The sequence below is a fragment of the Delphinapterus leucas genome, chromosome 20, assembly GCF_059928025.1.
Source record: "Delphinapterus leucas isolate spDelLeu-1000000601 "Yukka" chromosome 20, BTC_Dleu_Yukka2, whole genome shotgun sequence".
Lineage (NCBI taxonomy): Eukaryota > Metazoa > Chordata > Mammalia > Artiodactyla > Monodontidae > Delphinapterus > Delphinapterus leucas.
In genome coordinates this window covers 3,556,656-3,829,663 of record NC_143148.1, presented here as the reverse complement: position 1 = coordinate 3,829,663, position 273,008 = coordinate 3,556,656, and the positions used below count along the sequence as shown (strand labels likewise).

At 54.8% G+C, this 273,008-nt stretch overlaps 23 protein-coding genes and 1 non-coding gene across 41 annotated transcripts in view; 9 read left to right on the top strand and 15 right to left on the bottom strand.

The window, feature by feature from the left end:
* BRSK1 (BR serine/threonine kinase 1) overlaps positions 1–20,575 on the top strand; it is a 24,794-nt gene extending 4,219 nt beyond the window's left edge. Inside the window, exons 5-19 of the mRNA XM_022585918.3 lie at positions 2,732–2,848; positions 2,931–2,964; positions 3,050–3,118; positions 4,540–4,686; positions 5,155–5,186; positions 5,520–5,690; positions 6,212–6,309; positions 6,523–6,682; positions 6,910–6,970; positions 7,424–7,790; positions 8,258–8,306; positions 8,401–8,524; positions 9,233–9,431; positions 17,671–17,760; positions 19,257–20,575. Coding sequence (XP_022441626.1) covers positions 2,732–2,848; positions 2,931–2,964; positions 3,050–3,118; positions 4,540–4,686; positions 5,155–5,186; positions 5,520–5,690; positions 6,212–6,309; positions 6,523–6,682; positions 6,910–6,970; positions 7,424–7,790; positions 8,258–8,306; positions 8,401–8,524; positions 9,233–9,431; positions 17,671–17,760; positions 19,257–19,414 — 1,876 coding nt within the window. The 3' untranslated portion in view covers positions 19,415–20,575. The remainder of the gene's footprint in view (positions 1–2,731; positions 2,849–2,930; positions 2,965–3,049; positions 3,119–4,539; positions 4,687–5,154; positions 5,187–5,519; positions 5,691–6,211; positions 6,310–6,522; positions 6,683–6,909; positions 6,971–7,423; positions 7,791–8,257; positions 8,307–8,400; positions 8,525–9,232; positions 9,432–17,670; positions 17,761–19,256) is intronic.
* TMEM150B (transmembrane protein 150B) lies at positions 18,373–27,421 on the bottom strand. 2 transcript variants are annotated; one of them, XM_089902117.1, is made up of 7 exons: positions 27,286–27,421; positions 26,241–26,316; positions 25,755–25,814; positions 25,590–25,657; positions 25,267–25,394; positions 22,668–22,851; positions 18,373–20,236 (listed from the first exon to the last, which is right to left on the bottom strand). In XM_089902117.1, the coding sequence occupies exons 2-7, from the start codon at positions 26,306–26,308 to the stop codon at positions 20,037–20,039; spliced, it is 708 nt and encodes a 235-aa protein (XP_089758243.1). In that variant the 5' UTR covers positions 26,309–26,316; positions 27,286–27,421; the 3' UTR covers positions 18,373–20,036. The 2 variants fall into 2 exon arrangements, with proteins under 2 accessions (XP_089758243.1, XP_089758244.1); XM_089902118.1 differs by lacking the exon at positions 27,286–27,421 and adding an exon at positions 27,043–27,259.
* Positions 27,422–40,547: 13,126 nt separating this feature from the next.
* KMT5C (lysine methyltransferase 5C) lies at positions 40,548–52,157 on the top strand. 6 transcript variants are annotated; one of them, XM_030761308.2, is made up of 9 exons: positions 40,548–40,679; positions 42,427–42,561; positions 42,730–42,895; positions 43,262–43,371; positions 44,202–44,365; positions 44,525–44,544; positions 46,233–46,369; positions 46,477–46,637; positions 49,787–52,157. In XM_030761308.2, exons 2-9 carry the CDS (start codon positions 42,452–42,454, stop codon positions 50,017–50,019), a joined length of 1,101 nt encoding a protein of 366 aa, XP_030617168.1. In that variant the 5' UTR covers positions 40,548–40,679; positions 42,427–42,451; the 3' UTR covers positions 50,020–52,157. The 6 variants fall into 6 exon arrangements, with proteins under 6 accessions (XP_030617168.1, XP_089758206.1, XP_022441690.1 ...); XM_089902080.1 differs by lacking the exon at positions 49,787–52,157 and adding an exon at positions 46,931–48,134 and having other exon boundaries at positions 40,569–40,679; positions 42,314–42,561; XM_022585982.3 differs by lacking the exon at positions 49,787–52,157 and adding an exon at positions 46,931–48,134 and having other exon boundaries at positions 40,570–40,679.
* An 867-nt stretch (positions 52,158–53,024) lies between these two features.
* COX6B2 (cytochrome c oxidase subunit 6B2) lies at positions 53,025–55,071 on the bottom strand. Its single transcript, XM_030761340.2, is given in 3 exon segments — positions 53,025–53,223; positions 53,337–53,437; positions 53,845–55,071. Coding segments are annotated over 3 exon segments (264 nt in total). The 5' UTR covers positions 53,957–55,071; the 3' UTR covers positions 53,025–53,172.
* On the top strand, positions 54,836–72,588 carry TMEM190 (transmembrane protein 190). The gene is made up of 5 exons (XM_022586080.3): positions 54,836–70,388; positions 70,480–70,515; positions 71,257–71,382; positions 71,463–71,547; positions 71,638–72,588. Exons 1-5 carry the CDS (start codon positions 70,331–70,333, stop codon positions 71,861–71,863), a joined length of 531 nt encoding a protein of 176 aa, XP_022441788.1. The 5' UTR covers positions 54,836–70,330; the 3' UTR covers positions 71,864–72,588.
* On the bottom strand, positions 56,535–61,059 carry GARIN5B (golgi associated RAB2 interactor family member 5B). The gene is given in 13 exon segments (XM_089903479.1): positions 56,535–57,798; positions 57,801–57,969; positions 57,971–58,567; positions 58,885–58,979; positions 59,079–59,108; positions 59,111–59,130; positions 59,225–59,553; positions 59,667–59,674; positions 60,061–60,217; positions 60,219–60,300; positions 60,377–60,531; positions 60,717–60,900; positions 60,902–61,059. Coding segments are annotated over 13 exon segments (2,919 nt in total). The 3' UTR covers positions 56,535–56,863.
* IL11 (interleukin 11) lies at positions 60,863–70,688 on the bottom strand. 2 transcript variants are annotated; one of them, XM_022586053.3, is made up of 5 exons: positions 65,794–70,688; positions 64,431–64,603; positions 64,175–64,261; positions 63,889–64,050; positions 60,863–62,903 (listed from the first exon to the last, which is right to left on the bottom strand). In XM_022586053.3, exons 1-5 carry the CDS (start codon positions 67,328–67,330, stop codon positions 62,733–62,735), a joined length of 2,130 nt encoding a protein of 709 aa, XP_022441761.2. In that variant the 5' UTR covers positions 67,331–70,688; the 3' UTR covers positions 60,863–62,732. The 2 variants fall into 2 exon arrangements, with proteins under 2 accessions (XP_022441761.2, XP_089758255.1); XM_089902129.1 differs by lacking the exon at positions 65,794–70,688 and having other exon boundaries at positions 62,568–62,903.
* A 205-nt stretch (positions 72,589–72,793) lies between the features above and the next one.
* Positions 72,794–75,950, bottom strand: TMEM238 (transmembrane protein 238). Its single transcript, XM_022586057.3, has 2 exons — positions 75,340–75,950; positions 72,794–72,916 (listed from the first exon to the last, which is right to left on the bottom strand). The coding sequence occupies exon 1, from the start codon at positions 75,881–75,883 to the stop codon at positions 75,347–75,349; it is 537 nt and encodes a 178-aa protein (XP_022441765.1). The 5' UTR covers positions 75,884–75,950; the 3' UTR covers positions 72,794–72,916; positions 75,340–75,346.
* Positions 75,951–77,264: 1,314 nt separating this feature from the next.
* On the top strand, positions 77,265–80,073 carry RPL28 (ribosomal protein L28). 2 transcript variants are annotated; one of them, XM_022586058.3, is made up of 5 exons: positions 77,265–77,393; positions 77,727–77,815; positions 77,911–78,034; positions 79,610–79,728; positions 79,942–80,073. In XM_022586058.3, exons 1-5 carry the CDS (start codon positions 77,318–77,320, stop codon positions 80,029–80,031), a joined length of 498 nt encoding a protein of 165 aa, XP_022441766.1. In that variant the 5' UTR covers positions 77,265–77,317; the 3' UTR covers positions 80,032–80,073. The 2 variants fall into 2 exon arrangements, with proteins under 2 accessions (XP_022441766.1, XP_022441767.1); XM_022586059.3 differs by lacking the exon at positions 77,265–77,393 and adding an exon at positions 77,408–77,542.
* Positions 80,074–87,989: 7,916 nt separating this feature from the next.
* On the bottom strand, positions 87,990–93,997 carry UBE2S (ubiquitin conjugating enzyme E2 S). Its single transcript, XM_089903478.1, has 5 exons — positions 93,856–93,997; positions 92,925–93,187; positions 91,896–92,043; positions 90,358–90,548; positions 87,990–88,467 (listed from the first exon to the last, which is right to left on the bottom strand). Exons 1-5 carry the CDS (start codon positions 93,995–93,997, stop codon positions 88,138–88,140), a joined length of 1,074 nt encoding a protein of 357 aa, XP_089759604.1. The 3' UTR covers positions 87,990–88,137.
* Positions 93,998–95,249: 1,252 nt separating this feature from the next.
* ZNF628 (zinc finger protein 628) lies at positions 95,250–153,035 on the top strand. 2 transcript variants are annotated; one of them, XM_089902031.1, is made up of 3 exons: positions 95,250–95,283; positions 124,013–124,085; positions 149,785–153,035. In XM_089902031.1, exon 3 carries the CDS (start codon positions 149,790–149,792, stop codon positions 152,910–152,912), a length of 3,123 nt encoding a protein of 1,040 aa, XP_089758157.1. In that variant the 5' UTR covers positions 95,250–95,283; positions 124,013–124,085; positions 149,785–149,789; the 3' UTR covers positions 152,913–153,035. The 2 variants fall into 2 exon arrangements, with proteins under 2 accessions (XP_089758157.1, XP_022441607.1); XM_022585899.2 differs by lacking the exons at positions 95,250–95,283; positions 124,013–124,085 and adding an exon at positions 145,912–146,018.
* On the top strand, positions 95,253–156,405 carry NAT14 (N-acetyltransferase 14 (putative)). Of its 2 annotated transcripts, XM_022586041.3 has the most exons (4): positions 95,253–95,283; positions 124,013–124,085; positions 154,247–154,362; positions 155,239–156,405. In XM_022586041.3, the coding sequence occupies exons 3-4, from the start codon at positions 154,291–154,293 to the stop codon at positions 155,785–155,787; spliced, it is 621 nt and encodes a 206-aa protein (XP_022441749.1). In that variant the 5' UTR covers positions 95,253–95,283; positions 124,013–124,085; positions 154,247–154,290; the 3' UTR covers positions 155,788–156,405. The 2 variants fall into 2 exon arrangements, with proteins under 2 accessions (XP_022441749.1, XP_022441750.1); XM_022586042.2 differs by lacking the exons at positions 95,253–95,283; positions 124,013–124,085 and adding an exon at positions 145,912–146,018.
* SHISA7 (shisa family member 7) lies at positions 106,585–113,363 on the bottom strand. Its single transcript, XM_089902127.1, has 5 exons — positions 112,528–113,363; positions 110,889–111,079; positions 109,273–109,338; positions 108,677–108,826; positions 106,585–107,268 (listed from the first exon to the last, which is right to left on the bottom strand). Exons 1-5 carry the CDS (start codon positions 113,205–113,207, stop codon positions 106,622–106,624), a joined length of 1,734 nt encoding a protein of 577 aa, XP_089758253.1. The 5' UTR covers positions 113,208–113,363; the 3' UTR covers positions 106,585–106,621.
* On the bottom strand, positions 119,598–126,508 carry ISOC2 (isochorismatase domain containing 2). 2 transcript variants are annotated; one of them, XM_022586020.3, is made up of 7 exons: positions 126,411–126,506; positions 123,103–123,146; positions 122,653–122,808; positions 122,321–122,530; positions 121,935–122,005; positions 121,658–121,775; positions 119,598–119,998 (listed from the first exon to the last, which is right to left on the bottom strand). In XM_022586020.3, exons 3-7 carry the CDS (start codon positions 122,785–122,787, stop codon positions 119,918–119,920), a joined length of 615 nt encoding a protein of 204 aa, XP_022441728.1. In that variant the 5' UTR covers positions 122,788–122,808; positions 123,103–123,146; positions 126,411–126,506; the 3' UTR covers positions 119,598–119,917. The 2 variants fall into 2 exon arrangements, with proteins under 2 accessions (XP_022441728.1, XP_022441726.1); XM_022586018.3 differs by having other exon boundaries at positions 119,601–119,998; positions 122,653–122,790; positions 126,411–126,508.
* Positions 127,840–134,272, bottom strand: C20H19orf85 (chromosome 20 C19orf85 homolog). Its single transcript, XM_089902131.1, is given in 3 exon segments — positions 127,840–128,077; positions 128,080–128,410; positions 134,050–134,272. Coding segments are annotated over 3 exon segments (618 nt in total). The 5' UTR covers positions 134,223–134,272; the 3' UTR covers positions 127,840–127,963.
* Positions 156,406–157,802: 1,397 nt separating the features above from the next.
* SSC5D (scavenger receptor cysteine rich family member with 5 domains) lies at positions 157,803–181,489 on the top strand. 2 transcript variants are annotated; one of them, XM_022585898.2, is made up of 13 exons: positions 157,803–157,902; positions 158,225–158,533; positions 159,230–159,349; positions 159,540–159,653; positions 160,000–160,308; positions 162,079–162,396; positions 162,646–162,822; positions 165,403–165,720; positions 167,919–168,491; positions 168,574–168,888; positions 169,047–169,214; positions 176,042–176,206; positions 179,305–181,489. In XM_022585898.2, the coding sequence occupies exons 1-13, from the start codon at positions 157,884–157,886 to the stop codon at positions 181,053–181,055; spliced, it is 4,656 nt and encodes a 1,551-aa protein (XP_022441606.2). In that variant the 5' UTR covers positions 157,803–157,883; the 3' UTR covers positions 181,056–181,489. The 2 variants fall into 2 exon arrangements, with proteins under 2 accessions (XP_022441606.2, XP_089758156.1); XM_089902030.1 differs by having other exon boundaries at positions 168,571–168,888.
* Positions 181,490–191,539: 10,050 nt separating this feature from the next.
* SBK2 (SH3 domain binding kinase family member 2) lies at positions 191,540–195,333 on the bottom strand. Its single transcript, XM_030761051.2, has 3 exons — positions 195,079–195,333; positions 192,813–193,015; positions 191,540–192,245 (listed from the first exon to the last, which is right to left on the bottom strand). Exons 1-3 carry the CDS (start codon positions 195,329–195,331, stop codon positions 191,655–191,657), a joined length of 1,047 nt encoding a protein of 348 aa, XP_030616911.1. The 5' UTR covers positions 195,332–195,333; the 3' UTR covers positions 191,540–191,654.
* Positions 195,334–198,270: 2,937 nt separating this feature from the next.
* On the bottom strand, positions 198,271–201,673 carry SBK3 (SH3 domain binding kinase family member 3). The gene is given in 5 exon segments (XM_089903477.1): positions 198,271–198,485; positions 198,487–199,224; positions 200,500–200,702; positions 201,230–201,520; positions 201,658–201,673. Coding segments are annotated over 5 exon segments (1,362 nt in total). The 3' UTR covers positions 198,271–198,371.
* A 19,846-nt stretch (positions 201,674–221,519) lies between these two features.
* On the bottom strand, positions 221,520–224,493 carry ZNF579 (zinc finger protein 579). Its single transcript, XM_022585003.3, has 2 exons — positions 224,303–224,493; positions 221,520–223,324 (listed from the first exon to the last, which is right to left on the bottom strand). Exon 2 carries the CDS (start codon positions 223,320–223,322, stop codon positions 221,631–221,633), a length of 1,692 nt encoding a protein of 563 aa, XP_022440711.1. The 5' UTR covers positions 223,323–223,324; positions 224,303–224,493; the 3' UTR covers positions 221,520–221,630.
* Positions 224,494–231,069: 6,576 nt separating this feature from the next.
* FIZ1 (FLT3 interacting zinc finger 1) lies at positions 231,070–237,569 on the bottom strand. Of its 4 annotated transcripts, XM_030761181.2 has the most exons (4): positions 237,389–237,569; positions 236,367–236,799; positions 234,520–234,865; positions 231,070–233,606 (listed from the first exon to the last, which is right to left on the bottom strand). In XM_030761181.2, exons 2-4 carry the CDS (start codon positions 236,714–236,716, stop codon positions 232,407–232,409), a joined length of 1,896 nt encoding a protein of 631 aa, XP_030617041.1. In that variant the 5' UTR covers positions 236,717–236,799; positions 237,389–237,569; the 3' UTR covers positions 231,070–232,406. The 4 variants fall into 4 exon arrangements, with proteins under 4 accessions (XP_030617041.1, XP_022440707.1, XP_030617042.1 ...); XM_022584999.3 differs by lacking the exon at positions 237,389–237,569 and having other exon boundaries at positions 236,367–236,819; XM_030761182.2 differs by lacking the exon at positions 237,389–237,569 and having other exon boundaries at positions 231,075–233,606; positions 235,363–236,454.
* ZNF524 (zinc finger protein 524) lies at positions 237,153–239,934 on the top strand. Of its 2 annotated transcripts, none has more exons than XM_022585002.3 (2): positions 237,153–237,298; positions 238,879–239,934. In XM_022585002.3, the coding sequence occupies exon 2, from the start codon at positions 238,918–238,920 to the stop codon at positions 239,701–239,703; it is 786 nt and encodes a 261-aa protein (XP_022440710.1). In that variant the 5' UTR covers positions 237,153–237,298; positions 238,879–238,917; the 3' UTR covers positions 239,704–239,934. The 2 variants fall into 2 exon arrangements, with proteins under 2 accessions (XP_022440710.1, XP_030617043.1); XM_030761183.2 differs by lacking the exon at positions 237,153–237,298 and adding an exon at positions 237,373–237,675.
* A 1,046-nt stretch (positions 239,935–240,980) lies between these two features.
* ZNF865 (zinc finger protein 865) lies at positions 240,981–254,664 on the top strand. Of its 2 annotated transcripts, none has more exons than XM_022584997.3 (2): positions 240,981–241,651; positions 247,998–254,664. In XM_022584997.3, the coding sequence occupies exons 1-2, from the start codon at positions 241,357–241,359 to the stop codon at positions 251,165–251,167; spliced, it is 3,465 nt and encodes a 1,154-aa protein (XP_022440705.2). In that variant the 5' UTR covers positions 240,981–241,356; the 3' UTR covers positions 251,168–254,664. The 2 variants fall into 2 exon arrangements, with proteins under 2 accessions (XP_022440705.2, XP_089758659.1); XM_089902533.1 differs by lacking the exon at positions 240,981–241,651 and adding an exon at positions 241,663–245,780.
* On the bottom strand, positions 252,641–256,998 carry ZNF784 (zinc finger protein 784). Its single transcript, XM_022584998.3, has 2 exons — positions 256,871–256,998; positions 252,641–255,639 (listed from the first exon to the last, which is right to left on the bottom strand). Exons 1-2 carry the CDS (start codon positions 256,946–256,948, stop codon positions 254,749–254,751), a joined length of 969 nt encoding a protein of 322 aa, XP_022440706.1. The 5' UTR covers positions 256,949–256,998; the 3' UTR covers positions 252,641–254,748.
* A 5,364-nt stretch (positions 256,999–262,362) lies between these two features.
* LOC115802594 (U6 spliceosomal RNA) lies at positions 262,363–262,469 on the bottom strand. Its single transcript, XR_004023096.2, has one exon. It is a non-coding gene; the product is annotated as a U6 spliceosomal RNA (small nuclear RNA).
* Positions 262,470–273,008: the final 10,539 nt, after the last annotated feature.

Below are 273,008 nucleotides of genomic sequence, written 5' to 3'. Positions count from 1 at the left end.
TCCACTGCAGGGGGCATGGGTTCGATCCCTGGTTGGGGAACTAAGATCCCACAAGCCCCACGGCACGGCCAAAAAACAAAACAAAAAAAACCTCACACTTCATAAAATTCACCCCTTTAAAGCATACAATTCAGTAGTGTTTAATATGTTCACAATGTTGTGCGTCACTACTACCTAATTTTAGAACATTTTCATCACCCCAAAAATCACTACCCCGTATCCACTAAGCAGTCACCTTGCCCCACCCCCAGCCCTAGTTACCCACTAATCTACTTTCTGTCTCTGCAGATTTACCTATTCTGGACATTTCCTATCAATGGAATCATACTATATGTAGTCTTTTTGTGGCTGGCTTCTTTCACTTAGCAAAATGTTTTCCAGGTTCATCCACGTTGTAGTATGTATCAACACCTCATTCCTTTTCACGACTGAGTAATATTCCATTGTATGGATATGCCATGTTTTATTTATCCATTCACCAGTTGATGGACATTTTGGTTGTTTCTTCTTTCTGGCTATTATGAATAATATGGACATATGAACATTCACATACAAGTTTTGGCGTGTGCCTATGTTTTCAATTCTCTTGGGTATATACCTAGGATTTGAATTGCTGGGTCACATGGGAACTCTTTATTTTATTTTTTTATTTTTTGGCCACACCATGTGGCTTGTGGGATTTTAGTTCCCCAACCAGAGATTGAACACAGACCCTCAGCAGTGAGAGCACGGAATCCTAACCACTGGACCGCCAGGGAATTATGAGAACTCTATGTTTAGCCTTTTAAAAAGTGCCAGTCCATTTTTCAAAGCAGCTGTATCATTCAACATCCCTACCAGCAGTCTCTGAGGGTTCCAATCTCTTGCCAACACTTGTTATTATCTGACTTTTTGATTATACCTATCCTAGTGGGTGTGAAGTGGTATCTCATTGTGGTTTTGATGTGCATTTCCGTGATGGCTAATGATGTAGAACATCTTTTCATGTGCTTATCGGCCATTTGTATATCTTCCTAGGAGAAACATCTGTTCAGATCCTTTGCCCATTTTTAATTGAGTTATTTGTCTTTCTGTTCCTGAGTTGTAAGAGTTCTTTATTCCAGGACAAGGGATAATTCTAGGAATAACTCCTAAGAGTTACTTATTCTAAGAACAAATCTTTTATCAAATGTATATTTTTCAAGTAATTTCTCCCAGTTTGTGACATGCTTTACATTTTTATAACAATATCCTGTGAAAAGCAAAAGTGTTACATTTTGATGAATTCCAGTTTGTTGATTTTTTTCCTTTTACAATTCATGCTTTTGCTTTCCTATTTAAGGAATATTTGCCCAGGGACTTCCCTGGCGGTCCAGTGATTAAGACTCCACACTTCCACTGCTGGGGGCACGGGTTCAATCCCTGGCAGGGAACTAAGATCCCGCCTGTTGCGTGGTGCAGCCAAAAAAAAAAAAAAAAATTTGCCCAGCTCAAGGTCACAAAGGTTTCCTCCTGTGTTTTCTTCTAGAAGTTGTATAGTTTTAGCTCTTGCATTTAGGCCTGAGATCCATTTTTTTTTTCTGAGATCCATTTTGAATTAATTTTTGTATATGGTATGGGGTAAAGGTTGAGGGTCATTTTTTTTTTTTGCATATAAACGTCCATATAAGGGCTTCCCTGGTGGCGCAGTGGTTGAGAGTCCGCCTGCCAATGCAGGGGACACGGGTTCGTGCCCCGGTCCGGGAAGATCCCACATGCCGCGGAGCGGCTGGGCCCGTGAGCCATGGCTGCTGAGCCTGCGCGTCCGGAGCCTGTGCTCCACAGCGGGAGAGGCCACAACAGTGAGAGGCCCGCGTACCGCAAAAGAAAAAAAAAAAAAAAAAAGTCCATATGAAAAGATATTCCTTTCCTCATTGAATTGCTTTCAGCTCTCAAAACAAGATATTCAATATGCAACATTTTAATGATTAATTAAGGTGCAAAATAGATGCCTCCAGTTCATCTTTCAGCCTCATCTGTTTGCACACCTTCCTCTCTGGGATGGGGATCTGGGTGGAGGGGCTGAGACCTGGGAGTAAAGCTTGGTGATGAAAAAGCAGCCCATTTAACTTGTCAACACCTTTAAGTGTCTAGATTCTGCCATTAAAAACACTGGCCTCCAGGGGGCGATAGTCAACAGATTTAACAAGTACGACCCAGTTAAGGACCACTTCCAAGAGAAACTGTAGAATCTTCCGCCCCACCTTCCCCAGACATTAACCCTTACATCCTGAGGAGTTTGTCCCCGGGGTGGGGTGGGGGGGACCAGTGATGGGCTTTGTTCACTCCTAGATCCTTGACCTGTAATGGACGCTCAGTATTTTTTTTTCATTATTCGGTATTGAAATATTTGAAGGTTTTAAGAACCAGCTCAGTATCATCTGCCTGCTTACCTCAGAATATCTCACTTCACACATATTCGAGTATTTGTGGATAAAATGGTGCGCTGCGTGGGGTCTCTTACAAAATCGTCCAGTGGGGGAAGGAGAGCATACGTAGGGATAGAGATAAGAGAAGATTTGCCCCGAATTGATAATGGGTGAAGCTAGTGGGTGGGTACGTGGGGCTTCCTATATTCTCGTTCCAACCTCGGGGCATGCTTGAAAACGTCCCTAATTAGACGTTTCCAGACGTGTCCCCCTCTGAGAATAGTGAATGGGGCCTTAGCTTCCGGGAAGAGGGCAGAGGCCTGAGTCCCACTGTCCTGTCTCAGCCACAGAGACCTGAAGCCTGAGAACCTACTTCTGGACGAGAAAAACAACATTCGCATCGCGGACTTCGGCATGGCGTCCCTGCAGGTGGGGGACAGCCTCCTGGAGACCAGCTGTGGGTGAGTGGGGGCCCGGCCTCCTACGCCCCAGGGAGGGTGTCAGAAGCCGGCCAGAAGCTCATACCACCTCTCTCTCTCTCAGGTCCCCTCACTATGCATGCCCAGAGGTGATTAAGGTGAGTGAGGGGCAGGTGGAGGGGAGAGAGGAGCTGAGGGAGCCTGGGAGAGATGAACGTCATGGCGGGTCCTTCTCCCTTCCAGGGGGAAAAGTACGATGGCCGCCGGGCGGACATGTGGAGCTGTGGAGTCATCCTCTTCGCCCTGCTTGTGGTAAGGCGCTCCTCACCTCTCCTGCCCCGTTTCTAGAACAGTCCTGCCTGGTGGAAGCACAGAACATTTACTTCCATCCTCACCTCAGGGGTTGTTTCCCAAATATTTAACGTACCAGGAAGGTACCAGGAAGGTGGGGGTATTCACCAACAGAGCAAAATCCTGGGGGCACCCCTCTCTGTGCCTGGAGCTAACTGTTCAGTCACAGAACTGTGAGATAGCCCAGGCGGGTCCCCTGGAAAGGGATGGGGCAGCCAGGAGGACTTGGAGCGCTTGGGAAAGTGGCTGTTTACTAACTGATCCTGATTACAGTACTGTAATGATTAATAGAACCAGACTGGGGAATATCAGCCCAGCTCCTACCACAGGGCCTTTGCACCTGCTTTTCCATCCCTGCCAGCCTGGTTGCTCACCTAGTTAATACTAGACTTCTTTTAGCTCTCAGCTCAATTGTCGCCCTTCCAGGAAGGCTACCCTGGCCCCCTTCACTCCCCCGATGTGGTCAGATTTCCTTGTGGTAGGCTATCTCCTTCCTGGCAGCTAACAGAGTTGTCATTGTGTGTGTAACTCCTTGAGGAATATCTCTCTGTGATTTCCCCTCCTCTTCAAGGCATTGGATTTAGGGCCCACCCTAATGCCTGGACGATTTCACCTCCAGATCCTCAATGAATTATATCTGCAGAGACCCTATTTGTAAACAGGGTCATATTCTGAGGTTCTGGTAGACGTGAATTTTTGGGGCACACCACTCAACTTGCTACACTCCCAGATTCCCATAGCCTCTCTCATCCTAGTCTGTGCTCCAGTGTCACCTCAATCACTCCATCACTATATAGCTCCCTCACCAGCCTCTCCCACTCTGGGGTGTGAACTGTAGGAGGGCAAGGGCTTGCTTTGTTCACTCCTAGATCCTTGACCTGTAATGGACGCTCACTTTTTTTAAAATGAATGAAGATTACCCCTCCTGAAACTAGGGAGAAGCATGTTTTCATTTTTTTTAATTTATTTATTTACTTTGCCACAACTTGTGGGATCGTAGTTCCCAGACCAGGGATTGAACCTGGGCCATGTCAGTGAAAGCCTAGAATTCTAACCACTAGACCACCAGGGAACTCCCTGGGAGAAGCATGTTTTTAAAGGACAGCCTCCAAGCTGCGGCCCCAGCCTCTTAGGCGCTGGAGCCAGACTGCCCATTGTCAAATCCCTGCTCCGCCACTCAGAGCTAGATGGTCTTGGGCAAATTGCTGAATGGCTCCGTGCCTCAGCCTCCCCACCTGCAAAGTGGAGATAGTAATAGCTCCCTACCTCTTGGGGCTTGCGGTGAGGACTAAATGTGTCAATGCGTGTGAGGCGCTTAGGCATTCGCCTGGAATAAGCTCTCGTAAGCTCTGTGTGTGAGGGGTCTGTTATTCCTCACACAGGGGGCTCTGCCCTTCGACGATGACAACCTCCGCCAGCTGCTGGAGAAGGTGAAACGAGGCGTCTTCCATATGCCCCACTTCATTCCTCCAGACTGCCAGAGCCTCCTGAGGGGGATGATCGAAGTGGAGCCGGAGAAAAGGCTCAGCGTGAGTGGGGGGGGGGCGGGGATGGAGGAACAGTGGGTGGTGGGGACAGAATCTTAGGGGAGTCATGAGGATGGATTTCTAGACCTGCCCGTCAGTCCCTGGGGTGACGGCTGGGAGGGGCATCGCTGGCTGAGCCCTGGCCCTGGGGTCCTGCCCACCTGCCCCGACACACACACAGCGGGAGTGCGCATGCGCTTACCGGCCCTTCCGAGGCGGAGCGGAGCGGGGCAGGTTGCCACTGCGCATGCGGGACCTGTAGCCCGGCCAGTCCGGAGTAGTCAGAGTGCGCTGCACAGCTGCCACTAGGGGGAGACGAGCTGTTGTGCTGTCGTATTGCCCTTGGTTGGGGGAAGGGGAGGGGAGGGGGCACGTTAGGGACCCCCAACATCACCCAGTCTACTTTCACTGCGTGCCTACTGTGTTCAAATGATCTCACTTCTGCTTCTCTACGACCCACGCCCCTCACAGCTGGAGCAAATTCAGAAACATCCCTGGTACCTGTGAGTATGGGGGAACTGGACACCTGGGTCCCTGGCGGAGGGAGAGGACCCCAAATATCGTGGGTTCCAAAGCAGGAGAGCCGGCTAGGGGGCGGAATGCCGAGGGTCTTGAATAAGGAGGGGCTAGGGACTCGAACTTCTGAGTCCTAGGGGAGGAAGACATGTAGAGAAGAGGTTGGGGCCGAACTCCTGGGCCTGGACTCCTGGGTGTGAGGGGGGAGAGACCGGGGCCCGGACTCCTGGGTTCCCAAGAAAGGAGCAGGCTGGGACCCGGGACCCCTGAGTCTCCGCTGAAGGAGATGCCCGATTCGCTATAATTCTTCTCCTCCCCAGGGGCGGGAAACACGAGCCGGACCCGTGCCTGGAGCCAACCCCAGGCCGCCGGGTGGCCATGCGGAGCCTGCCATCAAACGGAGAGCTGGACCCTGATGTCCTGGAGAGCATGGCTTCACTGGGTTGCTTCAGGGACCGCGAACGGCTGCATCGCGAGCTCCGCAGCGAGGAGTAAGACCCCCTCACTCTAGCACATAACACCCTGGCCACATGGGGTGAACTGCTGCAGCTCTCCCGACAGCCGGCAGGGGGCGCGACGGAGCCTTGCACACTTGCAGACTCCCCTGATGGGGAGGTCCAGGCCACTAGAAAGGGTGTGGCTTAAAGCTCCCCCGAGGAGCTATTCTAGGGGGAACCTGGAGGGGGTGGTAGGACCAGTGGGAAAAAGAAACGATGCTGAAAAGTATTAATAGATGCTGAGGCCAACTTAGTGCCTCACATAGTGCTTACATATAGTAAGTGCTCAGGTGTTAGCATAATTATTATTAACGTTGAGTAAAATGAGGCTGAGATGTACACTGAGACAAAGGGACCAATCCTATTGATACCTAGGAGAATGGAACCATAGACAGAGAAACTGAGTGGACTGAGCCCCACAGAGCCACACACATAGGGAAGGGATGAGACCATCTCTGGGGCCTGACCTTTGACCCCAGTGCTTTCCTACCTGCCCGTCCCCCCCGCCCCCATAGGGAGAACCAAGAAAAGATGATATATTATCTGCTTTTGGATCGGAAGGAGCGGTATCCCAGCTGTGAGGACCAGGACCTACCTCCTCGGAATGATGTTGGTGAGAAGGGCAAGGCTCGGAGTCCAGACCCCAGATTCCTGAGGGAAGAAAGGGCTGCAGGCCTTGAGCTTCTGCGTTTAGACTCCCTGACTTGCTCTGTGACCTTTGTCAAAACCCCTCTCCACTCTGAGCCTCAGTTTCCCCATGTGTACAAGTGCCATGTACAGCTGGACCAGTGTATCTTTTGATTGGGTTGAAACTCTCGGCCCTCAGACCCACCCCGGAAGCGTGTGGATTCCCCCATGCTGAGCCGTCACGGGAAGCGGCGGCCAGAGCGGAAGTCCATGGAAGTCCTGAGCATCACGGATGCCGGGGGTGGTGGCTCCCCGGTGCCCACCCGACGGGCCCTGGAGATGGCCCAGCACAGCCAGAGGTGGGAACCCCTGCCCCTCCAGTGGGATCCACAGCCCTGGGTGGAGAGGGAGTTCAGGGGCTCTAACCCCATACCCACCTCAAAGGTGCTGTGTGATTGGGACAAGTCTCCTCCCCTCTCTGGGCCTCATTTCCTCATCTCAAAGGACTGTGGAAGGGAGAGGACATCTGAGCCTTCTGAAACCCTCCCACCTGATTTTTTTTTTTCTTAATCTGTCCTGAAAACAGATCCCGTAGTGTCAGTGGAGCCTCCACTGGTCTGTCATCCAGCCCTCTGAGCAGCCCAAGGGTAAGGCCAGGTCCCAAATGGATTAAGAAGGGGTAAGGGGGTGAAGACACTGTGGAGCAAAGATGAAACAGCAGAAATTACAACTCCCATGAAGTCTTGGGACGATGCCTCCTTGCCCCTAAAGGGCCAAAGACCCAAGGCCCCATTACTATTTTAGTCCATTGGCCATTTCCCACCTTAACAGGATTGCGTTTTCAGTGTGTCTGATGGGTTCCATTTATTCAGTTATCAAAAGCTAGTTGAGCGCCTACTGGGTACTAGTCACTGCTGGGTTTACAGTCAGCATGATAGAAAAAGTCCCTGCCCTCCCCCGCAACAATGGGGGTTGGGGGAAATAATTGGACTACAAGTTCCAGCATGCTTTGGGGTGCACCTCTGTGAGTGTGTGCTAGTGGGCCTAGAGCCTCCTGAGAGTTGAGTCCACCCTCTCAACCCGACTCTACCACTCTGCAGAGTCCGGTCTTTTCCTTCTCACCGGAGCCCGCTGGAGATGAGGCCCGGAGTGGGGGCTCACCGACTTCCAAAACGCAGACGCTGCCTTCTCGGGGCCCCAGGGGTGGGGGCGCCGGGGAGCAGCCCCCTCCCCCCAGTGCCCGTTCCACACCCCTGCCCGGCCCCCCAGGCTCCCCACGCTCCTCCGGGGGGACCCCCTTGCACTCGCCCCTGCACACGCCCCGGGCCAGCCCCACTGGGACCCCAGGGACAACGCCGCCCCCCAGCCCCGGCGGTGGCGTCGGGGGAGCCGCCTGGAGGAGTCGTCTCAACTCCATCCGCAACAGCTTCCTGGGCTCCCCACGCTTTCACCGGCGCAAGATGCAGGGTATGGAGGTCCTTTGGGGGTGAAGGGGTTGGGGATGCGGACTCCTGAGTCCTAATGTGGGGGTGGGAGCTGGGGTCTAACATCTGGGTCCCTGGGAAGGAAGAGGCTGGCGGCCTGGACTCACACATCCTAGGTGAAGATGCTGTTGTGAGCAGAGTTTCAGGTGTTGGGGAGAGAAGAGGCGGGGCCTCCAACTCTGGAGGAGGAGCTCGTCTGAAAGACACGCCCCCTTCAGTGCTCTGGCTTACCTTCCCATTGGCTCATAGCTAGCAAGCCTCCCCTCGGGAGGCGTGGCCTAACCAGGGGCCCATCCCTAGAGGGAACATCATGCCTGTGCCATGTGGGGTTTAGCTGCTGGGAAGTGAATAGACTCTGGGGTCTGGAACCTCTGGTTGGAGGATACTGCTGGCCTGTGTGCTGGACACCAGGATGATGGACATGTGTTGACCATGCTCTCCCCTCCCCAGTCCCCACTGCCGAGGAGATGTCCAGTTTGACGCCAGAGTCCTCTCCAGAGTGAGTCTGACAAGGAAGGGAAGAGGGGCCGGAGGGGGGATTTCATTCCCTTAGCCCCCTCCCGACCCACCTCCAACCATCCCCTCCCACTCAGGCTGGCAAAACGCTCCTGGTTCGGGAACTTCATATCCTTGGACAAAGAAGAACAAATATTCCTCGTGCTAAAGGATAAACCTCTCAGCAGCATCAAAGCGGACATTGTCCATGCCTTCCTGTCGGTGAGGGGCCTGTGTCACCGTGCAACCTCGCCACCACAGAACTACAAATCCCAGCAGCCTCTGGGGTTCACCACCTTAGCACTGGCCTGAGTTCCACCTGGGGCTCATGAGATTTGTAGTTTTCCAGCCCGAGTTGGGTTTGGTCGTTATGGGGGCATGGAGGCAGGAGAGGTTTATTGCACCCTGGGGCTTGGAATTGGTGAGACAGGATCCTGAATTACAATTTCCCACATATTAGCATCCACCGAGGACTAGTGATTTGCCATCTCCTTACCACCAGGTCTGAGATTGGCAAAAGGAACTACTTTTTCCAGTGAACTCTAGGGCTGTCCACTGGGTCCTGTGGTTTTGTGCTTTAGGGGCTCATGGGACTTAAAGTTTCTGAGACAGATGTGACTTTAGCCAGTGTTTGTGGAGGAAGGAAGAAGTTTGTTTCATGTGGTTCTGGAGCCTGGGGTTGGCACCAGATATGAGAGTCCTTATTACCTCGGGATTCAGTTGCTCAATGATTCCTCTGATGCCCTGTTTATAAGCTAGAGAAAACTACAAATCCCAGCGGACAGTGGGGCCTCCCAATGCCTTTCCTGTTATTCTTTCTCCCTGGTGGCTGAGGGGACCTTGGGCATAGCTGGTCATAGGGCTGCTCATCTGTCCCCTGGAGTCAGGTCGCTGAAATCACCCCCTCCTTTTGTCCCCCACCTCTCTCAGATCCCCAGCCTGAGTCATAGTGTGCTGTCACAGACCAGCTTCAGGGCTGAGTACAAGGCCAGTGGTGGCCCCTCCGTCTTCCAGAAGCCCGTCCGCTTCCAGGTGGACATCAGCTCCTCTGAGGGTCCAGAGCCCTCCCCCCGGCGGGACGGCAGCGGTGGTGGTGGCATCTACTCTGTCACCTTTACTCTCATCTCCGGTAAGTTTCCCTTGATGCAGCTGCCCCCAGCCTGGTGTGTGGGATACTCAAAAGAGCTGAGATAGGGTAGCAGCCCAGGAGGGCAGCAAGCAGGAGGAGGAGATGGTGCTGACTCTGTGAGCCCCGTCTTCTCCCAGACCCCCCACATCTTCTCCTTCACAACATGCCAAGTGCTTTATGTGCACTACTTCCTTGAAGCTTCCCAGCAGCCTTTGAGGTTTCACAGAGAAGAAAACTGCATCCTAGAGAGGTAAATTGACTTGGCCAGAGTCACACTGCAGACCGTGACAGAGCTGGGGCTCAGCCAAGGCCTCCTGACCTCAAAGCACTGGACTTTTCCTAGATTAAGACTGTGGTGCTCTGCTGTCAAAACTCATTTCTACACCCAGAGCAGACATCAGCAATCGAGCACAACACTTCTTTCTGCTGAGCTCTGCTGCAGGCAGCCACAACCAATCAAGAGTTGGCACAAGAAAAAAAAAAAAAGAGTTGGTGCAAGAGATGAAAACCACAGAAGTTCCTTGCTTCCAATTCTACTTGGTCCCTGAGTCCTGATAACAAGAGTTTGGATAATGAGGAATACCTCTGTTTGTTGTCCTTGCCACCAATCTTAACATGGCACATCTGGGAGATGAGCTTGTTCCTAGAGTTTTTAACCAAGCTGCTCTGGGGCACTGGGAAATTACATCACCAAAATGAACTGTGGCTCTTTTTTTCTTCTTCTTTAAAGACTAACATGCAGAACTTTCTCAATGTTAAGATTTTTTTTCCCTCTCATTTATTTTTCTTACGTTTCTGGGTCTTCATGGCCTCAACTAGAACCCGTTTAAATAGAAAACAGCGCACATCATTATTTTAAGTCGAATCTTTCTTAGTCCCACTTGCAAACCATGGATTTATGCCCAGCCCCAATAGGGGGATTTTGAGGCAAGGAAGAAGAGTCATTTGCTGGGTGGAGGGACTGGTTCCACAGGGTGGGAGCGCCTTCCCTGTCCCCAGCCCCAAGTCAGTCTTACTGATGAAAAAATAAATCAGTCCATCTAAAAAAAGAGAAAATTTTATTCAAGGCAAACTGAGGATTATAACTGGGCAACAGCCTTTCAGAAAGCCTTAGGTGATCAAATATTTGGTCGCTCGATGCAAAGGTGGTTGCTTACTTGCCCTGAGTCCATCCTGTCCCTTGATGTTGAGTTTTAATAGCCAAGTTATTTCTTTCCCTTTAGGGGGTTGTACTAGTAAGATGTCTGGCATGGACTAAATGCCAATTCCAAGTTGTCCACTAGGACTTATGGCACTTTTATCTTGCACTTGCATTGTGCATGTTCATTATTAGGCAGTAAATACAAGCCTCAATTAACAAAACTAGAATTTAATATCCACTGAAATGTAATCTTTTTCTTTCTAAAATTACTCTCATTTCTACCAAATATAGCCAAATTAAGACTAATTTGTTTGCAAAATAAGTCTGGTTAATTGACCACATAAACTGTTTTATTATTTATTTTTCTAAATTTATTTTATTTATTTATTTTTGGCTGCATTGGGTCTTCATTGCTGCACTTGGGCTTTTTCTAGTTGTGGCCGGCAGGGCCTGCTCTTCGTTGTGGTGTGTGGGCTTCTCACTGCAGTGGCTTCTCTTGTGGAGCATGGTCTCTAGGCACACGGGCTTCAGTAGTTGTGGCATGCCAGCTCAGTAGTTGTGGCACGCAGGCTCAGTAGTTGTGGTGCACAGGCTTAGTTGCTCTGCAGCATGTGGGATCTTCCCGGACCAGGGCTTAAACCCGTGTCCCCTGCATTGGCAGGCGGATTCTTAACCACTGTGCCACCCGGGAAGCCCCTATTTATTTATTTATTTATTTTCTGGCCTCACCACACAGCTTGTAGGATCTTAGTTCCCTGACCAGGGATCGAACCCGAGTCCACAGCAGTGAAAGCTTGCATCCTAACCACTGGACCGCCAGGGAATTCCAAACATAAGCTGTTTTAAATTGGCTGTGCTGGAACTTTTCATAAAGGATCTCAGATTGAATTTTTTTTTTTAAGAGTATAGTTGATTTACAATGTCATGCTAGTTTCAGGTATACAGCAAAGTGATTGAGTTTTACGTATACATATATTCATTCTCAAATGGAACTTTTTTTAAAGGTTGATTTTTTATTATTATTTTTTTTTTTTTTTTAATTTTTGGCTGCATCGGCCTTAGTTGCAGCAAGCGGGATCTTTGTTAAGGCATGCAGGATCCTTCATTGCGGTGCGTGGGCTCTTCGTTGCAGAGCGCGGGCTTCTCTGTAGTTGTGGCATGTGGGTTTTCTCTTCTCTAGTTGTGGCGCCCGGGGTTCTGGAGTGCGTGGGTTCTGTAGTTTGTGGCATGCGGGCTCTCTCGTTGAGGCTCACAAGCTCAGTAGTTGTGGCACGAGGGCTTAGTTGCCCCTCAGCATGTGGGATCTTAGTTCCCTGACCAGGGATTGAACCTGCATCCCCTGCATTGTAAGGCGGATTCTTTACCACTGGACCACCAGGGAAGTCCCTCAGACTGACCTTTTAAAAAACCTCTTGAGGCCAGGAAATCCATGCCAAAGATGTGTCACAGATTCCACCTGAGATATCTATGTATTTGGATGAATTCCTCTCTTTTTGAGGTCCCTAAAATACTTTGGGCTTCTTGCACCTGTCAGGAGGTGGCTTTCCTTATCTACCTGAGAAAACTGCTGGGAACCTAAGAGTTTCCAAAATCTAGAGACAACAGGTAAAGAGAAAAGATACATGTTTCAATTCTGCTTATAAAGGAATAATTTACCAAATTGCCGCAAGTCAAGTCATAATTAGGTTGAGGGGAAGGGTTTCCTTATGTCTGGAGAACACAGAGTAAAAACCAGCAATATTTCAGACAAAACCCCAAAATTATAACGATATTCATCAGTTCTCTCAGTCCCACGTGACTAATTCTTGATCTTAATCTTCATAACAGTTTTATGAAGCCACCAGGTTTTCCATTAGTATGCTTTAATTTCTTACCCATTCAGCAGTATGATCTGAAAGTTATCAGAAACCTGTACTTGTCAAAAAGTCCTTTCTATGAATCTTCTTGACAATTAAGCATTTTTTTGGCAAAAGCATCAGAGTACAACAATAACTGTCTATAAATGACAAAAGACTTTAACAGTCAAGGTTAAAGACCTGATTCCAATGCGATTGACAAATGAACTTTGTTACTGCTGTGACATACGTTTTAAAATAATTACTAGAATTATGATTGATAACATTTTATCAGGACATACCAGATTTTTAGGAATTCCATATAATTTCTAGAATATATATATTAATGACATTTGTCTGTGTGATACAATCTAAGAAATTTTATAACCTCTCATTTGACAATGCTTTCCATGTGATTTAACATACAAAATAAACTTAATTAGTTTAATATTTCTCTCTGAGATGCTCCAGGGGCCCTCTCTGAAGCATCCCAAAGTTAGCTAGAGGTCAAAAGAACTTCGATTAGAATTTGATATTTGGAAAGTGCGTCAAAATATCAAAAAGAGAACTTCCCTGGTGGCGCAGTGGTTAAGAATCCGCCTGCCAATGCAGGGGACACAGGTTCGAGCCCTGGTCCAGGAAGATCCCATATGCTGTGGAGCAACTAAGCCCGTGCACCACAACTACTGAGGCTGTGCTCTATAGCCCGCAAGCCACAGCTGCTGAGCCCGTGTGCCACAACTACTGAAGCCTGCTCGCCTAGAGCCCGTGCTCTGCAACAAAGAGAAGCCACCACAATGAGAAGCCCGCGCGCCACAAGGAAGAGTAGCTCCCGCTCGCAGCAACTAGAGAAAGCCTGTGCAAGCAACGAAGACCCAACGCAGCCAAAGATAAATTAATTAATTATAAAAAAATCAAAAAGATTTCAAAACAATTGGTCAAATAGGACATAGGTCACTGTATTCACTTAACCAAAGTCACAAAGAAGATTTCAAAAGCAAATACTGAAAGTTGTAACAGATTACCACTAAAGAAACTTTACAATCTGTTTTCAAAAGCAGATCAATATTTTCAGAAAACTTTGTCCTCTTAATAGAGAGGAAACCGAATTCAGGTTTTGTAACACTTTAATACTAAAATTCATTTACGGGAATTCCCTGGCAGTCCAGTGGTTAGGACTCGGTGCTTCCACTGCCGAGGGCCTGGGTTTGATCCCTAGCCAGGGAACTAAGATCCCACAAACTGCACGGTGTGGCCATAAATAAATAAATAAATACAAAATTCATTTACTTAATTAAATTCAATTTAATCTTAGCCAATCCTGAACATGCACAAAACTTTTTCCTCGGGGTTTCTTTTCCCTTAACAAAAGGTATTTCCATTCTTTATATTGTCTTTTACTGAAAACATACCCTCCATTTTTCTTGCATACTGAAACGTTTATTTTGGTAGCTTTAGTTACATATGCATAATTCTTAACCTTAAAACTTAGTTTCTAGCACAAACTAAGTAGTAAGCAAGTATGAACTTTTACATTAGCATCCCATAGGTTAGCAAACTTATAAATATTGTTTATAGTTTCTAGAAAAAGTTTTTTTTTTTCCACAGAAAATGTCTTAGTGTGGCATCCACCATATTTATTAATAGTCCTAATTACCTTTAGTTTCTCTGTAAAAGGAAGCATATATTCAGTAATTACTGTTCCAGTATCTTATTTGGAAAGGATTTGGATATTCAATGGATTTCTGTAGTTTAACTTAATTTAGCAAAACTCCATGAAGTTTCAAGTTATCAAAATCTGGAGAGACTACTTTAGATAGACATTACCAAAACATAATTTTTCCTAAAAAGTTTGCCTAAAAGTGCTTATCTCATTTACGTCTATTTTATTTACTGAAAAGTTTCATCACATCTAGTTATTTTTCTTGCTGACAAACTTTGTAACAGGAATAATATCTCATTTATTTCATTTCTAGTAAACCTAGGTACAATAAAAATATTACACTTAACGCTGATGACTCTAAAGACATGTCTGTGTTAATTAATGCAACAAGCTTCAGCTAAATTTAGTACCAGATATTAACGCTATACTCAATATTTCCCAGTTCATGCAAATCTGAAAGTCATTGGGGTTAGTTTTCTTCTATTTCTGAGAATCTGTATAAGTGCCTAATTTCCTTTCCTTGTAAGTGTAATTTCCACTTACAAACTAATTTTGGCAATAACACGTTTTCAACACACATATACAGATATATACAAACACACAGACAGACACATACAAACACACAAACAGACACCCCACAGTTTCCATTCCAAAATGTCAGCCATGAATCAGTTACAATAATGTAAAACCCATCCGTTACAAAACAGGTTGGATTCAAATTCCCTGTCTCCCTTTTGTTCTTTCTTTTTATAAGAGTTACCTTTCCTGAAATTTGCATTTTAAAAAGATCCTTTCCTGAAATTTGCATTTTAAAAAGATGGTGGAATTAAGAGTTCCTGGAGGAGACCAGGTAGAATATATGCATATCAAAGGCATAGGAGGAGAAAGGCAAGTTCCCCTAGAAGGATTTTGTTCTCTTAAGGCCAGAATTTTTTTTTTTTCCAATACTTAACAAGCCTCTTAATATAAAGAGGGAAGGTTTTGGGAGTGGTAAAAGGATTGGTGGGTTTTGGATTGTTTCTGGAGCCACACCTCTGGTCCTGTAAAGACTAGATTTGTAAAACAAGGACAGTTCTTAATTCCTAAAGAATTGGGTGGCCACCTCAGTGTTTGATCAAAGGACTGACATACCCATTCACCTATGTTGGAATGTTTTACTTTCCCTCGTTTAGCTTAGGTGAGAAGACACCCCCCCGCCCGCCATATTCCTATCAGGATCCTAATTTCAGCTGTGGTCAGTTGAGTCATACCGGTGGCCTCCCATCTTGGTAATCCATTTACTAACACTTTGGAGCACCCTCCCTGGGTTTTAAGAAATCCTTTAACTGTGGCCAGTCAGTTAGGCCTTTGATCTGAAGAGGCTCACCTACAGCCTCAGGTGGTCCCATTTCTAAAGGTAACCATTTAATGGCATCGACAGAGTGGACAGGCACTTCAGACAGGATTATTAAAATAAGTACTCAAATGAAGGAGGATAGAGGGGAGCAGTAAAGTTTTAGGTACCTTTTAGTTACCTTTTATATCATTGATCTTTCATTAGCCTTCTGCAACAAATCTTTCAATGAGACCTTTTTTTTTGGCCACATCACACAGCTTGTGGGATCCCCGACCAGGGATGACCAGGGATCGAACCCCGGGCCCCTGCAGTGAAAGTGCTGAGTCCTCACCACTGGACCACCAGAGAAGCCTGTCAATGAGGCTATTTTGGAATTTTGAAGACTTTCAAAATTCTAAATATGAATAAAAATAGAAAAATAAGATGAGAGGTCTCTAAGATTTTACAGTTTAGAAGTTTTCCCAATTCAAAAGATCCTAGAAGCTAGCGCTACAAATATTTTCCCCTGCTAACCTAATTTTAAAAAAGAGAAAAACTCTTAACTACTGTTGTTTCCAGTAGACCCTGTGGACAGAGGTCCAGGAGACTGCAGGGTTTTACTGCGCATGAAAAATCAGTTTTGGGGTGCTTAAAGGAACCCATCTTGGGGACTTCCCTGGTGGTCCAGTGGCTAAGACTCTGTGCTCCCATGCACGGGACCCGGGTTTGATCCTTGGTCAGAGAACTAGATCCCACATGCCACAACTAAGAGTCCGCATGCCACAACTAAAAGATCCCACGTGTCGCAACTAACACCCAGTGCAGCCAAATAAATAAATAAATAAATATTTTTTTTAAAAAAACGAAAAGAAGCCTATCTTGGCCATTTCAAGACAGATTTCCTTTAATTCCAATTAAGTAGTTGCAGACATACATAAGCCCAGCTGGTATTCCCATTGGTGGCTGTCTGAACGGGAGCTGTTTGGCCTTTGAGGCACAATTTCCCATTATTAATGTCTAATTCAGCCTAATGTCTAATAGCCTAATTCAGATATGAAATATGATCTAAACAACTTTCTGAGGGCAGTGTGGTGGATTGCATGTGCACTGCGTCTGAGTCTAGCTCCCCAAGGAGTTACCCGTGGGTTACTTCGACTCTTTTACCGGTCTCGGTTTCTCCCTGCGACAGCCTAAAACCATCACAGGTGCTCGGAGTTCTAGGTTATCAGCCTCTGTTGCCCATCCCCCCTCACACCTCCACGAGCAGTATTTACTTAATGGTTATGGTGGGTCTCCCTTTTTCTTAAGAGCTGAATAATTCAGTCTCTCATTTCACTAGCAACAGTTTTGTTCAGACCGTATAGCAACTTTTTTTTTTTCAATTCAAGCCAAATTTATTTATTTTATTTTATTTTTTACTTTTTGGCCTCACCGGGGGCCATGTGGGATCTTAGTTCCCCGACCAGGGATCGAACCCACGCCCCCTTGCAGTGGACGCCAAGGAGTCTTAACCACTGGACTACCAGGGAAGTCTTCCATTCAAGCCAAATATAACAAAAACCCAGCCACCTATGTTTCCCTGGGCCTCTTGCCCAGACCCCCAGGTCCTGCCTAGGGAATACACCAGTGCCCCTTAAAACTCCAAGTCTTAAGTGAAAACAGCTCGAATAAAATTTTCAGGATCATCACTCAAACAACAGGATCCAGCTATCAGGAGAACTCGTCAGAACCCCTGAGAAGAACACCTGAGGAGTACCGAGAAGCTGGGGGGGCCCAGTGGGCCCATGCTGGTACTTAGTGTTGGTTCCGGTAGACTCCAGGTGCCCTCTGGTGGGTGTCTCTCATATCCTGCCGGCTACGCCATGCAAGGCAACGAAAAAGTTAATCGGTCAATCTAAGAAAAAAGTGGAAAACCTTATTCAAGCCAAAGTGAGGATTATAACCCAGGAATGGCTGCTCAGAAAGCTCCGAGACTGTTCCGCCATTAGAGGTCAAACCACAGTTATATAAATTTTTGAGACAGAGGGCTGTACATTAAATGACGTGTTATTGACAGTTTACACAATCCAGGTACAAGGCGAGTAGTGGGTCATGGGTCTTCGTGGCCCCTGACAAGATTAAGAAGGTTACCTCCTAAGCAGGTGTGGTTAATGCAGGTGCACAGCACACACTAAAGGGGAGGGAGGAGGCCCAAACCGGCAGAGAAAATTGTTGTGTTTGAAGTTTCTCGTCTTGTTGTAAAATATGGATTTTGTTTCATCAGTCTGTTTCCCTGCCCCTTCCAGGTCCCAGCCGTCGGTTCAAGCGGGTTGTAGAGACCATCCAGGCTCAGCTGCTGAGCACTCATGACCAGCCCTCCGTGCAGGCCCTGGCAGGTGGGAGACACCTTGGGGCACCCGTGGGACGGAGGGGAGACTCCTGGTGGCCAGGTGCTGCCGGGGGGGGGGGGTGTTGCTGGCGAGGCTTCAGCTGTGGGGCAGCAGGGCCCACCTGCTGTCGCCCTTAGGTCCTACCTGCAATGCTGGGAGCAGGTTTCCAGAGAGGCTGGGGCCTGAGCTCCGAGGGAACCAGGCCATCCTGAGCCTGAGAAGGCCTCACCAGGGAGGGGACCGCCAGGGATCCCTAAGGGGATGACCCGTCTCTGTCTCGGAGGTAGCGGAGCTTTCCGCTAACAGAGGCTCCTGAACTGTGTTCTGGAGGAAGGGGGCCGGCCATCCTGGTTTGCTCAGGATGGAGAGGTCCCTGGGATGCAGGAGTTTCAGTGCTAAAACCGGGACAAGCTGGTCATCCTCTCTGCAGATGCTCAGACTCTTCTGACCCCGCTGGGCCTGGCTTTCAAGGACTTGGGCGTCCCCCCGGGCGCGGGCGAGGTCTGTGCTCCAGGGGGAAGGGGCTTCCCTTCACCCACCAGCCCCGGTCTTCGGGAGCAGAATTCCCTATCAACCAGGGATCAGCGAGGCCAGGGTCACAAACAACAAACTCCATAGTTCAAACAACATCAATTTATTATCATACACTCCTGGAGATCAGAGGTCCTGCACAGGCTAAGCAGGCTAACACCAAGGCACCTGGAGGGAGGGCCTCAGTAGTAGGGAGCTGGAGAAACTCTGCCTTCTGTTAGTCTGGTTCCCCAGGGCAACCAGAAGTGAGGAAGGCCCCTGGAACCTCTCCAGATCCGGTTGCCAAGGAAAGCTGGCCTTGACAACCAGAGTTCCTAAAAGGGCATGCATTCATGTAGGACCCACAGACACCCAGGGCCCAAGCCACATGCCTTATAAGGGGAATGGGGTAATGGGGGACCTCTGGGTCTGCCCCAAAGAGGGGGAGCTCCATTGGTTGCTATGGCAACAAGGCCTCCAGCAATCAATGTCTCTTAAGGGGCTGGCCTCTGCTACAGGTACTATTTTGGGCCCTAAAGAAACTACTGCATGACTGCTGGCAACCAGCACTGCCACCGCAGTCTGCTAGTCTGGGGCAGTGAGGCCCCACAGAAAGATAACCGCAGTCATGCAGGCCCAGCTGGGAGAGCCCGAGACCCCCAAACAATCTGCTGTGGGCTCCGCTGGGCCCCATTAACAACCAGTGGAAAGTAATGGGGCCCTTTGGCCATGATCGGGGAACTCAGACGGTGCTGTAACCAGAGTCTCTGAGGATGTCTCCTGAGCTGGGCCAGCCAGGTCTCACTGGGGCATGGCCTGGCTTCCAAAGCCTTAGGTTTGGGGGTGCCTGGGACACGTGCCTTGTTGGTCTAGGGAAGCCAGGCCTAGTTGCTGGCGTGTGTGACCCCTGGCAGCCACCTCCCCTGCTGGAGCACATCCCTGGGCTCGGTACCCCTGGGGTTCCTGAAGCCAGATCGCTTCCTCCCCCACAGACGAGAAGAATGGCACCCAGACCCGGCCTGCCGGGACCCCGCCCCGAAGCCTGCAGCCCCCGCCCGGCCGCCCAGACCCAGAGCTGACCAGCTCTCCCCGCCGAGGCCCCCCTAAGGACAAGAAGCTCCTGGCCACCAACGGGACCCCCCTACCCTGACCCCAGGGGGCCGGGAAAGGAGGGGCGCCCCCTCCACCCCCCTTCCCTGCCCCCCAACTGTGAATCTGTAAATAGGGCCCAAGGAGTACGTAGGGAGGGGGGAGACACAACAAACCCGGCCTTGCCCTGCAGGGATAGGGCTCAGGGGGCCGTGCCCAACGGGGGTGGTTCTGGGAGGACTGGGGGGGAGCTGTTTCTATTTTATTTATTGATTAATTTATTATTTTATTTATTGATCAATCTCTCTGCGGGGTGGGGTGGGGGAGGGATGGGGTCTGGTTGGGGTGGCTTAGCAGATCCGGACGGACAGGGCCATCTGTCCTTGTGTCCCCAACTCCCCCTTCCTGGGCCCCCCTCCCCTGGTCTTCTCCCTTCCCCACGACCTTCTGTACGGATTTGCTCTCTGGAAGGAATTCTGATTTCGCGTGATCCTGCCTGCGTCCGTGTCTCTGATTCCGCCAGCGGCAAAAAAAAAAAAAAAATTAATAATAATAATAATAAATATCCTTGATCAGGGATGGCTGGCTGGCCTTGGCCTCTCGCTTCCTGGGTGGCCTTGGTTGCAGGGGCGGAACCAGATGGCAGGGACAGGAGGTGTGAAGATGCTACGCTGACCAGGTGTTCAGAGCTGGACCTTCAGGGAGATGGGGGAGGCCGGCGGGGGGCTCAGGCTGCCAGGGCCCGGCTGGAGACATAGGGTGCAGCCGTCCAAGCTGGAGAAGTCCACCGCAAAGAGGCCAAAGAGGATGAACAGCAGCATGGCGACGACCCATTCACAGGCGGCAGAGGCTGAGCGTAGTGACCAGGTGTGGAGGACGACCACTGTACACCAGGGTCAAGGGCACAGCGCCACGGGGAGGATCCGCAAGCCCGGCTAGGTTGCTGAGTGACCTTGGGCAGGCTGAGACCATCCATCTCTCGGTACCCTCTAGTGACATGTCCGCCCTGCCCTGGCTGGAATGGCCCCTCTGGCTGGACACCCTCCTTGGCAACGCCCAGACACTCTCAAATGGATGCCCTCCAGTTCCCGCCTCTGTCTCAAGCTGTTTTCTAAATGTTTGCCCTTGCATGTTTCTCCGGTTTGCACTGCATTCCCAATATCCCAGAACAAGGCTCCTATCTTCCTGTCGGCCTTCCCTGACCCCATGAAGGCTCTGCCATCTCCCCACTTGCCAGGGCCAACTGGCCGCCATTGCTTCTACCTCCAAAAATGCAGGGCTTCCTAAAGATGCCTCCACCCCACCCGCCAGCCTCAGGCTGTGCTTGCAACTTTCTCCCCCGACCCAGGGCCCACAGGCCCTTCCTACTCACTCCCAAACAGAATCCCCCTTTCTCCCTAAAAGCTCTTCCTCTTTCTGGGTGCCCTGACCTCCGTAACCACACCGTCCACTCCTGTCCCCTAGCAGACCCGTGGAAATCGCCTTCGTCCCCTCCCTCCTCATCCCCATGGCCAGCTGGACACCCCAAGTCTTGTCCTCTCTTTCTGGCCTGGCATCTCTACTGGTTGGCCCTGTCCCTCCTCCGGCTCCACAGTCCCAGCTCTTTAAAACTCTTCTGTAACCACTGGTCAACACATACTCTGAGCTCCCACCTTGCAGAGATGCCTCTCGTTTTCTGGGAGCACCCCCCTCACTGGAGCGTCCCCCCACTCCTCATCCCCCCCAGATCAGATTAGACATCATTTCATTCATTCAAAGATTTCTAGACAGTGAATAAGGCCAACACCATCCCCAAGCCCCACCAATCCTAGAACAAAGAAGTGCTTACCCCAGAACTGACTTTGTAACTCCCCCACTCACAAGCTTTCTGTGGCTCCCTATTGCACTTGTACAGAAGCACAAGCCTGTAATCCCTCACTTTAGCGCTGGAGATGCTCATCTCTGGCCCTGCCAGCAGCCTCATCTCCTCCCCTGGGCTGGTTTTCCCACCCTCCGCATGTACCCGCGGTGTCCCTCCCTCCCTCCCCCAACCCAGGTCTCAGACCTCTCTTTGCAGCCTTCCAGCCCTTACGACACTCAGCTGACCATTTTATGGTCCTGTCCCCCACTTTCCGCATCCAAGGGATATCAGAGCCCCACAGAGTGAGAACCCTGTGGCCAAACTGATCAGCACAGGCAGGATTTTGGAAGGGGCCGCCTAGACCTCATGGTTAACTGCACCTGCTGCTGCCCGGGACGGATGCTGGTTCTGCAGCTGCAGAAGGCTGAGCTCGGGAGCCAGCCCTTCCTGTCCATTTCACTGGATTCAATTTGCTGCTCTGGGAAACGAGATCACCACCTCCATTTTGCTGGGAAAATGGATCCAATTTTCCAAAGGGATCCTCTGAATGCAGCCGGCCCAGGGTCTCAGCTGGGTTCCCTCCAGCCTCTTCTGGATGCCAAGGACCTCTGGCCTCCCCTTCCATCATCCCCACAGGGGGCCGCAGTCCCCAAGGCTTAGCATGCAGCCCCTCCTCTCTCTCAGAGCACTCTGCTTCTCAGTAATCCTCATTATTCTGATGAAAGCAACTCCATTCTACAGATAGGGAATCTGAGGCTCAGAGAGTGGTTTGGCTCACCCGGAGGTGTGCTGAGCTAGTGGGTTCTGGGGTGACTCAGAAGTGGGCTGGAATCAAGGCTCCACCCACAGGCATGCTGGTAAATGTGTAACAACTGGCTCTGATTTGTAGCATTTGTCAGTTTCTTGGCCGTTTCAAGCTATTACTAATGTGACATCACTGCACATGGAGCTGGGAAGAGATACACACAGACAGCTCAGGAGACCCTGTACCAGCCACCTCCAGCCTACCACCAGCTCTGCCATTGAACTTCGTGACGGTTCTTGGCCATCTGAACCTCCGTTTCCAGTCTTAGCCAGCACGATGCCCAGCACAGAGCGGTAACCCAAACGGACTGCTGTCATCGGTTTATCGATCTCCCAACATGTATTGGTTGCTCACTATGTGCCAAGCACCATTCTAAGCACCTCACATGTGTCATCTCCTGCATTCCTCACATTCCTTATTATTATCCACATTTGATAGATGAGGAAACTGAGGCACTGAGAAGTTAAGAAACCAGAAGAGTTCCCCCTCCTCCCCCAACTAGTATGTGGAGGCAGCGTGACCCCAGAGCCGGGACTCGGTGACAACACCACTATAATCCTGCACGGAGACCGAGGCTGAGAAAGGAAGGGGCACCCTCCATAGCACACAGCAGACCCACCCCGATGAAGACGTACCCCCATCACCTGTCCCCGGCCCCAGGAAGGATACTGGCCACCGTGAGGATGGTGCAAATGCTGCAGAGGACCAGACGGAGTGGCCCGATCCAGGGAGCCCCAGGCTGGGGCAGGCTCTTCACCCTCCAGAAGACAAGGAGCTGCAGCCAGAAGTAGAATATTCCCACAAAGAAGGCGAGGAAGGCCCCCGTCAGGTGCGTGGCCCGCTGGTTCTTTTCCTGGGAGAGGAAGGGAGCAGAGTTGAGGGGCAGACCTGTGGGAGGGAGAGGGCCACGATGCCGTGCGGGGAGGCACCAGGACCAACTCCACGGACTGTGCTTGAAAGCTGCCATACCCGGCGAATGGCTGATTGATTAGGTGCATTGGCTATTGACAGCTCCATGAGGCCAGGCATTTATTTAAACCTGCTGTTCACTGCTGGGGCCTCCATCCCTAAAACAGGGCCTGGCACATAGTAGGGCCTGGTAAAAAAACATTTTTTAAATTAATTTATTTTATTTATTTATTTTTGGCTGCATTGGGTTTTCGTTGCTGCACACGGGCTTTCTCTAGTTGCAGTGAGCAGGGGCTACTCTTCATGTGGCACGTGGGCTTCTCATTGCGGTGGCTTCTCTTGTGGAGCGCAGGCTCTAGGCGCGCGGGCTTCAGTAGTTGTGGCACGCAGGCTCAGTAGTTGTGGCTCACGGGCTCTAGAGCGCAGGCGCGGGTTGTGGCGCATGGGCTTAGTTGCTCCGCTACATGTGGGATCTTCCTGGACCAGGGCTTGAACCTGTGTCCCCTGCATTGGCAGGCAGATTCTTAACCACTGCGCCACCAGGGAAGCCCAAGCCTTGTAAAATATTAGTGGAATAAATCCTTCGTTCTCAACCTGGGTGGAAGAGAGCAGATTGTTGCCACCAAGGGGGTAAAAATTGGTTCTTGGAGGGTGAAAAAATATTAAATGTTACAATGGTTTCTGGCTTACAGATATAGTATGTATTATATTAAAATGTTTTCATATTAAAAACTCCATGGCGGGGGTGGGGTGGGGTGGGAGGAACTTCCCTGGTGGCGCAGTGGATAAGACTCTGCGCTCCCAATGCAAAGGGCCTGGGTTCAGTTCCTGGTCAGGGAACTAGATCCCACATGCATGCCGCCACAAAGAGTTTGCATGCCACAGCTAAGGAGCCGGCAAGCCACGACTAAGGAGGCCACAGCCCACAACTAAGGAGCCCGCGTGCTGCAACTAAGGAGTCTCCCTGCCGCAACTAAGACCCCACGCAACCAAATAAATAAATATTAGGGAAAAAATAAAATCTTCATGGAGGGAAAGGATGATTAGGAGAAAATGTCTAAAAAAGTCTTCTGGGGACTTCCCTGGCAGTCCATTGGTGAGGACTCCGGGCTTCCACCGCACGGTGCTCGGGTTGGATCCCTGATCCGGAACTAAGATCCCACATGAGGCAGGGAGCAGCGGGAAAAAAAAAAAAAAAAAAAGCTTCTGCGGGGGGGATATAATAATTAAAGGAAAAACTTAAAGAAAAAAGGTTAATGAACACAGGAATACATGATAAGTGAATGATTTGCTATGCAAATGTCATGGGGAATTTTTGTTAAGTTGGAGGCAGCCTCTTGTCTAAACACCCTGCGGCTTCCACTGCCTTTTGGCGGGAGAGGTTTGGAATCAGACATCATACTGAAAAACAAATAGATAAAAAATAAAATGATAAAATAAATCAATAAGATTTCTCCTATTACTAATCCATTTATTTATTCTACAAATATCTACTGAGCTTTGTGGCTAAGAATGTGGGCTTCTAGAGTCTACGAATCTGGGTTCATCTCTGACCACCACGAACCGGCTGATGAAGAAATATCTCCGTGGGATTTGACCAAGAAGGACCTCCCTGGAGTTCTTGTGGAGATGGGTTAAAATAACCCGGCACAACGTATAAAGCTAGTGCCTTCTACAGAGAGAACACTCCATCGATAGGGCAAACATTAAGAATAACTGGGGAATTCCCTCGCGGTCCAGTAATTAGGACTCCACGCTTTCACTCCCCAGGGCCCCGGTTCGATCCCTAGTTGGGGAAATAGGATCCAGCCAAGCTGCGCGGTGCGGGGTGGGGGGCGGGAGGGGGACTGAACTGAGAATTTTTTTTTTTTTTTTTTTTTTGCGGTACGCGGGCCTCTCACTGTTGTGGCCTCTCCCGTTGCGGAGCACAGGCTCCCGACGCGCGACGCGCAGGCTCAGCGGCCATGGCTCACGGGCCCAGCCGCTCTGCGGCACGTGGGATCTTGCCGGACCGGGGCACGAACCCGTGTCCCCTGTATCGGTAGGCGGACTCTCAACCACTGCGCCACCAGGGAAGCCCATGAACTGAGAAATTTTATCATTAAATGGGGCTATGGCAGTGAACTACCCCAAACTCCTAGGGGTTAACGGAATGATTACAAAGAGCCTCCCACGAGGCCTCTATCTAGAGACCAGAACGCCCTCCCTCCACGGCCCGAGAGCCACAAGAGAAATACAAGTCCCAGGAGCCCGTGCGGGGACCAGCCCCCCAGACCAGAAGCCTGCGCCCCGGAGATGCTGGGAGTTGTAGTCCCAGACTCGGGCGGGCAAGAACCTGGGCTGGCCTGCTGCGTCTCACCTGAAAATTGCCCACTATGGAGGTGCCCAAGGCGCAGAGGAGCCCCGTCCACAGGATCAGCTGGTTAGGCCACTTTCCGACCCCCCAGTCCCGAAGCTGGTGGTAACGGAGAATGCAGGTCCAGGCGGCTGGGAGGAGAGGGAAGTGGGCGGGAGGCCCGAGTCCCAGACTCCTGGGTAGGGGGTGGGGGGTGGGGTGGAAGAGTCTGTGGGTCCTGGAGTGAGTGCCCAGCTCCTGGATTTGGGGGAGGAGGAGGCTGGGTGCCGGGGCCCTCTTGGCTGGGTGGGGCTAGCACCGAACGAAGTGTGCGCGGGAGTATTTACCCAAAGCAGCTCCCAAGTTGAGCACTTGGCTGAAGATGCAGCTCTGAGGTGGGCTATTTCCACATCGACTGGGGGAGATAAAGGGTCATCCTGTAGCTCCTCAGAACCAGGACCCCGTTCTTTCCTCCCTCCAGACCCCCCCCCCACCCCAAGCACCATAACTACCTGATATAGGGGAAGCCTTCAGTGAGGTTCACAGCCTTGTTGGCCACAGCAAGCGAAAAACTGAAGTCGAGGAGACATCAAAGAGAGTACAGGGAGTTCGACGAAACTTTTCTTTCTGTTACGCGCAGAAACCGGACTTCTAGCTCCCCCTCCCTCAGACCCAGGGGTCCGGGCCCCCAGCCCCTCCCCCCTCAGACCCAGGGGTCCGGGTCCCCAGCCCCTCCCCCCTCAGACCCAGGGGTCCGGGCCCCCAGCCCCTCCCCCCTCAGACCCAGGGGTCCGGGCCCCCAGCCTCTCCTCCCTCAGACCCTGGGGTCCAGGTCCCCAGGTCCTCCTTCCTCAGACCCAGGGGTCCCGGTCCCCAGCCCCTCCCCCCTCTGACCCAGAAGTCCAGGCCCCCAGCCCCTCCCCCCTCAGACCCAGGAGTCCAGGCCCCCAGCCCCTCCTCCCTCAGACCCAGGGGTCCAACCTGCCTCTAACACTCACACGGTCCAGATGCCAGCAGTAGCCCAGAATGCCAGGAAGGCAGGCAGCAGGGACAGGTATCCCCACATGCCGGGGTCTGCAGGGAGAGAGGGGCAGGGACTGAGGTCACGACTTTATCTCTGTCTCGACTTTAAACCATCCCTAAGGGTACAGGTGTGTCATATTGTGGCCACCGCCCCTGAGGCCTCCATTGGCTCCCAGGCATAAGTAATGGGCAAAGGTCCGCTCTAATGAGCCAGCTGTCTGCTTGGGAAACATTCCCTACCTTTTGCATAGTCCTTTGTCCTGATCTCCTAGTTTCTCTTAGCTGTCCTGCTCCCACCCAGATTCTGAGACTCTCCCAGCCCCTCCCTGCACTTCCAGCTTCTGGACTCCCCCGGATGCTCTCCTGTCCGGGCTCTCTCTGCCTCTCTCCACCCGGGGACTGGCGCTGCGTGAGAGGTTTGGGGAACAGGGCTGGGTTGTGGGGTGGGACTGTCGGCGTTCCAGCAGAGCCAAAGACATTGTCAGGCCAAGAATATGACCTCCACACTCTTCAGGACCTCAACCCCAAACTGCCACTTCCGGTCTCAGAACCGAGCAGGCAGCACCTTAGCTTCCAGGGACCCCTAGCTTCCTTCCTCCCACTTTATAGCTTCAATGTTCAAACTCCCAGCCCTTGTCCTCCTCAAGACCCAGAAATCTGAGCCTCTAGCTCTCTCCACCCTTCCTCCTTTGGGGACCCAGAAGTCCAGGCCTCCAGTCCCTTCCAGAACTCATGCAATTGTTTCTAGCCCCTGAGGTCCATCCTCCCAGCTGTTACCTCCTTGGGGACGGATAATCCAGACCTGCAGGTGCCTGCCCTTCTGAGTGTAGTTTCTGTCCTGAGGCAGTCGGGTGTGGGACCCTGGTGACCCTTCCTCCTCCCCCCACTGGCTTTCCCCTCTCCCTTCCTCTCTATCAAGCTGGAGTTCCCCACAGGCCGGGCCTGAGTGGGAAGGGCGATCTTAGTGATGACATCTCCATCGGAGAAACCTCCCTCCCAGAAAGCGACTGCTTCCTCTACCTGGACCGTTTTCTTCTCTCTCCGGCAGAACAAGCCTCAACTTCCTGGCTTCCTCCCCTCTTGGTACTCAGGTGTTTGTGTCCTGGGCCCCCTCCTGCTGCCCCAGGACCCAGGAGTCCAGGCCCCAGCCCCTCCTCCCTCAGACCCGGAAGTTCCAGCCCCTCCTCCCTCAGCTCCCCACCTCTTTTTTTTTTTTATAAATTTATTTCTCTATCTATCTATCTATTTGGCTGCATTGGGTCCTCGTTGCTGTGTGCGGGCTTTCTCTAGTTGCAGTGAGCAGGGGCTACCCTTCATTGCGGAGCATGGGCTCTAGGCGTGCGGGCTTCAGTAGTTGTGGCTTGTGGGCTCTAGAGCTCAGGCTCGGTAGTTGTGGTGCACGGGCTTAGTTGCTCCGCAGCATGTGGGATCTTCCCGGACCAGGGCTCGAACCCGTGTCCCCTGCATTGGCAGGCGGATTCTTAACCAATGCGCCACCAGGGAAGCCCCCTCCTTTTTTGTAATTGAAGTAAAATTCACATAACATAAGATTAACCATTTAATTTTATTATTTTATTTTATTTTATTTATTTTTTGCTGTGCCACGTGGCTTGCGGGATCCTAGTTCCCCAGCCAGGGAGTGAACCCCGGGCCCCTGCAGTGAGAGTGCGAGTCCTAACCACTGGACCACCAGGGAAGTCCCTAACCACTTAAAATTATACAATTCAGGGGCGTTTAACATATTCACAATGTTGTACAACCACCACCTCTATCTAAGTTCCAGAGCTTTTTCATCACCCCAGAAGGAAACCTCGTACCTATTAAGCAGGCACTCCCAATTCCCTCCTCCCCCAGCCCCTGGCCACAACCAAACTGCTCTCTCCATATATAGATTTTCCTATTCTGGACATTTCATATCAATGGAATCATACAATATGTGCCTTTTCATGTCTGGCTTCTCTCACTGAGCATGATGTTTTTGAGGTTCATCCATGTTGTCATAGGCAGTGCTTCCTGCCTTTTCATGACTAAATAATATTCCATCAATGCCAGCTATCTGGGGACTCAAGGGTCTGAGACCCACTTTTCTCCTCCTCTGTGCTGCAGGATTTCCAGTGCCCCAGCAACTAGGACCTTCAGCTCTCAGGTTCCTTGTGAGTTAAAAAAAAAAAAAAAGCAGAGAAACAGACAGACAGACACTATGAATATTTCTTGAAGGAGGAGGCCCAGCGATCAATCAGGAATAAGATCTCTGCCTTCAGTGGGTTCCCAGCCTGGTGGGCAGACACACACGGATCCATAATGAGAAAACAAGATGTTCCAATGAAGGTAGCACAGTGCATGGGGGTCCCCAGAAGAGGAAGTGGCTAAGTAGCAATGGTGGCCAGTGTGCATTTGGTTGTGGGGGACGTTTAGGAAAGTCTGATGAGCCACACTTAGAGGATACATGCAAGCTGCGCAAGGCCTTCTCAGTAGAGTCCAGACGGTTCCTGAAACCAGGCACCTGAGGGTTGAGTGCCTTTGTTTTGTCGACTAAAATAGAAATGCACAACCTGAGAGCTGTGAGTTTCAGTTTTATCTGGGGACATACTGAGGACTGTGGCCCATCAAACAGCCTCTCAGAGAGCTCTGAGGAACTGCTCCGATATCAGCATCTATGTGATTTTGGAGAAGGCGTACATGCCGTCAAGCACACATCTACGTAGAAAGTTGCTGCTACTCACGAGGAACAGATACCTTAGTTAATGACTTTAGTGCTTTTCTAAGTACGAGAAGATGCAAGAAATTGGGTTCATAAAATCTTCTCCTGAAAATATCTAACTCTCTGAAGGCCTGTTCTGCCAGCTTTCCCAGAGCACAGAGTGCCTCATTCCAGATCCCTGCCTTGAACACCCTTCAGGGTGTGTCGAAAGTGAGTAACTCCAGTGACTAATGACTCAATCCTTGTAGAGCCAAGTGGAGAGCGACATTCCTTAGTAGGCAGTCTGCTGGGTTACAGACTGTGGGGTCCACTAGGAGAAATGAGCCGGGACCCAAAGCTCTCAACTGCCATAAAGGGCTTGGATGTTATCTTGAGGGTACTGGGGAGCCATGGAAGGTTCTTGAGCAGAGAAGACTGAGAGGAGCTGATGCTGGTGGTGTGTAGACATGAAAAAGATATAATGATAGTAACTGTTACCCCATCTTACATGTCAGGCACTGCCCTATGTGCTCCACATGGGTTAACTCACTAATTCTCATGACAGCCCTAAGGTGTCATTGCCGTAATTATGGACCAGATTCTCTAATCCTCATGAAAGTAGAATTCCTGGTTTCGTTTTCTTTCTTTCTTTCTTTTTCTTTTCTTTTTTTGGCCCCATGCTTGTAGGGTCTTAGTTCCCCGACCAGGGATCGAACCCGTGCCCTTGGTAGTGGAAGCTCGGAGTCCTAACCACTGGACCACCAGGGAATTCCCAAATTCCTGGTTTCTTGACTCACTCCTACATGCTCCCCACCCCACCCCAACACACACACACACACACACACAGCCCGGCGATCCTGAGGAAAAAGCATCTGGAATAATTCCAAACTTCACACATCTAAGTGATACCCCAGAAGATCCAGAGCTTTCAACTTGGCAAGACTTGAGTTCGAATCCCGCCTCTGCCATTTAAGAGCTGGGTGCCTGTAGAGTGTCCTACAGCTGCTGTAACAAAGTACTATAGACTTAGTGGCTTAAGACTACACAAATTTATTAGCTTCTGTTTCTGGCGGTCAGAAGTCCAAAATGGGTCTTATGTGCTGAAATCAAGGTGTGGGCAGGGCTGCGATCCTTCTGGAGGCTCCATGGGAGAATCCATTTCCTCCTCGTCTTTTCCAGCTTCTAGAGGTGCCTGCATCCCTTGGCTCATGGCCTCTACTTCCCTTTGCATGGTGGGAGGTGCTTCTGTCATCACACCCCCTTCTCTGCTTCTCTGATTCTGATAGTGACCCCTCCTTCATTTGTAAGAGCTCTGCGATTACGTTGGGCGCACCCAGATAATCCAGGAGAATCTCCCCATCTCAAGACCCTTAATTTAATCTGCAAAGTCCCTTTCACCATGTAACTACTGCCAACACATGTCCTGGAGATGAAGATATAGATATCTTGGGCGGGGGTGTTATTCTGCTCCCACAGGGCCCTTGGGTGGGTGGGGGGGTGTCTCAGTTTCCTCAGTCTGTAAAATGGGGCACATCGTACCATTTGGGAGTCTGACTGCCTGGGTTTGGGTCTCCGCCTCTGCCTCTTGCTGGCGGTGTGACCTGCCCCAAGGGCTTCCTCATCTGTGAAATGGAGATAAGAATAACTAGCAGGGGGCTGCAGTGTGGAATTGCGGAGCCAACCCGCCTAAAGCGCTCAGAGCATGTCTGACACGTGTGCGTTTCTTTTTTTTTGGCTGCGCCGTGCGGCTTGTGGGATCTTAGTTCCCCAACCGAGGATTGAATCCGGGCCCTCGGCAGTGAGAGCACAGAGTCCTAATCACTGGACCGCCAGAAAATTCCCTGACACCTGTGTGTTTCCAAGAGGTAGCTGCTGTTCCTGCTGCCTTTATCTGAGTGTTCATGCTCAGAATCGAGTGAAAACAGAGTGCGTGGTCCGCCTTTGATGGGTGCCTGGCACGTGGCTATAGCTCAATGCAGGACGCTTCCTTAGTTTAGCTGCCAGTGGCAGGAGGGGGAATCAGAGTTCCTGGAATTTTGTTTTGTTTTGTTTGCCATTTAGCAGTTATTGACTGAGAACCCACTGTGTGCCAGGCACTGTTCTAGACGCTGGAGATACAGCCGTGAGCAAGCAGACGAAAACTGCCCTGCTGGAGTGGAGCTCTAGCAAGTTCTCACCCCTCTCCCCCAACCCCACCAGTGCCCTCCTTTCGTTTCTTAGAGACCCCTGTCTCAGCCATGGTTCAGCATCTTCCTCCCAAAATCCTTCCTTCCTTCATTCAGTAAACATTTCCCTGAGGTACCTGGGTTCCCAGGACTGCTCTGACCCAGCCGCTGTCCTCGAAGGGGGTCCCTGTGTACAGGGGATGTGTGCCCTAGAGCCCTGAAGGAGCCCAGGGGAGGGAGGGCTGGATGCTACCTGCTGCTCACTCTGCCAGGGAAAGTGTGCCCCCCACCTTGCCCCAGCTGTGCTTATGCCTGTCTGATTCCTGCTCCTCTTTCAAAAGGAAGTAAAGATGCCAACTCCCAGGTGCCCCGAGGCAAGACTTCCCCCTGCCCTGCCCTGGGCCTTGGTACCCACCTTCCTGCATTGGTACAAAGCCTAGGCTTACTGGTGTCCCTCTGGTGGCTGTTTGATATCCTCAGGACATCCCTGAGAGGACTGGGGGAAGGGGGACTCCAGCCTGGTGGGCTACTTTCAATTTGGGAATCAGGCTCCTCCCACTGTCCACTTGCAGGCTGGGGGCCTGGAATCTTCTGGATCCTTCCAGAAACAGGCTGCTATCCTAGCTCGGCTGAGGGGGAGAGGCCGTGGTCTTCCTCAGGGTGAGGTGATATTGCAGTTTCGCTTTTAGGAAACTGCTTCTGCTTGGTGGTAGGAATCATTTTCCCCAGAAAAGGGAACCTGCCCGGGTAGGGGATGAAGGCCTCTAGGGATCTCTGTTTTCTCAGCTGTAAAAGCAAGGATCATGATGGTGCCTGTGTCATGGGGTTCAGGAGTGAGTCCATGCAAGGACTTAAAACAGTGCCTGGCACATAGTGAATGCTGCATAAAGGTAGGTATTCACGTTGTGGGGTCCTCCAGGTTGTGTTCAGAACTTCTGCAGAGCGGGACTTCCCTGGTGGCACAGTGGTTAAGAATCCACCTGCCGATGCAGGGGACATGGGTTTGATCCCTGGTGTGGGAAGATCCCACATGGCGTGGAGCCACTAAGCCCGTGCGCCACAACTACTGAGCCCGCGAGCCACAACTACTGAAGCCTACGCACCGAGAGCCCATGCTCGGCAACAAGAGAAGCCACCGCAATGAGAAGCCCGTGCACCACGTCGAAGCGTAGCCCCTGCTCGCCGCAACTAGAGAAAGCCCGTGCGCAGCAGCAAAGATGCAAAGCAGCCAGAAATAAATAAATAAAAATAAATTTATAAGATAAAAATACAAATAAATAAATAAAATTTTTTTTTTAAAAAAAGAGCTTCTGCAGAGCCTCCTGCAACCCTGAGAAGTTGTGCAGCTCTGTAGGGTAGGGAGCTCGAGCTCAGAGCAAGAGGCTTGCTGTGTCCCTGGGTCCTCCAGAAGGCAAATGCTGCTGTGGTGTTAGCAATGCAAGAGATTTATTGGGGGGGACACCAGTGAAAGGTAGAGGGGAGGGAGAAGAGGAGTAGGCGGCGGAGTCGGTCTGCCACCTGTAAAAGGAAAGGGGGGAAGGAAGGTATATTTAGGAAGAGCTTGAGACCATGCAACTCAGAGAGCTCAACCCAGCGGGGAGATGCAGAGCAAAGATGCACAGCGGACAAATCCATAGGAACAGAAAGTAGGTTGGTGGTTGCCAGACGGGTGGGGAGTGATTGCTTAATCACTTCCTTTCTGGATGGTGAAAATGTTTTGGAACTTGATAGGGGTGATGGTGGCACAAGAGTGCAGCGGTACCAAATGCCACTGAATTATACACCTTAAAATGGTTAAAGTGACGAATTCTGTGTTACTTGAATTTTATCTCAATTTAAAGAAAAAAAAAACAACAGATTGCCATTAGATGAGTCCCACATTGGGTGGAAGTGGTCAGGCCCCAGCACGGCCCCCACCCCTATGCTAAGTCATTGGTTGGGGGCTGCCCAAGAAGAATCTCGATCCAAAAAAAATAATAGTTGCAGGTACTGCAGCTGGGAGCTGTCAGCCAAATGCAGTCCTCACAGTTGAGTAAGTTCTTTATTGAAGGGGGATCCATTTTGGCTGCCTTACTTCCCAACGTCACTGTGGGGAGCTGGGGTCAAAGCTAAGGTTTGTCTGGTTCTAAAATCTGATTCTTCCTCCTACACAGTTGGTGGGAATGTAAGTTGGTGCAGCCACTATGGAGAACAGTATGGAGGTTCCTTCAAAAACTAAAAATAGAGCTATCATATGATCCTGCAATCCCACTCCTGGCTATATATCTGGAGAAAATTATAATTTGAAAAGATACATGCCTCCCAATGTTCATAGCAGCACTATTTACAATAGCCAAGACATGGAAGCAACCAAGATGTTCATCAACAGATGAGTGGATAAAGAAGATGTGGTACATATACACAATGGAATATTACTCAGCCATAAAAAAGAATGAACTAAAGCCATTTGCAGCAACATGGATGGACCTAGAGAATATCATACTAAGTAAGCCAGAGAAAGACAAATATCATATGATATCGCTTATATATGGAATCTAAAAAAAAATGATACAAATGAACTTATTTATACAACAGAAATAGGCCCACAGAAATAGAAACCAAACTTTTGGTTACATATACACACTACTGTTTATAAAATCGATAACAAACAAGGACCTTACTGTATAGCACAGGGAACTATACTCAATATTTTATAATAACCTAAAAGGGAAAATAATCTGAAAAAGATTATGTATGTGAAACTGAATCACTTTGCTGTACACCTGAAACTAACACAACATTGTAAATCAATTATACTCCAAAAAAAATAAATAAATAAAATAAAATCTGGTTCTTTCCAGTGTACCATGCTTCTTCCTCAAATACCCATATCCAGCCAAACTTCCACCCAAACCACCCATTCATCTGTGCATATGTTCTTGCCTTTATGCATTTATCCAACTAGTTATTTACCCACTCATCCACCCATTTGCCTATCTATCCAACCATAATTTCTTCAGATATTCTTCCAGCTCTCCAAAGCTCCATCCATCCATTCAACTATCCATTCACCCACCCATATGTTCTTTCATTCTTTAACCCGTTCGATCAATTCTCTGTTCCTGTTTATCCTACAATCCATCCATCAATCCAATCATCCACTTTCCCATTGATCCAGTCCACTTAATCAACCATCTATTAGCTTCCTATGGCTACTATAACAAATTCCCTCAAACCTGGTGGCATAAAACAACAGAGCAGAGTAGGGGGATGGCTGCGGTGGGTGGGTGATTCCAGGCAGGGCTGTCGGGGAAGGTCTCCTGAGGAAGTGACGTTGCAGCCAAGACCTGGAGCAGGTGAGAGAGTGAACCCTGTGAATATCAGTGGGCAGAGCTCTCCTGGCAGAGAGAAGAGTAGGGAAAGACCTGGAGATGCTTGGGACTTCCGGCTTCCAGCAAGGAAGCTGATGGGACTATAACAGAGTGAGCAATGAGGAGAATAGTAAGTGATTAATCAGAGGAAGAATGGAGGCCATTGTAAGGACATCACATTTTAATCTAGGTGTGTATCCATTGCCTGTAGTTTAGGACGTCAATAAACATTTATCATCTCATATGGTTTCTGTGGGTCAGGAATTCAGGAGTGGCTTAGCTGGATGGTTTTGGCTTGGGGTTTCTCCTGAGATGGCTGTCAAGCTGTGGATGGGGTATAATCCTATGAAAGCTTGGTAGAGACAGGAGGACCGTTTCCAGGGTGGTCACTCACATGACTGTCAGATTCAGTTCCTCTCTGGCTGTTGGCAAGAGGCCTCAGTTCCTTGCCCTTGCCTCGTGGATGTCTCCATAGGTGATTGCCATGACCTCTTGACATAGCGCTGAGCTCCCCCAGAGGAGTGAGTGATCCCAGAGAGGATGGTGTCTTTGATAACACAGCAATGGACATGCCATCTTTTCTGCAATATCCCGTTGGTTACACAGCTCAGCCATGTTCAGAAGCTACACAAGGCATGAATCCTGGGGAAGGGGGTGGGGTGCAGAGTGAAGATCCTCTTGGGGGCTGGCTACCAGGGTATGAGTCCGTTGCAGAATTTTGAGCAGGGTAATGATGATGCTATAGGTAGAGACAGATATATAGATAATTACGTATATGCATGTGTCCATATGCATAGGTATGTATATATAGATATAGGAATATGTGTATAAATTAACATAGTATGAATACTTATATTTTATTCTATTATTGTATACATTTTGTTATTACACAAGTAATACATGAAAACGGAGAGACAACTCCCCACCAACCATTTATTTTTTTCCAGCTTTATCGAGGTACGACTGACAAACAAAAACTATGTATATTTAAGGCGTACACCATGATGGGTTTTTTTGGGGGTTTTTTTGCGGTACGCTGGCCTCTCCCGTTGTGGAGCACAGGCTCCGGACGCGCAGGCTCAGCGGCCATGGCTCACGGGCCCAGCCGCTCCGCGGCATGTGGGATCTTCCCAGACCAGGGCACAAACCCGTGTCCCCTGCATCGGCAGGCGGACTCTCAACCACTGCGCCACCAGGGAAACCCCACCATGATGTTTTGATATATGTATACGCTGTGAAATGATCACCACGATATCAAGCTAATTAACACATCAATCACCTCACATAGTTACCATCTTTGTGTGTACGTGGTGAGAACACTTATGACCTACTCTCTTAGCAAATTTCAAACGTACAATGTTTTATTATTAACTGTAGTCACCACGCTGTACATTAGACCACCAGAACTCATTCATTTTATAATTGGAAGTTTGTACCCTTTGACCAACCCCCGTTCCCCCCTCCCTGTAACCACCATTCCACTCTTTGTTTCTGTGAGTTCGACTGTCTTTTGGATTCTACGTATAAATGAGGTCATGCAGTATTTGTCTTTCTGTGTCTATCTTTTCTCACTTAGCATAATGTCCTCCAGGTTCATCCATGTTGTTGCAAATGACAGGATTTCCCCCTTCCTCATAGATGAAAAATATTGCAATGTATGTATACACATCTTCTTTATCCATTCACCTGTCCACATACACTTAGGTTGTTTCCATGTCTTGGTTATTGTGAATCATGCTGCAATAAACTGGGGAGTACAGATATCTCTTTGTGATAGAGATTTCATTTTGATATATACCCAGAAGTGGGCTTGCTGGATCACGTGATAATTCTATCTGTAATATATATATATTTTTTTTTTTGGCTGAGCAGGGGCTACTCTTCGTTGCAGTGCGCGGGCTTCTTATTGCGGTGGCAGAGCATGGGCTCTAGGGCGCAGGCTCAGTAGTTGTGGCGCATGGGCTTAGTTGCTCTGCGGCGTGTGGGATCTTCCCGGACCAGTGCTCAAACCCGTGTCCCCTGCGTTGGCAGGTGGATTCTTAACCACTGCGCCACCAGGGAAGTCCCTATTTCTAATTTTTTGAGGAAATTCCAAATTTTTTTCTCACAGTGACTGCACCAATTTACATTCCCAGCAACAGTGTAAAAGTGTTCCCTTTTCTCCACACCCTCCTCCCAATCATTTAATTTACACACACATAAAAGTAGATATCCCTTTCCCCTCAAAATATGATCATCCCGAATTTGCTGTTTTATAGCACGCTTTCCCCCTTAATAAGTCACGTGCCACCTTGAGAGTTACCAAGCCCACGATATCCCTCCAGCAAGTGAATGACTGGTCTGAGGAAGCCACCTGCAACACAGGTGTCTTCTAAGGCATGCTTCTCATACGTTCTGGAACGTCCCAATCACCAGTCTGGGTGATTCTGATTTAGGAGGTCGGGGTGGGGTCTGAGATTCTGCATTTCTACCAAGCACCCGTGGAATCCTGCTTGATGCTGCTGGTCTATGGTTACACTTTGGGTAGCAACATCCTGAAATGATTAATTATTAAATATTCGACCAGCCTCTCTCAAGAGGCTGAACCTTGGAATCTATATTTTCACTACTTTCTCTAGGTGATTCTTTATTATTTTCTCTCTTTTTGTTTTTTGGTGGAGTTTCTTTCTTTTTTGCGGGGGGGTGGTGGTGGTAGAATATACATAATGTCAAATTTGCCATTTTAACCATTTTATTTATTTATTTATTTTTGGCCTCACCTCGGGGCATGCGGAACTTCCCCACCAGGGATTGAACCTGTGTCCCCTGCAGTGGAAGGTGGAGTCTTAACCACTGGACCACTAAAGAAACCCCATTTTAACCATTTTAAAGTGCACAATTCAACGGCATTATGCACATGTACGATGCTTTGCAACCATCACCGCTCTCTAGTTCCAGAACTTCATCCAAAAAGGAAACCCCATGCCCAATATCAGTCACTCCCCATTCTCCCCAGCCCATGGCAATCACAGATCTGCTTCCTCCCACCCCACACCGCTTTGAGGCATGCGTGATCTTATTTTCCCGACCAGGGATGGAACCCATGCTCCCTGCAGTGGAAGCAATGGAGCCCTAACTCCTAGACTGCCAGGGAATTCCCCAGATCTGTTTTCTGTCTCTCCAGATTCACCTATTCTGGATATTTCATAGAGATGGAATTACTCCATATGTGAATTTTTGTCTCTGGCTCCTTTCACCCAGTATGATGTTTTTAAGGTTCATCTGTGTTGTAGCATGTGTCAGAGATTTATTCATTTTTCCGAGGTGCCTCTTATGTCATCTGTGGGTCAAGAACAAGTTGGATCCTGTCCGGGCAGTGTAGCAGCAGGGGTTGAGAGTACAAACTCTGTAATGTGGTGGCCAGTTACACCTCCTTGGAAAGTTTCACTCTGCTCATCTGTAAAATGGGGATAATAACAGCCCCTCCCTCACAGGACTATTTGCAAAGTGACTGGAGTGTGCTAAGATCTCAGCAACTGTTAGGTACTATTGTTCTTCCGTCTTGCGAATATGCCGTAATCGGTCCAACCAACCTCCTACAGCTGGACATTACGGCTCTTCCTATTTTTCTGCTTTTTCAACAAATGCTGAGACAAACATCTTTAAATATTTTAACACTTGTCCAGTTATTTCTTTAGCATAAAATCCTGGAAGTGGCATTGGCGTGTTAAAATGTTATTTGTATTATGAAATATTTCTGACACGTAGAAAAAGAACAGACAGTGAATACAATGAACTCAGGGCTTCCACCTCCCGGCTTAAAAAACAAAAAAATTACAAATAACAATGTCCTGAGTAGCTTTCCTGGTTGCATCCCTTCCGCTCTGCCCCCAGAGGTCGCCACTGGGACTTCCCCGCCCCTTATCATACCCATGCAAGTTTGTGTATAATTTCATGCGTCCACACACAACCCCTGTTTTATGTGTTTTAAAACTGCGTGCATTCGACTATGTAAACTTCTGCAACTAGCAGCATGCTTTAGGGTTGTCCAGGTTGATATACAGAGTGCTGGTTCACCTACTTTCACCGTAGTATGGTGTTCCCCTGTGTAAAGATACCATGATCCATTTAATTCATGCCTCATGTGATGGACATTTAAGCCGCTTCCAGTTTTTCACCCTTACGAACACCACTGTCGCAAGTATTCTTGTGCTTATTTTTTTGTTCACATTTTTGAGAATTTCTCTAGGGTGTACACCCGCTGGTGGAAGGTCTGCACTTTTTTTTTTTTTTTCGGTACGCTAGCCTCTCACTGTTGTGGCCTCTCCCGTTGCGGAGAACAGGCTCCGGACGCGCAGGCTCAGCGGCCATAGCTCACGGGCCTAGCTGCTCCGCGGCACGTCTTCCCGGACCGGGGCACGAACCCGTGTCCCCTGCATCGGCAGGCGGATCCTCAACCACTGCGCCATCAGGGAAGCCCAGGGCTGCACTTTTAAGATTCAGACCTGCTGATAGGACTTTCCCGAATAGCTGAGTTTTTTTGTTGCTGTTGTTTTTTTAAATTAATTTTTATTGGAATTTAGTTGATTTACAGTGTTGTTTCAGTTGAGGTGAGCTTTTTTTTTTTTTTTTTCGGAACGCGGGCCTCTCCCGTTGCGGAGCACAGGCTCCGGACGCGCAGGCTCAGCGGCCATGGCTCACGGGGCCAGCCGCTCCGCGGCATGTGGGATCCTCCCGGACCGGGGCACTAACCCGTGTCCCCCGCATCGGCAGGCGGACTCTCAACCACTGCGCCACCAGGGAAGCCCCGAGCTGAGCTTTTTATAGGGTCCTCTCTGCTTGCTGGCTCCCCTTCTCCGGGTGAGGCTGCATCTCTTCTCCGGAGCTGTAGCCATCCTTATGGGGGTGGGGGTACCTGGGTTGGGGGTGTCTCCGAGCTGGGGATAGTCCCAGCTGGGGAAAGAACAGAGGGTGGGAGCCTGGAAGCACGAGTGAAGGACACCTAGGAGGGTGTTAAGGAAGACCCCTCAAAGAGGGACCAGTGTGGTCCTTATTTTATAGATGCGAGCCTGAGGCCCAGAGAGGGCAAGCCACTTCTCCAAAGTCACAGAGTGACGGATTGCAGAAACCAGCTTCATACATTCATTCCTTCAGCACAAATTAATGAAGCACCTATTCCGTGCCACGCATTGTTCCAAGAGCACAGGATATACAGCCAGCAACAAAACAAAGACCGCCTGCTCCAAGTGTGGGGCTTATTATTCTGGGCGTAATTATGATGAATTACTAATTATGTTTGCCTCTAGGACTGGAGCAGAGGGGTGATCTCAACTGTGGGCGTGGGGGGGTGCCCCATGGGAGCTCCCCATGAGTCAGGGCTTTCTTCAAAGCCCCCACCTATCAATCTCCTTCTTTCTGACCCTTTCACCCACAGAGTGTATTGTGGGTACTCAAAATTAAACAGGTTATTTAGGGGAAGAGAAGGTGGTCTAGGAGTGAGGCAGAGAGCGAAAAGCCCTTTGTACCGGGCAGGGTTGTCAATAAAGTTTTGTCGCCTTGGCAACCGCTGGCCCAGATGGGCGGGGGGAAGGAGGTGCGCGCGCATTCACCCCCCCTCCCGTCCTCCCCTGCTTCTCCCTCTGGTGGTCGAAGGTTTCGCCATAGAAAAAGAACAGGGAGGTCGCGACTCTATGGTGACAGGCGGAGACCTTAGCCAATGGAAGCATGAGTCGCTCCAAGGCCAACCAATCACATACGGGCTCTGGAGCAGGCGGTACCCGCCCTCTTTCCACTTGGACCCAAATAACCCGACCCAAACCCGCGTTTCTCCCGGAGCGACGGCGCTTTCGGCCAATGAGGGCGTCGACTTTGGGCCGTGGGCGGGGATACGTCTCCATGGCAGCGCCGGAAGGACAGCGGCGGCAGCCACTGGGTGCAGTTGGCGGCTCTCAACGGCAGCGAGGGCGACGCGGAGTTTTTTAGGGGCGCTGACCGTGGGGCGGGCAGGGAGGGGCAGAGCGGAGTCCGGCCAACGGGAGCGGCGCAAGCTTCAGAGCGACTGAAGAGTGGCGGCGACCTTGGCCAATGGAAGGCCGTGACGGCCGTTGCGAGGCGGGCCCGGCTGGGCAGACGGGAGGCGCGGCGACCGTGTCTGAAGAGAGCTGGAGAAGGCTGTGGGAGGTGGTGGCAGCCGCAGCGCGGGCGCCTGAGGAGGAGGAGGAGGAGGAGGAGGAGAAGCGGGTGAGGGGCGGCGCGGGGCCCGACTTCTGAGCCCCCTCTCGGCCCCCGCCCCGCGTCGCCTTGGCTCCCGGTCGTCCCCAGCCCCGACTGTCCCCCTCCCCGCCCGGCCCCTCCTCGTGTCCAGGCGCCCACGTCTCCTGGCCCTTCGGCGAGCCTCAGGCTGCTCTCGGCGCCCAGCCCCTTTCCTGTGCTTCCTTACCCAGGCCCCGCTCTCGCGCTCCAGGCCCATCCCTGGACCCTCAGCTCGCCCTCTGACTCTACACTCCGCTCCCCGGATCTCAGGCCCTTCTCCTGCACTTTCCCTGCCTCCCCAGGCTCCTGTCTGCTTCCCCCAATTTCCCTCTGGACCTCAGGCCTTTCCCCTGGATTCTCACTGTCTACCCAGATCCTTCCCTGGAGCCCAGGCTCTCTTCTCGCGGCTCTTCTGTGCTCCTCCCTGGATCCCTAGGACTTTCCCCTGTCCCTGTTTGCTTCTCCAAGCCCCGTTCTGGAACCCCTAGGCCCCCCTATACCATCTCAGGACCCTCCCTGAACCTCCAGGTCCTTCTCTACTTTCGTTGGACCCCTGGTCTCCCTGCTAGCTTTCCTGGGATCCTCCCTGGATCCCCAAGCCTTCCCGCAGCCCTCGGTCTCCCCCGCAGGCACCCCCGCCCCTTCTCCCTGCCCCAGCTCCCTCCCTGTGGTGTCCGTATTACCCGCTTGCCCCTCTGCAGCTTCCGTTCTGTTCCAGCGCCTTCCCGCAGCGCCCCCTCTTTATTTATCCCCAGCCTGCGTGCCTTCTCGACCCCCTTTCCCAGCTGCTCTAGCTCCTGATCTCTTTCCAGCTCCCCTTTCCTCGCCGTCCCCCATCTGCTCTCCCTGAAGCACCGTGGTGTCGGTGCCCACCAGGCCCTCTGCAGTCGGGGTTAGGAGGCTTGTTTTGTTTCGTTTTGCTAATCCCCGTCTTTCTCCTCTTTTTTTATGGGCCTCTTCTGCCTCTCCACACCGTTCCTTTTCTCTCCCCCCCTCCCCCCGCTTTGTCCTCTGTGCCCCTCCCTCCCCCGGAATCCTTGGAGAGAGAGCAGGTGCTGGGATCCTTCCTCTGCTCTCCCTCCCCTCACCCGCCTCCGACTCGGGCTGCCTGGGGTTTCACCCAGAGCCTTCTGAGGACTCCCAAGGGCTGCTGGGGATGGGGGTGGAGGCCAAGGCCAGGAGAGAGTGGGGATGGGCAGAGGAACAAGCAGTTCTGGTTGGGCAGGAAGCCTGGGCTTTTTCCTTGGTGAGGGCCAGAGGTGGAGCTGCTGGGTCCCCCTTGACTTCCACCTCCTGCAGGACTAAGCCTTTAGGGTTATCCCAGACTGCCAATTAATCAGCCTTCCGTGGGCCAGCTGGCACGTTTGCGCGTGTGCGTGTGTGTGTGTGTGCGCGTGTGTGTGTGTGCGCGTGTGTGTTTGTGGTGTGTATGGGGGTCTTGGGGAATCTGCGTGTGTGTGTGCGCGTGGCGGGGCTGTCATAGGTGGCTGGAGGAGATGCAGCTACTAACGATGGTGGCTGGCATTTCTTTGGGGATCTCCCCATTGTCAGAAGCACTTGTTGCATTTCATCTTCACCGAGAGCCCTGTGAAGTCAGTATTGCTTTTCTCCCTGCTTTATAGATGAGGAGACTGAAGGGCTTGCCTAAGTCTCACACAACCTATAAGTGACGTAGAGCAGGCACACGCCCGGGGCACCGCCCCTGCCCCTGCCCTGAGCGCTCCACTCTCTGCAGGAGGCAGCATGGTGCCTGGGGCACCATGGGCCCCGACAGAGTGACAGCCAGGGAACTGTGTGAGAATGACGACCTCGCCACCAGCCTCGTCCTGGACCCCTACCTCGGCTTCCGCACCCATAAGATGAACGTCAGGTGAGGCGACCTGGGGGAGGGCGACCGAGGGCTCGGGACCCCTTCCTTCCACTGCCACCCCTCAGCCCCATCCTCCTCTCAGCTCCGAGTGGGGGTGGGGGTGGGGCCTGGGAAGGCCCAGAGGGAATAGGCCAAGGCCCTGGGACCCAGGCGTGCCCTCTCCCCCAGCCCCGTGCCCCCCCTGCGGCGACAGCACCACCTGCGCTCAGCGCTGGAGGCCTTCCTGAGGCAGCGGGACCTGGAGGCTGCGTACCGGGCCCTGACGCTGGGAGGCTGGATGGCCCACTACTTCCAGAGCCGGGGCCCGCGGCAGGAGGCTGCCCTCAAGACCCACGTGAGGGAGCCCTTCCCTTCCCTCCCCTCGGCCCTCGTGTTCTCCCCGTCTCCTCTGCCTGTCCTGGGTCCTCCGCCCTGTCGGGCAGACCTTCAGCACAGCTCCCCGGGACTCCCTGACTTCCTAGCCATTGGGACCATCTGAGGCAAGGCTCAGAGAATCCTAGGAAAGGAGAGCTGGGGGGCCCTCTGAGATGGAGTCTAACTTCTTCATTTGACAGATGAGGAAACTGAGGCCCCGAGAGGGGAAGTGAGTTCCCTGAGACCACACAGCGAGTCAGTGGCAGAGCAGGACTAGAACCCAGGAGAGAGGGCCGAGGACGACCCTGCCCCACGTCCTCACCGTGCCACCCCTCACCTCCCCCAGATCTATCGCTACCTCCGAGCCTTCCTGCCTGAAAGCGGCTTCACCATCTTGCCCTGTACCCGTTATTCCATGGAGACAAATGGAGCCAAGATTGTGTCTACCCGCGCTTGGTAAGAGGGCAGAACATACCTCCCAGGGCCCTAGGCCTGACAGGAGGCATCCCTCCCTGGGGGCTGCTGGGGGAGGAAACCCCCTCCCTTCTGGAGGAGACTGGACACTCGGGACAGGGCCATGAAGATGTCTGTGTTGAGAGAAAGGAGGCCGGGTCTGGTCCCTCAAGACCCTCCTGGCCCACCACGGCCCTGCTGGGAGATGAGATCCCCTCGAGACCCAGGCTCTCTGGGGCTGCCAAGAAAGGACTGATCTTGCACCCAGGACTGTGCCGTCTTTTTTTTCATCCCCACTGGAGCCCCTGCTGCGTAGCAATCGCTGCTGGGTGCGGGGCAGGACCGTGAACAAGAGGACCCTGCCCACTGCTCACATTCTAGCGGGAAGGCAGGTGGTAGCTGAGTGAGCGCACAGGGCTGACCACAGCTGCTCAGTGAGTCCTGAGCCTGCCCGGGAATTTTGAGAGTGTTCCTGGGAGCCAGGCCTAGGCTGAGGCCCAAAGGATGAGCCAAAGGGTCTAGTGAAGAGTGCGGGGGTGCCTGTGGGGACTTCCGGGCAGAGCTGGACTGCGAGAGGCCGAGGCAGTGGGCACTGGAGGCTGGAGGAACCGAGAGCGGGAGAGGATGCGGGTCAGGCTTTCAGGAGGTGGAGGGTGCCGCGCCTGCGCAGGTGTAGAGGCAACGGTGGGTGAATTTCAGATTTGGGAGCTGGAACGCGGTGGCTGGTGCGTCCCATCGATTCTTCCCGCCGGAGGCCTGGGATGAGGGGCCCCTGTCCCCAGCACTGGTGGTCAGGGAGGTGCTCACAGACCCACCACCTGGCTTCTGGGCAGGAAAAAGAACGAGAAGTTGGAGCTGCTGGTGGGCTGCATCGCAGAGCTGCGGGAGGCGGACGAGGGGCTGCTGAGGGCCGGGGAGAATGACTTCAGTATCATGTACTCCACCCGCAAGCGCAGCGCTCAGCTGTGGCTCGGCCCGGCCGCCTTCATCAACCACGGTGGGGACGAGGAGGGGGCTGGGGGGGCCGGAGGGGGCAGTGGGGGCGGGGCCGGGGGCGGGGTGGTGCGAGGAGCCAGCGGGGGAGGGGTTGAGCCCCGGCTCTCTGGCTCTCTGACCCAGTTCTCTTCTCTCCCCGCGACCCCCCAACTGGCTCCAGACTGCAAACCCAACTGCAAGGTGAGACCTGGGGACCCCCGTTCGCAGGAATGGGCACGAGGGAGGGGCTTTCTGCTCGGCGAATAGCCAGAAACTGTCCCCGGGTCTCCCCATCTGACAAAGTAGTTTCCCACCCCTGGTTGTGCAGCACTGGCGCTTGTGCGATTGTCAGAGGAGGGAGGGGCTCTGGTTAAAGTCACACTGGAACCCAGGCTGCCACCTGCTGGCCGCATTCTCCCTTCTCTGAACCTGGGCGGGGGGCTGGGCCAGTTTGGCGGGAGTGTGGTGATGGGGAGACACAAAGTGCCCCTGCCTGTGCCATGGGCCCCGGGCTTCCCAGGGAGACACCCACGGCAGCTGTGATAGCAGGAGGCTGGGGAGGGCCTCCTGGGGTGGGGTCAGAGCAAGTGCTGCCCTGGAGGACAAGGACTCTTCCCGATAGGAGGCTCTGGGAGGCCACCCCCCACCCTGTGCTGTGTGTGGAGCACGGAGCAGTGAGAGAGAGGAGTTGTGGGGAGATGGCCCCTGTAAGGCCTTGGGTGTGCACCCTGCCAAGTGTGGGGCTCACCTGGCCGCCCTTGGGACCCCAGGGGTGTGGGGAGGGTTTGAGTCCTGGCTCTGCTGCCCTGGCCCTGTTTTCTCTTCTCGGATGGGAAACGGGGAGAACTTGCCTCCTGGGACAGTCGTGAAGGCTGGGTGTGTGGCAGCGTCCTGTGACTCTGCACACTGTTCCGTGGGTTTCGGGGCACAGACGCTGGATAGGATGGAGAGTCGAGCAAAGCTCGGTGAGGTGGGGGTCAGCCACCACGTGGTGTGGAACCGCAGGCTGCATGGAAGTGACGCTGGAGCCAGGCGTTGAAGGAGGAGTAGGATTTTTCTAGGTGTTGAGGGCAAATGGGGCCGCTTTAGGGCATCTCAGAGGGGAGGCGCCACACCGGAGAGCGAGGAGGCACAGTAGCTCCCGCCTCGTGTGTCAGCGTGAGCTGGGTCTGCCCCGTGGAGGCTCCCATGGGGTGAGTGAAGGGGGCTTGGTTCTCAGAGGCCCTGGTGCCGCTGCTCTGGGAGCTTCGGGGGTGGGCCTGGCAGGTAGCCTGGGGCAGAGCTGCGTAGGAGGTGATGAGGGGCAGCTGGGGTCTCAGGGAGGGAGGGAAAGAGGACGCCCAACACTGCCCGCTCAGGAGGTGCCGGCCAGTTGTCCTGGCATCAGGCGGGTGGGCAGGCGGCCAGGGGCACTCCCAGGTGTGTGTCAGGCTAGGATGGACAGATGGGTGGGAGTGCTGCCTCTCCCAAATGGGGAGCTTGGAGTCAGGAGCAGGCAGGCGAGAGGGGTGGCGATCCTGGACTGGGGCTGCGGGGTGGACACAGGCCTCGGGAAGGGCAGGCTGCAGAGCCAGGCAGAGGCGCACATCTCGGCCACTGAGGTGCAGGCTGGCAGGGTGTGTCAGAGGAGCCCAAGAAGGAGTGCTGGAGGGAGCAGTTCTTGTGCACGGTGCCAGGGGCTGGTTAGGTCATGTCCTGCAGGGAGGGTGGGAGCCAGCAAAACGGGGGAGGGTCAGGGAGTGCATGCTGAGGGCAGGCCCTGGGCAGGGCTCTTCCCCAGGATCCCGGCGCTGCCCATCCTAGGGGGACCCTTGAGGCCAGGGTGCCAGGCCAGGCGGGGTGGAGCCAGGCCACCCCCAGGACAGGGCGCTGAGCCTCCTGGCCCCTAGTTCGTACCTGCAGATGGGAACGCCGCCTGCGTGAAGGTGCTCCGGGACATCGAGCCAGGGGACGAGGTGACCTGCTTCTACGGCGAAGGCTTCTTCGGTGAAAAGAATGAGCACTGTGAATGCTACACCTGCGAGAGGTGGGGATGGCCTGCAGGAAGGGACACGGTCCCTGGGATCCTGGGAACCAGAAGTGCATCCTCAGGGCCCACCCCTCCCTCCCTCCTCATTTCCCTCCCATCCTTAGGAGAGGCGAAGGAGCTTTCCGACTGCAGCCCAAGGAGCCCCTGCCGCCCCGGCCCGTGGACAAGTATGAGCTCCGGGAGACGAAGCGGCGGCTGCAGCAGGGCCTGGATGGCCCCCGGGCCTGTGCCCACCCACCCCCGCTGCGCCGGGACCTGTTCTGCGGTGAGTGTGGGGCGGGGCCCTGTCCTGTTGGCCTGTCTTCATCAGCTGCCCCCCCAGCCCAGCCCCTTCTCTGCCCTCCGCTCGTCTTGTCCCTCCTGGTACCCCCACTTGGTCCCCCAGACAGGACCTCACTCCTGAACATCCCTCTCTTCATCTGTCCCCCTCTGAAGAGCATCGGTCAGGGGTGGGGGGGGTGGCGGCTGGCCTGAGCAGGAGCTCTTCCCCTCTGAAGAGGCCCTGCTCACACAGCTGCCCTTTTCTCTCCCCACTCCCCCTCCCTTGGGCCTCCACAGCTGCCTGCCAGCCCCTGCGCCCCCCGCCCTGCGGCGCCCGCCCCGATGCCTCACCCCTCTGGCTCCAGTGGCTGCCTCAGCCCCAGCTCCGGGTGCGCCCCCGGAGACGCCGACGCCCCCAGCCCCGGCGGGCCCCGGCACCCCCCGTTCTCCGTGCTGCCCGCGTCTCCCTGCACCGATGGGGAGGCTGTGGCCCCCACTGCTGCCTGCGGGCAGAGGCCCTAGTGGCTCTGGGGCCGGCCGCCCGTGCCCGCTGGGCCCCCCAGCAGGACTGGCACTGGGCCCGGCGCTACGGGCTGCCTTACGTGGTACGTGTGGATCTGAGCCGTGTGGCCCCGGCCCCGCCTGCCACTGCCACTCCCGTCCCTGCCGGGACCCCAGGCCCCATCCCCATCCCCAAGCAGGCCCTTGCCTTTGCCCCCTTCTCCCCACCCAAGCGCCTGCGGCTGGTGGTCAGCCATGGCTCCATCGACCTGGATGTCAACGGTGATGGGCCGTGACGGGCTGGACAGGGAGGCCCAGGCTGGGAGAGGAGGGCGTCCCTTCTGGTCCCCTCTGCCCTGAGTTCTCAGTAACCGACCTCCAGAAGGAGCTCTTGGACCTCTGGGAGGGCGTTGACTTTCAACCCCAGCACAGCTCTGACCCCCAGGGCGGGTTGGTTTGGACACCCCCTGGGGATCTGACCCCTGACCCTTCGTGACTGCTGACCCCTGAGCCACCCCCCATCCTAGCAGGGAGCCCTGGCCATTGCCGCCCTCCCACCCCAGCCCCAGCCTCAGGGCTGAAGGAGCTGTTCCCTCCCCACCCGCCTTCTCCTGCCCAGGGAGCAAAGCCATAAGGGGTGGGGGCCGCCCCGTGGCTTCTCCAAAGAAGCCCAGGCCTCGGGAGGAGGTGGAACTGACATGGGCTGGCGCTCCCTAGACACTGCCCTACAGAGGGGAGTCAGTGTGCTCTCGGCTCTGTGTCTGAGGTGGGGGGCGACGAGGGGGCGGCCAGGGGCATGTCCCCACCACCCCCGTGGGTCTCAGGGAGGCCGGTGCGACCTCATCTTTCTCATGGTGCTATCCCTGGTGCTACTGGGCTGTGGGGGCTCCCTCCCCTCCCCCACGCCAGAATGGGGTATGTTGGGGGATTGGAAGCACTTGAACTTTCTATTTTATTTTATTAAAACCTTGTCATAAGCAGTGCCCTGGGAAGCATTTCATCTTGATTTACATTTTGAAGTGATGTCCGTTGGGAGGGTGAGACCCTCCGCCTTGCTGGGGAGACCAGACCGGGAGGAAGCAGCCCAGACTTTGGGCCCTGAAAGCTTTGGAAGGGTGGAAGGGCAGTGGGCTCTGAGGATGGCCGAGTACAGAGGCGCAAACTGTGCTCATAAAGAATGCTTTCAGTCCCATCTTCTCACCCAGGTGGGGAGTCTCCCCATTTTTCAGATGAGATTAGTGAGGTCCAGCAATTAGAGTGACTTGTCCCGGGTCACCTGGGGCCAGATCACCCTTGTCTGAAGTCAGAGCCCCTCCCAGACCTCACGTGTGTCATCTCGGTTGGCCTGGCTCTGTGAGGCCAGGACAGTGAATCTTCTTGTTTCTTCTGATCCAGTTCAGTTCTCAGTTCTCCAACCAGGGATTCAACCCGGGCCACAGCAGTGAAAGCCCAGAATCCTAACTACTAGGCCACCAGGGAACTCCCCCCATCGTCTCTTAATTCTCACCTCAACCCCCATTCTACAGAAGGAAATACTAACAGCTTACAATCAGTGAGTGCTTCCTGGTACCAGGCACCCGCTGCAAAGCGTCTTGTGGATATGTTTTTTTTGTTCATTGAGGCCTCACAGCCATTTCATGAGGACAAGCCAGGAATGTCTGAGGGTCGTGTGTGGGCTGCAGGCCCCAGTTTATCTCCTCCATGTCGACCGGCCTTGGGAAAGTTTACCCTGGAGGCTGATGAGGCCAGGCCATATGCATGAGGGACATGGGGGTGCTGAGAAGAGGGGGTGAACACACATGGAGAGGCTGCAGGAAGACTTGGGTGGGCCAAGGAGATGGCCCAGGAAGGGGCACTTCCACAGTGGACCTGGGGGTGGGGATGGGGACAGTTCAAAGCAGGTAACTTTTTTTTTTACTTTAAAATTCATATTATTTATGTATAGCCTGCTTCATTCCTTTCAGAATGAGAAAATGTGTCTTTCTTCCATGCAAATCCTACTGAACCCTCCTAGTTTTCTCCCTCAGGTTAAAAATGAGGGAGAGGGCCTCCCAGTCAGCAAGTGGTAACGAAGAGAGATGGTTGACACAGTCGCTAAAGAACTTGTCCCTCTAGACAAGCAGAAATTCATGGCTTCTCGGCAAATATGACAGCAGAGTAAGGAGGCTTAGCCTGGATGGACATTGGAGGTTCCGAGAACCTCCTGGAATCCTATTTCAAATGTAGTAACTGCGTATTCACAGGCGTGTTCTTGGCGCAGAGGGTTTAGAGCCTTCATCCAACTCTCAAAAGTGTCTGGAACCCAAAACACGAAGATTAGAAACCAGTGATCGGGGTCTCTCACTCTCAACACTGCTGCTGTCTTGAGCTGCTAATCCTGTGTCACAGGACGAGGAGTGGCCTCTCAGGCCTCCACCCACGAGTTGCCAGTAGCATCCCCTTAGTGGTGACAGAAATATCTGTGATCATTGCCAAATGTACCCCTAGAGGTCAAAGCCAGCCCCCAGTGGGAACCACTGGGCTAGAGTGACAGGATGACGGGGAAGGAAGACCTCCAGGACAATAACTACAGCTGACACTGGTCGCAGGTTCTGTGCATCTGGCATCAACCTTCACAGCAGTGCTACCAATATCACCCCCCTGCCTTTGCAGGTAGTCGGGAGGGCAGGCACGTCTGCCTGAGGCCGCACAGCTGGTACGTGGACAGAGCCCGCCTTGCTGCCAGGTTTCTGCCTCAACCACCAGGTAGATGGAGCCCCAACCACGATAGGGAAGTGAGAGGAGTGTGTGTTGGGTCCAGTGAGCTGGCGGGCCCTGGGATGTTTGGGTGGAGCTGGGGCTTGGGAACCCCAGAGGGAGGGCCGAAGTGTCAAGGCTCAAGCTGAGAACCCCGTCATACACTTGGGGGCCAGAGCAAGGAAGCGGAGAATCTGGCTGGGGGAGGAGGAGGAGGGAGTTGAAAGAAACAGGAAATAATTACAGGCCAGAGTCTCAGGAAGCCCCGCACTCTGCAGTGCCTTCCCCAAAGCTTTCTAAGTTCCCCTCCTTGGGTTACTGGGACGGTAGGGAGCCAGGCAGGACATCCCAATCCTGGATCCCATTTCTCCCCTTGGGGGAGCTCTCTGATGCTTTTACCCTGTGCATGGGGCTGACCAGATGCCTGCAGGAGCTCCAGGGCCCTGTTGATGGTGTTGGTCATCCTGGGGTTGCTGATCCAGGAGGGCAGCTGACGATCGGTCACCCCCACCTCCAACATGATATTGGGCACCAGAATCAGGCCGACATGAGGACTCTCAAATTATTTACATAGAGAACCCACACACCCTGAGGACAGCTGCACTGGACACTGTCCTGGCTTGTGACACAGCATCACCCTCCCCACGGCCCTGTGAAGTCTAGGTATCGTTATCACTGTATTTTAGGTGAGAAGGCCACAGTGCAGAGGGCTTAGGAAGTTTGTCTGGGGCCACAAGGCTGGCAAGCTTCAGGGCCAGGACTTGAACCCATTCTCAGAGCTCAACCAGGCTCTGAGATCCTTGGGATGGGAAAGAGGCAGACACCAGAGGGGAGGCTGGGGCCGTGCCCACTGGAGACTCAGGGCTTGTTTCAGCAGTGGCTTCCATGGGAGGGGGGAGTGGGTGGAGACGAGGGCCAGAGCAGTGCCTGGAGGGTTCATGGAGCAACGGGTGAAGGGCACCGAGTGGTTTTGTGATTTTGACCGGGAAGCACCTGACCCTTTCAGTAGACTGGGAGGAAGGAGCTGCAGAGGGAGGGGAAGAGGGTAAGTGTGCGGTTGATGGGCTGGGACTGGGAGGGGGTAGCAGGGAGAGGAGGAGGAGAGCAGGGATGCAGGTTGTGAGGAGGGATGGGGAAGTCAGTTTCCTTTGTCCCGGGAGGCTGTTTTGGGACAGTGAGCTTGACATTGGGGGTTTCAGGATGTGGGCGGGCGAAGATGGCCCAGGAGCCTAGGAAGAGGTGTTCAGAGCCAGAGTTTGGGGCCTGAGAGTGTTGGCCCAGCCAGCTGGAAGTGAAGTGGGTCTGGCCCTGCCCTGGGTTCAGGCATCCATAGGGCAGTGGTGGCCAGAAGGGAAGCCAGGAGTGTAAGAACGTCCCAGGAGTGGTCAAGGGATGGTGGCAGGGATCCTGGCCCCAGAGGGAAAGAAGGGGGAACTGGGGGGGCTGCTGGCCCACAGGGCGAGAACACACTGCCAGCACTGGCGCTCTGGTGAGGTCAGGAGGCTGGCTGTGGCTGCACAGGTGTCAGGCCTTGTGCTTGGATGCTACCTGGATGACCTCACCAAGTGCTCAGACAGCCGCCACCCCATTCATTCGGTGACTCAGAGCTGCCTGGACTGCGTGGCATCACGGCTTTCCTTCTTTCCTGCAGCAGCGCCACCTCTGTGCAGGCCAGAGGTCTGCAGGTCGGGGGAGGTCACATGAACGACTCACCCCCTCCTGTAGCTTCCAGCCTGTCTGTCTGAGTCCACACCCCATGCCCTCATTTGCCCCTCTGCCTCTCAGGTTGTGGTCTGAGAGAGGGGGCCCGGGGCCAAGGTTTCGGGTGGAGCCATCCTGGGAGATGGCACATCTGGGGTGTGCCCTGGGTAGGGGGATGAGGGCAGCATAGAGGGGGTGAGGGGAGTGGATGGAGCCAGTTCTCCCCTGAGCTTACCCAGCCCCTCCCATCATTCCACCCCTCCTGATAACGGGATTTTGCACCATCTCTGTTGACAGCTGGGGAAACTGAGGTGACGCAGGTCAGGGGGTTTGTCCAGGGCCACCCAGTAAGTTGTCGTATGATGAGTAATAGCCACCTTTGAACCCTGGGGTTGAATGGAGACCTCATGAGATCACTTCAGGCAGAGTCTGGGGGTCCAGGCTGCCCCAGGAGACTGACAGCTTCAGGCAGAAAGTCAAATCCACCGCCCCCCTGATGGCCAGGACTCATGCCCATCTAGGTCAGGCTAGAAGCCCCAGGCTCTGAGCTCTGTCAAGGGTCACTCCTCAGCCTGGCTCGGGGTGGGGGGGAGAGGGGGAGGGAGGTGGCTGGAGAGGTGACATTTTGAGGGGCATCTGGAATCAGGATGAATCTCAGCATTGTGGTCCCTGAGCTTGGCTGAGGGCAGGCCCAGAGCCCGAGTGGGGCGGGAGCGAAGAAGAATTTATCCTGGAGCTCTGAGCGTCCTGGAGGAGCTCACAGTCAGGAATGGGCTGGCAAGAGAGACTGAAGTGACGTGTGTTTGATCAGAGGAGAAAAGGCTGCTCCTGGCTGTGGACAGGGCGCTCCAAAGACCTAGGGGACCAGTGCAGAGCACCCTGTTGGGAGGGGCTCATGTGATGGGGTTGGGGATGTACTGGGAGGGATGTGGAGTCAAAGGGGACAGGGGAGTGAGGGAGTGGTGGCAAGCCGGGAAGGGTGGGGAGCAGGGGAGGGAGTGATGGGGTCAGCGCTGGGTGGTATATAAAAGACTCCTTGGAACTTGAGATGGGATGGAAGGGGTGGGGCAGGAAGTCCAGGAGCCAGCTGGGGAGGTGGTCCAGGAGGGGAAGAGGATCCTGAAGGAAGAGGTGGAGGGAGGACTTGGGTGACAGGTACGTGTGGGGACTGAGAGGCAGGAGGACCCTGGAACCGTCCTGGTGGGCAAGTGTTGGGACTCAAAGAGCCAAGGGAGACCCTGCTGAGAAGAGACTGCTGCCTGTTGGAGGGGGGAAGGTGGGAAGGGGGTGGGAGCGGGGGCTCAGCTTGCTCCTACCCTGACTGTCCTCCCTCCATACCAGCCCTGATGGAGCCCAGTCCTCCCTCACCCCTCCCATGATTAGAACCAGTAGTGTTGGCTGCAGGGCACAGACAGGGAGGATCTCCCGACGCCCCCGTGCGCACCTCACTGACCAGACATTAAGAAGAAGTATCAGCAATAACATAGCTTTATTTGCAGCTTAAAGACGGGGCGGGGTTTGGGGTGGTGGGGCCCGGAAGATGAGAGAATTGGGGGTGATGACACTGATACTGATCCCTCGGAGAAGCCGCCCTCGGGCCGTTAGATTTTGCCAGCGAAAGTCCCGTCCTTGATCTCGGTCCAGCGCTGCACCTGGGGTGGGGGTGGGTAGGATGGAGGAAGGTGGGGAGCGGGCGCTTGCTCAACTCAGCCGGCCCATCCACCCTCGCCCGGCCCGTCTGTGCGCTGCCCCTCTGTCCACTCACCCAGCTCATGGGGCACAGCGCGTGGAACACGCGGAAGTAATACTCGCAGGGCTGTGTGCTTTTCCCGCGGCGCCTCATCCTCTTGACGCAGGGACGGTAGTCTGCCGAGTGGGGCGGGGGGGAAGGAGCGGGCAGGTGGGCGGGGTCGCAAGCACGCCCCGCCCCCTCCACGCCAAGGCCGCGCCCTCCAGAAAGGTCCAGCTGCAGACCCGCCTCCTCCCCGCCAGGCCTCGCCTATTCTGTCACCCCACCCTTCCGTGACTTTATCGCAAGCCTCCAGAATAGGCCCCGACCTTCCACTGATCGGTCCCGCCCTATCATACAAGGCCCCTCCCCTCCCAGGTAGGCCCCGCCCCTTCAGACCGTGGTCCGCTCCACCTCCCACCCCAACGGTCTCCGCCCCCGCGGCGAGTCCAGGACCCTCTCCTCGTCCTCAGGTGGGGCGCGCCCCTTCCTGCCTCCCACCTTCTCTCACCCGCTCCCCCTAACTTGGCCCGCGAGGTTTTACCCAGCAAATTCTGGTAACAGTTACGGGTCTGGTTCTGCTTGGGGAAGCGCGGGTCGAAGGGTGCCGTTGGCCATCTCCCCTTTCAGGGCTTTGGGTAATCAATACCCAACATCCACGAAGGCGGCGTCTCCTGCGGGGAGGGATGGGGTTCTGTGGGGCCTAGGGGGCGCCCCTCGCTCCGACCCGCACTCAGCTCCTGACCCCCACCACGAAACCCAGACCCCGTTCCCACCCGTCCTGCCCTCACCAGGCTGATGTCAGCGGGTCACTGGCTCAGTTGTGCTTGTGGCTCCGTCCGGGGACCCCCTCGCTTCTGAGTCTCGAGGGTCCCAGCCCAGGAAAAACACGACCCTCCCGGTCGGATTGGCTGGGACCCCCGGAGCCCCAGCCAATGGACGCCGTTGCGCCGTTGCGTTGGGACGCGGGGCGGGGTCGGTGTGGACCCGCCTCCCCCGCCGCGACTCCCACCTCCGGCCCGACACCCCCACTTGGGGCCGGCGCTCACACACAGGTACCCGGGCGCTGCTCTTGCCGAGTCTCAGGCTCATGCTTTTAATCTCTGCGAAACTGGGCCACCACGCGGGCTCTCCCTCGACCCGCCCCCCGCCCCCCCAATATATAAAGATATAGATAGCTCTGGTCTCTACCGGAGAAGGAGCATCCCCGCCCGGCCTTTTCAGCACCCTGATTCTTACAGTAGAGGTGCACAACACCTAGGGGCCTGCGAGGAAGAGGAAAGAGACAGGGTGGGGTCCGGGCTCCTGGACGCCAGCGCCAGGTATAAGGCTGATCTGCAGGGTTCAGGGGCTACCTGGCCCCGCTGGGCTCCTCTGGACACTTCGGCGACTGAGGTTGAGTTCCCCGCATCCCGCTATTGAGGCCGCTGGGAACCGTGCATGCTGCAGAGAGAAAGCCAGAGAGGGCTTTGGGGGATCGGCAGGGAGAGAGTAGTAACTGCTCAATAAATACATGCTGACGGGGGGGGGGGGGGCGGGGGGCGTGGTCCTGCTCCAGGGCCCGGCAAGCCTGAGCTGGAATCCACGTTTCCACCAGTGTCCCTCCTAGGTTTCTCTCCCTCCTGCCTCCTTAATATCAAGTCTGACTCTGGATCCTTTGCCCCAACATCCAAACGCACTAATATCTCTTTCCTCTTAAGAAGCCCTCTTTCGTCCCACATCCTATACCAGCTTCCTCTTCAGGTCCCTCCTCCCCTTCCAGCAGATCACTTGGAAAGAGCTGGTCTACTCCTCCTCTCCGATTCCCCTCTTTACATACATATGTATGTATACAAGTAGTGGGAAAATACACATCCCATGAAATTTACCATTGTAACAATTTTAAAGTGTACAATTCAGTGGCATAAATTACATTCATAATGTTGTGCAAGCACCACCACTACCTAGCTCCCAGGACATATTCATCACCCCAAAAGGAAACCCCAAATCCATTAAGCAGTCACTTCCCGTTCCTCCCATCCCTTGCAGCTTCTGGCAGCCACCAATCTGCTTCCTGTCTCTTCGGATTTGCCTCTTCTGGACATTTCTTGCAAACGAAAATTGTACACTATGTGGCCTTTTGTGTCTAGCTCCTTTGGCTCAGCCACATGTTTTCAAGAGTTGTAGCACGGTGATCCACTTCCTGTGCTCCCTTAAGCCTGCCCCACTCAGGTCTTCGTTCCCACCAGGTCACCTCCTTGCTGTTACATCCAGAGGTCCTCTCTCGTCCTGTCTTCCTTCACCTGCTCGTGGCATCTGACACGGCTGCCCTCACGATGCTCCTCACTTTCTTCACCTGGTGTTCAGGATGCTGTTCAGTGTTCACTCTCTGACTATGGTTCCCCTTTCCCTAAACACCTTAGCCTCTGTCTCCACCTGCAGTCACTCGCTGGTGACCTCCAGTCTCATAGCTTGCAGCAACCATCCATTTGCTGATGATTCCCCAAATCATTCCAGACTCATGTGTCCAGCTGCGTACCCCGCATCGTCACCTGACATCTCAGAATCAAGATGTCCAAAATGGAATTCCTGATCTTGTCCCTGACATCTACTCCACTCACAGCTTCCTTGACTGCTGCATCTTCCCAGTGGCTCAGATCCCAAACCTCAATGCCATGACAACATGCCCAATCCATGAGCTGATCCGTTGGCTCAACCATCAAAGTATCTCTGGAACCCCACCACTTCTCAATACCTCCATTCCTTCCCCTCTTGTCCAAGCCACCATCATCTTGTTCCTGCCTCCGCACTCTTCTCCTGGCAACCACCCTTCCTCCTCTACCTTCTCCACACTTCAGCCAGAGAGAGTCCTTTCTAACATACAGCAGCTCCAGCCGTTCTGCTCAAAACCTCCAGTTTGCTCAGCATCAAACCCAAAGTACTTAAGATGGCCCCACATGATGGTGCCACCCTCGTGACTCCTGTGACCACAATTCCTACTCTGGGCTGTCCTGGAGCTCCCTCTTGGTCCAGCACATCGTGCACATTCCTGCCTCAGGGACTTTGCAGTGGTTGTTCCTTCTGAAGGGAACGAATTTCCCCAGATGTCCACATGGCTTCCTCACTCCCCTCCTTCAGATCTTTACACAAATGACACTAGCTCACTGAGGCCCTCCCGGACCACCCAATCCAATACTGGAAGCTGCCTACCCCCACTCGTAGCCCTCCCTACCCTGCTGTTTGCCCGGAGCCCTATCAGCTAATAATGTACAATATAATTACTGTGGATTTTATTGTCAGAGTTCCCAGCTTCAGCACTACTGATACTTTGTGGAGGATCATACTTTGCTGTGGGGCACCATCGCATACATTGTGGGATGTTGAGCATCGTCCCTGGACTCTACCCAAAAGATGCCAGGAGGACCCCCTCCCCAAATTGCTCAATGCCATGTCCATAGTGCATAGAATGATGCCTGGCACGTAGTTGACACTCACTATACACTGAGAGCACAAAGGAAAGTGGAAAAAGAAGGAATGATCCTCTCTACCTCATGGATAACAGAGTTGACAATACACGTTAGCTGTCACCCCAAATACCTGGGCGAAGGAGCAAAGATGCCCACTTCCTCCTTTATCTTCTCCACCTTGGAGACCATGTCCTTCATACTCTCAATTTCCAAGAGAGTGGGCAAGAGAATCTCCAAAGATGACCCCACTATGGCCATGGGGCACTGGTCCAGCACCCTCTTGGGTTCTTGAGATACTCTCCTGGGCTGTTGGGAGACCCTGGCCTCCATCTTTGAGACAGGGGTCAGAGAGGTAGGAGACTCCGTTACGTCCTCCCACCTCGCTGAGGGCGGAGAGATGGGAGTCAGGGAGGCAGCATTCACCTTGGGGCTGCTGGTGGCACGCTTGGGGAAGGGGGACGCTTTGGAAGGCCCCTTTGGGTCCCGGGGCACCTCCTCCACCTCCGCCCATGGATACGTGTTCCCCTTCGCCCAGGCCCCCAACTGTGGCTGCTCCCTGACCACCACCGGCATCTCCTCCAGCAAGGACACCTTGGTGGTGCTGAGGGGTACCGTGTCCATAGTTGGCATGGCAGACCCCTGCTGGGTTGAGAGCCAGGAGGGCAGATTGAACAGAGCTGATCTCAAGGAGGGATCCTTGGAACTGGCAGTGATCATCAGCTTGGCACGGGTGAGCCCTTCCACTGAGAAGGGCCCGGTCTGCCCCTGGGAGGCTTCCTCGATGGCCAGCTCCTGGGTCTTGATCCACTTCTGCTGCTGCCCCACCTCCTTGGATTTGAAGCCCAGCATGTCCAGAGAGATCTCCTCCTTCATCCTGCGGACGTTGTCCTCCAACTTGCCCTTGCCCTTCAAGCCATCCGCGGTGACATCCTGGGCTCTGCTGACCAGGACTTCCTCCGACTTTTTCTCGGTGGTGGTGAAAGGCAGCTCCAGGGATGTTTTCTGAGTCCTCACCTCTACTATGTTTGTCTCCTGGGTGCCCATCAACACCACGGCTCTGGCTTCCCTTCAGGCTTGCTTTTCTCAAGCACATCTCCTCCGTGACTTCCCGCAGGCAACACGCCAGTGGTGGCAGGGTCCAATGTCATTTGGTATTGGGTAGGTAAGGTCAGAGCCTTATGGGACGGGGTAGGTAGGAACACAGATTTTCTGTTTGGAGCAGGGCGGGGACACAGCCTTCGGGGGAACAGCAAGTGTATGCGCGGCCTTCTGAGATGGGGCAGGCATGGCTGGGGCCTCGTGGGGAGTAGCCAATACATGTGTGGCCTTCTGAGATGGGGCAAGCGTGGCTGGGGCCTCGTGGGGAGTAGCCAATACATGTGTGGCCTTCTGAGATGGGGCAGGTGTGGCTGGGGCCTCCTGGGGAGCAGCAGGAAAAGCTGGTGCTTTCCGGGATGGAGCAGGTACAGCCAAGAACTTCTGGGACTGGTCAAGGATGAATGGAGCCTTACAAGAGGCAGCAGGGATGGCTGGGGGCTTCTGGGAGGGCGGCGGCCACAGCCTCTGCACGGAGTCCAGAGGCCTGGCCTGTTCGTTGCACCTGTGGAAGTCAGGAGGGTAGGTGGCTGGGCAGAGGGAGGACGTGGACAAGGTGCTGGCCTCCGGGTCCATCAGGTCGTCCATGTCCTGTTGCCACGGGTACATATGCAAGTGATCACAGGAGCCCAGCAAGGGCATTTCAGGGCTGTCCTCTGAGATACAGAGTGAAGGGGTCTCAAGTAAACCTGCCAGGTATGTGGCCCCCTCAGAATTAGAGCAACCCTGTAGGTAGATGGAGGGTAGGGGAAGGATAGTCAAGGCCAGTGGAGATGCCCAGACCCAGGCCCCCAGCCCCCGCCCCCCTCAGACCCAGGGGTCCAGACCCCCAACCCCCTCCTCCCTCAGACCCAGGTTCCAGGCCCCCAGCCCCCTCCCCCCTCAGACCCAGGGGTCCAGACCCCCAACCCCCTCCTCCCTCAGACCCAGGGGTCCAGGCCCCCAGCCCCTCCCCCCTCAGACCCAGGAGTCCAGGCCCCCAGCCCCTCCCCCCTCAGACTGTGAGTTGCCCTCCTCCCTCTGATTCTAGAGTTGGCCCCGGCTCTCAGTATATTGGAAGCCTTGGAAAAGGATGCCATGTGGTCAGGTGTATTGGAAATGATGCTGAAGATGGTCCGAAAGGTGATGCTGGGCTTCTCTGGTGGGGTGGGGCGGAAGAAAGCAGTCTGAGCTCTCAGCAGAAGGGTCAGAATTTCGGGGTCCATTCATGGAGGCAGAGGGAGGGGTGTGTGCTCACCGGAAACTTGGATTTTGGTTTGCGGTCTCTCAGGGAGAGGTCCGGTTGGGACCTGTAAGGACAATTTGGTGTGACTTTGGGGGCTTCAGCACTAGGATCCCCACCCTTCCCCCCTGCCCTGCAAGGCAGCAAGGCCCCAAGGCTACTTCTTTTCTGTAGATTTCTTTCTCGTGTCAGCTTGCTCCAGCTGTGACCAGCCTAGTGGCACGGAGTCACCCAGGGCCTGAGACTTGAATTTGCGCCTGAGGGTCTGGCAGCGGGAGGAGGGAGGGCAGTCAGGAGGTGCAGCCCCGTCAGCCTTTTCCCCTCCAGGCCCACCGGGGCCGCTCACCTTGGCCTTCCTCTGTCTCTGAGTTGTCAGAATCTTGTAAGGAAAGGTGGGCTCGACAATCATGACTGGAAAGGCAGGGGGACACTTCAGGTCAAGGACCCCAATGGGGATGACACGGTGTGGGGGGAGGCCCAGAGGGGACTCCTGGGGGGCTCAGTCAGGGGAGAGAGGGGTATGATGCTGAGGCTCTGTCCGCGCCTGGTGGAGGAGAAGCTGAGGCTCAGGGAAGAGCCTGATGGACACCCAAGCCAGCTCACCTGAACGTCTGTGGTGAAACGGGTCCTGTGGACAGGAAGAGGGGCAGTGAGGAAGGGTGAGATCTTCCTGGTTTCCACATCTCCATTACCTACCCAGCCCAGGACTCCAGGGCCCCAGCCCCTCCCCCCTCAGACCCAGGTATCCAGCCCCTGTTCTCTCCCCCCTCAGACCCAGGGGTCCAGGCCCCCAGCCCCTCCCCACTCAGACCCAGGTATTCAGCCCCTGGTCCCTCCTCCCTCAGACTCTGGAGTGCAGGCCTCCTCCTCCTTCAGAGCCAGGGGTCCTGGCCCCAGCTCCATTCCTGGGGCTCCTGTACTTCTGGCTTTTGGTCTTGGCACCCTCTCGAATCTAGAACCATAGCTGCCCCCAGGGGTCTGTGGGGTCAGGGCCCACCTGGAGGTGCCACGTGGCCCGGGTCCATGGGGGGCGTGTGGAGGGTCCTGGGGGCCCAGGAGGGGGCGGGCTGCCGGAGCAGGTTGATGAGGCGGATCCAGCGGTCAAACAGGAAGCTGACCTCATTGTCAGGGGCGTCCAGCTCCAGGTAATAGCGGCAGCCCCATGACCAGACTCAGCTTCAGGTGCCAGGCAGACAGGTCGTGGACGTAGAGGTGGGCCAGGTCCAGCAGGATCATCCTAGCAGAGGCAGGAGATGGAAGCGGAAGAGCAGGAGATGGGGGCGAGGTGGCAGGGGATGGGGGGATGGCGGCACCTGGTGAGGACGAGGCTGGAGCGCTCCCTGCCCGTGGGGGGCTGGGCCATCAGCAGGATGTCTGGCAACACCAGGCCTGGCAGGGAGGCGGCCACGCCCATGGTCACTCGGTTGGTTCTGTGGTGCACATACACTGGGGCCCCTCGACTGGTCACCTGGGGATCCAGGGAGAGGGGCTGGGACCACTCCTTTCTCTTATGCTCCTCTGGCACCTCCACACAGAGCTCCACCCCCCAGCCCCCCAGCTGCCTTGTGCCCTCCTGGGCCCAAATCCCCCAGCCCAGGGGGTCTCCCTTCCCTCCTGCCCCTCTCTGCCCCCAGGGCACAGGGAGCCAGGGACCTGGACAAAGTTACTCTCGAACACGGGCAGCAGGCGGAGGGGCAAGTACTCGCCCTTCTGGAGGGTCTTCTGCAGCTCGCCCAGGGTGGGGACCCACTTCAGGGGGCCCTGGAGTGGCTCCCAACGCCTGATGTTCCAGAGCCGGTTCATGATGGCTGCAGAAAGTGTCGGTCACCCGGGACACGGAGGCAGGGTGCCGGCCCCCCAGCCCACCGGCCCCAGCCCCTCGAGCTTCAGCGGTTCCAGAGGCTGGAGCTTCCCCAGGGCTTGGACATGGCCCTGCAGAGGTGCTCAGCCCTGGCCTGGGGGAGGAGACTTCGGTGGAGGAGATTTGTGACCTCATCGGACACAGCTGCAGCTCTTCCTGGGAAGTCTCCAGGGGCCTTCAGCTCCCTTCCCCTCCAGGAACCTGTCCTGGAGTCTTGAGGGCTGGGGTGGGTGAATCAGAAGCCCCTGCTCCAGACCCAAACTAAGGATGACCCGGGGCCCTGGGAGGGGCCGTCTGGGATGTTGTAAGTGAATAATTAAACAAAAGGGTTTCTGACTCTTAAGAGGGGAGGCCTGAATTACAGTCCCAACTTGCCACTGACCCATGTCTACACCCTGGGTAAGGTCTATACCCCCAGGAGCCTCAGTTTCCCTGTATCTAACTTGTTTGTGTCCGTGGCAACAGTTGCTCTACATTGGTTATAAAGAAAGGGACATGAGGTTTGGAATAAGCCGGACCTTTGGCAAAATCATATTCTGCCTCTCCCTAGCTGTGTGGCCTTAAACGACAGGCATCCCTGCGGAGCCTCAGCTTCCCTCATCTGTAAAATTGGGGGGTACTGGAGGATGCACGGGATCCTGCAAGTAAAACCCCGCACTTAAGGCATGGCGCAGAGCAGGCGCACAGTGAATGGCCATTCCTGTCCCCTTCCGAGGGCTTTCGGGGCGGGGGGTGCTGATGTTCTGTCATTCTAAATAGAGTGGTTATTATTTTTTCATGTGTCATGCAAAATACATGGTCATTGTAAAAATTCTGGAAAATACAGAGAAGCACAAATAACGAAAGTCACCCAAACCCCACCTCCACCTTGTACCCTGAGGTGGCCATAGTCAACACTTTGGTGTATTTCCTTCTAGGATTTTTAAATAATCCATGGATTATATGTATCTATACAAAATGGGGATCACACAGTGGTTTGTAGCCTTGTGGCCTGCTTCTTCTATGCCTAAAGCAGTCTCTGTAGCATCCCTCTTCATGGCTGGTGTATTCCATCACATGGATGCACTGTCATGTATATAACCATCGCCTACTGTTGGACATCTAGGTTGTCTCCAATTTGCTGTTGTAAACACTGCCGTAATGAACAACCTTGAGCCTGCAGCCTTGCCCTGTACTAGTACTGTTGGTCACAGGGTAACCTTCTGTAACTATCCATTAAATATTTATTTATTGACTGTGAGACTAAGAACTCACAGTCTCTGGGGGACTGATGGTTCCTCTACTTCCCTGTCCACAGAGGGCCCCCCAAGGACCCCAGCATCCAGCCCCTGGCCCCCAGAGAAATCACCTCTAAGTGGATGTGTATGACAAATTTAATTCCCTCTTCTCTATCTCACAAAAGGTTCTCACATTTTTGTACAAAAACCCAGGCCTCCTTTTCCCCTCCCTCCCCACCCCAACACAGAAAGTAATTGTTTAATAAATAATATATGCTCCTGCCCAAGCCGAGAGGGGTGGGGGTCAGGGAGACACTGTGGCCAGACTTCTTAGAGATCCAAGAATCCGGGACCCCAGTTCCCTCCTCCTCAGGGACCCCCGAGTCCACCTGCCTCCCACCCACCCCCTTAAATAAATAAGTATAAATAAGGCACAGATGCCCCCCTGCCCAGGTCTCCTGGAGGGCTCGTCTCTAACTAGAGGGAGACAATGGTGAGGGCGGAGTCCTCTGGCTGCCACGCCCCCAGTCCCGAAATAAATAAATAAATAAGGTCTGGCTTTGAAGGGCGCTGGTGGCTCTAGGTGGAGGGTCACAGCCGAGTCTTCAGCAGCAGCAAGCCCCGCACAGCCCAGTCGAGCGTCAGGTGCAGCCCCCCAAGGATGGCATGGGCCGCCCGGACGCCTCCCCAGGGTGAGGCCGGGGGAGCCAGGGGGGGTGCCGGTGGGTCTGGGGGCGCCTGGGGCAGGGCCAGGCGGGACATCTGTCAGGAGAGGACAGAGGGTTAACATCAGGCCAGGGGTGCAGTTAGGGTCCGGAGAAGTGGGAATTTGGAGCCTGTACTGAATCAGGGTTGGGGAGGTCCAGCTTGCATACTTCCACTGTGTCTCTGGCCTGTGAGGTGGGGTGTCTGGGTTGGGAGTTCTTCAGGACGTTGGGTTCAGAAAATTGAGGCTGGGGCCAAAAGGTGGGGGTCTTAAGGCTGGGGTTCTAGGGCCAAGTTCAGAGGGCTGGAGGTGAGGTCTGTAGCAGCAGGGCCAGGATCCTGGGGCCGAGGTCTTAGATGTGGGGTCTCATTGTAGGATCAAGCTCAGGGACTCATGTGTGAGAGGTGGGGTCTCAAGTCTGGGGTCTCAGAGCTGAGAGTTGGAATTTGAGTTCCAGGGTCTTTGGGGTCACCAGAACCAGCAACCGGGGTCTGAAGTCTTACAATCTCACGGTCTTGAGTCTGGGGTTTTAAAAGTCAGGGTCTTGGGGTCTTAAGGGCTCACAACCTAGATCTGAGCTCTTGGGGACCCAGGACTCAGGGTCTGGGGTCTTCTAGTTTGAGATCTCAGGGTCCAAGTCCTTGAGATCTGAGGTTTGCAGAGCCAGGGTCTGCAGTCTGGCTTTAAGTCACGGTGCATCATCTGAGGGTCTGGGGTCTTGATGTGTCAGGATCTCAGGGCCAGGATATGGGTGGGTCTCAGGGTCTGGAGGCTCAGAATATCCTGGGCTTGGGGTCTGGATTCCTCCTGTTTTGGGACCGGGGTCTCCAGGTCTTGGGGTGAGGGTTTGGATTCTCAAACCTTAGGGCTTCAGGATGGGAGTCTTGGAGTCACAAGACCATGGGGTTTCCGAGTCTCAGGGTGAGAGTTTAGAGTTTCCAGGCAGGATTTTGGAGTCTGGGGTCTCAGGGACACAGGGTGAGGGTCTCGGAGTAGGCCTGGGGTCTGGGGTCCTGGGGTCTCAGAGCCAGGTGATCGTACCAGGAGCTGCAGCCGGCGCAGCAGCCGGTCCAACCGGGCCTGCAGGGCGCCTAGATCGGGCTCCAGGGTCCGCAGGGAAGGGCCTCCTGCCCGGCGCAGCCACTGCACATGCCTTAGGTAGGAGAACAGGTCTGCCCGCAGCCGTGTCAGCACTCCCGGGAGCTGGGGGACGGGCGGGGTGGGGAGTGGCGTCAAGGAGAACCTGGCACCTGCCCACTCCAGCCCCTAACCCCCTGCACCCCCTTCACCGCCCAACTCCCACCTTTGACCCATCCCCTGCCCTTACCTGCAGGGCTCCCAGCGCCCCCGCACTCATGGCCAAGGTGGGGAGGGAATCCAGGTTGTGGTCTCCGTCAGCTGGGAATTTGTCTCTCTTGGGGGGAAAGAAGCCGTGAGAGGGACCCTGCCCAGCTCCGGGGGACGCTTCATCCCCCACCACGAGCCCCGGACTCCTTTCTCCCCCGTCTCTGCCACCGTGGTAGCCCAGACGCCCTCTCCGTTCTCGGTCTTGGCCCCAGCCCATCCCCTCCAGGCTCTCCTACCAGCTGTGCGGCCAGCTGCCGAGTGTCCGCCAGGAGAGAGCGGGTCAGGAGGACGGCGCTGTCCAGCTCAGCCCGAGGGTCTGGGGAGGCCCGTGGGGGGCCAGGAGGTGGCCCCGGGGCAGCAGCTCTACCTGGCCACAGGCTCAGCGCGACCAGGACCAGACAGCAAACACCTGAGGGAGGGAGAGGACAGAAAGGAGGCTCAGGCCCGACCGGGGGATCTGAGGGAGGAGGCGCTGGGGTGGGGGTCCTGAGTCCCAGGGCGGAGCGCCCAGGGCACGTCGCAGGGCCTGGGCGGGTTTCCCTCTCCCTCTCTGGCTCTGGTCGCCCCGCCCGTCGGAGCAGACGCGCCCCGGGGCGGGTAGACGGGCCGGGCGTCTCCCGTCCGCCCCCGGACGCCGGAATCTGGGCCCCGGGGCGGGGCAGGAGGGGGGAGACACAGGCCAGAACCTGCCCCCTCCCGAGGCTCAGGAGCCCGAACCGGACTGAGAGCAGGGGAAGGAGACCTGGACAGAGGTCCGGGGGCCTTGACCCCTCCCCGGGAGACCCCCGCGTAGGCCCCACCAGAGTGGACCGCGGAAGGCCGGGCCGCAGCGCCGGGGATACCCCACAGCACACCTGGGCGGAGAGAGGCAGAGGCGCGGGCGCGCCGGGCTCGCGGCGGGGAGAGAGGGACCCGGCGGTGCTCAGCGCGGGGGCTCCGGCCCGCTCCCTCCGCGGCCGCCCATCCCCCAGCGGCCCCGCCCACCCCGCCCGCCAGCCAATCAGCGACCCCCGGGCCGCCCCGCTCCCGCAGCACACCCCCAGCCCGCCCCCTGGGCCCTCCCAGGCCGCGGTCTGTCCGCCCGTCCGTCCGCATCCGTCTGGCTCTCCTGTTTCTGTCTGCACCCCTGTGTCTCCCTCTGTCTTTCCTCCCCGTAGCTGGGGTCGGTGTTCTGGGCTTGCTCTCACCTCCTTGGCCTCTCTGCCTCAGTTTCCCTCCCGGAGCCTCTCTGTTGAGGTCCCTGGGAGTCTGCGTCTCTCGGTCCCCGCTGACTCCCTGGGGGTCCCGGGCCCTTTGGGATCACCCCCTGGCTTTCGTCTGTCTCTGTGAGTCTCCATTTCTCTCTGCCTCGCGCTGCCCTGCCGGTGTCTCCGCGTCTCTGATCCGTCCTTTCATGTCTCGCTCTGCCCGTCCCTTCTCTAGGCCTCCTGCTTTCTCTGAATCTCCTTCCCGCTCGCTCCGTCTCCGCCTCCCCATTGCTCCCTCGCTCTCCTCCGTCTCTCGGTCCGATTCCGCTGTCTGTCTGCTCCCCACCCTTCCCGCCGACGGTCCCTCCCTCCTTCCTCCCTGTCCCCCCTCCAGGAGCTTGAACCAACTTACTGTTCATGTCCCCACAGGGCAGGGGTTCCCCAGGGCAGGGGGCAGGGGGCTGGGGGCCTTTAACCCTTCCCTGTCCGCTGCCGTGGGAGCCCTGGGGGTCAGCTGGGCCTCGGCCTGGGGAGGGGAGGCATGTGCGTGTGAGCAGCGAGGGCCGCGGCAGTGAGGGAGTGTGTGCGCCTGGGGGGTTATATAGGGGGCCGGGGCGGGCGGGCGGGGGGCAGGCGGCAGGGGAGGGCGGCCTGACACATCCTGACTCACCCTCCCTGCCTGCCTTTTCCATTCCGACGGAGCCGGCTGCCTCGCAGGGCTCACGCCGCCGCGCTCGGAGGAGGGCACGGAAGGAAAAGTTGGAAAAGTTGAAAAGGGAAAGGGGGGGTGGTCGGAGAGGGGCTGGTGAGGTCATTGGCGTCCCCTCCCTCCACCTCCTCGGCCGGCCGCCGCCGCCGCCGCCGCCGCCGGGGCAGACACGCAGCTCAAGAGCTGGGGCCTGGCTGCGGGGTGGGGGTCCGGCTGGACCAGGACAGGCAGAGAGATGGAGAGGCAGGGGGTGATGCGGACGGGGTAGAGGTGGCAACGGGACCACAAGACGCAGGCCTGGGGGGTTGGAGGTGAGACGGAGAGAGACTCCCAGGGACAGAGAGAGATGGAGAGGCCGAGACCCAGGCAAGGAGGTAGAGACACACAGAGAAATGGGGACATGGGACAGAGGTGGAGAGTCTGAGGTGCAGAGATGGAGACAGCCAAGGAGACACGCTGCAGAGGCAGAGAAACAGGAGAGCAAAGTGAGGTTTGAGGGGCACGATGAAAACAGCAGGAGATGTCTGGAGAGACCCAGAGAGACCCCCAAAAGGAAAAGGGACAGAGAAAGGCATGCCAGAAAGAGGGGAGGCAGGCAGCAGAAAAGAGATACACAAGGCAGGGTGACAGAGATGGAGAAGTCCCAAGGGGCAGAGATCCTCTGAGAGATGCTGATGCTGAGATGACGAGGACTCAGCAGTGGGGACTGAGAGAGGGGGGCCTTTCTCCAAGAGACACGTTGGAACATGGTGAGAGAGGACCAGAGGCAGAGAGACAGGGACCAAGAGAAAGAGGCATCGAGACACCCAGTAGAGGTGAGACCTCGGGCACATGGCTTCACCTCTCTGTGCCTTGGTTTCTCCATCTGTGAAATAGGGATACCCCAGGCACGACCCCCTCCCAAAAGCCTGTGTGAGGATACAGTGAGTTCACGCCTGTAAAGCACACAACCAGCTCTCAGTAAATGCGAACTATTGCTATTCTCACCGTTGATTTTTATTAACATATCCAGGGAGACGGAGGAAAAGAGGGAGCCCCTGGGAGAGATGGAGATGGTGAGACACGGAGAGAGCAGCTGGGATGGGTGGGGGGAGCTGGAGACCAGGACATGGCAGGGAGGACACCACGCGGAGAGGTGGAGAGGTGGAGATGCAGAGAGGGGTGGGAGCAGGGGTGGGAGACACAGACTCAGGGGGACAGTGGTGCCAACACAGACGCACACAGGGAGTACCAGGTACATGGAGCAGAGGTGGCCCCGGGGATTCACGGCAGAACGAGTGAGGGACCATGACAGGAACCCAAGTCCCCAGGAGCACCCCAACCCCCAGGATAAGGGTGGCAGAGAAGGGTGGAGGGTAGTGAGAAGACAGAAGGTGACAAGGACTTCCAAAGGTCTTCCTGCAGACACCCCTCCCCCCCCGCCCCTGAGACCGCTGAGCTGGCAGGGGGGCTCTGAGGATGAATGCTGGCTGAAGTCCTCCCCCTCCCATCCCCCACCACTTGGGGGGGCAACTGCTCAGGTCCCCAGGGAGGTGAGGTCACAGCCCCCCCCATGGTGGGACATGACCTCATCGCCTCAGGTAAGAGCTCCCTCTGCCTCTCTGTCATGGCCACCCCTGCCAGGGCCCCCCAGGGGCCCTCCCCAGCCCCTACTCATGCTGGGACCCAGGCCTCTGACCACTGGGTCTCCGCCCCTCAGGGGGCCTGTTTCCGGCTGAGTCAGCGTGGGGGGGCCCAAGGCTGCGTCAGTGAAGGGAGAACTGACGTAGCCCCCCCCCCAAGACCGGTGGGGCCAGCCAAGGTGACTCAGGCCACCAGCCTGGGAGATGGACTGGTCTGAGGGGATGGGGGACTGAGCCTGGGGCCAGCCTGAGAGCCACAGTAGGGATCTGATGATGGCAGCCCCTTCCACCTCCGGGGGAACCGGGGCTGCCGGCCCCAACCCCATTGCTTTAACCTAGGAGTCCAAGAGCCCAGCCCCTCCTCCCTCAGACTCAGGAGTCCAGACCCCCAGCCGCCTACTTCCTCAGATCCAGGGGTCCAGCTCTCAGCCCCCTCCTCCCTCAGAGCCAAGTGGCAGGTGTCCAGGTCCGAAACCCTTGTTTCAAGAAAGGTAGAGAAAACTTGTGGCCATTCTGCAATTTGGGGAGTGCTCTGTTGGGGAAGGTCAGGGGTCTAGGCATGGGTCATCAGTCCCCAACTAGTGACAGTCCCCTCGGCCTGCTTCGGCCCTCTCACCCCGGGGATGCGGGGTCATCTTTCCTCACTGTGGCAGCAGGAGGCCGGTGGGTGCAGGACAGGAGGGTGGGGGTTACTCAGGACTCCTGGGTCTTCCCCAGGGTTGGGGACACTCAGACTACTTCTGTGGAAAGGAGAGCAAGAAGGAGAGACAAAGACAGACACGAGTAAAGAGATGGAGAGGCAGGGTAGGAGACTCACAAACAATGACGGGAGATGACTGTGACAGAAAGAGACAGGAGCACAGAGGCCAGAGTGAGAGACAGAGATGCAAAAAAAAAAAAAAAAATTGTGACCCATACAGACGCAGAGACAAGCTCAGGGGCTCAGAGGCAAAGACTGGGGGTGACACAGAGCTGAGACTCTGAGGGGTGATAGCCGTGGGGGGAGATGCCACTGGGATATGACGGGGGACCCCAGGGGGTCCTTGCTCATGTGCTGGCCCCGGGTGAGGTGGAGCTGGCTGGTGTGAGGTCAGCAGGTCCGAGTCTGTGTGTGTCCGTCTGTCTGTCCCTGGGGGGTCCTGTCTGGCCCCTGGGGGGTGACGGGGCAGGCGGGCCGCAGAGGCGGCCCAAACCTGTCATTAGTGGTGAGGGCCGTGACGGCGGCCCCCCCAGCCCCAAGCCGCGGTCCAGGGCCCTGCGGCCCCGCCCCCCCACCCCCTCCTTGATCCCTGAGGAATCCCGGGAATTGGGAAGTGGGTCCAGATGATGTTGACACAGGAAACGGTCAGCAGCTGCCCGGCCTCAGCCCCACAACCCCTCTGACCCCCACCCCCGGCCCCCTGCCGAGCCCCTCGGACCTGTGTCATCTCTGACGAAGGCAACCCTGGGCCCACTCAGCACCCACCAGGATGTTTACGGGAGATGGGTAGGGCGGGAGGCAGCCTCAAAGGGCTTCTTGAGAAATGGGGTCTGGACTCCTGGACAGCTGCCCTCAGACCTAGTCCCCTTCCCCCTCCTCCCTCAGACCCCGGGGTCCAGATGCCCAGCCTCTCTTCCCTTAGACCTGGGAGTCCTGACCCCAAATGCTCTCTTCCCTCTGATCCAAGTGTCCAGACCCCCAGCCCCTCTTCCCTCAGACTCAGGATCTGGACACAAAGACACACCGCCCCAGGAGAGCTGAGTCCCCTCCTCACTGGCTGGAAAGCTGAGTGGAGGTTCAGGGGAGAGTGAGGGATCATGTTCCCACCCCAGCCCCCAAGTTGACCTCCTCCCCCACCACTGGGGTGGACCAAACCAGAAGCTTGGGGATCCCAGTCGGACCCATTTCCCTGTTTGCAGAGGGGGAAACAGACTGAGCTAGAAGGGGCTCCCTTCCCATGAGTCCCCTCTCCACCACCTGGGGCCTCAGACCTCTCGGATCCTGGCCCTCCGCATCAGGAGGCCTGGATGCCTTTGGGACCAGGGGACTCCAGAGCAGGAGCTCTGGCCTATGGCCTGACCCCCATTTTCTCATCGCCCTCTTAGGTCTCCTGGTTGCTAGGGGGCCTCCCTAACAATGGGGCTCAGTGAGGTCTTCTGGGCCTCAGGCCCCCTGCCCCTGGTTGCTAGGGTGAAGACTCCCTGGCAACCAGGTCACAGGAGACTTTGGGTCACCTGGAGCTGCCTTTCAGGAATGTTTACTAAGCAGAGGGATTCCCTGGCAAGAAGGTCTCAGGGTGCCCACTCCTCGGGTCCCCTGGTTGGCTAGGAGGAGAAGTCTTAGACTCCCACCTGCTTTCTACCCAGGTTGCTAAGGAGGCTCTTCTAATGCCAGGGCCCCATCCCACCCACAAGGCCCCTTCCACCTGGTTGCTAAGGAAGCAACTCCCTAGCAACCAGGTGTGACCAGGCCAGTGTGACCACCCCCTTCTTTCTTCCCAATTGCTATGTGGGCTCCCTAGAAATAGAACTTAGAATTTTGGGGGCCAGCTGGGCAGGCGGGTGGGGCGAGCCGGTTGCTGGGGTGATGGCCTTCAAGGTCTCTCTCCACAGAGGCCCCAGGAGTCTGGGGAGGCGACATGGTGGGGTCTGGGATCCCTGCTTTGGGCCTCTTCCTACTAATGCAGGGCTCAGTAGGTGAGGGGGCTGATGAGAGGGGTCAGAGAGCTGAGCAGAGGCCCTCCTCACCCTCCATACAGCCTCCCAACACTGCTCTTTTCTTTCACAGATGGGAATGGAATCCAGGGATTCTTCTATCCATGGAGTGAGCAGTGGAGGAAACCCTGGGTCCCGTGGGGATAAGGAGCCCAGACTAGACTCTTGGGTCTAAAGGGAGGAGGGGCTGGGGTCTGGACCCCTGGTCTGAGGGAGGAGGGCCTGGGGGCCTGGCTCCTGGGTCTGAGGGAGGAGGGGCTGGGGACCTGGCTCCTGGGTCTGAGGGAGGAGGGGCTGGGGACCTGGACCCCTGGATCTGAGGGAGGAGGGGCTGGGGACCCGGACCCCTGGGTCTGAGTGAGGAGGGGCTGGGGACCCAGACCCCGGGGTCTGAGGGAGGAGGGGCTGGGGGCCTGGACCCCTGGGTTTGAGGGGGGAGGGGCTGGGGGCCTGGACCCCTGGGTCTGAGGAAGGAGGGGCTGGGGACCTGGACCCCTGGGTCTGAGGGAGGAGGGGCCGGGGGCCTGGACCCCTGAGTCTGAGGGAGGAGGGGCTGGGGGCCCGGACCCCTGGGTCTGAGGGAGGAGGGTTCTGGGGGCTGGACCCCTGGGTCTGAGGGAGGAGGGCCTGGGGACCCGGATCCCTGGGTCTGAGGAAGGAGGAGCTGGGGGCCTGGACCCCTGGGTCTGAGGGGGGAGGGGCTGGGGGCCCGGACCCCTGGGTCTGAGGGGGGAGGGGCTGGGGGCCTGGAGTCCAGGGTCCAGCACGAAGTAAGCACTAGGCCGGCAGCCCCAGAGCCTGGTATGGGGTTAGGCTCTGTGAGGAAGCTGCTCCTCGCGTTGGTCCCCAGGCTGTGAGGGAGATGTCTGGGACCGGGAGAGCTGTGGGGGCCAGGTGGCAATTGAGAACCCGAATCTCTGTCTGCGTCTACGATGCTGCTACCACGACGGGGTCTGCTACCACCAGCGGCCGGATGGTGTGTGCCAGGGAGCCGGGGCCCCTGGGGGGGGCTGGTGGCAGGGACCCCTTGGTCTCACGGCTCCCTGCTTTGTGCAGAAAACATGCAGAGGAAGCACATGTGGGCACTCGGCTGGATGTGCGGAGGCCTCCTCTTCCTGATCTCCAGCATCTGCCTGTTCTGGTGAGTGGGGTCGGGGCTCGGGGGGGCTCCCCTGCCCTGGCGGGCGGGGCCAGGTGGACGGCACAGCTGAGGGTGTCCCCTCCCTGCCAGGTGGGCCAAGCGACGGGATATGCTGTGGCTGCCGTGGTTCCTGAAGGGCAAGTGCAACCTGTCCCAGACCGTCTCTCTGTTACCCAAGGACCGGACACCGAGCGAAAAGAAGATGGCGTCCATTGGCAGCATACCCACAGAGGGGGCCCTGGACGTCTCAGGGGGCACTGATGAGGAAGGCACGGAAGGGGGCGAAGAAACGGAAGCAGGGGAGGAGGAAGATTAGGGGCACCCCTGGAGGGATCCCTCAATACAGATATAGCACAGAGATGCATGGTCTCTTTTCTGAGAAGCATGAAGCAGGAGACGGATAAGACCCGGAGGCAGAGAGAGAGAGAGAGAGAGAGAGAGATAGAGTGTGTGTGTGTGTGTGTGTGTGTGTGTGTGTGTGTGTGTGTGTGTGTTTGGGGGGTGCCTGGGCTGTGATCATGGAGGGTGTGAGCTGACAGGCATCTGGGGTCCAGGGGTAAGTGGGGAGGATCCGAGCTGAGGGGAACTTGGGCCGATGGGGGGAGGCCTGAGCTGATGGGGGTCCTGAGTTGAGTGTAGGTCCTGGGCTGTGATTACGGGGGTCTGGACTGAGGGGCTTGGGGTGAGTTGTGGGTGGCCTGGGCTGGGACTGCAGCTGGGCTGGGGGGACATGGACCACCGTGCCCCTCAGCTGTCCTGCCGCTGCCTGACAGCCTCTGCTGCCTACCCTTGGGGTCCTGCCGCCCTTGGGCCAGCAGGCATTTGCCTTGCTTCCCACGAACGCCGGACGACTATAGCTCTCAGACTCCCTAGTGGTGGCACGGAAATTTTCCTGGAACTTCATTACAGTTGAAGACTCAACGTGCTCAGTCCTCTTTCCTCCGCCCCTCCTTTTTCAGGTAACAGAGCTACTCCAACCTACCCTCCATAAGTATGTCCCCAACAAATATCTTGCAAGTCTTCATCCCTCTGTCTGCATCTCTGGGGACCTCAAACTAACAGAGGAACCTAGGCTGAGGGAGGTCTGGACTCAGGGGGTGGGTCTGGGCTTGAGATCCTTGCCCCTCCTGTCCCCCTCCATGAGGCGACAGCGTGGAGCTAGGCTCCTAGGTCCCCAAGGGCTTGGGCAGCCCCTCCCTCACCCCTGCCCCAGTGCCGTCCCTCTCCAGACAGATATGAAGCACAGTGAGGCAGAGCCCTTTATCCAGGGGAGGATAGATGGAGGACAGGTAGGCATCCTGGCAGCCAGATGGTGATGGGGCAGCTGCACATCTCCATCGTGTCCTGACAGGTGTGGCCATGCGTTCGTCTGTAGGAGGGAGGATGGGGTTAGTGGCTGCTCAGGACCCCTGCGTGTATCCCTGCATCCCAGGACCACCACCCAGGAGAAGGAGCCCTTTCCTCCCGCTTCAGTCCCTCACAATTGACTGACGCACTTGCTCATTGGCTCCTTCATTACTCCGTGCCCTGACTTGCGGCAGCGACTGTGCCTTTAACTCACCGGAACTCAGTGGTACAAGGTGGGGAATGAGAGGCAAGGGAAGGCAGAGACGGAGAGACTTACACACAAAAAAGAGAGAGGTGGAGACAAATATGTCGAGGGAAGGATAGAGGCACAAAGATAAAAAAAGACAGACAGACACAGGGACAAAGAGAAAGACAGGCAGAGACAGAGAAGATGAAATGGGGGGAGAAATGACATAGGATGGGTTTGGCTCTGCACATCTTCTCAACTAATTTTGGTCCCAGAGGCAGAGAGAAGTGACCAGAGCCAGGACCTACAGGACCCTCTGTTAAAATTCCAGTTCTCTGTCCCTCATGGGCTGGAATCACCTCACCCTGCCATTATGGAGTCCTGTGTTTGGACAGGCCCGTTTTCCTTCTAAGAGGGGCCTACAGGCCGGTCAGCTTGGCCAGTTTCTGGCAAGTGGTTCTAGCAGCAGAGGTCTACCCAGCTGTGTTAGACTTCTGGGCAAGGTAAAGTGTTTCCAGGGGTAATTTTAACCACAGGTGGTTATTTCTGCATCGTATGCCAAATTCTGTGTTAGCTCATGCTTCATCTATGCATAAACTGTTTCCTCATCTGAACCACAGAACATAGCATACGATTGGACTATTCTCAAAATTCTCACAAAAAAAGGGTATATAACTGTCCTTCTGGATGCATAGAAGGAAAGTTAATTCATCACCTATAAAGAATGTCTTAGGGCATTAGAATTTAATTCTTTTATGTAACCCCCATTTGAGAAACTGATTCAGTCACTCATCCATCCATTGTTTCACTTATCCATCCACCCACCCACCAACGCATCTATCCTCTCATCTATCTACTTACCCATCTGTCCAAACATCCATACAACCCCGCATTCACCCATCTACCAGTATCAATCCCACCATATCCATCCATCCACCCACCCATCCATCAACCAATTTATCCATCCATCTAACCCTCATCTATCCATCCATCAATCCAACTACATCCACCCATCCACCACCTATTTATCCATCAAGCAATTCATCCATTTATCCCTCTATCCACCCACCCACCCACCTATCCACCCACAACTCCATCTACCCATCCATCCATCAATCAATCTATCCATCCACTCATTCATCAACCCAATCCATCCATCCATCCATCCACCCACCCACCGGATCATCAACCTCTGACTTCCTGAGTTCACTCTTTGCTGGGGCATGCTAAGAACAAAGACACCAGGGACCCAGGCCTTACCCTCCAGGGGCTCCCTGTTGGGTGGGAGAGACAGTATCAGCACACACACATACAACACACAGTGATACAAGCAATAACAAGGGTAACTCAGACAATGTGAAGACCCAGAGAAAGGCACTGAAGTTCAGTTGGATCTGAAAAGACACCTGGTAAGTTTTCTGAGTGGAGTGCAGACAACAAGGGCACCCCCAGTGTAGGTGAAGGCATGGACAGAGGCCAGTTGGTGTGAGACAGCCTGGCCATCGTGGACTGAGGGAGGTCATTCTAACTGCAGAGAAGGCAGGAGATGTGGGGCTGAGATGTGGCAAACACACCCATAGTGAGCGGCTTGCATTTGACCAGAGGGCAACAGGGAGCCATAGCAGGTCTCTGGCGGAGGAGTGCACTCTGGAGAGTGCAACAGGTACCTCCCCTTTGGCAAGAGGTGGCACCTTTTGGGGCCTCAGTGTCCTCCCTGGGATGGGGATAGTAATAGCAGTGACCTCAGAGACTCTGTTACACTTGGAGGATTAAATGGGAAGTAGGACTCGGTGCACCTGGGGACTGGTGCACAGGGACGAATAATCTCCAAGTGTTGGTGGAGCTAAAGGTGACTCTCCAGCCCTCACGCACGTCTGGGGGCAGGGTCTCATTTGTCTCTCCCCAGTCTGCACCCATGCCTACCGTCTCCAGGTCTTCATCCTCTGGGTCTCTGCTAGTCTTTGCTTCTCTGCCTTCCAATCTTGACCTCTACCTGTCTCTCTCTCCCCATTGTCTCTGTCTCTGCACCTTTCCCTCTCCATTTCCATCTCTCCTTGATGTCTCTCCATCTCTCCCCTCTGTCCTTCCCTCCCTCCCTCCCTCCCTCCCTCGCACTACCTCTCCAGCTCTCCGTCCGTCTCTTCATCTCTCCTACTGTCCTTCAATCTCTCCCGCTGTCCCTCCATCTCCCCCCTGTCCCTCGGTCCCTCCATCTCTCCCCTCTGCCCCGCCCCGCTCCCCGCCTCCCCGCCCCTCACCTCGGGCTCACTCTTTGCTCGCACACGCCGCCCCAGGCCCGGCCTCGAGCGCGGCGAGCTGCAGGCGCACGCGGCGGGAGCCGGCGGCGGGCGGCTGGGGCGTGCGGGCGGCGGGGCGCCCTCCCCAGGAGCCGGGCGCGGCGCGCCGGCCGGCGGAGGAGGAAGCCGGCGCCGACCAGCGGCGGGAGAGCTTTCGCGCGAGGCGGGCGAGCGCCGAGGGCCGCAGGCCGTAGTCGCGCTCTAGCTCCTGGCGCGAGATCTCGATGTTGCCGGTGTACCAGAGGATCCAGCCGAGCAGGCTTAGGAAGACGAGCAGCGCGCCCGAGTAGATGAGCAGGTCGCCGAAGTCGCGGCCGCGCACCTGCAACTGCGCGAACACGCCGGTCAGCAGCGCCGCCATGCCCGCCACGTCCATCGCCACGGCCAGCAGCAGCGCCAACCGGCAGCGGCCCAGGCCGGACGCGGGCACAGGCGCGCCCGCCGGCGGGGACGGTGCGCCCGGCGGGGGCCCCTGCGAGGCGCACACCGCCGACACCGCCGCCATGGACCTGCTCCACCGCAGCGGCTGGCTCCGACGGAGAGCGTTCCGCGTTCCGGGTGCGGCCCGGTCCGGGGCGGGGTCAGGGGACTGCGCCAGGTGTGCCCGGCACCCGCCTGGTCACCTGAGCTGGGCTGGGTGCGGACGGGCCCGGCCCGAGGGCGCCCTGGCCCTCAGAAGCCGATGCTGGGGGCAGCTGGGCGCACAGATTAGTGCGGCCCAGGGCCCCTGCATCGTAAGGACCCTGAAGCAGCGCATGGTGAAAATCCGGGGTGCTCTAATAGAGGCAGCAGGGCAAACCCCAACATTCCTGTTTGCTCAGATTTCTCCTGGGGCCTCTGGACTGTCAGGACTCATTACGGCGAAGTCCAAGGGCACAGAGATGGGCCAGACAAGGCCCCTGCCCTCAAGGAGTTTCTGGACATAATCACAACTCAAGGTGCCCTAATGGAGGTGACATAAAGCACCGTCATTCCTTCTGTTCACTTGGAGTCTCTCCAGGCCCTGTGCTGGTGAGGCTGAGGACTCAGAGGTATATCAGGCGAGGCTCCTGCCCCTTAAAGAGGACCCTGACAACAGAAAATAAACTTCCCTAAAGTGTAATGGGTGTGACATAGGGCGGAATGGAGGGGGAGAATAGGGCCGGAGTCCGCGAGGCACAGGAAATAAGCTGGGCGAACAGGTATGCAGGCCCTTAAAGAAACCAAGACCTTTCCCAGGCAAATCTCTTTTCCTCCAAACACACCTCGCCCTTAGAGGAAATGGGTGGCAGTCTGCGAGAAGGGTCCGCCCGGCTTCTCTCTAGACTCGAAATAGTGTAGGAGCTTAAGAGGACACTGGGGAGGGCGAATTGAGAGGGAGCTCCCGGGGTTAGCCGAAGGTTTCCGAACATGGCCGAATGGAGACCGAGTGTTTCCGAAGAGATTCGAAGCGGGCATGGGCCAATAAGAGGGAAGCCGGCCGCCCTTCGGAAGAGTGTTTCCGGAGAGTTCCGAAAATGTCCGACCGAGCCTGCTGCCTTCGTCGGGAATAGCCGAGGGTCTACGAAGAACCTGGAAGCACCCGAAGTCCCTGTGTGGTTTAAATAGTTCACGCACTAACAAGTTCATTCATAAAACAAATGTTTATTGAGCACCCATCCTGTGCCAAGCTCTGAGTGGCAATATTGGAGAGAAGCCGTTGAGGAAGGGGACTTGGGACTTCTGGAAAGGGACACACTCGGAAATCCAGCCGTGGAGTTCCGAAAACACACGAAGGGCCCTCGGAACTGTACCAACTCCGCGTCGAGAACACGCCCTCGGGTCCCCAGCCGAAGAGTTCCGAAAGTCCCCGAACGGTTTGAGACTGACTGGAGGAACTAGCCGAACGAGCTGCCTCGGAGGCTGGCGGAAGGAGGCGGGGACAGGCGACGGCGCGCGCGTACCCTGAGAGGAAGCGGAAATGCGTGTTGCTATTAAAGGCGTCGCCCCGCCCTCCGCCTGCCTCTTTCCGTATCCGGCCGCCGCCACGAGAGGAGGTGAGTTGCGTCCGCGTGACCGCCTCTCGCGCCTGCCACCGGGTGTCTGTGCCCCTGCCTGCCTCTCTCACTGCGCCTCTCGCGCTCTTGGCTTCACCCCGGCCCCGCCGCCTTAGGTCGCTGTGGATTCTCATCTCTCGTCCTCCGCGGTTAGTCTCGGCCGCCCCGGTTAGCGCCTCCACCTTAGGCCGCCCAGCCCCGCCTGGCAAATTTCTAGGCGACCTCGGCCCACGCGGTGCTCCCATTCGCCAGGTCCCCAAATGCAGCCTTCCTCTGTTGTCCGGCGTCGGCCTGCTGCGCCCCTGACGTTTTCCCGCGCCCCTTTCTCCGCAGCTGCCGCCATGTCCGCGCATCTGCAATGGATGGTCGTGCGGAACTGCTCCAGCTTCTTGATCAAGAGGAATAAGCAGACGTACAGCACCGTAAGCGGGGCCCCGACGGCTGGGTCGGAGGGAGGGACCTTTACGATTGTTGTGCCCCCTTCCTCTTCACGGCCGCGTTGCGTCCTTCTTCCCAGGAACCCAATAACCTGAAGGCCCGCAACTCTTTTCGCTACAACGGGCTCATTCACCGCAAGACTGTGGGCGTGGAGCCGGCGGCGGACGGCAAAGGGGTCGTGGTGGTCATGAAGCGGAGATCCGGTGAGCATTTGCCCTGGTTGGGCCCAGGCAACAGACCCCCATCCGGGGCAGGGGGCTGTGGTTTTTTACTGTCGGGCCGCGGGAGTGATTCTGCTATTGAATGGAGGATTCCTGGGGTCAGGACGTTTACCTGGGGGGCTGGTTCCTCTCCAAGCTAGCCCACCAGTATGTGAGCCTATCATCTAAAAAGTGGAGAAATTAAAAGTACCTGAAGTCCGCTGGTTGCTTGTTAGGGTTAAATTACAGGGTTGCACGGTTTGATGATGTTTTCAGAATAAATCCTTGAAGCAGGTGGAAGTCTGTCTCCACCGGTGGGAAAATTCAGGTAAACAGATGGGGAGCCGCCTTCTAGCTCCCGCATAGGAAGTGACAGCTTGGGTCTGAAGCAGTAGTTTGGCTCCCATTCTGGCTTCAAGGACTCAGAATGGGGCGCTCAGCATCCCACTTCCCTGTGTCTCAGGCCCAGACAGGCTCTTTTAGACTCTTAGAGGAGGTCAAGGGGAGGCAGGGGTGTGTCTTGGTAATAGCTGAGTCATGGTATCACACCCGCAACACTTTTGTTTGTAGATGGGCAGTGGGTTTTAACAGATAGGAATGAGCTTTTTCCTGGATCCCTGATGAGGACCGGTTTCTCTTTGGGTTCTGAGCCCTGTGTCCTGTTCACTGACAGCAGCAGCCACATCTGCTGCCTTCTGTTCTCAGGAGGAAGGCGGTTAACCTCCCTTCCCAGAAGCACAGACCCGGGAGCAACCAGTTATTTATGCTTTTGGGCTTCTCAGGTTCCCACACTCCTGAGAACCCTGGTCTGGTGCGCTGGGTCCCAAAAACTTTGCTTTCCCTTCTTGGATTGTTGGGTGGCTTTTCCTCGGCTGTCAGGAATCTGGTTGACCTGAGGAGGTAACATGGGCTCTCCTCTGGGGTCAGAAGGCTAACATCAAGTCCCCAGTATGGTACAGGGACCTTGGCATCTGGGGGGAAACCCAGGAGCACAGGATCCTAGCCGGGACCCCATCAGCTCTTTGGCACAATAAAGGGGGTGTTTTCCTTTTTATCCTGGGCAGGGGAGTCCAACTCTACCTGTGCACAGGTGAGGGGCAGGTGTTTTCCCCAGGACTCTTCTTACCCTGGTCCTCCTGTGGCTCCACATCACCCCAGCCTCACAGCTTGGCGTTTTAGACACTTGTTGCTGAGCGGGTAGCTAGGGCCCAGGAGGGTGCGGAAGGGAGAGGAGCCAGAGCTGCTTTCTGGGGAGCGCTTGCCACCTGGAGTCACACAGCTGTGCATGGGACCTTGGGCAAGGGAGTCCTGGTCCTTTTGCGTCTGCTTCCACTGATGAACAGTGCTGTGTCTCAGAGACAGGCTGGGGAGGAGATGCCTATACAGGTGCAGGGCCTGGCCTGTGGTTGTCCTCGCCATTGTCCTATAAGCTGATGCCTGGAGATGGGGCTGCCTCCCAGGCTCACACAGTCCGGGCACTCAGGTTCTCTGGGTGGGATTGTGCCCTCACCCCGGGGGTGGGCACGAAAGGTCCAGACCGTCTGACCCCTGGGGCTCCTCATCTCCCCACCCCACCAGGCCAGCGAAAGCCGGCCACTTCTTACGTGAGGACCACCATCAACAAGAATGCCCGGGCCACCCTCAGCAGCATCCGGCACATGATCCGAAAGAACAAGTACCGCCCGGATTTGCGTATGGTGAGTGGGGGCTGGAGAGCTGATGCCAGGTGGTGGAGGCAACTACACAGTGGGGACCCAGGGAGCCTGGCCAGTGCTGTGAAGGACGGCCCTCTGGTGACTGGAGCTGGACCTGCGCTCTGGGGAAGAGGGAATGTTGCCCATCTGGGAGGCATGTGGGGGTGGGGGGCACAGCTGGTGGGGTGGGTGACCTGAGGCCGCCTCGCCTCCCAGGCTGCCATCCGCAGAGCCAGCGCCATCCTGCGCAGCCAGAAGCCTGTGATGGTGAAGAGGAAGCGGACCCGCCCCACCAAGAGCTCCTGAGCAATCTGTCCCCTTCCCCAATGCAATAAAGCTGTCAGCTGACTTGCCGCAACCTCCTTGCCCTCCAGGCCATGTCCCCAGGGGTTCCCCTACCAGCCGGCAGCACGCAGTCGTCCCAGTGTCTTGAGTCTGGAGGGACCAGGTCCAGGTGGGGGAGCTGAGCCCCAGCTTTTGTGTGTGTCCTTGGCCCATCGTTTCTGCCCATCACGGAGGGCTGGCGTTGGTGTGAATTTTTACATTCGACGCTCAGAGGTGATTGTCCAGTACCGCAAAAAAAGGAACTGCAGGTTAAGTAAAATCTAGAATCAGCATGATCTCATATTCTGCTGATGCATGACAAAGCTTCAAGAGACATTAAGTGGAAACTTTTGATTTTTTAACATTTAGTGTAAGGTTCCCGAGGGGTGGGCATCTAGACCAAGGGTCAGCGCACCTTCTGTTCTGTATAGTTCTGTGGCCTGTGTCACAGCAGTGTTGGCAGTGTGGCCTTTGAAGGAGGAAGCATTTACAGTCTGGGTCTTTGCTGTCTGGGACCCCAGCCTCTTCCAGCCTGAGGCAGGCTGGCCCTCCCCTCCCACTGTGGGTCCTGGGGCAGCTCAGCCTCTCCAGGGGGTTCTGCAGGTGTGAAGTGAACATCCTAGGACTTGGGGGTGGACAGGGCCCTCGGTATGCCTTGGCCTTTGGTCTGGGCCCAGAACTGCACTCACGGACACCAGTGCAGCTCCTGAGTCCAGAAGCCTGTGGGACTCTGTCCACACCTGGGAGAGCGGGACATAAGCTGCACCCGCCACCCAGGAGGAAGGTGGCAGCCTCAGGCTTCCTGCCAGCAGGCATGTCCTTAAAGAGCCGTTTTTTGGCGAGGAGCCCACCTGGCCAAGTGTTTCTGCCTCCTGCTGCACTGGGGGTGAGCCCAGCGTCCCTGCAGGACCGTCCCTCACCTGCTTCCTGCTCTCAGCAGGTGACTGCCCTCCCCACTGCCCTCAGCTACTCCTGACTGCTCCAGCGCAGCCTTCTCTCCAGCCCTCCCCCAGGCTGCACAGCTCTGTCTCCTCAGAGGTCTTTTCTGACCACTGGGTCTAACGTCGGTTCTCCTAGTTGCTTCCTTGTGTTTATTACAACCGAGACGTGGTCCTTGTAGGCACTGCCACTGGGCACCTGCCTGGGTCCTTCTGCCAGCTCAGCTGCTAGCTGTGTGGCCTTGGGCAAGTAACTGGAGCTCTCTGCCTCTTGTCAGAATTAAGTGGGCTAAAGCAGCGGTCCCAAACCTCTTTGGCACCAGGGACTGGTTTTGTGGAAATCCATTTTTCCAGGGACTTGGGGAGGGGAATATGGTTCGGGCAGTAACGCGCGCCATGGGGAGCAGCAGATGAAGCTTTGCTTTCTGCCTCTCATCTGCTGTGCAGCCCAGTTCTAACAGGCTGCGGACCAGTATTGGTCCACAGCCCAGGGTTTGAGGACCCCTGGGTTAAAGAATGCAGGTAAGTGTGGTAATTAGCTGTTGGTGTAGCGTTTTAAGCCTATGACAAGCTGGATGGCGTCTCTAACTATTCAGATGGGCCTGTGGCGTGCGTGTGTACACATATACGTACATACATGTACACTTGAGGAGTGGCTGTTTTCTCTGACTACCCCAGATGTGCCATGAAGCAGGTGTCATCCCCGCCTTACAGATGTAGAAACCGAGGCTCAGATGGGTAAAGGTCACCCACATCATTGCTCCTGGTGTGTTTCCTATTCACCTATTATGTGCCAGCCACTATGCCATGGGCCAAGGATTCAGGTCTCTGCCATCCTGAGGACCCTGTGCAGAGATGACAACCCTGCCCCCACTTCACAGCTCTGTGCTGGGGCCCAGGAGCTCCACACACCTGGACAGTTCCTGACCCCCTTCCCACCCTGTTGCCCGCTCCAGCCTTCCTCAGTGGCCGTGAACGTGATCGCTTCCTGCCAATCCCTCTTCCTCCCCTGGACCATCCACCCTCACCCCACTGGGGTCTGTCCTCAACCCAGGTGGAGTGGTATCCTTAGTTGCAGGTGGAACTTAGGCGACTTAACATCTGCTCAAAACCCTCCCACGGTTCCCATCCCACTCCGAGTGAAAGGCAGCCCCCCAGCCTTGGCTAGTTGGGCCCATCTTCACTCAGATGCCCAGCGCCTTGCTGTCCACCCAGAGAGCGCGGTTCTGCCTGGGAGCATCCGCACTAGCTGTTCCTCTGTCTGGAAGGTGCTTCCCCACAGGGAGCCAGGGCCTCTTACTCTCACATGTTGCCGGGCAGTGAGGTCTCTCCTGACCACTTTTCTTCCCCTTTGGCCGCCATCCGGGTTCTTAGTTCCCTGACCAGGGATCGAACCCGTGCCCCCTGCAGTGGAAGCACCAAGTCTTAAACTTCGGACTGCCAGGGAAGTCCCTCTTTTGGCCACTCTTAAAAATCAAAACCCACCCCCACACCGGCTTCATTTTTCTCCACAGCACTGAAGTCCATCTAGCGGGAGTGTCCTGTGAGGCAGTACTTAGCCTGGCACCGCAGCATACCACATGCACACAGCGCTGAGCATCTGCTCACCCATGTGGCGGCCGGTCGTCAGATGGTGTCCCTCTCCTTGTCTGCCCCTAGGCCCTTAGCCCACGTGGAGTCCGGCTGGTCACCTGAACCCCCAAGATAACTACCTCCCTCTGTGGCCTCAGTTTCCTCCTCATAACACAGCCTCAGTCAGTCTCTGGACCTCTAGCCCTGCGGGTGGCCAGGCCATCAAGGGTGGCTGGGCTGGGCATGCCATGCCAGGGGTATGGATGGCACTTCGGTGAGGGGGAACCAGGAGAGGCTGGTGGGAGGGAGCAGGTCTCAGTCTTGAGGCTCTGCTGCTGGAGCCCCAGTGCTGCAGGCGCTGCAGGCACTACAGGCCTCAGCTGCCCATCTCCCTCCTGGGGAAGGAGAGAGCTTGGCGGCAGGTGTGGTTTGTATGGGGGGCCATCTATGCAAACTTTGTTTTCTCGCAAGTGATGTATGTTGGCGTGGAAATTGAAAAGGAAATAAAGAATACAAGATTTAAAAAATCATAAATACCCAGACACATCATAGTAAAAACGCTGAATCTGGAAAGCATGAGAAGAGCACCTCACGTGCGAGGGAACTGCAGTAAGACTAACTGCTGGCTTCTCGGCAGGAACAGTGGGGCCAGGAGGCAGTGAGATTACAGGCAAGTGCCCAGAGAGATGCCCGCACCCTTCCTGTCCCCCACCACCCACAGCATCCCCCTCCAGTTCCACATCTGCCAGTTCCTGCGCTTGCGTGAGTCACTAGTCTCTCTGCGCCTCAGTTTCCCTACAGCTGAAACAGTAAGGTTGTTTCAAGCGTCTGATTCCTCAGGGCTCCGCAATGCAGAGATCTTGGTTTAGTTTGCTGCTGTTGTCTCCAGTACTAATCCGGGGAATGTCTGCAGAGTGTAGGGCGCACCCTTGGCAGCTACCCCGCACAAGGTCACTCAGAGCAGTGGAAACTGGGGGCTGAGACATGCTCTGTTCATGGGAAGGACTGGCCTTGATTATAGTTCCATCTTCACGGATACCTCAGATACATCAGGGCTCCATCACTCCTCAACCTCTGTGCCTGTGACACGTGCATATGAATAGACCTTACTTCCTAAGGTTCTTGTGGTTAAATGTGCAGAAAGCTTGTAACATGGCCGGCCAGGACAAGCCCACAAGTCTTCCTTGCATGAATGAACAGTTTATTATAAATTATCTTGAGGAGATGGACTCAAAACAATCACAAATGTCTTCCCGTGTCTATAACTATTTGTACACAAAACAATGCTCGTGTTTTTCCGAGCACTTTGAGGACAAATCCACACACGCTAGTGCCCGTGGCTCCCAGTCTACGTGAGTTCTGTGAATACACCGCTGTGTCCTCTGCTGCATTCCCTCCAGGCTGTTTCTTCCCAGTCCAGGAATTTAAAAAATCTCTTTGTTTCTCTTGTAGTCATTTGCTGTAATAAAATCTATTCTTTAAAGTCTTTAATTATGAAAATGACATGAGCACGTGGTTTGGAGACATGCAAGGAGCCCAGGACCCCAGCCCCGGATCCGACGATGCCGCCTGGCATGTGGGATCTTAGTTCCCTGCCCAGATATTGAACGCGTGCCCCCTGCGGTGGAAGTGCAGAGTCCTCACCACTGGACCGCCAGGGAAGTCCCTTGTGTTTCATCTTGAAAACTGTTCACAATCATCCACCTGTGGGCCTTGAGCACCCCAGGCCTGCTGAGTTCACCCTGACTGTATGTTACCCCCGTGGCCCTTGGCCAGGTTCTCACAGCAAAACCAGCACATTTGTTTCGGTACCTTCGCTTAGTGTAGCATTTATGGAGGAGATGCACCCAAGGGTGGGGGAGGGGGGACACTATTGTCTTCACGATTTCTGTGTAACCCCAAAACTGTTGTAAAAAAAGTCTTTTAAAGATAGATTAAGATAGTGTTCACCTCTCAGGTTGAGAAACACCCAAAAGTTGGGTAAAAATCAAAGTGCACTTAAGTCCATTGTGGGGGGGATGGGCACACTTACGTCACTGACAGCGTCAATTGGTACGAACCCACGGGGAACAGTTTGGCCATGTCTGTACAGAATTACAAATGAATGTGCCCTTTGGCACAGGGATGTCACTTGAAAAGGTTGACTCTGTTCCTTGTGTGCCATGGGATCCATGCACAAAGGTCATTCCTTCCAGCTCAGTGTGACATACACTAGGGCACAGCTGAGGGCAGGGAAGGGCTGTGAGTGTTGCAGGACAGATGGCCAAGATGTGCTAAGTCAAAAAACTCAGGTGCGACGTGCTGTGTTATACACATGAAACGCTGGACGTAAAAGAATATATGTTTATGGTTTATGGGAATTCCCTGCCGGTCCAGCGGTTAGGACTCCACGCTTTCACTGCCGAGGGAGCGGGTTCAATCACTGGTCGTGGAACTAAGATCCCACAAGCAGCATGGTGTGGCCAAAAAATAAAAATAAAATAAAAAGAACATATGTTTAAATTTGCTTACGTTTGCATAGAATTTCCCCAGAAAAATACACAGGAACCTGCTGACACTGGTTGTCCCTGATTAAGGGAATTGGGTGTGGGGAGATGGGAATGAGAGGGAGCCGTTTCACTGAAGAAGCTCTTGTTACCTTTAAAAACGAGTCAAGTCTTTGCTTGCTTTTTTTCTTCTTAAGTCTGTTTTTTGCATGGGTAACATGCACATGGTATTCCAAGCTCTCCTTTCTTGGGACAGTATTTGCAGGTGCTAATGTAACCTTCTGGAGGCATTCGATGAATATGCAAGCAAATACACATCCTATTTACTTATTTATTTTTGGCTGCGTTGGGGCTTCGTTGCGGTGCACAGGCTTCTCATTGTGGTGGCTTCTCTTGTTGTGGAGCACAGGCTGTAGGCGGGAGGGCTTCCGTAGTTGTGGCATGTGGGCTCAGTAGTTGTGGCTTGCAGGCTCTAGAGCGCAGGCTCAGTAGTTGTGGTGCACGGGCTTAGTTGCTCCGCGGCATGTGGGACCTTCCCGGACCAGGGCTCGAACACGTGTCCTCTGCATTGGCAGGCAGATTCTTAACCACTGCGCCACCAGGGAAGTCCCACATCCTATTTAAAACAAAATTAAAACAAACAAAAAGGAACAGAAATGGTAGCGTATCTGGTACAGCATTTGCGTGTTGCTCTTTCTCACATATTTTGGAGATTGGTCCATATCTCAACGAGCTTCTTCATGTTGTTAAAATTCTGAAATGTAGCAGACACAGAGAAAAGCACACAGAACACATTTATACACTTCCCTCGTGGGCTCCCTACTGGCTAGAGGTAACCAGTATCCTGAGCTTTAGGGAAACAATCTGCTTGCCTTTACAGCTTTACCGCCAAGGTATGTGTGTTTAGCAGCACAGCTTGGTTTTGACGGCTTTGGAATTGTGTGTGAAGGCATTCAGACTGTGGGTCTCCTGTGACTTGCTTGTTAGGCTGCTGTCGTTTTCCACGCTGCTGGAAGTAGTGATGGTCCACTACTTTTGTGCTGTATAGTATTGCTCCTTGAATATACAAGCGTGTTTATACTGCTTGCAATTAGGACAAATGTGGTTTTGCAGCCTATGGTACATGTGCAAGAAGGCTGAGTAATGAGATACTACTGCGTCCCCACGTGACTTTTACCATTTCACGCTCCTGCCAGGGTCGCCCTGTGGACCAGGAGAGTATCCGTGGCTCTGCACGTGGCGTTGTCAGATCTTATCATTGTGGCAAGTTTCACGGGAGCATAGTGGTCTCAACTTGGGTTTACACTGCACTTTCCCCACCACTAGTGATGACGGGAATCTTTGCATGTGCTTGGTAGTCGTTGGGATTTCCCCTTTTGTGAAGCATTCGTGCAAATGCTTTTGCCATCTTTTGTGTTGTTTCTTACTGATTTGTAGCTCTTTATACATGTTTGGATTTGTCCATTTCGATTGCATACAACCCCACTGACTTGTCCCACTGACTTGTCTTTCATTCTCCTTTAGATAAACAGAAGTCCTTGATTTAAAAAGTTAAATCAACTTCTCTTAGATATACTTTACACAAAGTAAAATACACCTATTTTAAGTATATACTTTATTATGCACCCATGTGACCCCCCACCATAATTGGGATCTGGAATGTACTCATCACGCCCAAAGTCTCCCCACACCCCTGTACACTTTATCCTACTTATCTCAGCCAGTGATCTGCTTTTGGCCCTTAGTGACTAACTTTGCCTGTTCTGGAATTTCATAGAAATGGAATCAAGTATTTTGTACTCTTCCGTATATGGCTTCACTCAGCATGTTATTTTGTGTATCAGTGTTTAGCTAAGTAGTATTCCACTGTGTGAATTCACAATTCCTTTACTCATTCATCCATTGGTGAACATGTGGGTTATATTTCCAGGCTTTGCTGATTACAAAGGAAGCAACTGTGAAAACTGGCATACCAGGCTTTCCTTTCTTTGTATTTTATGATCATTTTCGACACTGTGTCCTAAGGCCCGGCACAGAGCCTGACAGAGGGCGACAAAATCTTTGGCCTCCCCATCTGTGCCTTTGCTGGTTTCTGCCAAGGCTGACCACTCCCTACTCTCCCACCAGCCGAGAACCCCGACACTTGTCCGGGTCTGCGGCCCTTACCTGACCCTCCATAACAGTCCAAGAGGTACAACGACCAGCAGGTCTGCCCTCCTGCAGATGAAGGAACAGGGCAGGGAGAAGGGCCATGCCGCAGGGGTGCATGCAGGAAGCTGACGTGCGCCGCCGGGTCTCCCGCCCCCACCCCTGGAGTGAGGGCAGAACCTGTGACCACGCTGGGACATGTTCCTGCAGTCAAGTTATCACCCGGGGCTCATCAGCTTCATCTAATCAACTGGGTCCCACAAAAGGGGGCTGTGGGGTGAGAACCCTGGCAGCTTCTAGGAGCTGGGGATAGCCCCAGGCCCTACGACCCCAAGAAGCTGAATCCCGCCAGCTTTGAGTTTGAAGAGGACCCGAGAAAGGAACGTGCCCAGTGGATCCTCAACTTCACTTCTGAAACCCAAGCAGCGACCAGCCCATCACACCAACTTCCAACCAACACAAATTGTAAGACAGGTGTCTCCTTAGGCCTGGGATTTTTGATATATGATACAGAAATCCACAGGAACATGTTCTGTTGGCTAGAGCGGGATCAAGTGCCCCAGCGCACGGCAGACAGACAGGGCTTCCACACCCACTGCCCGGCCACTATGCCCATTTCAGGAGAACAAGGGCAGGAGAGATCAGCAGCAGGCCCCTGCCTGGCACTGCACCCCTCAGACAGAGGGCGCCTCTGACTCCAACAGGAGGCCCGCTGAGCTGAGAGACCTGTGCTCAGCCTACGTGAAGACTCGGGCTGGGGTGCCCACTGCTCAAAGCCAGGGTGGTGGAGGCAACAACAGCTGCTTTTCCAACTTTATTTAGAAAAACAAATCCAGGTCCGAGTGCCCCCGTGCCCTCCCCCACCCCGGCCATAACTTAAATAACTTAGAGACAGAGTTGGGGGCAGGTGGGTGGCGGGTGGGAGAGGGAGGGAGGAGAGCCCACTACAGCCGCCGCAGCGCCCGCTTCTTGTCCGTCTTTTTCTTGGCTGCCAGCTTCTTATCACGCTCACCCGCGTGCTTCTTGGCCATGGGCCCCTCGACCCCTCCTGGGCCCCCAGGGGCCATGGGGTCAGCGGTGGAGGCCACAGCCCCACTGGCCAGGGACCGGCTGGCCTCGGCCCTGCCGCTGCTGGGCCCACCTGCGCCCCCGTGGATCTCTGTGAGCAGGCGTGCGCGGGCGGCGTACTCCTCGTAGTTCTCCAAGAGCAGGCGGCCCGCCTCCTCGTTGAGGGCAGACTCGGGGTTAGGGTGGATCAGCAGGCACTTGATGGTCTGTGGGGAGAGCGCGAGGGTCAGGGGGGGCCGGCCCCCCAAGCGTCACACGTCTGGCCTTGTGGCCTCCACTCCCAACACCGCTCCCCCAGATGGCACACGCGTGCAGGCACCGTGATCAGTGACTCGCCCCAGGTCATTCAGGAAGTGAGGGGGGACTTCCCTGGTGGCACAGTCATTAAGAATCCACCTGCCAATGCAGGGGACATGGGTTCGAGCCCTGGTCCAGGAAGATCCCGTATGCCGCGGAGCAACTAAGCCCGTGCGCCACAACTACTGAGCCTGTGCTGTAGAGCCCGTGCTCTGCAACAAGAGAAGCCACTGCAATGAGAAGCCTGCGCACCACAACGAAGAGTAGCACCTGCTGGCTGCAACTAGACAAAAGCCCGTGCACAGCAACGAAGACGCAATGCAGCCCAAAAAAAAAAAAAAAAAAAAAGAAAAAGGAAGCGAGGGGGACAACTTAGGAACTAGCAACTAGACAACCAGCTCTACATTACACTACAGGAAGATGCTTAAAGCTACAGCTATCGCTGGCTTTAACAGGAATCTCAAGGGCAGAGGCACAAATCCTGGCTGGGCAAGCTGTTAATACCCAAGAGAAAGGAACCAGGGCATAAACAGAGACTGATGCCCGAGGACAGTCGAGAGTGGTCCAGGAAGGAAGTGAGCCTTCAATATTCCTTAATCTGCCCATTTTAACTGCAGAGTAAATCGAGGCCGAAAGGTGTGACCAGCCAGCCCCCAATGGACCGTTCTAAGAGGAGTCTACCCAGACAGCTGTGGCCCCTAAGCCGTGTTTGTTTTACCTCCACTTTGATTCTAAAAGGGAACGCAGAGCACCCCAGGAACCTAGAACTTGTCTGGCCTTGAGCAGGTGAAATGCTCTCACGTGTAAATGGGGGCAGTAACAAGTACTCCCCAAAGCACCTGGCCCAACACACATCACTGATAATCATGAGGGACCAGCATCACACCCTAATTCTGACAACTGCACCCCACAACCAGAGGCCTGACTGCCCGCCTTTCCCACAGCTGCCCTCCCATGGCTGAGCCTGGCCTGGGCCCCGCACTGCAGGCCCTAGGGATTGTTGGGGACACTTGGGAGTTATTCTGTGAGCTCATCTCTGGTGTTGCTGGCAGCCACCACTGACACTCCAGGGAGAGGAGGGAAAGGTTTGGGGTCTGTTTACCTTGGTGCTCAATCCTCCCCGGGGCCCTGCAGGAAACCCCAATTCCCCATCCTCCCTACCAACTGCCCCAGGGGCTCATTAGAAATTCAGTGTTTGTTTTTTTAAATTTCACCTTGTGAGGGGGTGGAGAGGCATCAGGTGACCTACATGCTTTAAGTGGCCTACGGGGACCCTGGAGCACCAGAGTAGTCTGGCTGTCTCCACCTCAGCTTGGCTGAGGTGGGCCTGGATGGTTCTCCACGGGGTGGTCCCTGCTGCACCATGTGCAGCAGCTTCCCTGTCTCCACCCAGCAGGTGCTGGTAGCACCCCCAGCTGTGACAATTAAAAATGTCCCCAATGGAACAAAGCCACCCCTGGTTGAGGAACGATGGAATGACAATGGTGATGGTTGTACAAGCTGTGACTATTGAAACACCAATGAACTGTACGCTGTAGGATACTGGAAAGTCTATCTTCACCCTAACCAGACGCTTGACTTGTACCTGTCAGAACACCGTCCTGCTACACAAACCATCACTTGTTCCACAGCAAAGGTAGCTGGGCACTGCCAACCCTTCCAGAAAAGCTGGAAATCTGGATTCTTATGTAGAAGCCCCAACCAGTTCAGTGTTGACTTTAGAAGAGAAACAAGGCTCCGTGGCTTGGACATCACTGGGATGCGTCCAGGAGGGAGGCCCAGGCCCAGGCAGAACTCACCAGCAGCACGTGCCGGATGCCCAGCTCAGCTGTCCAGTCCCTCTTGAGCACGTTGACGCAGATCTCACCATTGGCGCCCACATTTGGGTGGAAGATCTTGGTCAGGAAGTAGCCCTTGGGCGGGGAGGCAGGAAAGTCCTTCCCCAGCAGGAGTTTCATGCGGAAGAGGCCTCCGGCATATGGGGTCCCCTCTGGAATGCAGGGAGGGGGACAGTGTCAGGAGACGCAGGCCTTCCAGGCACCCCCAAAACCAGTCTCCTCGGTCTGGCTGCAAGGCAAGTGCCCCACCGCCTCCTCCACCAGACGGGCGGTTCTCGAGAGGAAGACAGGCCCAGGTTCCCAGGGGGCCACAGGCACCACCCCCAGCTCAGAGTAAACCCCCTGACTGGTGGTCCCCACCCACAGATCCCTCTTCACTCCCAAGTGAAGGCACAGCACACCCTTCCCAAGAGGCACAGACACAAGTGCCCACTCAGCTCCTTGGAAAAACATCTATTTGGAAGCCTCTCAGGCAAATGTCAGGACAGTTCTGTCCACTCCGTGGTCTTCCCTGCCGCAGCAAACACTGGGAGCTGTTCCAGACCCATGGCTGTTCCTCATGCCCCAGCCCCCACGTCCCACCCATCATAGCCTGGGCAGCTGACCTCCAGGTCCACTCCTGAATCTGAGCCCACCTCCAAGTCCAGCAGAACCACTTCTCTCACCTGATGGATGCCCATGGTCAGCGGCTTCCTGACTGGCCTCCAGATTCTATCCCCACCCTCACTGAAGTCAAAGTGAAGTCTGAAGTGACCCACTGGCCCGGCTTTAAACCTTACAAAGGCTTCCTTTCCAAACTCCTTTAAGAGGCCTACAAGCCCTAAAAGATCTGTTCCCTATAAGCTTCACAAGTCTTTTTTCTTCTGTTCCTCAGGAAGTCTTCCCTGACCCCCTCCCCACAAGTTCAACTCCAGACTAGGTCCTTCATCACACTCTTCACTTATAAAAATTAAACTAATAACTTAAATGTAGTGCACGTGAAACAACCTGCTAAGCCACTCTGCAAGATCAAACGGTCCCCTGTAGTTATTTGGTTATTACTGTTATCTCCCTGAAAGCCTGCATTTGGCTTGTTCTCTGCTTGGTCCCCAGAGAACCTAACACTGGCGGCATGAAGGAGTTTGAGATGATCCAGCCTCCCCTCCAGGCCTTTGCTGACACTTCTCCCCACCTGGCATCCTCTTCCCAATCCCACTTAATTCCTACCCATACTTCAAGATGGAAGAAACACCCAAACCCAGGTAAGGCCCCATTATATGCTCTCCTGGCCCCCAGAATTTTTCTCACAACACTTACGGGGAAAGTATATACAATTACTTGTCATTTCTAGTGTCCTGCCCTGCATACTGTGAGCACCATGTGTAACAGGTGTGCCTGTCATGTCTACCCTTGCGTCCTCAGGGTCTGGCAGTCCACCTTACAGTGGGAGCCTCCTATCCTTGCTCTAAGATTGACGGAGATCTAGGAAGTGCACCCCTCCCTCTCATTCCCACACTCACCAGGGCCCTCGATGGTGACCTGCAGGTCAGTGAGGTCCTCCTCATTGGGAAAGACCTTGATACCATCAGGTGGGTCAGCTGTCAGTGTCGTCACCTCCTTGTACACCAGGCGGATGATATGGGGGGGCAGGTTCTCCACGTTGGAGTTCTAGGTATGGAGACAAGGGGGTGAGCCACGGGCAGAGCCAGGGCCTGGTGCCTCCTGCAGGATCTAGGATGCAGTGGCACCCTAGTCTTACTCCTGCAGTCCCAGACTGTCAATCACCCCGAGCTCCCAGAACCCCCAACCCAGGATGCTTCAGGCGACCGCCCCAAGCTGATCTCCCACTAGAAATAGGGCGGATTGCAGAGGGCTTGCGGATGACTCCACCTTCCCCAGAAGACCCCAAAGCCCGCTCGTAGCTCCGCAAGGTCCCCGAATGATTCCGGGTAGGCCCGAGGCCTATGCCGGTTCCCCTTCCCCACCTAATCTTGGTTAAGACCACCCTGGAAACCCCAACTCGAGCCTGGAGACGGCGGCGGAGCGTCGTTGTTCCCGAAACACCCACGGGCGGGCCAAAAAGCCCGGAGCTCGGCTGGGCCCTCCCCTCCCGCCCCGCCCCGCCTACAGGAAGGCCCCTGGGCCCATCTCAGGCCCGAGATACCCAGGTGGGCCCTCCAATCCCCCAAGCCGCCCGCGAGAGGCTCCTGAGATCCCGCCTCCTCCTCTAGGGGGGGCCCAACCACCCCTCCCGGGCCTGGACGCCTAGCTCACCATGACTGCTGCCGGCCGGGGGCGGGTCCCCCCGGCCCCCTTCCTGCGCTCTCCGGCCGCCGGCCGGGGCGGGGGGCCCAACTGCTGCCGCTGCGGCCCTAGCGAGGCCCCGGCGGCCCCGCTCTGCTCCCCGCTGCCTCCGACGCCCGCCGCGAACCGCAGCACACCTCCACCTGCCCCCAGTGCCCGGCCGCACTAAGCCTGTCGCGCGCGCACCGCCGCCCTTTTATATCCGCCCACAGGCCGCGCCCCCTCGTGGGCCCCTCTCGCCGTGCCTCGACCCGTGACGTCAGCGCGCACGGCCCTCGGCGTTCGACGAGCTCGCTCACTTCCAGCAAGCTGCAGGCCGAAGTTGGGGAGGGGGCGCTCGGCGGGCCGGCCAATGGGGGTACGCGGTGGTCGGGGAGGGATCCGGGAGGATGGAGTGGCGGAGAAGGGGAAGTAGAGTGAGAGAGGACGTGAAGGGCGACGCGACCGCTGATTGGCCCGTTTGAATGAGACGCTGGCGCACGCGCGCGCCCCGACGCCCAGGAGATCACTCACGCGACTAACGGTCGGCCGTGGAGCCTGGGCAGGGCGAAGGGAGGTGGGACTCTGGCGGTTTAAAAGGACGATAGAAGGCGCGCCGGCCAATAGGGACGCGCAGTCGTGGAGTGGCGTCACGAGACGCGCGCGGGCCAATCCTTGACGGAGAAGGCAGTACGGGGGTTGGGGGGGCGAGGGAAATGGAGAGCGACCAATGGGAGCCTTGCCTAGCGCGGACCCAGGCGCTCGCAGCCAGTGAAGTTCGTTGATTTTTGTGTATGCAAATGAGTGTGCGCGGAAGCCCGCGCCCCTTCCTCAGCCGGGAGTGGGGGTGGGCGCTGGGAATCGTTGTACGTTTTTCTCCGAGGCGCCATTTTGTGCTGAGAATGACCTGTGACCTGCGTGGTGTGTCAACCCGGCGCTGAAGGCTTAGACGCCTGGCCGTCCAGTGTGTGACTTCTGGCCCCAGCCAGGCCTCAGTCTCCTCCTGTGAGGACTGTGCCCGAGAAAGAAGGAAGAGCCCCCCGGCCTTGTTGAGGGCCTGGCCCTGCCTGTGACTGACAGCGGCCTCCCGCCAGCCAGGCCTCGCCGGGACTCCCTTTCCCTGTCTGGGGAACCGGCGCAGAGCGCCCCGGGCGGCCCAGTGTCGGCGCCCTGAGAGCGGGAGGCCCGGGAGCTGACCCGCCTCCTCGGCTCCTGTGCGGTGCGGCCGCGGCGCCCCCGTCAGGCCCTCTCTGCCCTGGTCCCGAAAAGACTCCTCAGGGGGCCCCAGCCTCTGGAACAGGGGCCAGGAACGTGCAGAGACGCCCACCGCCGTAGCCATGACTAGTTTGTGGCAGATTGGCCGCACGCGGGCATCCCACGCGCCTCGCCTTGGGTCTTATCCCACCGGGTGCAGAGGAGTCCGGCCCAGTTAACAGCCAAGAACCCTGAAGGAAGAGAGGGGTCAAGTGACTTGCCCAGGCCCCCCCCCCACTTGGGACATGGCGGAGGTGGTGGTCAGACTGAGCTGTATCTCAGAAGTCCACTCAACAGACGTAACTGATGATGGTCACGAGAGTGGTGGTGATCGGTCCGGTGCTCGCTGGGCAGGGCAGGGCACTGTTCTAGTTTCTTTGCATGCTTCATTTCATTGAATCCTTGCCACAGCCCTGTTGGGTGGATGTTATGATTCCCCTCTGGACACCCTCAGTCGTTCAGTACGCTTTTGTTTTTGAGCACCTATCATGTGGTAGGCAGGATACTCTGGGGATATGGCTGAGCATAAAAGGGACAAAATCCCTGCGCACTCAGGGAGCTGACGTCTTCGTGGGGAAGCCAGACAGTAAACAAGTAAGTCTATCCTATCATGTCAGCGAGTGATAAAGACGTAGAGGAACAATAAGGGCCAAGGGCCTACAAAGGGAGGGGTGGGGGCTGCTCTTTGACTTGAGGAAGGATCACTTGGGCTCCATACGGGAAGGTCTAGGGGAAAAGCATTCCAGAAAAGGGAACAGCCCGTGCAAAGGCGAGGCGAGGGGATCGCGCTTGGTGTGTTTGGGGCGCCACCAGGAAACCAGTGAGGGTAGGTCGGAGGGAGGTGCTTAAGTCCGAGAGGTAAGGGGGGGGTAGCGGTTACGTCTCTCGCCTCTGCCGGGTGGGCGGTGTGTTGTCCTCAAGCCCTAGGGAGCCATTGGAGGCTTTGACAGGGCCGTGGGCGGTAATAGAGAGGGAGGCGAGCAGGATGGTGGCAGTGGGGATGGGAGACGTGATGGGGATCGGTGACGTCGACAGGACCTGAGGGAGAAGGAAGGAATCGCCTGCATCTTAAAATTGGGGTCAGCAAACCTCAGTAAAGGTTTTGGATTTTGCGGGCCATCAGTCTCTGTCCCAGCGTACCCAGTTAGGCTGCTATAGCCCCAGAGTAGCCAAGCCCATGTGCAGATGTAGGGGCTGGCTGTGTTCCCATCAGCCTTTGTTTACAGAAACAGGCAGTGGCAGGGGTTGGACCTCAGGGAGGCTGCTTTTTACTGACCCCTGAAATCCCAACAGGCCCCACCCCTGCTAAGAACTTTTCAAGAGCCCTCAACACACTGCGTTTCGAGTAAATCCCAAACTCCCATGAGATCCGTAAGTACACTCTCTCTGAGGCCCCCTTGGCCTCTTTCTGTCTGTCTCCCTGCTATAAGCCAATCTCTGCCTGACCTGAAGAAGTTTACACAGGAGTCCCCTGTGCCAGGAGAGCTTTCCTCCTCCTCTGTCCTCCTCATGGCCTAGGCTCACCTTAAAATGTCACCTCTCATGGGACTTCCCTGGCAGTCCAGTGGTTAGGACTCCTCGCTCTCACTGCCAAGGAACTGAGGTCAGTCCCTGGTTGGGGAACTAAGATCCCACAACCTGTGCAGCACGGCTGGGAAAAAAAAAAGTCACCTCTCAGAGCAGCTTCCTCACCTCCACTCCCATGTTCTGTTTACTTCACCCTCTTTGATCTTCCTGGTCCATAAGAATTTATTATTTGTTTGCTTACGTGTTTGTCTCTGTCCCCCGATGAGTACAGCCCCAGGAGCACAGGGACCCTGTTCTTAGACTCTAGCAGAGTGCCTGACAGATCAAGGTGTTTGTTCAGCAAGTATTTATTGAGCACCTACTGTGTGCCAGGCACTGTTCTGGGTGATTGGGATACGTAGGCAAACAAAGATCTTTGCCCTTGTGGGGCTTACTGTGGTGAGAGAAGACAGACACAGAAGTGAAATGTAATAAATAAATAAAATACATGGTATGTTAGAAGGGAGCAAGTGCTGTGGAAAAAGAGAAAAGTAGAGCAAGGGAGGGGCTCAGAGTGTGCCAGGTTGTGAATTTTAAGCCAGGTGGCCAGGGAGGCCTTACCAAGCAGGTATCATGTGAACACAAGTTTGAAGGAAGGGAGGAAGTGAGCTATGTGCTTATCAGGGAAGAGCATTCCAGACAGTGGGAACAGCTGGAACAAAGGCCTAGCACGTGCAAGGAACTGCAAGGAGGCTGGTTTGGTTGGAACAGAGTGGGCAAGGGGGAGGGTGTGGGGAGCTGAGGTTAGAGAGATGTATGTGTGGATGGAGTTGGGGAGCCGGTATCATTCAGGGCCTTGAAGGCCGTGGCTAGGACTGTGGTCTTGTCTCTGGGGGAACAGGGAGCCATGGCAGGGTTTTGAGCAGCGGAATGCTGGGGTCTCACTCTGACTGCTGGATGGAGAAGAGAATGAAGGGGCATGAGGGCGGAAGCAGGGAGGCCGGGGAGGAGGCTGTTGCAATAACCCTGAGAAGAGATGGTGCTGGTCATCAAAGAAGATATATAAATGGCCAATAAGCACATGACAAGATGCTCAGCATCGTCAGCCATCAGGGAAGCGCACAGCAAACCACAGTGAGCTGCCACATTACACCACCAGGGTGGCTATAATCAAAAAGTGAGGCAATAAGTGTTGGGGAGGATGTGGAAAATAGGAACCCTCACACAGCTGGTGGGAATGAAAAATGGTGCAGGTGATTTGGAAAACAGTGTGGCAGTTCCTCAGATGATTAAATCTAGAGTCACCGTGTGACCCAGCAATTCCACTGCTAGGTGTATACCAGAGAAATGGAAACAGGTCCACGTGAAAAGTCACACGCAGATACTCATGGCAGCGTTCTTTATAATAGCCCAGAGTGGGAACAACCCACATGTTCAGCAACTGGTGAATGGATAGACTAACTGGTATTTACTTACAGTGAAATCTTATACAACCATAGAAAGGAGTGAAGTACTGTTATCTGCTACAAAATGGATGAACCTCCAAAGCGCTATGCTAAGGGAAAGAAGCCAGTCACAAAGGACTACATGTTGTATGATTCCATTTATATGAAATGTCAAGAACAGTCAAACGCATGCAGACAGAAAGTGGATTAGTGATTGCCTAGGACTGGGGGATGGAGAGTTGATAGCTAATGGGTAGATTTTCTTCTTGGGGCGCTGAAAATATTCTAAAATTGTGATGGTATAGATGCACAGCTCTATGAATATACCAGAACACTTTAAATTGGTGAGTTTTATGTATGGCATGTGAGTTATATGTCAGAATAAAGATGTTATTTTTCTAAAAAGAATTTTTAAAAAATACTGAGATGGGAGGAACTGAAAGAAGGCCAGAGGGGTGGAGAAAGAGGGAGAGAGAGGTCCGAAGGAAGAATGTTCTGAGCCAGTAGAGGTAGGTATGGAGGGGCTACGCTTGGTAGAGCCCTAGGGAGCCAATGAGGAATTCTCACCAGGACGTGTGAGTGGATTTGGTACTGATGTTGAGATTCTGGCTCAGGGCTGCTGGGTAGAGACTAGACTGGAGGACCCAGAGTGGAAGCAGGAACTCCAGCAGGGAGCTGGTCATGGGTTGGGCTAGTGTGGTGGCTATGGCCGAGAAGTGGGCGGATCTGAGAATGACTCAGGAGATGGCCTAGTGATGGGCCTTTTGTGTTAGTTTGGGAGACTGGAATCTGCAGGGGATGGGCTAGGGGAGGGCTGTCCTTACTTTCCTAAATATTGGAGACCTGGAAACTTACTTTTGCTCAGTGAAACCCAAATTGTCCCTTCGGCTTGAATTCTAGCTTCAGAAATTAATCTTCATTTCTTCTGTTCATCTGTATTAAATCACTAAAGAAATACATGCTTGGAGGGAAATTCACACAGTTACTGCAGTGCAAGAAGTAAAAGTAGGAGGTGCAGCTCTAGCTCTCCTTCTACTCCCGCATTCGCAATCCCACCCCCTCAGGTACCCGCTGTTAATATCTGGGTGTCTTCTTCCCCACACTACTTGGACGTTTACATTCCCGCACATCCTCCCTCGGCAGCATGCACAGCGGTCCTTGATAAGAACACGGGAGTTTCTAGCATTCTCCAACTAACGGGTGTTTATGCCGGTCCAGTCTGTGGCTAGAAGCTGCAGTGAGCATCCTCAAACGTTTATCTTTGGGCAAAGGTGTGAGCTTTCCTGAAGGAGAAATTCCTAGAAGTGGAATCTCAGGATCAAAAGAGCATGAGTGTTTGCAATTCTGCCAAGTAGCCCTTGGCAGGATTCTACTTATTTAGATCCTCACCATTAGGCTCTGATCCATTCATTCAATAATTCATTTAGAACCAACTATTTGCCAGGCTGTGTTTCTGTGTGCTTGGGATACATCAGTGACCAAGACAGGAAGCAAGACACCACCTTCCTGGGGCTTCCATTCTGGTGGGGAGACAGATAAACAGTAAGCACTAAACCCAGGGTGGCCAACTGTACAGGGTTGCCCAAGATGCTGGACTTTCAGTGAGTGCCAGCACTGGGAAAGTCCTGGGCTAGTGGGTAAGAAAAGCTGGTAGTATAAAAAGATATTACTATAAAAATTAGAGCAGTTAAGGTAAGGAGGTTTGGGAACACTGGGGGGAGGGGGGAGAATTTTAGATGCGGGGAGTCAGGGTAGATCTTCATCGAGAAGGAAACAAATATTTAAAGGAAGCGAGGGAGCAAGGTTTGTGCTTATCCAGAGGAGAAAGACTGTTCCAGGCAGAGGAAACAGCCGATGTCAATGTTTTGGTGCAGAAATGAGCCCGAGTATTAGCAGTCTTCAAAATATGTGCCAGTCATGGTCAAAGGTGCCTCATCTTTCATCGGCATTTCCTTTCTTCCCAGTGAGGCTGAGCATCTTTTCATGAGTAAATGCCTCCATCTTTATTTCTGAGTTCACAGTCTGTGGTTGCTGATGTGTTCTCTGCCCCTTAGTGCCCTTAACATTTTTAAGCAAGTTGACTGTAAGGCTGTGGCAGGTAATTAGCAAGAACCACTTTCCTTTGTGCCCCTGAACAGAGGTTAGAGCTCTACCCCAGTGGGAGGGGCCCGCATTAATTGCTAAATATGCCTGCAGTGGATCAGGTGCTCCCTCTAGTGACAGACAGCAGCAATGAAACGCGTTGCTCTTATCCCGCTCCAAAAACCCTAGACCGCAGAGCACAGCCTTTCATGTCGGACAAAAACAAACTTCAGGGGTTTCCCTGGTGGCGCAGTGGTTGGGAGTCCGCCTGCCGATGCAGGGGACACGGGTTCGTGCCCCGGTCCGGAAGGGTCCCACATGCCGCGGAGCGGCTGGGCCCGTGAGCCATGGCCGCTGAGCCTGCGCGTCCGGAGCGTGTGCTCCGCAACGGGAGAGGCCACGACAGTGAGAGGCCCGTGTACCGCAAAAAAAACACAAAACAAAACAAAAAAAAACAATAGTAACTAGGGGCTTCCTATAACGGCCGTAAAACAGACACCTCTGATGCACATCAAGATTAAACAGAATAATGCCTGATGCCGGCAAGGGTGGGAGCAAATGGACGTTCTCACATACGTGGACTTGGCAAGGCTCTCGGAACTGCATCTTGGCGTTGTGTAGCAAAAGTCTTAAAAACGCACCTCCCTCTGACCCAGAAGTTCACCCTCCTGGGAGGTCTTCCCAGGGAAAAGTAAGTGAATGCGCCCCATGGTGTGCAAAAAGATATTCCTCAAAGTATTGTTCATAGTATTGAGAAATGGGAAAACCCTAAATGTCTGGTGGTAGGGACTGGAACAAAAATTATGCTGCTGCCTGGACTCCAGAAACGTGTGTCATGAAAGAGACTGAAGAACTGTTCAAGTCCAAGGAGCCTCGAGAGACACAATAACCAGATTCGACACCTAATCCCGGGGTACCAGGGACTGAAAAGAGAATTGCTCCAAAGGACAATACTGGGACAGTTGGTGAAACTGGAACATGGACTTCATCAGTGTTAAGTCCTTGATTTTGATAACTATACTGTGGCTGTGTAAGAGAATGTCCTTGTCCTTCAGAAATGTCCCTTAGGGGGCAGCTTACTCTCAAGTGTCTCTGAAAAAAAATATTTATATGGGAGGAAAACCATAAAGCAGTGTGATGAAATGTTAGCAATTAGTGAATTGACAAAAGCTGTACATGAGTTCTTCGACTTATTCTTGTAACTTCTGCACGTTTGAAACTGTTTCAAAATATAAAGTTGAAAAGAAATGAAAAGAAAAAAGAAAGGCACATGCACACAACATCTGGTATAGATTTCCGAAGTTTGCAAGCCCGCCCCCTCAAATGCCGTTAAGAATAGCTGCTCAGAGGCTGTATTTATCAACACAGTGGAGTTGCAAATTGAGCAAATGTTAGGTTACAAAGGCGAAAATGCTTATGCCAGATCTTATCCTTGACTTGCTCAACTAAAGCACGGTACATGTGGATCAGATTGCTTTCTTCTTGGCTGAACAGAAATGAAGTAGTTGACAGGCACGTAGAGGCCATGTTGAATGAAAAATACATACGTTTAAGCCTTGGCATTACAACTCAGAGTGGAAGCTAATCACTTGCATGGGAGAGGAATGAGACTCTAGTCTCCTGTGTTAAGCTCGCCCCTGGGCATCTGCTCAGTTAGGGGAATGGCAGTCAAAGCCGGCACCATTGACGTTTACATTTAGACTTTATTTTTTTAAAAGTAGGTAACGCACCTACAAAAAATTCAGAAGTGCAAGAGTGTACAGCAAAAAAGCCATCCAGAGTAGGCTGCACTGTCCTGCAGTAACAAGCAGCCCCAAAGCCCCAGTTGTTAAAGCAACGAGGGTTTGTATCTGGCACATCTAACATCTGGGAGGCAGGGAAGTATGGTCCTAGTCTGTGCCCAGGAGGAGACTCTCTGAGTGCTCAATGATTCCATACTTCGACACACTGCATCACCACCCTCCCTCCCCACCCACCCCCAATTTTCTATAGACAAATCGCCAGCACAAAGAGGCGATTTCTAAGAATGGGCGAACAACCCTTACACGCACCACGTGGGGCATTTCACCAGGGATCCAATACCAGTACTTGAAGGCACCACCCCCTCCCACCCCACTAACCTACGGTCAAACAGATGGACCTCAGCAGGTGAAATCTAGCCGGTGGTGAACACTTAACTGCACCGAAGGGGGGCAGGCTTTCTCAACCACAGATCACACTCCTTCCAGCAAGCACTATCCTGCGAGGATGGTCAGGTTTCATGTGCCCAGCTGTTGGTTCAAACACAGCCCAGGTGTTGCTGTGATGGTATTTTGTAGACAAGATGAACACCTACAGTCAGTTGACTTTGAGTAAAGGAGATTATCCTAGATCATATGGTGGGCCACATTCAATCATTCGAAGGCCTTAGAGCGGAAACAGATTTCCTGGAAAAGAACAAATCCTGCCTCAAGACTGCAGCCTCGAAAGCCTGCCCGAGTTTTCGGCTGCCTTACAGACTTTGGATTTGCCAACCCCCATAGTCACATGAGCCAGTTCCTTAACAGGAATACACACACACACACACACACACACACACACATTGGTTCTGTTTCTCTGGAGAACCCTGACTGATATGGAATAAAGTCTAATATCTGAGAAGCAAACACTTAAATACACTAGAGAGGAAGGGGTTTTCTTAATGATAAAATCAATGCTGAAATGCCCTGCACACACAACCCAGAGGTACGAGCAAACTAATGCTCTGATGTAATATGAGTCTGATATTAGTAAACAAACACTTAGATGCTCCTAGAGGTGAGCTGTCCTAAAGTTCATAAAACCAAGCCTTAGAGGCACTTCTTGAGACAGAAGGAGGGGGCAATTCTAGTCATCACTATGGAAATATTTTAATGCACTGGGTGGGAGGAGAGAGGTGTGGAAAATGATTCCCAGTTATCATAAAAACTGACATTTAGACTATTCTGTCACACCCCGTTATGGGTTGAATTTTGCTCCCTGCCCACAAAGATGTTGAAGTCCTAAACTCAAGGACTTGTGAATGTGACCTTGTTTGGAAACAGGGTCTTTGCAGATGAAATCATTGGGGTGGGCCCTAATCCATGATGACTGGTGTTCTTATAAAATGAGACATTTTGCCAAGGAGACACGCATACAGAGGGAAGATGATGTGTCGAGGAATGCCAGCATTGCCAGCAAGCCACCAGAAGCTAAGAGGGAGGCACAGACAGATTCTCCCACACAGCCTCAGAAGGACTCAGCCCTGCCGACACCTCCGTCTCAGACTCTCAGCCTCCAGCACTGGGAGAGAATACATTTCTGTTTAAGCTGCCAGTTGTATGGTACTTTGTTACTGCAGCCCCAGGAAACTAATGCAGATGCACCCCCCCACACACTTCAGTGATGTTCAGGCAAAGAATTCAAATATAAGGAGGCGCAAACAAATAGAATCTGCAAACAAATGCTTACCTGCTTAGAGGGAAGAAGCTTTCTTAGGAAGAAACTAAGGATTTGAAGGCACCTTACAGTGCATCTCCCTGTGCCTGACTCCTCTCTTGGTGACAGCTGGAGCAGCCCTGACCACCTACCTGTAAAGACACTTAGATGCCCGCCTTCCTTGGCCACAAAGGGGACTCCCCAGTGACCTGCAAATGCAGAGATGGAAACCCATCCTTTCCCGACAGTATACTTGAGACCGGGGATCAGGAAAACATCTGTTTATTCAAAAAAATACCAAGTTGCAGCTCGGCTGGCAGTCCTCACCAAGGAACTGGGGCAAGAGTCAGGTGTTGGGGGGAGGAATAGGGTGGGTAGGGATAAGGAAGCAGGCAGAGCTTTGGAAGTTCTTTTGGTCTAGAATTGATCTTCTTTCTGTACCGCCCTCCACTGCCCCCTCACTGGAATGGGAGTGTGTGTGTGTGTGTGTGTGTGTATGCACAAGCCTGTGTATGCATTTATGAGGTGGTGGGGGCTGGTGAGGGAAGACTCAGGTGGCGAGGTCCCATCTCTGGAAGCATCAAGGGGATCTGGCAGGACATGCCCACTTCCTCACCCACCTCGAGACCTCTCCCTACTATGGCTTATTTGAGATAAGAGGTCAAGGCCCCAGGGTCAGGCAGCCTGTGTCAAGTGAGTGCGGGGAGGGGGCAAGATACCCGGAATCCAGGCCGGGAAAGAGCAAGTTGAGGGGGGCATACAAAAGCTGAAAGGCCCCGAATCCCCCAGTTCTGGGGGCTGCAGAAAGCTGAGGGCTCCTTGAGGGTGGTGAGCAGAGGGGAGGGGTCTGGGAGGGACAAGCGACCAAGCTGGCTCCTTTTGGGGGAAGTCACAGTCTGCCATAGGGACACTGGGCGTGGTGAGGCCCTCAAGGGGATTGAAGGAACCCAAAGGAGCAGCTGTAAGCGTGGAGTTGAAAAACTGGCAAACTGGCACTGGGGCCCTGGTAGATTGGGGGTAACCCCTCAGTTTCCTCAGTGTGGTGGGAGCTGAGGGTCAGTTATCTGCCCCAGGCTCCTGATGAGAAGGGATAAGCTGAGGTGCCAGGATTTGTGGGGAGAGAGGAAAGGGAGGGGGACGGCCCAGGGGAGGGAGAAGAGGCCCCCTCACCTCGCCCTGGGGGCTGGGAGAGGGGGCATGTAGCCCTTTAAGAGTGGGGGAATGGCCGCCCCAGAACATGGCTATATACAGAGAGAATTGGGGGCAAATTGTGCGTAGGGTGTTGGGGAATCCCCGAAACCCCAGAGGCTCCCCAGTGTGTGAGGGGGAGGTGAAGGAGAGAATGCTGCTTCTCTGCCATCTGGGGATGATGCAGAGCACCACCTCCCACCCCTACAGGTGGCACTGGCAGTGGCCGTGGCTCTCCAGATGTGCCTGCCCCATGACCAGGGCAGCAGAGAAAACCATTGAAGGCCTCAGGGAGGTCGGCAGGTGTTGACCCAGCCCAGGGGGGTCTCTAGGGAGAGTTTGGCCCAAGCCAATGGAGTGCAGCTCTGGGTGGGGATCCAGGTAACAGGGATTGGTCAAGGGACAGTGATATCACCTGAGGACTGGAAAGCCCCCCCTCTGGTGATGATAAGAGGTCTCTTTGTTGACCCTGTCACCGATCAGATGGCTGGGTGAAGGGCAGTTATCAGGAGGGACCTGGATACCCTCATCAGGGGGAGATGGAGGACTGACCAAGGCCAAGTCTGTGGTGTGTTTGATGCAGGCAGGCGTCAGCCTAAGTCAGGAGCATGGCAGTGACATCATCAGGAAGGGCCAGAGTATGATGATGTCATCAGAGGGGGCCCCATCCCACTCCATTTTTGAGGGAATGGGAAAATGATGTGTATTGTGCTGGTTCCTCTTAAGGGAACAACTGTAGGTGACCCCAGAAGACAATTGAAATACAGCTGTTGTAATACTTGGCTCCCAAGATGATGGATCCTGGAAGGTGATGATACATGGTTGAAGTGGATCCTGCTAAATGACATCATTGGGTGTCCTGGATCCTGCGAGATGATGATGCCATGGCTATGGTGGATTCCAGTAGATGGTGATACCATGGTTGGAGTGGATCCTGGGAGGTGATGACACTAATTGGGTGTCATGTGTTCTGGGACACCATTGACTCATGGATGCTGGGAGGTGGTGACATCACTGCTGAGTTGAATCCTGGGAGGTGATGACACCAAGTCTGTGCTGGATCCTGGGGCATGCAGACATCATGGTTGAAGTGGATCCTGGGAGGTGATGACACCACAATCCTGGGGGACTATGGGAGATTGTGGCATCATCAGTCTTAGTGGATCCTGGTGGAAGATGTTACCATCAGCTCTAGTGGATTCTGGAAGGTAATGACACCGTTGGTCATGGCGGGTTCTGGGAGATGATGACATCAGCTGTGGAGAATCATGGGAGATGATGACATCATGGTTGTGGAGAATCATGGGAGATGATGACACCATTGGCTATAGGGAACCTTGGGAGAAGGTGACACTATAGTTATGGTAAATCCTGGAAGAGAATGATATCCTAGTTATGGTGGATCCTGGGAGATGAATACACCATAGGTCAAAGGGAATCCTGGGAAATGATGTCATCATCAGGCATGGTTAACACTGGACCCCAGGTGCAACTTACCACCAGGAGTGGTGGAAGTCTTGTGGTGCTGACGGTGTCATCAGCTGGATAAATGGCAGGCATACTCCCACCTCTCCCCACCCCCCAACAGGAGGCCAGGACTTTGTTTACAGAGGTGGTGATGTCTGTAGTTACGGCAGAGAGAAGTAGCGCCACCTGTGAGTCCCAGGACTCCAGGAGCCTGGTGGGCCAGAGTGGCCTCCGTGGGAGCAGAAGCCAGTCTGGGAGTGCTATCCTCCAGGAGTCACACAGGACCCGTGGCCCAACCACCCTTTAGGTGAGGTTCTGGTGGAAATCCCGCAGGGCATGTCTCTAGGGTCAGGGGAAGGAGTGACCAAGCCAAGTCATGGTGGGACAAGGCAGAAACTCTGGTGATACCATTACAAGTAATGGCCTTCCAGAGCAGGCAGTGTCTCTGGTGATGACATCACAGCACTGGGGCAGAGCCTCAGCTGGGGCAGGGCCACTGCCAACAATCCACAGATGGACTGTCACCTGTGGCAGAGACCTCTCCGCCGGGGCAGCCTCCCCAGTGAGGACACCCCTAGATGACACCTCAGGACAGGGCACTTTCTCTGGTGACCCCTCCCAGGATAGTCATGGACTCTGGGTGTGCCCTGCCGTTCCGGGACTTGGCAGCAGCAGTGGAGGTGTCTCACGGCGTATGTAATCTCGGAGCAGGCAGAGTCTGGTTTTGACATTGCAGAAGGGGCCTCGTCTTGGAGATGTCCCCAGAGTGGGCTGCCATCTCTGCTGATGACATCACGGAAAAGGCACAGTCCCTCTGATGACATCATAGGGCAAGGCACCTTCTCTGGCGATGGCATCACAGGAAGGAAGCAGAGTCCCTGTGATGATGTCGTAGAAAGGAGGCCTTATGTCTAGTGAGGACACAGCTGGTGAGGCTCTTTCCCCTGTGATGTGTCCCAGGAAGATGGCTTTGTCTGTAGTGGTGACTTCAAAGACAAAGGCATCTTCTTTGGAAGAAAATATTTTCCTGGTGATGATGATGTCAAAAGAGGCCTTTTGGTGCCAGAGATGACATCATAAGGATGAGATTTATCTATGCAGTGACATCATAGGAAGGACTCTTTGTCTCTAGGGATGATGTCATAGGACAAGGCATTGTTCCTCTTATGACATCACAGGAGGGAGCTTTGTGATGACACCATGGAGCATAGATGCCTCTAGTGATGACCTTAAGGGTGGGCCTTTTCCTCTGTGATGACCTCATGGGAAGGAGGTTTTGTCCCTGTGGTGAACAAAGACATTTTCGCTAGTGATGACCTCACATACAGGCCTCTTCCTCTGTGATGACGTCATGGGAAGGAGGTCCTGCCTCAAACTGTGACATAGGAGGAGGGGTCTCATCTGCCGTGACATCGCAGAAGGAAGCTTTGTGTCAGGTGATGATTTCATCCAAAACAGTGTCCTTGGAGGCAGCCCTCCCGGCCACCGCAGATCTGGTCCCAGGCCCCTGGCGTGTGTTGGGGGATGCAGGCCGGGATGGGGGCCCCAGGCTGCAGCCCCCAAGCCCCTGGCCCGACCTCAGACAGTCAGACAGTCACCTCATTCTTGCTGGCAGTGCGGAGGTGTTGGGGCAGGTGATGGCCGGGGATGAACTGCAGCTGCTCCAGCGTGCCCTGGCGCTGGAACGGCGGCCTGCGAGACAGCGTGCCCCCACCTCCGCCGGTGTCTGACATCCAGGCGGGCTGCGGCGAGCCGTGCAGGCCGTGGTGGTGGTGGTGCGCGTGCAGGCCGGGCGGCGGGGGCAGCCCGTGCAGCGGTGTAGGGGGCCCCCCAGGCCCCAGCAGCAGGTTGGAGTGGGAGGCGGCCAGGCTGGCGCGGGCGGCGGGCTCAGGGGGCAGCACGGGGCTGCGGGGGGGTGACAGCAAGTGCTCGCGGCTCTGGCGCAGGGCCTCGGGGGACGACAGGAGCAGGTGCTCCTGTGACACGAGGCGCGCGCGTGGCAGTGTGAACTCATAGCGTGCCCGGCCCCCGTCGCCCAGCAGGTGCTCCTGGGACATGACGCGTCGTGGGTTGGGCGCGGGCGCCAGGCCCAGCTCCTCAGGGCCACCCCAGCCTTCCATGCGATAGCCGCCCCCTGTGCCAGGTCGCCGCAGCGCATGCAGGGGCAGCGTCCCGCGAGGCATCTCTGCCAGGTGCCGGCGCTTCAGGTAGGCCTCGTCCAGATCCTTCTCGGCTGGGGGAGAAGGGAAGAAACCACAGAGGTGGGTCCTCAGCCAGCCCAGAACGTGCTCCCTTCCCTAGGGCACCCCCCACCCCAGGAAGACCCCAGACATTACCTGGAACTTCCTGGTCATTAGCCTGGGCAGGGGCACAATTTTAACCAGTCAGAACAGTCAATCTAGCAGAATGCAGATTCCCAGGCCCAGCTTGCAATGCTGCGATCGTAGATGGGGGGACCTTTTTTTTTTTTTTTAATTGCCTGGGAACATCCCTTCCTTTGGGAGTAGAACCCAACTCTCGCTTTTGAGGAACCACTTTCCCTTCCCTTTCATCCTGTAGCACGTATTTTTCAAACTTGGAGATTCGACCCATTCATGGGTTGAAAAGTCAATTTTGTGGGTAGGGACCAGCATTTGGCAAAATGAAATAGAATAGAAAATTATCAGAAAGTGTCCCATAATAAGAGAATAAGGGTGAATACCATTCACAAAATTTTTATTTCAGTTGTGTGTGTTATTGATATATTAACGGATAAAGTGACATGATATCTGGGATTTGTTTTGAAATAATCCACCAAAAGATGGGGTGGAGGGAGGAGAGATTAACAAAATGTTGCCCATTGTTAAAGCTGGGTGAAAGGAACATGGGGCTTATTTTACAATTCCTCTACTCTCGAGTGTGTTTGAAAATGTCCATAATAACAAGTTTCAAAACTTTACTGTAATTTAAAAATGTGCCAGTGTATGTGGGTCTCATGGGACACAATATAAAAATCCTTTCTTACTGTGGATCTCCGTTTAAAATGTTTGAAGGCTACTCCACTACCAGGGATCGGCCACTGACCCAGAAATGTCCAATCAGAGTCACAGTGATTGGTTTTGGGACAAGCATGTGACCCTTTTTGGCCAGTGGGATCCAGGCTTGGGAATTTTGCTGGAATCATTGGGAGAGACTCTTCTGGTAGAAGTGCCCTGAAAATTCTCAGGACAGTCTTTGCCATCACAAGGGGAGATTCTATCTGAAAATGAAGCCAGCCCACTGTTCAGCAGAGCTGAGAGATGTAGAATCCTGGAGACAGCTTTTGAGCACCTGGGTTCAGCCACACCTGAAGCTTGTGGCACACAGACTTTCTGTTATCAAGCCAGCATAGTCACCTTTTTTTTTTAAAGTTGTATTTCTGTTCATTGCAAATACAAGTCCTGATGAATGCAATAGATCTTGGGGAGAGGACCATGGGTTTGCATTTTTAAAAAGCACCCCAAGTCATTGTGATACAAAATTACCTCAGGTAATTCTGGAACAAACTTGGCAGGGGCGGGGTATCTAAAGCTTTAGAAGGCTATTGGGTCACTGTCCATTGTCCTGAACCCAGGCCCTGACCCCGCCCCATCGCCCAGGTAGCTCCCCTTCCCGGGACTCACCCAGCCTCTTGAGGGAGGAGTAGCGGTTGAGTTCAGATTTCACAGCGGCCTCGTAGGACGGGGGCAGATGCGAGAGGTTGTGGAAGGACCGAGAGCAGGACAGCGTGGAGTAGTGCAAGGAGGGGCTGGGCGGCGGAATGGCCCGCCAGTCTGGGGCAGAGGGGCATGGCCGGGGTCAGTCCAGGCCCTCCTCCCTCAGACCCAGCAGTTCTGGCCCCCAGCCCCCTTAGAGCATTAGAAATCTGGAATCCCAGCCCCTCAGAGCTGCAGCAGTCCAAGCTCCCTGTGCTCACTTCCCCCAACCCTCGGGTGCTCTTTGCTGGGGAAGGAGGAGGAGGAGGGGCAACTGGCGTTTGCTCAGCACTCGTTGTGTGCCCCGCCCCAGGCTAGAAGGGACGCACTCCATGCAGCTTCCCGCAGACCACTTCTGGCATAGAAATGAGGAAACTGAGCCTCACTGGGTTACCTGGCTGGACTGTGCGGACAGGCTCCCAGGGTCTCACACCTGCCCTATGCTGGGCACCTGGCTCCGGCTCAATACAAGGGTGGGAAGGGAAGGAGCCCTGCCCTCCCCGCAGCCCCGCCCTGGTCCATACCCAGAGTGGCAGCGTGGTGTTTGGGGCTGTTGACGTTGAGGTGCAGGTAGTTGTGGTGCAGATTATCTGTGGGGACCAAGAGGGGAGGTGGCATCACTGCCATTGCCTGCTCCCAGCTGGCACCGCTGTCCTGGTCTTGTGGAAGGATCCCCACCCATGTCCACTTGGTCCCCAGCTCTGGTCCCTCCTGCCTACTGAATCTTTGCCCTGACTTGCTTCTCTCCCTCCTGGATCATCAAACCAGCCTTCTGGCCAAATGGCCAGCCCATCTCCAAGATCAGCCCCACTGCAGTACTTCTGACATGTACACCTGCCCCTGTCCCTCTGCTGCTCGAAACTCTTCCCATGTCTCACCATCACCCATGGGACACAGTCTAAGCTGGGGATGGCGTTTGAGTCCTGTGTGACTTGTCCCCAACAGACATCTGCAGCCTCATCTCCCATCCCTCCTCTCAAGCCATACTTCTCTCTGATGCCCAAATGGTCCAGCTCAGTTCTGCCACAGGGCCTCTGCACATGCTGTCATGCTGTTCTCTCGGCCTTGAATCCCTTCGTCTCCTTTGCCTGAAGACCTCCTACTCACCCCTCAAGATCCAGGTCAAATGTTTCTTCCTTATCACTACTATTCAAACTCATCTCCTCCCCTCCGTTCCTGATCCCAGATCAAGCCTTGTCCTTTACTGCCTGGATCATCATGCAGGCCTCCTCTGGAGCCTTCTTCCTCTCATCGATCTTCCTTCATATGGGTTCCAGAGACATAGTTCTTCCACCCACTTCTGACTTTGCTTCTCCCTTGCTCTAAACTCCTCCATGGCTCCCCATTGCCCTCAGGACAAAGGCAGAGCCACTCAGCTCAGCCTGGTACTCAAGGCCCTTCCTGAGGTATCTGCCCACCCTCTCCTCAGCCTCAGCTCTGGCCACCTCACAAGCTGTGCTCCAGCCACTCAGAGATCCCCCTGCCCAAGAAACTCCCCTCACCCTCCTGGCCACTGCTCAAACATCATGTTCTGAGGGAACTCCTCCCCCTCACACCAAATGAGACCCTTTTCAAACCCTCTTCCAGCTACCTGGACTTCTCCACTGATGCACTCATCATAAACTATAAGAATAACAATAATATGAAGACAGTACTGTTATGATTCTCATTTTATGGATGAGGAAACTGAGGCCCAGAGAAGCGAAGTCACTTGCCCTAGGTCACAGTGGTAGAGCCAGGATTTGAATCCAGGCGTCTGGCTCCCAACAAATTATAATTCAGTTAGTGAGTGAGTCCTTGTGTGTCACTGGCTGTTGGGTGGTCTGACATGAGTTTCTCAAGTGCAGGGGTTGAGAATGTCTAAATCTAAATCATCCATCGTAGCACCCAGGGTTCCCACCCAGGGTGCCCACAGGAGGTCAGGGAGGAGGTCTGGCTCACTGCAAAGTCCAGTGCATTGCCCAAAACAGGTGTCGGCCATAACGGTTCAGGGAAGGCAGAGACAGCAGGCTGTGGCTAGGGGCAGGGCCTGGGCAATGGGAGATGGAGCCATCCGTGGAGGGCGGAGCTACAGGGATGAGGGGTGGGGGCAGATGCAGAGGCAGCAGAGGCGGCAGCCGAAGCCCCACTTCTCACTCACCGAGATTGGAGGGCTTCACGGTGTTGTAGAGGTTCTTGGGCGTCCTCGGGGGCATGCTGTCGGGACCCCCGACCCCCGGGGTTAGGGAGCTGCTTCGTGCCCGGTCCGGGCGGGTCCCAGGCCCCGCCTGATGCCTCAGAATGTCCACCAGAGCCCTAGAAGTGGCAGAGGGATGGTCAGTGGCCTGGGGACTGGGGCTGGGGGTGGGGAGAGGGAGGGCGCAGGCCTCTTTCCCCTCTCCGTTCTCACCTTTGGGTGTATCCTTTAGCTCAGCTCGGCCTCTAGCCTTTGGCCACGCCCCTTGCTAATATCAATCTGAGCACCGCCTGCCCCAAGGTCCCTCGGACCACACTTCCTGCTTGAAGCGCCCCTTCCCCTATTTATTTGGACCCTACCCCTTCTGCGGTCCCTCCCACATCGTCCTCTCTGCCCCACCCTGAACCTGGGACCTCACTCCTGTTCCTTTTGCTGCCTTCCCCATGGCAATAAAGGGTGCTTTGTGGACCCCAAACCTTAGAATCACCCTTGACTCTTCTTTTTCTTTCCTGCACGGCCCTTAGCAATCCTGTGGATTCGCCCTCCAAAATGTATCCCAACTCGGAGCGCTTGTCACCACCTCTGCTTCTACTAGCCCCATCTCTCACCATTATTGTCACAGTCTCCAATTGGTCTCCCCATTTCTGCCCTTATCCCTTGCAGTTTCACACACACAGCCCAGGGATCAGATGGTGACACACGGAGCTCAGGGCTCCCCCATCACACTTAGGATAAACCTGGCCTCTGCCTACTTCTGTCCACCTCCTCCTCACCCACTGCACTCCAGCTGCATGGGCCGCTTCGCTGTCCTGCAAACACTCCACCTTAGGGCCATTGCACTTATGGCTTCCTCTCTGCCTGGAATGCCCTTCCCACAGATATCTGCTTGGTTCTCTCTTTTCCTTCAAGTCTCTGCTCAGAGAGGCCTTTCCTGACCACTTCGTGTAAAACAACACTGTCCCTCCCATTCACAACTCGTTATGCTACTTTATTTTTTTCACAGCAGTTATCAGGATCTAAAAGTATATTGCACATGTGTTTCCTTGCTTACTGTCTTAATGATAACGGTAGCCAGCATTTACTGAGGGCTTACCAGGTACCAGGACTCAACATGAATTAACCCAGGTAATCTTCATTACAGTCTGAATAGGTGGGGAACAATTATTAGGCCCATTGTACAGACGAGGAAACTGAGGCATAGAGAGGTTTAAGCAAATTCCCCAGGGTCACACAGCCCGCAGGCAGCTGACCTGGGATTGGAAACCAGGTTTACTCCTCAGTGCAGGGACTTTGTTTTGTTCACTGTTGTGTTCCCAGCTCCTGGCTCACAGAAAGTGCTCAAGAAATATTTGTTGAATGAATGAAGGCCCGAGCCTACCCGGTCACTCCATAGACTGCCACTTAAGTCACATATATTCTCATGTCCCGCCCATCTCTCCAAGGCATTGGCTTCTGCGCTCCTGGTGGCTGCCTCAGTCTCTGGCCATACTCCCTGCACCCTGCCGCCCCACCCCCCACCGGCCCCACTCCCTGATGCCTCCACCTCCCGTGGCCCCGCCCCCGCCCCCAGGTTTCCCACCCTCCGGCCCCAGAGCACACACACCTGGGTACATTGATCTCCCGGTGCGCCCTGGGCGCACGGGACGCCTTGCTGAAGGCCACTTTGGCGCCGACGCCCACGGCCAGGGCGAAGCTGATGACCCCGCACACCACGTAGGCCGTGCTGCCCCCTGGGCCCTCGCCCCCACGCCCCCCGGCGCCACCCGCCCGGCCCCCTTCCATCCACCCGGCCTGGCCGGGCCCGAGTCCCCCGCCCGCACCCCCGGCGCCCCCGGCGCCCCCGGCCAGTGGCGGCGGCGTGGTGGCCCAGCGCGGCGTGTCGTAGTTGGAGCAGGAGGCCTGCGCCAGGCGCATGTGGCGGTGCTCGCAGCAGAAGCGGTAGTGGCAGGTGCCGCAGCAGAAGCGGTAGGAGCCAGTGCTGCAGTTGAAGGTGGCGTCGTACTGGCCCATGACATCGTAGTAGCCGTGGCAGAGCTCGGCAGGAGGGGGCGCCCGTGCCGCCGCGCCGGCCGAACTCGGGGTGCTGGTCCTGGTTCCGTTGGCCCCTGGGCCCGCCGCGCCCCCGCCGCCGGTCAGCGCCCCGGTCAGGCGCCGCAGGTGCGCCAGCAGGGCGGGCAGCGGGCCCGGGGGTTCGGTGCTTGTGGCGTTGGACGGGCGCGCCCCAGCCTGGCCGGTAGTCGAGGCCAGGAGCAGGAGGGTCCCGAGGAGCAGGAGGGCCGGCATGGGGCAGCCAGGCTGGGGGGAGAACCGAGGCTGGAACGGCGGGCGGGAGAAAGATGGCCAGAGGTGGAGAAATGTGGAGATGGGGGCCGGAGATGATGAGGAAGGCAGGCCAAAGGAAGGTAGAAGGATGGAGAGGCACAAACCAAGAAACAGAAAAGATGGAGGGGACATGTATGGACCCAAAGTTGGCAGTCCCACGGGACAGTGCACGGTGATGGGGGAGCAACAGGAGGATGTCCAGACACCGCGGAAGGAGAACGGAAATGATAATGGCAGAGAAAGAGCAGAGTGAGTGATGAGTGGTGGAGGAAAGAATGGGAAAGTCGACAGTGGCATCGGGGGTGCGAAGAAATAAGAGAGGTGGACAGAAACCAGAGGAAAGATGTGATGGAGGGAGAAGAAACCATGGAGGCAGGGGAGGGAGAGAGGGCAGAGGGGAAAGCCAGAGGTGAGATGCAGGTGAGGGAGGGCAGAGGTGGGCAGAGTGAGAGGTGGGCAGAGTGGGGAGGAGGTTGGGATGGGTCAGTGGGGGACCAAGGGAGGCAATGAAGGGAGACGCATGGTGGGGTGGGCGAGATGGGAGGAGTCGGGGAGATGGGGAAGGAGAGAGAAAGAAGAGCAGATGGGGAGGAGAGAAGGAGAGAGAGAGACCGGAGTTGAGAACCTGAGTTTATAGACCAGGAGGTGGAAAGAGGGAGTGCAGGGTTTCTCACCCTGGGCGCTACTGTCATCTGGGCACAGAATGTACTTGCTTGTGGGGGCCCATCCTGTGCATTGTAGGGTGTTCAGCAGTATCTGCTGGATGCCAGGAGCATTCACATTCCCCCACATCGTGTTAACATAAGATGCCTCCAGGCATTGCCAAATATCCCCCCGGGGGGCACGTTTGCCCCCAGTTAGAACTGCTGCCTTAGACCCACGTGGCCCTCAGTTTCCCCAGTGCTTATTTCTCTCTTGTATTTATGTCTGATAATCAAGGGATCTTGAGCCTCAGTCTCTCTCTCTCTGTCTCTGTCTCTCTCTGTGGTCTCTCTCTCACGCACACACACACACCCATGCTCACAGTTTCAGGTCTGATGTGTCTCCTTGCACAGCTGGAGAGTCAGGGTAGTAGTGGTTCATCCCCCAACTCCACCATGTGCCAGGTGCCTGATACTGGATACACCTAAGTCCCCATGTGCCTCAGTTTCCCCATCTGTAAACCAGGGGTAAGGATGGCTATCACTGGGTGGTTGGAAAGACGAACCGATTTCATATGTGTAGAGAGTTTAGGGCAGTGCCTGGCCTAGCGCAGGTGCTATACTTATAGGAGGGTGAACAGGATGGGAGGGGCCAGATGGGACAGGTCCGCCCAGCTGTTTTGTATGGCAACAGGCTGGCAGGAGGGGTTCCTTCAGCAATGTTTACTGAGGCTGGGGATGCAGCAGTAGATGAACCACAGGGTTCCTCCTCTGTCTTTATGGGGTTTGCCTTCTGGTGAGGGGAAAAAGCCAGTATGCAGACACAAATTAATGGGATGCACGTTGAAAACCGTTATGAAGAAACACTAAGACATTATGGAGGCCATGAAGAAATAAAAGCAGTGCAAGGAAGTGGGAGAGAGGGTGGGTGCGTGGGACTAGTTTAATAAATGTCGTTTGGTATTATTTTTATCCCTTATTCCTTCCCATTGAGTGCACATGTATCTAGGGACCACACCATTATGAAAAACTGCTGGGGCCTGGGATGGGGAGAGGGCTATGGGAGGCTGCACCTGGGGCCTCAACGTTCCCTTTTAGCTCTGCTCCGGCCGCTCCCCTGAGCTCACCGCCAGACTGCCTGCTGGATGCCTCCACTTGGTGTTTAACGGGCATCTTAGAAGTGCCTTGGCCCACACTCTGGAAAGCAGATTGGCAGTTCCTTAAAAGTTAAACATAGGGTTACCACATGACCCAGCAGTTCCACTCCTAGGCATATGCCCCAAAGAATTGAAAAACATGTTAACACAAAAACACAAATGTCCTTAGCAGCATGCTTTACAACAGCCCCAGACTGGAGACCACCCAAATGTCCATCGGTTGATGAATGGGTAAACAAAATGTGGTCTATCCATTCAATGGAATACTATTCAGCCATAAAAAGGGACGAAGCACCAATACATTCTACATCATGAAGAACCTCAAAAACATTAAGAGAGAAAAGCCAGACACAAAAAGTCACATATTGTATGATTCCATTTATATGAAATGTCTGCAATAGTCAAATCCATGTAGACAAAAGCCGATAAGTGGTCGCCTAGAGCTGGGGGCAGGAGGGAATGGGGAGTGACTGCTTAATGGGGGCAGGGCTTCCTTTCAGGGTGAAGAAAATATTCTGGAACTAAATAGTGGTGGTAGTCACACAACATTGTGAATATATTAAATGCCACTGAACTGTACACTTAAAATGGTTAAAACGCTAAATTTTATGTTATGTGTATTTTACCACGGTTAAGAAACAAAAACCAACCAACAAAGGTCAGGTGATGTCGCAGTGCCCAAGCAATGGTGCTAGGCTTTGAACTCAGGGCACCACCACCCACAGCACATGGATGCATTATCCCACAGAGAAACATGGGTTGTCATGCACACAGACACACCACTTCTGAGAGTGACACGTGTGTGGCGATGTGGATTCCTTCATTCATACGAGGGCTGCCACATATGGTTGGGCAGGTTGTGTACTGCACAAGAGGGTCTGGCTGAGAGGCTGGAATCCAGCCGTGCTCTCCTTCCTAAGAATGCATCTGGTGGGGCTGCATCCATCTGTGGGAAGGGGTACCTTTTCAAACACATGCAAGGGTACCATCTGTCTGCTAAATCATAGATGCTAGGGAGCTGCATTGGGCTGGGGGAACCTTTGTCTCATCTGCCCCGCAGGGGTAGCAGTTTGCCCTCTCAGTCCCTGTGCTGTGCCAAGCCTCTGGCTGGGCTCCATGGACAGAATTTCTCCCTCTGCTAACAGACTCCCATTGTCCCTTCCAACTTCACACACATGCACAGAGCCAGGGAAACGAAACTCTTGGCCATTGACAACTCTGGGGAGTGAGGCAGGAGGAGCAGCAGCCTACATCCCCTCCGACCCAGCAACACACACACACACACACACACACACACACACACACACACACGCACAGCCCCTCGACCAGTGGGCATCCTGTAGCCTCCTGTCCCTGCCTCACACCTCCTGATGCAGGGCAGCACCTCCAGGTGGGGAGGAGACACACTGCAGACACAGCAGCTGGTCCACACACAAGGATACAGAGGACCAGTTCTTCCTCTACCTCACACAAAACTATACACAGACACACAACAGAGCTTATATACGCACAGTGACACAGAGCACAGGACACCCACACAGTGTCCCAGACACAACACGCAAGGACACCCAATGTCATCCTGGCGGCACACCTGAGCCTCCCTCCTCCCCAAACACACAATACAGCTCCATGTGGACACACAACCATGCATTTCTGGGCATTCCCACCCACAGCACACAAGAGTCAGACACAATCTCAGACACCTTGACACACTGGGACCACACACAGCTCCAGAACATGGCCAGGGACCTGCCCCAGCCAGCTGCACGTGGGCACGCAGTGGCACACATCACAGCCCACAGTCACGCAACCTCGTAGGCACACACACCAGTGAGAACCCAGTGGTGGAGAGTCTGGAAGCAGGCATGTGGCCCTCCACCAGACACACCCAGACAGCCCCCCAGCACACACCGGAAGGCACACTCCTCCTTCACAGCTGGAGAGGAATGCCCCCCAAACCCCAATCTCCCTCCCCACGCCACACACACCTAGCAGCTCGGGGCCAGAACCCAGCACCCCAGCCCAGGACCTGAGAGACAGAGATGTGAGGACAGAGATCAGGGTAGCCAGTGTGAGGAGGGGTCCCAGAGCAGGCCCCACTCGGTCCTGAGCTCCCAGAGAAGCCCCTCCCCCACCCGCTCCCCTGCGAGCGCTGTGCCTCACAGCCCCCCCACCCCCCCCTCTCCTGACCCTGCCAGCTGGGCTCTGGGGGCAAGGACTGCCTTCTGAGATGCCTGGCAGCAGAGAATGAGAGAACAGGGCGCGGGGGGCAGGGGGAGAGAGCCCTCGGGGTGGGGGTAGAGGCCCAGAGAGAAGGACAGAGACCCAGGGAGAGGGGAACAGAGACCCAGAGAGAGAGGGACAGAGACCCGGCGAAAAAGGGGGACAGAGGCCCGGAGAGAGAGGAACAGAGATGACGAGAAGGGAGTACAGATAGCCAAAGAAAAGAGGACAGAGCCCTGGGAGGGCAGAGACCCAGAAGGCGAGCAGTGACGGGGTGGGTGTGGGGCAAAGACCCAGAGGACTGGGGATCAGAGATTGAAGGACAGAGAGAGAGAGAGAGAGCTCGAAAGAGAGAACCAGAGGAGGATAGAGACCCGCAGAGGGGAGGAGACCCAGAAAAAGCCAGAAGCCCTGACCTCAAGCAACTGGGTGCTGGAGAGGGGTCCGCAGGTGGCAGCGGGGTGGGGCTGAGGGTGGGCGGTGTCCGAGTGCAAAGGGACGGCCTCCTAGGAATATCTGGGGTTGATGGTGGGTTTGAGTTAGGCATGTGGAAGAAGGCGGCATCTGGGTTCCGGAGGAGGCGGACCCGGCGGACCCTGCTGGAGCGGGAAAGCGGAGGGAGAAGGGGAGGGGTCTGGATGCGGGGGCGGGGATCCCAGTTCCGGGCGGGGGAGGCAGGGTGGAGGGATCCAGCGCCGCCTCCGGCTCGCCACCTGGGAGGTGGGAGGTGGGATTGAGGGAGAGATGCGGACCCCCCCCACGCACTCCCAGCGGCCCGCCCAGGTCCCTAGGCCTTCCTGTCTCTTATGTCTCTGTCTCTGGGAGTCTCTGTGTCTCCGTGTCCTTACCTCCTCCCGGGACGTCGCCTCCCACCGCCTCTCCCTCAGCCTGCCGGCGGATCTCTCATCTCTATCGGGAGGTGCCTTGGGTCGCGCGGCCTCGCTGAGCCTGTCTCTCTCTACGCGTCTCATCGCATCTCTGCATCTTTCAGTCTCTGTCCCAAGTCTCCTCTGTGTGCCAACATTTTCTCCTTCCCTCTGCCCAGCCTCTGCCTCTCTACATCCTGTGTCTTCCCCGTTTCCACATCCCCATCTCTCGCTACCTCTTTGACTCCGTGTCTCTGTCTGTCTCTTTCCTAGAGAGATTTCCTACAAATCTCTGTCCCTCTGAGTGTCTCTGTGTCTCCCCCCGACCCCGGACCACCAGTCTCCCTCCCCGGGCCCCCCACTCTCGCTCAGGCTCAGGTTGGAGGGGCGGGGTGGGGGGGCGCTGCGGCGGGAGCTGTGTGTTCCCAGCGCAAAATAGACTCCTGTTGCCATGGCGACGCGAGCGCGGCCTCCGAGACGCGAAGCTTCAGGCTGGGGGGTGAGGAGGGGGGGACACCTGGATCCGAAAGGCGGGGGCCGGGGGCGCCGGCGCCCGGTCCCAGGGGCTCCTGGAGGAGGGGGGAGGCCAGGACTCCTAGATCCCTGCGGAGAGAGGGGGTGCTGGGCGCTCTGACCGCGGGGTCCGGTGACCGGGACTTCTGGGAGGGGTCTGGGATCCAGGGGCGGGGGGGGCTCTGTTTCCCCAATGCGGGGCGGTCTGGCTGAGAGCTCTGATGCCTGGGTCCCTGGGGGACTCAGATTGCCTTCTTGGGCACCCAAGGATGCGGTGGGGGCGGGGGGGAGGACTAAGACTCTGAAGGGGCTGAGGGGCCCTGACTGGGGGGTCCGTAGAGTCCCAACTCCCAGATTTCCAAGGGGGCTGCAGAATTCTGGGAGCCCCTATGTGGATCCCCGGGCTCCTGCGTCTTAGGGGAGCAGGGACCACTCAGATGAAGCTGTCTGTCCTTCCCATCCATTCATCCATTCATCCGCATGCCTGTCTCTTCCTTCCTCCCCGTCCCCAAGTCCCTCGTGCCTCAGTTTCCCCCTCCGCACCGGGGTGCGGTCACGCTCACCTCACTTTCCGGATGCGGGACCCTGGGGGAGTCGGGGGTGGTGGCGACGTGGGGGGCCGGCCAGGGGAGGCAGAGCCAGCGCGTGTCTGCGAGCCAACCCGGCTGGGCGTGCGCGCGCTGATAGGGGGGGCGACCGGCAGCGAGTTGGGCGACCCCGGGCCGGCAGTTCTTTTCCGTGCAGATGCGCGCCGGCTTCGGTGCAGATGTGACAGTGGCCAGCCCTCGCCTTTGCCTCGCGCCGGCTTGGAGTTGAGAAGAGGCACCTACCCCTCCCCACCAGCTGGGGACCCCTCTTCCGCCACCGCCCGCAGCCCCCAGTCGCCCCCGGGATACCCCCCAAACCCAAGAATGGTTCAGTCCACAGTCACATCAATGTTTATTCTCTGAGACCGGGTCCCACACAGCCTGTAACACTCCCTCTCCCTCCCCTTGCCGCCCCTTGAAGTGGCCCGGGGCGGGGGGGGGGGGGGGGCCGAGCCCCACCTCCACCTCGGCTCAGCCAACCCCCGCCCAGTTTCCAGGAGTCTCATTTGCATTTCCGGGAGCTGCCGTCCAATGGAAAAGCGGCACCCACATCCCCTGCTGAGGGGGCGGTACCCCCGGTGGACTGCACCACTCTTGGGATCCAAGAATGGGGGGGAAAGCGCTTCTGCCAAGGTCCCAGGGACGAGAAGGTGGTCGGTCTCCCCTCAAGGCAGGGTAGGGAGTTCAGCGGAAGAGGGGGTTCTGGCCATGGAAGAGGCCAAGCAGCCCGCTGTCTGGGGCGGGCTCCTTGATGATCTTCTGGATCTGTAGGGTAGGGGTAGGGAGTCAGGAAGCGTCAAGGGTTCTCATCCCCATGACAGATCCAAGGGATACTTCTCCATTTTCATCTCCCTTGCCCCCTTAGTAGCAACTGGCCAAACCCACCATTGCCTCTTCTCGAAACTTTTCTTGGGGCCTCCCTTTCACCATAGCCACCAGGGTTAGCACCTGATCATCTGCCATCTCGGTCCACCTTGCTGACTTGGACCACTAAGGGTGACCGACTCTTTCCTGGGGCTCCTTGTCTACACATGCTTCTTCTTAAGTAATCTCACCTCTCTTATCCCTCAACTCTCAAATCCAGCCCGCGCCTTGCCCCTCAACTCTGGACTCACTTATCCAGCTGCCTCTTAGATGCTGGTGGTCACCTGACCTCTCAACCTCATTGCCGCCACCTCCACCCCCATCAGTAGAGAGCTTGAGCAACTGCGCTCAAGCCAGATCCTCTCTCTGTGCTGCCTTTTCACACCTTGCACCCATCAGCAATCCCTGTCATGCTAACCTGCAGAGATTAAAAAATGAAAATAAGCAAAGCCTGTATCCCCGCCGCTGCCTCCACCCTGGTTTCCCCCCTTCCTACCACATATCCATTAGCCACCTGGCACTACACATAGATCTGACAGTGTCCAGCCCCCCTGTGCAAACCCCCATGGCTGCCCCTCCCAACCCCCACCAAAATCTTTGGGAAGACTCGGCTCCGGCTCCTCCCTGCCTCCCCTCCTCCCACACTCAGCCTGCACTCACGGTGCCCCGCTACCGTTCCTTGAATAAGTCACGTTCAGCCCCACGTCCAGGCCTTTGCCCTAGCTGTCCCCTCCGCCAGGACCACTTTCTGGATGACTGGCTGCTCCTGCACTTTCAGGTCTCCACTGTAAGGCCACCCCCCAGGAGGGGCCTCCCAGCTGCCAGCCCCCATCTTATTTCTCACACAGTCTACATGTTCCCTCCCCAGCTCCAGGCCACAATGCGAAACTGAATAGACTGTCTTTTGCTATTGCCCCTGGACCTGCCACAGTGGCTGGCACATAGTAGGTGCTCAATAAATGCTCAACAGAACTAAGAGGAGGGGAAGGGGCAGACCTCAGAGGGCTGGGAATCTCAAGTTCGGGCATGTCCCGTTATCCTAAGGGCAAAGCAGTGGCCCTTAGTGGTGTGAAGCAGTGGGGACTACCTGGTCAGACCTGGGTACTAGGAAGGCCACTCGGGTGGTGGGTGTGGAGGCTGGACCTCAGTGCCATAGACTGGAGGAGAGGGTGGCGGGAAAGGGTCAAGGGGCTCCCGTCTACAGGGCCCCTGCTGGACTGTTCTCTCCCGTCTGCCTGGCTCCCTCCCATCTCTACCTCACTCTAAAATCACCTTCTTCCGGGAGGCCTCTGGACCACCTTAGGCAACCCCTCCTCTGCACACCTGGCCCCCTCCCCTGCTTTATCTCTCTCTACAGTCCTCGTGGCCAGACAGCTTCTCCTTTCATTGATTTATGGTGTTGACCTGCAGTTTCCCCCCACTAGAACTTAGCGCCCCTGGAGGCGGCAGCCTTCTGTGTTCCCGGATGTATCCTGTGACTATGTGGTGGGTGCTGAAAAGATATTTCCCGTTTGCACAGGAGATGGGGGAGGTCAGAGTGTGGGGCGTGGGGGTCAGTACCTCCTTGAACCGGGGGTGGGTGGCATCACCCACGAGCTGCAGAATGAGCCCTTCGCTGGTGGAGAGGAAGGCGCCGCTCTGGCGCATCCGGGACAGCGCCACCAGCCGGTCCACCTGGCTGCGGGGGGGCGGGGGGTGCATGTGTGCATGCGGTGTCAGTGCCTTGGTCTGGACACCCAGACACCTGGCAAACTCGGCAGGGATCCCACCCCCTGGTTCTTCCTGGGTGCTCCAAACCCATCCCACATGCACCCCACCCCTGAAGGGACCCTCTCACCTGCGGGAGGTGCAGGCGTCTACCACCACGTGGACCTGCAGCCCTTGGTCCAGGAGGTCCAGGGCTGTGTGCTAGGGGCAGAAAGAGGTAAGGGCTACCCCCAGACAAGAACAGGGATCCTGGGTGAGTGATTGGGGAACCAGGATGGGGATGAGGGAGGCTCGGATCAGGGCAGGAGGTCCCCAGATTACAACGGGATCCTAGGCAGGATGGGAGCCCCAGGTAAAGAGAGGGGTCCTTAGTGAAGGTGAAAGTCCCAGGTCAGGAGGGGAGTCATGGGTCAGGAAGGGGAGGATAGAGAGTTCTGGGTCAGGAAAGACACCCTTTTTAGGTTGGGGAGGTCCCAGGTGTGAATGGAGGTCCCCAAGGTTCAGCTGCGGTCTCACCAAGATGCAGGCTTGTGTCTCCAAGCCACAGAGGAGCACAGAGCGCAGCTGGGGCCGCGCGTCCAGCTCCTGCTGCACCGCGGGCACCATGCTGAAGCAGGTCTTGGACCATGGCTGCAGACCCTCAGCTCCCAGCTCGGGCACTGTGGGGCCCAGGCCTTGTGGGTACTGCTCAGTCAGCACAACTGGCACATCCAGGAGCTGGGCCACCTGGGTTGGGGTGAGGAGCAAAGGTCTGAGCCCAATGAAGGGGCCGGAGGCCCAACTCCTAGGTCTGAGGGAGGAGGGGCTGGGGCCCTGGACTGGTGGGTCTGCGGGAGGAGGGGCTGTACCTTGAGCATGCGGGCAGCCACAGAGACGATCTGGGGGAAGAACAAGACATGGCGGAACTTCTCCTGCATGTCGCACAGGAAGAGGATGGATGATCCAGGGATGACGCGTCCCAGGCCGGGCCTCACAGCTGCCATGTCCTGGGGTGGGCAGAGGGGCTGAGGGAGTGGCATCAGGCAGGGAGAGGGCTTCTCTGCATGTCCAGGGTCCACATGCTTACACCCCAGGCTCCAACTGTGATCCTCCCCCGACCCCCAGGAGGAAACCGAGGTCTAAGTAGTGAAGTGTCCTGACTGAGGGCCCACTGCCCATAGCAGAGGGAGCAGGACTTGAGCCCCGAGGCAAAAAGAGCTGCATTCTCCCAGCGGCACCACCTCCCTCCTTCATGGCCTGGGGTCCCTCAAGTCTGACTGCCTCCTCTGAAAAGCAGTTTACCCGTGTGGAAAACTCACCAGCTGAACCCCCTTCCAGGTCTTAGAAAGAAAGGCTGGGGTACCTGTGGAGTGGAATATTACCCAGCCATAAAAAGGAATGAAGCAACGACACAGGCCACAGCGCGGAGGCCCCTCACCGCGATGCTCAGTGAGAGAGGCCAGTCACAGAAGGCCACGTGCAGGAGTCCATTTACACAGAATGCCCCAAACCCAAAGCGGCTGCATCCAGAGAGACAGGGAGAGGGTTGGTGGTGCTTCCACCTCAGGGCAGTGGGGGTGGGGTGGGGTGCGGGGGTGTGAGGAGTGACTGAAAAGGGGTACAGAGTTTCCGTCTGGGGAGATGGAAGTGTTCTGGAACTAGATAGTAGTGATGGTTGCCCAATATCATGAATATACTAAATGCCTCTTAATTGTACACTTTGAAATGGTCGAGATGGTAAAGTTTAGGTTATGTGTATTTTACCACAATTTTAAGAAAAAGAAAGAAAGGGACTTCCCTGGCAGTCCAGTGGTTAAGAATCTGTGCTTCCACTGCAGGGGGCATGGGTTCAATCCCTGGTTGGGGAACTAAGATCCCGCATGCTGCGAGGTATGGCCAAAAAAAGAAAGAGAGAAATATAAAAATTAAGAGGTGGGGGACTGGTAGAGCCACCTGGCCAGCAGCCCTTTTAAAGGGGAGGACACTGAAGCCCACGGGAGTCCATGAAGGCCAAGGTCCTGTGGGGACTAGAGGGGTGACTGCCCCTCCCTGCCCCCGTCAGAGTGAGCATCTGGGCCCTGGACACCCCAAGTCTCACATGTCCCAGCCCATGTACCCAGAGGCTTGTGTCCCTGGGTGCCTGAGTTGCTGCACAAATGGGAGTCCTGGCTTTTGTCTGCAGCTCCCTCTCTCTCTGCATGTTACTCACTTATTTGTTAATTTGTTTAGGAAACGGAGACCCTGTGGACCCAGTGGACCCAGTAGACCCAGTGGAGGGCAAGCCGGCTGACACTCACTCGGGGTAAGTTTCAGTGCTGGCTGGTGAGTCCCCACAGGTGTCTATGATTATTCTTCAAACTGAACACATCTACCACTGAAAATGTTTTCTATGTGTGACATATCTAAAGCTTAAAAACTAGTGGATGGCTAAAATGGTGAATTTTATGCTGTGTGAATTTTGTCTCAAAAAACAAATGGAATGGAAACTCCCTCAAAAACAAAACCACACTGAATTAATTAATTGCATAATTACAACTGTGACCAGTGCTAGGATTGCTAGGGAATCTAATCCATCTTGGCAGAGTTCTCTCTGAGGAAGTGAAGAGAGAGGGAAAGAAAACAACCTTTTTGAAAACACAGAGCTGACCCTATTTCTCAGCTCTCCCCAGGGCCCCATGGCTTCTCTCTGTCCTCAGGACTACGATGTACCCTCCTCCCACAAGGCGCTGGACCCGGACCTTGCAGCCTCGGTGGCCAAGTCCCACTTCAGGGCCTTTGCCCAGGCAGCTCCCTCCACCTGGAGTGCTCTCCTCACTCCCATTCCCGGCTTAGCTCTCCACGGGACAGGAGGGACGGGGTCAGGTTGGGGCGGGGCGCTGGAATGTCCGGAAGCCTGTGACAGTGGCAGGAGTCTAGAGTGAGGCGGAGCTTCCCTTTGGGCTGTAGGAGCGGGGACTGCAAGAACCCCTAGGGAGAACCATGTGCCCACATTTCTCAGAATTACAGATGCACAAACCCTGTGACCCAGAGAACTCACTCCTAATTATCCTAAGTATTTATCCTGCAGACATACCTGTGAAATGACACAAAGTTAAGTTATTCATTACAGGACAAGGTTATTCATTATGGGCGTCTGCCCAGAGCAAAAGAATAGAAATAAATCCAACATCCACGGTTAGGGTACTGGTTACATAAGTTATGGTATATCCATACTATGGAATTCTTTGCAGCCAGGAAGAATCACAAGGGAGATCTTTAAGTAACAACGTGGAAAAGTGTCCAAGAGATGTTAACAGTGAAGAAAAAAAAAAAGCATAATAGTGTGTATAACAATGCTCCCATTTGTGCCAAAATGCAAGAAGAAAACAAGTGTAGGTACTGTTCCAATCTATATCTGCTCTCTCTGGAAGGCACATAAGGAACAGGCTCTTTCTGCAGGGACAGGCCTCTGAGGGGCAGAGTGTGAAGGACATTTGATTTTCACTGTGTACTAGTCTGTTCCTTTTGAATTTTGGACAATGTGTAACAGGTTGTCTAGTCAGGAATAAATACAATACAGTAAAAGATTTACATGAGGCAAGAACTCAGCAAAACCAACCTGTGGCATTAAAGTTATGATAACAGTTATCCTTGGGCGGCAGTGTTGAAGGAGGGGGTGCAAGGGGGGTTTCTGGGGTGTGGGGGACGTTCGGCTTCTGGATTTGGATGCTGTTGACACCAGAGCGTTCTCTTTGTGAAGTTATTTGAGCTGTGTATCTGTGATTTCTGTTTTCCTACATATGTGATATACTTCCATAAAAAGTTTTCAAAATATACAATAAAATAGGGAGGCCTCGCTGGCCGCGGTGGGGCTGGACTGGAGGTGGAGGCCAGGGTGAAAGTGGGGACTGCGGTCCAGGTGGCCAAGGGTGAGGCCTGGGCTCCATCCAGTTCAGGCAGCGGGGACAGAGCGGGGAGGGGGCAGCTGGGCCTGGCTGTGGTCGGAGGGGGAAGAAGGAAGATCCTCAGGTTGCCAGTGGTCCGAGGGTGGCAGGTTCCAGGGACTAACTGGGGACCTGGAGAGGGGAACTGATTTGGGGGAGAAGATGAAAATGTGTGTGTGTGTGTGGGCGGTGAATGTGGGGAGGGTCTCGGCTGGAGACAGAGTTGGCGGTACTCTGGGGAAGTGAGGAAAATTCAGAACGCAGCTCCGGGTGGAGGGAGCCCGAGGGCGGAGGAGGAGGAGCGGCCCGAGGTGGGCGGCAACCTGAGGAGCGAATGGGGCTGTTCAGATCCCCATGTGGCCTGGGGAACCCGGTTCTGCAGCAGAGACTAGCTGGCGGTGTGACCTTAGGCAAGTTTCAGCTCTGTCTGAGCCTCAGTTTCCCTCTTGAGGAAATGGGAGCCAAACCCACCCACCACGCAGGGGTGACGCGGAAACTTGGTAGAGAGGGCGGAAGCGGCCCGTGGAGAATTCGAGCCCCTGGCTAGCCAATTCTGGAGGGCCCAGGCAGGAGTCCTCCCCCGGCTGTCCTCCACCAGCAAGTGGGGGAGGTCTGTCCCCCCGCAGCACCAGAAGGGCCTTATCAGGAAGGCGCCGGGACGGGGTCCGTCCCGTCCGCCGCAGGTGAGGCCTGTAGTCACTTACCTCCCCCAGCCGGACTTCCGCCGCTCAGGCCCACCCGCGGGGCTCGCAGGCCTAGTAGATGTTTCCCAAAGCCCAGACACTTGGCCCGCCCCGGCTCCGCCCTCGTCCCGCCCACCAGGGCTGAGCCGCCCAATAGGCACTCGTCTAGCTCTGCTCAGCCCCAACCCCCGCTCCCAGCCAATCCGCAAGCGCCGCTACTTCTCTCTCGGGGGGGGGGCTGCGTGTGGGCCAGACTGTCCTTCCTGAGAGCGTGATTAGCCCGTCAGGGGGCGGGAAAGCAGCCAGTCTGACCAATGGGGAGTCGTAACAGATGTGAGTGGCGGGCTTAAGGCGGAGTGGCGCGGTGGGTACCGAGAACGCGGACTCCAGCTGGAGAAGTGGGTGGGTCGCTACCTGCCCGGCTGTGAAGTTCAGAACCCCGGGGCCGAGAGGGAGAGAAGGAGAGAGAGAGGGAGGGGCTGTGCCCAGAGCAGGGGAAGGCCTGGGGTTCGAACCCTTGCCCTTCTGTTTAGAGACAAACTTAGCAAAGAGATCCAAGCATTTTCCTGGAAAGGGTTAAAGGCGCGAGGAAGCCAAGAAATCCCTCCCTCTCCCCGCACGTTCGTTCTCTGTGCCTCAGTTTCCCCATCTCACAGCACCTTCCTCCTACGGTGGTGTTCGTAATATTTAGACTGTATTTGGAAATGGGGTTGAAAGAGATGGAGAGTGAACTTGCCATCAGGCTTGGAATAAAATCTAAGCTACCCCCAATTCATGGTGTGCCTTGGTCAGTCTCTCAACCTCACCTCTTACCACTCTCCCTCATCTCACTCCACTCCAGCCAAGCTGGCCTCCTTTACTGTTCCCCCAACGTCCCACCTCAGGGCCTTTGCACGAGCTGGTTCCTCTGCCTGGAATCCCAGACTTTTGCAGTACCAGCTCCTTCTTGTCATTCAAGGCCCTCCCTGACCACCCTACATCAAGTAGTCACCTGATCAGGTCGCTGTTCTATTTTCTTCACAGCACTAATGCCAATCTGAAATTGGAAATTTATCTTGTGTTTAAAAAAATGTATGGATGTACTCATTTATTTTCAGTACCCCCGACTTTACCCCCCGCCATGAGAACTCCGCGAGGGCAGAGATGTTATCTGTTTTATTCACTGCTGAATCCTCAGCACCCAAACCTGGGCCTGGCACATAGTAGGCACTCAACAAATCTTTGGGAATAAATAAGACGACACCAGACACTAGGCAGAGGTGAACCAGGGTAAGAGGGAGCTGAAGGGACAGTTGCCAAGGAGGTGGGGTTGGGAAGAAAGAAGGGAGAAGGTGGGGGAGGGAGAGCGTGACCCCCCCCCGCGAAGGGGCTGTGGTGGGGGCACTGGACCTGGGAGAAGACCCATGAGGCCGTGGTCAGAGGTGGGAGTCTGGGCTTGGTCCATATTCCCACAGGCTGCCAGGAGGGTAGTGGATGGGACAAGGGGCTCCTGGGGGGGCGGTGGCTGAAGAACTGTCACGGAGGGAGGGGCAGTCTGGTTTGTCTGGGAGCCTGGGCTGGGTTGTGATTGGGTGTCATGGGGAGCGGGTCCCCCAGCCTTCAGGGATCCTCTGAGAATGGCAGGCACAAGACACCTCTCACCTGCCCACCCAACCTCCCTCAGGAGCTGAGAGCTCATTCCCTCCCATCCCCCCAGGGCATGCAGGGTAGGGAGCAGGGGGTCATAGAAGTGTGGGTCCTGCCTCAGGTCTGCCTGGCCCAGCACACAGTGGGACAGGTCAGATGACGCTGAGGGACACTCTGGGGGGACCACAATGTCCTCAAAGAGGTCGTGGGTGGAGGCATCCAGGGCAGCGAGACTTAGGCTGGGGCCAGTGGGGGCCACATCACAGGCCACCCCCAGGAAGGGGGATGGAGGTGGTGGAGGTGGCCTTTGGGGTGGCGATCTCTGGGGAGGTGCCTCCTGGAACAGGATGGATATGGCCAGGCGCTGGGTGGCAGCTTCGATCTTGGCAAACTGCCTGCAGAGAGGGCCAGGCATTAGCTGGGTGACCACGAAGGACTCCCCTCCTATCTGCCATCCCAGGAGTGATTTGTCCCTTCTATCCCTCCACATTTTTCTTCTCTGTGCTAATGTCTCTGCCCCTGGGTCCATTTTCATGAGTCTGACAATGTAATCTTTTTAACGCCATTCATAGGGAAGCTCTGAACAGCTGTGGGGTTTGTGCACTGCACAAGGCAGCACATCTCGTCCAACACTACGCACATTTTTGACATTTAGATTTAATATGACTATATTCCAACATGTAAAAGTAAAAAATGTCTTAAGGAAGGGGTGCCTTTAACAAAATTTTCACACAAAGGCGCACTGTGGGCTGGCAATGTGACTATAACATGATGCCCTGTGGATTCTACTGCCTAAATAGTTATGAATCTGCATCTCCACCAACCCTCTCAGTATCTCCACTAACCCCTGGTTGGAGTCCCCAGCTTCCTCCACCTGGATGACTGTAATAGCCATTGCACGGGTCTCCCCCCAGTATTCCTAACCCCTCAGTAACAATGCAGACGGATCTCACAAACTGTTAGGGGCTGAACTGTCCCCCTAAAATTCATTTGTTGAAGTTTTAACCCCCAGGACCTCAGAATGTGACTGTATTTGGAGACAGGGTCGTTAGAGAGGTGATTACATTAAAATGACATCATCAGTATGGTCCCTAATCCAGCAAGAGGAGATTAGGACACACAGAGGGATGACCACGTGTGAAGCCAAAGAGAGAGGCCTCTCCCTGCCGACACCTTGATCTTGGACTTCAGCCTCCAGAATCATGAGAAAGTATCAATACATTTCTGTTGCACCAGTCTGTAGTGTTTGATTATGGAAGTTCTAGCAGGTTAATGCAAAAACATAATGTTGAACAAAAGCGGTGAGACTTAGAATAAGTGGATACGTGATGCCATTTAAATAAAGTTCAAAAACAGCCTAACTCAATCGACAGTGAGAGAAATCAGGATGTGTGGTTCATGGGAAGGAGGTACTACCAGGGTCTCTGGGACAAGGAATGCCCTGTTCCTGGATCTGAGTGTTGGTTACGTCAGTGGGGCCCCTTTGGGAAAATTCATTAAACTCCACACGGTTGATGTGTTCATTTTTTTGTACTATGCTAAACTTCCAGGAAACGGTTTATTTAAAAATGTATCTGAGGGCTTCCCTGGTGGTGCAGTGGTTGGGAGTCCGCCTGCCGATGCAGTGGACAGGGGTTCGTGCCCCGGTCCGGGAAGATCCCACGTGCCGCGGAGCGGCTGGGCCCGTGAGCCATGGCCGCTGAGCCTACGCGTCCGGAGCTTGTGCTCCGCAACGGGAGAGGCCACAACAGTGAGAGGCCCGCGTACCGCAAAAAAAAAAAAAAAAAAAGTATCTGATATTGTATGACTCTGTTTATGTGAAATGTCCAGAATAGGCAAATCCCTGGAAACATAGAGTAGATTGGCGGTTACCAGGTGCTGGCGGGGAGGGGAGGATGGGGAGGGAATACTAATGGGTACCGGTTCTCCTTTGGGGTTGATGAAAATGTTCCAGAACTAGGTGGAGGTGATGGTTGCAAAACATTATGAATATACAAAATGCCTCTGAATTGTACACTTTAAAATGTTCAAAATTTTATGTTATATATATATATATTTATTTATTTACATTTATATTTATTTATTTATTTTTGGCTGCATTGGGTCTTCGTTGCTGCACGCGGGCTTTCTCCAGTTGCGGCGAGCGGGGGCTACTCTTCCTTGCGGTGCGCGTGCTTCTCATTGTGGTGGCTTCTCTTGTTGCAGAGCACGGGATATAGGCGCGCGGCCTTCAGTAGTTGTGGCGCATGGGCTCAGTAGTTGTGGCTCGCGGGCTCTAGAGCACAGGTTCAGTAGTTGTGGCGCACGGGCTTAGTTGCTCCGCGGCATGTGGGATCTTCCCGGACCAGGGCTCGAACCCGTGTCCCCCGCCTTGGCAGGCGGATCCTTAACCACTGCGTCACCAGGGAAGCCCAATGTTATATATATTTTCCTATATTTAGTGAGAGCTGCCACTGTGACACTGTCTTTGATGCCAAGGAGGATAGTTATGCTCTGAGTGCCCCAGGGAAAGTTTTCAGTAATGGGAGGTCAGGTTAAATGACAGAGGGGGTGCGGGGGTGGGGGCGGGGGACTGATTTAAGATTCATGACAACTACATGCCACGTATGGTCCCTGACCTGAACAAAGTAAGGATAAATGGTGTTTAGGGCTGAAGAGTCGTGACATTTGTGATTTACTTTTAAACTTATCTAAAAACATATAGATGAAAGAAATAGGCTAAGATGTTATGGACAGTAAAATCTAAGTGATGTTACATGAGGGATCAATAGGCCAGTGGCTCTTAAACTTCAGTGCACAACAGGAAGGAAGGACACCTGGAGGGCTTGTGGGAATGCTGGTTCCTGGGCCCCCGAGTTTCTGGGGTGGGGTCCAAGAATTTGCGTTGCTAACACACTCCTAAGTGATGCTGAGGTGCTAGTGGTGCTGATCTGGGGACCACCTTTTTATTTTTATTTTTTTTCGGTACGTGGGCCTCTCACTGTTGCGGAGCACAGGCTCCGACGCGCAGGCTCAGTGGCCATGGCTCACGGGCCCAGCGGCTCCGCGGCATGTGGGATCTTCCCGGACCGGGGCACGAACCCGTGTCCTCTGCATGAGCAGGCGGACTCTCAACCACTGCGCCACCAGGGAAGCCTAGGGGACCACCTTTTTAGAACTGCTGCATCAGACAACTGTCTTGACTTTTCTGTGTGTTTGAAAAATGTTCACAAAAAGTTAAAATTTCATAGCGTGGGTGGGAGGGGGTTCCTGAGGGAGCAGGGCCTGAGCGGACCTGGAGGGAGGAGGAGGGCGTGGGTGGGAAGATGCTGAGGAGAGCTTGTCTCTGACCTGGATCTTCCTAGGCTGAGCTTGAGTGCTGAGGGGAATGTGTTTCAGAGCTACCTGGGCTGCCCTCAAGGCCACTGGTGGGCAGCCTGTGTCCCTGGGGAGCACGTGGTAGAACCGGGCATGGGGGTGGGGAGGTTGGGATGCTCTAGCAGAGAAGCTGGCCCTGGGGAGCAGGGAGGACAGACAGGGAGCCTGGGAGGCCAGAGGCTGGCATTATCACAGGGTCCAGATTGGGGGGAGGGCTGAAGATGGGGAGGGGTCCTTGAGCAGAGGAGGCTGAAGAGGAGTTGGGAGGCCAGCTCTGGAACACAGGGCTGGACCCTGTTTGGGGACATGAGTGTTTTCCTCTTCAATGGTGTATGTGTGTGTGCGGGGTGAGCATCCTGGGTGTGGCCACAGCTGGGCATCCTGGTGGAAGGTGGCTTGCAGTATGGGGGCAGTGTTTAGGCTGAACCGGGCTCCCATTTACTCAAATTTGGTTCCATGACCTCCTGAGGCACGGTCCTGGGCTAGCTGGGAGGAGCCACCTACTTACAGAAAAGCAGGTCCTTTGGCAAGTCACTTTACCTCTCTGTGCCTCAGTTTCCTCATCTGAAAAAGGAGGATTATAAGAGCACCTACCTCCTGGGGTTACTGTCAGGGATTAATGAGTTCATACTCACTGTAAGTGAGTACGGGGAGTTAAAACTGAAGTACTTAGAACAGTGCTCGGCACATATTAAGTATCAGATAAATTTTAGCTACCACCATCACCACCATCACCATCATCACCACCATCACCGTCATCACCATCATCACCACCATCACCATCATCACCATCACCATCATCACCATCATCACCGTCACCATCATCACCATCATCACCGTCACCATCATCACCACCATCACCATCATCCTCACCATCACCACCATCACCATCATCACCACCATCACCATCATCACCACCATCACCATCATCACCATCATCACCACCATCACCATCATCACCACCATCACCGTCACCATCATCACCACCATCACCATCATCATCACCATCATCACCAAGTCCCTGAGATGCTATATCCAGGCAGGACTATAAAGTGGTCCAGAGCATGGGCTCTGGATTCAGACTGCCTAGGGTTGTATCAACTGTCTAGCTGTGTAGCCTTGGACAAGTCATTGAACCTCTCTGAGCTTCCTTGGCTGTAATATAGGGGAAAGACAGAACCTACAGTGAGAGTTTGTTGGGAGCATTAAGTGATGTAGTGTATGCCAAGGCCTTAGTACACTGTACCTGGCACACAGCAACCTCAAAAAATGGTTACTGTCAGAAGGTGAGGGGAGAGCACAGGGCAAGGTGGGATGGTGCTGGGTGGGTGTGAGAGTGGGGACAGGCTGAGCAGAGACCTGAAGGAACAGAGGTCTCCATCCACATTCCTGGAGACAGGGAACCGCATTGTACAACAAAGGGAAGAGCATGTGCAAAGGCCCAGAGGCTGAATGGTGAAGTGCTAGATGGGGAGCTGAGGCTGGCAAGGGGAACAGGGGCTACTAGGGCAGAGCCTTTGTCCTGAGGGCGATGGGGAGCCATGGGAGAGGGGTCAAGTGTGGTGTGTGGGTTAGAAAGGCGCTACCTTCAAAAAGCCCCAGAGTCGGACCCTATCTCCACAGCCCAGTCCCCCACCCGTCATCTGAGCCACCATCATCCCTTGCCTGGATCACTGCAGTAGCCTCCTACACAATCTGATCTCCGCTCAACACCCAGAGGGATCCTTTCAGATTGTACCACATCCCAACCCAGAGCCCAAGTCCCTCCAGAGGCCCATGAGGTCTCCACGATCAGGCCCCTGTTTCTTTTGAACCTAATTCCCTTCCCCTTTCACTCTGTTCCAGCCACCCCAGCCTTCTTACTTGCCCTGGAACACACCAGGGATGTTCCTGCCTCAGGGCCTTCGCACGTGCTGTCCCTTTCCTGGTATGCTCTTCCTCAGACATCCACAGGGCTCCTTCCCTCACCTCTCTCAGGTCTCTGCTCAAATGTCACCTCCTCAGTGAGGCCTTCCCTGACACCTTACCTAAAATACCAACCCTCCCCCAGCATGCCCTCCGCAGCACTTATCACCTTCGAACACACCATATTGTTTGTAAAAATCGGGGTAAAATTCATATCACTTAAAATGAACCATTTTAAAGTGTGCAATTCACTGGCATTCAGTACATTCATGATGTCGTGCAACCACCACCTCTAATTAGTTCCAGAACTTTTCATCACCCTGGAAGGAAACCCGGTACCTATTAGCAGTCTCTCCCCGTCACCCCCCACCAGCCCCCGGCACCCACTAATCTGCTTTCTGGCTCTGTGCATTTGCCTGTTCTGGATATGTCACAGAAATGGAATGATACAATAGGTTGCCTTTTGTGTCTGGCTCCTTTCACTCCGCACTGTGTCTTCAAGGCTCCTCCACTTTGTAGCATCATACCGTATCATTCGTCTCTTTATTTTGACTGTCCCTTAGCTGCCTGCCCACTGGAACACGAGCTCCATGAAGACAGAGAATTTTGTCTGCTTTGTACTGATGGGTCTCTGGGGCCTGGCGCACAGTTGGCACTCAGTAAATGCATACTGGTGTTGATTGCATCCAGCTCCGGGGTCCACTTCTCTCTGTTCGGTCTGGGCCTGGTCTCCCCAACACCAAGGGCTCCCCTCCCACCCCGCTCCCCTCACCTGCAGATCTGGTTGTGAAGGAACCTCCTATGGTTGGGCCTCCTTTTGGGGGGCTGGGTCTGCCGGGGGTGCAGGGTGCGCAGCACATAGGCGGCTGCCCCAGTCACGAAGGCATACAGCTCCCGGGGGCCGGGCTCGGAGATTCCAGAGGCTGACGGAGCCCCGGGGTGCATGGCCAGGGTGATCTGGAGTAGCTCCCCACAATGCTGCTCATAAAGCAGCCCCCCAAATCTGTGAGGGGCAAGGAGCAGCCAGGGCTGTAGGTTCAGGGCTGGGGGGTGGGGGGACAGGAAGAGAGATGGGCTTTGGGAGGGTGGGTGGGCTCTGCAGGGAAAGGCCCTCCCCGGGCTGGCAGAGGCAGGGCCTGGGCAATTAGAACATCCCTGAGGTTTGAGGCACCTGTAGGTGGGGGTCTGATATAGGAAGGCAAGGGGGCAGGGAGGGGAGGGGTCTTTCTGTGTGCCCCCCCAAGGGCCCAATTAACACATAGTTGGACCTGCGATCTGGGACAGTGCAGTGTAGGTGGGGGGCCAGAGAAAAGCTCCTGGAGATGGCCAATTAAGGGGACAAAGCCTTCATTAGGGAAGCGAGGCCAGGAGCAGAGTCAACCGCAGCGATAGCAGTGATTAGCGTGGAGGAGCCATGATTGCAGGCTAGTGGAAGGGCGGTGGGAGGCTTGGGTGCCGGCTGGGAAGGAAGGGAGGTGGCCCCCGGGGGGCATGCCGGGAGCCCCCGCTGTGGGCAGACATCCCACATCCACCCACCCACCTCCAGACCCACTTGCCCGTGCCTCCTTGCCTCCCTCTGCTCCAGGCCTGGGGTCCCAGGGAAACAGCCTCAGAGAGCAGCTTGCCGGTGCCCAAGGTCTTCCAGCCTGCAGGAGCGGCTGGCTTCGGGGGGGAGGGTTGACCCCCAAACCCTGCGTTTCATTTCATACCCGAGCTTCTGAGTGAGCAGAGGAGGGGGGACACCTGTGGTGTGGGCCTCGCTGCTCAGGTGGGTGACATGGGTGACAGCCAGGCTGTGGCAGGAGCGGAAGAGAAAACATGGGCATGGTTCCCCCCAAGGCATTTCACTGGGGGACTTGGGGGCCCTTGTGTTTCCGGGGGGCTGGGACATGGCAGGGAGGAGGGGCTGGCTCCTGGGGCTGGGAGTGGGGTCCTCTTGTCTCTGGAGGGTGTTGGCCAGAGTGGGGGAACCTGGTCTCCGCTGGTGTGGGAGGGAGGGAGCGTCTCAGTGTTTGCTCTGAGAAGACTGCGTTGGGGGTTTGTGTCGGGAGGTATATGAGCGTCCTGCGGATGCCCTAACACATTATCGCAAACCTAGTGGCTTAAAACCATGCACAGGGTCTTCCCTGGTGGCACAGTGTTTAAAAATCCAGCTGCCAGTGCAGGGGAAACAGGTTCGAGCCCTGGTCCAGGAAGATCCCACTTGCCCGTGCACCACAACTACTGAGCCTGCGCTCTAGAGCCCACGAGCCACAATTACTGAAGCCCACACGCCTAGAGCCCATGCTCTGCAAAGAGAAGCCACCGCAATGAGAAGCCTGTGCACCACAACGGAGTGTAGCCCCTGCTCGCCGCAACTAGAGAAAACCTGCGCACGGCAGCAAAGACCCAGCGCGGCCATAAATAAATAAATAAATATATTTTTAAAAACCCCAAAACCATGCACAGGGATTCTCTCGCAGTTCTGGGGGTCAGAAGTCCAAGATGGGTCCCACGGGCTAAAGTCAAGGTGTTGCTTCTGGCAGCTCTAGAGGGAATCTGTTCCCATGCCTTTTCTGGCTTCTAGAGGTCTCCCAAATTCCTTGCCTCGTGGCCCCTTCCTCCGTCTTTAAAGTGCATCGCCCTGCCCTCTGCCTCTATTGCCCCATCTCCTTCTGACCCCGACCCTCCTGTCTCCCTCTTATAAGGACTCACTGCATAATCCAGGATCATCTCCCCCTCTGAAGATCCTTAACTCCACCACACCTACAAAGTCCCTTTTGCCCCAAGTCGCACAGTTGCAGGTTCTGCAGGTTAGGACGTCGGCGTCTTTGAGGCGGGGCACAGAGGGAGAGGCTTGGCCCCAGTGATGGCTCCTCCCGGGCTCCCCTCAAGGCCACGTTAACTGGGCCAGTGGTTGCAGCCACTGAGGCTGAGCCTGGGGCTGCCTCCGGCGCCCCCAGCACGCAGGCAGGGAGAGAGACACAGAACAGCGAGAGCTTCCCCCAGGGTTCCCCAGTGCCTGACACGCTGCACCTAGGTGAGGCCACCTGCCCCTGGGCACTCACAGGAAGGCATCAGTGTCCCTATTTCCCGAAGGAGAAACTGAGGTCCGGGCACACAGTCACCCAAAGTCACAGGCAGCTGAGCTGGGGGATTTAACCCACATGGGGAAAAAAACCCTTAGGAGGGAAACTAAGAACTTTGTAAAAGCTCTCATAGTTGTTAAATACTAAAGTATATTATTTCTAAGATCTATTATAAATATCCTTTTTGTCCTCCAAATGATACCTTGATAAAATTATCAGCAGCAAATTATAAAAGACTCTGGCTCAAGAAGAGAATATACATAGGAGTCCTTCCTCCCACCCCCGGCCAGGCGGCTTGTGGGATCTTAGTTCCCTGACCAGGGATTGAACCTGCACCCTCAGCAGTGAAAGCGCGAAGTCTTAACCGCTGGACCGCCAGGGGATTCCCAACATAGGAGTCCTTTTGTTTATATATATATATATTTTGTTTGTTTGTTTATTTGGCTGCACCAGGTCTTAGTTGCGGCATGTGGCATCTAGGTCCTTGACCAGGGATCGAACCCGGGCCCCCTTCATTGGGAGCGCAGAGACTTAGCCACTTCCACCAGGGAAGTCCCAAGGAGTCCTTTTGAAATGAGAGCTATCAAATGTGATATAGTGTAATGTTAGGGAATAATTTTTAAAAAAACGAAACAAAACTCCTTGCCACCACTTGGGAGATCCTGTGTCCTGATTCCATCTTCCATTACCTCACTGGTAAAACTGGGATAAGAAGGTAGCACAGAGGGGAAATTCTCCAAGCTCACACAGCGAGTAAGTGGCAAGGCCGGGGTCTGAACTTGAGATAGCATAGGCCCAAGATCAGGCCTTTGCTTCCCAGGCCCACTCACCATCCAGCAATGCCAAAGGCAGCATCGGCACAGCGGTGGCATCCCGGTGGGCAGTGGCAGTGGCAGAGGCCCAGCCAGGTGCAGGGCTCAGGGTGGGGACCACCAGGCAGAGGTTGCCAGAGGTCCAGTCCCTTGGGAGTGTATTGTGAGCTGCAATCAGTGAGGCCAGTAGCAGCAGGTGGACCAGACGTCAAGGACCACCCATGCGCCTCACCACAGCTGAGGACAGGGCAGCGTGGACACAGGTGTGGGGACGTGACAGGCCCCCTGTGCTCTGCCCCCGGCCCCTGTGACTCTCCGTCTGTCTGTGACTCTCACCAGCTCTGGTGTTGTCTCTCCATCCCCCTTGCTCTCTCCTCCTCTGCCCCCTGGCTCTCCTGCCCCTCGCTGGGTTGTCTGCAGCCCTCTCCTCTTCACTGTGTCTCTGATGATGCCTCCCACCACTCGTGTGCTTCTGGCTTCTCTCACCATCTCTGTCCCTTTCACCACCTCTCGAGTGTCTCTCAGACTTTGACTGCCTCTCTGTCTTGGTCTGGGCAGACTCGTGTGTGTGTGTGTATGTGTGTGTCCGTGTGTCCCCTGGACATACGTGTGGTGTTGTGGGTTGGCATGGAAGGTTTCCTGTCCTGTTGCTCTCAGGCCCAGAGGGGAGGGCCCAGGGTCCCTTGGCAAGAGGCTAGGAGGGAGCAGACCCCCAGGTCTCTGGAGGATTGGAGGTCAGAGCTCAGGCCCCAGGACAGGCAAGGGGCCACCCCTGCATGGCTGGAGCACGACCTTTGCTAACCCAGCTCCAGGAGGGGGCTCACATCCAAGCCATCAGAAGCCAAGGGCAACATCTGCTGGCCAGCTCTGTCCCACCGCCAGACCAGCCTGGAATACACTGGGGGCCACCGGCCGGCCGGCAGGGTCTGGCCTGGGGATGTTCCACCAGGGGGCGCCAACGTCCCAGGCTGGTGCTGGGACTCCCCGCTGGAGTGTCCTCAAGGTGTGGCCCCCACTTTTGAGCCCTTCTCCCCCTGTTTTCGATCTTGATAAGAGTTGCTCACAGCTCGGGGCTGGCTTCATCTGATGTTTGTTGAGGACCTGCACTTGCAGGTATGAGAAGGTATTCACAGGTTCCTTTCTCCTATCCCAGCCCTTGGAATTGGGGGTGGGTGGGGCGCATGTAATCATTCAACAAACATTTATGGGGACTTCCCTGGTGGTCCAGCGATTACAACTCTGCGCTCCCAATGCAGGGGGTCGGAGTTAGATCCCTGGTCAAGGAACTAGATCCCGCATGCTGCAACTTAGAGCCCGCGTGCCGCAACTAAAAGATGCCGCATGCCACAACTAAAAAAAATAAAAGATCCTACATGCCGCAACGAAAGATCCCGCTCGCTCAAGGAAGATCCTGCGTGCTGCAACTAAGGCCCAGCGCAGCCAAATGAATAATTAAAAAAAAAAAAAAAGCATTTATGGAGCACCTACTGTGTGCAGAAGCTGCGGATGCAGTGGTGAGCAAGACAAGCACTGTCTGTCCCTGTAGGAGTCTGGGAGGGAGACGTCTGTAAACAAGAAATTATGGTTCTGGATGTGCTGTGAGGATGCTGAGACTGGACAGTAAGTTGGAGGCCGGATGGGGCAGGGGTGCTACCTCAGTTGGAGAGGCCCTCTTTGAGAAGATTATAATTGTCTTGCAACCTTAATGGAAGAGGTAGCAGCCAGGAGCTTCCCAGGCAGAGGGCACAGCAGGTGCAAAGGCCCTGAGGCAGGAGCAAGCTTGAAGGGAGTGAGAGAGGGAGAGCGATGAGAGGAGGTGAAGTCAGAGAAGTGGATGGGGGCCAGACCCGTGGGGCTTTGTAGGCTAGGCAGAAGTTGGGTTATGAGGGCAAGAGTGATGGGGAGCCATGGAGGGTTTGGGACAGAGGTAGTTCCCGGGGTTCAGGGCCCTGCCCCAAACCTCCTTTGCAAGCCTCGCTGACCCTGCCCCTCCCTACATCCCTCTCCAGTGTGTGTGTGTGGGGAAACTGAGGTGACAGGGCCAGGCTGGGAGCCCAAACAAGGCTTGTCCCTCCTTGCCTCCACCCTGCTATGCTGCAGCACTCTCTTCACCCAGTCCAAGAGGGACTTTGTTCCCCATAAAATTTATTGTAAAAATGTACAGGTGGCAGGTTCCTGGTGTCCCCAGCCCATAACTCAGAGGGGCCAACACTGTCGTATTCATCTTACATCTTTTCTTCTGAGAAGAGCGATGGACTGAATCGTGTCTTCCCAAACTCATGTGTTGAAGTCCTAACCACCATACCTCAGAATGTGACTGTATTCACAGATAAGGTCTTTAAAGAGGTAATTAAATTAAAATGAGGTCAGTAGAGTGGGCCCTACTCCTATATGACTAGTGTCCCTACAAGAAGAGGAAATTTGGACACAGACAGGTGCAGAGGGGAGACCATGTGAGGACACAGGCAGAAGGTGGCCGTCTGCAAGCCAAGAAGAGAGGCCTCAGGAGAAACCAACCCTGCTGACACCTTGATCTTGGACTTCCAGCCTCCAGAATAGTGAGAAAATAACTTTCCGTTGTTTAAGCCACCCAGCCTGTGGCACTTTGTTATGGCAGCCCGAGCAAACCAACACAAGAAGTGTATTTGTTATCTGTGCTGCATAACAAATTACCACAAACACAGTGGTGTAAAACAACGTGCATTAATTTTCTCACAGTCCCCGTGGGTCAGGAGTCCAGGCACCACAGTTGAGCTGGGTCCTTAGCTCAGGGTTTCACAAGGCTGCAATCAAGGTGCAGGCTGAGGTCAGGGTCCTCTTCCAAGCTCGCATGGCAGAATTCATTTCCTTGCATCTGTAGAACCCTTGGAGGCTGGTGTCTTCAAGGCCAGCAGGAGAATCACTGATATTCCACTGCTCTGACCTCTAGACCCAGCTTTAAAGATCTTGCCTGATTTGATCAGGCCCACCCAGGAAAATCTTCTTGTATTAGGGTTCTCCAGAGAAACAGAACCAATAGGCTCTATCTTTATCTATCTATTTATCTATCTGTCTATCTAGAGAGATTATATATATTACATATAGAAAGAAATCTAGGAAATTCCCTGGTGGTCCAGTGGTTAGGACTCTGCGCTTTCACTGCTGAGGGCCTGGGTTCCATTCTTGGTTGGGGAATTAAGATCCCGCCTGCCACGCAGCCAAAAAAACAAAAAACAAACAGAGGGGTCTGTTTTCCCCACACAGATGGGACCCTGTGAACTGTCCTCCTCCAGGGAGTCTGCCCTCGTTTCCCCCCAGGCTGGGTGAGGGGTCTCCTCTGGCTCCCATGCCCTGGGCAGCCTCCATGGGCTTCTGACATGCATGTGAGACCCGCTAAATAGGCCTTGGATGGAGCTGGACACTGGGGCTGGAGACCCCGGCCTTGCCCCCAGTTAAGTCCCTTCCTGGTTGCAGGAATCACTTCCAGCTCTGTGCCTGGCCAAGAACCTTCAGAGAGCCTTTATTTACTACCCTGCCAACCCCAGTGAACTGAGGGTGATGCCCCTTCCATGTGGAGAGGCCTGGCAGGGCAGGGCAGGCTCGGGCACCCCATGAGAACCCCTAGAGATGCTGGAAAGGAGCATCCTCAGTCTGTGGGAGGCACAGCCTGGCCCCTTGGTTCCTTCTTCCTGGGACAGCTGACAGCTGTGACTTGGGGACTTCTCTTGCCTGCCCCCTACCCTCCCCCCCACTTAAAGTGTATCTCTGCTCTTTTTACTCCACTTATGTGAAAAAGGATATTTTATTTTATTTTTTATTTACTTTTTTATTGGAGTAGAGTTGCTTTACACTGCTGTGTCAGTTGCTGCTGTACGGCACAGTGAATCAGCCAGACGTATACATACATCCCCTCTTTTCTGGACTTCCTTCCCATTTAGGTCACCACAGAGCACTGAGTAGAGGTCCCTGTGCTCTACAGCAGGTTCTCATTAGTTCTCTATTTTATACATAGTAGTGTGTATATGTCAGTCCCAGTCTCCCAGTTCATCCCACCACCACACCCCACTTTCCCCCTTGGTATCCATACGTTTGTTCTCTACGTCTGTAGGATATTTTATTTTTAGTCTCTGGCCTTGGGAGTCCTGTCTTTGCCCCAGCCACCTCCTCTGGGGGGTTGGGTGAGGGCTGCTCCAGGGAGAGGTGTCCCCAACCCCAATCCTCTCTTCTCCAGTGAGTGCAGGCTGTGCTGTCACCAAGGTGTTGGACTGAGTGGGCAAAACCAGAATCGAATGTCCACACAGCAGGACAACCCCCACTTCTAGAGGGAAGGGAGGCTGGCCGAAAGGCTCAGGTGTCTCGGGTCCGGGAGCACTGGTGGGGGCACGGTGAGTGGGACCTGAGCCCCCTCCACGCTCTGTAATCAGAGTGGGCAGGGCCCAGACTCTGGTCCTGGATGAGCCACCTTGGAGCTGGAGTGCCCCAGAAGCCTGGCACACGTCCGCCACTACCTGGAGTGTGGCTGGTAGGGATGGGTGAGGGAGAGTGGAGAAGAGGGAAGGGCTAGGCTCCCCAATTCCTACCAGGGTTTCTCCTCTCCTTCGACTACTTCCTTGGGATGGGGGTGCAGACCTTGCCAATCCTTTTGGCTGGGATGGGGGTAAATGCAGAGACACCCCCACGTGCACACAGGGCTTGTGGGACGTGAGTGACAAACTTGGGCCCAGGGAAGTGTTGGGTAGGTAGTCTTGGCCACCTTCAAAGACTGCAGTCCCCACTCCCATCCCTGTCCCCCATGGGAAGAATGGTTCACCTGGCTGGCAAGGCAGGGGGCTCAGAGGGACTGGGGCTGGATGGGATGCCTGATCTAGTGGGAGGGGTTGCGAAAAGTACCTGGGGCGGGGTGTTGTTGGCCAGAAATAAGAATGCCTGGGGGGACTTCCCTGCCAGTCCAGTGGTTAAGACTCTGCGCTTCCACTGCTGGGGGCGTGGGTTCAATCCCTGGTGTTTGATCCCCAATCAGGGAACTAAGATCCCGCGAGCTGTGTGGCGTGGCCAAAAAAAAAGGATGCCTGGGGACTGGACAGGCGTATGTCCAGATGTTTGCTTAGTCCCACATCAAGTCTTCACCCACTGCCCCAGCTCTGGACGTGCCCCCACGCCCATCTCTCCTGCTGTATTTTTTCTCTGAGACGCTTAGCGGCACATAGCATGGGATACGTGTTATTTATTTATTTATTTATTTTTAACATCTTTATTGGGGTATAATTGCTTTACAATGGTGTGTTAGTTTCTGCTTTATAACAAAGTGAATCAGCTATACATATACATATGATCCCATATCTCTTCCCTCTTGCGTCTCCCTCCCTCCCACCCTCCCTATCCCACCCCTCCAGGCGGTCACAAAGCACCGAGCCGATATCCCTGTGCCATGCGGCTGCTTCCCACTAGCTATCTACCTTACGTTTGGTAGTGTATATATGTCCATACCTCTCTCTCCCTTTGTCACAATTTACCCTTCCCCCTCCCCATAGCCTCAAGTCCATTCTCTAGTAAGTCTGTGTCTTTATTCCTGTTTCACCCCTAGGTTTTTCATGACATTTTTTTCCCTTAAATTCCATATATATGTGTTAGCATACGGTATTTGTCTTTTTATTTCTGACTTACTTCACTCTGTATGACAGACTCTAGGTCTATCCACCTCATTACAAATAGCTCAATTTCGTTTCTTTTTATGGCTGAGTAATATTCCATTGTATATATGTGCCACATCTTCTTTATCCATTCATCCGATGATGGACACTTAGGTTGTTTCCATCGCCGGGCTATTGTAAATAGAGCTGCAATGAACATTTTGGTACATGACTCTTTTTGAATTTTGCTTTTCTCAGGGTATATGCCCAGTAGTGGGATTGCTGGGTCATATGGTAGTTCTATTTGTAGTTTTTTAAGGAACCTCCATACTGTTCTCCATAGTGGCTGAACCAATTCACATTCCCACCAGCAGTGCAAGAGTGTTCCCTTTTCTCCACGTCCTCTCCAGCATTTATTGTTTCTAGATTTTTTGATGATGGCCATTCTGACTGGTGTGAGATGATATCTCATTGTAGTTTTGATTTGCATTTCTCTAATGATTAATGATGTTGAGCATTCTTTCATGTGTTTGTTGGCAGTCTGTATATCTTCTTTGGAGAAATGTCTATTTAGGTCTTCTGCCCATTTTTGGATTGGGTTGTTTGTTTTTTTGTTATTGAGCTGTATGAGCTGCTTGTAAATTTTGGAGATTAATCCTTTGTCAGTTGCTTCATTTGCAAATATTTTCTCCCATTCTGAGGGTTGTCTTTTGGTCTTGTTTATGGTTTCCTTTGCTGTGCAAAAGCTTTGAAGTTTCATTAGGTCCCATTTGTTTTTGTTTTTATTTCCATTACTCTAGGAGGTGGGTCAGAAAGGATCTTGCTGTGATTTATGTCATAGAGTGTTCTGCCTATGTTTTCCTCTAAGAGTGTGATAGTTTCTGGCCTTACATTTATGTCTTTAATCCATTTTGAGCTTATTTTTGTGTATGGTGTTAGGGAGTGATCTAATCTCATACTTTTACATGTATCTGTCCAGTTTTCCCAGCACCACTTATTGAAGAGGCTGTCCTTTCTCCACTGTACATTCCTGCTACCTTTATCAAAGATAAGGTGTCCATGTGTGCGTGGGTTTATCTCTGGGCTTTCTATCCTGTTCCATTGATCTATCTTTCTGTTTTTGTGCACATAGCATGGGATACGTGTTATTTATTATGTCTTGTTTATTGCCACCCTTCACCCCCTGTAGATTTTGTAAACTCACTGGGACCGAACTTTTGTTGCCCCCTCCCAAGCCCCCATTGCTATATCCCAGCTCCTAGGGCAAGATCTGGGGAGGGTCCTGGGTAAGGACTGAGAGTCTGGACACTACAGAATCTGGACTGGGTGCCTCTGATAACTTTCTATGATATCTGTGTCAGCTGCAGAGGACTCCACATACAAGGCTCCATGAGAGGTCCAGCTCAGGGATGGATGGGGGGACAACTCCTCTTCCCGGCCGTGTCCCTGGAGAGCCAGACACGGTGTTAGCGTCCCATCACTCACACCACAGGGCTGTTACTGCTGTCTTGAAAATGAGCCTGTGAAATCTGCACAACTTTTTTTTTTTTCTCCCCAAAGAGGCACCAGGCCCCGAGAGTGGGAGCCAGTTGCTCATAGGGGATCCTCCCTCCATCCCCAAGCCTCTGTTAGCGACCAGAGCCTGATGTGTTGAGGAGCCTTGGATACAGACCCCAGGGGGCAGGGCCTGCAGGTCTCTCCTCTTCCTAGCTTTCGCCTCTTTACTCCTTAACAGCTCAGAACTCTCCTCAGGTGTCCCTCCCCCACCCCACCCCCGCCCCGCCGCCCCAAGTGCCTCTGGCAGCTTCGTTTCTGGCAGGTGAGGTGAAAGCTGAAGTGAGAGGAACGTTTGGGCTGAGCTGGAAGCCAAGGGTTTTATATGCATGAATTCACTGCAGATTTCATAAAGACCCTGCGGGGCAGGGACAGGTCCAACAACTCAGATCACGCCTGAGTCCCAGCCTGCCTGGGGGCCTTGGGAAACTGCATGGGAGGCTGTAAAAATTCGCTCATTCAACAGAGTGCCGTCTGCTTCTGATTAAGCCCCTTGTTGGTTGTTGGGGACACCTGGGTGGCAAAGTCAGACCCCATCCGTCTGTCCTAGAACAGAGATGAGTGCCGCTGAGCATGTAATGGGACCCCACCTAGCATAGGGGCTTTCCGGTAGTTGAGAAGGGACGCGGTAAAGGTAGCTGTCAGGCTGAAGAGGATTGCCTTGGAATAGTGGTTCTCAACCAGGGGACCTGCAGCCAGGTCTGGAGACGGCTGTCATAACGTGTGGTGGAGGGGAGCCGGGTGGCGAGGAGGGCTGTTGGCCTCTAGTGGGTTAGGGTTAGGCCAGTATGCTTCTAGCCACCCTACAAGGCACAAGACAGCCCCCACAGTAAAGAAAGACCCGCCCAAATGTCACCAGTGCCATGGTTGAGAAACCAGTTGGATGACTCGCAGAAAAGTCAGTTTGACTTAGAGGCCGAGGCTGGTGAGAGCTGAACATGGAAGGAGGGAGAGGGGATTCAGGACAGCCCCGTTTTCCCCTAAGCCCCCAGGCTGCGAAGGAGGCAGGGGTCCCTGGTGCCCTGGGCAGCCCCCTGCATAGCAGGGCCCAGTTTCCCCAACAGCCGCACTAGCGAGAATGCAACAGACGCCCGGGAACCGCAAGCACGTGGTACCTTTGCGGTGCAGGAAGCACTGCGGGCCTCAGTTTCCCCAGCGGGGGAAAAAATGGGAGCCCCGAGGGCCTGGTCGTGGGGCCAGGCCAGGAGTGACCACATCCCTCGTGGGCGACGCCTGCTCGGGAACCGCGCCGCGGGAGAGGATTCTACCACAGACGATAGGGAGTCGATGCTAATAAAGGGGAACGTGCGACCCTGCGTCCCAACCCAGCGGGCCGACCCCCGCGACCGCCGCAAGGACCGAGTGGTCGGGGTCCCGAGAGTACTACAACTCCCAAGATGCCTCGCGCCGCCCGCGCCAGGAAGGGCCGCCACAGCCGGCGGCCAATGGGGGGTACGGAGGCGGGGCCTCTGCGCACGTGGCGTCCTGACGCACTGACGGCGACGTCGGGGTTTGTGTGCGCGAGAGGCCGCCGATAAAGGTTGGGTGCCTCGCGCCGGGGGCCGTTGGGAGGGAGCGTGCCCCCGCCCCCTCCCCGGCCCCCACTCCTACACCGCCGCTGCAGGGGCCCCGCCTTCCCATCGATCCCCGCGGGAAGGCCCTGGGTCTCCCCAGCTCATTCCCCGGTCGGGGCCGCAGGTGAGAGACCGGAGGGGAGGGGGTGGGGGAGGGACCGGAGGGCGGAGACGTTGGGGAAACGGCGAACGTGAAACCGGAAGGGATGCCTTAAAGGGAAGGGCGCTACTTCACCTCCGACTTTTGTCCGCCGGGCCGGCTCCGACTCTTTAAAGGGCAAGGGGCTGCTTTTAAAGGGGCGGGGCAGGTTGTGCAGTTTATAAAGAGCTTCCCGCTTCCATCACCCCCCCGCCTCCCACCCCCCGAGAATAAATTGTCTCTTTAAAGGCCGGTGACAGTGTCCCAGGTACTGAAAGAAAAGCTTCTGAATCCTAGTGGCTTCAAAGCAGTCTCTAGTTTAGCTCAGAGAAGGTGGAGATGGTTGTGCAGGAGCAGGATCCTCTTAAAGGGGAAGTCGGGCCTGATTGGAAGGGTGTGGCCCGGCCTTTTGAAGAGGGTGCTCTTTACCAGATAAGATGGGTCCCAGCTCTTTCAGAGCATGGATGCCTCCTGTTTAAGGAATGCCGGCCTTCTGAAAGACACGTGCAGCTTCCTGGGATAGCCTCTTTAAAGGACTTGCTTATATTTTAAAGGGGACGCTCATCTTTTTAAAGGGAATCTTTACGGCTTGTGCAAAGGGATGCCCAGCTTTCTTTCATTCGAGATATGTTCACTGAGTACTCACTCTGTGCCAGATATTATTCTAGGCGCTGGGATGCAACAGTGAACAAGATGCCACTAGCATCTAGTGGACCGAGGCCGGGGATACTGCTAACCAACTTGCAATGCAGGAAACAGCCCCCTGTCCAGCTCCAATATCAACAGTGCTGATGCTGGGAAACTCTGATTATAAAGTAGGTTAGAAGGTGATAAGCCCTATGGAGAGAAAAAATAAGTCAAGGAAAGAGAATGCGGCATGCTGGGAGGGGTTGCAGAGTTAGGTAGGGTGGTCAGGGAATAATTCCCCAAGATGACATTTCAGCAAAGACTTGGAGGTGAGGGAGGGAGCTTACTGGATATTGGAGGAAAGAGGGTACTAGGCAGGGGCCTGTGTGGGCCCCCAGGTGGGAGTGGGCATGCCTGACCCGGCCCTGTGACCATAGTGCTCTGAGGGTTGGAGAGGCTAGCAGGACAGTCAGGGAGGGAAGGAAGCCATAAGCCGTGGGAAGTCTGAAGGTTCTTGTAAGGGGTTCGTTTTCTGCTCTCAAATGGGAGCAGTGGAAGGCTTTAGCACAGAGGAATGAAATGGTCTGTCTGTGTTGGCAGTTTCCATTCAGCCTCTGTGTTGGGAACAGACTGGGGTTAGGAAGAGTAAGGGTGGAAACTAGGAGAGCTGTCAGAAGGCTGTTGCAGTTGCCCAGGAGGGAGATGTTGGTGCCCTAGAAAAAGGTGGTAATGGGGGACTTGGTGGGAAGTGGCCAGATTCCAAGGATGCTCCTGCTCGAATAGGGGAATCGGCAGACAGACTGGTCATAGAGAGTGAGAGAAAAAGAGGAGGTGAGGATGCCCTGGGACTTTTGGCCTGAGCAAGAATAAAGATGTTTTTGGAGATGGCGCAGACTGGGAGTGAAAGAGATATTTGTGGGGGACAGAGAGGGGAGAGAGCAGGAGCAAAAACTGGACTTAGGTTTTGGGCATGTTAAGTTTGAGTTGTCTATTAGGCATCCAAATGGCATAGTCTAGCAGGGGTGTAGGTTTCAAAGGACAGGTATCAAGTGGAGATCAATTTTGGAATTGTCCAATTTATAGATTGTGAAGTCCCAGGAGTGGGTGAGGGCTTCCAGGGAGAGTGTGGATACAGAATAGGAGGGTTGACAGAGCCCTGGACTCTCCTACATTCACAAGTAGGACTAGCACCTGAAACTGAGAAGGGTGGCAGGTGAGGAGCGCGGTATTCCAGAAGCCAAGGGGACTGGTTTAAGGAGAGAGAGAATAAGGCGTCCATTGGCCACTGAGTGGAGACCACTGGATTTAGCAACTAGGAGGCCATGAGTGGAGGGGGCTGGGGGAGGATCTGATTGACAGGGTTTGAGATGGGAAAGAGCATGTATTGATGGCACTTTTAAGTTGCTTTGCTGCAAGGAGACAGAGAGAAATGAGGCCATAGCTGGAGGAGGAAGTGGGGTGAAGGGTTTTTGTTTTTTTAAAGATGGGAGGGCTTCCCTGGTGGCACAGTGGTTAAGAATCCGCCTGCCAATGCAAGGGACATGGGTTTGAGCCCTGGTCCAGGAAGATCCCACATGCCGTGCAGCAGCTAAGCCCGGGTGCCACAACTACTGAGCCTGTGCTCTAGAGCCTGTGAGCCACAACTACTGAGCCCACGTGCCACAACTACTGAAGCCCACGCGCCTAGAGCCCGTGCTCCACAGCAAGAGAAGGCACCGCGATGAGAGGCCCGCGCACCGCAACGAAGAGTAGCCCCTGCTCGCCACAACTAGAGAAAGCCCGTGCGCAGCAATGAAGACCCAACGCAGCCAAAAAAATTTTTTTTTTAAGTTACAAAGATGGGAGACCTGGCTTGTGGGTACACTGATGGGAACGGTCCAGGAGATGAGGAGAATCGCTGTAGGTGGGAAGTCAGAGTCTTTAGGCCCAGAAGTAGGCAGGTGGGAGGGGGTAGTGCAGGGTTTCTCAACCTCAGCACCACTGGCATTTTGAACTGATTGTTCTTTGCTGTTTGGGGTTGGGGGTGGTGCTGTAGTGTGCATCGTAGGACGTTGAGCAGCATCCCTGGCCTCTGCCCACTAGATGCCAGTGGCACCTGCTCCTCCAGTCGACAGCCAGATAACCAGAACAGTCTCCAGGCATTGCCACATGTCTGCTGGGGTGGAGGGCGTGGTGGTGGTGGTCGAGGGAGCTTCCATTGCCCCATTGAGAGCCACCAGTGTAGTTGTTGGAAGATGGGAATGTTCTCTTCTGGTTGCTTTTATTTTCTCAGCAACAAGATTAATGGCAGGGTCACCTGCTAAGAGCAAGAGGGGATAGGAGAGAGATTTGAGGCAAGTATCACCTGGTGGGGTGGGTGAGTGGACCAGAGAAATGCAGCATGAGCAGTGCAGGGTGTTGGGGAGGGAGCTTTGAGATCCTTGGGCATGAATGCAAAAGGAGGCTGAGGCCAGCCAGTTTCCAGTCACCAGCAGCATCTGTGCTGGATAAGGGGGGCAGTGAGGGTGTGGATGAGGGGGCGGAGGATGCAGAGCCCACAGGATCAATGGGTGGTAGATATGGTTGAACCTAGGGGTTCTGGGTTAGGGTCCCAAGAGGGAGTGGTGGAGCAGGATGAGTGGCGGTGGAGAGCGGATGCTCACAGAGGCTTTGTCTGTAGTGAAAGGTTTGGGGGATGGCAGCAGAAGCGGGTATTGAGGCAGGATGGGGATGAGGTCTTTAGAGGGACCAGAGGATCCAAAGCGCGGTGCTAGAGACCCCAGCCTTCTTCAAAGACACTGCCTGTCTTTAGAGGGGCTGAACATAGCCGGAAAGGCAGTACCTGGCCTCATAAAGGCCACGTCCAGTGGTCCAGCCTCCTGGAGGAGATGGCCGGCATGGCGGTGGTGGGGGGTAACCAACTCTTCCCAATTTGCCATAAGTTTCCCTTTTAGCACCCAAAGCCTTCCATCGTGGGCAGCCTCTCCGGCCAGAGCTGACCTGGACTCTAGGAAGCCGTAATCCTAAGGGATGTGTCCCGTGCCTCTTACAGGGCCAGCCCATGGGTTTGGGGTTGAAATAACCCGGTGTGTGGGCGGAGGTGGGGGGACCACCCGCCCTCACCTGACCCGGAATCCCTCCTCAGGTGTGATGGTCGGCTCCCACGCGGACATGGCGCCGGCCTCTACCGCAGAGGGGGCCGGGGAAAAGCCGGGCCCCGCGGCTCCTGCCCCCACGGCCCAGTATGAGTGTGGGGAGTGCGGAAAGTCCTTCCGCTGGTCGTCCCGGCTCCTGCACCACCAGCGCACGCACACGGGCGAGCGTCCCTACAAGTGCCCTGACTGCCCCAAGGCCTTCAAGGGCTCCTCGGCCCTGCTTTACCACCAGCGGGGCCACACGGGCGAGCGGCCCTACCAGTGCCCCGACTGCCCCAAGGCCTTCAAGCGCTCGTCGCTGTTGCAGATCCACCGCAGTGTGCACACTGGCCTGCGGGCCTTCACCTGCGGCCAGTGCGGCCTGGCCTTCAAGTGGTCGTCCCACTACCAGTACCACCTGCGCCAGCACACGGGCGAGCGGCCCTACCCCTGCCCGGACTGCCCCAAGGCCTTCAAGAACTCGTCCAGCCTGCGGCGCCACCGGCACGTGCACACGGGTGAGCGGCCCTACACCTGCGGCGTGTGCGGCAAGAGCTTCACGCAGAGCACCAACCTGCGGCAGCACCAGCGCGTGCACACGGGCGAGCGGCCCTTCCGCTGCCCGCTCTGCCCCAAGACCTTCACACACTCGTCCAACCTGCTGCTGCACCAGCGCACCCACGGCAGCGCCGCCGCCCCCGCCCCTCCGCCGCGGGAGCCCGGCGGCAAGGTCTTGGTCTCGGAGGCCTACCTACAGCGGCCCCTCCAACCCCCCAGCCCGCCGGCGCCCCCGCCGCCCGCGCCCCCGCCCGTGGTGCCCGAGCTCTTTCTGGCCGCGGCCGAGACCACGGTGGAGCTGGTGTACCGCTGCGACGGCTGCGAGCTAGGCTTCGGCAGCGAGGAGCTGCTCTTGGAGCACCAGCCCTGTCCCGGGCCGGAGGCGCTGCCCCCGCCCACGGACGCGCCCTCGGAGCCGCGGAAGGCCGACCCTCCCCCGCCGCCCTCACTGTGCCCGCCGTCCCCCCTGCCGCAGCCCCCTCCCGCCGCCTCTGCCCCTGGCTTCGCCTGCCTCCCCTGCGGGAAGTCCTTCCGGACGGTGGCCGGCCTCTCCCGCCACCAGCACAGCCACGGGGCGGCCGGCGGGCAGGCGTTCCGCTGCGGCAGCTGTGACGGCGCCTTCCCGCAGCTGGCCAGCCTCCTGGCGCACCAGCAGTGCCACGTGGAGGAGGCAGCGGCCGGGCGCCCGCCCCCCCAGGCTGAGGCTGCCGAAGTCACCTGTCCCCAGGAGCCGCTCGCCCCCGTCCCCGCCCCGCCCGCTCCCGCGCCCGCCCCGGCTTCCGCGGAGCGACCCTACAAATGCGGCGAGTGCGGCAAGGCCTTCAAGGGCTCGTCGGGGCTGCGCTACCACCTGCGGGACCACACGGGCGAACGGCCCTACCAGTGCGGTGAGTGTGGCAAGGCCTTCAAGCGCTCGTCGCTGCTGGCCATCCACCAGCGCGTGCACACCGGCCTACGGGCCTTCACCTGCGGCCAGTGCGGCCTTACCTTCAAGTGGTCGTCGCACTACCAGTACCACCTGCGGCTGCACTCAGGCGAGCGGCCCTACGCTTGCGGGGAGTGCGGCAAAGCCTTCCGCAACACGTCGTGCTTGCGGCGCCACCGGCACGTGCACACGGGCGAGCGGCCCCACTCCTGCGGCGTGTGCGGCAAGAGTTTCGCCCAGACCTCCAACCTGCGGCAGCACCAGCGCGTGCACACGGGCGAGCGGCCCTTCCGCTGCCCGCTCTGCCCCAAGACCTTCACACACTCGTCCAACCTGCTGCTGCACCAGCGCACGCACTCGGCCGAGCGCCCCTTTGCCTGCCCCATCTGCGGCCGCAGCTTTGTCATGGCCGCCTACCTGCAGCGGCACCTGAGGACGCATGCCCCGGCCAACGCCGCTTCTGGCCCCGCAGCCCCCGGCGCCGGCCCCCAGCCCCCTGCCCCACTGGCTGCCGCCCCCGCCCCGTCCGCCACCCAAGATGTCCACGTTCTACCCCACCTCCAGGCCACGCTCTCCCTAGAGGTGGCAGGAGTCACGGCCCAGGCCCCGCCCCCTGGCCCAGCAGCCCCCAACTCCCAGACGTTTCTCCTGGTGCAGACTGCTCAGGGTCTCCAGCTGATCCCCAGCAGCGTCCAGCCCCCCACACCCCCGCCTCCCCCCGCCCCCCCCAAGCTCATCTTGCTGCCCTCCTCCAGTACTGGTGGTGGGGGCAGCGGTGCAAGGCAGGGCCCGCGGGCAGTGGGGAAAGCTGGGCAGGGGGCTGGAGTAGTCTGGCTGCCAGGCCCTGGGGGGCTAGGGGTGCAGGGAGGGAGCAACACCGGGGCCAGCGCGGGAGCGCAGAGCCTCATAGTTCTGCAGAATGTGGGGGCTGGGGAGGCAGGGCCACAGGAAGTGAGCGGGGTCCAGCTCCAACCCCTTCGGCCAGCCCCGGAACTGACCACGGTCCAGCTCCAGCCGGCCCCGGAGGTGACCACGGTCCAGCTCCAGCCCGCCCAGGAGGTGACCACGGTACAGCTCCAGCCTGTAACGGGTCAGCTGTCCAATTCCAGTGGGGGAGCCGTCACCACTGAGGCGCCTAATCTGCTGGTGGTTCAGAGTGGGGCAGCGGAGGAGTTGCTGGCGGACCCCGGCCCGGGGGAGCCCGGTGACGGTGAGGCCAGCACTGGTGTGGTCCAGGATGTGCTCTTTGAGACGCTGCAGACGGAGGAGGGGCTGCAGAGTGTCCTGGTGCTGAGCGGGGCTGATGGGGAGCAGACCCAGCTGTGTGTGCAGGAGGTAGAGACCTTACCCTCGGGGCTGGCTGAGCCGCCAACCCCTGGCCCAACGGGACAGAAACTGCTCATTATCCGCAGTGCCCCGGCCACCGAGCTGCTGGAGAATGGCAGCGTTGGGGGAGGCGCCGCTGCGCTGCAGCTGCTGGCCCCACCACCACCTGGCCCAGGCTCTGCTCCCGCGGGCGTCCCTGCGGCTCCTGCCTCGCAGATGGTACAAGTGGTCCCTGCAGGAGCTGCACCTGGGGGCATGACCCCACAGGGCCTACCCTCCATCCAGTTTGTCCAGACTCTGCCCGCAGTCCAGCTGGTGCACACGTTTTGAGTAGAACCACTGGTACCCCTTCCCGCCCCACACAGAGACCCCGACTCACTGTCAGCCTGGGCTGGGCTGAGCTGGGGGGAGGGGAACTGCAGGCTGGGCTTGCTAATAAAGACCAGAATCTCCGCTCCTGTGTTTTTGTTTTATTTGTGGTTTGGGAGATCACTGTCATGGCCATAGCCACCACTTGGGAACTTGGAGTCTCATCTCTTGCTTCCTGGTTCGCAGGTGACTTGCTTTGCGTCTTGGGGCCAGCCACTTCTCCTATGTGGGCTCTGTTTATCCTTTTTAAAAAAGGGATGCAACGGTCACTATATGGGGGAGGCGCTGGAATCTAGAATCCTGGTTCTGCCACTTGTTCTCTGTAAGTCACCCCACCGCTCCTCTCACGGAAAAATGGGTGGGTGGGAATGCCCATTCCGAATGTCACTGAGAGCCGGGGTGGGTTGGTTTGGGGTGGGGCGGTTTGGGAGCCCGTGGGCTCAAGATGCTGACGCGGCCCCTCCCGCGAAGGCCCTGGAACCTAAGAGAACCACTGAGTTCGCCGCCCTGCCCCCACCCCCTGCGCTCAGGTTGCTTAGGAACCAGGGGACGTCGGGAAGCAAGCGTGCGTTCAGCGCGCGACCGTTAAGTACCGCTCCCCGCCCCCCCACGCCGGGTCCCCCGCTCCCATCCCCAGCCCCTTCCCCCGCCAGCGTCCTACAGGCCCCCTTTCTCTGTTGCTCCTCCCCTTGCAGGGTTGCCGCTCCCCGCCTTAGTCCATTCCCAGCCCACGCCCAGACTCTCCCCCCACCCGCTGCCAGAAGGTTGGCAACAGTTGCTAAGGCCGAGAGCAGGCACCGCCCCGCCCCCAGTGCGCTAGTCTGACGTCACTTCCGCCGACGACCCCCTTCTCAACCCTGCTCCCCCCGCACCTTGTCAAAAGCGAAGCGACCCACAGAGGTGCTTGCAAGTCCTTGTTCCTGCGACAGACGCCGTTCGGGGGCGGTTGGGGCAGAGAGGCTCTGGGCACTGGGGGGTGGGGAGCGGGGTCCATTCCCTGCCTGTGGGGGTAGTTTCGCTCACCCCCAGGGCCGCCCCGGAACCTGGAAGGGAGCCCGGTGTTGGCAGGTGTTGGCGTGCACCGGGCATTTAGGCGTAGATCGCTGGACACCACTGGGGGCCGGGGGGGCACCCCGAGAGACTTTAGAAAGGTCGATGGGTTGACGGGGAAGCCTGTCCTGTCTCGGACCTCTCTTGGGACCTGACCTGGGACATACTGTTGCGTGATCTGCAGCTGTGGGGCGCTTTGGGGACGAGAGGTGCCCTCCTGACGCTGACCGGCTTGTTTTCGCCAGGTGCACGCCTGCTCCCTTGGGGGCGCGGGAGCCTGGGGGCTGCCATGGCCCCCAGCCACCTGTCGGTGCGGGAGATGAGGGAAGATGAGAAACCCTTAGTGCTGGAGATGCTGAAGGTGAGAGCGGGCAGGGGCGCCAGTGAGCCTGGGAGGGTGGGGTGGAGGGTACCAGTGAGGGGGGGCCGGGACACCAGTGAACCTGGGAGGGGACGGGGACACCTGTGAGCCTGGGAGGGGGCGGGGACAGAATGAGGGGAAACCAATGAGCCTGGTGGGGCGGGGACACCAGTGAGTCTGGGGGAGGGTACCAGTGGGGGGGACCTGGACACCAGTGAGCCTGGGAGGGGGCGGGGACAGAATGAGGGGGCACCAATGAACATGGGGGTGGGGCGGGGACACACCACGGAGCCTGGGAGGGGGCAGGGGCGGCATTTTGAGTGGCTTCAGTCACCTTCCTGAGCCAGCCGTGACCCCCCGGCAAGCAGTCTTTTGCTGCTCCTAAGAGGGCCCTTGGGCCCTCCTCTCTCTAGTTCTTTCTCCCTACCCTGGGGATCAAAAAGGGTTTTCACCGCTGTAGGGCTGACACACCAACTCCTTCCCTATCCTCCGCACTTCCAGTCTTCCCTACGCCCCAGCCTCCTGCTTTTCAAAGTAGAGCCCTTGGGCCTCAGCCTGGCACTCGAGGACGCCCCAGGCGCCCCTCCAGCTTTCTCTCTTGCTTGGGTCAGCTCCTCCATCCAGCCTCCCCTGATGCCTGCCTCTCCACTGAAGTGGGAGCCCTCACAGTTCCTAATTCACCAGCTCACTCATTCAGAGCCCAGTGTGCCAGCCGTGTGGTCCTGGACCCTCCGCCACAGGCCTCAGCTCACTGCCTTCCTTTCTCCTCCGGCAACCCCTGCCCCGGATCCCTCCCGGGCAGGGCCTGCCTCCTCCCCGCCCCGTTCCTGCTGCCCACGGGAGCCCCCCCACTCTGACTGCTCCTCCTGCCTGCAGGCTGGCGTGAAGGACACAGAGAACCGCGTGGCCCTCCACGCCCTGACGCGGCCACCGGCCCTGCTCCTCCTGGCGGCAGCCAGCAGCGGCCTGCGCTTCGTCCTGGCCTCTTTCGCCCTGGCCCTCCTCCTGCCCGTGTTCCTGGCCGTGGCGGCCATGAAGCTGGGCCTGCGGGCCCGGTGGGGCTCGCTGCCCCCGCCGGGCGGTCTGGGGGGGCCCTGGGTGGCAGTGCGGGGCTCAGGGGATGTGTGCGGGGTCCTGGCCCTGGCCCCAGGCTCCAGCGCTGGAGACGGGGCCCGGGTCACCCGCCTCTCTGTGTCTCGCTGGCACCGCCGCCGAGGCGTGGGCAGGCGGCTGCTGGCCTTTGCCGAATCCCGGGCTCGAGCCTGGGCGGGCGGCATGGGGGAGCCCCGGGCCCGGCTAGTGGTCCCGGTGGCCGTGGCAGCGTGGGGCGTGGCCGGGATGCTTGAGGGCTGTGGCTACCAGGCCGAGGGGAGCTGGGGTTGCATGGGCTACACGCTGGTGAGGGAGTTCAGCAAGGAACTATGACGCCAGACCCTGGAGGAAGGAAAACCAGCGCTTAGTGAGCACCTCCTGTGTGCAGACACTTTCACACCGTCCTTCCATGAATCCCCAGCCCACCCAGGGCCCAGAAACTGAGGCCTGCAGAGGGCAAGAGACCCCACCACAGCCTGACGTCTGTCTGAACTTCTCAGAGAGGTCGGCCCATCTAACCCCTGCCTCAGACTCTGTCTGCACTGAGAAGTCTCCCCATCTGCCTGTCTGTCAAGCCTGTGCCGTTTGTGCTATGAGCCTGGGAGAGACGTGGGGCAGGAGGAGAGGAGGCCGAGCAAGCCTGCCCCCCACCCCGACCAGGGTTAGGACTTAAGCAGGGGCACCCCAAACCGGGACAAGGCCCCCAGGGAATGGGGTGGGGCTTGATGCTGTGCTTGGAGTGGGTGAGGCTGCAGAGGCAGAGAGAGGGTGAGGGGCGCCTCTACAGGGGAGGGTCGTCTGCCTCGAGAGCCCCAGGGGAGGGAGGGGGGTGGTGGGCACAGTGCTGCCCTCCCGGCCAGCCCCTGCCCGGGAAGGTGCGAGCCCAGAGGGGCAGGCAGACCCATCTGGTTTTTAACACCCGTTTGTTAATAAAGCCTGCAACTGCTGTGCGCCTGTCTCCCTCTCTCTGATGCCTTTTCCAGTCTGTCTCCGAGGCCCCCCTTCCGTCTGGCTCCTCCTTCCCCGAGGCTGACATTAATTGTTGGCAGCGGGGGTGCTGGACTGGGGGCAGGGGAGGCAATGAGCTCAAGGCAGCCCTGCTCCCTGCCAGCCCTCTGACTCAGGCTCCCCATTACCGAAGTTTTTCCGCCTCACAGCTGCTTAGTGCAGGGAGGGAGAGAGAGAGAGAGAGAGAGAGAGTGTGTGTGTGTGTGTGTGTGTGTGTGTGTAGTCGCCCTCCCTCACCCAAGCCTTGACCCTTGGTCCCCCAACCCCTGACCCCAGTTTCCTCGGGAGACACGCAAGTTCAACCACAGCTCCCTCAGGCAGGAGGTTGGGGACTTTTGCGTGCAGATCCACCGGGGGGGATGGAGAGAGGAGTTTCTCTGTCTCTTTTCCCAATCCAGGAAGTTCTTCCTGGTGTCTGGCTGCAAGCCCTCTTGCTGCACCGGGAGCCCCAGTTGTGCCAGGTCCCCAACCCCGGCATCTGATGTGAATCCATCCTTGATGCTCTCTGGTCCCAGCACGCTTCCCTGGCTGGACAAGAGAGGAGGCAGATGGGTGGGCACCCCACCCGTGCACCCCTGTTCCCCAGCGTACGCCCTTGCCTGGATGCTTCCCTGCAGCCTGCTGCCCCCAGGCCGGCTCCCCAGTGGGTGTTTGCAGTTGGACACCCTCCCTGCTGCCTGCCACCGCCCTCCTCCCCAGGCCTCAGCCGCCGGCCAGCCCCCTCCCCGCCCCCCCTCCCGTCCCCTGCTGCCTCCTCGGCAGCCTCTCCTCCTCCTGGCAGAGCGTCCAGCCCCTGCCTGCTCCTCCCCAGGTCCCGGGCGCCTCTGGCAGGAGCCTCCCTCTCTCCCTCCCTCCCCCCCTCCCGTGGCCACTAGCTCCTCCCCTCTCCTGCTCCTCTCCCCATTCACCCCATCCCTAACCCGACTCTGCAGACATGAGGGTCTTGGCCTGCCTCCTCGGTGAGTGACCCTTCTCCTCGGGGACTCGGGCCTGGGCCCCACCCTCTGACCCCTGAGCTCACCCACTGGAGAGCCTCAGACTTCCGGGGCCTCATCCCTATTGCTTGGGGGATACAGGACATCTGGCCCTCCCTTGCCTGATCCCCCAGGGACCCAGCCTCTGGCACCCCCGTCCTACCCTCTTAGGAGCCCCAGAGACCTACCTCCTACCCCCCCACCACCGCCCCACCAGCCCTGATCCTGTGGGGGGGTCACCCATCATTTGACCTTTAGTCAGGCCCCTGGGGGAGTGCAAAGGGCCTGGGCGCCTGCCCTGAGGCATCTGGGGCCCCGCCCACCTCAAGGACCTGAACCTCGCCAGGCCCTCCACCCAGAGTCCTGCTTCCCAGCGGCGGGGTTTCTGGTTCAGAGGCATGAGGCCTCACTCTGTCCACCCCTCCAATCTCCCTTCCAGTGGCTCTGATGGGGATCCAGGCTGTTGGTAAGTGGCCCCAAACACGTCTTCCATCTGGCCTCACTCAGCTGCAGGTCCACCCCGTGCCCAGCCTCACCCTCCAATGGGACCCTGTTCGCCCCCATCCGCCTGTGACCTCGGGCACCACTTCCCCCAGGACCACCTGGGCGACAGCCTCCTGCCTCCTACGGGGCACCACTGCTCCCCTGGGTACCCAGGAGTTGGGCTCCCCGTTAGCGGCCAGGACACTGGCCTTCCGGTGATGCCCTGCAAGACAGCCCCCAGCCCGTACCCTCCCCCTGGCCCCAGGGTCTCCAGGACATCACAGCCTTTCCTCTGTCCTCCCCAGAGTGGCTGCGTCTGGCCGATGGCCCCCACGGGTGTGCGGGCCGCCTGGAGGTGTGGCACGGCGGGCGCTGGGGCACCGTGTGCGACGATGGCTGGGACCTGAGGGATGCTGCTGTGGCCTGCCGCGAGCTGGGCTGTGGGGGCGCGCTGGCTGCCCCTGGAGGCGCCTTCTTCGGGGAGGGCGCGGGGCCCGTGTGGCTGAGCGAGCTGGCCTGCCGGGGCGGTGAGCAGCAGCTGGGCCTCTGCCCCCACCGCGGCTGGAAGGCCCACATCTGCTCCCACGAGGAGGACGCAGGCGTCGTCTGTGCAGGTAAGGGGCCCTCGACCCCCTCCAAGGGACATTGCTTCAGAGACGACCCAGGGACACAAGTCCTCAGTCCAGTAACTCTGAGAATCCAGAAGTCCGACACCCCACCCCTGACACCCCCTGCAAAGCCAGGACTTACCACTACCTTGGAGGGTTCCTGCCTCACTCAGGGCCTGCCCTCTTTATAGCATCTGGGGATCGCATGGCGGGGATATTGAGTAATATCTTCCAAACTGAGAGGGAACTTTGAGACCAATAAACAAAGCAGTAAAGAACAACTATGAAGTTTACTGTGGGGAACTCATACAGGCAGGATGGATCTGGTGGGCAGTGATCCATTTATTTGCAGCTGTGCTGCGCACCACCGCAAAGGATGCAGGAAGATTTAAAGGGGCCAACGCTAGAGACAGAATCTGAGTACCAAGGGAGAAGCATGTTTTCCTTCCCCCAGGGGGTCTTATGACCATCATTCCTCAGGGACCATTAATCCTCTATGTCAACAAAAGGCATCCTTCCTGTTTTCGTATCAGACGAAGGCAAGGGTAAAAGTTGATAGGGAACCTCTCTGGCTTGGGCGTGTTCCTCGTGAGTGGGACAAAGCTCAGCCATGCAAAGAGGGGAGGGGGTGGGGCCGCAGGCCTGAGATGGGGCTGACAAAACAGAGCCAGTGCGGTCCAGCCACACGCTGCTCTCCCGAAGGTCAGCGTGTGTTGGACTCCAGGGATTGGGACGACTCACCTTCAGTCCTGGATGGGGACCCCTGGCCGGGGCTGTCTGGGGAGCTGAGCCCCGGCTCTGAGGAGGCCCCGGTGATGCCTGGTGAGCCCCCCCCCACATGTGCCCTGTCTCCAGCTTCGGCTGTGAGGGAGAAGGGACAGAGGCCCGTCTCCTCCACAATCCCGAGGGCCCCCGCCAAGGCCCCCTTCGGACCCCTGGGAACTCTCGGGACTGACCTGCGGCCCCAGGAGGTGCAGCTGCCGATCTCCCTCCCTGCTGTCTCCTCACGCAGCCCCCCGCCCAGCCGGGACCCCCCAGAGCGGCTCCCGGAAGAAGAGCCCCCGGCCGCCCAAGCCCGCCAAGACCACTAGGGCCCCTTTGCTGACTGCCGGAGCCCCCCGCCAGGGTAAGTCCGCGCAGGCCTCCCCTCTGCAACAAATCTGGATGGGGTGAGGCGCTAGGCCCCGCTGGACCAAACTGGGACCCCCCCCAGGTATGCGGGGGCACTGCATCCCCCGGGGATTCACAGTCAGGCCCAGGCTCCCCACCCGGTCAGGAGACCCGGGTGTCCACTCCCGGGACCCAGGCCCTTGGCCTGCTCAGATTCTGGCTCTCCCCTTAACAGCCGGCTGGCAGGCCCATCTCAGGCCACTGACCACCCCCCACCCCCACCCCCCCGCGGCTTGAATCCGCGTATCCCCAGCTGCCTCGCACGAGGCCCCTGACTGCCCCTCTCTCCGCCCGCCCGCCAGAGCGTCTGCGCCTGGTCTCCGGCCCCCACGGGTGCGCCGGCCGCCTGGAGGTGTGGCACGGCGGGCGCTGGGGCACGGTGTGCGACGACGGCTGGGACCTGCGGGACGCCGCCGTGGCCTGCCGCGAGCTGGGCTGCGGGGGTGCGCTGGCCGCCCCCGGCGGGGCCCGGTTCGGCCCGGGCGCAGGGCCCGTGTGGATGGACGACGTGGGGTGCGGAGGCGGGGAGCAGGCCCTGCGGGACTGTCCCCGAAGCCCCTGGGGCCGGAGCAACTGTGACCACAGCGAGGACGCAGGACTGGTCTGCACCGGTATGTGCCCGCCTCCCCAGACCCCTCCCCCAGGGCCACGCCCCCTCCCCACTCACCGAGGTCTCAACTTTAAGGAGCTCTCTAATCCCCTTCCCTCCCCTCCCTCCCTCCCCTCCCTCCCCTCCCTCCTTCCTCCCTCCCTCCCTCCCTCCCCCCTCCCTCCCCCCTCCCTCCCTTCCTTACTCCCTTCCTCCTTTCCTTCTCTCTCTCCCTCCTTCCTTCTTTTCACACTCATTAAGCCCCATCCACACCGGGCACAGACCCAGTTCTCACTCTCCTGACTTTTAGGAGGCAGGGGTGGCCCACAGGTGTGGGGTAGGAAAGTTCAAGGGCTGCACCCACTAGAGGAGCCTGCCCACCTACCCGCACAGGGGGCAGGAAATGTTTCAGTCGGTGGATGGGAAAGGGGAGAGGGAGCTACAGAGGAAGCTGGGAGCCAGCTCTGGGCCTCACCCCCACCTGCCTGGCCTCCTGGGTGGATGTCCTCGCCCCACCCTTCACGGATGCAAGACAGAAGCTCAGAGATGTAAAGCAGATGGCCCAGAACTTGACTGCCGTGTCTGTCCCACTACACAGATGGATCTGGGTATCTAGCCTGTAGGGTGTGGTGGGGATGGAGACCAAGGGGACACAGGTCGGGGCACAGATTGGTGGACCAGAGGCAGTGATGGTGGTGCCTCCGTGGGAAGCACATGGGGGCAGAAATGGGGCCTCTGAAGCCCAGTTCCCAGGAGGTGAGTTGAGTCTCCAGCGGGAGAAGAAGCTGTTGGGGAGAAGAAGTGAACCCCATTGAGGGGCCCGGGGGCTTGGTATCTTACCAACATCTCTGCTGCTCAGGGCAGCCCCATGAGGGAGCGTGTCACTCACAGCTGGGTGATGCAGGCAGGAGTATCTCACCCTCTCTGGCCTGTCCTTTTCTCTAGACACTGACTGCAGGCTAGAGAGAGGGACTCCACACTCCCCAGAGGTGACCCAACTCTCACCCCACAAAGACCCAACAGAAATGTACCCCCAAACCAACAAGAGGTTAACATCTAGACTAGTGGTTCTCAACCGCACTCCCCAGATGATATGGAGACATTTCTGGTTGTCATGACTGTGTGGGGCACTGGGGGTGGAGCCCAGGGATGCTGCTGGACATCCTACTGTGCACAGGATGGCCCCTCACAGCAGAGAATGACCTGACCGCTGTGTCAGGGATGCTAAGGCTGAGAAGCCCTGCTTTACAGGCTGGAGAAGGCAGCTGGGGAGTGGGGACCTGCCTGGGGAGGTGGGTGGAGGGCATCAGGGCCAGCGTCCTCAGGGCTCATCCCTGGGGAGGCAGGGACATGGGGGGCAGTGGATAGACCAGAGTTGAACTCTTGGAGAGCGACTTCCCAGCTCAGAGTCTTTCCCTCACTTGCAAACTGAAGATGGAATGGCTGCTTTCCAGCCCCATCTTGGGCGTGAAGCGGGACACCACACATAGCCTGTACTTGCTCATCCATCCTAGTCACTCGAGCAGGTGGCCTGTACCTGCTCATCCATCCTAGTCACTCGAGCATGTGGCCTGTACCTGCCCACCCATCCTAGTCACCTGAGCATGAGGCTTATATCCACTCATCCATCCTAGTCACCTGAGCACGTGGCCTGTACCTGTACATCCATCCTAGTCACCTGCATGCATAGCTCAGTACCTGCTCGTCCATCACAGTTTCCTGTGTGCGTGGCCTAAAGCTGCTCATCCGTCACAGTTTCCCGTCTGTCTGTTCTCCCTCTCCCCACGTCCAGGCCCGGCCCCCAGGCTGCGTCTGGCAGACGGCCCCCACGGGTGCGCGGGCCGCCTGGAGGTGTGGCACAGCGGGCGCTGGGGGTCCGTGTGTGACGATGCCTGGGACCTACGGGACGCCGCTGTGGCCTGCCACGAGCTGGGCTGCGGGGGCGCGCTGGCTGCCCCTGGAGGCGCCTTCTTCGGGGAGGGGGCTGGACCCATCCTCCTGGACGATCTTCGCTGTCGGGGAAACGAGACGGCCTTGCGCTTCTGCCCTGCGCGGCCCTGGGGCCAGCATGACTGTCATCACCGAGAGGACGCTGGGGCCGTGTGTGACGGTGAGGGGGCCCTGGGGGAGAGGCCAGAGCGGGGGGCCTCGAGTGGAGGGGTGAGAGCTGGGGTGTCTCGTGTGTTTTCCGGAGGTGTACCCCAGGGCCCCTCACTCCCTCCGTCCAGCAGCCCACCTGCCGCATGTCTTGCTCATCGTGAAACCTCAGTCTCCATCTGGGGTCCTGGGGTGGCAGGTGTGGGGAACTGCCTGTAGCACAACAGTGGGTGGTGGTCACCTCTTCCCTCTCACGCCCCAGGTATGCCTCTGGGATATGTCCCTCCCATGGCCCCCGCGGTGGGCAGCAACAGCTCCAGGCCCAGGGAAACTGCATCCAGGCCCCCGCCCCCCACGGTGAGCCAGGCTGTGCGGATAGCAGGCATTTCACCTCCGCCCGCTTCCCCTGCGGCCCCTCAGGAGCCTGGGCCGGAAGCTGGTGAGTCCCTCCTGCTCCCCGCACCCCAAATGTGGGGCTTAGCTGCTGCTGCTTTTTTTTTAAGATTCTTTTCCCATGTAGGCCGTTGCAGAGTACTGAGTAGAGCTCCCCGTGCTATACAGTAGGGCCTTATTACCTCTTTTATATACAGTAGCGTGTATATGTCCATCCCAAGCTCCCAATTTATTCCTCCTTCCCCTTATCCCCTGGTAGCCATGTTTGTTTTCTATATCCGTGACTCTGCTTCTGTTTTGTACATAAGTTCATTTATACCCCCTTTCTTAGATTCCACATATAAGTGATATCATCTGATATCTGTCTTTCTGTGTCTGACTTATTTCACTCAGTATGACAATCTCTAGGTCCATCCGTGTTGCTGCAAACAGCATTATTTTGTTCTTTTTTGTCGCCGAGTAGGGGTTTAGCTTCTGTTTCCTGCCCCTCCGCCACTCCCCACAGCCCCCAAGTGCCTCCTTCACTGCTTCAGAGGTCTCGGGGAGAGGGAAGGGTGGAGGGGAGGAGACGGAGCCCACACTCAGAAGGCCCCTGCTTAGTCTAATGCTCTGCTCTGGCTGTCTTGAAACTCACAGGGCCGCCTCCTTCTCGCAAGTATCGAAAGAACTAGTCAGTGATGTTGTTTTAAAATACAGGCTTTAGGGACTTCCCTGGTGGTCCAGTGGTTAAGACTCTGCGCTTCCACTTCAGGGGGCGCAGGTTGATCCCTGGCTGGGGAACTATGGTCTCACATGCTGTGTGGTGCGGCCAACAGGTGAGACCACTGTCACTGAAGAGATAGTTGGTTTCTCACAATTCCCAAGAGGAGGGGGCACAGCCCGCACACGACGCAGGGCCACACGGGAAGCACCAGGGTCCAGCAGGAGGCAGAGGGAGCGAGGGGCGACGGTGGGCAAAGCCTGGAGTGTGGCTTCATGGGGAGGAATGGACAAGGCAGGGTGAGATGACTCCGGATGGGCTGGTTTGCATCATTTCAGCGGGCTCTGGAGCGTAGGCGCTGCTCCTGGTTGTCGGGTACATGCCCTGGGGTGATGGGGCAGGTGGATGGTGGCCGGGGAGTGTGAGCCTGACACGAGGTGGTGGGTGAGGGCTCTTGGGTGGGTTGGTTTCATATGAAGGGCACACTCCAGTGGTTTCCTGTCTCTGGGAATCAGCAATCCCTCCAGTGTCAGCAAGGCCCCGAGATGTCAAAGCATCAGGTACCGCAAATAAAAAGCCATGATTAATACAGCCATCTCCTCAAGGTTGCCAAAGGCTGAAAAAGTGGGAACTTGATCACTATTAGCTGAGGCCTGCTTCCCCTTTTTCTGAATAATAATAATAATAATAATGATAACAGCTGCCATAGACTCAGCTGTCACTGGCTCACATGACCAGTGCTGTTCCAAGCCCCTTCATCAGGTAAAACTACCAGCCACTGGCAGGGTAGGTACCGTCTGGTTTCCACGTTACAGATGAGGCCACGCAGCTAAAAAGTCTGAAAGCCAGGACTCAAATGAAGGCAACTTGTTCCACAGCCCACTTTCTTTATTTTTTAAAAATTATGGTAAAATATACACAACGTAAAATTGACCATTTCAACAACTTTTTGTTTTTCTGGCTGTGCCACACGGCATGCGGATCTTACTTCCCCGACCGGGGATCAAATCTGCGCCCCCTGCCATGGAAGCGCGGAGTCCTAACTATTGGACTGCCAGGGAAGTCCCATTTTAACCATTTTAAAGCATATAGTTTAGTCGTAAAAAATACACTTATGTTGTGCGGCCACCACCATCTCCAGAACTTTTTCATCATCCCGAACAGATACCCCAGACCCACTAAACACTCACTACCCTCCCCTCCGTCTCCCCAGCCCCTGGCCCACACCATCTGATTTTCTGTCTCTGTGAATTTGCCAACCAGGCACTGTGTGTAAATGGAATCGTATAGTATTGGACCTTTTGTGTCTGGCTTATTTCACAGAGCATAATGTTCTCCAAGTTCATCCATATTGTGGAGTGTGTCAGAATTTCTTTCTTTGTAACGGCTGAATAGTATTCCATCAATTGGATGGACAACATTTTGCTTATCCATTCCATTCGTCCATTGATGGACACTCGGGTTGTTTCCATATTATTGCTATTGTGAATAATGCTGCTGTGAATGTTTGCATACAGGTATCTGACTGAATGCCCTTTTTCACCTTATCTTGGGTATATATATCCCTAGGAGTGGAATTTCTGGATCATATGGCAATTCTGAGTTGAGCTTTCCAAGGAACCACCCTTTATCCCTGACTTTTTTTTTTTTCTTTTTTTTGGCGTGCCGCGAGGCTGGTGGGATCTTAGTTCCCCAACCAGGGATTGAACCCGGGCCTCGGCAGTGAAAGCACGGAGTCCTAACCACTGGACCGCCAGGGAATTCCCTATCCCTGACTCTTTATTCCTGTGCCTGATGCAGACGATGGCACAGCACAGGCCTGGATAAACACTTGCTGCTGGGAAGGAAGGGTGGATGAATGGAAGGAAGATGGAGCGGAGGTGGAGGAAGGTCTGACTCGAATTCTTTGGGTCTCTCCCACCCCAGGGTCCCCCCAGCTGCGCCTGGTGGCCGGGCCCAGCAGGTGCTCAGGCCGGCTGGAGGTGTGGCACGGTGGGCGCTGGGGGACCGTGTGTGACGACAGCTGGGACCTGCGGGACTCGGCTGTGGTCTGCCGGGAACTGGGCTGCGGTGGACCTCGGCAGCCAGACCCTGCTGCCGGCCGCTTCGGCTGGGGCGCCGGCCCCATCTGGCTGGACGATGTGAGGTGTGTGGGGACCGAGGCTTCCCTCGCTGACTGCCCTGCCGCTCCCTGGGGGAAGCACAACTGTGCTCACAACGAGGACGTTGGAGTTACCTGCACTGGTAAGGAGGCCCTGGCCATTCGCTGGCTCCGGGAGGGCTTCCTGGAGGAGGGAACGGGAACTAACATTGGCACTAACATCGATTGAGCGCTCACCTCCTAAGCCCCCGCCGTGACCGTATTCACACCTCACGATGCGTCCAAATTGGTGGATGTTATGCCCATTTTACTGATGAAGACGCTGAGGCACAGAGAGGTTACACAGCAGCTAAGCGGCACAGCTGGGATTCTTCCTCCTCTTCTTCCCGCCAAGAATCAAGGAAGTCTCCCACCTAGAGGGAAGCTGAAAAGGAAGAGGAAAGGAAGCAGGCATGGGGCACCGGGAGATGGCAAGAAGCCCGTGTGACGGGAGGGCCACTTGAAGTAGACTCAGGCTTGGCCCGTGTTCATTCATTTGCCGTTATTTATCCAGCGCCAGACACTGAGCTAGGTATTGGGTCCTCAGAATGCAACGAACGCAACCCTGGCCTTCGAGAGGCTCACAGTTCACTGTGAGAAAGAGACGCCCCGACAAATCGCTGCAAACCCGTGTGACACATTATCATTTGGGAGGTCCCCAAGACCACCCTCGGGTGCCATAGTTTTCTAGAAGGATTCACAACAATCAGAAAAGCTGTCTCGCGGTCCAGTGGTTAAGACTTCGCCTTCCAATGCAGAGGGTGCAGGTTCAATCCCTGGTTGTGGAGCTAAGATCCCACATGCCTCGCAGGCAAAAAACCAAAACATAAAACAGAAGCAATGTTGTAACAAATTCAGTAAAGAATTTTGGGCTTCCCTGGTGGTGCAGTGGTTGAGAGTCCGCCTGCCGACGCAGGGGACGCGGGTTCATGCCCCGGTCCGGGAAGATCCCACGTGCTGCAGAGCGGCTGGGCCCGTGAGCCATGGCCGCTGAGCCTGCGCGTCCGGAGCCTGTGCTCTGCAACGGGAGAGGCCACAACAGTGAGAGGCCCGCGTACCGCAAAAAGACTTTTAAAATGGTCCATATCAGGACTTCCCTGGTGGCACAGTGGTTAGGAATCTGCCTGCCAATGCAGGGGACACGGGTTCAATCCCTGGTCCGGGAAGATCCCACATGCTGTGGAGCAGCTAAGCCCGCGCTCCACAACTGCTGAGCCCGCGAGCCACAACTACTGAAGCCCGCACGCCTACAGCCCGTGCTGCGCCAGAAGAGAAGCCACCGCAATGAGAAGCCCGCGCACCGCAACGAAGAGTAGCCCCTGCTCGCTGCAACTAGAGAAAGCCCGAGCACAGCAATGAAGACCCAACGCAGCCAAAAATTTAAAAAGTCAGTTGAGGGAAGAGGCATGTGGGGCTGGGTCCAGGAGAGACCCTTGTGGAGCTTCCTCACTTAATTCTCCCAGCGACGACGCATGACAACGCACGTGAAGTATTGCCAACCAGGGACGATCTCCCAGCCTTGGCGTCAAAGTGTTTATAGGAGCTCAGTCATGAGATGTGGCTGGTGGCCCACTGGCGGCCCGTTAAGTCACAGTGTTAGCAGAGATGATTTAGGTGGCTCTGGCCCCACAGGGAAACAACACACTCTTACCAGGCAGGACGTTGAAAGGGCTTGGAGCTTCCCCCTTCCCCCCGGCAGCCAGGGGCAAAGGGCCAAACCTTTCTTTGGACAAGATTAACCCTTGTCCTGCATCAGTAACCCTTGGCATCGCCCATGGTGTCTGCCGCCTTCCCTGTGCTGATCAGAAAGATGTAAGGTGAGCCGGGGCAGCTGGGAGGATGGAGTCAACCATTCTGCCTGAAGCTAAGGCACTTTCCCCTTTCCCTCCCCTCCTGAGGGCCACGGGAGCCACAGAAGGGTTTTGAGCTGGGCAGTGGCCTGGTACCACCCTGGTGGGCGGTGAGAGCTTCCCCCCACACACGGGGTGTGGGGGAAGACCAGTCAGAGGGTACAGGAAGCCAGGCAGTGGCTGGGCAGATGGAGAGGATGGGTCAGTGTGACGGGGTGAAGGGGGGCAGCCACATCATGATTGTAAGTGCCCAGAGGTGGGATGGTGCCAGCTGTGGCTGGCCACCGTATGCCCCAGGTCTGGCACAGGGCCTGGCTCGTAGGAGATGCTTTGTAAACGTCTATGATGTGAATGAATGCATGGGAACTTGGTGGTTGTCTGTAGGGGGAGATGAGAGAGAAGGACAATCACGGTGTCTGCTGTCTCCCCTGTCCTCCCCTCCTGTCTGCCAGGGACCCCCGGCCTGGACTCCATCTCAGACCCCTTCAGTTGGAGCTGGATCCCTGGCCTGGGTAGAGATCCAGATGCCTGGCTCCCGGGGGAGCTGGCTACCAAGCCCTCTGCGAGGCGGACCCCCGGTGTTCCTGAGAAAACCACCACCAAGGCCCCAGGGAAGATACCCAAAAGCACAAAGAAGTGGGTGACCAAAAACACAAAGAGACCGACCACTCAGCCCGCCGTGATACCAACCCCTAAGCACTCCAGGGCCACGGGCACCCAGAGTGCCCCAGAACTGACCTCACTGACCACCACGACTCCGACCACTGAGGCCTCTCGAAGACCGACCTCCGAGTTTACCACCAGGCTGACCACGGAGGACCCTCACAGGCTGACCTCACACACCACCGAAAGGCGGACTCCCCGGGTCCCCCGGGAACGGACCTCTAAGACCCTGGCAACACCGACCACCCAGGGCCCCCGAGAACTGACCTCTGAGGCCACCATGGAGCCATCGGCCAAGATCCCAGGAGTAGGTACTCCAGAGTCCTCCAAAGACCCAGCCCCCTCCCCCACTGGGGCATCAGGTGAGAGGAAGGAACGTGGAGGGTGAGGCTGACCCCTCCTAACCCCTGCTGACCCCTCCTGATCTGGGCTGTCTACCAGCAGGCCTGTTCCGGGTTCGTCTGGCTGATGGGCCCAACCGGTGTGCCGGGCGGCTGGAGGTGTGGCACGCTGGACGCTGGGGGACAGTGTGTGATGACAGCTGGGACCTGCGGGATGGCATGGTGGCCTGCTGGGAGCTGGGCTGCGGAAGGGTTCGGCCCCGAGTGGGCAAAACCCACTACGGCCCTGGCACCGGGCCCATCTGGCTGGATGACGTGGGCTGCAAGGGAAGTGAGGCCTCGCTGAGCAACTGCCCCACTAGGGCGTGGGGACAGCACAACTGTGACCACGAGGAGGACGTGGGGCTCACCTGCACCGGTATGGCGGGGGGCGGGGGGTCAGTGGCCAAGGAGTCAGGGTGGCATGGGGGGGGGGGACCCAGAGTCACTCCAGGAGATTCGGGAAGGGGACTTCGGAGCAACAGCAAGGACCTCTGAGACGGGTCGGGGCTGTCCCCTTCCCCACTTTCTCCCAAGGCTATGCAGATGAGGCAGACTATCCCCCCTGGACCTGGGACCCCACCTCAGGAGAGGACCTGGCCAAGGGGACCACCGCTGCAGCGGTGCCTGCACACACTCTCCCCTGGGGCACGGCTGGGAGCACAGGGGCCCCCTCCCCAACGACGAGGCGCCTTCCAAGCACAGGTGAGGGGCATGGCTGGGGTGGGGAGGGGCCCTCCATAAACCTCTGTGCACCTCCCTGCCGGGCTTCCAGAAAGATCCTCCTAAATGAGCTGGCCTGGGTCTCAGAGACCCCAGACAGGTTTTCCTCGGCCCCAGAGACTCTAAGAACATTCCCTTCTTGGACTCAGCAGTAGCACTGTCCTCCAGAGCCTAAAGGAGACCCCATCCCCACCCCCTGCGGTGTGATTCGCGGAGAATCCGACCAGGCTCGGCAAAGCCCCGGCCCGCAGTCCTCCTGTAAACCAACCGGGGCCTTGGGAGCCCGTGCCCCTCGATCCGGAGCCTCGACGGAAATCCCCCCAGACCTCACAGCCGAGGCCCACCCTGTCACCATGTTGTCTCCCCACCCCAGCCCCTCAAACCTGTTCTCCCAGCTCACGCTCTGGTCAGGGTCGGGCTATGGCTCAGAGGCGGGGTGGGGACATCCAGGTCGAGGGCTCTGTCCTCAGCTGGACCCCCTTCCTCTGGCCAGTGGGAGCAGCCTCCAGCCCCTCAGCTCTGTCCCTCTCTGCCCCTCCGCCTCTGTCTCGCTGTCACCTGCTTCCCTCCTTCCATCTCTGCTGCCAGGGGCCTTGACCTTGACCCTCGGGGCCTTGACCCCCCTCAGATGTTGCCCATTTCTCTACCTTCCTCTGTGTGTGTGTGTGTGTGTGTGTGTGTGTGTGTGTGTGTGTGTGTGTGAGATCTCTGTCCTATCCGTGCTCAGGGTCCCTCTTGATCACCCTCTGCTCCTGTTTCTCACATTATTTCTCTCTCTCTCTCTTTTTGGCCTCACCTGTGTGGCTCAGGCAATCTTAGTTCCCTGACTAGGGATGAACCCGCGCCCCCTGCAGTGGAAGCGCAGAGTCTTAACCACCAGACCCGCCAGGGAAGTCCCAAAGGAATTTATTTTACTTTTTAATTTTATTTAAAAATTTTTATTTATTTATTTTTCCCTTTCAATTTCTCACCCTCTTCATCTCAAACACTTTTTTTTCCACCGCCCATTTCTTTCTCATCACCTTTCTAATTTTTTTTCTTTCCTTATCAAGTTCATACTCCCGTCATTTCTATTTCTCTCTTTATTTCCCCACAGTCAACTTCTCTTTATCTTTTCCCCTCTGCGTCTGGCTCTTTTTTCTTTCATTTTTCCATTTCTCACTCCCCCACCCCCAACCCGTATCTATTTCTCACTGTACTTCATGGCCAGTTTCTCTTCATCTCTTCTCCTGTGTCCTCCTCTTTTTATTTACATTTTCAGTTTCTCACGCTCATCCTCTCCGTTTCTCACTATTTTTCACGGTCGGTTTATCTTTTCAGCTCCGAGTTTCTTTTTTCTTTCTCTTTCTCTGCCCCTCCTCGTCTCTATGCCTCGTCAGCCTCTCTCACCATCTTCCTCATTTTTTCTCCAAGTCCACACCCCGTCACCGCTGTTTCTCCCTGTTTTTCACGGCCAGTTTCTCTTTCTTTCCCTTGAGTCATCCTTTTTCTTTCACTCTCACCATCGCGCCCTCCGCTCCGTTTCCCACTCAACCTCCCCCCCACCCAGGGTCGGTTCTCCCCTCAGCTTTTTCTCCGTCTCCTCATCCTTCTCGCTGACTCTCCATCCTACCATTTCCCGCGTGGCGGCTTCTTCCCCCGGCTCTGCCGACCCCATCCCCCCGCGACGACCGCTCTCTCCCCCCAGGTGTCGCCGCTTCTGCTCCTGTCCGCAGGACCCCGCCCCTCGCACCTTTTCCCGCGTTTTTCACACGCTCAACACGCATGCGCACTCCGAGGGCCTCTGCGAGAGGGGCGGGGCCTCGGATGGAGGGGCGGGCGGGGCAGATTTCAATCGCCCCGCGCCGTGTGACGTCACAGACGCGGTGCGCCTCCTGATTGGCCAGCTGGCCCACGCCGCGGCAATAAAAGCGGGTGAAGAGGGCGCTGACCTCACAGAGTGGCGTCTGCCTCGGTCTGGTCTCGTTCCGGCGGGGAGGGTACGGGGGCGCGGAGCAAGCATTGGAGGTACGGAGATTTGGGGTGGGGGGCACCCGAGCTGTGAGTTAGGGCTCAGTTTCCAGAGGTGATGCTCCTCATCTGGCAGTGTGGCCAGGATTTCTGAGCTTTGTTCTCTGCAGCCCGGCGCCACCTCCCTTATCCCGTAGCGCCCCCTCGTGGCGGAGAGGTCCGATGCTGGGCGCGAGGCACAAATAAATACAGAACTAGGAATTTGCACGATGGAAATCTCGGGGGTAACGTGTACAACCTTAGTAATGGGAAGACTTGGAGGGAGGTGCGGGGTGGCGTGGGGAGAGGGGAAACGACAGACAGGAATTCCTATCCTCGTTAGCAAGGTGGCCTTGAAAAAAATGACTGCTTCTTTGAACCTCAGTTTCTTCCTCCGGAAAAAACGAAAACCGGAGCTCCAAGGACCCTGGAAAGAGTCAAGGAGAGCTCACTGTGCCAGGCACGCATGATTCCAACTGGGTGACATAGGTCCTGGTGTTGCCCCTGTGTTTCAGGTGGGGGAAAAATGAGGCTCAGAGAAATTAAACTTTAACTTAGGAGCCATTATTGAGATCCATTTTAAACGATTTCGCGCACAGTTTGCTCGTTGGATTGGAAAAGATTCTGGAATAACTGAAGTCATTGCAAGAGTGAATTCTGTAGTGCAGCTCGCTGGGTTCCAGCTGTGGCTGCGCTGGGATTAGAACAACGAGCTGGGTGACCTCAGGTCCCAATCCAATGAGCAAAATGTGTGTGAAATCATTTAAAACCGCAAAACATTGGTTGTTAAAAGTTATTTACCGTAAATGAGCAACAGCTGCAGGATCCCAGGGACGGAGTGATTATTTCTAGTAGAGCAATTGGGAAAGACCTCGCAGAAGAGATGGTGTCATTTTCACCAGCAGACACCAGGAGGAAGGGGATTCTCAGAGGAGCAGAGGCTGGAGTTGAGAAAATTGCATTGCCTGTTTAGGGCACGTCGTCTCTGCTAGACTTTTAGCTGTCTTGTATTTGGCTATGTCAGTTTCTGTTGTTGCCATAACACGGCCACACATTAGGGGCTTAGACAACACAAGTTTATTATTTTGCTGGTCTGGAGGTCAGAAGTCCCACATGGGTATCACTGGCTAGAATCAAAGTGTCAGCAGGGCAGGGCTGTGTTCCTTCTGAGGCTTGAGGGGAGGATCGTTCCCATGCCTTTTCTAGCTTCTAGAGGCCCCTCCATTCCTTAGCGCATGGCCCCTTCCTCCATTTTCAAAGCCAGCAATGCTGCATCTATCTCTCTGGTCCTTCTTTTGTCCTTACATCTTTGTCACTACAGCCAGGTTAGATTCTCTCATTTTAAGGATTTGTGTGATTAGATTGGGTCCACTTGGATTAACATAGGATAATCTCTTCATTTCAAGTTCTGGACCCATAATCATATCTGCAAAGTCCCTTTTGCCAGGAAAGGTAACATATTCACAGGTTCTGGGGATTAGGGCTTGGACATCTTTGGGGAGCGTTATTCTGTCTACCACGGGATCTATGTTGTAGAGACTTTTTACATACTTGTTGAATGGATGAACGAATGAATGAACCAGTGAGAGACCGCTGTGTAAGTCTAGAGAGAGTGTACAGGAGATGAAGCTGGAAGCTTATGAAGGTTGAATTCTCACTTTCCATTTCACTGAAGCAAAATTTCTTGAGGCTTCCTGGATGATGGAATTTGGAGACGCAGACATTAATTCATGTCTGAAATGTTTGCTGTGTGGCAGGCATGAGTACTAATCCCTGGGAACATAGCAGTGACGAGCACAGCAAGGGAGGGGGAAGGGAGGGCTACGTGTTGTAATTTAAAATAGGATGAGCAAGAGATGACGTACTAAGAAAGTGCCATTTAAGTGACAGCCTCAAGAAGGAGGGGGGGAAGCCATGCAGATATCTGTTTGGAGAGTGTTCTGTAGAGAGCGGACAGCACATGCAAAGGCCCTGAGATGGGGGTGTGCTTAGCTGGTTCAAGAAACAGCAGTAAGGTCAGTGGGGCGGAAGTGAAGTGGTTGATGGGGATGATGGCAGGAGGTGAGGTCTGTGGTCCATTGTAAAGACATCTGCTGTGATGGGGAGCCTGGAGGGAGCTAAAGGAGCCTTCCAGACAGAGGGAGCAGCATGTGCAAAGGCCCTGTGGTGGGACCTTGGGAGACCGGCAAGAATGCTGGCCTGGCAGGAGTGGAGTGAGCCAGGCAGGGGGAGAGTGATCGGGGATGAGGCCAGTGTCTGGGTTTTATTCTATGTGCAGAAACCCTTGGCATTTTAAGCACTTGAAGTTATGGAGGATGTGATCACATGTGTATTTTCTTTCTTTTTTTGGGGGGTGGGGGGGCGCGCCTTGTGGCATGTGGGATCTTTGTTCTCTGACCAGGGATCACACCCATGCCCCCTGCAGTGGAAGAGCAAAGTCCTAACCACTGGACCGCCAGGGAAGTCCCCCACATGTGTATTTTCAAAGCAGTCGCTCAGGATGCCGTAGGGGGGTGGATGTAGGTGTAAGAGTGGGGGATGCCTCAACCAGGGTGGCAGTGGAGACTGAGAGAGGTGCAGGTGTTCAAGCTACATCCCGGGGGTTGAGCTGGTAGGTTCGGGTGATGCGTTGGGTGCGAGGGTTGAGGAGAGAGAGTGAGGTAGGGGATGGGGGCCCGCCTTTTACTGGACTAGGGAACGCTGCGGGGTGGGTGCACAGGATCCAGAGTGGGGATATTAAGAGCTCCATTAGTGATGTTCGACACACCCAAGTGGAGATATGAGATCTGCAATCCTGGAGCTCCAAGGAGTGCCTGGGAGGAGGGAATTTGCAGCTGCGGGAATGGATGAGGCTATGCAGATGGACAGCCATGTCTAATGGAGTTTCCACACCCAGTGGGGAGGTGGGATGACTCATGGACTCGGGATATCGCTGTATGTCATGGCTGCGCAGAGGGGAGGGCATCCAAGATTAAATGCCAGATTACAGGCTTCCCTGGTGGCGTAGTGGTTGAGAGTTCGCCTGCCGATGCAGGGGACACGGGTTCGTGCCCTGGTCTGGGAAGATCCCACATGCCGCGGAGCGGCTGGGCCCCTGAGCCATGGCTGCTGAGCCTGCGCATCCGGAGCCTGTGCTCCGCAACGGGAGAGGCCACAACAGTGAGAGGCCCGCGTACCGCAAAAAAAAAAAAAAAATTAAAATGCCAGATTACATTTAGAGGTTGCGTGGTAATAAGAGCATCAATAATAGCTAATATTCATTGAATAATCTCCGTGTGCCAGGCACCATCTAAGTGCATCCCATGTTTGTTTGGGTTTTTTTGGCCGCATCATGTGGCCTGTGGGATCTTAGTTCCCCGACCAGGGATCGGACCCAGGCCCCCTGCAGTGAAAGTGCAGAGTCCTAACCACTAGACCACCAGGGAAGTCCCCAAAGTGCATACCATGGTTTAACTCACCTCCTCCACGTGGAACATTATGAGATGAGTACTATCCTTGTCCCCATTTTATAGGTAGGGAAATTGAGGTCCAGAGAGGTCAGGACAGCGAAGGGCAGAGCTTGGATTCAAACTGCAGAATTCACACTCATAACCACTCCAGCCACGGAGACTGGGAAGAAGCCTGTGATAGAATTAGCTCTGAAGAACCCAGGAAGCATAGAGCAGGGTGTAACTTCCTCAAGGGGAAGCAGGGAGTGACCTTGGAATCAAATTCTAAATAAAAGCTCAACAGGGAAGGAGTGAGGTGAGACCCAGGAGATCTACCCCCAGAGGGAAGAGGTTGCCGCTCAGAAGCAGATAGACCTGCTGGGTCTGAAACCCAGTGCTGCTCCTTAGCTGTGTGACCTTAGGAAAATTCCTTGCCCTCTCTGGGCTTCAGTTTGGTCATCTGTAGGGAAACTGCAGCTTCTTTGCCCACCAGCTCCCCATGAGATTGCCAAAAATTTAAAATGTCTCTCAGCGGCAAGGATGAGGGATAAAGGTGGGCAGTTTGACAACATCTAGAGAGATGCCTTCCGCACGGCAGTCCCACAATTAGGTGTTGAGCAATTCCCACTCATGAAGAATCCACTGCAGCAAAACATTGGCCACAACCGAACCGCCCGTCCACAGGGGCATAAATAAATCGGCAGTTGTGTGTTCATACGATAGAATATTACACAAGGTTAAAAAAAAGAAGGAAGTAGAGTTATATGCATTTAACTGAAAGGACAGCTTATCACTTGCCAGCCCTGTGACCCCATGGAGTAGGTGCCATCACGATACCCATCGTACAGGTGAGGAAACAGAGTCGTGGAGAAGTGAAGTGACTTGCTCAGCCAGCTAGGAAGGAACGCAGCCAAAAAGCAGGCTGTGAGAAGGTGTTTGCTGTATATATGTATATGTGCAGTCTTTCTAGTTGTAGGAAGCTAACACATGTGGAAACAATATAGCATTAGGGAGTCCCACCTGTATAGCTAAGGTGTAAAGGCATGCTTGGGAACTATTAACTAAAGGCTTCTCTGACAAAGGGAAGGGATGTGATTGGGCCTCGCAAGGGCTGTAACTCTACAATGCTGCTTCCTTTTTTTCGATGTATATTTTAATTAAAAAATCGCATCGATCACACACTAATGGATCACGAATGAGAATGTGGCCATATCTTAGAGCACATTTTGAGTACACACGGACCCAGGGAGTATGCCTGCACTTGGTGGGCTGACATTTTAACAGGAAGATAGCTTCAATTTGTGTTCTTGATGGAGTCCTCCTAAAACCCAGCATCTTGGAAAGAAATCTTCACAACACTGTTATTACTCAGTTCTCCCCATATCTCTCAAGGTGGCGAGGATGGTTATGAGCCTTCCTGGACATGGGATACACCTTCAGGAGAGGTCCCAGCCAAGGGGACCCCCACCGCAGGCATACCTGGACCCTCTGGCACCGCTGGCACCATCAGGAGCCCAGGCCATCCCTCTCTAGCTCCAAGGGTCCGTGGGGATACAGGTAAGGCATGTGGCTGGGGCGAGGGGGCCAGGGTGTTTGTGTGGTGGGATGGAGAGGTGGACTTGTGTGGTGGGATGGAGAGGTGGACTCCAGATTTCCCCATGGTGACCCAACTCTCACCCTAGAAAGACCAGGCAGAAATATATCCTGAGACAAGGGGTTATTATCTATACCAGTGGTCTTCAACTGGGGGCAACTGGCAACATCTGAAGACATTTTGGGTTGTCATGACTGGGAGCAGGGAGGCTACTGGTACCTGGTGGGTAGAGGCCAGGGATGTTGTTACACATCCTCTGGTGCACAAGGTATCCCCCACAGCAAAGAATCATCCAGCCCCGGATGTCAACAGTGCCAAGGGTGAGAAACCCTAACCTATACCATGTAAGTCACTCTGACAAATAAGAAAATGATAGGAAATCCTATAAGAGAATGGGCAAAAGATACAAACAGGTGATTTGCACAAGGCGAAGCCCAAATGCCCAACGAGTATATCTGGAAGTGCTCACATTCATCATGAATCAGAAAATTCAAATTAAAACAATGACGAGCATGGAAAAAAATTTGAAAGGTAGATAATACCAAGTGTAGGTGAGGGTGTGGGGAGACAGGCATCCCCACTGGCTGTAGCAATTCGATAAACACAACCTAGTGGTGTTTAGTGAAATTAAATATGATTCTACGTTATCACCCAGCAATCCTGCTCCTAGATCTATATTCCAGAGAAATTCTTGCACAGGCTTATAAGGGAATATGTGTGAGGATGTATTAGGGAATTGGAGGCAAGTGAAGTGTCCAACAGCAGGGTAACAAGGAAGAGAGATGCAATGGTTACACGTGATGGAATTTTATGCAATAGCTAAAGCAATGACGAGCTATATACACAGCAACATGGATAGGTATGAAAAACGTAATACTGAGGGGAAGGTCAGACAGAATGAGATTTCCAGCAGAATACTATTTGCAGAAATTAAAAGCACAAACACAAAAATACACATACACTTATATATTAACATAAACACATCTATGCATTCCGTATTGTTTAAGATCACACATATGTTTAAGGCCATATGTGAAACACACTAGAGTGGAGGTACCTATGGGAGAGGATGAGGGGATGGAGATTGGGGTTAAAGAGCAGAAAAAGTAAAATAAAACAAGAGAAGACATCGCAGGGACTATTAATGACAACGTACAGTGGGGTATGAGTAGCTTAGCTCTCTGCACCTTGGGTCTGAAAAATTAAAAATCAGTACCACTCTAGGTTACTGAGTCCCTGTTCTATCAAACTAAGCTGAGATTCTTGAAATAATAACTAGGCACAGTTAACATTTATCAAGCAATATACCATGTGTCAGGCACTATTTTATGCACTTTATATGTATTATGCTTTAACATATTTATATGTGTTAATCCTCGTAGCAGCCACATGAGCCCTACATGAATGATGTAAGTGCTATAATAGTTCCCATTTCACTGATAAGAGAAATTGAGGCACAGACATCAATGACTATGGCAGTATAAATAATCATGAGAATGCTTATCATGTGCTAGGCATTGTGTAAGTGCTCTGCACACACATGACCTCTGAATCCTCATGATTACTCTACAAGGGAGGTATGTGGATATCTATGGTTTACAAATAGGGAAGAAACTGAGATTCAAGGCAGGTAAGTAACTTGCCCATGATTACCCAGCTAGGAAGTAATGGAGCTGGGGTTTAAATCCAGGCAGCCTGGCTGGAGGCCAAGCCCTTTACTTAACTACTCCTCTGACCCTGCAGGGGGACACGACGCACCTCAAAGACCCTGCAGAAAAGTGGAATTCTGTTGAGCTGTGCTGTTCAATATGGTAGCTACTGACACAGGTGGCTATTTAAATTTAAGTGAATCAAAAATTTGAAAAAGGAAGGACCTACTGTATAGTGCATGGAATATACTCAATATTTTATAATAATCTATAAGGGAAAAGAGTCTGAAACAGAATATGTATATATGTGTGTGTGTATGTATATATATCTGAATCACTCAGCTGTACACCTGAAACTAACACAACATTGTAGATCAACTATACTTCAATTTAAAAAATTTAAAAAAAGAAATCCATTCAAAGGTAGAAAAAAGAAAGTTGAAAAAGGAAACATTCATTCCTTAGTTGAACTAGCTACATTTCGACTGCTCAGAAGCCACAGGTGACCAGTGGCTACCATATTGGACAGCACAGAACATTTCCATGACTGAGAAAGTGATACTTAATGGCCTAGACTCTGTATGTAAAGGACTTGGGTTCAGATCTTGTCCCTGCAACTTTCAAACTGTGTGTGACCTCGGGCAAGTTACTTACCCTCTTGGCCTTATTTCTCTCATCTCTAAAAAGAGCTTAAAATTCACATTTACCTGGAAGCAGGGCCTGGAAGAGGGTAAGCCTTCCCATTTTACTCGGGCCTAAAATTTGGGGGCATTCCAAACACTTAGTAATGAAGATAAATAAGATCTTAATACCATAGGTTAAAAAACAAATGAATGCAAAAACAATCCACGATGAACTAAATAAAATTTTAACTAAAGTCAGGATCTGACCTACCTCACCAGGATCTGACAGAGCCAATTTTAGGGGGGATTCCAGTGAGGTAGGTCGGATCCTGTCTTGGATTAAAATTTTGACTTTTTGTTCATTGTAGATCTTTTGTATTAATTTTGATTGTTTAAAAATATGGCGTAAAGAGATTTGTCTTGATTACTGAGATTACCCTTCAGATTCCCCCTCATGCTATGCACCGTCTCCCACTCCCCTCCCCCTCTTTATCTCCCTTCATCCCATCTCTGCCTTTCGGACCCCTCTTGCATCCCAGGTACCGCTCCACATCCCACCTCCCCCCTGCCGCCCATCTCCGCATCTCCCAGACGGGAGGACGCCAGGTGGCGCCTGGAGACATGGAGGAAGCGTGTCGGTGGGGCACTAGGGCGGATGAAGTCTGCCAGCGACCCATGACGTCACAAAGCTTTCTGCCTTCCCATTGTTCAGCCCACCCCTAGGAGGCGGACCATGCCGCGGGGTGGGCGGAGCAGACTGACCTCCGCCGGCCGTCTCTCCTCCAACAGGTTCACTGAGGAAACCGTGGCCCGAGCGACGGCTGCGGCCCACAGCGGCCAGGACTGCGCCCCCCACCACTTCCCCAGCTCCCTCCGCCTCGCCGGGGCCCCCGGGCCCTGTCCTGACCTCTGACTCCGCGCCGCAGCTCATCCCCACAGCACCTTCAACGCCGGAGGTGACCTCTGACCCTCCCGCCACTTTGCCGCCCAGCCCAGACCCGGCCTCCTGGATGAACTCTCACCGCACCTTGACAACCCCTGGCCTTACCTTGTCCGCCCCTGATGCCACCGTGTTTCCAGCGCTGACCCCTGGGCTTTCACCCACTCCACCACCCACCATGCCCAAAGAACTGACCTCTGACCCCTCTGCACCGGCGGAGACCCGCCTTTCCCCTACCTCAGAGCTGACCCCAGAGTCTGACACAACCCCAGTCTGGGACACATCTCCATACCCCAACACAACTCCAGAACCTTCTAGTTTCCCAGACCCTTCCACAAGTCCTCACCCCACTACCATCCCTCACTCCACCATGACCTCTCACCCTACCACGACCTCTCACCCCACTGCCACCCCTTACCCCACCCCCACCCCTCACTCTACCACAACCCCTCACCCCACCACAGCCCCTCCTCCCATCACCAGTGCTCAACCTATCACAACCGCTTACTCAACCACAACCCCTCAACCCACCACGACCCCTCAACCCACCACGACCCCTTATCCCACCACGACCTCTCACCCCACCACAGCCCCTTATCCCACCATGACCTCTCACGCCACCGCCACCCCTTACCCCACCCCCACCCCTCACTCTACCTCAACCCCTCACCCCACCACAGCCCCTCCTCCCATCACCAGTGCTCAGCCTATCACAACCCCTTACCCAACCACAACCCCTCACCCCACCACGACCCCGCAACCCACCACAACCCCTCCTCCCATCACCAGTGCTCAACCCATCACAACCCCTTACCCTGCCACGACCCCTCACCTCACCACCACTGCTTACCCCACCATGACTCCTCACCCCACCTCAACCCCTATGGTCACTGCCAAGTCCCTTCTAACTTCCTTGGGAACAGAACTTCCCTTTCCCTCTTTAGCACCAACAGTCAAGCCCAGCCCACACCCCCGGTTGACCTTCACGGGAGCCCCTCACCCCTCCACGTCCCAGATGTGGAGCCTAGAGCCCTGTCCAGCAACAGAGTCCAGCCCCTGCAGGCCCTCTCCAGCCCCCGGCATAGACACACTGTCCACTGAGAACTTCAAACCACCCACAAGCCAGAGTCCCAAAGTAACCTCTCCACCTACCCAGACTCCACACTCAGCCTCTGACCCCACTGTGACCCCTGACCTCCACCTGTCCCCTATGGCCCCCCCCTTGGATCAACCTCCCCCTGACCGCCTCACCCTAGGGCCAACTCCTGGTCAGAGCCCAGGCCCCCTTGGCCCATGTGAAGCCCCAGTGCCACCTGTAAGGGTCATGGCTTGTGATCCGCCTGCCCTGGTAGAGCTGGTGGCCGCTGTGAGGGATGTGGGTAGCCAGCTACAGAGGCTGACACAGGCTCTGGAGCGGGACCAGCAGGAGCGCCACGCCCTGGGACTGGGGTTGACCCAGCTGGTGGAGGCTGCCCAGGGTCTGGGGCAGCTGGGTGAGGTTGTAAAGAGACTGGCAGAGGTGGCCTGGCCCCCCAGCACACCTGCACCAACCACTACTACCCCAGAGGAGGAAGAGAGGCCTCTGCGGGGAGATGTGTGACCTCATCTGGGGTCTGAGGGACTTAAGACACTCCCAAACCCAAATAGGAAAACCAAAGTATCTAATTAAAAACAAAATGTGAATGATGTTTCTGGGGTACTAGAGGAGGTGTGAATACAACAGGCACCATGTGAGGTGGTGAGGCTGGTGAGGACGACGGTGATAGTGGTGATGAGTATGATGGTGGTGATGATGGTGAAGGCAAGAATGGTGATAGTGATGGTGAGGGTGGTTATGATGATACTGGTGGTGGTGATGAAGGTGACCATGATGGTGGTGATGCCTATCCTGATGGTAATGTGACAGTAATGGTGAAAGTGATGATAATGATGGTGATGGTGGTGATAATGGAGGTGAGGATGGAGATGACGGTGGAGATGGTGGTGATGATGGTCATGAAGATCATGGTAATGACTATTGTAATGATGGTGATGATGGAGGTGAGGATGGAGATGACGGTGGAGATGGTGGTGATGATGGTCATGAAGATCATGGTAATGACTATTGTAATGATGGTGATGATGGAGGTGAGGATGGAGATGACGGTGGAGATGGTGGTGATGATGGTCATGATGATGGTCATGAAGATCATGGTAATGACTATTGTAATGATGGTGATAATGATGGTAATGGTGGTGATAATGGAGGTGATGATGGTGATGGTGAGGATGGAGATGACGGTGGAGATGGTGGTGATGATGGTCATGAAGATCATGGTAATGACTATTGTAATGATGGTGATAACGGAGGTGAGGATGGAGATGACGGTGGAGATGGTGGTGATGATGGTCATGAAGATCATGGTAATGACTATTGTAATGATGGTGATGATGGAGGTGAGGATGGAGATGACGGTGGAGATGACGGTGGAGATGGTCATGAAGATCATGGTAATGACTATTGTAATGATGGTGATGATGGAGGTGAGGATGGAGATGACGGTGGAGATGGTGGTGATGATGGTCATGAAGATCATGGTAATGGCTATTGTAATGATGGTGATGATGGAGGTGAGGATGGAGATGACGGTGGAGATGGTGGTGATGATGGTCATGAAGATCATGGTAATGACTATTGTAATGATGGTGATGATGGAGGTGAGGATGGAGATGACGGTGGAGATGGTGGTGATGATGGTCATGAAGATCATGGTAATGACTATTGTAATGATGGTGATAATGGAGGTGAGGATGGAGATGACGGTGGAGATGACGGTGGAGATGGTCATGAAGATCATGGTAATGACTATTGTAATGATGGTGATGATGGAGGTGAGGATGGAGATGACGGTGGAGATGGTGGTGATGATGGTCATGATGATGGTCATGAAGATCATGGTAATGACTATTGTAATGATGGTGATAATGATGGTAATGGTGGTGATAATGGAGGTGATGATGGTGATGGTGAGGATGGAGATGACGGTGGAGATGGTGGTGATGATGGTCATGAAGATCATGGTAATGACTATTGTAATGATGGTGATAACGGAGGTGAGGATGGAGATGACGGTGGAGATGGTGGTGATGATGGTCATGAAGATCATGGTAATGACTATTGTAATGATGGTGATGATGGAGGTGAGGATGGAGATGACGGTGGAGATGACGGTGGAGATGGTCATGAAGATCATGGTAATGACTATTGTAATGATGGTGATAATGATGGTAATGGTGGTGATAATGGAGGTGATGATGGTGATGGTGAGGATGGAGATGACGGTGGAGATGGTGGTGATGATGGTCATGAAGATCATGGTAATGACTATTGTAATGATGGTGATGATGGAGGTGAGGATGGAGATGACGGTGGAGATGGTGGTGATGATGGTCATGAAGATCATGGTAATGACTATTGTAATGATGGTGATGATGGAGGTGAGGATGGAGATGACGGTGGAGATGGTGGTGATGATGGTCATGAAGATCATGGTAATGACTATTGTAATGATGGTGATAACGGAGGTGAGGATGGAGATGACGGTGGAGATGGTGGTGATGATGGTCATGAAGATCATGGTAATGACTATTGTAATGATGGTGATGATGGAGGTGAGGATGGAGATGACGGTGGAGATGGTGGTGATGATGGTCATGATGATGGTCATGAAGATCATGGTAATGACTATTGTAATGATGGTGATAATGATGGTAATGGTGGTGATAATGGAGGTGATGATGGTGATGGTGAGGATGGAGATGACGGTGGAGATGGTGGTGATGATGGTCATGAAGATCATGGTAATGACTATTGTAATGATGGTGATGATGGAGGTGAGGATGGAGATGACGGTGGAGATGACGGTGGAGATGGTCATGAAGATCATGGTAATGACTATTGTAATGATGGTGATGATGGAGGTGAGGATGGAGATGACGGTGGAGATGGTGGTGATGATGGTCATGAAGATCATGGTAATGACTATTGTAATGATGGTGATGATGGAGGTGAGGATGGAGATGACGGTGGAGATGGTGGTGATGATGGTCATGAAGATCATGGTAATGGCTATTGTAATGATGGTGATGATGGAGGTGAGGATGGAGATGACGGTGGAGATGACGGTGGAGATGGTCATGAAGATCATGGTAATGACTATTGTAATGATGGTGATGATGGAGGTGAGGATGGAGATGACGGTGGAGATGGTGGTGATGATGGTCATGAAGATCATGGTAATGACTATTGTAATGATGGTGATGATGGAGGTGAGGATGGAGATGACGGTGGAGATGACGGTGGAGATGGTCATGAAGATCATGGTAATGACTATTGTAATGATGGTGATGACGGAGGTGAGGATGGAGATGACGGTGGAGATGGTGGTGATGATGGTCATGAAGATCATGGTAATGACTATTGTAATGATGGTGATGATGGAGATGAAGATGATCAGGGTGATGATGGCAGTGATAACGGCCATGATGAAGCCCCATGAGGGCAGAAATCTTTGTCTTGTTCACAGATGTATGCCCAGCTCCTAGAACAGAACCTGACACCGAGTGCACCCTCCATTAATATTTTTTGAATGACGAGTGCGTGATAATAATAACTAGTGTTCACTGGGCACCTCCTATGGGTCAGGCTCTGTTCTGAGGGCTTTGCGTGCATGATGTCATTTTACCTTCATGAACACCCACTGAGGAGGGTACTTTACCACAGCTCAGCAGGGGGAGGGTGAACTTTGGAGCCTAAATGCCTGAGTTTGAGCCTTTGAGGGCATGACCCTGAGCCAGTTACTTAACTTCTTGGTCTGAGTTTCCCCATCTCTAAAAGGGAAAATAATAATAGTACGCACCTCGGGGGCTGCTGTGATGATTAACTGACAGATTAATACCTATGTGAGAGTGCTTAGCACAAGGCCTGGCTCTTGATAAGTGCTCAATATGTGATAGGTATTATTGTATTTATCCCCATTTTACAGATCAGGGCACTGAGGCGCAGAGACATTTGGTTGGGTACCCCAGGTCACTCAGGGAGCGCGTAGTAGAGTCATGATTGGTACCCAGGCCTGTCTGACCCAGGGCCCTTGCTCAGAAGGTATTACGTGCCCAAATCAGATTATCCTCGATTCAAGGCTGCCTCTTGGCTCTGGGACTCTAGCAGTTAATTTCCTTTCTCCAGCCTCAGTTTTTCCACCTGTACAGTGGGGATAGTGGTCGTTCCTGCCTCCTGGGGTGGTTGTGAGGATTAGATGAGCTAGTGCAGGTGAGGACACAGCTTAGCACACGTGCTCAGTTAACAAGAGTGACCATAACGGCTCCTAACCGTGCTTCTCTGTGCCGGACACAATGTGGACTCTTAATACACTACATCCCACCCTCACTATAGCCCTTGGAGGGAGGAACTTGACCCCTGTTTCAGAAAGGGCATTGAGGCTCAGAGAGGGCAAGCCCCTTGCCTCAGTCCACAGAGAAGAGCTTCGGGGACTCAGAATAACAATGCAAATTCCTCGGCGTCAGACTTGGCCTGGGGTTCCAGGTTAGGCTTCCACGATGGGCCCCCGCTGAATATCCTTAGGTGGGCCTCCTCCTCTCTCAGCCTCAGCTTGTAAACTGGGGGCTGTCTTGGAAGACCCCCCAAGTTGTATTCTGGCTGCTGCAGCTTCAGGCAGGGAACCATTCCCTCCTCCCCACCTCTCCCCAGACTGGAGCCTGGCTCAGAGGTCCTGGAAGGTCATGGAGCTGCTGCCCCCGCAGTCCTGCAAAGGCCAGCAGGGTCCAGTTACTTGCTGGGGGCGGGGAAGGATATTGTCTGAGGGTCTTGATAGATGAACTGTCTGCACCTGCCAACAGATGAAGACGCACACTGAGAGTCCTTTTCCCCGGGTCTCATTAAGCCCTAAGACTTAAATAACTGCTGACTAGTAACCTGGGGAGGGCCTCTGCATACATTCCCCTTGCTGTCCCGGCTAGTCGGGACTCCAAGTATGGCACCCCAACTCGGAAGCAAGAGGTTCCCTTTTTCGTTCCCAGGTGGGAGCAGGTGCACCCCTACTCCAGGTCACCCCAGAGGGCCCCACTGGGGATTCAGGCTCCTGGCGCCCCTCTGCAAGCCAGGGTTGGGGGAGCTACTGGGCATTCGTGGCCGAGGTCCCTCCACCCTCTGCCACCTCCTGCCAGCCCTAAAGAAGCGGGTGCTTAATTATCCGGTCACTCTATCCCTGCTTGGCCAGGCAGCTAAGCCCAAACATCTGGCCTCGGGGCCCATGGCCAGGATAGGAGGCCAGCCCCCACCTACTGCTGGCCCTGACCCTGGACACCTCCCACAGGACATCTGAACCTGATCCTCTGCCTGCCAGCTTGCAACAAGCCCAAAACAGTAGCTTCAGAGGCCTAGCAATCTTGATGCAGAGAAAACATTTGACAAAATTAACACCCATTCATGGTTTACAAACAGGCACACACACGCACTCTTCGCAAAGTAGGAGCAGAGGGAACATCCTTAATCAGACAAAGGGTGGAAAGGGAGGCACAGATCTGTCATTTCCCACAGGCGATACGACTGACCACATAGAAAACCGCAAAGAATCAAGCGGACAAGTGTTTAGCATTAATGAGAGTTTAGCTGGGATGTGGGATCAATACTCTAAAATCCTGTTCTCACAATTCCTTGCACCTCAAAGTGCGACCCATGGACCAGAAGTGTCGGCCACCCCTGGGAGCTGGTTAGAAAAGCAGAATTTCGGGTGCCACCCAGACCCACTGGATCAGAGTCTGCGTTTTAACAAGGTCAGGGGTTAGGGGTGCAGGGTGGGGTGGTGGTGATGCGTGGGTCTGTACTTGAGCTGAACTAATGCAAAGAACAGTGTCTCTGAGGCCCTACAAGGCTGGCGCCCTTCTGGGTCCCAGGTAAACACTTTCCTGCAGGGAGGGTGTGGGTTGGTTGCAGCCCCACAGCTTTAACGTTCTGTGGCCATTAGTCGATCTGATGCGCATTGTGATTTTTTCGATTTTTGGGGTTTTTTAGGCCACACTGTGTGGGGACCTAGTACCCTAACCAGGGATCAAACCCGGGCCCCCTGCATTGGAAGCACTGGACCACCAGGGAAGTCCTGTGCATCATGATTTTTGATTTTGTGTTTGCAATGGATGATTCTGTGTTTTGAGGTCAATGAGACAAGGAAGAATTCTCTGGGCGCTGGGAGCGGGGACTCATGCAAAGCCCCACATCCCCTATAGGTTCTGGTGGCCAGACCCCTGGCTATCCAGCTTCAGGCAGGCTCCACGACACCCTACCCCTTGAGGGTCTGCCAGTGATTATCCTGGTGCCCAGGGAACATGACATTCAGTAGCAAAGGGGGGGGGGTCAGGGAGGGAAAAAGCTTTTTTTTTTTTTTTTTTTTTTGCCGTACGCGGGCCTCTCCCGTTGCGGAGCACAGGCTCCGGACGCGCAGGCTCAGCGGCCATGGCTCACGGGCCCAGCCGCTCCGCGGCATGTGGGATCTTCCCGGACCAGGGCATGAACCCGTGTCCCCTGCATCGGCAGGCGGACTCTCAACCACTGCGCCACCAGGGAAGCCCAAAAGCTTTTAGTTAAAAACAAGAAACCCTACGTTTTCTCTTTTAAAATATTTATCTACTTATTTATTTATTTGGCTGCGCCGGGTCTTAGTCACAGCACACGGGATCTTCATTGCAGCATGTGGACTCTTGGTTGCGGCATGCGGGATCTAGTTCCCTGACCAGGGATCCAACCCGGGCCCCCTGCATTGAGAGCACGGAGTCTTAGCCACTGGACCACCAGGGAAGTCCCACGTTTTCATTTTGTACTGGACACCCACAAATTTTGTAACTGGTCCTGCTTGTATACTTGGGGTTCCCCAGCTAGGGTGTAGCCAGAGCTTCCTTGGTGATCACGGGCCCAGGTACACTTTGTGGGGTCGGGGGTGAGTGGGGAGTCAAGACCAAAGGCTTTGGAATCAGATTCAGCCACCTTTTGACTTTAGGGTCTTTGGAAAGTAGGGGCCTCGACAGTCTCGTCTGTAAAATGGAGAGAGACGTGAACGGGTCCTGTGTGATGAGTGGGTCCTGAATTCAGCACTGTTAGAAAAAGGGCAGGATGTTTCCTTTTTCATTTGCTTTTTAATGTGAACTCAGAGGCTCAGAGAAGGAAAGGAAACTAATCAAGGTCACAGCATGAGAACCTTGGAAATGCCTGTTTGGGTTTTTTTCTTTTAAGCAGCTTCATTGAGATGAAATTTACATGCCAATTTCACCCTTCTAAAACGTTTATTGAAATATGGTTGATTTACAGTGTGTTAATTTCAGGTGTACAGCAAAGTGATTCAGTTATACATACATCTATTCTTTCTTAGAGTATATATATATATATATATATATATATATATTCTTTTTTAGATTCTTTTCCATTAGAGGTTGTTACAAGATACTGAGTATGGTTCCCTGTGCTATACAGTAGGACCTTGTTGGCTATCTATTTTGTATATAGTGGTGTGTGTATTTTAACCCCAAACTCCTAATTTATCCCTCCCTCCCCCTTTCCCCTTTGGTAATCGTAAGTTTGTTTTCTGAGTGTATTTCTGTTTCGTAAATAAGTTCATTTTATCATTTTTTTAGATTCCATGTATGTGATATCATATGATATTTGTCTTTCTCTGACTTCACTTAGTATGATAATCTCTAGGTCCATCCAAAGTTCACCCTTTTTACAGGTACAATTCAATGGCTTTTAATGTACTCAGAGAACTGTGCAACATTTAGCACAATCTAATTTTAGAGCTTTTCCACCACTCTCGCCACCCCTAAAAAGCAAGCCTGTGCCCATGAGCAGTCAGTCACTCCCCATTTCCCCTGGCAATCAGTAATCTTTCTTCCTCTGTGGATACACGGAATCCTACAGTAGGTCATCTTCTGTGACTGGCTCTGGGTTTTTGAGGTTCATCCATGATGTAGCATGTGTCAGTGCTTCCTTCCTTTTTATGGCTGAGTAATACTCCACTGGATGGATAGACCACATTTCTTTTTTTTTTTCTACACCACGTGACTTATGAAATCTTAGTTCCCCAACTAGGGATTGAACCTGGGCCCTCGGCAGTGAAAGCGTGGAGTCCTAACCACTGGACCGCCAGGGAATTCCCTAGACCACATTTCTTTTATCCCTTTGTTAGTGGCTTGACATTTGGGTTGTTCCCACTCTCGCTATTGTGAGCAATGTTGCCGTGAACATTTGTGTGGAGGCATGTTTTTATTTCTCATGGGCATTTACCTAGGAGCAGAATTGCCGGGCCATATCGTAGCTCCATGGTTAATTAACATTTTGAGGAACTGCCAGGCGGTCTTCCAAAACAACTGCCCCATCTTTTACATTCTACCAGCCCCATAGGAGGGCTCCAACTTCTCCACCTCCTTGCCAGCACATGTTACTGTCTGTCTTTCCACTATGGCCCTTGCCTGGGTCCAAAAGCTTTTCGACCTTCCTTTCCATGTAGGTGTCCCAACTCGCATCTCCTCCAAGGGAGGGGCAGCCACCTCAGCAACACACACCCACATACTCACACTCATCCTTACTCTGTCACACTCACATCCACACCCACACACGTGTGCTCAGGCCCCCAGTCCCCTCAAGACCCCTCCCCCAGGTCCTGACGGCCACAGGACACTCCTACAGTTTAAGAGCATGGAGCTTGGGACTCCCCTGGCGGTCCAGCAGTTAAGACCCTGCACTTCCAACGCAGGGGGCGCAGGTTCAATCTCTGGTCGGGGAATGAAGATCGAGCATGGACCTCGGACAGTTGAAGAGCTGGCCTGGATTTGAATCCTCCCTCTGCCCAACGTTCTGTGTGACCTCAGGCAGGCACCTCGGCTGCTCTGGACCACCTGTGTCCACCCCTGAAGTGGGGAGGATCTAAGGGACCCCTTCCAGCGAGTTCAGGACGTGCCACCTGCTGGGAGCTGCTTGAGGGGTAAGCGGCTTCATTCGAGTAAAGTATCACGATTAGTATTATGTGTCTTGTGATTAAGTAACGCTAAATTAGCACCACCCCATCCACTCCTGTCTCTTCCTCCAGCCCTCCTGTGGGGGCCCATCGCTGGGTCATTATCACCTCCCAGTGTATCCCCAGCTGATGCCACCAATTAGCACCCTCTGTGCCCCCCCCCCCAGACCCTGCTCCTCTCCACTCCCCCACCCCCCAGCCACCTCCAGCTTTTTTGGGACACATTCTTGGCCTAATTGCTTGGGTTATTTCAGATTCACGGGTGAGGTGGCGGGAGGTCCCGCTCGTGCTCCCCCTACTGCACCCACCATCTTATTCTCCCCCTACTCCAGGAAGCTCACCTGGATTGCCCGGGACAGGGGCCCATGTCCCCAGGTCTCTGGACTGAACTTAGATTGAAAGGATCCTTGGGGTCACTCCACACAGGCTGCCTCCACCACACCCCTCCCCTCCAGGCAACACCTTGGTGGCCACAGCAGGGGCCCTGGGGGGTGCAGGGCCAGGGAGAGGATGACATATGATCCAGCCCTGAGTTGTAGCCATTCTCTAGGCGGGCGGCCAAGGAGGGCACAGAGAGGAAGAGAGAGTGTTTGCAAACAGGGCGGCTGCCAAGAAGGGGCCAGGGTGACGGGTGGCGGGGGCCGGTGGGTGTGAAGGAGAGGAGGGCCCAGCTGGTAACTGGCAGCCGCGCCTGTGACTTGTCTTCCCCCTGCTACACACACACACACACACACACACAGACACACACACACACCACACATGCAGGCCCAAGGCCTCACAGACACGCAGGCATCTCACTGCACACGGTGAGATGCACACAGACTTCTATTTTCTCCCCTCACCCAGGCAGTCACACGATTACATGAGCACACGGGGGCTCAGACGCTTGTAGACACACAAAGCCCACGCACTCACGTCATCTGCGTTCAAACCCTCATGTCTCTCTCTCTCCCACACACACAAACACACACCATTGTTTACACACACATGTGGGCTCAGACACGCATGGACACACAAATACCCAGAAATACATGCTCAAGTTCCTACCCACCTGAGAACAGCTGGACACTTTCCAGCTCTGGTGGCTAATCTCTCTCCTTCTCACACATATGTGTGCAGGGTAGGTGCAAACAGCGCTGACACACTCACTCCCAGGCACACCACAAATGCACACGCGGAGCCAGCACCTCGCAGGAGCGCCCGGTGGGACCACTGTCTGCCATTCTTTCTGCCTCTGTCTGTCTCTCCGTTTCTCTCTGTCTCTGTCTCTCCTCCACAACATGCTCTCCAGGGCACACAGGCACGCACACGCCGGCCTTCTCTTTCCCACACTGCCAGACCGACAGCGTCACGGGGACCTAAGTGCCAGATGGACTTTATTTGCAGAGAGCGGTTGGGGTGACAGAGAGACAAAGCACATTATCAAGAGGGCGTGGGCCCAGCATGCGGGGAGGAAGAAGGAGTTAGACAGGGAGCGGAACCCAGCAAAACAGAAAAGACAAGGGCAGGAAGACAGGCATACATGGAGGGAAGCCTTGCAAAACCAGGGGGGTCCGTTTACTGAATAAGCATCTGTGGACCACCTACACGGGGCAGGATCACCCCTTCTACGTGGCATCCATCAGAGAGCAGGACAGGCTGAGATCCTGGGCCCCCGGGAGCCCACATTCCAGCCGGGCACACAGAATAACCACTACGAATAGATAAATTGTCCGGCTGGAAGGGAGTGAGTGTCACAGAGGAAAGGGGAGCGGAGCAAGAGTAGGGGGCTGGGAGTGCAGGCTGTAGTGTCCCACGGTGGTGAGGGGCGGCCTGGCTGAGACAGCTTGGCAGGAGGTGTGGGAAAGCACCCAGAGCACCGCAGGCAAAGGGAGCAGCGGGTGCCAAGGCCCGGGGAAGATGGGGCAGGTGTGGACAGACACGGGGTGCTCTCAGAGACCCCCTTCCCCCGGACCAAGGCAGCAGACAGATGCCCCGACGTGGGAATTAAGGACAGAAAGGGGAAAATCATGAGACAGACCAACAGACAGCAGAGCAGCCAGCCGCCACCCATGAATGCGGAGGAGACCTCAGGATGGGGGCTGGGGTTGCCTTCCGGAGCCTCCCCAGGCTGGGCTGGGCCAGGGCTGCCCCCGTGCTTCTCAGTCTAGGTCCCCCTTCTCCCCCTGGGGCACCTCCTCGGCCTCCCCCTCCCGCTGCCTCCAGGGCCGCCCCAGGTAGTCCCGGATGGAGCTCACGGGGCTTCTCCTTCGGGGGTGAGGGTCCAGCAGCCCCCACAGGAGAGCGTCTGCCACGGGCGTCAGGCCAAGCCAGGGCTGAGGACGGGCCTGGGGCTGGCCTGAGGCCTGCCAGATGACGTAGTCCTCATAGAAGGGGTCGGCCTCCACCAGGGGCTGGTCCCAGGGGAAGTAGCCAGTGAGAAGGCAGAAGAGCAGGACGCCCAGTGCCCAAGCGTCCAGGGCGGGCTGGATGGGCAGGCCCTCGGGGAGGGGCGGGGGGCCACAGAGCTCCGGGGCTGTGTAGGGTATGGGCGGCCCCACCAGGCGCAGCAGGGTCCCGCGGGGCCGCGTGTGGCCGAAGTCGGTCAGCTTGACCCACCGGCAGGCTGGGTCGCACACCAGCACGTTCTCCGGCTTGAGGTCCCGGTACACCAGGCCGCGGGAGTGGATGTGCTCCAGGGCTGAGGCCAGCTGGGCCGCACAGCGCTGGGCTGCTGGCTGCAGGAGGCCCACCTGTGGGTGACAGGTGTCAGGGTCCACCACCCTGCCCGCCAGCCAGAAGGGAACGGGGCCATAGCGCTTGTCCTCGGCCCCGGGGAGCAGGCCCAGGGGATGGAGGGCCCCAAAGAGGGTGGCTCTGGTGAGGCCTGGTGTGAGCCCCATGGTCCCTGGTGTGAGCCCCATGGTGCCTGGTGTGAGCCCCGTGGGGCCTAGTGTGAACCCCGTAGGCCCTGGTGTGAGCCCCATGGGGCCTGGTGTGAGCCCTGTGGGCCCTTGTGTGAGCCCCGTGGGGCCTGGTGTGAGCCCCGTGAGCCCTGGTGTGAGCCCCGTGGGTCCTGGTGTGAGCCCCGTGAGGCCTGGTGTGAGCCCTGTGGGCCCTGGTGAACCTCAGTAGGGTGCAGTGTTGGTTCTGTGGCGGCCGTGAACTCCTTAGAGGCCTCACAATTCCACGAGACCTGCGGGCCCAGTGAGGCCTCTGCAGGGCTACCTGGGTCACCATGCAGTGAGTGTGATTCCTGAGGCCCAGGTTGGGTAGGAGCGTCCACGTGGGCCCCCCTGAGCCATGGGAGGCTGACCCACCTTGGGCTGGATGAAGGCGATGAGGTCTCCATGCAGGACAGGCTCGGTCAGGAAGCTGTAGGAGTCGACTGACTCCACGCCAATGCCGTAGGCCGCCACGATGGCCGAGTGCGAGCCCAGGGAGAGGCCCACACAGAACTCATACAGGAAGCCTCGGAGGGTGGTGGAGGCCTTCGGGAGCTGCTTCAGGGCAAAGGTTGTGCCTGACGGAGCAGGGACAGAGGTGAGAGGTGCACGAGCCTAGGGCCAGCCCTGCTGTCCCTCAGCCTAGACTCTCTCCCATATGCCGCCCTCACCCCCTCCACCGCCTGCCCCCTGCCAAGCCTGCCCTAAAACAGCATGGCCACTGAAACAACACCAGTGGTAATGATAATAATAATGATAATAGTATTTAGTGAGTTCCTACTCTGCTGTCTTGGAGCAGGTAGAATAGTACCACGAAAACCGAACTCAGAACCTCCAATAATTTTATTGGGCCCCTCGTTCCAGCAAACCCATGCCAAAAATCCATGTTTGAGGCAACTGGGGAAAAGATACCCTGAACTGGGTATTAGACCCCACTAAGGAATTATTGTGAATTTTGCCACACGTGGAAACAACTTCCTAGAATGTAAGCTCCCAGGAGGCAGAAACTCTGGTTTCTCCAATTTTTGTTTTTTTCTTTTCCATTACGGTCCTTAAAAAACTGAAAATAGAGTTATCACGTGATCCTGCGATCCTACTCCTGGGCATGTATCTGGTAAAGACTCCATTCAGATGCGTGCACCCCAATGTTCATAGCTGAACTATTTACAATAGCCAAGACATGGAAGCAACCTAAATGCCCATTGACAAATGAATGGATAAACACAGGTTGGAGTATTCCTCAAGCCATAAAAAAGAATGAAATCGTGCCATGTGCAGCAACATGGATGGACCTAGAGATTGTCATACTGAGTGAGGTAAGTCAGACAGAGAAAGACAAGTAGCATATGGTTTCTTCAATTTTTGAGTCACCAGCTGCCAGGGCCCAACCTTGCCCAAGAGGCTGTGTGTGATGGGGGAGGGTCACGTCCTTACCTAAAATGTTAACCATTCCCCTCCCCCTCCCCAACTGGGTGCAGCAGTGCCTCTTCTGTTTATCGACAATGCTCTGAATTCCCACCATCAAGCACAAGCTGCCTTCGATTTTGAGGAACTGGAAGAGGGCCCCTTACAAACCCTCTGTTCCCCATTATGGCCTCCAAGTTCTGTGACGACCCAGGTCTGCATCTTTTTGCATCTTTCTCTGTTATGGGCTGGCTAGTGTCCCTCCCCCCACCACTCCCCACTGCGAAATTCATATGTTAAAGTTCTCACCCTGCAGTATCACAGAATATGACTGTATTTGGCCGCGCCACACGGCTTGCGGGATCTTAGTACCCCATCCAGGGATTGAACCCAGGCCCGCGGCAGTGAAAGCACAGAATCCTAACCACTGGACTGCCAGGGAATTCCCTGGAGAGAGGGTCTTGAAAGAGGTAAAATGACATCATTGGGGTGGTCCTTAGTCCAGTATGACTGGTGTCCTTATAAGAAGAGGAAATTTGGACACAGACATGCACACAGGGGAGACGGTGTGAGGACACAAGGAGAAGGTGGCCGTCTGCAAGCCGAGGAGAGAGGCCTCAGGAGAAACCAACCATGCTGACACCTTGGTCTCGGACTCCCGCCTCCAGAACTGTGAGCCCCCCCTAGTCTGTGGTACTTCGTTATGACAATCATAGGAAACTAACACACCGTCTCCCCATTCGTGCTGGGAGCTCCCTGAAGGCTGGGCTGGCTCAGACTCCTCCTTGGGGGCCCAGCAGCCCCCTGGACAGGGCTGAGCCCTCCAGTCTCCTTAAAAGGTGACGACCAGATTGGGGTTGGGGTGCACAACCACCGTGTGCTGGCCTTGCTAAGTGCCTGGCAGACAGCATGTCTCTGCGTCACTCCCACGATGACCACCAAGCCGGCCACGTGTGAGGGCCATGAGAGGGGGCTCTGTCTTCCTCCCCATTGTCTCCAGCAACTAGAGCTACCGACATTTCCTCAGAGAATCACAGTTCTTTCAGAGAAGGAATCATCACCCACGTTTTCAAAGGAGGAGGCTGAGGTTCGGAGAGGGTAGGGGAGTTACTAAGAACACACAGCCTGGAAGGGGCAGAGGCAGGACTTGATTGAGGTCTACAGACTCCTCAGCCTTGGCTAGCTTCTGCCTGGGCCCACACCACTGCCCCCCGCCTCTGTCCCCAGGCCTTTGTACCTTTCTGACGGTGGGTGACCAGCAGGACCCGGCCAAAGCGGCCCTGGCCCAGGGGACGCACGTGCTGGTAGAGCTCGTCCACCTCGGCCTGGACCAGGGTCTGGGCGCTCAGCGCCATCATATCCTCCAGTGCCAGGGCCGCTTCCTGGCCCTGCCGCAGCTCCTCTGCCGTGAGGCCCCCCAGGTCCTCCCCAGCACCGTTCTCCACAGCCCCCATCTCCACCTGTTTCTCTTCTGATGGCTTCCCAGGCATCTCTGCAAGGGCAGAAGAGAGGGTGACCAGGACTTAGGTCCTGCCAGACCAGGGGCCAGGGGAGGAGGGGCTGGGGACCCGGACTCCTGGATCTGAGGAGGAGGGTGGAAGCTGATTGTCTCAGGCCATCGTGACTCATTTTCCCTTCTTATTAGAGGCATCTTGGGAGTGGGGAGACCAGTCTCGGGTTGGGGTGAGGTCAAGTCTGAGGCCACAGATGTCCCTCACCCCACCCCCACATCCCTGTGCCACCTGATGGCCTGAGGATGAAAGATGAACCAGATAACTCGAGACACCCCCCACCTGTTTCCAAAGCAAACAGACTTGGGCCCTGGGGGTGGATGAGCAGCCTCAGCCTCCTAAGAGTAAACAGGTGCTCTCTGCCCCCAGGGCCTGTGGAGGGTGGGTGGCCCACACCAGGGCCTGGGGGACGCCTGGGGCCTGGGTGGGAGCAAGCACTCGGGAATGATCACCAAGCCCTTAAGTGGTCTGGGGTCCAACTCAATAGCCCCAGCCCCTCCCCCCTCAGACCCAGGGGTCCAGACACCCAGCCAACCCCCTCTGCCACGACCTTATATAACTCACACATCTTGGGACCCCCCCCCAAGACTGTGTCCCTGACACTCAACCACTCCACAGTCTCAAGGTCTGTAATTAGCCCCTGATCCCCCAAAGAACCCAGGACTCTGACCACCTGCACAGCTTCACCCTCAGGCCCACCTCAGGCGGTCTGACCCTTGCCTCCTCCTGACCCGGGCTCCAACCTCCGGACCTCACCTTCTCCAAGGCTTGCCTGACCCTTCGGCTGCCCGCTGTGGTCAGTGCCCAGCACTCAGAGCCCAGGCCAGCAGAGGCCTGCCCTGCAGCAAGACCCCGCCCCCACCTAGGGGGTCGTAGCCCCGCCCCAGGCCTCGCCCCTTGAACCTCATGGGGAGAGCGACATCGTGCGTTGTCTCCCAGAACTGGCTCTGGCCAGACAGATATCCCAGCCCAGGAAGCCAGTCCTCCCTCTTCAGACCAGACCCCAGCCCCTCCCCCCTCAGACCCAGGAGTCCAGGCCCCCAGCCCCTCCTCCCTCAGACCCTGGGGTCCAGGCCCCCAGCCCCAAATCCCTCAGACCCTGGGGTCCAGACCCCCAGCCCCTCCCCCCTCAGACCCATGGGTCCTGGTCCCCAGCCCCTCCCCCCTCAGATCCAGGAGGCCTGGTCCCCAGCCCCTCCACCCTCAGACCCAGGACTCCAGGCCCCCAGCCCCTCCCTGCTCAGACCCATGGTTCTGGGCCCCAGCCCCTCCCCGCTCAGGTCCAGGAGTCCTGGTCCCCTGTAGAGGATGAAATCATTTCTCCAGCTTGCCCCTGCCTTGACCCCAGCCAGCTGCCCCATCAGTGCCCCACTGACAGGTCTGACACAAGTGTTTGGTAAGGGGCGTCTGGGGGAGGAGACTTGGGGTCCTGTGTGGGGAAAGGATGAGACAACAAGATTCCAGAACGATGCAGTGAGAAATGACCTCAGACTCGGAGCAGAGGGGGAGCAGGTGGTGCAGCAACTGGGAAGTGAAGGCCCTGAAGGGAGGGGAAGAAGGGAGGGGAGTCCCAGTTATGAGTCTGCAGTCTTCAAAGTTGGGTGGGGGGCAGGCAGGGACTCCCAGGGCTGAAGGAGGAGGCAGGGGCGGGGTCCCGGAGGGTTGCACCCACCCCCTCAGGTTTAGAGCGAGATGATCAATGTGAACTCACTTGATTCTTTTTAAATTTACTTTTTATTTCAGAATCATTTTTAGATGTACAGGACAGCTGCTTTGAGCTCCCATGTCGCCTCACCAAGCTCCCTGCCAGGTGAGTCCCTCACCCAGCCATTGGTGCATTTGTCCCAATGAAGACAGTAACCGTCAGTCAAACGCTAGATGCTTCCCATGTCCATCAACAGCCTTTACCTGCCCCAGGGTCCAATTCAGGACACCCCGTCGTATGGAGTGAACTCACGTTTTTAAATCTAGAAAGCACATAGGACAGATTCCCCAGAAAGAAGCAGGTCCCCGTGGCCATGCTGGGTGCGGGGCATGCGGCATGGGATCCACGCAGCCCCTGCCCTGCAGGCGGCAAGCTTCACAAGTCAGGGGTCTGTGTGCTGGGATGGGGGTGGCATCGGGCCGGCCCGGGTGAACACAGATCCCTGCAAACCAGCCGTGGCCCTCAGTGTGGACGGGACCAGCACACGCCACGGTGCTTGTGCTCTCAGGGAGCTGGCGCAGGAGGCTCGCCATGTGAGAGCAGAACCCGAAAGGATGTGCAGGTGGACAAGACCAAGTCCATCCTGGGCAGCCTATGAGGGGAGATGAAAAAGGTGGAGGCGCAGATCGCTGGGCTACAAGTTTCGGAGGAGCCGGAGAGGCCCCCGGGGAGGGGTCTACTTTCTGGAGGTCTGGAGTTGGGAAGAAGGCATTCTCTGGGGAGAACACAGGGTTTCCAAACGTCTGCAAGCAAGAGAGGGTGTGTGTGTGCCTATCTGTGTGTCCATTTAGGTCCAGAAAGGATGAGTGCCTCCCCTTAATGTCCCCCAGAGCCCAGGGAAGTGGGAGAGATGGAAGGCGAGGTTTCCATGGTGTTGGATATGGAAAGCCCAGATTTGGTGCCAAGGCCAGCGGAAGTCACCTAAGGTCTTAAAGGAGAGAACTGACCACATCACAAGTCCATAAGCACCCAACATGTCCCCACCATGCAGAAATGCATCTACAGGGGAAACAGCACCTTCCTTCAAGAAGACACGCTCAGGACAGAAGAGAGAGGAAGGGTCCTTGAGGGAGGAGGGGTCAGGACCCCTGGGTCTGAGGGAGGAGGGGCTGGGGGCCTGGACCCCTGGGTCTGAGGGGGGAGGGGCCGGGGGTCCGGACCCCTGGGTCTGAGGGAGGAGTGGTGGGGGTCTGACCCCTGGGTCTGAGGGAGGAGGGCTGGGGGCCTGGACCCCTGGGTCTGAGGGAGGAGGGTTGGGGGTCTGACCCCTGGGTCTGAGGGAGGAGGGGCCGGGGGTACCGGACTCCTGGGTCCTCAGTCAGGAGGGGAATTGTGCATACAAGTCCAGCCTTCAGTTGGGAGAGATGCAATGTGTTCCATCTCCGTCCTCCCGGGAGCAGCTGTCTCTCCATCCAGGTGGCCATGGGGGCTGGGGGAGAGGCCTTTGGCCCAAGCTCTGGGCGCCTGTCCCAGTCAGCTGGTCAGGGCTGTCCCCCATCTGTCCGCACCTCCCACCATCGTTGTCGTCATTCTCCTCCCCCTCTGACCACTCTTCCAGGCTTGCTCCCCCCTCTTCCTCCTCCCCGTCTTCACTGGACACACTCCCCAAGCCCCCAGGTCTCTCTTTGTTCTCCTTTAACCCCCAATCATCCCCCAGGAAGCCCAGGACAGCCAGTGGGGGGATCCTAGTCTCTTGATCCAGGTCCAGAAGCCCCTGGAGCAGTGCCAGAGCCGGGGGCGCAAACTGGTCCCAAGGGGGCGGTGGTTGAAGTGGCTGGGGCCTGGTGGTCATCCAGCCAGCAAAGGCCTCGAACCCAGGGTCAGGGGCTAGCGCCACACCCCAAGGGAAACAGGCCATGGCCGCACAGAAGAGAAGCACCCCCAGCCCCCAGGAGTCCACTGCTGGTCGCAGGGGCAGGGTGTCAGGGGGCAGCAGGAGGCAGAGCTCGGGTGGGGCGGAGGGCAGTGGCCCTGGCGGGGCAGAGGTTGGACTGCCCTCAGGCCGGGTCAGACCCAGGTCACCCAGGGCCACACGGCTGCAGACAGGGTCGAAGACCAGCACGTTGTCTGGCTTGACGTCCGCATGGACCAGCCCCCGGCCATGGAGGAAGTCCAGGGCTCCAGCTAGCTGGGCCACCACCCGCTTCACCTGCAGCTCTGGGAGGCCCTGGGGTCAAAGAGAGAGGACGAAGGTCAGGTTGCCTTGGTTCCTTCTTTATGTTGCTTCTTGGGGTTCAAGAATCCAAATCCCCAGACAAGTGGCTACCTCTAGTGTCCCCAGAACATCCCCCCAACAGCTTCTCCAGATCATCCTCAACCACAAGCTGCCCCCACATCTGTACTCCTGTAGACCAAATCCCAGATGTTTTCCTCACTGGAACCCCAAATCTAACGAGAACTTCTTTAACTTCCATCAGACTTTGTCCTAACACTCAAACCCATTCCTTATATTTCTGATCTCCTCTAAACTGACCACCAAGATCTCCAGTGAAAACCCAAATCCCACACTTAATCCTAATTTGAGTCCCGTACTAATGTAGGTCCCATCTCTAACTCAGACCCAGTTCTAAAGTGCCACAGTTTATTTCATCAATCGACTGATAGATCGATCCATCCAGCTAGCCACGCAGCAAGACAGCAATCCATCCATCAAACCAGTTATCCATCCAACGGTCTATACAGCAGGGTTTCCACTCAATACCCATTCCGCCAGCTAGTCAGCAATTCAATAATTTGTCTAGCTATTTAATAGCCAACATCCATCCATTCATCCCTCCATCCTTCAGTCCATCCAAACATCCATCCATCCATCCATCCACCCATCTTTCCATCCATCCGTCCATCCTACTCTTTCCCTCCTTCTCTCCCTCCCTTCCTTTTTTCCTTCTGTTTATCCCCAACCCTATTTCAAATCCAAAGTCTATTCCTAAAGATGGCCCCACCCTAACTTCAAACTCAAGTACCCCCAGAATATCATGGATTCAGTCCTGACCTGGTCTTTCTAGAGAGAACTTCATTACAGCCCTTCTCCAACTCAATCTACATACACATCCTCAAGCATCTCTGCTTCACTCTGCAGCCCCATCCATGCTCTTCTCCACACCCGTGACCAATCTATAATCAACCCTAAACTCAACCCATCCAACTCCACCCACACCCGTTCCCAATGCCAATGCCAGTTAAAAGCCCATCTCTGTCTCCTTCCCTACCCCCTCATCCGACCTGATCCATCCTCAACCCCAATCCCAACTCCCTGCCCTGGATGGATTAGGGCTGGGGTTAGTCATGGAACTGCATTGAGAATTAGAAATAAGGAGGTGGTTTGGGGGCTTAGGGTGGACTTAAGATTTGGGGGTCAGGGTTGGAGACAGGACTGGGGGAGGGACAAAGTCAGACCTGGGATAAGCAGTCCCGACCTCTGTCCCTTGCCTCCCTGCCTCACCCGTTCCTGCAGCATCCCGCTGAGATCCCCACAGGGCGCATACTCCTGGGCCAAGGCGAAGTGTCGGGGGGTCTCCAGGGGTCCTGCCAGGGTCTGGAGCAGGCCTGGATGTGATGAGACACAGCGGCCCACACAGAACTCTCTCAGGAAGGTGGTTCTCAGGACCGAGTCCCGAGGTAGGAGCTTCAGAGCCACAGCCGGACCTGCTGGGGAGGTGGGGGCAAGAGGGAACTCAGGGCGCTCTGATCTTGCTGTGGGGCCCTAGGCAAGCCACTCAACCTCTCTGAGCCTCAGACATCTTACATATAAAACAAGAGGGGCAGGGCATAGTGTCTGACCTCTCTGTGCCTCGAGTTTCTCCACCTGTGAAGTGGAGGTTGGAGGAGACCTTCCCTGAGGACTCTTTCTGCTCTGCCTCAGATTGCTGTGTGGTCTTGCACAACTGCCTTACCCTCTCTGGACCTCAGTTTCCTCTCGCATAAAGTAGGGGACGCAGAGACTTGAATTTCAGTCCAAGTTGTGCTCCCGCCTTGCTGTGTGACCTCAGGCAAGTCTCTCGCCCTCTCTGGGTGAGCTCCATTTTTGGGAAGGCCACAGAGCTCTTAACTTTCTGGAGCCCCATCAAGATGTGTCCTCATCACCTCCCCGCAAGGCTGCTCCCTGTCTCAGTGGTTCCAGGGGGGAAACCTGGGGGACATCAAGGACTGTGCCCTTTGGTGGCCAAACTCACCCCCTTGGCGAGGCCGGGCAAGGAGCACGTGGCCGTAGGAGCCGGAGCCAAGCTTTCGGATGAGGTGATACTGGACACGCAGACTCCTCACTGGGGTCACCCTGGTGGCCGTCAGCTCCACGAGCCTCTGGAGGGCCGTGGCTGTGTCCTCCTGCAGGAGAGGGACAGAGGTGGGGAGGGGGTGAGTCTGGGGGCCACCTAGAGCAGCAGGGGGGCCTGGAGGCCCAGCCCAGGGCTGAGGTGGGGGGTTGGTCCCCAGAGAGGGGGATGAGTCACAATGACTCACCCGCCCTCAGGCCACCTGTTTTTGTGTCCTGGCGGGGTTATGGGTGATTGTCTCAGCGACCCTGCCCACTGCCATCTGTGGGAGCCACCAAAAGCCCCAGCCCCACTGGGGGCCTCCTCAGCCCACACCACCCCGACTGTACCCCTCTCTTTCTCCATCCTCCTCTCTTCCCGGGTTTCCTGTTCTTTGTTTCTGAGTACATTTCCCCCAGGGGTCTTGGCCTTGCTGTGTGTCCTCGGGTTTAGTTCTTCTGGGTCTTTGATGTTTCTGTTTCCCTGTCTCTTCCGTGTCTCTCTGTGTCTCTCTGTGTGTGTCTGCCCCTGGCCCTCTCCATCTCCCGCATCTCTCTCTGTCTCTCTCTGTCTCTCCCTCCCTCGTCTCCTTTCTCTCACCTCCGGGTCCCCATCCTCCTGGTTCTCGGGGTCCCTGAGCTCCATCTCAGGGTGACCTGGTGTCAGCTGGCCCTCGGGCAAGCACCCCTGGTCTGGGCTCCCCAAAAGCAGCACGCCCACTGAGCTCCACTGCACCCCTGAGCAGAGCCAAGGCCTGGAGCTCATCTGAAGGGTCTGCCCCCGTGCCCCTCTGCGTCCGAGTCCAGAGACTTCCCTGCCTGTCTGGCCCCCTCTCTCCACACCTCCCTGTCTCTGTCTTGCCCTTTTTCTAGCTCCCGGGTCTCAGGGTGGGTCTCCCCGCCTGTCTGTTGGTCCCCGGCCCCTCGCTCCTGTCCCCACCCTCTTCCCACTGTGGCCGCTGTCTGTCTGTCTGTCTTTCAGGATGTCCGCACTCTGTCCCCCACTCTGGCCTGCTCTCCCCAGTGTCTCTCCGTCTCTCTCCCGTCTTTGTTTCTGACTCTTTCCAAGCCTTTTGTCCCTCCCTTTTTCTGGGCCTGGGACAGGGGTGTGTGTGACAGCTCAGAGACATCCCGTCACCCCCCCCACCCCTCCCTCCCCCTTCCAAACTTAGACCAGCTTGGACTCTGGGCTCTGGTCCCAGGACAGAGGGGACAAAACATATTATGAACCCCCAGGGGCCGGGCCTGAGGGCAGCAGAGAAAGGGGAGCCCAGCCCCTTCATACACCTTACCTGGGTTGGGAGACCCAGGGCTCTGTGCATCCACCTGCCTCCATGGGCCTCTGGGGACCAGGGAGACCACTCCCAAAGCCCCCTAATACCAAGAGTCCCCACCCCCAGCCCTCCCCCGTCAGACCCGGGAGCTCTTAATAGAGAGACTCTGGGGAAAAGTCTTCTTTTGTATACTCAGCAAGGCTCTGAGCCCAGCTCTGCGCTGGGGCCTTTATACTGCATCCTCCCAGCCACCCAAAAGGGTGGCGATTTATCCCCAGTTTACAGAAAAGGAAACTGAGGTTCTGAGTGGCAATCGGCTGACGTGGGGTCAGAGAGGAGGAGGCGTGGGGTGACCCGGGACAGGCCTGTGTGACTCAGCCCGGACGCCTGCCCCATCAGGTTTCAACTACTGCTACAACCTGCTATGAATAAAGACGCAGCTAGAAAGGTCTCTGGGCCCCTGGCTTCTGTGCTGGCCCTGGGAACCTGGGCGGGGCTGGCGGGGTGCGGTGCAGAGGCAGAGCCTCCTTTGCTCTTTGACTTCTCGAGGTTTGGGGAAAGTTGCCAGCACAGGACAGTGGAGAAGGAAAGCCACAGGGAACACCCTCCACTCCACTGACCGGGCTTCACAAACAGTACTTTTTGCCATACTCTCTTTCTCCCTCTTTTCTTTTGTGGGGATGGAGTATTTTAAAGCAAATTGCAGCCTAGGGAAATCATCTGGGGCAAAATGATACACCGCCTGGTGTTTGGTTTCAAATACTCCAGCGGAGGAAAACATGGCCCAAGTGAGGGTGGGGATCTTGAGTCAACAGCACATGTGTTGCTGAGCACAAGGAGGTTCCTTTACTCTTTACTTTTGGTTCTGCTAGAAATTTTCCCTCATAAAAAGCTACAAGTCACTAAATAAACTACAGACATCATGATAAATTCTGCCCCAATGCTCAGGTTTACATTTCCATCAAAGGAAGGAAAATTTCCAGCTCAACTGCAAAACTCTTATCAATCACATCGAACGTCACTAACGGTAATTCCTTAACATAAGCTAATACTCAGTCTGTATTCTTCGTCCCCCAATTTTCCCAATTTTCTATTGCTGCTGCAGTTGAGTCAGTAATCAGTGTCAACATGTGACTTTGGAGGAACTTTTTTTTTTTTATTTTGAAGTATAGTTGACTTACAATATTGTGTTAGTTTCAGGTATACAGCATAGTGATTCTTTTTTTTTTTAAAAAATATATATTTATTTATTTATGGCTGCATTGGGTCTTTGTTGCTGCACGCGGGCTTTCTCTAGTTGCGGCAAGCGGGGGCTACTCTTCGTTGCGGTGTGCGGGTTGCTCATTGCGGTGGCTTCTCTTGTTGCGGAGCTCGGGCTCTAGGTGCGCGGGCTTCAGTAGTTGTGGCACGTGGGCTCAGTAGTTGTGGCCTGCAGGCTCTAGAGCGCCGGCTCAGTAGCTGTGGTGCACGGGCTTAGTTGCTCCGCGGCATGTGGGATCTTCCCGGACCAGGGCTCAAACCCATGTCCCCTGCATTGGCAGGTGGATTCTTAACCACTGTGCTACCAGGGAAGCCCCTGAAGGAACTTTTGATCACTCTGCCTTTCGTATTATTTGAATTTCCCCCACAGCATGTTACCTATTCAAAAACTAAAACTAAAATTAAATAATGCGATGATGACCCTTCATTCAATGCTTATAAGGTGTCAGGCCCTGGCTGTTTATTTTTTAACTTTTTAAAATTCATTCAAGACTTTGTGGAGTCCTCCCGACAAGGCTTGGACGAGTAGGATGATGGCTTCCAATTTACTGATGGGAAAACTGAGCCCTGGAGAAACAGAGGCATTGGTCAGCAGCCAGAGAGAGGCAGAGCCAGGATTCGCGAGGGCCCGGGGACCCCAGGCTGCCCCCTCTACCACGCCACCACCCCACTCAGGCTAGAGCTGAGTCCCTCCCCTGGGGGGCTGCAGGGCCTGCAGGGCAGCTGCTGGGCTGGAGCTGAAAGGTCAGGCTGCAGAGCTGGCCACCTGGGTCCCCCAGCGGGAGGGTGAGAGGGGCCGCTGCAGGCCTCTGGCCCTCCCCAGCCCCCCCAGAGGCTCACTGATGATCCGGGGAGCTTTACACCTCTCCATTTAGCCACACTGCCGCGTGGGGTCACCCAGAGTGACCGGGAGAGGCAGGTGTGATGGTGCGGGGGGAGGCCCAGCCCAGGCCCCAGGGTGCACACACCCCTGTTAAAGCTGGGCTCTGGGCCTCCTGCCTCCCCACGCCCCCGTGTCTGCTGCTCTCCAGCTCCCAAGGACTCCTCCTGTGACTGTCTCCTGCCTCTGTCCCCCTGGCCAAGTGTCCAGCTGCCTCCTTGCCTCAGTTTCCTCCTCATGAAATGGGAGCAATTGCTGGTCGTACTCAGAGCATTATTGTCAAAGAAACATTTAAAGTTTGTAACATATTATACACTGACAATACATAATGATTGTATCTGATACAATCACAAATGCAATATACATGATCTTATATATAATTATATATACTATGGACTATCATATATATGAGGTCTGGTATATATCTTATATATTATTTATATACTTTATATATTTTTCCAAATAAAATATTTACTGAAAGATCACATCAAGAATTAACTGCACTTCAGGGCTTCCCTGGTGGCGCAGTGGTTGAGAGTCCGCCTGCCGATGCGGGGGACGTGGGTTTGTGCCCCGGTCCGGGAAGATCCCACATGCCGCGGAGCGGCTGGGCCCGTGAGCCATGGCCGCTGGGCCTGCGCGTCCGGGGCCTGTGCTCCGCAGCGGGAGAGGCCACAGCAGTGAGAGGCCCGCGTACCGCAAGAAACAAAAAACAAACAAACAAAAAAAGAATTAACTGCACTTCAAATGTTGTGCAGTTGGGGAATTCCCTGGCGGTCCAGTGGTTAGGACTCTGTGCTTTCACTGCCAAGGGCCCAGGGTTCAATCCCTGGTCGGGGAACTAGGACCCCACAGGCCACATGGCATGACCCTCCCCCCTAAAAAAAGAAAAAATGTTGAGCAGTTGATTACTCACCTGCCCACCCCCATATCCTTGGACCAAAAGAAGAGATAAAAAGAAAAAGAAAAAAAAAAAAACCTGTAACATTAAATTGATGTGTCTTGTCCGGAAAGAATAAGATTACATACTAGTAGGGCAAATCTTGGCCATTAGCAGTTTTCGGGGTGCGTCATGAAGACTGGGCTGCCCTCCCCTCTATGTTCACGAGAATCATGCTGTTTTCTCTCTATTGCACCCGGGCAGGGGGCTCTGTTCCTACAGGCACTGAATAAATACTGTTAAACAAAATAATGGATGAAAACACTAGACATAGCGCCTGGAACAGAGCGACTGCTTAGCGATAATGATTGCTCTCAACAAATACGCTGATGGTAGTTACAACAGGCCAGACGCTGCTGGGGGCTTTATTCACCCGTGCAGGAATCTCACGGAATCCTCACCACCTACCTGTCAGAGTGGCTCTAATATTTTTCAAGGCACACGCAGGCCACATATGACCCCTCACTGCCTGTCTGTCTGACCTGGTCAACACAGCAGTACAAACCCTTGCTATGGTTCCTCGTGCAAAAGACTATTTCAGGCACACACACACAAAATATCCCAAATAACCATAATAAGCACCTCCATGTCCACCACCGTCCAGCTGAAGAAATATAACTTTTCAAATATAACTGGAACCCTCTGTGTACTTACCCTTCTCCAAGTCCTTCCCTTCCCTCCCAGAAGTAATCACCATCCTTAAGGAGGTGTTGTTGTATAAATAGCATCAAAGGTTAAATGTTGATGCTATACAAAGGTTAAGTGTTGTATGAATAGCATCACCTCTCTGACCTTCGCAGCTTGCTTTTGTCCTCACCAGCTCACCCCTGTGAGTTCCATCCGTGCGGTTACCCGGAGCTCAGGCTCTTTCTTTTGCAAAGACGTTGAATAGTCTAGTGTATGGACACATTGTTATCTTATGGATGCATTCTTCCGAGCATGGACATTTTATTTTTCTCCACTATCGTGCTCTTCCAAGCAGGGGTGCAGAGAATATTCTTGTACGTGTTGCCCTGTGCTGAGCGGCACACTTCATAGGGCACTGGCCTCAAAGTGGAATTCCTGGGTCGAAAGAAAAACGCGCAGCTAAATTCTTAGATATTGCCACACGGCTCTCCAAGGTGGCTGTATCTGACATCGCCTTTTTAATTTTTATTTTTGAGTCCGCAGGTCTCTTGGAGAGTCTCAAGAAAGCTATAGAGACTTGCACTGTCTGGTATGAAAGCCACTAGCGGTGTGGAGCGCTTTCGCACTTGAAACGTGGCTTGTCCAAACTGAGATGTACCGTGAGTACAAAACAGACCCCGGATTTCAAAGACTTAGCATGAAAAAGAGAATGTAAACTACCCGTTGATGATATTTATATTAATTACATGATGACGTGATAATGTTTTGGATATACAGTCGAGCTCATCATTGGCGGATTCCATATTTGCAAATTTGCCTACCCACTAAAAATGCTCCTGTGACCCCTGAATCTAGAGCACAGCACTTTCGCGGGCATGCGCAGAGCAGCCAACAACGGGAGTCTCTGACACATGTTCCCAGCTAAGGTTGAACGAACTTGCATCCTGTAAACGAGTGTCCTTTTTGCAGTATTGGGCTATTGCTTGGTGATTTTACACTTTCAAACGTCTCCCCAGACATGAAGCCCAAGTGCTGTCTAGTGTCCTAAAGGCTGGGATGGGGCTTATGGAGAAAATGCATTTTAGATAAGCTTCCTTTGGGCATGAGTTACAACACTGTTGGCTGTGAGTTTAATGTCAGTGAGTCAACAATATGCATATTACACAAGGTGCCTGTAAGCAGAAATACACATAAAACAAGGTTATGTATAAATCCATTAACAACAACAGCAACAAAATTGTGACCAAAGTCTGGTAGGCAACTAACCCTGCATTTCCCCCGGGGCAGTGGCTCAGGATCAATTATTCAGTGTTCACTATGCCGTTATAGACCATCACTACCGTGAATAAGGAGAATAAACTATATTGAGTGATGCCAGTAAAAAGAATATACTGTATTGAGTGAACTAAAACATATTAGTTACTTTCACCTTGTTTCTCTTGCACTTTTGTAAAAATGGAAACAGGATTTAGCAGACAACATCCAGGTTTACAGTCCCTGCCAGATCTCTCTAGAAATCTAGAGACAGTGGGCTCAGAATCAGGGCATTCTCCATGTCCACTGGGCTGCAGGCCAAGGGCCTGGCTGCATCTTCTCCCATGTGGACCATCAGCCCCGCTTCCTGCCCGACTCCAGTCTCTCCCCCTAGAGTGAGCCCCCATCACCCCACCTCCGAAGGCATCTTCCTGACACTCAGAGATATCCTTTGTCCCTCAGCTTCTCAATAGCATCCCCTGGCTCCTTGTTCGTTGCCTTTGGGAAGGAATCCAAGCTCCCCAGCCTGGCCTCTGAGCTCTCCCGCAGCTGGCACCGGCCCCATCTTATCTGCTGCTACACCCATCTCACCTAACACCCCAGTCACAAGGAAGGACTCACAGTTCCTAGGGGCACCCTGGATTCTCTCTCCCTCTCCTTGGGAAATGTGCATAGGGTGAGGAGGTTGACGGATGGCCGAGTGAAGGCCGTGTGTCATGACTTCATAAATCCCGTGTGCTTAGCGATAATTATAGCTAGTACTTACTGAATTCTGTGTATTACCAGACCCTGTGCTAATCCTCGCTGCAGTGGGGAGAGGTAGATCCTATTATTAGCTCCGTTTTATAGCTGGGGAAAGGGAGGCTTGCCGAGATTCAATCTCTTGCCCAGTGTCCTGCTGGGGGTCACGGCAGAGTCGGGACTCACACGGGGACAGTTGGGCTCCACGCTTCACACTCTGGGCCTCTCTGCTGGGCTGTGTGTCTGCCGGCCAGGAGCTGGGGACACGTGTGTGTCTAGTATGCTGACTGTTCTTGTTTCCATTCAAATGCAACACGCATTTCCTGGGGCCTGAGGTGAGGCAAAGAGCAGCAGATAGATTCTGTCCTTGCCGGGAGGAATCTGGGAGGAGTCTGGAGGGTGTCGAGTACAGGGATGCAGGCAATTATGAGGCAGGGTGTTACCTGCTCTAACGGAGGTAACTCTGAAAGGTCCTGATGGGACAATGGGTGGAGGAGAAAGAGGCTTCTGAGCAGAAGCCAGTGGTGACTGGGACTCAAACAGAAACAGATTAGTTAAGGGAATTCCCTGGCGGTCCAGTGGTTAAGACTCGTGCTTTCAACTGCCGTGGGCCCGGGGTTTGATCCCGGTCGGGGAACTAAGATCCCACAAGCCAGGCAGGGTGGCTAAAAAAAAACAAAAAGGAAAAGAAAAGAAAAGAAAAAACAGATTAGTTAAATTTAACTATGGAGCACCTGCCCGCTAGGGTGTACCCAACAGGGTTGCAGGTTCTGGGGACACATCAGAGAGCAAAGGGAACAACTCCCCCCCTCAGAGGCAAATCTCAGAGATGGGGAGGGGATGAGTTGTCGCCCAGGGGATGGGTCACTGGCGGGGGGTGGGGGTGCGATGCCTAAAGGGTGTGGTGCTTCTTTTCGGGGTGATGGAAATGTTCTGAAAGTGATCGTGCTGATGGTCACACAACCCTGTGGCGGCACCAAGAGCCCCCAAGTTGTACATTTTAAATGGGCGTGTTGTGGAGTATGGGAATTATATCTCAATAAAGCTCCCGGCAGAGACCTGACGTATTGGACACCCAGATCATTTTAACACCCTCCCCCTCCTGTATGTAACAGAAAGATTTTCAGTCATTATCATGCATCCTTCTTGATTTGTGTCTTTTATTTCTCTTTTTAATTAATAAACTTATTTTTCGGAGCTTTTAGGCTGACAACAAAATTGAGTGGAACGGGCCTTCCCTGGTGGTCCAGTGGTAAAGAATTGCCTTCCAATGCAGGGGACGTGGGTTCGATCCCTGGTCAGGGAACTAAGATCCCACGTGCTGCAGGGCAACAAAGCCTGCACGCCACAACTACTGAGCTTGGGCGCCTCAACTAGAGAGCCCGTGTGCTGCAAACTACAGAGCCCACCTTCTCTGGAACCCATGGACCACAACTACAGAGCCCACACGCCCTGGAGCCTGCATGCCACAACTAGAGAAGAGAAAACCCTCATGCCACAACTAGAGAGAAGCTGGCGCATTGCCATGAAGACCCCATGCGCCTCAACGAAGTTCCCGCATGCTGCCACGAAGACCCGATGCAGCCAAAAATAAATTAAATAAATAAATAATAAATCTTAAAATAAAAATTGAGTGGAAGGTACGGAGATACACCCCCTCACCCCACCCATCATAGCCTCCCTGTTACCAACATCCCCACCAGTGGTACATTTGTTACAATCGATGAACCTATATTGACACCTCATTATCACCCAAAGCCCATAGTTGACATTAGGGCTCACTCCTGGTGTTGTACATTCTATGGGTTTGGACAAACGTATCATGACATGTATCCACCACTACAGTATCATACAGAGTATTTTTGCTGCCCTAAAAATCCTCAGTGCTCCCTGCCATCTCCTGGCAACCCCTGATCTTTTTACAGTCTCCATAGTTTTGTGTTTTCCAGAGTGTCGTATAGTTGGAATCATACAGCGCATAGCCTTTTTAAGATTGGCCTCTTTCACTTAGTTGTATGCATTCAAGATTCCTCCATGTCTTTTCGTGACTTGATAGCTCATTTCTTTTTCGTTTTTAAATTTATTTATTTATTTATTTGTTTTTGGCTGCGTTGGGTCTTTGTTGCTGTGCGCGGGCTTTCTCTAGTTGCGGCGAGCGGGGGCTGCTCTTCATTGAGGTGTGCGGGCTTCTCATTGCGGTGGCTTCTCTTGTTGCGGAGCACAGGCTCGTGGCACGCGGGCTCAGTAGTTGTGGCTCGCGGGCTCAGTAGTTGTGACTTACGAGCTCTAGAGTGCAGGCTCAGTAGTTGTGGCGCATGGGCTTAGTTGCTCCGTGGCATGTGGGATCTTCGCGGACCAGGGCTTGAACCTGTGTCCCCTGCATTGGCAGGCAGATTCTTAACCACTGAGCCACCAGGGAAGCCCCCTCATTTCTTTTTATCACTGAGTAATCTTCCGTTGTGTGGATGTAGCACAGTTTATTTATCCATTCATCTCCTAACAGACACCTTGGTTGCTTCCAACTTTGGGCAGTTATACATAAAGCTGCTATAAACATCCATGTGCCGGTTTTTGTGTACGTGAGTTTTTGACTTATTTGAGTGGATATCAAGGAGCACAATTGCTGGATCATATGGTAAGATGATGTTAAGTTTTGTAAGAAACTCTCCCATATATAACAAATAATTTATCATCCTTTTCTGGATTTGTTACATTTGAAATGTATATGTGTGTATTTAAATATATGTATTTATTTATTTTTGGCTGCGTTGGGTTTTCGTTGCTGTGTGTGGGCTTTCTCTAGTTGTGCTGAGAGGGGGCTACTCTTCGTCGCAGTGCACGGGCTTCTCATTGCGGTGGCTTCTCTGGTTGCGGAGCACGGGCTCTACGTGCGCTGTCTTCAGTAGTTGTGGCTCGTGGGCTCAGTAGTTGTGGCTCACAGGGTCTAGAGCTTAGGCTCAGTAGTTGTGGCACATGGGCTTCGTTACTCCGCAGCATGTGGGATCTTCCCGAACCAGGGAATGCGTCCCCTGCATTGGCAGGTGGATTCCCAACCACTGCGCCACCAGGGAAGCCCTAAGTATATGTATTTAAAACGTCATGGTAACATTTGCAGCAAATGCTCAGAACTTAGACCAACAAAAGATATTTTGCAGGGAAGCCCTGACCTTGTTTTACCACTGACCTTGTTTGCAATCGCCCGTGTGTGGTAAAAGTGAAAAGCAGACCAAACCTTTAATGGGTTTTATTCTTGCTTTTATATCTTCTGGGTGCAATATCCCCTCACTACCTGCATCTAGGGCAGAACCCTTCCACAGCCCCCACCACGGAATGGCACTGAGGGGAGATTCCATTTGACACCAAGTGGATAGGCAGAAATTAGGAAGTAGGGAAATGGGGACCCTTAGGCAGCGCTGGGGGTGTGTGTAGACTGGTGTGTCCTTCGGGGGAGCGAGAGGGAAGACATTCCCAAGTGTGAGGACTCCCCTTCTGGTGAACACCCTGTGCTGGTAGCCTTCCGTTTGTCCATCTCTCTCCTCTCTGTCTGGGTCATTCCTGCTGACTGTGTTACCTGGGCTGCATCTGACTTCTTCTTGGGTTCAGCCACTGGAAGGTGTCAGCAGGCTGTCGGCCAGAGGTGGGAGGAGTGCAGGACATGTGTTAGGGCTCCCAGGTCCCTCCTGGCCAGGCTGCCAGCGTGACAGCGGCACTGACCTTGAGCAACTCGCTTCATCTTTCTGAGCCTCAGTTTCTCCCTCTGTCAAGTGGGAGTGAGGCATGTTATAATCCTCCCTTCATTCATGTGTTGGACAATTATTTGCTGTGTATCTCTATCCCCACTTGAAAGACATGGAAAGAGGCTCAGAGAAAGAATTCGTCAGATGATTTAAAAACAACAGCAAAAAGTTAAGCACCTACTGTGTGCTAGGCTGTGCTCTAGGCTCTAGGAACCCAGCGGGAAAACTCAGCCACAGTTTGCACCCTGGAAGATGACACATGTAGGTAGGGATGGTTTATGGGTTGAAGCCCTGACCCCCAACACCTCAGAACATGACCTTATTTGGAAACAGGGTCATTGCAGATGTAATTAGTTAAGAGGAGGTTGTACTGGAGAAGATGGGCCCTAATCCATTACTGCTGGTGCCCTTTCAGTAAGACGGCCAAGTGAAGACAGCAACACATGGAATAACACAATGTGACGAGGAAGGTGGCGATCAAGGTGATGCATCTACAAGCCAAGGAAGTCAAGGATTGTTGGTCAACCACCAGGAGCCAGAAGGAGGCAAGGAAGTCTCCCGTGCAGGCCTCCGAGGGAGCACGGCCCTGCCCACACAGGATCTTGGACTTGCAGCCTCCAGAGCTGTGAGACAGTACATTTCTGTTGTTGTAAGCCACCTGGTTCATGGTACTTTGTTATGGCAGCCCTAGCAAACCAAATACAGATGGATAGACTTGAAGCAATTAAGTAATCAAAGAAACCAACTTACTTTGGCAGTGAGTGCCCTGAAGGAAACAAAACAGAGAGATTGTATTTGTTTTCTGTGCTGGTAACAAATTAGCACAAATGTAGCAGCTTAAAACAGCACCCGCAGGACTTCCCTGGTGGCGAAGTGGTTAAGAATCCACCTGCCAATGCAGGGGACGTGGGTTCGAGCCCTGGTCCGGGAAGATCCCACATGTTGTGGAGCAACTAAGCCCGTTAGCCACCACTACTGAGCCCGCGTGCTGCAACTACTGAAGCCCACACGCCTAGAGCCCGAGCTCCGCAACAAGAGAAGCCACCACAATGAGAAGCCCTCGCACTGGAACGAAGAGTAGCCCCCGCTCGCCGCAACTAGAGAAAGCCCACACGCAGCAACGAAGACCGAATGCAAACACAGCACCTGCTATTAGCTCACAGTTGTGAGTCAGGAGCTTAGGCTGGCTTGACTGGGTTCTCTGCTTGGGTTAGACAAGGAGGTTCCCGCCTCCTTGCTGGCTGTGGGCAGAATCCGCTCTGTTTTCAGAGGCTGTCTGCATTCCTTGTCGTGGGATCCCCTCCACCTTCCAAGCCAGCAACGGAGAATCTCCCTCCTGTAGAACGCCCCTCATGCTTTGAGTCTCTTTTTGCAGGAGGAGCCCCATCTCTTTTGGAGGGTCACATGATGAGGCAGGCCCACAGAAGACCCAGTTCCTATCTGAGATTTGGAACCTTCATTCCAGCTGCACTGTCCCTTCACAGCAGCACCTAAATCAGCGTCTGACTGAATAATTGGGAAGAGGTGTGTATTCACCCAGGGAGCAGGGATCTTGGGGCCCTCTTACCTGGGCCTATGACAGGGGATCGCTAGAGAAACATGGGATGTAGGGTGGGCCTCCTGGAGGAGGGGTGAGGGGGTCATCCCAGGCAAACAGGCTCGCCCGTCCCAGGCCACGAGGTGAGATAGCTGATCTGTGCCAGGAACCAGCAGAGTTGTTGAGATGAAACCAGAAAACGCGTGTGAAGTGCCTGACACCAGCGAATGGGCAAGGTAATAAATAGTAGCTACACTTATCCCATTATTAGAAGTCTGGAGGCCGCCCAGCTCTGTCTCTCTCTCTCTCTCTCTCTCTCTCTCTCTCTCTCTCTCTCTCTGGCCCTCCCTCTCCCGGTGACCTTGGGTGTGTCATGTCCCTGATTCCACATCGGGGTCCACCAACACCCCCCTCCCTCCTTGAGACGAAAGAGCTGGTTCGGGAGGAGGGCAAAGGAGGGCAGCTGGGGCTCGCACAGCCGGGTGAGTGGCAGCAAATATTTATGGAGGCGTTCGGTGCCAGGCACAGTGCTGGGCGTGGCGAGATAAGGGGCTGTGGAGGGTGGGGACTTGGCCTCGGAGGCTGAATTCCAAACTGCCCGCCCAGGGGGCCAGGAACAGGGGGTAGAAACCGCTGTGGGGCTGGTGCCTGGGAAAGGTGGGTGTGGCTCTGCGTGGCTGGATGTCCACGGGCAGGTGGCCGTCCCCTTGGAGCCTCAGAGCCCCTCACGTGCTCAGGTCCCTAGCTCCTCTGGACCAAGTCTTCAAACCCTCCTCAAAAGCCCTCCTCGGTCACCCAGCTGAAGTCACATCTCCCATCACACGCTGGCCAGAAATTCCTGCTTGTTGCTCAGTACTGCTGCTCTCTCTCTATTTTTAGTTTTGGTTTTATTTTTTTACTGACGTATAGTTGATTTACAATGCTGTGTTAGTTTCAGGTGTACAACAAAGTGCTTCAGTTACACACACACACACACACACACACACACATCTATTCTTTTTCAGATTCTTTTCCCTTATAGGTTATTACAAGATATTGAGCTCCCTGTGCTTGCTTCACTAGCTCTTGATGGCACCTGGCATCCAAACACAGGTGGGCTTCAAGGAAATACATAATGTGACATTGGACTATAATATAAACTATATGAGATAATGTTGTAGTTGACTATCACCCAAAGTATAAAAGAAACGTCTGTGAATCCATACGGATACAAATAAATGATCGGGAATTCCCTGGCGGTCCAGGGGTTAGGGCTCCGAGCTTCCCCTGCAGGGGAGATAGGTTCCATCCCTGGCTGGGGAACTAAGGTCCCGCAAGATGCGTGGCGTGGCCAAAACAAAACAAAACACACACAGAAAACAAACAAATGATTGAATAGATAAATAAACAGGGTAAGGAGAAGGGACAGAATTCGCCAAAAGTGTATCTGGATACTTCCCCTCCCCTCCATGTGGGCTGCAGCTCAGCGACTTGCCTACACAGAGTAAGAGTCTGGAACGGGGAAGGGGCCACTGCACAGCGTGGAAACCACCAGGTGAGGCAGGTTAACATCTTCAGTGATAGTCACGTGGGTAAGGCGCAGCCCGGGAGCGCTGGGCACGTGGGCGTGGCCTTTCTTCCAGGGATTCCTCAAAATGGTCGGGATCATGAAAGACCAAGACAAGCCTGAAAGGTGACCACAGACCAGTGGAGATTCAGGAGGCAGGAAGTAAGGCCACGGTGGTGTCCTGGGTGGGATCCTGGGACAGAAAGCTATTAGGGACAGTGAGTAAAATCTGAGGAAAGGGTTGCATCTGCCAGTATTGGTTTCTTGGTTTGGGATGGTAGGGACATGATAACATTTGGGGAACCTGGGTCAGGGGCACACAGGACGGCTCTGACCATCGTAGCAACTTCTCTGTAAATCTAAAAACGATTCTAAAAGAAAAAGGTTGTTGAAGGAGAAAGGCAGGCAGGCATAAGAGGACCTCTGCTCCCACTCTCCACCAGTCTGTCCTCCAAACAGAAGCCAGAGGGAATCTGTTAAATCAGGAGAGGAATTTGTGCTACTCAGGTGTTCTGTATCTCTCAGAATTCATCAGATGGTAAGGTCTCAGGCATGCATTTCACGGAATTTAAATTTTATCAAGGACAAGAAGGTTCAATAAATATTTGATATCTTGTTATGTTATTCGTGCTGAAGTATTTAGGGGTGATGTGGTCTAATGTTTGCAAATTGCTTTGAAATGAATTTTTAAAGGATAGACGGATGGGGACCATCTGTATTTCCACTCAGTTTTTCTGTGAACCTAAAACGGCTCTAGATAGTAAAATTTATTTATTTTAAAAAGGTGGAGGACTTCCCTTGTGGCACAGTGGTTAAGAATCTGCCTGTCAATGCAGGGGACACGGGTTAGATCCCTGGTCCAGGAAGATCCCACATGCCATCGAGCAACTAAGCCCGTGCGCCACAACTACTGAGCCTGCACTCTAGAGCCCATGAGCCACAACTACTGAAGCCCGCGCGCCTAGAGCCTGTGCTCTGCAACAAGAGAAGCCACTGCAATGAGAAGCCCGCGCACCGCAACGAAGAGTATCCCCCACTCGATGCAACTAGAGAAAGCCCACGCACAGCAACTGAGACCCGACACAGCCAAAAATAAAAATTTAAAAAATTTAAAAAAGAGTTTGCATGCCACAACTAAGACCTGGCACAACCCAATAAATAAATAAATATTAAAAAAAAAAAAGGGGGAAAAGGCAAGTCAAATTATGCCAGCCTCTTGATGAATCCCTTTGGGGCTCTGTCTGCATTTCTTTGTTTTTGTTTTTGTTTTTTTTAAGATTTTTTTGGTGTGGACAATTTATTTTTTAAGTCTTTATTGAATCTGTTACAATATTGCTTCTGTTTTATGTTTTGTTTTATTTGGCCGTGTGACATGTGGGATCTTAGCTCCCCAACCAGGGATTGAACTTGCACCCCCTGCATTGGAAGGCAACGTTTTAAACCACTGGACCGCCAGGGAAGTCCCTCTGTCTGCATTTCATTTGGAGAAGAAACCAGAGTCTTTGCGAGTTGCTACTGGATCTGGACCCCCATCCCCCCCTCCACTCAGGCTGGCCTCTCTGCCCCCTGAACATGCTGGTCACATTCCCACCTCAGGACCTGTGCATGCACTGTGCACCTCCCCTGGGACACATCCCCAGTTACCTGCGAGGCTCCCCGCTTCGGCTCCTGTTTGGACAGGCCTGCAGTTCCCACCCGACCCCCACCTTGTCCTGCATCACCCTGCTCCATAGCATCATCCCCTCCCAAGATGCTTCATCACTTACTTGCTCACTGTGTTTTCATATCTGTCTCCGCCCACCAGGATGGATGCCCCACGTGGGGAGAGATTTCTGTCTGTTTCATCAGCCGGTGGACGATCAACACCTAGGACGGTGCCCAGCCCAGAGTGGGAGTTCGGTAAGTATTTGTTGAATTGATGTCCTAAGTATATTTGTTTATCTGCATCCCCTACCAGAATGTAACCTTGTTTGCTTGTCCACTGATGTGTCTCCTACCTGTAAGCACATGTTGCTCAATGAATGAATGAATGAATGAATGATGAGTGAACAAGGTTAGGGTGAATCCTTGTATAAGGGGTTAAGAGCACAGGCTTTGGCATGGATAACAACCCAGACTTTGATTGTGTCTGAAATTGGGGAGGGAAGATGCCGTCTTGCGGGACTGACCCCTTCATCTGTGGGATCTGACGTCATCCGCAGGTAGACAGTGTCAGAACTGAACCGAACTGTAGACACCCAGCTTTGCTGCAGAGCTGCTTGATGTGTGACCAAATGTCACACACACATTTGGTGACCGGAAGTGTCAGAGGTGAAGTAGTCCATGAGTAGTGTTGTAGGAGAGTAGAGAAGAAAAACAGAAGAGTTTTTCTTTGCATACCTGGAGTAGTCATATTCATAGGGCCAGAAAGTAGAAGGGTGGTTGCCGGGGGCCGGATGGAGGGGGAACAGAGAGTTATTATTGTTTAATGGGGACAGAGTTTCAGTTGGGGACAATGAAAATGTTCTGGAGATGGAGGATGGTAATGGTTACAGGACAATAGGAGTGTCCTTAGTGCCACTGAACTGTACACATAAATGGTTAAAAAAGGTAAATTTTATGTTATGTTTTACCTCAATAAACAAAGAACTGGAAAATGAAAAAAAAAAAAAAGAAGAGCACAGGCTTTGGGACCACAATGCCCGGGGTCTTATCCAGATCTGCTACTTACTAGCCGTGTGACCTTGGGCAAGTCATTTCACATCTCTGTACTTGAGTTTCCTTCTCAGGAAAATGGAGCCCCCTTGGGAAGCCCTCATGCATTGCTGGTGGGATGGTAAGTGGAAAATAGTCTGACAGTTTCTTAAAAAGTTCATTGTAACCTTCCCACACACTATGGCAATTCCGCTCCTGGGAATCTGCCCAAGAGAAACAGAAGCATACGTCTACGGGAAGACTTGTACACACATGTTCATAGCAGCACTATATATAACAGCCAAAGAGTAGATACAGCCCAAACCCCCATTAACGATGAACTGATAAAAAAAAATGCGGTCTGTCCATATAATGGAATATTATTCAGCCGTAAAAGTAATGACGTGCTGTTACAATTTACAACATGGATGGACCTTGAAGACATTACGTGAAAGAGGCCAGATACAAAAGGCCACATATTGTATGATCCATGTCTATGAAATGTCCAGAAAAGGCAAATCTCCAGAAAGTACTTTAGCGGCTGCCCGGAACTGCAGGTGGAAACGGGACGTGACGATTAATGAGCACAAGAGATCTTACTGGGGTGATGGAAATGTTCTAAAATTGGATTGTGGTGATAGCTGCACAGTCCTGTGAATTTACTAAAAATCATTGAATGGGACACTTAAAATGAGCGAATTCTGTGGAATGTAAGTGATACCTCAACAAAGCTGCTTAAGAAGAAGAAAACAGAGCTCATAATAGTATCTATCTAATGATGCGAAGATTAAGTGAGCTAATCCACGTAAATCCCCTCAGAAAGAGATGTAGGGTAAATGCTCAAGAAATGTATTTTGTATTATTATTAACAAGTGTGTTGAGATCGTCCGTGTAAGATGCTCACCACAGGGAAAGACAAGCAATAGGGTTAGATTCATGAACGCCACTACTATTGCTTCATAATAATACAAATTACTTGGTTATTTTACCATTTCCTGTGCCTGTCCCACATACGTGGGCCTCAGTTTTCTTATCTGCAAAATGGGAGAACTGGGCTCCATCTCTAAGGCCCTTTTCTTGCCATAAGTTCTGTATTTTGTTCTAGGAATGTTTCTCTTCGGATGTGGCATGTCAAGGTTGCGGAAGCGTATGGGGTGGGGGAAGGTGGTGGGCAAATCTGTAGTGGCAGGGGTTGCCTTGGGGCTTGGAGACCAGGATGTGTGTGTGTGTGCGGGGGGAGCTGGAAAGGTGGGTTGTGTGGCTGGGAGCTGATTGTGAAGGTCACATGGGCCTGATGTTGGGTTCAGGGCATGGAGCTGGTCCAGCCTAGGTTCAAATCCTGCGTCCACCAGTTCCTAGCTATGGGATTTTGGACAAGAGACTTCCGCTCTGAGCGCTGTTTCCACCTCTGGAAAATGGTGAGGATGTTTCCCATCAAGAACTAGGATTCCCTGAGATCATATTTATGGCAACCTGGGAGAATAATAATAACAAAGCAACAACAGCAAAGACTTCCTCCCAGGTGCCAACCATCGTCTTCAGCTCTTTCCACAAAGTAACCTTTTTTTTTTTTGGCTGCGCTGCCCGGCTTGTGGGATCTTAGTTCCCCGATCAGAGATCAAACCTGGGACCTCGGCAGTGAGACTGCGGAGTCCTAACCACTGGATCGCCAGGGAATTCCCCAAAGTAGCCCTTTAATACGAAGGACTCAATTCATATTAGTGATCACAGAAGTAGGACAAGTGCCTTCTTAGCTTTAATCCTCAGTTTGCCCCTTCTATAAATGGGGCTGTATATACGTCTCCCTCAATGAGTTCTGTCCATGAGATTGTGCTGAAAAGTTTTCTGGCCCACATTGGGATGTGGTAATAGGGAGGCACTGAAGGTTCCTGGGTGTGGGGGGAGGTGGCTGGCCTGTGAAGAAAGCATAGCCCAGCCCCCCCTTCTCCCCAACACCCAAGGTTAAGTTACAGCTTCCTGTAGGATCTAGTGCATTGGAGAACTCGGCTCATTTGGAAACCCTAATTTATTTGTGCCAATATTTGATTCTTATCCGTCTTCCCCACTGGTCTGTAAGCTCCGTGAGGGCAGGTGCTCAGCTGGTCTTTGCCCCCAGCATCCAGCACTGGGTGGTAGTGAACACAGGGCTGATCAAACAGGCTAGCACGTGTTGAGTGCTTCCTACGTGCCAGGCACCGTTCCAAGGGCTCGGCTAAGATGTGTCTCGTTACCTCTTGGACAGAGGGAATTCTGCAAAGCTCTGGGTGGTCATCATCTCCCCTCCCTGACTCTCAGCGGCCCTCTTTCCAGCTTCCCGCCCGCCCTCCCTCTGCCTGTGTTTCATCACACCAGGGAAGCAAACTTCCCTCCTGAGCCTCCAAGACAACTCGGTTTGTTGCCCTGGGAAACAAGCATGATGTCACCCCTCTCTGGCCTGGCCTTACAGGTGTCAGGATACCTAAGTAGTTAGTGTCGTTATCTGCATAGAGCAAGGGAGAGCTGGGGAAGGCAGGATGTCAACGAGAGGAAAGAGAAGTTTAAGGAGGATTGGCTTGGAGACATCCTCCCCCCCCCGCCCCCGCCCCACTACTAGGACCTAAACAAATGGGTTAAACACACACACACACACCCCTGGGAGGATATGTAGAAAACGACGCTCCCCAACCCACCACCAATTCCTTGCGGTTTCTCAAACATGTAGCACCCAACCACCTCACACACGGCCTTTGCCCCTGCTCTTCCCGCCCCTCCACCTGGTTCTTTGAAGGTCAAAGGTCAGATGTCATCTCCCCAGAGGCCCCGCCCTCCCCACAGGCTCCCTTTTCACAGTGCCCTGTAGTTTTCTTGGAAGCCCTTACCAATACCTGATGTTATGTTGCAGATTGGTTTATTACCTAGGGCAGCAAGGTCCAGTGGAACTTTTTGCGATGTGGAATGTTCTAGATCTGTGCTGTCCAACAGCGTAGCCACCAGCCACAGGGGGATACTGGGCACTTGAAACAGTGTGACCGAGGAACTGAACTTTTAATCTTATTTCATTTTAATTATTTTAATGTAAATGTATTGATATTATTCTCAACTGGGAACAGCCGCCTGGGGCTAGTAGCTAAACCGTATCAGGCTGTGCAGAGCTACAATTCCAGCCCCTCACAGTGTGGCTTTCTGTGGGGCCTAGCACTGCGTCTGGTAAATGATGAATGAACACAAGCAGGGATTCCACGTAGGGATCCCTGAAGATGCCCAGGGCAGATGGCAGCTTGCCTTCTTCCACTCCTGTTTCTTGTGAGTTTCCTGCTTGGCTGAGAGCCCCATGGTCCCTGATGTGCTTATCTGCATCCTTCCCGCTCTGAACCCAAGCTCCGAGCCTGGTGGACACATCCCTGCTCACCCAGATGCCCTCAGCCAGCCCTCACTCCCACAGACAGCCCCACTCTCTCCAGTTCCACGAACTCACATTTATTCACAGACAGACAAAGGGACAGGGACAGACCTTTGCTCACTGGGGACCCCCCATAGGGTCTGGCAGTTCCAAAGAGGTGATGGTGTCCAGTGTGTGTAACAGGGGACAGCCAGGCCGGGGGCCCCCGCCTCAGTGTCCATCCCTCTGGCCAGTGTCCCCCACCTCCTGAATCAGCGTCCTGCCTTCAGAAGTGGGGTGAGCAGTTTCTAACCAGCATCAGGGGGGTCTGGGGGTGGGCGATGGGGAGGGAGGGGCGGCCCAGCCTCCTCCCTCCTTAGTGTTGAGGGCTAGAAGGGGAGGGGTGGGTACACAGAGGAGGTTCCTCTCCTTCAACTTCCCTCCTTCATATTGCAAACCGGGAGGTCAAACGGAGGGGCTGAGGATGGGTGTGTGGGTCAGGAGGCCAGGCCCCCCAATCCGCGCAGGTGAGCCTTGCTGTCAATCTCTTCTTCCTCCATCTCGAAGGCTGAGTGGTCTTGGCTGTCAAAACAGGAGGCGCTGAGGAAGACGGGGGGTGCCGGCGGCGGCCGAGGTGGGGTCCCCGGGGAGGGCGGCTCCTCCTTGATGTGTGCGATGGGCAGCGGAAGCCCTTCCTCCTCCTGGCCAGCGGGGGGCGGCGGGGGCGGCGGGGGCGACGGCGGGGCCTGGGCCTGGAGCGCCTGCTGCGCGGCGGCGGCCCTCTCCAGCTCAGCACGGTGGCAGCGTTGGTGGCGCAGGAGGCTATAGGCGCGCGAGAAGCGCCGCGAGCAGTGCGGGCACGGGTGCGGGGCCGGACCGCCCGCGTGGACCTGCGCGTGGCGGGCCAGGTCGGCCAGCCGCTTGAACTCCCGCTGGCAGCGCACGCACTGGAAGGGCCGCGCCCCAGAGTGGGTTACCCCGTGCTGCCGCAAGTGCGCACGGCGCCGGAAACCTTTGCCGCACTCGGGGCACCAGAATCGGGGCTCCCCGGCGGGGGGCCGGGCCGGGGCGGCATCCCCTCCGTTCTGCCCGCCTTCTCCACCCTCCGAGGCGCCCCCACACTCTGCCCCTTCGCCCCCCTCGGGCCCCTTCCCTGAGGTCCGTCCGCCCGACACCTTGTCGTCCTTCTTGCCCGCAGCGGGCAGCGGGGCCAGGAGGCTGAGCGCGCCGTGGACGCGACGGTGCTGGCGGAGGTAGGAGGCGAGGCGGAAGGCCAGGCCACAGTCCGTGCACACGAAGGGGCGGTCGGTGGAGTGGACCAGCCGGTGGCGGGACAGCGACCAGGGCCTGGCGAAGGCCTTGAGGCAGATGGAGCACTGGTGGCGCTTGGGGCGGGGCGGGGGCCCCCCTTCGCCCTCCTGTTCGCCCTCGGGGCGCAGGCACGGGTGCGCTTTGAGCTCGCCCTTGGTGGCGAAAGCTTCACGGCAGCGGAGGCACAGCAGCGTCCAGTCGGCCTGGAGCAGGACCTGCTTCTCCTCCTGCCGTCCGGCCGCCAGCGCCAGCTCGGCCCTCAGCTCCGCCGCCCCGGCCTCGGCCTCCTCCTCCTCCGACTCGCGGGGCTCCGCGCTCGTGGCGGCCGCCAGCGTGGCCGGCTCCCCCGCGGACCACGTCTCGGGCCGCGCCGCCGCCTCCGCCTCCTCCTCCGCGGCGCCCGCTGCTGCAGAGGTGGGCTGCTCGGCGCCCTTGTCCTGTGGGCTCCAGCCGGACCCGGCCGCCTCCTTGGCTGCCCTCTCGATGGCCAGCTCGACCCCGCCGCCCGCGTGCTCCTGGGCCAGGTGGCGCCTGAGCTGGGCAGGCTCAGGGAAGGTGCGGGGGCAGGCGGCGCAGCGCAGCGGGGGCTGCGGCCCGTGGCCACGCAGGTGGCGCGAGAGGTGGGCAGGCCGGCGGAAGGCCTTGGGGCATAGGGGGCAGGCATGGGGCCGCAGGCCCGAGTGGCTCAGCCGGTGCCGGGAGAGGTAGTAGGGGAAGCGGAAGAGGCGGCCACAGGTGGGGCAGGGCAGGGGCGCCCGAGGAGCTCCAGCGCCCCCCCTGCCACGGCCTCGGCCCCTACCACGGCCTCGGCCACGACCCCGGCCCCGGCCACGGTGAGGTGGGCTGCCCTGGGCTGGTGGAGGAGGCTGAGGATCCATGCCTGTAAAGAGATAGGGAAGAGGTGGAGATTTGGGGAGGCAGGGGGGTGCAGAGAGAGACAAGGAGACAGACAAGGAGACACAGAGAGGGTCAGATATTTAGCCGGGCAAGGGAAGGCGAGACAGACGAAAAAGGCCGAGATGAGAGGCAGAGACCAGTAGAAACAGGATGGTGAGAGGCAGAAAGCAGGAGAGAGAGATGGGGACACCCAGCAGAGACAGAGATGAAGAGAAAACAAAGAGATTTAGGCAGAGATGGTGCAAACACAGAGATCAGAGGAACCATGGCAGGGTGGAGGGAGGGAGAACAAGACAGAGACAGTAGAAGAGACAGAGGCAGACAAAGTCAGTGAACTGCTTTTCCTCCAGGGGCCCCACTGGAACGTATGGGGAGGGGCTGGGAAACAGCCCTTGGTGCCGGAGCGGAGGGGGTGGGATTCAAAATCGGGAGGCCCCGGAAATGGAGTGTGGGTGCCCAGTCGCCAGAGTCTGGGAGAGGCCGGGAGTAGGAGGGCTCAGACTCTTGGGCAGGGAGGGGGCTAGGGAGGGAGGGGGCGAGATCCCGGGCGCTGAGGTTGGGGGTGTGTGGGGGGTTGGGAGATGACCGGGGTCCAGTCCCTAGACTTCTGTACGTGGTGGGTATGGATTCCTGGGTCCCAGTGGTGGAGAGGGCTGGGGGGAGGGGGCTGAGCCCCCAAGACAAGGGAGAGGAGGGGCTGGGGGCCCAGCTGCTCGAAATCTCCAGCGAGGAGGAGGCTGAGGGCCAGGGCCCTGGACCCCCCCCCCCCACGTCCCCGAGGAAGGCTGCTGGGGGTCTGGAGCCCTAGGTCTCCAAGGGGGGGCCGCGGTCTCCCCGCTGGGCCCAGCCTTTGGTTCCCCGCAGGCATGATCTGCAGAACTGGGGCCGCGGGCCGAGGCCTTGCAGATTTCTGAGCCCGGGGCCTGGGGCTCGCCCCGATGACTGGGCGCCCGGCTCTTACCTCCGCCTCCTTTGCTCCTTTCTTCCGTCCCCGCGGCCGGCCGAGCGCGGATGGTGGTGGCAGGGAGGGAGGGCCCCGAGCGTGGTGGGGGGTGGAGGAGGCTGGGCTCGGTGTCACCGCCTAAGCCTTCCCCCCGGAAACCCGGCTTTTCGTCCGAGCCTGAGAGAGGAAAGACTGGCTGGGAAGCCGGAAGATGGTGGAGGAGGAGACCCAGGGGGCGGAGAGGGGGGCGCGGCTTGGACTCCTGGGTTCTGTAAGGGGAGGGGGCTGGGGCCCCGTCCTCTGGGCTCCCGAGGGAGGAGGGGGCTGGGTCCGGCCCCCCTTCTTCCCCTCCCCAACAGACACACATATTCATTCATTCCTTCAACAAATACACATTTATCAGGTCCTGTCTGTGCCAGGCACTGTGTTGGGCGAGGGGGGTGGCCGGGAAAGGAGATGAATGAGGCAGTGACAGAGGCTTCAGGGAAAGTACCGGCAATCTGGACTAAAACCTGACAGCAGCCTTCACGTGGGTGCCTGAGCAAGCGAGTTTCCCTTCTCTGAGCCTCAGTCTCCTCCTCTGTGATAAACCCCGCGTATATCCACTTGACCCTAAGAGACCACTTACTCATTTTGCAGCATATAGTCACTCGATCCTAAACCACCAATATTAACTGAGCACCTACTATGTTCTAGCTCTGTCCTTGGTGCTGGAGCTGCAGTGGCAAAGACAGAGGCCGCTGGACCCTGTCCATAGGGAGCTCAGGGTCTGGCAGAGGAGGCAGACAAACACAGATCCAATGGCCCTTCTGGAGAGTGTGCTCTAAAGCCAGAAGCAGGATGCAGTGGGATTACAGGGAGCAGAGACAACACTGAGTGAGAGTGATCCCTGAAGGCTTCCTGGAGGCAACGATGTTTCCGCTGAAACCTGCAGGATGAAAGCCGAGGGTTAGGAATGGGAAGCGGGAGGCAAATGGAAATGGGAGAGAAATATACCAACACAGACACTATTCTTCTGATAGTTCTACTCAGAAACATGCCACAAACGGTGTCTGTACCAGGTTAATCGTTGCAGTATTGTGCATGACTTCGAAAGACAGGAAATGAGCTACCTGCCCATCGGTCAGGGATTTGAGTGATAAATCGTGATTGATCTACCCAGCAGAACGCTATGTGTCCATAAAAAAAGAATGAAGAAGTTCACTGTGTAAAAACATGGAAAGGCTCCAAATGATAACGGAGAAAACACGGATGGTGGAGCACAGCCTGCAGCCTGTTCTGTCTGCACTTACCAGCGGGTTGTGTCTGGGAGAACTGGAAGGAGAGAGAAGAAACTGGCAACATTCTAACTCCCAGGACTGAAACTTACTACGCTCTGCCCTTTTGTACTTTTGGAATTTGAAACCACGTGAATGTGTTTCATACTTAACAAAGTAAAGGAAAAAGAAACAAATGATGGGGGATAATAAAAATAAATACAATGAAAATAAATGATAGCTTACTCTTGTAAGTGCTTTACAAATACAAGCCCATTTGTTCCTCCTTACGTTAAGAAGTGTGTAACATTCTCCCATTTCACAGAGCAGTAAAGTGAGGTACTGAGAGGTTTCAAAGTAGTGAGTCTAAGTCTTTGCATTTCACAAAGAGATGGGAGAAATGATGGTGAGGAGCATGATTTTTCAAAACATCTGGTCAATAATACTACATTTTTAAGGACATATACATATAGAGCAGAAGTCTAAACACATCCATGGAAACAATAAGCACCAAATTTGGGGTAGGAGTTACCTTTGAGAAGGGAGAGGCAATCAGATCTTGGAGGGGGGGAGGTCTATGGAGTCAGGTGTACCTCTTATGTTTTAATAAAACTGGTAGTCAATATATGGGTGTGTGTGTGTATACTTTTTATTTGTTGAAATACATGTAACATAAAATTTACTATTTTAACCATTTTGAAGTGTACAACTCAGTGTCATTAAGTACATTCTCGAGGGGAATTCCCTGGCTGTGCAGTGGTTAGGACTCTGCATTTCCACTGCAGGGGGCACGGGTTGGATCCCTGATAGGGGAACTAAGATCCCTCCTGCCATACAGGGCGGCCAAAAGCAAACAAAAAGAAACAAAAATTCACTAGTTCCACTATCTAGTTCCAGAACTTTTTCATCACCCCAAACAGAAACCCGGATCCATTTAATCTGTCATTCCCCATTCCCTTCTCCCCCCATCTCCTGGCAACCAATAATCGTCTTTCTGTCTCTTTGGGTTTGTCTTCTGTGGATATTTCATATCAATTAAGTCATCTAGTATGAGGTCTTTTATGACTGGCTTCTTTCACTTAGCATAATGTTTTCAAGGTTCATCCACACTGTAGCGTGGGGCAGCACTTCGTTCCTTTTTATGGCTGAATAATATTCCACTGTATGGGTATACTGTATTTTGTTTATCCATTCATTTGTTCATGGACCTTGGGTTGTACCTACCTTTTGGCTATTGTGAGCAGTACTGTTATGAACATTTGTTATGTAGAAGTTTTTCTTTTAATGGCTGTTTTCAGTTCTTTTGCGTATATACCTAGGGTGTGTGAGTGTGTTATTATTTTATTATCTATATTTTGAAGCCTTAATATATACTTTTTCCTAAATGAAAGAAACGAATTCAGGAATGAGGTTGAGGGGAAAGAAATTTCAGAGAGATCAGCGTGTTGTATGTGTGTGTAGGCGTGGGCGGAGGTGGGGATCATGTCCTGGGGGAGATTTGGGGCCTTGGATTGGGGCATCAAAGGCGGCCAGTGTGGTGGAGAGAGGCCGGAGCTGCACGAGCAACTATGCCCGGCGTCCTAGTCCAGGCTGAAGGCTGGACGCATTCCGAGTTTACTGAGAAGCCATTGAAAAGGTTTTAAGCTGGAGAGTCACATGATCCGATTAGTGTTTTAGAGAAATTCCTGTGGGACCCGCAAGGAGGCCCGGCCGGATGCAGGGGAGACCAAGGCGGGGAGCAGGAAGGAGGCGGTGCCCGGGTCCAGGTGAGAGATGGGGGGCCTGGGCGGGGCCGGCCTCGGGCAGGGGGCGGGACCTGGCGCTGATTGGCTCAGGGCTGCCCTCCTGGATGCCATTCCCACCGCCTCCACCTCCTCATTGGCTTCCCTGCTTCGGCCCCCCGCCTCCCTCGCGTGCAGTCTCCAGCACCTAGAAATCACATCACTTCGCTCCTGCGAAGTCCTTTGGCTCTCACCTCTTCCTCCCCACCTTCCTCGTCTGCACCCCACGCCCTACCGTCTGAATCCTGGAAGCTCCCTTCACGGATTCCTGTCTTTCTCCCTCTGCTTCACTCTGCTCCATCCACACTGCCCTCTCTGCTCTTTTGGACTCAGGGCCTTTGCACGTGCAGTTCACTGCCTGGAATGTCCTTCTCCTAGCTTTCCATAATTTTTCCCGTACTTCCCTCATTTCTTACAGATCTCCCCAGAGACACCTGTCCCGTTCACGTTACCTAAAACAACCCTCCTGGGAATTCCCTGGCGGTCCAGTGGTTAGGACTCCGCGCTTCCACTGCAGGGGCCATGGGTTCCATCCCTGGTGGCGGAACTAAGATCCCACAAACTGCGCAGTACGGCCAATAAATAAATAAATAAAAATAAAATAGCCTTCCTGACACCCTCTAGTCCTTGCTCTGCCCTAATTTTCAACTTTGTACTTACTGCAAACATTAGGCTACTTTTCCTATTTTGCCTGTTTCCCCTTCCACATGGAATATAAATTCCCAGGGAGTTTATATGCCAGGCTTCGCCTGTGTAACTGCTCTACCCTCAGCAAGCCTCGCATATCAAGCAGTATTTGTGGGTGAATAAAGAGGGACGAAGGGTGAGGAGGAGTGAGGCGAACTCGGGCCTCAGGTTTTGGAGTGGGGGGCGCCCTGGAAGGGGAGAAGACTGACGCGGTGGGGAGATGCGAAGCGCATCACATCAGATGTGAGCGGGCGGTGCGGGTGGCTGGCTCCACCTGTCCGCATGTGAGAGTCTGCTCTGCCCACAGAGGCGTCGGAGTCGCCAGCGTCTGGCTAGTAACTGAGGCTCTGGACCGGTTGAGATCACCCCCAGGGTAAAATCCTCCCCCTCTGCCTTCGAGCCTCAATTAGCACATTGATAAGATGCGGCCACGATTTGGGGACGAGGTCCAGCCCACCACCTGGCACTGAGACACTCGGGAAAGGGTACGAGTCCCTATTGCTACCCTCTCAGAAGAGAAAGGATTGGAGTGGAGGTGAGGTAGGCAGGAGGTCCTTATTCATCACCCCACTGCCTGGCGGCCATCTCCATGACAACCCTGGCACTTTTCCAGGCCCTCAGCTCTGGAGGCCGAGCCAGTCTCCAAGTGGGCAGGTCTTGTCCCTGGGGGCGGCACCTATATCTAAGGAGGCGGGTCTTGTTTTTCCAACGCGAAGGATTTTTCCCCCCCCAAAGGGGTGAGTCTGATCCCCCTTCCTGTGTACTGGTGGCAGAGTGGAGAGGAATGTCTCCAAGGTTGAGCGTTCCCAGGGGCCGACCTGGAGCCTTTTCAAATGGGCAATTGTGGATCTCCAGGCAAAAATGTCTTCCTTGAATGCCAAACTCTTACTTGTTTGCCTCCAAACTTATCTCCCTCCTTTAAATGTTTTTCCTTGTGAAATATAAGACGTATAGATGAAAGGGGCACGATAAAAACGCACAATTTAACAAATAATTATAAAATAATCACCAGATTAGGAAACGGAATGTTGGCAGCCACCCCACAGCCCATAGAAGGTTCCACCATGTCCCATCCCGAATTTAACCCATCCAACTCTACTGTTCTGAGTTTTATGAAAAAAAAAAGTTTTCCTTGCTCTTCTAGATGGCTCACATCCACAAGCATCCTAAACAATATTACAGTTTAGTCTTGCTTGCTTAAATGTTATGGAAATGGAATGGTACTCTATGTACCTGGTTTCTTGCGTCCAGCTTCTTTGTAACTTTCATTCATGTAATTTTGAGCATCTGTACTCATTCGTTCTCTTGCTGTATAGTATTCTATGGCATAATATACCATCATTTATTTATCCACTGTATTGTTGATGAATGTCTTAATCAGTTGGGGCTACTATAACAAAATACCACAGACCAGGTGGCTTATAAGCAATAGAAATTTATTGCTCACACTTCTGGAAGCTGGGAAGTCCAAGATCAAGGTGCCAGCACAGTCACCTTCTGGTCAGGGTCCTCTTCCTTGTTCACAGGCGTTCCTTCTTGCTGTGCCCTTACCTGGTGGAAGGGGCTAGGGGTCTCTCTGATGCCTCTTCTATAAAGGCACTAATCCCATTCATGAGGGCTCCACTCTCTTGACTTAAGCACCTTCCAAAGGCTCCACCTCCAAGTACCATCACATTGGGCCTTAGGATTTCTTTTATTTATTTATTTATGGGCTGCGTTGGGTCTTGGTTGCTACGCGCGGGCTTTCTCCAGTTGCGGCGAGCAGGGTCTACTCTTTGTTGCGGTGCGCAGGCTTCTCATTGCTGTGGCTTCTCTTGTCGTGGAGCATGAGCTATAGGTGCACGGGCTTCAGTAGTTGCAGCATGCGGGCTCAGTAGTTGCGGCGCACAGGCTCTAGAGCACAGGCTCAGTAGTTGTGGCGCACGGGCTTAGTTGCTCCGCGGCATGTGGGATCTTCCCGGACTGGGGCTCGAACCCATGTCCCCTGCATTGGCAGGCGGAGTCTTAACCACTGCGCCACCAGGGAAGTCCCGGCATTAGGATTTCGACATATGAATTTGGGGTGACACAAACATTCAGCCCAAACCAATGGACATTTGAGTTGTTCTGAGTTCAGGGCTGTACATTTTGCTGCTGTGAATGTTCTTATATGAGTCTCCTGGTGCAGGTGAACATGAGTTTCTCTAGGATTCGTGCCTATCTTTGTCATATGGACATCTTCAGCCTTATTAGAGCATGCCAATCTCCCAAGTGTCTCAAATTTAAGAAGCTCAAGATGGAACTCCTGACCCCTCTAGCCTCCACCCGAACTTGTTCTCTCTCCATTTTCTGGTCTTAATACAAAGCAGCACCACGCAACCAGTTCCCAGCCCCGCCCCCATTCCTCCCTTTCCATTACGCAGGCTCACACACAACACACGCTCTCACATTCCACCTCCAGAATCCATCTTGGGCTCACCTAGTTCTGTCCATCCCTCTGCTCCAGGTCCCCACACCCCTCTCCTGGTGGACTGCAGTAGCCTCTGCTACATTCACTGCCCCCTCCAGTCCCTTTTCCACTCAGCAGACAGAGGGACCCTTGGAAAGTAAAAGAGTGGTCACATCCCTTCACACTTACAGTCTTGCTTGCCATTGCCCACAAAGCACAGTAAAATGCCCATCTTGGCCCACCAGGGTCTGTGTACCCTGACCCCTGCTTACCTCTCCACCTCATCTCACCCCTCCCTCCCCTCCTGGGCTCATCCAGGTGTCCACCTGGCCGGCCCCTCCTCGACCTTCTGGTCTCAAATCAAATGCGACCTCTGCAGAGAAGCAACCCCCCCCAACCTCCTCCCTGCTGGACCACCCCACCTAAGGTGGCACAGCCCAGCCACTCGTTTTCTTAAAGAGTTATTTTGTTCACTGTTGGATCCCCAGAGGGGGTGACAGCACCTGGCACTGGGTACCGGAATGTAATCTAGCCCGTAGGAGACAATCTGAGGGGCCCGCCCATCCTTAGATGGGCGGATCCTAATCTAGGGGAAGGATCTAGCGGCTAAGGTACAAATTTGGTTGCCTGGGAGACAGAGTCTAAGGGGCGGGGCCTCTTCCTAGGGGTAGGACGTCTGTAAAGAGTTTGGTTTTTCAGGGGGCGTGTCCTATGGGATTGAAGGTTTCTAGGGGGCATATCCGTCCGTTGGAGGTGGATTTTGTAGTTAAGGTGCAGGGTTTCACTTAGATGAGATCTAAACCATCTCTGATATTAAGAGGGTCATGCACTGTCTAAAGGACTCGAAGTTTCTCAGGTGGAAGGAAAGATCTGCCTCTATTTAGGAGGCCTGTCCTAAATCAGAGGGGGAGGAATCCCCACCTACCTAAAGCCAAGGATCAGAAAATGAGACGGCAGTGGCTGACAGGACAAGGTTTATTGGGGTCCAGGAGACACTGGGGAGTGGGATAGGGGGCAAGGTCGAGGCTCACAGGGGGAAACCCCCTAGCCAAATCCCCCTTCCCCTTGGGGTTGGGAAGAACACAGAGACAAACTGACAGAGATGGAAAGACCGACAGGTGCTACAGCAGAGTGGGAGGGATACCCCAATGTCCCCCACCTCCCACTCATGAGTTCACATAATGCGGAATGACGTGGACCTGCCCACACGCTAGAGGAAGGGGAGGAGTGCCTGCCGTATGCATTCTAAGGAGGGTGGGGCGCAGGTGGCAACCTGGAGCAGCCCATTCCAGTGGACAGGGCGTGGGGGTATGTGTATCTGGATCAGTCCATCCCACTGGGCGCAGGAATTTTGAACCAGGCTATTCTAGTTTTTGGGGGTGGGGGAGATCATTAGGGTCGATCCATTCCTTAGTAGGGGAGGGAGACCTAATTGGGGAAGGGGTTGAGGGCAGGGGGCAACTACCCTGGTCCTCTTTCCGCATAGGGAATAAAGTCGGGGGAGGGGAGAGGCAGATTCCGGCTATATCCTTTATCTGGGGGCACCAGTGACTCTGGTGGGTAGCATTTGGAGGGGATCCAGGGAAATCCGGGGACATGGCTCCCCCCCATTCTCCGGACCAAGGTCGTCGGAATGATGGCTCTTAGGGAGAGGGCCAGTCTTCCCTTGGGGGAGGGGTGCCCGTCTTTTATTGTTGGGCCCGCAAGGTGAGGCGTACTCGTGGAGACCCATTTCTCATTCCTAGGTCCCGCAGCTTAGGAGCCTGTTGATTTGGGGGTGCTCAGCACGCGTTCCGGGGGCCTGGAGCTGAGGAATCTCTCCGTTTATTCGCTGCCCCCCAGCTCAGGGGCCCGTGTCTGGGTCTGGAGGGCCGGGGCCTCCCTCGTGGTCCCTAGGTCCCTTGGGCCCGGGCCCTGAGTCCAGCCCTCGGGAGGGGTGGTCTAGCGGAGGGGCGCACGGCCTGGCCACGTCAGTCCATGCCCCGGTGCAGCTTCAGGTGCCTGGAGAGGTTGCTGAGCGTGATGAAGCCCTTGCCACAGATGTGGCAGGGGAAGGGCCGCTCGGTGCCGTGCAGCAGCCGGTGGCGCTTGAGGTAGCACTCGTGGCGGAAGAACTTGCCGCACTCCAGGCACGGGAACGGCTTCTCGCCCGTGTGCACCAGCACGTGCCGCTCCAGGTCCCGCGGCGAGCGGAACAGCTTCTCGCACTCGGAGCAGCCGAAGATCTTCTTGCCGCGGCCCGAGCCGGACGCAGGCTCCCCAGACGCGGGCTCCCTCTCTGGGGCGGGCGCCGCCGCCTCCTCCGCACCGCCGCCCTCGCCGTGGCTGGCGCGCCGGTGCTCCTCCAGGGCCGCCAGGGCCGCGTAGAGGGCCCCGCAGTGGCCGCAGCCGTAGGTCGCGGGGCGCGAGTGCGCCTCCAGGTGGCTGGCCAGCGCCGCCGCCGACGCGAAGAAGGTCCCGCAGTCGCACTGGTAGAGGGTGTCTTCCGACGGCTCGGCCGCGGCCGCGGGCGCAGGGGCCTCCCCGCCGCTCTCGGGGAGCAGGCCCCCCAGCTCGGGCACGCCGCCCCCGGCGCGGCCCAGGAGCAGCCTGCCGTCCCAGGCCGGCTGAGCCTCGCCCTTCTCCGCAGCGCCGCCCTCGCCGGCCGTCTCGGGCACGGCGCCAGCCCCGGAGACCCAGGCCTGCGCGGGAGGCGCGCCCGGCCCCTGCAGGTCGTGGGTCAGCTTGTGCCTCTCCAGCAGCGCGGGGGCGTTGAAGTCGCGCTCACAGCGCGGACACTTGAAGGGCTTCACGTCGGTGTGCGCAGCCCAGTGGGCTGCCAGCTCGCGGCCCTGGTCGAAGCGCCGCGCGCAAGCACCGCACGCAAACGGGGGCAGTGAGGCCGCCGCCGCGGCCGCCGCCTCCGCCAGCCCCCAGCTCCCCGGGCCCGCGCCTGCCCCCTCTGGGCCCTCTCCGCCGCCAGCCCCCGCGCCCCCGCACACCGAGCAGGGCCCCACGTTGCAGCAGACCGAGCACGGAGCGCTCAGGGCGGGCAGGCCTGGGCCGGGCTGCAGGGGGGACGGGAGCACCCCACGGTGCTGGCGCTTGAGGTGGCGGCCCAGGCTGGAGCGCGAGGAGAAGCGGAGCTCGCAGACTAGGCAGCAGTAGGGCTTCTCGCCAGTGTGGACGACCTGGGAGGGCAGGAGGAAGAGCCCAGTGTCAGGGCTGAGGGTCTAGCCCGCGGGACAGATTCTTGGCCTCCCAGAGAGATGCGGAGGAAGCTCCCTGCCAGGTCCACAGGGCCAAGATCTAGCTTCAACCCTCTCATTCTTGTTCTCTGCTTCCGGCCACGTTAGCATGCTTTTGGCCCCTCCAGCCTCAGGATCCTTGCACTTGTTGTTCCCTTTGCCTGGAATCCTGTTCCATGGTGGATTCCTGCTCTTCCTTCAGGCCTCAGCTCAAATATCACCTTGCCCTGACCTCCCCCCCCCCACACCGTGTGGTAGCCCATAGCTCTCCCTCTTTACTCCTACATATCAGATGGTTATTATTGCTGTTGTTTTAACTTCCTTCCCAACGCTTCTCCTTTCCCAGATCATCCTTGCCTGTGTATCTGCTTTCTTGCTGATTGTCTACCTGGCTATGGATCACTCGCAATGGAATGTAAGTTCTCCGAAGGCGTGGACTTTATTGATTTCACCTTGGTATCCCAGGTGTTGGGAGCAGGGAAAAACATTCAATAGGTAATTGCTGAGTAAAGGAATTAAGTACATACGTGGTAAATCTATGTTTAAAAATGGTAACGAAATGATGAGCACAAAGTTGCAGACGCTGGCATATGAGAAGGGGCATGGGAGAGGGGAGGTGCATAGAGGTGGGGCAAATTTACTATGAATGTTTTAGTTCCTGGGTTGGGTGGAGCCTGGAAGAGAAACAACTCATGCTTTGACTGGTCAGGGTGCTTCGATGAAGAGGGAAGGAGGGAGGGAGGGAGACAGAAATTTTCTTAGGGGCCAGCTGTCTGTTGCCCATAGTGGGTCCCCGGGGCTCCAAGGGCGAGTCCAGCCCAGGGAGGCCAGCTTGGGGCCGGCCTGCAGGACTCACCTGGTGGTGCAGCAGGCCGGTGGAGTCTCGGAACCCCTTGGGGCAGGCGGAGCAGCGGTAGGGCCGCTCGCCAGTGTGCGAGCGCAGGTGGTTGGCCAGGTTGAAGCTGTGCTTGAAGCCTTTGCCGCAGCGCGGACACGCGTGAGGTTTGAGCGCAGTGTGCCGAGCGAAGTGGCGCCGCAGGTCCGAGCGGTAGCGGAAGCTCTTGCCACACTCACTGCAGTGAAACGGGACGCGGGGGGCAACAGCGGGCGGAGCCGGGGCCGGGGCAGGGACCGGGGGCGCTGGCAGCGGGGCGTCATCCATGGTGGCGTGGCGCGAGGGCAGTGGCGGGTGGGGGCTCTCTCTGGAGCGGGGAGACATGGAGTGGGGTGAGGGGGCCACGTCCCCAACAGCCTCCCCCTATCAGGCTCCTTGGACTCACAGACCTGTGAGGCCCGGCCTACTACCTTATAAGCCACGCCCATCTACCCAAGCCACACCTACTGCTCTTTAAGCCCCCCCCACTGTCCTACAACCCCTTCCACCACTCATCTATCTTCCTAATCACTTCCAAGTCACTTCTAAGCCACTGAATGCTTTTAAGCTCTCCCCTTCTTTGTGGATGAACTCCCGCCCCGCTCTAAGCCCCGCCGAGTGTGGTTAAACCCCGCCCACTCGTGTTCAGGTCCCGGCTACACCTTCCAAAGTCTCCATGTTGTTCCTGAAGCCTCATATTCCTTGACAAGCCCCTTCCCCTCTGAAAGCCACTCCCACTCTTTTTTGAAGATGAAAGTCATCTTCACATGAAGATTGACGACATTCTTAGCCAATGACAGTATGAAGATTTGGGGCTAAGCGCACCTGAGTCAACCTTCCAGGGAGACCAGGACTAGTCCTGGAACCTTGGATAAAGCCAACTGATTCTCTTTCCATCTGCAAAATAGGAATAATGGGAGGACCTACCTCATGGAGTGGTGGTGAGGACTAAGCAAACTTGTGGCCATGCGCGCGGCGTGCTTACTGACGCCTGTGCACAGCAAAGACTCAACAGGTAAGCTGTTTTGATTACCACTGTCTGCAAAGTTCCTCCGAGTTTCCTCTTGAAGTCCCCCATCTCTTCCCCACTAAGATCCGCCTCCTAAACCCCACTCAAGTTTTCCTTTAAGTAAACCCCTTCCTTTCCAAGACCACCTGCCACTCTACCTCTCTTGCCATCTCAGCCCTTCCTCTCTGACACCCTCCCCATCGTAAGTCATTTCACCTGCAATATAAAGACTTGCTATTTCCACTACGACGCCCCAAATTACACGCTTAAACCCCACCCCCCTCACTATGTCCACCACTTCCTGAAAGCCACATCCCTAGACAAACTCCACCCCTTCTATTCTAAGCTCCTCCCACCTCCACACCGAACCCCTTTACCCCCCTCAGCCCCAATTAGGACCCTTCAACCTAGGGCCCTCCTACCATTCTCACTGAGCCACGCCCCTTTGTCAAACCTCACCCCTTTGCCTAAGCTCCTCCCACTTTCTACCCACAGCCCCACCCATTTCAACTCTAAACCACGCCCACCCATTGCTCCGCCCCAGCCACCACTAAGCCCCGCCTCCTCCCCACCCAGTCGCCCGCGGGACTGAGCCCCCCTCCCCAGTCAGCTCGAGGACCCAGGCCCCTAGAGTCGGCCTTTTGTACCCCTCCCCCCTGTCCCTAAAAGGTGCGGCCCCGGGCGCCCGGGGCGGGGGCAGGTCAGGCTAGACCCGCAGTCGGGCGAGTCCACCTTGCTCGTACGGAGCGGGGGTTCTGGAGCCCTGAGGCGGCCCCGGGAGGCCGGGAAAGTCAGTCGGCTTTCCTCTTTAATTACTTACACCTCCCTCTGGGCGCCGACATTTTGGGCAGCGGGGGTAGCGTCACTTCCACCCGGGGGGCCCCTCGACTTCCGCCTCGGCTCCCTTCTCCCCCGCACTCCCCCTTTCTCCCGCCTTCTTGGCTTCTCTCCTCCCCGCCGCCCTCCCTTCTCTCTCTTTGCCGTCCCTTTCCTAGCTACTGGAGGTTCGAGAAGCCAGGGTGGCGCCATCTTGGGTGAGGGCATGGAGAAGGGGCGGGGTTTAGGGTGGCCCCCGGCGCCATACAGACTAAGGGCAGCAAGCTCAGCGCGCGCGGCCTCCTCCCTGCGGTATCGATGCTGGCGGGTGTTAACATAGATGAGTGCTGACATGATTCCCTTTTCGCAGCCTCAGGCTCCTCCTGGGTAGGATGTAGAGTTGCATCAGGAGAAGAGAGAAAGCGAAGTTCGCTGATCTGCGATAGAGATAGGATAGAGCAGGCTCCATCTTGTGCTTAGGCTTCCCGTGGGCTTTGAAGCTAATCAGGCGCCATGTTAATTACGGGAATGAGGGGCCATTTTCCCGCTCTTTATCCTTTCGGTACCTTTCTTTGATTGGGTCACCCGGCTGGGTGCTTTGTGGGAGGAAAGACATTTCTATGTGTTTGGGATGTGTTGGTGGGGTAATTTCCCGTTCGGGGCTAGCGAGGGCGACGGGTGCGCAGGCGCGGCTTGCCGACGGGCATATGACCGGCTCTTAGGACCCAGCGGGTCCCCTTTGTTCCCCGCGGGCGCGGGCCCGACGGGGAGGGGGAGGGGAGGGAGGGGCCGACCGGCATCCGCTCCGAGGGGCGGGGCAGTCCCGCGCGCGCGCGCCGCCGAGGGGCAGGGCCCCCTCGCCCCCGCCCTTTCCCACGCGCCGGCCCCGCGCCCCCGCGCGCGCACACTCGCGAGTCCAGGCGACATGCAAATGAGGTACCCGAGAGGCGGGGGGCCCGGGTGGGGGGGAGAGGAGCGGAGGGAGGGGAGGCCCGGGACCGCGCGCTCCTGGAGCGCGCCCCCCACCTGCTTCTGCTCTTGCGCTCGCTGAAGCGCGCGCGCCGACCTCGCGCCCCGCGGAGCCGGCCCGCCTGGGCGCGCGCGCGCAGACCCCCTTCCTGGCGGCCCTCGCCGTCCGCGGCCCGGCGCTGTTCATTGGCCGCCGCCCCCGCAGGGCCCGCCCCGCGCAGTCGGTGCTCACGGGCGCGCGCCTACACCGGGGTGGAGGAGGGCGGGGGTCAGGGGCACCGTTACAGAGACCCGCGTTCTAGTCCAGGCAACCCCAACCGAGCGAGCCGTGTGATCATGGAAAGGTGGCTGCCGTTCTCTGGACCTTAATCTGTGTGTTTGTTCCAGTGGGGTGCAGTGGCACCTGTAACCCCTAATCCTAACTGCACCTGTGCTCTCCTCCCCCAACACTTTATTACTCCCCAGTCCCATGGTCCCAGGCTTTGCTGCTGATGGTGGTGTTGGTGATGGTAGTTCATTTGGTGCTTACTATATATATGCCGACCGACAACCCTTCTGTATCCATTTTACAGAGATGGAAACTGGCTCAGATAGGCAAAGCCACTTGTTAATGAACGGTAGAGCTGGATTCAAGCGCAGGACTAAGGGACCTATGATGTCCCTTGGGTCCATTACTTCTCACTCCCTGGGCCATTGGGGTCCATGAGATCAAGTCTTGGCCCTGCCGCGTACCGCCAGAGGGAGCTAGGGCAACTGATTTCACTTTCCTGTGCCTTGGTTTCCCCATTTGCAAAATGGGCGTGATATACCCTTATTCAGAGAGTTGGTGTGAGCCTTAGCTGCTCACCGTGAAAATAAGAGCTAATATCTCCTAAGCACTTCCGTGTACTGAGCACTTTATGTGCGAGTAGGTGGAAGTATTCATCCTGTTTTGCAAAAGGCTTAGCTGACGCTCAGAGAGGTGAGCACCTTGCCCAAGGGCACTACACAGAGAGTAACAGACTCAGGAATCGAACCCAGAACCTCTGGCTCCAGAGCCCACACTCTTTAACAGCTCTGATATATGTCCACATCCACAACTTAGGGGCAAACATCACCTGGGACCAATCCCTTTCTTCTTCCAGTCCTGACCCCCCTTCTCTCCCTCTGTCACTTCTGTCAGAAGGAGGGACAAAAACATTTCTGAGGCCTCTGTAGCTCTTCTGTTTGATGGGTTCTCTGTTTTGAGGATCGAAATACTCGCCTGTACCCTCAGTTGGACTCTATCCTCCTTGGAAGATTTTTCTGTATTTTGGCTCAAGTTGACCCTGAATGTCTAGGAGGGGTTAGGGAGGTCTGGGAGACACCTGTGGGGCTCAGGGCAGTGCCTGTTTACCAACTGGTACAGGATTATCTTACTATTTTACCCACTAGTGTGGCTTTGTGCGTCCAAGTGAATGTTGGCCACGCCCAGGTCGACAGACTCGGACCCAGGGATGGCGAGGTTTTGGGGGACAAGGGCGCTCCATACCCTCCTGCACTGACGGCTACCCCTTCTCTCCTCTTAGCCCGGCTCCAGTGCCCAGACCCAAGCCCCCCACTGCTCAATGGACACGCCCAGCCCAGACCCGTGGCCTTCGCCTTTGCCCGGGGAAGAAGAGAAACCTCTGGCCTTACCTCCTTCTGTTCCCCGGGGCCGCCGAGGCCGACGTCCCGGGGGGGCCACCTCCTCGAATCGGACTCTTAAGGCCTCCCTCCCTCGCAAGCGGGGCCGCCCCCCCAAGTCGGGGCAGGAGCCCCCACTGGCACAGGGGGTGACAGCCCCGGTGGGCAGCGGCGGTGGCAGTGACCTCCTGTTGATCGATGATCAGGGTGTGCCCTACACAGTCTCTGAAGGGTCAGTAGCAGGCGGGCCCGAGAGCTCTGGCCCTAAGAAGGCCCCGCACTTCTGCCCGGTGTGCCTTCGGGCCTTCCCCTACCTCTCCGACCTGGAGCGCCACAGTATCTCACACTCAGAGCTGAAGCCGCACGAGTGCAAGGACTGCGGCAAGACCTTCAAGCGGTCCAGCCACCTGCGGCGGCACTGCAACATCCATGCCGGCCTTCGGCCCTTCCGCTGCCCGCTCTGCCCCCGCCGCTTCCGAGAGGCGGGCGAGCTGGCCCACCACCACCGCGTCCACTCCGGGGAGCGCCCCTACCAGTGCCCCGTCTGCCGGCTGCGCTTCACCGAGGCCAACACGCTCCGGCGCCATGCCAGGCGCAAGCACCCCGAGGCCATGGAGGCACCCCTGGGTCCTCGGGACCCAGGACCTGAACCACCGTGGGACGACGAGGGTATCCCAGCCACGGCAGGGGCCGATGAGGAGGAGCTGGAGGGGAAAGAGCTGGCTTGACCCCCACCCCCGGCCACTGCTCCCCAGGCCAGGTTTAGAGCTGGGCGCTCAGCTGGCACTGAACCTGGGCAGGGAAACTGGGACACATTCTTGTCTGGTAGTCTTCCTGTTGTGGGAGAAGGTCGAGGGTGAGGACGACCACTTCCGGGTCCTGCAGCCTTCTGCCACCCTCCCTCGGACTGACAGGCCTGTGGAGGCAGGGGCTGTGGAAATAAATATCTGCCTACTGGCTTCCTGTGTGTGTTCCGTGATGATCCCAGGGCTGGCGCCCCTCTTCTCCTCCCTTCAAATGTTCTTCCCCGCTGCACCCCCCCTTGTCATGTGCCTCGTTAGCTTGGCGCTAAAGACTGGCTTGGGGGAAGATTTTGACGCTTCTCCCATCTCCAGTGGACCTCAAAGCACTCCCTCTAAAGATCCACTCTTAACATTGAACCTTCTGTGCAAACGTGACTCTAGGTCCCCCGCCAACCCCCGGCGCCGTTCTAACCAGATTCCCGGAAATTCTGCAGCCACCACTTTGGCCCATCTCTGTCCTGGCACTGTTTGCAGAGAAACACTGAGTTGAGGGTTGTGTGCGGCAGGAACAACTTTGGTAGGGCCGGAGGGGCGGGGCTAAGGACTCATGAGGCGGGGCCGAGGCTGAGGGGCGAGGCTTGTAGGGCAGTTAGGTGAGAACTGTGGGCAGGGCTGGCTGAGAGCTGGCTTGGGGCTTAAGGAGGTGTAAGGGTTGACGGGCAGAAATTGAGAGCATTTAGAGGGAATGGATAGCGTTTATCTGAGGGGAGGGGTTTCAAGGGGAAACTGCAGGAGAGCAAGGTGTTAGGAGAGGTAGGACTTGAACTGTTAAGATGCTGAGCGGTGGGTATGACTGCTATGCAGGCCAAGGGGAGAAAAGGGGGTACCTAAGAGGAGTAACGAAGGAAAGCCCCTGAGGGAGGGGGCGCTTAGGAGGAAGAGCTGAATAGAATCGGGCTTAGCTGCTTGAGGTGGGGCCGAGTTAGGGGCGAGGTTTACAGAGAGTATACGAGAGGGACCGTGTAAGGTGTGGTAAAGCTGTGGTTCGAAACTTCAGCCTGCATCAGAATCACCTGAAGGGTATTTTAAAACCCAGGTCCTTAGGCCCTACCCCCAGGGTCTCTGATTCAGGAAGTCAGAGGCAGGGGGATCTGAGAATTTACATTTCTAACAAATTCCCTGGTGATGCCAATACTGCTGGTCTCCAAACCATACTTTGAGACCCACTGACTTCAGAGAACGCTTTGGAAGTTCGAGGCAGAATTAATTTAGCATGAAAGTCATGAGAGAGGTGGGACTTAAATGCTATGGACGGAAGGGGCGGGGCTTAGACGCAGGGGCGTGGTTCTGCCTAAGGAGCTCTGAGAGGAGGGGCTTATGAGGGAGAGCTGGAGTTCTAGAGATTAGGGGATTGGAGGCGGGGAAGAGCAGGGTAAACTTCACGGGGCTGGGTCGAGGAGGACGGATTCTGAGACGACGGGTGGGGATTATGATAATTAACATCTGAAATAGGCGTGATTCGGGGACCAGGGCGGGGCTTAAATGTGAAATTTACATGAGGGGCGTGGCTTAACCGGATGTCCGGAGGATGTGGGCGGTGTCCTAAGAAGAGGCGGGCGCACAGGACGCAGGCGCACTATGCTCAGGTCGCCCACAGGAAGCGGCCGGGTCTTCCCCTGCCCGCTGTCCCGTGCCAACGCGCAGGCGCACTTCCCCTTCCCGGTCGCCGCCGCCGCCTCCTCTTTCCGCTGCTCCACGCCGGCGCCGCGGAGACGGGCGCGATTTCCGCTTCCGGGCGGGCGGGCAGGCGGGCGGCGCGGGGCTGCCGGGGAGGGGGAGGGGGCGGCACTTCCGGTCGGGCCCTCGGGTCTCCCCGGAGCGGCGGCGCCTCCTCCGCCTCCTCGGCTTCCTCCCGGCGGAGACCCCGGCGCCGGTGAGTGACGGGGCGCGTGGCCCGGGGTCCCGGGGGCAACGTGGGCGGGGGGCCCCGCCCTGGCCCGCCCTGGTCCCCAGAACGTTCCCATCAGTGCTTCTCCCGCCTCGCCCGCGCCAGGGGCCCCCCAGTGACTGCTCCCCCAAAAGGCTACTCCAGATATCTCCCCATTAATGCCCCCATGTAGGACAGCTGCCAGAGCGCCCTCATTCGTGGCGATGCCTCCAACTGCTGCCAGGGTCCCCCACTGAGGCTTTCTCATAGGATCTCTTCTACATACCCCCCCACCCCGTCATTGCTTCCTCCAGGACAGCCCCCAAAATGCCACTGGCATTGCCCGTCCCCATGCAGGGCAGCTGCCCGTGAACCCTCCCTTTAGTATCCCCTGTAGGTTGCCTCCAAAGAGTGTGGCATTAGTGCTTTACAGCAGATCTGTCTCCCATTATTTCTGTCTACACACAACAGCCCCCAAAGCTCCTAACCAGCGCCCCCCCCCAAAACGCCCCCTTCATTAGTGTAAAAATACTTTGCATTCTGGTCAGTGGCCAAGAATGCCTTCTTTCATTCTCCAATTCGCCCCCCAATAATTCCCCTTGAGAATAATCCTTTCAATCACCGACACCCCTCACCCGCCCCCCCCATAAACAGCTCCGTCTAGAGCTGTGCTCTCACACCCACATCCTCTCCCCCTTTAGGTAAAAATGGCTGCCAGTTTAGCCCCAGGCTCCCATGAAACACTCTCACCCCACCCTCCTCCGGGTCAGCTCCTGTCTGCCGTGCTCCCACAGAGCAGTGCCCTACGTGAGGCTTTACCTCTCAGGATGCTGTCTTCCCCTGCCCCTGGCAGCTCTCATCCTGACGTTCCACTTCTCACTCCCTTCTCCTGGACTCCCTGAGGAAGACTCCCAGCTCCACTAGGGCATGACTTTTTCCCCTAGACATTCATTCATTCGCTCTTTACAGAATGAATATACACTGTTCTAGGTCTAGGACGTACATCCATGAAAGAGAGAGACACACACAGTCTTTGTTTTGTGGGTCTTTACAGTCTAGTTGAGGAGACAGATCAAAAGCAAGCAAACAAACAAGACCAATGCTGTTTTCTGGGTTTTCTGAGTCTTATGAGCTACTTCAGAGGTGAAACCTGAATTAGCAGAGGCAACTTCGCCATGTAAAGATGTGGGTGAACTGTTCCAGGCATCCAGGCAGAGGAAGAGCACGTGCAAAGGCCCTGAGGTGGCTGTGATCGTGATGATCAGAGGGGCGGCAGGGGAGGCCAGTGAGGTTGGAGCAGAGGAATTGAAGGGAAGAATGAGGGGAGAGAAGGTTTGATCTCATAGGGCCTTAGAAGTGAGGGCATTGTGATCACTCACCTGGCCTTTGTCAGCTCTACAGAGCCCAGAATGTGCTACATTTGTTCATTCTTTCTTTTGTTCAACAACTGTTTAATGAACACCTATACACACTGGGGATGCAGCAGAGAACAAAACAGACAAAATCCCCTGTCTTGGTGGAGTGTATATGCCAGTTCATGGGGCACAAAATTAAAAAGCAAACTACAAATGTTTGTGTGAAGAAAATACAGTAGGATAAGGGCACAGAGTTACAGGGGCTATGGTGTCAGAGGGCGTGGCAGGAAGGCCTCTTTCAAGAGATTCCTGTGATCCTCTTGTCACCCCCCCTCCGAAAGCCACACACCAGAAAGTTACACCTGTGTGTAAACTCCTCTCTTGGACAGCTGTGGCCCACCAGGGGGCTGCCTTACTGCTCCCCTCCCCTGAGAGTGAAATGGTTACAAGGATGAGCCCTGGATCCCACCAGCCGTCGTATCTCTGAGCAAACTATTCCCTATTTCCCAGGCTTCATTCATTCACTTATTTAACAAATACTTGAGACAGGCCCTGTTCTAGGTCCTGGGGATAGAGCAGTGAACAAAACAGGTACAAAATCTTGACTGCTTGGACCCCGCCTCCTAGAGTGGGAGCCCAACAGCAAGAAGACAGACAAACAGACCATATGGTTTGTCAGATGATGCTGACAGGAAAGGAGAGAAAGGAAGGAGGCTGGGGTGAGCAGGAATGTTGGTTTGAGTGACAGGTTACAGTGGTCTTGGAGCACCTCACTGAGAAGACAGCATCTGAGCAAAGACGTGGAGGAGGTGAGGGAGTGAGAGCCTTCCAGGCAGAAGCAACAGCCAGTGCAAAGGCCCTGGGGCAGGAATAGAGCTGGCACGTTGGTGGAGCAGCCAGGAAGCTGCTGGAGCTGTGGAGGTCATCTCTGACGCGCTTTAAGATGGTGTCACTGAAGGTTTTGAGTGGAGGAGTGACAGTGACATGGTTTGGCCTTAGTCCTCCTGTCTACTAAATGTGAACAGTAGTAATGCTTATCTGATGAGTCTGTTGTGAGGTCTGCTTGAGACAAGCCACATAAGACACCTAGTGCGGTGCTTGTTAGCATTCAGTAAATGCCAGTGGCTAGTCCTGGGGCTGAGTGCCAGGGAAGTGGATGGGGCAAAGTATCTTTCCAGTATAAGGTGGAGAGAGGGCTTTCCTTTATTTTGGAGAGAGAGATACGCGAAGACAGCATGGGAATTCCCTGGCGGTCCAGTGGTTAGGACTCCACTGCTGTGGGCCCGGGTTCGATCCCTGGTTGGAGCTAAGATCCCACAAGCCATGCAGTGCGTCCAAAAAAAAAAAAAGGAAAGACAGGATGTTGTAAGGGTAACAGCGCGTACTCTGGAACCCCACTGCTTGCCTTCAACTCATGGCCTTGCCACTTGTTAGTGGTATGACTTTAGGAGATTAATTGACCTGTCTGGCCTTCAGTCTCTTCCTCTGTAAAATGGGGTTAATAATCCTAACCATCTTCTAGGGTTATTGGGAAGATTCATTGAGTCGACACATGTAAAGAATTTAGGAGGGTACTGGACGTGTAAAAAGCACTTGGTTCAGTGTTACATGTTACTATATGTTACTATTGTTATTACAGACTAGAGTTTCATCACAAGGCAGCTTTGTTGTACCAGAATGGCCCACAGGTCCTGGCATCAGAGAGACCTGGAATCTAATACTTGCTTTCCCCTCCACTGGCTACATGACCTTAGGGAAATGACCCCCACTTCTCCTCAGTTTCCCTACGTATAAAATGGGTCCAACATGGTACAGCACTATTATGAGGCATCAAGGTGATGGTACATGTGAAACTGGTCAAACAATAAACACGAGTTGTCATGACTGTGATTGCGGTTGCTGTGGGCCTCCGGCCCCATCACACCTCTCTGTGCATGAAATCCATGGCACATCTTCCCTTAGAAAGATAGCAGTTTGAGGCTTGGGTCCCCTGAGAAAGGAAATGTCTCTCATTTACCATTGGAAATAGTTGTGAGCCTGAGCAGCTGTGTCCCCCAGTAACACCCACTGTGCCTCTCCCAGCAGCAGTCCTTCAGCATCTGCCCACCTGCCCTTGGGGCCCTCTTCGTAACCTCACTTCCACCAGAATTCATTCTCCTGGGAACACCCTGCCAGTATTAGCTCCATCTCCACTAAATGGCCCCCTTCCTCCCTCAGGTAGTTCTGGTCAGCATAGTCTCATCCCTTCATTCATTCAACAAATATGTATCAGTAGACATTTACAGCTATAAATTTATCTCTGAGCACAGCTTTAGCTGCATCGCCTGTTTTGGTATTTTGCTTTTCCATTTCTTGTTCATCTAATTTTCCTTGTGATTTCATTGTAGACCCCCTGGTGATTTGGGAGGGCGCTGTTTAATTCCCACATTTCAGCAAATATTTATCAAGTACCCACACTGTGCCAGGTGCTGTGCTAGGTGCTAGGGGCCCAGTGGTGAACAAGACAGGCCAAGTCTTCACTGTCTTAGGTGAAGAGGCCAGACAGTAAATACACAGCAAAGGAAATATACGCAATAAGTTGGTGGCAATGACTGTGGTGAAACAAATGCATCAGGATGAGGGGCTGGTGAGTGGTGGGGTTAGAGGTATTCCCTCTCTTGGAGATAACATCTGAGCAGAGACCTGAAGGAGGCACGGGAGGGAGCCTTGAGGTCTGGGGAAGAATGTTCCAGGCAAGAGGGAACGGCCTCACCACATCACTTCTCCATCTGTTCAGGATGGTAAATACCTCCCCCAGCCACTTGGCCCCTTCTGTGAATGCCCCTCATAATGCAGAGAGCACCCACAAATAAGGCTCCTGTCCCCATAGTTCCACCCTCCCCTTTGTCCTCCTCAGGGAACAATCCTGTATGTGTGTGTGGTGGTGGTGGTGGTAGTGGTGGGGTCCAGCCACAAACTTGCTCTGTGACCTTGGCCAAGTCACTTGCCCTCTCTGTGCCTCTGTTTTGTCAAATGGGGATAACAACAGTCACCGTGTCAGTCTCACAGAACTGTGCTGGGGATTCAGTGAGTTAGTGTGCGTGACCTGCTTGGAAGGGTGCTGGCCTGTGGGAAATGCCCCGGCAGAGCTAGCTGTTAACATGTGCTCTGATGGAGGCGAGCCAGGGCGGGGCTTCCTTCCTGGGACCCCCTCCTCCCATGCCCCCACCGTAGCACCCTAACTGCTCCCCTACTCCCTGCACCCTTCCTCCATGTACTTTCTCCCTGTCCCCCAGCCCAGCCCAGCACCGTCTCCCAGACTCAGGTTCTGCCCACAGGCTTCCACAAGCGCCCAGGCACTCCTCTGCTTCTTCCGGAGATCAGCTTAACTAGGGGAGTGTGAAGGCCATAGGATGTTGAGTCTCATCCAGGGACACCCAGAGCTGGAGGCTAAAAATACTGACCTCCGGGCAGGTGTGGAAGAGACACTCACCTTTCACCTGTCTGGGGAGACAGCCAGATGGATGGGGGTTGATGGGCCCTGGCGTTGGTAGCCCCCACTGCCCCCTGTGGTGGGCTGGGCGCAGAGCCAGCGAAGGGGGATGGCGGCCAAGAACCATGGCAGACCTCGCGGGCCCTTCTCCCACTGGCCTTCCACCCGCTTAGTGGAGGCGTTGCCCAAAGTCCCTGGCGGGTCTGAGGCTCAGATCAGTTGCAGGAGACGAGGTTGGGGGGTGGGCAGGCAGGCATGGACAGCTGCAGCCTGCAGTGGGAAGTCCTGTAAAGGAGGTGCCCAGAGAGTAACTGCCATCCTGGACGGGGCAGGAACCCCGCACCCCCAGGGGCAAGGACAAGAACCCACACTCCCGGAGCATCTGCCATCAGGCTCCTCCTAGGTGTGCGATGTCACTGAAGGTACAGATAGCTCCAGGGGCTGAATGAGCTCTGCCAATGGCTGTGTTTCCTTACCTCCTATTTCAGCCCCCTGAAGCCCCCCTGCCTTCTGGGGGTCACCGCCCCCTTGTAGAAGTGGAGAGGGTGTGGGTCAGGAAGGAGACGGGACTTGAACCCAGGGCCGGGGCCCATGTGTTTCCTGCTGTCAGGCTGCCCAGCTGCACTGCTGTAAGTTGTTCCGCCAGGCAAGCAGAGTCTCTTCCTACCCAGTAAGAAGAGTAAAAGAATGCCCCCTCCCCACACTGCCTTCATCCCAGCTGTCCTCATGTGTTCTGACTTCCTCTTTGTGCTACTAGCAGTGGGAGTGATAACTAGAGTCCCGTCCAGTGTGCCGGGAAGCATCCACCGACACACATAGCTTGCTGGGTCCTCACAGCAGCCCTGTGAGGTAGGGATGTGCTCTGTCACCTTCATTTGTAGATGAGGAAATCCAGGCACAGAGAGGAACTTGTCCTTGGTCACACAGCTAGAGAATGGCAGGGCTTAGATTCAGATCTGGCATTCTGGCTCCAGAGGCCACCCTCTTAACCGCTCTGATGGAAACTTATCATTTGACAAAGGCAAAACCTGAGGGGATTGAGAGCAGGGGGCTGGGGATAGTGTGTGTGTGTTGGGGGTGAGGGGGCTACAGAGCAGAGGGCCTGGGCAGACCCAGAGTGGAGGCCTGAGAGAGTGTGCACAAGGGAGAGAGAGCAGAAGCCAGGGATGCTGGAAGAATTAGAATCTGAGGAGAGGAAGTCGGGGGCCTGCAGGGTCTGCAGGGTGGATAGAGATGTGTGAGAAGCCTAGAAAAAAGGGGAGAGAGAGAAGGCATCCGAGAAACAGCAGGGAGACGAGGAGCGAAGAGGACTCAGAAAGGGGACAGGCCAAGGGGGAGAGGTCAGTGGGGCCAGCGGAGCCAAGAGGAAGGCTGGCCTGTGGGGTGGAAGGACAGAGGGACGGGTGAGCAAGGCCGGACGAGGAGGGAGCAGATCTCGAGCCGGTGGGTGTGCGTCTTCCAGTGCCCGCAGCTGGGGGACCCCGCGCGAGGCCCTGCCTCCTCAGCCCCGTCCTCCTCTCTGCAGGGTCCCCCAACTCCCACCCGCCCAGGATGGAGGCCAACGCAGCGGGCGGCGGCGCCGGGGGCGGCGGGAGCAGCGGCCTAGGGGGCGAGGACGGGGTTCACTTCCAGAGCTACCCCTTCGACTTCCTGGAGTTCCTCAACCACCAGCGCTTTGAGCCCATGGAACTGTACGGGGAGCACGCCAAGGCAGTGGCGGCGCTGCCCTGCGCCCCCGGGCCCCCGCCCCAGCCGCCGCCCCAGCCGCCACCCCCGCAGTACGACTACCCGCCCCAGTCCACCTTCAAACCCAAGGCCGAGGTGCCCTCCTCATCCTCGTCGTCCTCGTCGTCCTCTTCGTCGTCGTCCTCCCAAGCCAAGAAGCCCGACCCGCCCCTGCCGCCCGCCTTCGGGGCGCCCCCTCCTCCGCTCTTCGATGCCGCCTTCCCGGCCCCGCAGTGGGGCATCGTCGACCTCTCGGGACACCAGCACCTGTTCGGGAACCTGAAGCGCGGAGGGCCGGCAACCGGGCCGGGGGCGACGCCGGGGCTAGCTGCCCCCACGGGGACGCCCGGGCCGCTCCCCGCGCCCTCGCAGACGCCGCCGGGCCCCACCGCGGGGGCGGCCTGCGATCCAGCCAAGGACGACAAGGGCTACTTCCGGAGACTGAAGTACCTGATGGAGCGGCGCTTCCCCTGCGGCGTGTGCCAGAAGTCCTTCAAGCAGTCCTCGCACCTGGTCCAGCACATGCTGGTGCACTCGGGGGAGAGGCCATACGAGTGCGGCGTCTGCGGCCGCACCTACAACCACGTCTCCAGCCTCATCCGCCACCGCCGCTGCCACAAGGACGTGCCGCCGGCCGCGGGGGGCCCGCAGCAGCCAGGCGCCCCACTCCCACCGCTGGGCCTGCCCGCGCCCGCCGCCGCCGCCGCCCCCACCTCGGCGTCCTCCGGCCCCCCGGCCACGCCCGCCGCCCCCGCCGACGGCAACGCGACCCCCGCCGCCCCTGCGGGTCTGGGGGTACCCCCTCCGGCGGCGGCGGTGACAGGGGGCGGCGACGGCCCGTTCGCCTGCACGCTCTGCTGGAAGGTGTTCAAGAAGCCCAGCCACCTGCACCAGCACCAGATCATCCACACGGGCGAGAAGCCCTTCTCGTGCTCCGTGTGCAGCAAGAGCTTCAACCGCAGGGAGAGCCTCAAGCGGCACGTGAAGACGCACTCCGCCGACCTGCTGCGCCTGCCCTGCGGCATCTGCGGGAAGGCCTTCCGCGACGCTGCTTACCTGCTCAAGCACCAGGCGGCCCATGCGGGCGCGGGCGCGGCGGGGCCGAGGCCCGTGTACCCCTGCGACCTGTGCGGCAAGTCCTACTCGGCGCCCCAGAGCCTGCTGCGGCACAAGGCTGCCCACGCCCCGCCCGCGGCCCCCGACGCGCCCAAGGACGCGACGGCCTCTGTCCCGCAGCCCCCGCCCACCTTCCCCTCGGGACCCTACCTCCTACCCCCCGACCCCCCGGCCACAGACAGCGAGAAGGCGGCGGCGGCCGCGGCGGCGGTGGTGTACGGCGCCGTGCCCGTCCCGCTCCTGGGCGCTCACCCGCTGCTGCTCGGCGGGGCCGGTACCAGCGGGGCTGGAGCCTCGGGCGCCAGCGTCCCCGGCAAGACGTTCTGCTGCGGCATCTGCGGGCGCGGCTTCGGGCGCCGCGAGACGCTGAAGCGCCACGAGCGCATCCACACGGGCGAGAAGCCACACCAGTGCCCGGTGTGCGGGAAGCGCTTCCGCGAGTCCTTCCACTTGAGCAAGCACCACGTGGTGCACACCCGCGAGCGGCCCTACAAGTGCGAGCTGTGCGGCAAGGTCTTCGGATACCCGCAGAGCCTCACCCGCCACCGCCAGGTGCACCGGCTCCAGCTGCCCTGCGCCCTGGCCGGGGCCGCTGGCCTCCCCGCCAGCCAGGGCGCGACGGGGTCCTGTGGCCCGGGCGCTTCGGCCACGTCCGGGGGCGCCGCCGATGGACTGAGCTATGCCTGCTCGGACTGCGGCGAGCACTTCCCGGACCTCTTCCACGTCATGAGCCACAAGGAGGCGCACATGGCGGAGAAGCCGTACGGCTGCGACGCCTGCGGCAAGACGTTCGGCTTCATTGAGAACCTTATGTGGCACAAGCTGGTCCACCAGGCTGCTCCCGAGCGCCTGCTCCCGCCCGCGCCCGGCGGCCCCCAGCCCTCGGATGGCTCCAGCAGCACCGATGCGGCCAACGTGCTGGACAATGGGCTGGCCGGGGAGGTGGGGGCGGCCGTGGCGGCGCTGGCAGGGGTGTCTGGGGGTGACGATGCGAGTGGGGCGGCGGTGGCCGGGGGCGGCGGGGCTGCTGGTGCGGGCCCCGAGCGCTTCAGTTGTGCCACGTGCGGCCAGAGCTTCAAGCACTTCCTGGGCCTCGTGACTCACAAGTACGTGCACCTGGTGCGGCGGACCCTGGGCTGCGGCCTCTGCGGCCAGAGCTTCGCGGGTGCCTACGACCTGCTCCTGCATCGCCGCAGCCACCGGCAGAAGCGGGGCTTCCGCTGCCCGGTGTGCGGCAAGCGCTTCTGGGAGGCGGCCCTGCTGATGCGCCACCAGCGCTGCCACACGGAGCAACGGCCCTACCGGTGCGGCGTGTGTGGCCGAGGCTTCCTGCGCTCCTGGTACCTGCGGCAGCACCGCGTGGTGCACACGGGCGAGCGGGCCTTCAAGTGCGGCGTGTGCGCCAAGCGCTTCGCGCAGTCGTCCAGCCTGGCGGAGCATCGGCGGCTGCACGCGGTGGCCCGGCCCCAGCGCTGCGGCGCCTGCGGCAAGACCTTCCGCTACCGCTCCAACCTGCTGGAGCACCAGCGGCTGCACCTGGGCGAGCGCGCCTACCGCTGCGAGCACTGCGGCAAGGGCTTCTTCTACCTGAGCTCCGTGCTGCGCCACCAGCGCGCGCACGAGCCGCCGCGGCCCGAGCTCCGCTGTCCCGCCTGCCTCAAGGCCTTCAAGGATCCTGGCTACTTCCGTAAGCACCTGGCGGCTCACCAGGGCGGCCGGCCCTTCCGCTGCTCCTCCTGCGGTGAGGGTTTCGCCAACACCTATGGCCTCAAGAAACACCGCCTGGCCCACAAGGCCGAGGGCCTCGGGGGGCCTGGAGCAGGGACGGGCACCTTGCCCGGGAAGGATGCCTGACCAGGGCGGGGGGGGGGGTGCTTCCCATCTGCCACTCCAATCAGGTGTCCTTTTCCGGACTCGCCCCTTCGGGAGGCTGATCAGACTCCTTCCCTTCCTCTCTTTGTCCCATCCATCCTTCAGAACTTCAGACAGACTAGCCTCCTTCAAGGCCCATGTCACGCAAACTCAAGACTGAACCACTCCCATCTGGACCTCTCTGGCCCCCTTCTCCTCCTATCAGACGCTGAACTTGATCCTCCGTCCAACCCCGTTTTGTAACCCTCATCCGTCCCCTGCCCCAGCAGCTGTTCAGTCCCCCAATCAGCTTGGTGGAGATGGGCCTGAACCGCCCCTCCCCCTTCCTTTGGAATCTGGCCGGACAGTGGAGTACAAGCAGTTTGGGAGGGCACAGGGGGGACTGGGCGCTCTTGGTTTGTGGGGGTGGGGGGCGGGTGGCAGACGCGGCTTGTACAGAGCGGAGAACAATAAATCTTATCAACAGGGCCGCTGGAGTCCTTTCTTGCCTCCCAGAGGGAGGGGATTAAGCACTGACAAACCGAAGGTTGAGAAGTTTTGTTCCCTGGGATTTTGATTTCCTGACACCTCCTGCCTCACCCTCGCTCTCTCTGCTTTTCCTCCTTCAGCTGGTAGTTACCAAGGGTTCACCATATCCAGGCTCTAGGCTTCCAGTCGGGCAAATGGGAGATGAACAAAACAGGTAAGTCGCTGCTTTCGGGAACTGACGATGTGCCTATACTCCTTCCCCTTCAAGAAGCTTTTGGCATTTGTTCACTCAGCCAACATTTCCCCAAGGCCCCTGTCTGCCGGGTCCTTCGATGGACTCTGGGGAAACATGAATTGGACGTGTTCCTTGCCCTCGAGTGAGATGGAAAAGAACCGGTAAACCGTTACTGTGTTCCAGCCTTGTGCAGATGCGTGTTTATTATACAGCTCGCTCGTAGTAACCTCTCCCTCCAGGGTGACTTAGGGGAGCTTCAAAAGCCCTTTCACAGCCCTCATTGTGGTTCTTGGAACAGTGAAATATATGACCTGCAAGGTTCATTTAGTTATCCTTGTCGGAAGAGGGTGCTGAGCTCGTAGAGAAGAAAGAGGCCCCAAAGATCCCTAAGAAGTTCGTGGTAGCACTGGGACTACAGTCCGGGGTCCCTCAATACTGAAACCTGAAGACAAAGCCGGCTCAGCGGGCACTGCCTGTGTGAGTCCGGTTTGACCCACGAGAGGGCGGCAGTGTGGCCACCATGCTCTAAGGCTGGAGATCCAGCAGGCGACAGACCTCGTACCAGGGCTCAACAGTCACATGGATGTGGACCACCATAATATAAAGGACATGGAAGTTTCACCGGGGGCTGAGAGCATGGAAGAGTCACTTTATCAGACTAGGGGACTAACCAAGCTTCCTGCAGGAGGAGGAGGAAGATGCCCGAAGGACAACAGAGCCACAGGAGCTTGCCAGGTAAAGTGGGCAAAGAATTCCAGGTGGAGGTTTTTGTGTGTCTAACTCAACCCAGCTCTTCCAGAGACTTTCAAACAGATTGGTACGGTTTGAGAGGCTGGCGGTAGGAGGCTGGATACTGAAGGGCCATGAATTCCCAATAGCGGGGCTTGGGTGATCTCGTAGGCCCGGGGCTGGCAGCTGGTAGCTGCTGGTTATAAGTCTGTACTGACACATTTGGTTTAGCCCATACATTAAAAAAAAAAAAAGGCTGAGTTATCTGCCAACATTTGAAAATCAAGAGATTTTACATAATACGAACTAATGGGACTTCTGAAAAATTTGGAAGATCTAGCAACACAGTCTGCATCCTCCCGGGGCCAAGTAGCCGTTGCTCTCTTTGGACGTGGCATATATCCTCCAGTTTGCTGCCACTTCCCCGGCACTGTCAAATCCCAACGCTGAGCCCAAGTGTCAGTGGTCCTATCTCACCTCGCTGGTCCTGGTGTTTCCCCTCAAACCCGGCTACCTTCCTCACTTAGTTACATTGCCACCACAGTTCCTGTAGGCACTCACGTTTGGAATCCCTTCTCACGGCCACAAGGAGCTGTGGGTTGGTGACAAGGTTGGGGTCTGAGTTTTGGAAGGATGGATCTGCGTGGCCACAGTATGGAGAATGAAGCGAGCAGGGCGTGGACGTGTGAGACCACTGTCGGCTTGGTCTACAAGAGTAGTGATGATGAAAAGAAGCGTTCAGATTCCAAAGATATTTGGCTCAACAGCGGGAAATTGATAGGGAGTCAGACAAATGGATGAAGGAGGAAAAAGACTCAAGGAACCTGTCAAGGCTTCTAGCTTGGGTGGTGATACCAGTGATGGGAAACATGGGCGTTTCCTTGGTAAAAACTGAATTCTGTTCCCCTTATGAGTTGTCTGTGGGACAACTTATGGGGGTGTTGGGTGAACAGGAAGGGGTGCAAATCCAGGGCTCTCCCACCTTTAGTATCCTGACACGGGAGTCCCTTCGTTTTGCCAAACTTCCCTGACCCCCAATCCCATAGCTGAACGACATAGCTTCTTTGAATAGCCAGACGCTGTCTACCCCATTCTGAAGATGAGGAAACAGAGGTTTGGAGAGAGTTGCAACTCACTGCTGGGGCCAGGACCACAGTGTGGCCCTTCTACCCCCAGCCCTGGAACACAAGACCAACATAGAGAAAACCCTTCATAAAGTCCTTTAATGGGAACAGAACTGGAGGCTTCCCACCTGCAGCTCCTCCTCTGCCCAACCCCCCAGTGACCCAACTCCTGTTCCCCAGCCGCCAGACACCAGCCAGGCCACCACACTGCCACCCACCAACCATTCCTTGGCATAGCTTGGGACCAGGCTGTAAGCCGTTTGCTTCAAATTGGGAGTGAAGGTAGTTAGAGAAACTTGAGGCTACTTTGTAGACCCGGGGGACCATGGGCTCTGAGCCTGAAGCTTTAGGAGGGGGATGTTAGGTGACTGTTCGTGGTCTGGGTTTTCAGTTGCCTTGGAAGAGGAGTCTGGGTGGCTTAGGGAGGGACCACATGGGAGCAGGGCTAGCAGCTCCTGCAGTCAAAATTCTTACGGTCAGGCTTCCATCCTTGTGACCTGAGCGCTCTTGGCTATGACTTGGGGACCCTCTGGCTTTGAGGTGATGGGGTCCCAGTCTCTTAATGGAGGACCCGGTGGGCGTCTTCTGCCTGAGGACGGGTCGGCATCCCATGGTCAGTGCAATCCAGTGAGGTAGGCAAAAGGTTCCATCCTGGTCCCCCCTCTGCAGTGCTCAGCTCTGCTGCCGCAAGCTGTGTCTTGCGCGAGGACAACCCATCAGGGGGGCAAATGGGGCAATGAAATCGAGCCCGTGTTCCTTGCATTTTGCTGGGCATCCACAGGGCTGCCTCTGTGCCTTCCTCTGAATCTCATGCGGGTGCTGTGTGGCTTGTGAGCGTCCTGAGCCCGCTTCTCCCTCTGCTCGCCCACCCTGGCCGCTCGTTGCCATCTCCGTGGGCTCTTATGTCACCTCTCCCCCAACCTCTCCCCTTCCTCCCCTGCCTCCGTTTCCCACCCACCCCTCCCCTGCAACCTGCCGCCTACCTCCCACGTTCCTGCTCTCCCAGACTACTGGTCGATCTCCACCTTCACTTTGGCGGTCTCCCCACGTCCCTCTTCCAGAGTGTTTCCTGCCCCACACCCACTCCCTGACCCGTCGGCCCCCGATGCCAGCTGGCTTCCAGAGTCTCCCAACCCCGGTCCCGGCCCGTGGAAGTGGGTGCGCTGATGCTTTCGGAAGTTGGAGGAGTTGTTGAAAGTGCGATCGCAGAGGGTGCAGCGGAAGGGGCGTTCGCCAGTGTGGATGCGGGCGTGGCCGCTGAGCACCGAGGACTGGGTGAAGCCCTTGCCGCACACGCCGCAGTGGTAGGGCCGCTCGCCCGTGTGCACCCGCTCGTGGTCTCGCATGTCTGAGGAGCGGCGGAACGGCTTGGCGCAGAACCTGCAGGCGAAAGGCTTCCCCACCGCCGCGCCTGCGGCCGCCGCAGCCATCACCACCTCCGACCTCTCCTGGGGCACCCCGGGCCGCTGTTCTTGAGCCGCCGCCGCCTCCGGAGGCCTTTGAGAGGTCCCCGGCTCCACCCCGTGTCGGTGCTGGTGCCGCAGCAGAGGTGCCAGGGCCTTGAAGGCCCGGGGGCAGAGCGGGCAGCGGTAGGGCCGCTCTCCCGTGTGCAGGCTGTAGTGGGCACGGAGGCTGGCGGGGCCTGGACAGCTGTGGCCACACACATGACACCGGCTTGGGTCCCCACCCTGCCCACCACCCTCAGCCCCCGCCAGGTGGCCGTGTTCGTGGAACAGCAGCTCGGAGACCAGCCGGAAGACAGCTGGGCACAAGGCACAGTGGAGAGAACCTGGCTCCGGGGGCTCAGGTACCAGCGTGGTGTCCGTCACCTTCACCACCTGGATCTCGATGAGGTCACTCGGGGGGGTGGCCGGGCGGCTATCATCAGGCACCAGGACCTGGGTGAAGCGGGGGGGGGGGGGGGGAAGAAACAAGGAGCCTGTGGACTCTGCCTCAAGGCCTCCCCAACACGCCTTATTAAACACACTTACTAAAACACACTCTGTAACATACTGAGCCCCTTAATTTCTAGATTCGGCTCTCCTTCCTCTGAGATTCTGCCGTATGACCACCAAGACTTCCCCTCCTGTCCAAAATATATCACAGATCCAGCCATTTCTCTCCTCCACCCCACTTACAATTAAGCCAATCATTTCTTGCCAAGTCCCCTGACCCTCTGAATGACTCTGTTCCTACACCTGCTCCCTTATAACCCACCTCCCCAAAGCAGCCCGAATGACCTTTTGAAAACGGAAATCAGACGGCAGTCATTTTCCCACTCAAAACCCTCCCATGATTCCAACTGCTCTAAAAATCCAAAAACGCCATCTACTATCCATCATGATCTGGCTCCCGCTTATCTCTCTGACCCTAGTGTAAATATAAGCCGGCACACAGCTGACTTCTCTCTTCTAAATTTAGCTTCCCTACCCCCCAACTCTATCAGCTCACTCTTTTTTATAGAACGTAACACAGTAAGTCTCGTCTATTGTCTCTCTTCCCTACCCAACTGCAAGCTGCAAAAGAATACAGCTTATGTGTCTCATTCACCTCTCCATCTGTCTAGCCCAAGTAGGAGCTGAGTAAATGTCTGTTGAATGAATGGCTGTCCTCAGATACTCTCCCATCCTGAGTGGGGTTCCAAGGTCACCTGGAGCAGTCATTTCTCCCCCCAAATCCTCCCCTGGGCATCAGGACGCATCACTCAGACCCTTGCAGAATCATGCCCCCACCCCAACGTGCATGCCCCAACCATAACCCCACACCTTTGTCTTTCAGGGTCACCTTCCCAACCTTCCACCTTAGAATTTCTGAGGCCCCGCCCTCTGAAGGCTCCGCCCCCTAATTAGACAAACTTCATCCCTGGGACTCCTCTCTCTGGACCTATCACCAGCTCAGATGTTCCGCCCAACCCCCTCCTCAGGCTCCACCCCCACTCAGGCCCCGCCCCTCCACCCTCATAGGCTCCGTGCTGAGCCCCACCCCTCGCCCACCCCGAGAAGCACCGCCCCCAGGGCCGGAGCGCTAAATACCTTCCCCGCCCAGCCCTAAGCCCCGCCCTGGCCCCGCCCACCCCTGCGCCCTCCTCCCGCCTCGAGCTCCCCGCCCAGGCCCCTTCCTCGCCCGCACCAGGTCCGGAGGCTCCGGGGATCTCGGCTCCGGGGCCGCTGAGCTCGGACTCCGGGGCTCCGGGCGCGCAGCGGCCATCTTGTGCCCAGGCCCCGCCCCCGAGGCCCGCGGTCGCTCCGGGAGGGGGCGTGGCCTGGGTTGGCGTCAGCGCCTGGGCGCAGGCGCACTGGAGGACGGGCCGGGGCTTCCCAGGAGCCGGGTCTCCCCCTCCCCGGGGAGAAAGTGATGAATTTCTTCCTAGTTGCCTGTCACTTCCCGCAGGAGACAGCCTGCGTGGGTTACTGGGTGGCTGCGAACTAATTCGAATTTCTCTTTTTAACCTATATGAGTAAGCTCTGGCAGTCAGTTGACACTGACCAGAATTGAATAACCTTTGTTCTCCCTTCATGTTACACGTTTTTGTGGTCACCTCCTCTGCATGGCTTGTGATAACCCAGTGAGGCAAAGTTTATGAATGTAAGGTGTTTAAAGTCCGTTTGCAGAAAGATACTCAGCAAACGGCAACACTGGTGATACTGGGATTTATTTGCAAAAGACCTTAGGTGGTGTGACGTTTGGGAAACGCCTTTTTTTTCAGCCACGCGGAACGGCATGCGGCATCTTAGTTCCCGACCAGGGATGAACTCGTGCCCCCTGCAGTGGAAGTGCGGAGTCCTAACTACCGGACCGCCAGGGAAGTCCCGGGAAATGCTCTTTTGGAGGAAAGAGCCCAAAGACTGGCGGTTTTCGGCAGCACCAAGGACAGGGCTGAGGCCTTGGCCCTCCAACTGTTAATTTCATGGCCTGGCTGCGTGACCTTGGAGAGGTCAACATACTTCTCTCGACTGTGCCTGCATTTTCTCATGTACAAAAGTGTAGAGGGTTGTAAAACCTAATAAGAAAGAGATATGGAAGATCTTTGGAACAACCTTAAGTTGTTTTCTTGTCAGGGCAGGGTAGGAGATGCTAAACATGAAGGTCATTCCTAAATTCTCTGTTTCTCCTCCTTATGGGAACGTGATTAAGATTGCATTTCCCTTTGCAGTTAGACGTGGCCATGTGATTCCCTTTGCCCAATGAACTATAAGTGAAACCAATGTGTGTCAACTTCAGCACAAGATAAGAGCCTGCAAGCTGTTCACTTTCCATCCAGGCTGTTCTGTGTGTGGGGATCTGTTGGGTGAAGTGAAGTTTCCATCAGCCTGAATTCCAGAGTATGTATCTACAGTGGCCAGAAACTGATGCTCATCTTCCTTGGATATATAGCATTTAAAATTATCATTTGTTTGATTAAAGCCACTGAGCTTTGGGGTTGTTTGTTACTGCAGCAGAACCTATTGTATCTTGACTGATAAACCTAGGGAGTCTTTTTTATTCTTCTTTTTCTTTTTTCTTTTGGCTGCATTGGGTCTTTGTTGCTGCAGGTGGGCTTTCTCTAGTTGTGGCGAGCAGGGGTTACTCTTTGTTGCAGTGCGCGGGTTTCTCATTGGGGTGGCTTCTCTTGTTGTGGAGCACAGGCTCTAGGCGCGTGGGCTCAGTAGTTGTGGCACGCGAGTTCAGTATTTGTAGCGCATGGACTTAGTTGCTCAGCGGCATGTGGGATCTTCCCGGATTGAACATGGGTCCCCTGCACTGGCAGGTGGATTCTTAACCACTGTGCCACCAGGGAAGTCCTAGGGAGTCTTTTCTTAATTTTATTTTGAACCATTTCTGTATACAAAAATTATTTGGAATCATGTAAATGGCTCCCTATCCTCACTAATAAACTTAGAAGACCATACAACTTTACAGAAGCAGTCTAAGCCCTCTGTGTACCCCCCATCCATTTTCCTCCCTCCCTCCCCTGAGGTTATTAGATTTTGCATTTTCTGCTTATCATTCCCACGCATGCCTTCCTATTTTGCTACATATCTGATACAACATGATATTGTTCTGCGTATGTTAACACATTTAGGATAAATGATATCATTTCAGTGTAAGCTTCTCTAGCTTTTTGCCCCCTCGACATTGTTTTATATATTTGTAAACATGGATACCTGTAGTCTAGTCACTCATTGTCAATGCTGGTGTGATAGCCCACTGGTGATGATGCCATAGTACATTTTTTCATTCTCTTGTTGAAGGACATTGGGTTGGTTCCAATTTTTTTCCTTTTTATTGAAGTATAGTTGATTTACAATATTGTGTTCGTTTCAGGTGTACAGCAAAGTGATTCTGATATACGTATATATATGCATATATACATATATATTCTTTTTGGATAGAAATATTCCTTTAAACATTTTTTTCTGTTATAATTTATTACAAGATATTGAATATAGTACCCTGTGCTATACAGTAGGTCCTTGTTGGTTATCTTTTTTTTTTTTTTTGCTGCAGAAAGCTTTATTGTTTCCCTTTGGCCCAGGGCTCGCAGAGGGCTCCAGGGCGGTTAACAAGCTGCCCAGTGGCTGCAGGGACAGCCTGCAGGCAGAAGCCCTGACCCCAGAGGGGCTCCTCACAGGCCGCTGGGCTCCAGGGGCTCCTAGTGGTGCCTGAGGCTGAGCCTTTGGAAGAGACACTCGCCCAGCCCAGCCTGGGGGCCGAGCAGCCTGCGGAGGTTGGTCAGGCGGTCACCCATCTTCTTGATGAGTTTCACCTGCTCATCCAGGAAGTGGCTCCAGGAAGTCCAGAGGTGGAGTCTGCGCGGGCAGAATCCAGGGCCTGCGGACCCACAGGGCCTGGCGCAGGTTCTTCTCCGTCAGCCGGGCGGCTTCCACGGCGTCCTGGGCTTTACCCACGGCTCCTGGGACGGCTTCGGCACGTCCTGGAAGAGGGCGCGGCCACAGCGCTGCTTTTGCCTTTTCCAGTGAGCTCGGGCCGTCCGGCTTCTCCTCGGCCAGTTCGCGAAACCATGTCTCACGCCCTCGCGAGCTGCTGCGTCGGGTCGGAAGAGAAGCGCAGAGACAGGTAGGTGTGGGAGAGCGGCAGATGCACGTTACCAGGCGGGTGACTGCGGCCTCCACCTGGCGGAGTAATTGTGACGAATCTGGGTGCTCGTGCTTGGTCGGCAGTAAGGAGCTAAGCTCAGAAAATGGTGTTGGCTGGTCCCGGAGGGCGAGGAGAGCTGAGTGGGTGATTCCAAGGTTGTGACTGGAAGAAAGCTTGGAGGGTGGTCAGAGTCTGGAGGAAGGGGCGCCCTTGGGTCTGTTCAGTGCAAACACTGTGGAAGCAAGAGACACATGCGTGGCCAGTGCGCTACCGGTTATCTATAGTACTGTGCATCTGCTGACCCCATACTCCCAATTTATCCCTTCTCCCCATTTATCCCTCCCCCTACATTTCCCCTATGGTAACCATAAGTTTGTTTTCTATGTCTGTGAGTCTGTTCCTGTTTTGTAAATAAGTTCATTTGTACTATTTTTAAGATTCCTCACGTAAGTGATACTGTATAATGTTTGTGTTTCTCTTACTTACTTCCCTTAATATTACCATCTCTAGTTGCATCCATGTTGCTGCAAATGGCGTTATTTCATTCTCTTTTATGGCTGAATAGTATTGCATCATAGATATATGATGGAATATGTGATGGATATATGATGGATATATATGTGATGGAATACTACTCAGCCATAAAAAAGAATGAAATATATATATCTCACAACTTCTTAATCCCATCACCTGTCAATGGACGTTTAGGTGGCTTCCATGTCTTGACTATTGTAAATAGTGCTGCTATGAACATAGGGGTGCATGCATCTTTTCGAATTTGAGTTTTCTCTGGATCTATGCCCAGGAGTGGGATTGCTGAATCATATGGTAATTCTATTTTTAGTGTTTTGAGGATCCTCCATACTGTTCTCCATAGTGGCTGCACCAATTTAGATTCCCACCAACCGTGTAGGAGGGTCCCCTTCTCTCCACACCCTCTTCAGCATTCATTATTTGTAGATTTTTAATGATGGTCATTCTGACCAGTGTGAGGTGGTACCTGCATGTAACCAGTTTTTGATTATTACAAATGATACTGCCATGAAAATTCTTGCTTACATCTCCTTGAACCCAGATGGGAGTTTTCGCTAAGTTATATACCTGAGAGTTGAGTTGCGGGATCAAACAACAGGAACATCTTCAACTTCCATCTTCAATTTGGTAGATATCACCCAACTGCTCATCATAGTATCTCCACCACCTACTAGCTGGGAAATCTTGGGTAAGTTCTGTTTTTTTTAAAGGAACATTTATTTATTTATTTATTTATGGTCTACGTTGGGTCTTTTTTTTTTTTTAACATCTTTATTGGAGTATAATTGCTTTACTATGGTGTGTTAGTTTCTGCTTTATAACAAAGTGAATCAACTATACATATATCCCCATATCTCTTCCCTCTTGCATCTCCCTCCCTCCCACCCTCCCTATCCCACCCCTCTAGGTGGTCACAAAGCACCGAGCTGATCTCCCTGTGCTATGCGGCTGCTTCCCACTAGCTATCTATTTTACATTTGGTAGTGTATATATGTCCATGCCTCTCTCTCACTTCGTCCCAGCTTACCCTTCCCCCTCCCCGTGTCCTCAAGTCCATTCTCTAGTAGGTCTGCATCTTTATTCCTGTCTGGCCCCTAGGTTCTTCTGACCATTTTCTTTTTTTTAGATTCCATATATATGTGTTAGCATACGGTATTTGTTTTTCTCTTTCTGACTTACTTCACTCTGTATGACAGACTCTAGGTCCATCCACCTCACTACAAATAACTCAATTTCGTTTCTTTTTATGGCTGAGTAATATTCCATTGTATATATGTGCCACATCTTCTTTATCCATTCATCTGTCAATGGGCACTTAGGTTACTTCCATGTCCTGGCTATTGTAAATAGTGCTACAGTGAACATTGTGGTACATGACTCTTTTTGAATTATGGTTTTCTCAGGGTATTTGCCCAGTAGTGGGATTGCTGGGTCGTATGGTAGTTCTATTTTTAGTTTAAGGAACCTGCATACTGTTTTCCATAGTGGCTGTAACAATTTACATTCCCACCGACAGTGCAAGAGAGTTCCCTTTTCTCCCCACCCTCTTCAGCATTTATTGTTTGTAGATTTTTTTGATGATGGCCATTTTGACTGGTGTGAGATGATATCTCATTGTAGTTTTGATTTGCATTTCTCTCATGATTAATGATGTTGAGCATTCTTTCATGTGTTTGTTGGCAACCTGTATATCTTCTTTGGAGAAATGTCTATTTAGGTCTTCTGTCCATTTTTGGATTGGGTTGTTTGTTTTTTTGATATTGAGCTGCATGAGCTGCTTGTAAATTTTGGAGATTAATCCTTTTTCAGTTGCTTCATTTGCAAATATTTTCTCCCATTCTGAGGGTTGTCTTTTCGTCTTGTTTATGGTTTGCTTTGCTGTGCAAAAGCTTTGAAGTTTCATTAGGTCCCATTTGTATAGTTTTGTTTTTATTTCCATTTCTCTAGGAAGTGGGTCAAAAAGGATCTTGCTGTGATTTATGTCATAGAGTGTTCTGCCTGTGTTTTTCAAAAATATGGAACGCTTCACGAATTTGTGTGTCATCCTTGCACAGGGGCCATACTAATCTTCTCTGTATCATTCCAATTTTAGTATATGTGCTGCTGAAGTGAGCACTGCATTGGGTCTTCGTTGCTGTGTGCAGGCTTTCTCTAGTTGCGTCGAGTGGGGGCTACTCTTCCTCGCGGTGCGCAGACTTCTCATTGCGGTGGCTTCTCTTGTTGCAGAGCACGGGCTCTAGGTGCGCAGGCTTCAGTAGTTGTGGCACATGGGCTCAGTAGTTGTGGCTCTTGGACTCTAGAGCGTAAGCTCAGTAGTTGTGGTGCATGGGCTTAGTTGCTCCGCGGCATGTGGGATCTTCCCGGACCAGGGATCGAACCCGTGTCCCCTGCGTTGGCAGGCAGATTCTTAACCACTGCACCACCAGGGAAGTCCCTCTTGGGTAAGTTCTTTAACCGCTCATGGTCTCCAGTGCTTTCCTGGGCCCTGGCATTTGTACCTTTGTGGGCTCCTTCATTCCAAAACGTATATTTAAACTTGTATGTTATATCTGTGTTGGTATAAAGACAAACATAAGCTAGTCTGGATTACATTCTTTTTTCTTCTGATTTCAAAATTAAAATGTTTTTCCTGGGCTCCTAAGAGTGTCCTGGGCCTTAGGCATTGTATGTACCTGCTGTGTCTAATGGAAAGTCAACCTTCTCCTTTACCTCATCTGCAGAACAAAAATTATAATAGTATTTACTTAACACAGTTAAGTGTTAGGTGCTATGAGGATGAAATGAGTCATTATGCATAAAGTGTTTTATGGCACAAAGTAGGCACCATGTATTAGCTACAATTGTTACAGTTTACACATCCACCACCAATGAATGGGCAACCCCCTTACTTGACATCTTTAACAATACTTGTCAAACTGAAATTTTTGCCAGTCTGACTTGTGTGAAATGGTATTCCACTGAGATTCTCTTTATTAAATGAGATCATTCACGGCACAGGGTTTAGCGCATGAAACTCATCCTCTATTCTCCCTTCTTTGAGGGCAGAGTCAATTCCATCTCTGCGTCCACAGAGAGGAGGCATATAAATACCTCAGCGAATGTTTGGTGAATGAATGAACAGATGAGTGAATGAATAACTGAATTAATGGATATAGAAGATTGAGATATTGAGAATATTAATACTGAGAATATGAAATATTTGAAGAGGAGGGCATAGTTCAGTGGAATGACCATAAGCTTTGAAGTCAGATGCACCTGGATCCAGATCCGTCTATCCACTTGCTATTCAATTTTGGGCAAGTGATGTCCTTTCTCACTTTGAGAGTGCTACAGTCTAGCATAATTCTGGGAACCAGATGGTGCTCAATAAATGTGGATTCCTTGCCTTTTCCCCTCTTGTCTGTTGCCCTCAGGGGCTGGCACTACACTAACAGTCTGTTGCATGACCTGAGGCTACAAGTCTGGCTACATGGAACCACTAAAAAAATGGCAGTAAGGGCCTTGGACTTGGAATCAGAGGATGGGGTGGGTGGGTGTTAGCCTTACTTCTTTCTGTCCCTGCCTTGAGCACGTCATCTCTCCTCTCTGGACTTGGATCTCCTGTCTTTTAAATGAATTGACTGATAGAGTTACCATATGACCTAGCAATTCCACTCATAGGTGTGCACCCAAGAGACATGAAAATATATGTCCACACAAAACCTTGTAAACAAATGCTTATAGCAGCATTGTTCATAACAGTCGAAATGTCATTGACTGAGGAATGGATAAACAAAATGTGGTGTATACCCATAAAATGAAATATGACATGGCTACAAAAAGGAATGAAGCACTGATACATGCTACAACATGGATGAACCTTGAAAGTATTATGATCAGTGAAGAAGCCCCTCCCCCCTTCCCTTTCCCGACTGGAAACCACTGGCTTGTTTTCTGTATCTCTGAGTCTGTTTGTATTTTGCTATATACATTCATTTGTTTTATTTTTTAGATTCCACATATAAGTGATATCATACAGCATTTGTCTTTCTCTGACTTATTTCACTGAGCATAATATTCTCTAGGTCCAGCCATGTTTCTGCAAATGACAGAATTTCATTTTTTTTATGGCTGAATAGTATTCCATTGTATATATATACCGCATCTTCTTTATCCTTTTGTCTGTTGATGGACGCTTAGGTTGCTTCCATGTCTTGGCTATTGTAAATAGTGTTGCTATGAACATTAGGGTGCATGTATCTTTTAGAATTAGTGCTTTTGTTTTTTTTCTGGATATGTATCCAAGAGTGGAATTGCTGGATCGTATGGTAGTTCTATTTTTAGTTTTATGAAGAACCTTGGTACTGTTTTCCATAGCGGCTCGACCAGTTTACATTCCCACTAACAATGTAGAAGGTTTCCTTTTCCTCCACCATTATTACCATTCTCACCATTTGTTATTTGTAGATTTTTTTGATGATAGCCATTCTGACAGGTGGGAGATGATATCTCATCATTTTGATTTGCATTTCTCTAATAATTAGCCATGTTGAACATCTTTTCATGTGCCTGTTATCCATCTATATGTCTTCTTTGGAAACATGTCTATTCAGGTCTTCTGCCCATTTTCTGATTGGGTTGTTTAGTTTTTTAATATTGAGTTGTATAAGCTGTTTATATATTTTGGATATTAATCCCTGTCGGCCAAATCATTTGCAAATATTTTCTCCCATTCTATAGGTTGTCTTTTTGTTTTTTTGATTGTTTCCTTTGCTGTGTAAAAGCTTTTAACTTTATTAAGAGAGGGGCAAGATAAGTGTGTGGGATTAAGAGATACAAACTACTATTTATAAAATAGGTTAGCAACAAGGATATATTGTACAGCAGAGGAAAATATAGCCATTATTGTGTAATAACTTAATGGAGTATAATCTGTAAAAATCCTGAATCACCATGCTATACACCTGAAACTGGTATAACATTGTAAATCAACTGTGCTTCAATTTTTTTAAATAGTGAGTGAAGCTGACACAAAAGATCACAGTTTGTTGTCCCATTCATATGAGATGTCCAGAACAGGGAAATCTATAGAGACAGACAGTAGATGAGCGGCTCCTTGGGGTGGGAGGTGGAGTGGAATTGAGGGAGTAAGAACGTGACAGCTAAAGGGTACAGGTTTTCCTTCCGAGGGGACGCAACGTTCTAAGGTTGACTGTGGTGACCCTGCACATACCTGTGACGAATTGTACACTTTAAATGGGTGAATTATATGGCATGTGAGTTAGATCTCAATAAAGCTGTGAAAAAAAGAATCAGCTGAGGGGCTTCCCTGGTGGCAAAGTGGATAAGAATCCGCCTGCCTGCCAATGCAGGGGACATGGGTTCGAGCCCTGGTCCGGGAAAATTCCACATGCCGCAGAGCAACTAAGCCCGTGCACCACAACTACTGAGCCTGTGCTCTAGAGCCCGCGCGCCACAACTACTGAGCCCACGCGCCACAACTACTGAGCCCACATGCCACAACTACTGAGCCTGTGCGCCACAGCTACTGAGCCCATGTGCCACAACTACTGAGCCTGCGAGCCACAACTACTGAGCCCGTGCACCACAACTACTGAGCCTGTGCTCTAGAGCCTGTGAGCCACTACTACTGATCCCATGTGCCACAACTACTGAGCCCACACACCACGACTACTGAGCCTGCGCTCTAGAGCCCATGAGCCACAACTACTGAGCCTGCGCACCACAACTACTGAAGCCCGCACGCCTAGAGCCTGTGTTCCGCAACTAGAGAAAAGCCCATGCACAGCAATGAAGACCCAGTGCAGCCAAAAAATAAATAAAATTAAATCTTAAAAAAAAAAAAGAATCAGCTGAACATGATGCTCTTTTAGGATCAACCTCTAAGTGATATTTAAAAGTTATAAGCCTATGTAATAGATGTATGCATGTTCACTATGTGATTCTTTCAACTTTTCTCTGTGGTTGAAAATTTCTGGGAATTCCCTGGTGGTCCAGTAGTTAAGACTCCACGCTGCCAATGCAGGGGCCCCGGGGTTCAATTCCCTGGTCAGGGAACTAAGATCCCACATGCTGTGCAGTGTGGCCAAAAGATTAAAACAGAAAAAAAGAAAGAAAAAGAAAATTTTCATAATAAAATGTGGGGTGGAGAGAGCGTGTAGGCGACTTTTTTTTTTTTTTTTTTTTTTTTTTTTTTGCGGTACGCAGGCCTCTCAGTGTTGTGGCCTCTCCCGTTGCGGAGCACAGGCTCCGGACGCGCAGGCTCAGCGGCCATGGCTCACGGGCGCAGCCGCTCCGCGGCATGTGGGATCTTCCCGGACCGGGGCACGAACCCGCGTCCCCTGCATCGGCAGGCAGACTCCCGACCACTGCGCCACCAGGGAAGCCCTAGACGACTTTTTAAGCCTGATTTTTGAAAACATCAAATCAATCCCATGGACAATTCTTATCAGACTGTAAGCTCCCTGAAGGCAGAGACCACGTCTGTATAATTTCGTGCTGCGTCTCCAGCACCCACACTCGTGTCTGGGCATTCAGTACTGAATACAGGTATTCAGCAGCCGTGTATTGAATTAATGAATCAATACATAAGTGTGTGGATGAATAAGAAGATGGTGACTATGGCTGTCTGAAGTCATAAGCCAACAGTCATCCTTAAATTGTAGATCATCCTCAAGCCTTCCTATTGGGTCTGCAGATTACAATAATACTGACAATAATAACTAGTGTGTGTTTATTTATTTATTTATTTTAAAATGGTTTATGTGTTCACTAATTCAACAAACATTTCTTTTTAAAAATAATTAATTAATTAATTGATTGATTTTTTTTTGGCTGTGTTGAGTCTCTGTTGCTGCGCACGATCTTTGCTGTGGCCAGCGGGGGCTACTCTGTTGCAGTGCGCGGGCTTCTCACTGCGGTGGCTCCTCTTGTTGCGGAGCACGGGCTCTAGGCATGCGAGCTTCAGTAGTTGTGGCTCGCGGGCTCTAGAGCGTAGGCTCAGTAGTTGTGGCGCACGGCCTTAGGTGCTCCATGGCATGTGGAATCTTCCTGGACCAGGGCTCGAACCCATGTCCCCTGCATTGGCAGGCAGATTCTTAACCACTGTGTCACCAGGGAAGTCCCACTAGTGTTTATTGAGAACACACTGAGTGTCGGAGCAGGGTCAGATCCGGGTTTTGTAGGGTGTGAACTTTGTACAGCTTAGAAATACAAAATTTTAAATACAAAAAAAGAGGTATACAAGAGAACATTTATTTAGCATGAGAAAATAAGTTGCAACCAATTACGAAATTCAAAAGGTGACAGTTGCCACGCACAACCCCCCAAATTGAAAAACACATATAGATAGCATTTTAATTAGTTTACTACCTGACTCAGCTCTATAATGCTTTCCCTCTATTTTCTTTGATTGGCTTTTTATATGACAACAATATTATAATATCATTTTCTGTAGATAGAATAGAAAGATTATCTGATCTTTCCTGTAATGTGATTGATCAAAACATTTCTTTACTATTAACTTAAGAAACTTTAATTTCAGATTCACAGTTATTTTAGTATTGTTGTCAAGTTTGGGAAAATTCTAAGCAAGATTCCTTCACCTATGAATTTAAGGTTGCAGAGTGTTGCAAGTTTTTTTTAAATGTTATTTATCCTTTAAAAAACTGTTTAAGTTGAAGCATAATTGATTTACAATGTTGTGTTAGTTTCAGTTGTACAGCACAGTGATTTGGATATATATATATTCTTTTTCAGATTCTTTTCCCTTATAGGTTATTACACAATATGGAGTAGAGTTCCCTGTGCTATACAGTAGGTCCTTGTTGGTTATCTATTTTATATATAGTAGTGTGTATATGTTGATCCCAAGCTCCTAATTTATCCCTCTCCCCCTACATCTTTCCCCTTTGGTAACCATAAGCTTGTTTTCTATGTCTGAGGGATGTTTTTCTGTTTTGTATATAAATTCATATGTATCATATTTTAGATTCCACATATAAGTGATATCATATGATATATGTCTTTCTCTGTCTGAGTTCATTTAATATGATCATCTCTAGGTCCATCCATGTTGCTGCGAATGGCATTATTTCATTCTTTTTTATGGCTGAGTAATATTCCATTATATATACATGGCCCATCTTCTTTAGCCATTCATCTGTCGCTGGACATTTAGGTGCAAGTTTTTTGTTTTTTTTTTAAGCAGTGAGTAATCTTAAGTACTCTTTGAATTGTCAACACTCACTACCCAGGGAAAGCCTTGTGCAAGTGAGAAGCCTTGGAAGCTTAAGGTTCACTAGCTTAATGGTGAATCCACCTCTGCAGTTATGCTTAACTACTTTTGAAGGAAAGAATTACATCTGCTTTGCTATGTGTTAAGGAGAATCCTTGTAGATCGGGTTGGGAATCAGACTGGAACCTGGATGTGATGGTCCTGCATGCCTGTTTTAGGAGCCTTGCTGTTACTATCTACTTCACCTATTTTAAAACAGAAAAACCACTGAGGTCCTGGGAACTGGGAACCAGGAGACCCTGGCTTGATTCCCATTTGGTTCCTGGTTGACTAGTTTTGAGCAAGTTCCTTCCCCATTCTTGGCCTCATTTTCCCCAGCCTGTGTAAGGAGGCGGGCATTTCCCGATTTCCTTGTCTGTCTCTGACACCGTCGGAACAAAAATGAAAGGAGAGACAGGAAACTCCTATAGACAGTGATCCTTTTGGGATCCCACTTATTAGAGGTGGGCCCAAGTGCAAATTGGATCCTTCCTCTCTGGGCCTCGTGTTTCCAGCCAGAGCATTTTCGCAAAGGGCCTGAAATGGGCCGCTTTAGCGCAGGGTCACCCCTTAGAAGTGAGGAGTCCCTCCTTTTCAGGGCCTTCCCTAAAAGCACTTCTCCATTGGCAGCCGTTTCTGCTCGGCCTGACCAGAGAGGCAGCTCAGAGGCAGCATGCATCGGTATTGAGCGAGGGGTGGGGGGGCTGATGGCCGATATTGTGGAGTTTAGAGGAGGAGCCGATAAGTACAGAACTAGAGAGAAGGGGGACCATAGAGAGGTTGGCGGTGGATAGAGGGGCCAGGGTGGGAGGCAAACGAGAGGCAGCGTGTGGGTAGAGGGGTGGGAGGGGGAACCATAGAGAGGCTGGCCTGGGCTAGAAGGGCCGGGGGGGGGGTCGGGGGTCGGGGAAATGGAGGGAGGTGTGGGGAAGAGAGTTGGCCTCCGAAGGTGGGAACTAAAGACGCAAAAGAAAAGACTCTCTGGTCAAGGGTTGGGGGTTTTGGCGTGTGGTGTGGGGTGTTGGACCTCCGCGTCTCGCTTAGTCACTACCACCGTGCCCTTGAGCAATGAACTCCCTCTCTGCATCTCAGTTTTCTCACTGAAAACTGAACGGATTAACCTTTTAGAGAAATTAAATAAAATCACGTATGAAAGTACCTAGCATAATAATGTCTTTGCACGGACAGTATGTAACACGTGGGAAGTAATTCTAATATATTTTCGCATGTTGACTCCTTTCTGCAGCTCTGAAATTCTTGAGGGCATTAAAATCAGGCATTTGAGCATTAACACCAAGATTTTGGAGGGATTTCTCAATCCCCACCGCCCCTTCCGTAGCTCAAACCTCGTTCTTCCTCATGTAGATTTCAGCACCAGACTGTTCCATAGTCCCCCAGCTTCCACTCTCTAGCCCACCAACATAACCAAACAGACCTTTCAAAAATTTGGAACTAATCTTGTCCTTTCCCAGCTCAAAATCCTTCCACGGCAAGAGGGCTTACCGCAAGACAAAAATCCCAACTCCTCTGCCTGGAGTTGGAAGCCCTGCATGTTGTAGTGCCCACCAAGCTCTCCAGCCTCCTCTCTCATCATCTGAGACACACAACGTGTGTCTCACCCCCATTGAAACACTCACACTTTCATTTCTCCAGGCGCCAGGTCTTAGGCTGGTCTTGCTGCCCAGAGTAACCTTTCCTGGGGGATCCTGGCCATTTTTTCAGGTCTTATTTCCTCCAGAAAGCAACGTCTGACTCCTGCCTACCTCAGGCTCCCAGGCTGGGTGAGGCATCCCTTCAGGCTGCCAGTTCCACCGGAATGCCTGTGAAGCCCTCACATGATAGTTCCCTGACTAGCTCCAGACTCTCCTGTGATGCCTGCAGCACAAACTCCCATGTCCTTCCGTCTGGTCTTTGTTGTCTCCAGTCAGCATCGTCCCTGGCTGGACACATGATGCTTAGTCACTCTGAAAGAAGAATAGTTGGGCTGTTTTCTGTGCTGGCTGACTCTCTTGTCCTCCAAGACTGAACTCAGGTGTCGCCTCCAGGAAAACTTTCCAATTATTTTTCTTTTAGTTTTTTGGCCGCACTGCACAGCTTGCGGGATCTTAGTTCCCTGACCAGCGATGAGCCCATGCCCCTTGCAGTGGAAGCGTGGAGTCCTAACCACTGGACGGCTAGGGAATTCCCAAACTTTCCAGTTCTATACTCCTCCCCCAGTTGGGTCCTGAGCCCCTTCTGGCCCCCTGGAGTGCCCTGTCATTGCACTTACGACCTTACATTGTAGCTGCCTGTTTGTTAGTTGGCCTCCTCTAGATTTGTCTGTCCAGTATGGTAGTCACCAGCCATGCATCGGTATTGAGCGCTTGAAATAGGATTAGGCCAAGTGGAGATGTGCTGTAAGGTGGCAGCTGGCCACTACTAACAAATACTGTTTTGAGAATGGCTGGTGCTGGCCTTGAGTCTGATGCAGTTCGGAAGATTCAAGTTCTCAGTGTTGCAGGAACGTGTCTGCAACCACATCTACAATGGCCACCCAGCTTCATTTTGGATGCCTGAACCATGGTGACTCCATTTTGATTTTTTTTCCTTTCACTTATTTATCTTTTAAATTAATTTTTATTGGAGTATAGTTGCTTTACAATGTTGCGTTAGTTTCTTGCTGTACAGCAAAGTGAATCAGTCATACGTATACATATATCCACTCTTTTTTAGATTCCCTTCCCATCTGGGTCACCACAGACCATTGAGTAGAGTTCCCTGTGCTATACAGTAGGTTCTCATTAGTTATCTATTTTAGACATAGTGGTGTATATATGTCAATCCCAATCTCCCAGTTCACCCCCTCCCCCCATTTTGATTTTAAATGCGTTCTTTTCTTTAATGGTTAACGCAGCTGTGCAGTGTACATTTGACAGGCCATAAGACAGGCTGTTCTGGTTAGCATAAAGTTCAAGTCAAATCATGTATCAGCCAGAAGGACTTCCCCATACCTCAACGTATGAAAATTTCTTCCATCATAACTTACATCTCGATATAGAAAAATAAAATTAAAAGGAAAAACAAAGAATGGTGGCCTCTCCGTGACAGATGGGGAAACTGAGTCACCAAACAGGGAATGGTGTCACACAATGTTCTTCAGATTTCCCTGGAGAAGGGACTTCCCTGGTGGACCAGTGGTTAGGGCTCGGTGCTTTCACTGCCTTGGACCTGGGTTCAATCCCTGGTCGGGGAGCTAAGATCCCACAAGCCTCTCGACCAGAATTGGAACCCTACTGTTTCTAAGCTGCCTCATTAACATCTGGTGTTTGCTATGAAATCCGCATGGAATGCCTAATCCTTCTAGAGAGTCTGTACTGAGGCAAGAAGGGGCTCTTCATGACTTTACAGGGCTCCTTGCGGGTGGGAGCTCGGAAGCCCAGCCTTCTGGTTTTCCCTTGCCAGCATCTACAGCTAGCCTTGAGGGCTGTTTCACACTCAGGCAACTCTTTCCCTAAACTTCTTTTAGCTTCAATCCTGTAACTCTCGAGGGCCATAGAACAATTTCCCCATAATGAAGATATTAGAGTTTTTTTGTTTGCACAGCGCAGCAAGCGGGATCTTAGTGCCCCGACCAGGGAAGCACGGAGTCTTAACCACTGGACCGCCAGGGAAGTCCAAAATGAAGATATTGGGATGAGAAAGTGTAAAGATCTCCGCGCTTTAGGATTTAGGATATAATCCTGGCTCTGGCACCCCCTTGCTCTGGGACCATCAGCGTCTCACGTAACCTCTCTGGGCCTCAGTTTCGTCATCTGCGAAGCACTAGGACTGAATTTGAGACAGCTTCTCGTTTGAAGTCCTCCTCTCGGGCTCAGTCAGATTCTTTAGGGACGCTGTCCGTCGTTGAGCTTGTCTCGCGAATGTCATCCCTACCTGCTTCTCCCAGGTGCTAAGGTGGGGGCAGACATTTCAATATTTTGGTCTCTGTCGCCCCCAGGAGGCTTAGGAGAGTTCCTTGTCGCAGCAGGTGTGCAATACAGATAACATTTGTTGCCTCTAAGGTAGAGAAAGGCAGGGACTACCTCAGTCTGGTTGGTTCATGTTTTTACCCCCGGAAGCTGGCGTATGGGAAACACTAAACAAATATTTGTTGAATGAATGACAGAGATTCAGGCCAGCGGAACAGAAGGCACTTGGAATTCTTCCTTTGAGGGTTTGTGTTTCTGGCCGGAAGGCTTTCTTGTGAACCCCATCCCTCTCCTGGCTGGTCGGAGCGCTATGGCTCCACTTAGGGCTCCCGGAAGGTTTAATCTCTTCGCCTCCTGCATCCCGGGATCAGACTCTCGGGAGGCCTCTCCTCATAACTCACGGACAGCAAAGGCCATGCCTGGAGGAGGGGTC

Bases quoted from the DNA above. Each gene is read 5' to 3' on its own strand.
- TMEM190 (XM_022586080.3), top strand. From the start codon at position 70,331: ATGGTGGGGTCTGGGATCCCTGCTTTGGGCCTCTTCCTACTAATGCAG. The intron at 71,383-71,462 runs GTGTGTGCCAGG...TGCTTTGTGCAG, and splicing joins CTACCACCAGCGGCCGGATG to AAAACATGCAGAGGAAGCAC. The intron at 71,548-71,637 runs GTGAGTGGGGTC...CCTCCCTGCCAG, and splicing joins TCCAGCATCTGCCTGTTCTG to GTGGGCCAAGCGACGGGATA.
- UBE2S (XM_089903478.1), bottom strand. From the start codon at position 93,997: ATGGCTACGGCGGTGGGCGTCTCTGCACGTTCCTGGCCCCTGTTCCAG. The intron at 90,549-91,895 runs GTGAGTGTGGGA...CCTGCATTCCAG, and splicing joins GGTCACCATCGAGGGCCCTG to AGGGGACCCCATATGCCGGA. The intron at 88,468-90,357 runs GTGAGTTCTGCC...CTCTCCCCACAG, and splicing joins GCATCCGGCACGTGCTGCTG to ACCATCAAGTGCCTGCTGAT.
- ZNF524 (XM_022585002.3), top strand. From the start codon at position 238,918: ATGGACACGCCCAGCCCAGACCCGTGGCCTTCGCCTTTGCCCGGGGAA.
- RPL28 (XM_022586058.3), top strand. From the start codon at position 77,318: ATGCGTGTTGCTATTAAAGGCGTCGCCCCGCCCTCCGCCTGCCTCTTT. The intron at 77,394-77,726 runs GTGAGTTGCGTC...CTTTCTCCGCAG, and splicing joins GGCCGCCGCCACGAGAGGAG to CTGCCGCCATGTCCGCGCAT. The intron at 78,035-79,609 runs GTGAGCATTTGC...CCACCCCACCAG, and splicing joins GGTCATGAAGCGGAGATCCG to GCCAGCGAAAGCCGGCCACT.
- SHISA7 (XM_089902127.1), bottom strand. From the start codon at position 113,207: ATGCCGGCCCTCCTGCTCCTCGGGACCCTCCTGCTCCTGGCCTCGACT. The intron at 111,080-112,527 runs GTGTGTGTGCTC...CCCCAGCCCCAG, and splicing joins CGGGAGATCAATGTACCCAG to TCCCCAGGCCACTGACCATC. The intron at 108,827-109,272 runs GTATGGACCAGG...CCTCTGCCCCAG, and splicing joins ACACCACGCTGCCACTCTGG to ACTGGCGGGCCATTCCGCCG.
- IL11 (XM_022586053.3), bottom strand. From the start codon at position 67,330: ATGTACCTGGTACTCCCTGTGTGCGTCTGTGTTGGCACCACTGTCCCC. The intron at 64,262-64,430 runs GTAGGAGAGCCT...TTTCCCCCCAAG, and splicing joins GGCAGCTGGCCGCACAGCTG to AGAGACAAATTCCCAGCTGA. The intron at 64,051-64,174 runs GTAAGGGCAGGG...CCCGTCCCCCAG, and splicing joins GGGCGCTGGGAGCCCTGCAG to CTCCCGGGAGTGCTGACACG.
- ISOC2 (XM_022586018.3), bottom strand. From the start codon at position 122,787: ATGGCAGCTGTGAGGCCCGGCCTGGGACGCGTCATCCCTGGATCATCC. The intron at 122,006-122,320 runs GTGAGACCGCAG...TTCTGCCCCTAG, and splicing joins AGACACAAGCCTGCATCTTG to CACACAGCCCTGGACCTCCT. The intron at 121,776-121,934 runs GTGAGAGGGTCC...GCCCCCCCGCAG, and splicing joins GACGCCTGCACCTCCCGCAG to CCAGGTGGACCGGCTGGTGG.
- TMEM238 (XM_022586057.3), bottom strand. From the start codon at position 75,883: ATGGCGGCGGTGTCGGCGGTGTGCGCCTCGCAGGGGCCCCCGCCGGGC.
- ZNF784 (XM_022584998.3), bottom strand. From the start codon at position 256,948: ATGGCCGCTGCGCGCCCGGAGCCCCGGAGTCCGAGCTCAGCGGCCCCG. The intron at 255,640-256,870 runs GTGCGGGCGAGG...CGCTTCACCCAG, and splicing joins CCCCGGAGCCTCCGGACCTG to GTCCTGGTGCCTGATGATAG.
- SBK2 (XM_030761051.2), bottom strand. From the start codon at position 195,331: ATGCCTGGGAAGCCATCAGAAGAGAAACAGGTGGAGATGGGGGCTGTG. The intron at 193,016-195,078 runs GTACAAAGGCCT...CTGCTCCGTCAG, and splicing joins GGTCACCCACCGTCAGAAAG to GCACAACCTTTGCCCTGAAG. The intron at 192,246-192,812 runs GTGGGTCAGCCT...TGTCACCCACAG, and splicing joins TCGCCTTCATCCAGCCCAAG to GTGGGCCTCCTGCAGCCAGC.
- ZNF579 (XM_022585003.3), bottom strand. From the start codon at position 223,322: ATGGATCCTCAGCCTCCTCCACCAGCCCAGGGCAGCCCACCTCACCGT.
- NAT14 (XM_022586041.3), top strand. From the start codon at position 154,291: ATGGCCCCCAGCCACCTGTCGGTGCGGGAGATGAGGGAAGATGAGAAA. The intron at 154,363-155,238 runs GTGAGAGCGGGC...TCCTGCCTGCAG, and splicing joins TAGTGCTGGAGATGCTGAAG to GCTGGCGTGAAGGACACAGA.
- KMT5C (XM_089902080.1), top strand. From the start codon at position 42,452: ATGGGCCCCGACAGAGTGACAGCCAGGGAACTGTGTGAGAATGACGAC. The intron at 42,562-42,729 runs GTGAGGCGACCT...CCTCTCCCCCAG, and splicing joins ACCCATAAGATGAACGTCAG to CCCCGTGCCCCCCCTGCGGC. The intron at 44,545-46,232 runs GTGAGACCTGGG...CCTGGCCCCTAG, and splicing joins ACTGCAAACCCAACTGCAAG to TTCGTACCTGCAGATGGGAA.
- SSC5D (XM_089902030.1), top strand. The intron at 159,350-159,539 runs GTGAGCCCCCCC...CTCCTCACGCAG, and splicing joins GGAGGCCCCGGTGATGCCTG to CCCCCCGCCCAGCCGGGACC. The intron at 160,309-162,078 runs GTATGTGCCCGC...CCCCACGTCCAG, and splicing joins CGCAGGACTGGTCTGCACCG to GCCCGGCCCCCAGGCTGCGT.
- ZNF628 (XM_089902031.1), top strand. From the start codon at position 149,790: ATGGTCGGCTCCCACGCGGACATGGCGCCGGCCTCTACCGCAGAGGGG.
- ZNF865 (XM_022584997.3), top strand. From the start codon at position 241,357: ATGCTCAGGTCGCCCACAGGAAGCGGCCGGGTCTTCCCCTGCCCGCTG. The intron at 241,652-247,997 runs GTGAGTGACGGG...TCCTCTCTGCAG, and splicing joins CGGCGGAGACCCCGGCGCCG to GGTCCCCCAACTCCCACCCG.
- TMEM150B (XM_089902117.1), bottom strand. From the start codon at position 26,308: ATGTGGGGATACCTGTCCCTGCTGCCTGCCTTCCTGGCATTCTGGGCT. The intron at 22,852-25,266 runs GTGAGACGCAGC...TTCCTCTCCCAG, and splicing joins CCATAGTGGGCAATTTTCAG to GAAAAGAACCAGCGGGCCAC. The intron at 20,237-22,667 runs GTATCCTTCCTG...CCTGGTGTACAG, and splicing joins CACCATCCTCACGGTGGCCA to TGGTCGTCCTCCACACCTGG.
- FIZ1 (XM_030761181.2), bottom strand. From the start codon at position 236,716: ATGTCAGCACTCATCTATGTTAACACCCGCCAGCATCGATACCGCAGG. The intron at 234,866-236,366 runs GTAAGTAATTAA...TCCCCGCTCCAG, and splicing joins GTCGGCGCCCAGAGGGAGGT to AGAGAGCCCCCACCCGCCAC. The intron at 233,607-234,519 runs GTGAGTCCTGCA...CTGCCCTCCCAG, and splicing joins CCGGCCTGCTGCACCACCAG to GTCGTCCACACTGGCGAGAA.